At 41.7% G+C, this 270,863-nt stretch overlaps 7 protein-coding genes across 12 annotated transcripts in view; 1 reads left to right on the top strand and 6 right to left on the bottom strand.

Annotated features, from left to right (window-relative positions):
- Positions 1 to 5,088: 5,088 nt before the first annotated feature.
- On the bottom strand, positions 5,089 to 14,258 carry amotl2a (angiomotin like 2a). The gene is made up of 11 exons (XM_080430269.1): positions 14,077 to 14,258; positions 12,232 to 13,056; positions 11,930 to 12,116; positions 11,138 to 11,282; positions 10,935 to 11,027; positions 9,040 to 9,335; positions 8,626 to 8,822; positions 8,404 to 8,505; positions 8,112 to 8,287; positions 7,550 to 7,726; positions 5,089 to 7,313 (listed from the first exon to the last, which is right to left on the bottom strand). Exons 2-11 carry the CDS (start codon positions 12,978 to 12,980, stop codon positions 7,228 to 7,230), a joined length of 2,208 nt encoding a protein of 735 aa, XP_080286395.1. The 5' UTR covers positions 12,981 to 13,056; positions 14,077 to 14,258; the 3' UTR covers positions 5,089 to 7,227.
- A 26,407-nt stretch (positions 14,259 to 40,665) lies between these two features.
- cep63 (centrosomal protein 63) lies at positions 40,666 to 52,361 on the bottom strand. Of its 3 annotated transcripts, XM_080430271.1 has the most exons (15): positions 52,047 to 52,361; positions 51,638 to 51,815; positions 49,261 to 49,356; positions 48,715 to 48,834; positions 48,485 to 48,598; positions 48,192 to 48,332; positions 47,819 to 47,967; positions 47,287 to 47,430; positions 46,893 to 46,995; positions 46,440 to 46,637; positions 44,643 to 44,729; positions 44,316 to 44,518; positions 43,277 to 43,655; positions 41,807 to 42,043; positions 40,666 to 40,897 (listed from the first exon to the last, which is right to left on the bottom strand). In XM_080430271.1, exons 1-14 carry the CDS (start codon positions 52,085 to 52,087, stop codon positions 41,849 to 41,851), a joined length of 2,148 nt encoding a protein of 715 aa, XP_080286397.1. In that variant the 5' UTR covers positions 52,088 to 52,361; the 3' UTR covers positions 40,666 to 40,897; positions 41,807 to 41,848. The 3 variants fall into 3 exon arrangements, with proteins under 3 accessions (XP_080286397.1, XP_080286396.1, XP_080286398.1); XM_080430270.1 differs by having other exon boundaries at positions 40,666 to 42,043; XM_080430272.1 differs by having other exon boundaries at positions 40,666 to 42,043; positions 43,277 to 43,652.
- Positions 52,362 to 60,943: 8,582 nt separating this feature from the next.
- LOC308087301 (uncharacterized protein) lies at positions 60,944 to 62,974 on the top strand. 2 transcript variants are annotated; one of them, XM_080431080.1, is made up of 4 exons: positions 60,944 to 61,093; positions 61,526 to 61,992; positions 62,165 to 62,266; positions 62,518 to 62,974. In XM_080431080.1, exons 2-4 carry the CDS (start codon positions 61,643 to 61,645, stop codon positions 62,561 to 62,563), a joined length of 498 nt encoding a protein of 165 aa, XP_080287206.1. In that variant the 5' UTR covers positions 60,944 to 61,093; positions 61,526 to 61,642; the 3' UTR covers positions 62,564 to 62,974. The 2 variants fall into 2 exon arrangements, with proteins under 2 accessions (XP_080287206.1, XP_080287205.1); XM_080431079.1 differs by having other exon boundaries at positions 60,944 to 61,109; positions 61,539 to 61,992.
- A 9,365-nt stretch (positions 62,975 to 72,339) lies between these two features.
- rab6ba (RAB6B, member RAS oncogene family a) lies at positions 72,340 to 158,040 on the bottom strand. Its single transcript, XM_080431136.1, has 8 exons — positions 157,914 to 158,040; positions 117,365 to 117,423; positions 99,428 to 99,481; positions 98,051 to 98,156; positions 94,683 to 94,794; positions 85,039 to 85,132; positions 80,315 to 80,381; positions 72,340 to 72,929 (listed from the first exon to the last, which is right to left on the bottom strand). The coding sequence occupies exons 1-8, from the start codon at positions 157,981 to 157,983 to the stop codon at positions 72,865 to 72,867; spliced, it is 627 nt and encodes a 208-aa protein (XP_080287262.1). The 5' UTR covers positions 157,984 to 158,040; the 3' UTR covers positions 72,340 to 72,864.
- Positions 158,041 to 159,263: 1,223 nt separating this feature from the next.
- slco2a1 (solute carrier organic anion transporter family, member 2A1) lies at positions 159,264 to 181,497 on the bottom strand. 2 transcript variants are annotated; one of them, XM_080429969.1, is made up of 14 exons: positions 181,348 to 181,497; positions 172,747 to 172,884; positions 172,058 to 172,220; positions 170,544 to 170,756; positions 169,830 to 169,928; positions 169,443 to 169,585; positions 168,843 to 168,915; positions 168,281 to 168,445; positions 166,591 to 166,786; positions 164,764 to 164,914; positions 162,396 to 162,559; positions 162,105 to 162,169; positions 161,652 to 161,772; positions 159,264 to 160,751 (listed from the first exon to the last, which is right to left on the bottom strand). In XM_080429969.1, the coding sequence occupies exons 1-14, from the start codon at positions 181,426 to 181,428 to the stop codon at positions 160,631 to 160,633; spliced, it is 1,893 nt and encodes a 630-aa protein (XP_080286095.1). In that variant the 5' UTR covers positions 181,429 to 181,497; the 3' UTR covers positions 159,264 to 160,630. The 2 variants fall into 2 exon arrangements, with proteins under 2 accessions (XP_080286095.1, XP_080286096.1); XM_080429970.1 differs by having other exon boundaries at positions 164,764 to 164,911.
- A 905-nt stretch (positions 181,498 to 182,402) lies between these two features.
- ryk (receptor like tyrosine kinase) lies at positions 182,403 to 238,167 on the bottom strand. 2 transcript variants are annotated; one of them, XM_080430285.1, is made up of 16 exons: positions 237,459 to 238,167; positions 217,260 to 217,381; positions 216,444 to 216,543; positions 215,871 to 216,002; positions 215,009 to 215,071; positions 212,900 to 213,044; positions 210,375 to 210,475; positions 206,507 to 206,590; positions 202,085 to 202,210; positions 194,985 to 195,071; positions 191,551 to 191,620; positions 190,740 to 190,872; positions 188,605 to 188,714; positions 188,184 to 188,343; positions 186,700 to 186,836; positions 182,403 to 184,295 (listed from the first exon to the last, which is right to left on the bottom strand). In XM_080430285.1, the coding sequence occupies exons 1-16, from the start codon at positions 237,712 to 237,714 to the stop codon at positions 184,184 to 184,186; spliced, it is 1,938 nt and encodes a 645-aa protein (XP_080286411.1). In that variant the 5' UTR covers positions 237,715 to 238,167; the 3' UTR covers positions 182,403 to 184,183. The 2 variants fall into 2 exon arrangements, with proteins under 2 accessions (XP_080286411.1, XP_080286412.1); XM_080430286.1 differs by lacking the exon at positions 206,507 to 206,590.
- A 2,215-nt stretch (positions 238,168 to 240,382) lies between these two features.
- The window catches only part of sned1 (sushi, nidogen and EGF-like domains 1), a 45,663-nt gene continuing 15,182 nt past the window's right edge, over positions 240,383 to 270,863 (bottom strand). The window contains exons 5-30 of the mRNA XM_080431380.1: positions 270,047 to 270,172; positions 268,969 to 269,082; positions 267,301 to 267,414; positions 266,386 to 266,502; positions 265,851 to 265,898; positions 265,603 to 265,710; positions 263,485 to 263,577; positions 262,968 to 263,102; positions 262,481 to 262,600; positions 261,812 to 261,928; positions 261,016 to 261,159; positions 259,316 to 259,489; positions 258,606 to 258,719; positions 256,588 to 256,701; positions 256,348 to 256,464; positions 254,904 to 255,191; positions 253,684 to 253,867; positions 252,856 to 252,968; positions 251,319 to 251,597; positions 250,019 to 250,163; positions 249,423 to 249,511; positions 247,669 to 247,767; positions 246,151 to 246,267; positions 242,490 to 242,577; positions 241,617 to 241,696; positions 240,383 to 241,372 (exon numbers count right to left, since the gene is read on the bottom strand). Of these exons, the coding sequence (XP_080287506.1) occupies positions 241,329 to 241,372; positions 241,617 to 241,696; positions 242,490 to 242,577; positions 246,151 to 246,267; positions 247,669 to 247,767; positions 249,423 to 249,511; positions 250,019 to 250,163; positions 251,319 to 251,597; positions 252,856 to 252,968; positions 253,684 to 253,867; positions 254,904 to 255,191; positions 256,348 to 256,464; positions 256,588 to 256,701; positions 258,606 to 258,719; positions 259,316 to 259,489; positions 261,016 to 261,159; positions 261,812 to 261,928; positions 262,481 to 262,600; positions 262,968 to 263,102; positions 263,485 to 263,577; positions 265,603 to 265,710; positions 265,851 to 265,898; positions 266,386 to 266,502; positions 267,301 to 267,414; positions 268,969 to 269,082; positions 270,047 to 270,172 (3,281 nt within the window). The 3' untranslated portion in view covers positions 240,383 to 241,328. The remainder of the gene's footprint in view (positions 241,373 to 241,616; positions 241,697 to 242,489; positions 242,578 to 246,150; positions 246,268 to 247,668; positions 247,768 to 249,422; positions 249,512 to 250,018; positions 250,164 to 251,318; positions 251,598 to 252,855; positions 252,969 to 253,683; positions 253,868 to 254,903; positions 255,192 to 256,347; positions 256,465 to 256,587; positions 256,702 to 258,605; positions 258,720 to 259,315; positions 259,490 to 261,015; positions 261,160 to 261,811; positions 261,929 to 262,480; positions 262,601 to 262,967; positions 263,103 to 263,484; positions 263,578 to 265,602; positions 265,711 to 265,850; positions 265,899 to 266,385; positions 266,503 to 267,300; positions 267,415 to 268,968; positions 269,083 to 270,046; positions 270,173 to 270,863) is intronic.

Raw genomic sequence — 270,863 nt, 5'->3', positions numbered from 1 at the left:
TGTTTGTTGTCTTTTGTTGCCTCTACCAGGAGAGGCACACTGCTATTGCCAAAAGCAGACCATTAAATTGCTGCTATAGTGGAGGAGTCGGAGAAGTTTGCTTCATCTGAATAGCAAGCCTAAAATTAGAGGCCGGTGCCCTGATTTATGTGGAAAAGTAAGGACTTGGGGAGGGGGCACATTCCATGACTGCTCTAGGCAGGAAGTTTTGGAATCTCCATGGAAATTAAGGCAAAACATGGCGCTCCACAGTCATTTTTCCAAGCGTTTTCTCACAGGATTTAGTGTAAAAAATGTCTCAAGAGCCACCAAAAAGGGGCCATCAGTTTGCTCCCTAAAGAGTAAGCTACTTCATCATGACGTTGGGTTGTCAGCTTGAAAATCTGCAATGTTTGGCAAGGGATCTGTCATGCGACAAAGTACAAATTAGGTTTAAGTGTCCTTTTAATAGACAGTTGACCTCAAATGTTGATTTACTTGCTTGACAATACCAATCTTGATTGATGCAATAACAGCACAGGAATGTAAGTAAACAGACTGAAACCGCACAAATGTAAAAATGCCAAGAATGGAAGTAAGGAACATCAGATTATTTGTTCTACTATATACTTTATTGACCATACCAAACCCATATGCTACAGTATGTCCAGAAATGCATAGTCTGTCCTGATTCTGCAAGACTAATTCGCTGAAACTGAAAATCATTCACACTTCTTGGGAGTCACGCTGATAAGATTCCTGTCATAGATTCAATAGCTCTGAGTTATGTACCTTATGACAACAATCATTGTAATTCTTGGAAACCCCCAGACGTCTATGGAATGCATAGAGTCTTGGCTGCCATAGCTGGAACATGAGTTAAGGAAACTTGGGTTTGCTGACAGGAATGAACCTCCCTCCGTGAAGTTGTTCAGACTTGGCAGTGCACTCAGTCACGTAATCATAACCTTTCACCCATAGAATCCCCAGCATCACCCTCAGTTATGCAGGGGGGCACTGGCCCCCAAACAGACTTGGCATTAGTGGTTGCATTGAAGGAATTGAAAATACAAGCAGTCTGAGCCAGATGGGCCCCAAAAACGGCAAATTGCTGAACTTAACGAGGTTACACGTGTCCCATTTGATGGTGTATATAATTGTGTTTTCAGAGCTATGAAAAATGGCCCTCATCTGTCTTGAATAAAGGCAGCAGGGAGATGACGTGTGGCATTTAGGGAATGTCATCACAAGCTCGCTGAAAGGAGTGAAGAAGGCAAAAACATTTCATGGAAAAGCCATTGCTGCAAGACCAGTATCAGAAACTGAAACTCTGCACAGCCAAAGTGTGGTATAAATACAAGGAATTTGCTCTGACACAAGGAGCAGTGACAACCGAACATAAGACAATTATCACAACTACTGACAGAGGACTAACATTTGTTACTTTCAACCTGGCGTCCTTGTGTTGTGCATGTCATTCAAGGCGTATGCGTATTAACAATGAGCAGTTGAGAAGAGAGAACCTAAGTGCTAAGGTCCAATGTCCCAGAAGTTGTGATAAATGGTATTGGGATTATACTGAACTCACAATATTGCCACGGTACGGCTTTCACGACTAGAGATTTTTACAGGTCGACTAATTTGACCCAGTGGTAGTCGACTAGTCGACTAGTCGAAATTTACATTTTTTTTTTTAGGGTGGGCATTGTTTTAATGCCATCCTACTACTATATTACTATTATTATTATCCTCCTGCCCTTATTTTTATGGCGTTTTAAGGGAAGCACTTCTGGCACAGCAGCACAGCACCACAGCAGCGTCTCCAAGGATCCCCATTGCCCAATAATAGGCTTTTATTGGGCATACTTTTGACCCCCTTTTGATAAAAAATAAAGTCAGGAGGATAATAATAATAGTAAGATGGGCCATTACTATGGCATTAAAAAAAAAAAAAAAAGTACCAACAAGGTCGACTAGTCGACTAATTGGTGAAAGCCCTATGCCACGGTAGTGCAGTCATAAAAATACAGAGCACATTCTGTTGTCAATAAAGTGCAGACATAGAAATACAGAGGTTGTAAAAAAAAATAAGAAAAAAAGATATGTGACAGCTTTACAGATCAATCAACAACAGATACACCTACATTTAAGATAAGAATGAACGTGGAAAAACATGAATATACTATATATTTATGTATGCAGATGATCAAAGCAGCTCATGTTGCTTTGCATTTCAGTTTTCTGTATATTAATTTATAGCATTTCAGTTTGATGTATATTCATTTATAGCATTGAATGAAGTGAGTCAGAACCAATCCAGATGCTATAGCTTTATACTCAAATTAGTCTAACTTCTTAACTATTGTTACCAAGACAAAGGTAATTGTGACGGTTGGGGAATTTAAAGCTTTACAACACATTTAAATGAGTTCCTCTGCCAGTTGTGAGATGTTGATGGGGGTGTTGTCCTTAGTAAGCCAAATTCCATGTGCTGCTCAGTGTGTCTGATTCATTTAACTGAATCATAGTACAGTTCAACACTGTTCACATTCTTATGTTGTGAGAGTTTTCTTTTATTACAACTAATGGGGCTAAGAATGTTAGGGCCATAGCAATGTGAAGTGAGGATAAATGCAATAAAAAGTACCATGGTTTTCATAAATCCTGTAAAACCTAGTCAAACATTGACCTAATAAGCCTCTGAACATGCATGCATGGCACTATTTCCAATTTTTCATGTAAAGAATCTGTGAACAAGAATTGGTGATGAATTGCTTGACTACAAACATGGTTATCATGAGTTTAAAGCTAAAACCCAGTAATTATTGTTATGTCTAAAATAACGTTCAATCTGCAGTGGAGGTGGTCTCCCTCCCTATATTTCCCATTTTGACCCTGGTGTTGGGAAGGACACCTACTAGCAATGTCAATAAAGTTATTTGAAGCATACAGTGCGCAGGATTGGACACTATATGCATTGCCATCTTTATTGTAGTCCAGGCATAGTTGACAACGGACATAGTACCATAGGCTAAAGACATATTAAACATAAAACATACATATTGTTGCTTTGAATATCTTTCTCTCTGAACAATGATTTCTTGACATAAAAGTTAAGTGAAATATGTTATTTTGGTACTGATCAGGTGGAGAATTTGTGAATTGCAGTCCCAACTAACACAATTTTGAAATCCTTAAGAGCACAGTTTGAATGCAAAAGGCTTCAATGCAGTCTTAGGAGAACATGTTGAATGAATATGGACGTTTTGTAGCCTTTTTGATGAATTTTGACTAAGGGTGACAATAGGCAAGTTCTGTGGGTTAAAGAATAGTATCATTATTCTACTCCCTATCACATGTGATCTAACATTCATTATGTCTCAATAATGTGTTGTGTGTTAGCTAGGCTATTTACTGCTTTATTTCCCGGGCTTTACCCTGACTTTACAGTGGCACACTCAAGCAGAACAAACAGTTTCAGCAGAGACAATACTGAAACAAACGACTGCTTATTTATTGGCATGTAGTCAGTATATGTACTACGATCACGGATCACCAGGGCGTCTCTAGCCTCTCCTATAATAGCAGCACAAGAGTAAGACCTATGGAATTTCCCAAACTTTTCAGAGCTTACCCATCTGACCAGTTAACACGGCTGCCGATAGGTATCAGTATCACAATGAAAACACAGTTTTCAAGGTTTTACAGAGAAAAGACCATGACAAATGCCATGACATATTATTTTTTATATTAATGTTATATTGCCATTAAAATATTTGTTTTGCCAATTACTTGGGGGCCCACTTGCAATATCCCTCATGGCTCACAGGTTGGGAACAGTAGCCTACCCACATCCTAAATCCTCCATCACAACTATTCCTTCTCCTGACACACCAGCCTCCCCTGGAGCATGACTAAAGCCTGATTTATGCTTCATCAACAAAGTGTTGAGCGATGTGTCACATGCATTCAGCTGAAAAGAGTGTCATCGTGTCTCACATCATGAGGCGTCAACATTTTTTGGGGAAAATACGTTATTTTTGTCAGGCGACACCGCATGCCATTTTTCAATGTTGTACGACATGTCACATAGCAGTAATAACACATTTTCAACAGGAAAAAAATGGCAATACAAGCACGTTTTTTATCTGAAAAATAAATGCATTAGGCTTACTTAATGAAAACAGATTATTGAAAACCGTATAAGTATAAACAAGTATAAATTATAGGCTTACATCAAGCTTGATTGGTGCCTGGACTGGAGCCATTCGCATAAAGTAACCTTTTGACTTGCACGTTATTTCGTCGTCTATGAAATTGAAGCATAAACTTAAAGAAACAATCCTTAAGATTTATGTCCGTTGTCTCCCTCTCCTGATGGAGAGAGGTAATTGCAACGATGTCTTAACTACAATAAATAGGAAATACAATTTATTGCTCATTGTCCAATCCTGTGCCGTGTCTGCTTCAAATAACTTTGTCGACATTGTCAGCCAGTATGCAACTTCCATCTCAATGGAAGAGCAGGGAGATATATTGTATTACTGTTATATTGTATTGACATATTCTACCATACAGTTTGGTTAAAATAATGCTTTATTCATTAAAATAGGTCCCAAATGTAGCACCAAATGTTAAAAAACATCTGTTAGCCAAACCTATTGATATCTCAAGATCTTTACACACACACAACAGACTCAGAGTTAAGAGAGCTTCTTTGTTTCATTATTTCAACTAAGGAACATACTTAGCATTCACCCCAGGTCTGGGTTTTATTTGGGACCCTGTGGGGGATGTGATAAATACTGTTTCCCCCCCCCAAATGCAGGTTGCTTGCCAACAGTCAAGCAGGTGGAGGAGTTGTTTTTCTCTGCAGAGTAAAGCGAAGCTCTTCACTGATCAGTAAGACACCATTAATGCTTTTCAGTAGACTCAAAGCAGCAGGCTGTACAGAGTTGTAATTGTATTCAAGTCAGAATGGTCCCACCACACACACACAAAGACTTGCACACACACAATCACACTCGCTTTGGTTTGCATAATGGAGTGGTCATGGCAAGAATTACTCAATTGCAACAATTGTGTGAAAAAAACCCAGACACATTTTAGAGACATATATTAAGAATTTTAATCTATTAATGTGAAATGTTAAGGCATATACAAAATTCTCCATTACAAAAAGTTCACAGCAACATCATTCATAATGGGTCAACCAGCTAGAGCAAGGCATCTAAACAAAACCTTTTGTGTTCATATAACTTAATGCAAATAATTAATGCAAATCTTTGGCATCTCAAGAGAAAAACAAATACAAAATGTACAAATGGGAAAAAGGTATAATATATTAACTTATTTCACTTCAAATAGCACTTAATGTAAACTCAGTCCAAATAGTCACACGGGCACATCATCTTACAAAGAAACTGAATCCAACACAATGCACTGACCAGCAAATGCATTGTGAGATAAAATGAAATTCAAAATCTTAAAGGGGAATACCAGTGAAACGTAAAAATGTGCAATATTGTTGTTAGGTTCTAGATCAATACCCTAATCTGTGCTGTTGTCAATATGAACAACCTGTAGCCTTTTCATTCATTATATCCTGGAGGCCAACACTGTGGACATAGTTTTGAAAACACATAGCATACCAATATCCCCCCAAAAATCAACCCAGGTGGCCACTGTCATTATAAAATATCCCCACTGGACCCGACTGTGTGAAGGTATAAGAATAACTTGCAATATTGCATACAGAAGTTTAGTGGCATTCCCCTTTGAAGATTGGAAAAAGTACTATTCTGGATCCTGGTACATTCCAGTTAAATACAGCCCTACTTGACACTTCTGCATTTACACAAAAGAGGGATTTACATTCAGCAGTGTCCACTGACTGCATTTTGACCGCAGATATGCCAGCTACTTGAGCAACAGAGGGGGGAAAAGCATAGCGCCATGTAACACAGTATTTGTGACAACAAATAGAATGGCAAATGCAGGCCAGATTTAGTCGGCAAATTCTGAGTCTTACTCTCACAGATTTAGACACGCTTGGAAGAACCAGCTACCGTGGCGCGCAACAAATACCCAGACCCAGAGAAGGAACCGCGTTCCGAATGCATGCCATTTTAACAAGGGGCGAGGGGTCAGACTCTAGATAGCCTTTTTCTTTAACGGGAGCATTCCTTCAGAGAGGAATGTGAGAAGATTAGCTCCAGCATGTCAGCAGAAGGGAACGGAACGCCGGGCAGTGGCCATTGAAGGGCCCCCCCCACACATTAACCCGGGATCTAGAAAATTAGACCCCTGCGAAACACGGTCAATCCTCACAGCCCTTTTTTAAGCAAATGAGAGGACATGTTCCGCGGGGGCCGCAGCGTCAAAGGAAGTTCTCAAATCCTCCACCGAGCAGAGAGCAGGGGGCCCCAACTGGCTATTAAACAGAGAGAAGCAACTGTGTAGTTCATTTCAGTAGGGGACTGCTGATGTTGGATTAATCAGTATTCACTCAAGCTCGCCGTTACAGAGAACAATCCTAAAACATGGCATGTAAACACGCAGGGCATGCCTCTGCTAACTCTACTAAGCACTCCCATTAGTTTAAGAAGGGACAGTAATAGAGGGGGGCCTTTGGCAATTATAGAACGACCAAAGTAGCCTCGGCCACATTGTGTTTGTGATCCGGGGATTGTGAGTTATCTGTATAATGTTGTTATAAAAAAAAGGGGAAGCGCAGCTAGGCAGAAGTGGGCGGCTAGAGTGGAGTCACCGTTTTCTTCCTCTTTTGTCAAACAGGACAAAGGTTCACATGGAGCAGCAGTTATAAATACAATACATTAATTATAAATGAACACATGTCATGCACAACATATATATTATATATGCCTGATTCCATTTCCTATCGACTGCAATAATGCAGAAATGCCATCCAGGTACCTTGAAGACTTGAGAGAGAACATGGCCGTCAACGTTAGGCACTGTTTGAGGTGTACAGAGACGATGGGGGGAAAGCTCAGCTCTCCTCCCCGAACTGTCACACATCCAGGATTTGTCTTTTCAAACAGTACATTTAAGTTCATGTGAAAATGTCTGCACCCCCCATGTCCATCTGTGGCTCCGTCTTAAAGACAACGTTTCCCTCCTGGTGGTGGCGTGAACAGAGGAAGGCCTTTAGAGTCTTTACCAGACAGTCCAAGCCAACTCTCGTAGTTCAGTTAAACGCGCCGTGCCTCAGCGGGCCGGGCTTTTTCAAATAAGGATTTCAACCACCTCCGCATCCGAGTGGGTGATGTTCTTGAACGTGTTGAGCTGTGCCTTTGACTCCTCCAAGTTGTCTGTAGATAATAAGATAATAATGGCACATTAGGAGGGGGTAAATCATGCTTACGTTACAGTATACTGATGCTTACTTCCTAAATAAATAGTCAGTTTTACACGCAAAGTTTTTATTGTACTTCGTCTGCACTGACCCTCATCTTTGTTGCATATTAACAGAGAGCAAAGGACAGTACACCAAAGCTGGGTTCTTTAAGCCAAATTTCACAAAAGCTTGATAAGACTATGTACCCACCAGAGGTAGAGGCCTCAGAAGCTGCTAGCGTGGGGGACTCTGACGTGAGCTCAGCCCACTCTGCTGGGAAGTCGCTCTGGGTGCTGGAGTCTCGGCTCAGGGCCTTGGGGAGGGAGCGGCGCTGGGAGGGGGGTGGCAAGGCAGCAGCAGCCGTCTGGTCATCCGAGAGGCTCTTCCCTACAAACGCAGACAAAAAGAGGAAGCCGTTTAATTACCAGATCACACACACACTCACGCTCACACAAACATCTGCTCCGTTCAGCCGAGTGCCTCCCACGACTATTCTGGACCTGCTATTCTGGAGCGAGAGACGATATGGATTCCGGGTTTAAAAACATGCTCTCTATTTGAGGAGGGACACCCAAAGGGTCGTCTCCCACACTTTTTTTAGGAAGCGCACAGTCTGACTGGCGACGCTGGTCAGTCTGCCAGTTGTCATTTGACAGTTGTTAATAGCGCAATAGCGCATGTCATTTTGAGATTCAACATTCTTCCAGGCTGAGGCAAGACTGTAGAACTGTGACCCCGACACACTCACACCCGTACACCCGTATGAGCTCACCTTTCCCCATGGCAGTGCAGTCCACTGGGCCGCTGGCCACCGTGTTGATGGAAGGAAACGACCTGGCCAATCGAAGTCCCTGTTTCTCCAGTCTACCTTGCTCCCACCGGGAACGCTGCTGGAGGATTCCGATCACGGCATCCTTCTCAAGGAGCTGTGCATGCAGGACCCTGATCCTTAACACACAAATATTTATGGAATACAGCATGAGTACCAAATACAATCAAACAGACACAAACGTGTAAATATAGGGCATAAGTGGTTAAGTGAGCGACGGGAGTGTTCCGCATACCTATTCTCCATCTCTTGGTGTCTGTGACCAGAAAACGGCAGGTCGTCGTTGAAGCTGCTGTTAGGCGAATGGCGAGGAGAGTGTCTGATGATGGTGGTGTCTCTGTTAGCAAAGAAGAAGAACAAGAGTATTAAATGAATGTAATCTCTATGAATGCACTGAAATTGTAATCCTCCGACCGCTTTCTCTTTTTGCCATCGTTATTGATGTGTAGCAACGTACCTCTGTGCTGCGGCCGTGGCAGCGGCGTCCATGGCGAACTGTCTCATGGTGCTCTCCTCCAGGTACTTCTGCTCCCACTTGGTGATGTCCGCCTCGAGAGCCAAGATGCGCTCTTCTCTCTCCCTCAGCTGCTGCTGCAGCGTGGCGGAGAGCAGCTCTGAGGCTACAGGGCCGCCGACCTGGCTCTGGAACTGCCACTGTGGAGGTGAAAAAAGGTAGACAGGGTTAAGATGATGCAAAAATGAAGAGCCATTTGATCTCATCACCAGCTCGGCGCAACCATCTGGTCCAGTATATTTACGGTGCATAATGTTCTACGTACTGGACCACTAGCAAAACAAATTTCTTTCACGGACCTCACACGTGGCAACGTGTGAAGCCCCGAGATAAGACAACAACAGTCCGCGGTCTCACCTGTTGCGCCCGGAGGCTTTTGAGCTCCTGCTCGAGTCTCGTGCGCAGCCTCAGTTCGAGGGACTCCCTTTTCTCGCAGGCGGCCTGCAGTTGAGCCAGCGAGCTCTGCAGCCGCTCCACCTTCTCCACGTACGCCCTCTTCCGCTGCAGCTCATCCTCCAGCTGCTGGTTGCGAGCCTGCGCAGAGCCCAGCGCCTGCTCCAGGACGTCCCGCCTCCGCAGCCACTCGTCGCCGGAGACGCGCAGGTGCTGGAGCTGCCTCTCCAAGCGTTCACGCTCCCGTTGCTGGTCCTCATCTGAGAGAGAGAGAGAGATAGAGAACTAGTTAGGTATATGCGGCTGATGCCATTTAAAACAATAATATGTGGCAACGGGATATATGCAAAAGTCTATGCAGTTGCCATTAAGTCGGTTGACGAGAGAATGCTCTGGGAACTTTGTTTTAAATGGAATGTCAACCATCAGGGGACATTTTATGCAGAGCTGTGAGGCAATTAGCTAAAGGGCATTCCATTTGACCCTGTCCTAACCTGCAAATGAGCCACCGACTCAAAAAATAAGTTTCGAGTTAAAATACACAAAGAGGAGCTGTGCATCAGAGCTTGATACTTCTACTCAATTAATATCAAACCTAGTCTACGTCCAGAAGAAACAATTTACAGTGCAAGAACACGTTTCGTTTTGCCAGAGCCACTTAAAAACGGGCAGAGATTACACAAGAGGGCTGCATGTCTGTGGAGGGAATGCAGACTTCCTCTTATCCACTTAAGCACACAGGCGTAGCTTTGTACTGGGAAAAGCCTCGGAATGCCTTTAAGGGCATGAAGTAAACAAGTATCTTTAAAGAAATGTTTAAGCATTCCATGAGGGGGGTAAAAGGAAATAATTTACACCTCCCTCGGTTGCATATGTCACTTTGTGTCTGCAGGAGCTGGGACAAGCGCCATTGGGAAGGACACACCAACTAAACAATGTTTTTGACCTTACATCTGCTTGAAAACAGCAATCACGCTTCCACTAACACAATGTGAAACAAAATTGGAAGAATTAGTTGCGCAACTATATATTCTCACAGATGGTTGGGGAGAGAAAACAAACACATTTTCCATCTGTAAGCTTCTGGAAATAATCATACTTCTTCTAGTCATTAAAGTGACTTGCATCTTGTTAAGAACGCCAGCGTTCCACTGTGACTCAGACATTTAAAAACTGACCACCTAATTTTCAAGTAAACTCAGCTGTGATATGTAGTCACGCCATTAAGCAAGATGTACTTATGTATCATTTGTCAGAGTCACAGACCGGACAATGGGCCAGGAATTATTCACAACTGACTGGTGATGAGTCCAAACCCTGAGGTAAAGAAATGCCCAAACAAGGACAGCCAGCTATGTAGGGGTCATGTTGAGCTGGGAATGGATGCCCCGGAGCCTCCAGGCCTATTAGTTCCCCCTGAGGAGGGACGTCTGCAGCTATGAAAGTCTGAGCGAGGGGGTGGGGTGGGTGGGCTGGCATTCCCAGTGGCCGGAACAGCCTGAAATACCTAAAAAAAAATCTCTGGAATCCAGGCCGCATTTACTGCAGCTATGAAAAATGGCTGGCGTTTAAGTGCCAAGAGAAACTCCTCACATTGGAGGTAGAGGAATGAACGTCCCCCCCAAAGGCGGCCCCCGTCTGCCTCACAACAGACCACCTCAATGTGGCAGGAAATCCATCCCAGAAGAAACTAATGTCCCTGCCACTGGAACGTGTTTCACAATGCAGTGCAATTTGTCAAATCAAGCCCCGTAATTAAGACCCTGAATTCTTTCTTCGAATTTTCTCTGCCCTATTCAAGAGGAAATAAAAGTAGACACTTTCCCTTTTAGAAAAAAATAACTCATGGTTCTACTTACTTTGCTCAATGAGTTTTGCAAACACATGCCGTGTCTGGTCAGTGGATTCAGCTTCCTTGGTCAGTCTCTGTTTGTTAGCCGTCTCAAGGCGATCTGTGAGTTACAAAGGCAAAATAATCAACGACCACGCACATTTAGTTGGATTGCAAAGCAGTTTGTCAAGCGTGCAGTCAGCTGTCAACATGTATGTGGTTGTAACGCACCTCTGAGGTCTCTGTTAAAGTCATGCAGTCTCTTAATCTCGGCCTCCAGTTTGTTCCTCATGGTCTTCTCTAAGGTTTCCCTCTTCGCAGAGCCTTTCATCAGAGTCTCATAGGCTTCAGATATCCTCTGGATCTCCGACTCCAGCTGGGAGAAAAACATTTAAAAGAAACAAAATGTTAAATCATTATTGGGTGGGAAAGCACCCATGTGATACTGGATTGGTGGCTTTTAAACAGTACTCTGTAATAAACGAAGCCGATCGTTGGGATGTAAAAAAAAAAACGCTGGCTCGCACGTTCGTGGCGCGTAAAAGCCCGCCGGCTAACGGCTCCTTTGACACCCTCTGAAAAGTGGGAATCAACATTCCTCAGCGGACACTTATGGGCCCCAGGTGTCAAGGCATTCATCTCGCTTCATGGCGACTTGCCAGTAGGCCGTCAACATACAAAGGGGAAGCAGGATGTGGTGGAAGGCATTCCAAACTCTGGAATGGTACATCCCATCTCAGCGGTGTCATATGCGTGGTGTTGTTCAGACGCATTACATTATAGGGCACAATGGCTTAAAAAGACAGGCTGATCTTAAAGGTTTCATATTAGCATATGTCCACAATTCTTCCGTGTCATGGTCACACCTAAATAATCGCAGTGCCCCCACCCCCCATGTGTGCATTATTCCTAAAACCTCCAGATAGCTTATCACTCCGATTGGCCGCACTAGCAAACAAACAGATTCCACACCAACGGTGTGATGCTTTACTCCTCCACACACGCCAAGCCTCTCTCTCTCACCTTTTGTAGCCTGGCTGCTTTCTCTGCGTAGGCCTCCACTTCCTTCCTGAGCCTTGCGTTCTCCTGCATCAGCAGGTCCATCTGAAGCGCGTTGTTGTTGGGGGCCGTGCCAGACAGCTCAGAGCCCGCAGGACTCATAGAGGGGTAGACGTTGTTGTTAGCCACCTGGTTCTGGGCCGACACATACCTGATGAGAGGAGACACGAAGAATGAGTTAAAAGAAAGAACACACACAGAGGTGAGAACGACCCCGTGACAAACCCCGCTCCTCCCCAGGTGCTGTGGATTGGCGGCAGTGTTACCTGTGATGCGGCGAGTGGAAGGGAGGAGGGGGCTCTTTGTAGTACACGTGCCCGTGCTCCTGCGAGTGGCTCAGCATATATCCGGGGATTCGGACGCAGAAGGGGTACTCCGGGGGAGGGCCGCGCGGGTCAGTCCCTTCCTGTCCATTGTGAGCCATTGCGGGATCTGTAATGTCACTGTAGAGCTGAGGGTAGCTGTGCGCGGAGCTCATGGACGGCCTCTCTTGGGGGCCGCTCCGCTCCAGAGAGAGCCGCATGAGCCTCTCGCTGAGGGAGCGAGCGTGCTCGCCATGCTTCATCATGTCCCACTGGCCCTCGCCCGAGCTCCCCATAATGTCCGCGCCAGAGGTGGCTTCCAGCTCAGCTCGCACCTGCTGAGAGATCAGGTACTGGGAGTGCGCTTTGGCCTGCTCGTAGGTCGGCAGCTCCTCTCCGTGGAGCTGGTACAGGTGGCAAGCAGGGCTCTCTGAATGCTGGCAGTCGCCCTGGTGCTCCTGGCCCTGAGGCTCCTGCCGAGTTGACATCTGAACGTACTGGCACTCCTCCTGCGTGAGGCTCTCCAGGGAGGACCGCGGGCTGCCCGCACTGCCGCCGCCGCCGCCGCTGCTGTTGCTGCTGCCTCCGCGCAGGGCCTGCTGCTGGATGGCGAGGAGCGTGCGTGTGTCAGTCAGATTCCCGTAGCGTAGCTGCTCTTGGATGAGACGGTGCAGCACCGTGCCAGAAGATTCCTCAGAAGTTCTCATAATCATGCAGCGGGGAAATGAGTGGGGAGGGTGTCCACGGGTGGTCGGTTGGATATCCAAGGGGAGAAAAAAGGTTGCAGAGCTATAGATGGAGAAGTAGATGGGTTAGTGACAAAAAACACAATATACAATACCAAACAAAGATAATAAATATCAATGATGTACATTCTTTGATGCTGATAAGAAGATACTGACATGTTTTTTTAATCCCCCCCCAAGAGCCTGAAATGACTTATTGTCCTCATATGTGTGCACATGTTTGCCTTGTATCAAGACTACCATAGATGATCAAGTCTGACTTTAGCTGTCATATAGATATGCAAATGTAAAAATCTATACAAAAAAATATCGATGATAGTCTTGATCCAAGGCTATGCACATGTGTTAAATGTACAGTCTACCAGCCGAGATGACTTGTGCTCTATTAGAGCAGTGCAACAGTAACATCACATCAAGTATACTGTACTGGCAGTGAGTGCAGATTCCATTCCATTGCTTAATCACTGTAAGCATAACTTTCATCATAGTCATACACATACAGACGCACAATACAGAATGATTACTGGATTGGAATGTAGCCTACAGATAACGACGCCACACACACACACACACACACACACTAAACCAAATAAAATTATCTTTATCGTAATCTCAACGGCATGGATGATTATGGTAGGCTAGTGTTGTAAACATACTGCAGTTTCTCAAGAAATACCTGGTGTTAAGTTAACCTGCTTAGATGAAAACATACGGATGGCTCAGCCACAGCTTACTTTAATTAGTGTAAACATTTGTAAGCGTGGCTGGCTGTCGTTGACCTTGCATATTATATTATATTCAATAACAACAACACTGTTAACATGCAATCACAAAAAAACATAACACAAAAAAAACATAACAAAAAACTAAAGATCGCAAAAATCACAACAACAAAAAAAAATCACACAAAAACGTATAAAACATAAAAAACGTAACATCACAAAAATCCCCCCAAAAAATGGAAACCTGAAAACTATCCACACACCGCGAAAAGCACACTGCGCGGAATAGTCTGTCTACAGAACGGGAACAAAAGTTATCTGTGAAATCAACATAAACTTACCAAATTATGCTTCCATCCCCGGACGAAACAATGTATCTCAAGTGTATTTAATTTGAAGCGTGTATACAAAGTATCCGTTCCTTCTGTGCCGCCTTGTGTAAAGCGCGCAGTCAGCAGCGTTGTGTGCTGGCCGGTTGCTGTGTGAGTGTGTGTGTGTGTGTGCTCTGAGTGAGCAGACTGAACTGAACTGAAGCACACTGAGGCAGAGCAGCCTGTAATAAATAACTGAGGGCTGATTGTTCTGGGGCTGGATGGTATGTGAGGAATGCTTGGGCTCCAAGTCCCTCTGGGATCAAAAGCACCGTTGCCAGACTGTGTGGGAGAAACAAGCAACCAGGTCTAGGAAAACAAGCCCAAAAGAAGCCACATGAGTGACATGAGCACTTTAAACCTATTATGCATCGGATATTTGAAAATAGCCAATCTTCAAGCTTGTAGATCTGCTATTTTCATGAAATCTTGAGAAAAAAAAAGAAAAAAAAATCGAAACACAAATTGATTGATTGATTGATGGACTTTATTTAGTAAGACATGAGAACATCAGTACATGGAAGTACAAATTCACAATACAAGGTCTACTAAACTGGGAGTCTCATTAAGCACTAAGCTTGTTTAAGATGAGATCCCCATGCACACAAATCATGATGACATATAAGAGACAGACAGATATACACACTACTATACAGAAAGTCATACAATCAGCTTACAGGTTACTGGTATGAAAAGTGAAAAAAAAATACAAAAGAAGAAAATCTGGTACAGAGGTCCCATGGGAGTCCATGAAAAAAGCAACATTACACAACAAGCCCAAATAAGAACCTAGACTTTAGAAACAAGCCCAAAAAAACACAACCCGCAACTACTAACTACTAACTACCAACAAGCAAGTTTATAGAAAAAACAGCCCAAAGTCGCTTGTAATAAGCGGACATGGCAACACTGATCAAAAGCAGAACCACGGAGCACACGGGCAAAAAAAGGAGGGGGGGGGCAGGGCATCCAGGACTGATTCACATTCAGAACAGCAGCAGAAGCACCATCTCAGCTGGTTGTCTCTCTCTGTCATGTAAAACAAGCAAGATGCCTGCATGGCTTAGGTAGTACTTAAGCCCTATTAAAATGTAAAAGGATTATTTTTTTTTTATATAAAAAAAAAAAGATGTACAAGCTCACCATTGTAGATGTGCTTATTTTTCTATAATTCACCATTGCCATTATAGTCGTTTTTATATCTTTATAGATATTGTGCTTGGTGCTGATGGCCCTTTAAAGTGGTTAATATGCTACAGTGGAAGATTATTTCAGGAAAATGTGCTTTATTAGGTTCTGAAATTGAGATACAGGGCTTCATGGCAGTTCTTTGTCAAACTGTGTTACATACATAAACAACTTGCACACAACTACACTATCCCTAGTACACTGACTGTACAGTGTACACACATGCTCTCTCTCTCTCCCTCTCCCTGAAAAAAAGTTAATCTTTAAATTATATAGTATGAGGTCGCATATTGCACATGATGAGTGAGTAGACCATGTTATGACCATGTTATGATTTGTGAGCCCTTCAGCAAGAAGGCAGAGATGTTATCAGTGGGGAACCATAAAGCAGGTTCCTCTTTGCTTTATCTCACCATTCACCTCCCCATTGCATGTTCTCATTATTAGGCAATGCATCCAATAACACCACACCACACTAGGAAACAATAATATTGTTTATTAGGAATTGGCTATATATTATTCTAATTATTAATAAGTTATATTATAGTCCATTCCGGGTGATCAACAGAAAGTTCTCCTTAAACTGAAGCATGGATAAATGATTATTCCTGGAGAAGCCCCATTGTTTGCATGTGCCTGGTAAATGTTTAAGCCACGGCCCGTGCCACTTTAATTGCGGAGTGTGTGTGCGCGCGCGCATGTGCATGTGTGTGTTTTGTGCAGTCTGTGGACATGGAGGGAGAGAGGCGGGTGTGAGGCACGCTGCCTGCCAGCTGTCCGTGGACTGCAATCCCCCCCTTCCCCTCCTTAATGAGGGCTGTGAGGGGCTGCATTGTTCTCCCTTGCAGCAGACACGACGGGGACAGCCCTGCCATCTGCTGTCCTTTCCCCTCCACCAGCAGCAGCAGCAGAACTGCACTGCATTCTTCCTGCACATGCATGTGTACGTCCCTGTCGGGTGGAAACCTTGTATGTCAAAACCGGTTACTTTTCAGGAGAAAAAAATAAATAAGCGGTGTTCCAATGGATCTAAAGTAGTTAGTCTCAAGCTCTTGTTAATGCTTTTCATTGATGTCACAGAGTTAACACTTTCAATTTCACTTTAATACAAAAATAAATAAAATAATAGCAGATGTAAAAGGTCACAACGCGTTGTGAGCGTGTAGATCGGCTATTTTTGCAACTTTTTAGTATGTCGAAGTAGGGCATTCAATTACGAAAAAACATACAAAGTTGAAATAGCCTATGGAGATACAAGGTTTCTGCATGTCAGCAACGCTGCATAAGAGGAGACCCTGGGATCAAGCTCAGCTGGCGAATGGCTGATGCGTTGGGGGGGAGGAAAGTGATTTGACTAAATGCATGAATCTCTCACTTGACCTTGTTTGGCTATGAAAAGGGTCGTTCCGAGGTGATGGCGGAGCTGTCTGCGAACAACAAGTCTCCACTTGTTCCCCGTTCCAACCAGCCAGATGTATAGGTTACTTAATCTCTTAACGTCTCTTTTAGGCAAATGCACCTGCCATGCCTATTTGCATGGCAGGTGAAGTCCAACGGTTGAAAACGGAAATTTTGATTGATAGGATCATGCAGCAGGGCAGGCCTTGGCTTTGCTTTGGTGTGATTCATCTGAATCAACTGGGTAAACTGAGGTCGATAACACTTTCACATTATGCTGCCGCGCTGTTTACCCTATGGTATTATACAGTGTAGGCGTAGGATTGTGTGATAAGTTATCTATAGTTACAGTGCACATTGTTGTAATAATGGAAATCACCAAACTGGCACAGTTACACTCACACCCTCAGATGGTTTACTGTGTAAGTACCTGTAGGCTACATGTTCTATTCAAGAAGATACAGTCTTGTAGTCACATAAACGTCACATGAACCCTAGCGTCCCTATTTTGGGCATGTCATAATAGGCATACATTCAACGAAAACAGGCAAACATTCAGTGAAAATAGAAGATCTACATCTACAAGATCGTGAGCTTGTAGATTGGCTGTTTTCAACAAAGAGATCTGGTGTACAGACCCCTGGGGGACCCCAGTCAAAGAAGTATAAAGGGTTAAAGTGGTTACAAAGGTGCAGGGTAGAAACAACATCAAGGGTTAAAAAAGTACAGAAACCCACACACATTCTTGTCTTATTAGCAGCAAAAACAGTCAATATTTCGTCAGGTCTAATGGCACCATGTGAGAAAGCGTGCTGGGTTTTTTACATTTTCTATTCACATTTAAAACAGCGTTGACTGCCACAAACAGACTGACGCTTGTTTTGTATTTGCCAGCTTGCCAGCTTGATAATGACTGGTATGCACCATGATGTGCCAGCAGGATAATGTTCGGCACATGGGAGATGACATCTGCTGTGCCCATCAAACACTGAACACTAAATACACACAGACATGTGTGGATGTCATGCATCATGTAGCCACATCAACACATGAGACACATCGCTGCGCTAGTGTTATTGTAGTTAGTAGTACACTGTAAAATCCTCTGTGTTCATTTAACTCTTAGAGTACAGATGTAACCAAATGTACACTCTCTGAGTTACAAATGGATAAATTAACAGAGGAGAATTGTACGGAAGGAAACAAGCCAGGCATACTCTGTATCTTTTGCAAATCCATGCATTCATTCCTAAATGAGAGGACTCACGATTCTGTTAATTTCCTTGAAGGGGAAATGTACAAACCAAAATAAAGTTTGTGCAGTGCTTTCCAATGTCTGAAAACTATTTAGAATTGGACTTCTGAAGAATAATTTAATTGTTCGTTCACAATAGGAGTTCAAATCAACTATCAGCAGGACTGTTGGCAGGAATTCTGGGCCCCATGAATAGGTATGATAGCAGGCCCCTTAAAACATATGTGATGACATTAATTAATACTGTGGGTCCCCATGGAACCTCGGGCCCTGTGAATTATCATCACTTTTTTCACTGCTTTATGACAGCCCTGATAGCCAGGGCTGGGAACCCATTGTCATCACTGCTCACTTGTTTACAAAGCATATAGGCTAAAATGAATGCTCTCTGCTGCACTGGTTGGTGTGAGCTGTCCTGAAGGAAAAACTTGGAATATACTATGACTTACTCTTTGTTATTATTGGGTGTAGTTGTTTTATAGATGAGACAGACGGTGACATTAAACAGAAACAGACAGTACAGCCAAGCAGCGGGATGAGTCACCCGATGACAGTCCTGTTTAAAAGCCAACAGATATGGCAGAGTATTCCAGGGTGGATAACAACCCACAAGGATTAGAGTGCTCAAGGACAGAAACCGCCAAGCATTAGTTGTTGTTTAAACCGAGTTCTTTGTCAAAATGCACAAGGCCGCACAGCTAAACAGACTGGGGTGCACAGTAATGAGGACATTTTGGACACTTTCAGTGTTTAATGAACATGGACACTAAGGTTGTTGCTGTGTATGTGTGATAGGGCTTTCACGACTCGAGATTTTTACAGGTCGACTAATTTGACCCAGTGGTAGTCGAGTAAGTCGACTAGTCGAAATTTACATTAACAAAAATGGGGGGGGTGGGGGGCATTGTTTTAATGCCATCCTACTACTATATTACTATTATTATTATCCTCCTGCCCTTATTTTTATGGCGTTTTAAGGGAAGCGCTTCTGGCACAGCAGCACAGCACCACAGCAGCGTCTCCAAGGATCCCCATTGCCCAATAATAGGCTTTTATTGGGCATACTTTTGACCCCCTTTTGATAAAAAAAATTGTCAGGAGGATAATAATAATAGTAAGATGCACCATTACTATGGCATTAAAAAAAATCGACTAGTACCAACAAGGTCGACTAGTGGTTATACTAGTCGACTAGTTGGTGAAAGCCCTAATGTGTGATTTATAGTCTTTGGGCCCTATCTTACCCCTTATGCCTAGCCTCGCGAGCCAGACTGTGATCTCCCACAATTTTCCAATGCTTCCGTCTATATGGCATTCAGAGATTGTGGAACTTTGTCTGGCTATGCCATACTACCTTATGCCTAAACTTTTTTGTAAATAGTGAAAATAGCCGATCTACATCGACACGTTGTGAGCTTGTAGATCGGCTATTTAAACTAGTAACACATTTGGGGTAGTGGGGGAAAAGGAGGGGGCCCTTGCATGTACATTTGCAAGTGCTGAACAGTCATGGAAATGTGTCTCCATTGCAGAGGACACACAACTGACGTAAAGTGTTCAATCACACCTTGTGGTATGAAACACACCTTTTACCACCCACGCATATTCAAGCTCAGTGGTTATCAAAGTGGGCACCAGGGGTACCTGGGGGGGTTCCAGGGGGTCCCCAGCAAAATGAGTGAATAATATACAGTAGCATCAATATCAGTTTAACCACTTTAACTCAAATGAGTATTTCAGCTAAAATAGCTGATCTATGGGCTCACAACGTATTGCATCACGACGCGTTGTGAGCTTGTATTTTTCAAAACATTCGATAAAATCTTGACAAATTGTGAAGAATTTTGAATAACGAATCACTAAGAAAACAGTTTATCAGATGCTAGTGTGAGTGACTTTGCCACTGTCATTGAACCAGGAAACCATAGAATATGTGCAGATTAATTTGATGTTTATGTATTGTTTAGCTTGTTGTATAAGAACTATAAGAACTTGATATAACTATTGATAGTTATATCACTTTGCTAATCATTTACATTGGTGTGAAAACTGAAATGTTGATTAATGTGCATTGTCCCACAAATCTTAAGGTAGGTCCCTGGCACAAAATATTTTCAATTAGGGGTCCGTGGCTGGCCAAATAAATAAATATTAATTTGGGGGTCCTTGACATGAAAATGTTTGAGAACCACTGGCGTAAAGGTATCAGAACCTGTGAGACGATGACCATGCAGGCCACTTGAACCTGTTAATGGGCCTGGCTGCCTGGGACAACACAATGCAGTCTGTGGTCCGGTGGGGGCAGCGCTGTTATTGGGAGGTTATGGGAGGTGGGACAAGCCCAGCGCTCCAACTCAAACCCTTTTGTTTTCCTGCAAAGGAGGAAATGGCCACATTCCTCACATTACCATGTCCATGGGGTCTGATTGAGCCTCCCCCTCTGCTGTTACTGGGGGGAGAAATGGGGGGGGGGGGGGGGCACTGACATTCACTTTAATGGGGCTTTCTCTAATGAATAATCCCTGTGCATGCCTGTCCTAATTCATAAGCACAACTTTTCTATGTAGACAATAGCCCTGGGTGATGTGTTTAAATAGATACAGTGCCTGATAAAGCAGTTGCATAAAAGCCCCACTTAGGTCTGAAGTGTGTTGATTTGAGATTCTTGCAGTTTTACTTAAAGCCTAAAAGTGGTGTACTTCAGTACTTTATACTTCTACTCCACTACATCTCAGAGGCAAACAGAGTTCTTTTTACTCCACTACAATTATTTGACAGCTTTACTTTGTAGACTTAGATTATTATTGCAAAATGTACATACACCACTTCTACCGGCTCTATTTTATACTTTGGCTATTAGAAAATAGCCGATCTGCAAGTTCACATGCAATATGACACGTTGCGAGCTTGCATATATGCTATTTTCGAAACGTTTGACACATTTTGAAATGTAGTAGCCTTTTACTTTGGTACTGTATAAGAATATGTTGATGTCAATACTTTTGTACTTTTACTCAAGTAAAATTTTGTATGCAGGGTTTTTACATGTAACAAAGTATTTTTTTATTGTGGTATTGCTATTTTTACTACAAGTAAAACAAAATCTGAGTACTTCTTCCACCACTGATTTAAAAGAATAAAAGGTTAAATATCGCATCACCAAGTATTTGTTCTTTTTCACGACATTACCCCACCAAACATCAAAACACTCCTTCAGCAGAGGAGCGTGTGTCCCTGTTGTTACTCTCTGAAGAAAAACTCTGGGCAAACACCAGTAGCCGTCCTTTATGGCTGTGAAACAGCATTTACACACAAGTCTGAGTCGTTGCAGCTCAATTGAGAAACTGTCTCCAGCACCTGTCGACACAACAAATTCCACACCTAACTATAAAGAGTAAACAAGTCATACTAAAGCAACTGTCTGTCTGTCTGTCTGTCTGTCTATTCCTGGTGAGGATTCCGTTTACAGAAAAGGCAAGGACACATGTTCTCCTCGCTGCCGTATGCATTCTGTGTACTTTGACTTCTTTTCAACGTTTTCCCATTCTATCACTGATATTTACTGGGCTGTTTCAACAGTTAATGCAAAAGCACTGTATTTGCGTTTTAGCCAGTGAGGCCAGCGCTGGCAAACACAGTGTGATCCCGAGCCTGCCAGCCCTCAAGCGCTGCCAGGGGTCAGAGAGTAACTGCTGTGCTGATAGCATCTATGCAGCAATATTACTAGGCCTCCTTCTATCTAATTTGCCTAACCAAATCCATCCATGTCAGTTAAGTACTAGGTGAAGATCCTTTGTCAATAGGATCTTACCCTCCCCCCTAACTGTTCTCTTTGCCTTTCATTTTAAACATCTTTGCATTTGACTAGGCCGGGTGACAAGTAGGGGTGAAAAGTTAGGAATGTTCCGAGGGGCCAAAGATGTCATTGGCTTATCATTTTTATTGCTCTATAAATATTGTTGGTCCGATGTGATGTGTTGTCACGGGGCCCAGAATTTTAAGGGGCATCCTGGGCCCTGTCGGTCTGAGTATCATTACAGCTACATGATACTCTACATTTCATTGCTGGCTAAAGATAGCTCCAGGTAACATGTATAATTAAGGGTGTCAATGCCCACTATTTCATGAGGTCCTACCTACGCATGTGTGATGTGTGTTCTTTGAAACTTAATTGAGCCCTAAATGTCTCACTGACAGCAGCCTTCAAACGCAGGTTACAATTTTCTCTTCTGCTGGACAAAAAACAATGGAAGCTCCGGGGCCAGCCTGCGCATCTCATCCAGACACGAGAACAAAGACTCGCTCTGTTTGAGAGGTGAGGACGATACTGAGGTCTCTCGGTGGTCAACTAAACAGAATTTCCATGACATAGTACGCAATTATTCACCTTTTCCATGATGTTACATTTTCTAAAATGAGTGTGGCCTTGCTGTATACGATTTCAACACAGCAGAGGAAACGGAGATGGCCCCCACAATGATTTCAGTGTCCACATAATCTTGCTAGCGGCTTGACCACATGTCCCTGTTCTGGGCATGGTATCTTATGCAAACATTCAATGAAAATTACATTTCATGTTGTGCTTGTAGATGTGCTATTTTCGTAAATAGATTTGGTATAGAGGAAAAAAGAGGTGACCAAGTATAGATCCATGGGGGACCCCAGTCAACAAAGTAATAGAGTTTAAGTGGTTAAAATGCAACAAAGATCATTTTAGCACTGCAAATATTTGTGAGGATAGTACATTGTAGTTGACTGTCTGTTCATTTTGCTTGCTGCTGTATATGTGCAAATATCCCAAATATTACTTCAAATAATGACAAAAAATGGATTACAGTTTGGGAGTTGCTGAGGATGGATGGATGGTGGATTTTTCACAATATGACTTACTAGTCCATACCCAGCGATGTGCGCACCTAAAGTATTTGCAGGCTTTGAGTTATGTATGGGTAAGGCGTGTGTTCTAACTTCCTATGACTCGATGTCTGTAGGTCCGACAGTTAGAACAAACACACGCGCAGTGCTGCTCCACGTGTTGTGATTTACAGAGAGAAGTTTTTCTCCGCAGCCGCGAGGCAGGTCGTCGCAGACCCCGACGCTCTGCTCAAGCAAGAGTTGGACCAGGGCAAATACTGCGGCATGGTCATGCTGGACCTCCAGAAGGCCTTTGACACCATTAATTACTCTATTTTGATTGGTAAGCTAAAAGCAATTGGTTTTGATAGTACATCGGTGAGCTGGACGCAATCCTATTCTGAGGTGAACAGAACCCTGTCCCCCCCCCCTCCCAGTGAGCTGTGGCGTTCCGCAAGGAAGCATACTAGGGCCTTTACTGTTCCTGATATATGTAAACGACATGGCTTGTGACTGCAACCTGTTCCTGTTCGCGGATGACTCGGCTCTGCTGGTCTCGGACAGGGACAAGCTGCGGGTTGAAAAAGCTCTCAGCTCTGAACTCGATAGGATCCGCATTTGGCTCACTGATAACAAACTATCATTGCACCTGGGAAAAACTGAATCCATTCTCTTTGGTTCTAGTATTAACCTCAGCAAGGCCCACAGCTTCACAGTGGGTGATGATGTTATCACAAGAAAAGGTTCCATTTTAAAGGCAAACCTCTCCGGTCATAAAATGGCAACAAGAGTCATCAAAAAAGACAAGGATTTCCTCTCTAGTCAGTAAGAATAGTTTGAGGATTCTTACAGGGGCCCTCATCCAAGGTCACTTCGACTATGCATGCTCTTCATGGTACCACAACACCACTAAAGCCTTAAAACAAGGCTCCAGACACCCCAAAATAAACTGGTAAGGCTACTTCTTGGCCTTGAACCTACAACTCACCTAACCCCTGCTCATTTTGCTAGGGTCGGATGGCTCAGGGTTGAGGACAGAGTACAGCAACTTGCAATGGGCCTGGTCTACAAGATACACCACAACATTACGGTACCCATGTACCTGTCAAAGTACTTCAAAAACGTGAATTTGTTCTCCAGCTATGCAACAAAAATGAGGAATGCCCTACCAAAAGTAGTGAAGGAGTGTAAAACTCTACTCTCTTTCAAAACTGCCCTAAAAGAATACCTTCAGGAGGCTGCAATTCAAAACTGGCCCCTATTGAATCAAGCCGAAAGGCTTCTTTGGGTTCTTCATCCTTTTTAGTTGACCTTGTATTTTGAACTGTACTTCCATGTGCTTTTTCTCTCTGCAAACTTCTAAATAAAGTATTCAATCAATCAATCGATCAAAGTATCAATGAGCAAACAACACGCTAACGCTGTTAGCACCAAGAGCTGACAGCCCATAGCCCCGTAGCGAAGTACCCGGGTACTGGCCACTGGTTGGGACCGTGACAGAGTACATCTGGGGCTGTAAGTAACCATGACGACGACAGATCCTATATAGCCCGAACTCAGAATCTCCGGTGTTTACACAAAAAACGCTAATAAACAGCTTACATTTTGGGAAAGTGAAAAACAGGCGTCGTGGTTGTGTGCATATGCTAATGGTCAATGCCTGTGTGCAAGTTCAGATCAATTGCTCAAGCCACTGAGGAGAACAGCGTGGAACAGACAGGTTTTGATGACAGAGGTTTATATATATATATTATATAGTAGGATATCATTCATTACATTGTAATAAATCAATTGCAAAAAAACAAAGTATCCAACGGTATTGTGGGAAGTGGAATAACCCACTTTGTTTTTCTTAAATGGAACAAACTAAAGTACAAATTGAAATGTGAGCTGTGTCCATGCTTATCTAGATAACATCAGCTGAGGGGTTGATGTCAGTGTTTCAGGAAGTATTTCAAAGGTGCCAGGCTTGTTTAGCCATTTCAGCACTTCAAGCAACGTTTGTTTGGCCCAAAGAGATTAATCTTTTGTGAAAAAATACAACTCTGACATTCTTGTTGCCTAATGTTTGTTTATTTTTATTTTCACGAAATCCTTGTCTGAAGCAATGTTTTGGAAATAGAAGCGATATAAACAAAGTTTCTGCATATTTAACAACTAAAGTAAGATGAGACATTTTTCCTCACTGCAAGCCTGCCTTGATTTCAAAGCCTTCTTTTGGGTTTTAATGATTTATTCAGTTGTATTTATCTATTTCTTTTTTTATTTCTGTTATATTAACAACAAAGAAGCACCAAGAAGTGTGTGCAATGCAAACTCCAAGACCAAACAAGCACAATGCAAACATGAAATAAAAGGGAGTTGTCATTTTGTCATTGATAATTCTATTCAATGTTAACACCATAATACCATCTCGCTTAGCTAGCATTTCCGTTCTTGGTGATACGTATTCAGCTCCTACAAGTTATACCATCCCTAAACTCTTATTATTGTACCATACATTTGAAATAGCTAATTTTAAGTATTTTGAAAATACAAAAATACAGGACTAAAATGTTTATGTTCATCCAAATGACAAAATATTTTTTTACATTTTAAATATAAGTATCAGAAATACTGCCCAACCATGTTATTGACAGAAGAAGTTGGTGATTGAATTTGTGATGAATTCAGTGAATAGATTGTAAATGGGGCAGCAAGTTGGAAGCTTTAGGCTATGGGGCAGATGTTTTGTGTCAACAGAAGGCACAGGCACAGCCTATATCTCCTGCCCTCAAGCCCCTCGGTGGCTGATGCACCTGTCATCCCCCCACACCCATCACCCATATGGAGATCTGCACTTTCACCGCCATAGCAAGTGCATTGTATACATATAACAAAGCACACTGTACAGTTCACAATGACACAGACATGATATGGATCAACAGAGATAGACAGACATCGCAAACAGGGAGAGAGACAGCACTTAATTTAATTCAAGTAGAATATATACATGAATTAACCACTTTAGTCCTATTTTATTCTTCAGATATTCAAACAAATTGCCAATATACAAGCTCACAACACAGTTTAGCGACTGGTCATAAACTTTTAGATCTGCTATTTTCTAAACATTTTGCCCAAAATAGGGAGGCCCGGATGAAAGAGGTTAAATTAAATGCCTCATGCTCAAAAGTGTAAGATTATATTATAATCTTCCACTTGTCCACACAGATTAGGCCACCTACCACCTGTTTCCCTAAAAGAGTACAGACACACATCACAGCTATCTTCCCTTTCTCCAGACTCAATTCTAAAAGCCATTATGTGTAAGAGCAGGTGGGAGAACCATTTAATGTGACATCAGCTGCGCTCGAGTCGCAGTTTTGAGCAAATGGCTCAGAGAGGAATTCCACTGAACAGGCCGAGCTTTGTGCCTCAATACGAAAACTTGGCCCTTTTAATCCAAGTTGTCAAGCTAAAACCATTTTGGCTGGACCCAAAATGAGGTATAGTCAACACAGGACCCAACAATGAAGCTCAGGTTACACACATGCTGGTGTGCGCACATGCACATGCCATAGAGGCTATAACCTGCCCCCACAGCCCACCCCATGCAGGCGAGCGGAGTGGGCTGCGTGGAAGCAGATGGCCGTGTAAAGCCATCACTTCCAGGCCAGATAAAGATGTCTCCTGGGGCCATGCTCCCTGGAAGCAGCACCCCCTTCCCCAATCTGTTCATCAGCCATTGAAAGAAGATGGATGCCTGTGTGCTTGAAGCCTAGAAACGGCACACTCCCATAACAGAGGGCAGGTGGTGGACCTCTGGGAGCAGGCCAAATACCTCACTAGTCCTGCTACTGGAATGCAAGGGTTAAACACAAAGGATTCCCGTTCTAAAAAAAAAAAAAAAAAAAAAGAGGGAGAGAATGGCATTAAGGCTGAAAGTTCAACAATAAAGCATAAAGGAATTGAGGTAAACAAAATTGTTTTAATATATTTTTGCACAAATGTCTTGAGTCTTATAGCTTGTTGAGTTTATACCAGAGCCAAGTATCATAGGCTAGGGTATTAATTATGGATATATAGTTTATGTAAGGCAATACATAAATTTGCTGCTGTTGTCATCCCACCCAAATAAAGAACAAATGTAGTGACTATGTTTTGCACCCTGTCTGTCTGTCCGTCCGTCCGTCCATGTGTGTGTCCGTCTTTCTGCGAGCAGCTAATCTCCGGCACCGTTGGACCGATCGATGTGAAACTATGTGCACAAACACTCCCTGGATGCCAGAGCAGAACCTCTGCCCCAAAATGTGGACCAGTCGGCATGAAACTTTTCACGCACACTCCCTAGAGGCCGAAAAACCTCTGCCCTGCATTTTTCAGGTCAGCTTTTTATGGCACCACCAGGAGGCTGATCTTTGCCAAAAAAAAATATATTACTCCTACAGATTTTCTCCAAACATCACGCAAATCGGTACACATTATCTCTATAGTAATGTGATCAAGACGGATCTGTCAGATTTTTCATATTCCATCCTGATTGGCGAATTCTGAACATTGCTGGCCCACAATAACCCACCTGACCTGGCGACTACCTGTGCTCTGAGGAGCACTTTTTCTAGTTTTAGATATGTTGTATGTTGCAAAAAAGATTACCCTGTATTGTAGCACTTTGAGATTTGTTTTAAATGTAAAGTGCGATGTAAATAAAATGTATTATTATTAAGCTTGAGTTACAAATACATTTAACAAAAGTAAAGCAAAGGAATCTTTTTTTAAAGGATGTTTTCAGCTGTGAATACCAGAAGCAAAAGCAATGGTTAAAAATGTCTGATCCCTATCCCTGATAAATCCTATGTATCAATGTATTCCAGCTTCTGTGTGGAATATGTTTTGAAGGCTCTACTATGAGGCCCTTGTATCTTTTGGTGTTTGCTTGTAATGTATTTTGTCTGTGGTTAACTCTATGAACCCCAGCATCTTTATTCTAGGCAAAAATAAGTGAACATCGCGCGAAAGATAGCCGCTCTACAAGCTCATAACGCGTCGCAGTGCGATGCAAGCTTGTAGATGGGCTATATTCGGTGAAGAAATATGGTGTACAGGGGGAAAAAAGAGGGGGACGTGTATAGACCCCTGGGGGACCCAGGTCAACCAAATATATAGGGTTTAAGAGCTCAAAATGTGCCTCAGTGCCGGAGCCCAAAGGCAAATTTCCAAGAGTTGGATAAAATGATCTCTATTCTAGATCTGTTCTGTTCCGTTCTGTTCTGTTCCTGCTGAAAGTGAAGTGTGGTGTAGTGGTAATGGTTACAATGGGGCCAGGAGTTTGTGAAAGCGTGGCCCTGACACAGTTTCCCCTGTCCACCCCCACCTCTGTTCCCAATGTCTGACTTTGTGTTTCTGGCAATTTGCTCCCATTGTGCAGCACTTCCTGATAGGAGGTACTCTGGAAGACTGGGCTCAGTCAACTGCAAAGGAATGTCACATTCCTTTCTAAAATTACGGATGTGTCTTTGGATTTCTGAGGCCAATTCCTGCCATTTTGACTGTCGTGTCTGGAGGAGAGAGCGTTTCCGGCCAGGCATTCAAGAGCATATATATCCTACTCTTTATTCAGGTGTGGCAACACTGGATGCATGTACATTAACCACTTACCACTGTACTTTGTTGACCGGGATCCTCCAGGGGTCTATATTTGGTCCTCTCCTTTTCTCTGTCTACACCAGTGGTTCTCAACCTGTGGGTCCAGACCCTGAAAACGTGAGGCGTTGTGAGCATGTAGATCTGCTATTTTCACCGTATTTATCTGTGGAACCTAGTTAAACAAAATGTAATGCCTCAACTCCTACAATGCCGAGTGCTTGTCAGGGTGGGGGGTCCCCAGTTCAAATATTGATTATTTTCGGGTGTCGCGGCCTGAAAAGGTTGAGAATCACTGCTCTACACTACTATTTACTACGACATGCCCAGAATAAGGACAGAATAGGGTTCATGTGGTTAAAATGATTTATTTTCACTTTTTGAATTGTTTGTAGATATAGTTTTTTTTATACATAAATTATATAACTATAAATTATAATGAACCCCATGTCATGTTGTCAGCAACACCCCTGCATTCCATTTAGTCTTTGCTATGGCCCAAGTAAAAGCCTTGAATATCTTACCCCAATCTTGCACTTTGTAAGACGCTCAGATAAGAGCGCCTACTAGATGCATAAATTGTAAATTTAGACAGCACAAGCACGCACTTACATTTCCCGTAAACATAAAAACACTGAAACTCCCGTGCTATGCTTGGCCCCTATGGCATTTAACCAGACCTTCTTCATTCCATTTCTACCATGCGTCTTCCAGACGTGTCACTTAATCACTTTGATCCCTATTTTGGGCGTGACATTAAAAGGGCACGTTTTTCAACATTTCCAAGTTGGTGAAAATGGTAGATCTACATGCTTGCGACGCATTGTGAGCTAGTAGATCTTCTGTTTTCCCTAAGTATATTGGGTTTAAGTTGTTAAAACAATTAAAGATTCCCAAAAGAGTTACACAAGCGCTTAATGTACCTGATGGCTGCATCCCTTTAATTTATTAATGAGAACACCAGTCAATAAATCAATGAGGTCCCAACGTCCTTCCTATAGAAATGCCTGCTGCTTAGCCTATCATTTAAGTGCACCGTCAGCAAACAGCAATTCACCCTATGGCGTGCAAACGCTTTTATGAGATACATTACATTGTTAAATGTTTCACTCTGGATTCTCCAGAGATGGTGGGGCAAATAATAATCAATAATTGAGACGGGGCAGGTTCTAAGTGAGAATCGGGGGGCAGCAGGCCCTGTTGTTTACCATCTGAAACTGGGACTAGCTCCAGGAGAGGCGGTGTATGTTTGTCTGCCAAATAGTCTTCAGATGACCAGCATTCCATACCACCAGTATGAGGCACAGGTATGCTGAGTGAGGGCAGGGTCTTGGCTCTCCACACAGCATGGGCAAGAACAGGGGTTTCTTTCCACACAGTAAAACCCTCCACAAGGGTCCATTTTTACACTGTGTTAAATCAACACTCCCAGTTTTTGCTGTGTTTCAAGTCCCACAAAGGATCCCTCATGAGGGTAAAACACACAGATAGAGAAGCCAAGTTGTATATCTACAGTTATTTACCTAATTATCTTTTAAAGAAACGGCCCAACCAAACACCATTTTGAGGGCCAGTGGTTTTCTGAACAAAAGGACGAGTGGTTAATATTCATTAGAGAAGGCTCCATCTCCGCCAGCATAGAGAGCTTAAGTAAATATGGGACTGACTGAACAAATAGGAGCCGGTTAAGCCCTGGGGGGACAGCTAGGACAACCTGTCTCTCCTCCAGAAGGTACACCGAGGTTACAGGGAGCAGGAGGCAGGAGGAGAGGCGGGGGACGGGGTCAGCACACTCAGGAATGAGGAAATCAATCCCACCCTGGATGAGGCAGATAGGAGCCAGGAAACATTTGCATACCATTTCAGCCTAAATACAACACATGCGGCGCAGGGTGGGGGGGGGGGTGTTGGGGTCGTGAGAGGAGAGACCTGCAGCTCGCTGATTAGCACGTCGTCAGGTGGCCATTATATAGCTGATGACATCCACAGACCCAGGGTCTGTCCAGGCTAACCTCGCGCACACGGCAGAGACACAAAGACAAACAAAAGAGCAGAAGTCCAAGTCCAGCAGCAGCCTGTTCATCAGGAGAGGATGCTAAAAATAAACCAAAATCCAGACACAAGAGATATTATCTGAGGCCTCTGTTCAAACCTGCGATTGTAGCCGCATTGAGGCTTTTACCTTTGAGTTTGCAGCCTAAATACAAGCACAAATGAATTCTGAGAGCAATTCTGAACAAAACAGCATGTTTTAAGATGTTTTCTTTTAAAGAAAGTAGTCAAATGGATTGTCAAATGTTTATACCTTAACTCCAGAACATTGGCATGTTACTATACGAATATTCTATATACTGTTGTATATAATTATAAATGTCACCATTAATTTTAACATGTTTTGCCATTGCCCAGCTATATGAAAGTGTACAAATCATATTTTCATTAAAAGCTACTGTTAATGAGTGCCTTTCTGCCTTTGGAATAACATGATTACATTTTGCCACATACTTAAGAACCATAAATACAAACCTTACTAACCCCACTGGATAAATGAAGAACACCCTCACAAACCTTCTGAATATTTTGCTGACAGCAAAAGTACATGCCATCATTTCAATAAATCCTCTCTTTACACTGCTGTAAACATCACTCTCACACCAGAGCTCCAATTGTGTTTGTGTAATGAATGCCAGACATTCTTTTGGCCTCTCCCTGTACATTTTTAAGCTTCATCTTTGTTACTTCCTCTGAGCAGATCTATCTGCCACATTGGGAATGTGTGACCAAAGCTTTGCTGCATTTGCTTTTGTGAGAGACTGTCTAAATTCCATGGATACTTTTGATGAGATGCCTGCAAGTTTCTAATGAATCCTGTCTTTTGCTCTTTTGAGCCTTCAGTCTGAACGGCAAGCACTGAGGTGGTGATTTATGGCACTGTAACCCGGAGAGTGATTACAACAGGTGATGACGCTTTCTCTCTGATCACTTACAACACTAACAATTTTATGACCTGTTACCTGTATAATTAAGACTTTACAAACACCGAAGGGCCAATGAGAAATGGAGTAAGATTAGAGGAAGTTATCTGAACACTATGTTTCAGGGTGACCAGTTAGAAATGACAGTACAGAGTCAATTTAGGTTCCGGATGGAGCACTGAAGCATACACTAGAACCTTAAAGTTTTACATCAAAACTGATATATCAAAATGCATTGACACAAAACAATTATTGTGTTCTACTGGAGATGTTTACAATGGAAGAACCAACTGCAATTGGAGGAAGGGAAATGTCCGCCAAATTTCCTCCACTACGCAATTGACATTGCGTAGTGAGTGGGTTTCATCAGTGCTTTAGTGATAGCTGAGGAAGTATACAGTCAGGGAGAGACAGTTGAACTGAAAGGTTTCCTTTCAACATATTTCAGTGGTAATTAAAGTTTATAGGCAATGCACTCAAAATGCCAACAAAGCAGTGGTGGAAAGTAACTAAGTATATTTACTTAGGTACTGTACTTAAGTACAATTTTTAGGTATTTGTACTTTACTTGAGTATTTCCAATATCCAATACTTTTACTTCTACTCCACTACATCTCAGAGGCAAATATTGTACTTTTACTCCACTACAATTATTTGGAAACTTTAGTTACTAGTTACTTTTCAGATATAAATTATGATATTATGAAACACACATTAACCACTTCAGCCCTATTTTATACCTAGGCTATTTGAAAATAGCCGATCTACAAGCTCACAACGCGTCGCGAAGCGACGCGTTGTGAGCTTGTAGATCTGCTATTTTCAAACATTTTAGTACTTTTACTTTTGGTACTTTAAGTACATTTTGATGCCATACTTTTGTACTTTTACTCAAGTACATTTTTGAATTCTGGATTTTTACTTGTAACAGAGTATTTCTATATCGCAGTATTGGTACTTTTACTTAAGTAAAGAAATGGAGTACTTTTTCCACCACTGCAACAAAGGGAGGTATATACTCTTTATATCTGTCTGTACTCTGTACCCTACCATCTGACTAGAGACGACATCTGAAAACAATGAAGCATGAAAAGTATTCAATTTTCCTCTCTGTGTACACAGAATACGTTGTCTGCAAGCAACTTCTTCAACTGGTCAGGTTTCCATGAAGTCAGGTTTCCATCAGAAGCATAGCAAAGAGACAGCTCTCCTTCTTATCATATCCTGACATAGTGAAATAGTTTTTGATACAAATTGACCATAATAAATAAACTGATTGTTTGTGGAAATAGGATGGGACATCTAGAAGCATCCGACAAGCGTAGCGACAAGTGACCGCGATCCAGTGAAATTCTTGAGCTTGTGCTTGTCTACTGGAAACTAAAGTTCTTGTCTTTGGTCCTGATCAGACATCACAAATTATGCCCACACCCACACCAATGTTCCCTAGCCACAAAAACAGAAGTCTGCTTCTAAAACATTTTTGAGACAGATCAAGTCAGTTGCTCATTTTAGTTATTTCCAGTTCAGGAATTCCAGCAATTGAAGCAAATCATCCACGTTTTTGTCTCCCCTCATCTGGACTACTGTAATACACTGTATTCTTTCTTATGTCAAGAAGATGTTACAACAGTCCAGAATTCTGCAGCAAAATGTTTTATAAAGACAAAGGTCCTGGATGAATGATCTACATTGGCTCACGATCAATTTAGGATTGAGTTTAAAATCCTTCTCAATACATATGAGGCTCTTAACAGCTTACATCAGAGAATTGCTGAACCCTCATAAACCTGTAGGCCCTCAGGTCCTCTGAGTAATGTTTCCTACTTGTACCATGCTCAAGCCTTAAGACTGACTGTGCTTTTTCTGTCCTGGGTCCCAAGGTTACGGAACCATCTGCCATTGTGGCTCAGGTCAGGAAACTATGTAGTAGAGTGTTTTAAATCACATCTTAATGCCTAAAATGTTTTGTCACTAAGGCATTCTATTGATGTTTTGCTTTGTAACTCATGTGCTACACAAATACAAGTGTACTTACTTACTATGATGTAAACCTCATATACTAATATTGTTTATTAATATTTGTTTTGATGGGTTGTGTATGTAAAAATGCATTGTGTGATATTACTGTACCAGACAGAAGCACATGTTGTTTAACATGAACTGGATATATTAGAAACCTCTGGTCTGAAGGATGGAAACGAGAAGAGTAACATAAACCTTATTATACAAGGAGAGACCATATCATTTATAATAGAAAGTAAGTTGACATGTGTAGTAAATTACTGTATGTTTCAACAATGAATGAAGATCCCTTTGGAATGTGCCTCAAGTTACAGGTAGTGACATGAATTGGGGAGTGTGTTTTACAAGCCTTGCACTTCTAAAACTGGAAATGAGGAAGGGCGTTACTTCAGGCAGTTCTGCGAGAAGACGAACTAATCAAAACACTTTCAGCTGTGTACGTCAATACCGCTGAAAGAATGTAAACCGACAATTCCCCATGTCAATTCATCAATGAATCCCAGGATGCCTGCGCAGTCCAGATCACAGCAATACACGTTGACATTGTTCCTTTTCTGTAGGGTCTTTTTTCAGGCACGGGCACCCAATTTACAAACTTTGTCCAAATCAGATTGAAAGCCATCCAACTTCCCCTGCAAGGTAAAACAATCACCTCATGTAAATGTATGAATAATGTATTGTAGCATATAAAAGATGAGAGGTTATGTACCACAATGAGTATAATATGCCATATATCACCAACGATAAACTGTAATGGCCATTAGTTACCAGTTGCCACTGTAAGGGAGTAAAGGGAAAGTGAGCATTTTCTGGGTAAATAGCTTTTTACCACTTCACCCAGAAGCTGCAGGTTGCTCAGATGGCTCTGAGGAGCACACAGGGGGAGCTGTTAGGGGTTAAATGTCTTGCTCACGGACACTTCAACATGTACTATACTGGGCGAGCCGGGGGGGGGGCAAACCAGCTACCTTCCGATTTCTAGACAGCCACTCAGCTACAACTGCCCCGGTGTTAATTTAACTCTGAGTCAGTGTAAAAAAGGACCTGTCCATGTTTACACTCTCACAGTTAAATACCCTCAGGATTTCACAGTGCATATAGAATTACATCGTGGTTCACTTCCGCAATCTTGCTGCACAAAAACACAGCGCACAAAGGTTAGGTTGCACTAAATCAAACTCCTGGATGACATTACAGGAGTCTTGACGTTACATAACAGGTGCTGCTGATGCCAAGGACCGGAGCGAGTGGGGTTAGCCGGGGATGTTCGTGGCTCCAGGGCAACTCCGAAACTAATTGCTGGAGAGTTTCCAAATGGATGCCCTCATTAGTTGTGAAAACAACAGGAGAAGCTCCACAGTTTTTACATAACCCCGGTCAAACCGCAGCATCAAAGCATTCCTGTTATGACGGCATATCAACAAGAAGATGCTCTACTTTCCATGAAGGTTTGTTTACACTGTCCCCATGAGACTGAAAGAGAAATGAAAACTTCAACAATTTCTAGGAACAAATTTAAAGAGACGTTAGGTAACTTAGTACCATTAGTCTACACCTGTGCTTCTCAACTAGCTCTGCACTCACTTCAAAATTGTCCATTAATCATAAAGCCAGGACTAAATAAATAACATTGATAAGTGTTAAAGGAGGAGTTCACCCAAAATTTTTTTTATTTTCTATCAATTACACACCCCATGAAGCCTTGATTTCATGGATTTATTTTTGTTTTTGTGGCATTCCTAAGATAATGATTTGATGACCGTGTGTATTTCCGGTAGGAGACACAAATAATCTACTTTGTGTCTCCTACCGGATACATTAGCCGGTAGGAGACGGGAATTAAATTATTAGCTTAGGAATGCGACAAAAACAAAAAAGAATCCATGGATTCAAGGCTTCATACTTCATAGGGTGTGCAATTGATAGAAAATAAGTAATTTTTTGGGTGAACCCCTCCTTTAAGTGATAATAAATCATCAGGGGAATTTACATAGTTGGATGGGAATAATGAACTCGACCCAGGGGCCCATGGTTAATTAACCGTATAGCGCATCATGCGCAACATGATGCGATGCGAGAGTGCGGTCTAGCCAACACCAACTCTGGACTCCTGAATCGCTGACCCTCCACACTCTCCTATCTAGCATCAGGGTCTTGAGCTCTACAGTGTGGTTAGCAAAGCTGTCGCGCCGCAGTGCATCTACTAGGGCTTTCACCAACTAGTCGACTAGTATAACCACTAGTCGACCTTGTTGGTACTAGTCGAATAGTTGGAAAAAAAGAAGAAAACACGTTTTAAAAAAAAAAAATTATGCCATAGTAATGGTCCATCTTACTATTATTATTATCCTCCTGACTTTATTTTTTATCAAAAGGGGGTCAAAAGTATGCCCAATAAAAGCCTATTATTGGGCAATGGGGATCCTTGGAGACGCTGCTGTGGTGCTGTGCTGCTGTGCCAGAAGCGCTTCCCTTAAAACGCCATAAAAATAAGGGCAGGAGGATAATAATAATAGTAATATAGTAGTAGGATGGCATTAAAACAATGCCCCCCCCCCTTTTTTTTGTAATTTTTGTTTTAATGTAAATTTCGACTAGTCGACTACCACTGGGTCAAATTAGTCGACCTGTAAAAATCTCTAGTCGTGAAAGCCCTAGCATCTACGTAGGTGGTGCGCTCCTTGCCTTTCCTGGCTTTGCCCTGGGTTGGCTCCCATAAGTCAGTTTGCCTGCCACTAGTTCCGGGTGCCTGAACTAATATGCACGAAAACTAATTTCACCCCCAAGTCTTTACTTCTGTAAACCTGTGATGTGACAATAAAGCTGATTCTGACGTAGTGTCCCGACAGCCTCATCATTCTCTCTCTCTCTTTTTTTTAATGCCTTTATTTAGAGAGGGATAGGGAAAGTAGGCTGACAGGAAATGGGGAGAGAGATGGGGGGGGGGGGGTGACACGCAGCAAAGGTTGTCGGGAACGGGAGTCGAACCCGCGACACGCTGTCAGGCTGGCATTGCAGCCTATAGGGTGCCTGGACCGTCACGCTCCGGCCCAGGCCCAACCTTCTCTCTTTGACTTTGTCTGTGACCCGTGGTAGGTCCCCATAGAGCAGTGGTTCCCAAACCTTTTTAGCTCAAGACCCAAAAGAGAAATTAGACGTTTGCCCGGGACCCAAACTAGTGAAAATAACAGATCTACAAGCTCACAAGGTGTCGCAAAGCTTCTTCGTTTTTTAAATGTATTTATGGAAATGTAGGATTCTTATTTTTATTTATTTTTTTTACTTTTTTTAATATTTAGATTTTCTTTTCAATGTAGGAAAAGAAAAGGGGACATTCACTCGCAACCCATACAAATTGGTCCATTGGACCACATTTCAGATGTGGTCTGTCCATGTGACAGCTAGTGCCCTTCGTAGCATCGACATAGCAACATAATCACAACAACTCCAGACCCATTCCACTTGGAGACCTGTGTTGCATGTATTTCACCCTTCTTTGACCTCAGCTTCCTGTCTCTCCAAAAATCCAATCCATCTAAGTAAAGCAAAAATGCTTAAAACATTTATAAATAAATAAATATTGTGTGACCCTCACAACCGCAAAGTTTTGCTTTCCAGGCAAAGCAGAACCAACCCTGGTTAACTACATTAAAGTGTTTAAAGGAGTTTGATGTACTCTTACTGGCCGTAGGGTCTTATACAATTATGATCTATGGCCCAGTCAAGGTATGGGACTCTGACTCTCACCGAAGTGGTCTTCCTATCCATTGTTGGGACATATCCACTTGAGACACATATTTAACATGGTCTCAGTCTGGTTATGGGTCATTGTGCTTAAGAGGAATGAGTCTTTTTTCCTCTTGGCCCCCTTCCATTGGCATGGGGCAGGCCCGCTGAGCAACCAGCACACGCACGCTGATAACGCGCCCCTCTGTCTCAACGGCATTCCAAGTATCCTGTAGTGAATGTCTGGAGCTTCACGGCACTGGACAAGTCCGGCTAACCTGCGCCCACACCCTCAACCCTCGTCCCCTCCGCTGGCACGCTTAGAATCAAGAACAATGAGGCATTCCCATCGAAACAAGGGACGTGGAAGTGGGACAAGGACAGAGACACACACACACAGGCATGCTCTCTGAGGCCCTGCTATGGAATGTGCGATAGAGAATGCATGCAGGCAGTAACAATCGTGGGAAAAGTGCCTTTCACTTCTTATCTTGTTGAGGAAGTTCAGCCATTCACCTGACATTGCACACTTATCACTCATCAAGTTCCATCAAGGTGGAACTCTGTGTGTGTGTGTGTGTGTGTGTGTGTGTGTGTGTGTGTGTGTTGGAGCTCTTCGGTCATGATCAACCTGAACATTGGTTAATCTATTTATGGACCAAACAGTAATATTCAGTGTGTCGATATTGTAATGTTTTCTTTTCATTTTAATTGCTGTATTCAACAGCAATGTCTTATATGTATGTTTTACATACTGATATCAGTCTTCTAAAGGGGCAGCAGCAAAGAGAAAGAAGAGCTCTCTCTCTCTCTCTCTGAAGGTATTTACTCTGCACTATAACAACACAATTCCTTGTTTGGGAAGTTATGAAAACATCCCCAGTTGCAACAAATAGAAATCCACAGCGGGTCCTGATAAGATTAACAAGCTCCACAAGTGTTTGACCTTAAATCAAATGCTGAGATACTGTATATAGCCACGTAAATGGCATGCGCCAGTTTGTCAATCCAAGCACATTATGTTTTGACTACAACCTCCAACTATCCCTTGGAGCATCAGATATGTTTTCACTTCTCATGGTCTGGAATCCCCTGGCAGTCTCCAGCACTTCCCAGGCCAAAGTGAGCTTCACTGAGCTGCATTGACTCTCAGCTATTCTAGCTTGAAGCGATAACTGATCTTTCCTCACAGAACGCTATCCACCATCTTCATTCCATCTGCATGACGTGTCGTGATCTCTGCGATTTGGTATAATTCTATAACCAAAAACCTGAGACTATATCTCCCTCTCTCTCTAGATTGTTGGGATTATGTGCACTTTTTCCCATATTAGATTGAGCAATCTTTATCTGATTCACAGACTCATCCCACAGCTTTTATGTCGGGGCAGTTGTTGTTGTCCTTGAAGATGCGTAGGTGTGCTCATGGTACGTTTGGGATCCAGTCAGTGTAATATCTCTAAAAACACACACATCTACTTGCGGTTCCGAGTACAGCAGAGCAGATAGCGCAGTTATTCCTGGCTGACCACAACCCATGGACAGTGTTAACATTTGTGTATATTAATGGATGACACAATATACGCTGAAAAGCACTTAAAGAGTTTTAACCGTAGCCCTATATATACACTTTGTTATCTGGGGTCCCCCAGAGGTCTATATTTGGTCCTCTCCTTTTCGCCCTCTAGAATAAACCACTTTGCCGAAAATAGCTGATCTGTTGCGAAGCAAAGTGAGCTTGTAGATCGGCTATTTTTGCTGAATGTTCGCCCGTTTTCGCCAAATGTTTGCCTATTATGACATGCCCACAGTAGGGACGCTTGCGTTCACGTGGGCGATGTCGATGTTGCCTATGTCTGTTACTCATTAGGGTCAGGGGCCAATAAACACTCAGCCTCAGGTCAAATCACCCAGTGCAACTTTCAGCAGAGCCTGTACTCAACAGAATGTGAAGTATTTTCCACAGACTTAATGACGTCAGAAACATAGCTCTCTAGAATGTCAACTCCACGGCAGTGGGTCCAAAGTGTACGGTATGGCATTCCCAGGGTACAGTCGTTTTGGAGGACTGGAATACTGTGAACGTCTTCCATTGACTGCAAGGTGACAAGTCAGTGACTTAGGTTACATGCAGGCTGCAAGTGGAGGCACCCCGCTGAAATACGGTTAGACTGTTGCACATCCAACAAACTGTTCATGTGTGAGGAAATCCAAACCATTGCACAACTTCAAATGAATGACTCTTGTGATGTGATGTCATTTTATTTGAAGTCAATGTAAAGTAGGCTATCTATCTAGTCTTGTAGTATGGCATCATCATTAAATAAAGATTAGTCAATTGACATACTGTGGAAATTGCTGCAGTGATCTTGGCCTACTGATCAACCGCTTTCAAATCAAGGCCTTTAGGAAACAAAATTGATGAGCTATCACAGTCAATAAAGTCGATTTAACATTTTGAGACGATAGTGCCTTAGCTTAGAGCTTGATTTATTATTGGCGCTTCAGTTATACTATGTTACATGTGGCACCTTAACCAGAACCAATTCCTGTGGTATGTCCTACATGCTGGCAATAGTATTTCTTAGTCTTAGAGCTTTGGAATGGTATATAATTGCGCCCTCTGCTGTCCATTATCATTAGGGCAGTTAAGGCTTGGGACTCCAATTATTTCATTGATGTGCTCCTTTTCCATATAAATTAATGTTTAAACTCAACAAATTGTAAGCAGATGATGATTAGTAGAACATTGTCCAATGCCTCAATAGCTCTTCTTGAGAATCAGGAGGTTTTATGTGCCATTTTCAGTCATTTCTTAACTACACAACTACCTAAAATTGCTATTAAGATTTGAGACTAAATGCATAGTTTAGCAACATAATGTAATTCATTAAGTTCAAGAATTATTACTGTGTATTATAATGGTAATACACTACATAAAATAAAGGGATCAAATGAAAGGAGGTTAACATTTAAGAATAACTTAGAATGAGGCTGCAAAAACATTCTAGTTACTGTCATAGCATTGCTGTAATAGCTTAACGAGCGTAACTTAATTTATCTAACCACTCAATTTAGCAATTACACCATCATTATGCAGCCTAGAACAAATGTCTTCAATGGATCATTAGGTAGCTAATCAACATGAAGTGAAAGCCTGGGTCTGCACTCTGTATGCCATCCAAGGTTCCCTTGTCCTAAATCAGCCGTTCGCATTCCCCCCTCGCTCTAGGCCCCTTGAAGGAATCTCCACAAATCAAAACCTTTTCACCTCACTCCACACAGAGAGAGAGAGAGAGGAATGTCTGCCCTGCCAAATTCCACAGTCCTGTTTGTTGGGCCTCAGTGCTGGTAACGAGGGTTACCAAATACCAAATACCCGAGTGAAAACCGCTGGATTGAGAAACCGCTGCACACGTTTCCAAAAATCCCTCATCTGGAGAAGACAAGAAAAGACCAAACGCACAACAAATTTAACAAATTGGGACTTACGTTCCCTTTATTTCACATCCTCACACCATCAGTGTCAGCTGCATTAGGACATCAATAACACACCACCCTCCCTCCCTCCCCCTTGCAGCATTTCTGAAGTTCAGCGTCCCACATGGTTGATATTAACATTCCATAAGCGTTCTCATGATGATGAGCGAGAGTGCGGGGGGAGGTTCGTGACAGCATTGGCACGATGCGCACATTCCTCCATTGAAGCTTTGGTAGACAAGTGGGAGAGCCTCCAGAGGGTACCCTGAAGGGGGGGGGGGGGTTGGAAGATGGGTAGCAAGGAGGAAGAGGATAACTACAAGCCGCCCACCACCAACACCAACACCTTCCCTGCTCCCTGGGATCTCAGGCCAGAGATGATATTTTCAAAGTCATAACACAGCGAGGCGAGGATGATCGGTATTTGGCTCGCTACGACATTGGATGACTAGCCCGGTGCAAAGAATGTATTCACACAGAAAGACCTGACCCAGGGGAACTATCAGGACCCACCCATTTTGCATGTTTATCCCAGACAGTAACGATGACATACTGCTAGTTCTCCCCAATCAAAACCACAAAAAAATATCTTCTTTTATAATCCTCATAGCATCACAAGCTATGACACATTTCTTTGCTCATTGCAAACAACTCAAACAGAAAAGATCATATTTAATTTGACATAAATACAATTTAAGGAGAGAGGAAATGGAGCAATGCAAATGACAGGCAGCGAAATCTGTGCTAATTCCGTTAAACAATACAAACATCACTTCATTATTTTATATGATTCGCCTAGATGGCTGTCGCTGGAGTGCACACTTATGAAAAACAGAAGTCCCTATGTTACCATACTGATCTGAGATGAATGATTGTGCAAACTCTGTGTTAGATAGAGAGAAGATAGGGGAGCTGCAAGTCTCGTATATCAAAAGAGGTGCAGAAGCCCTGGCCTGGCCAGTCGTTGTGGAAAGAAGACCTAGACTTTTGGATTGCAGGTTTTGGAAAGTTTGACATTATTATGTTTCAAGCATACATAGCCCTAAGTCTCTTAAATACCATGGGGTGCAGAACCATACACTTGTAAGTCCAGCTTACAACCTGTGTTGTCTGCTAGACAGTCCATCTTTTGTCACCAACTCGCCACTATGTACAATTTAACAGTGAATCTTACCTAAGAGTGCCTTTACTTCACATAGTGATGTGTTCTATCCAATCACGGAGCGTTGTGTCCAGGAGATGTCTGCTCAGGGCCAGGACCCGAGCCACTATGTAGGTATTTGGACACTGTCCTCACGTGTGCCTCTCTCATGCCCTGGATGTGGGTGTCCATCCTTTGCAGCAGTTCCTCATACTGGCCGTTCTCCTCGTCCAGGAAGCGAGAGGCAGCCGAGGCAGATGATGAAAGGTCCTGGAGAACAGGGGCAACACACAACTGCATGGTGTCTAAAGTGCACATTGGTATGGTCATGCAGTGTTTCCCAAACGTAGGGTGGTGACCCATTTTTGGGGTTGTGGACATGTTTTTATATGTCACAAGTACATTTTTCTTAAGATAAACTTTTAAAAAAAAACTAATATTGTCAAAGACAAATTCAAAACATTTTCAGAAATATTCAGCTGATCTACAAGCTCACAACGTGGCATATTGTGAGCTTGTAGATTGGCTATTTTCACTATTTTTGAAATAGGGCTTAGGTGATTCATTCAAAATGTACAGTATTTTTGTACGTTTGGTTACCTGGGGAGACACCAAATTTCTCTTTTGAGCTGTAAAAGCTTAGGAACCCCTGGTATAGTATAGTGCAACAGAACCTTGCTTACGCAAATCGCACAGTCGCACACATCCCAATGGGTATAATGAACAAATTTAAACAGCAAACACTGGGGAACTCGTCAAACATGAGGATGTCTTCTGTTAAAGGTGCATGTCATTCCAATTTCATTGCTGAAGTTGGAAATTAAAGGCATTTCAGTTCGAGTGACCAGACCTTTAGGAAACAGCTCTGCAAGACATTAATAATGGTGCTGTAATGAGCCATTAGTTATGCTGCGGCTTTAACATATTCATGACTGCACTTTAATTTTGAAGAGGTCTAGTCCTTGCCAGGTCAACTGCATTCAACTTCATCTAAGGTCTGGAAGGAAGGACATTCTTTTTAAGTAGCTTTTTAATGCTAATTTGAAGTGGCTTTTGAACAAAGGGTCTGCCACATTTTACATTTCCAAGATCTATTCATTCTAATCATTTTCCAGGGAGAATGAGAGAACTTTGAATGCAGAATACATAGGACATCTCTGAATACAGATTTAATGTAACTTTGGTTCAGAACGGTGCCGTTCAAGTTTTCGTTATTAACCCTTAAAGGAAAAGATCTCACGTTGTATATACTCTGTTTTCCGTGTATTTATCCTGCAAAACACAGAATAATAAGCCAGATGACGTCAAATGTGTAGTTTTGCGTCTACGCATATGACGTCACGGGCGTACCTTCAGCATTTCGTGGTAGAACTACACAGAAGACATAGCATCTTTCTCCCCACTATAATATCTCTTCATATCAGAACAATGGGATTTGGGTTCAAAATCTGAAAAATGTCCCTTTAACTTCTGCTTAAGTTATTACTCGCTCAATATCTGTACCTGTGTGATGTCCTCCGTGGCCAGCAGGTTCAAAGCCTCCTTAGAACCGGAGCGCCGGCGCACAGGTTCTGAATCACCGGGTGTGGCAGGAGGCGCGACGGGAGGTGCGACGTTTGCAGCCCCGGATGACCTTTTCCCTGTGTTCGAGGAGCGCGAGCGGGAAGAAGAAGAGGAAGTGGAAGCGGAGGAGGCAGCTGGGGAATTGGATCTGTTGTTTTGGGTCTGGCCACGGGCCCGCTGCGTGGAGGAACGGGAGAGGGCCTCCAGCTGTCTGAGGAGGCGCTGGATGTCCTCCTCGTAGCGAGTGGTGGTCTCCTGCAGAGTCGCTTTCATGGCCTGCATCTCCTTCGTGTGTTTGGAATGTGTGACATCGTCGCTGCTGGAAAGGGACAAGAGCTTGTCAAAAAGCTGATCTAGTCTTCAGGACCGCACTGCTTCATTGAAAGTCTAAAAGTGTTCTGCTCCGATGGAAGGATGCTGCCCCGCCCGTGCTCATTCAATGGCTTCGTGATATAATGTCTTGCCTTAAATTGGAGATGTTGCGATTCTCAATAGCCGGCTCCGAGAAAAAAATCTATAAGACCTGGGGTCCGTTCATGTCTTTTTACCACAACACTCAGGCTGCATAGTGTGGCGTATGCCTGTTGCGACTGCAGCACACAGCAAACCTAAAATGCTTTTTTTTATTTTTTTATATTTGCTTTTTTCCTATTCTATCTGCTCTGATTAATTTTCGTGCCTTTTTGTTTTTCCTTTTATTTCAAATGTTCTCTTACAATTGTGCCTACAACTGTCCTGGGGATTGAGGGTGGGGGGAGGGTGGGATAGGGGAATGTAGTATATGTACATTTTGTTTGTCTCTCTGTGATGATATGAAAAATGTATGTGCAGTATGCTTGCCCCTGGGCCTTGTACAAAAAACAAATAAAAAGATCTTGAAAAGAAAAGAAAGTCTAAAAGTGTTTTTGTGCGTGCGTGCGTGCGTGCGTGCGTGCGTGCGTGCGTGCGTGCGTGCGTGCGTGAGTACTATGCACCATACCTGTACTGTGAAGACTGTGATTGGCTGGTCCTGGCCTGACAATGCATGGCCCTGTCATATTTATCCTGCCAGGTCTGAGTGGTGGTCTCGAGTCGGGCCTGGACCTCAGCCAGCTCCTGTCTCAGATGCCTGTTCTCCTGCTCCAGGCTGCTCAGTGACGACACGTAGCTCTCCCTCAGGGATGCCAGCTTGGAATCACCCCTCTAGGAGGAGAGCAGAGTGATTGAAAGAGTCAAAAAGGGAGGTATCAGGTCAAAAGTGGCAGCCAAATGAAAAATGACAGAGATGGGATGAATTCGTAATATTCTATGCAAGCAACTCTGTAACCTTTGGTGATCGAGTCTCCAGCCTCTCCAGCAGATCATTCAGATGCTGGTTTTCAATCTTCTGGGTCTCAAGCTGCAGCTGGGCGACCTGAGCAAGTTAGAGATAAAGAAAGATGAAGAGCCGTTTCATCATTTATAAAACCAGAGCAAACTAGAAAAAGTGCTCCTCGGAGCACAGGTCTCCGCCAGGTCAGGTAGGACAGTGTGGGGCAGCAATGTTCGGAATTCGCCAATCAGGCTGGAATGTGAAAAATCAGGCGGATCGGACGGATCCGTCTTGATCAGTTGACTATAGAGATCATGTGTACAGATTTGTCTGATGTTTGGATAAAATCTGAAGGAGTAATATAAAAAAATGAGTTTTATATAAGTCGGCCACCTGGTGGCGCTATAATAGGGCAATGTTGAAAGGGTGGCATTTGTTCGTCAACGTAGTGCAAATGTGCATGCGAAGTTTCACCACAATCGGACGCTGCGTTCATGATTTGCAACATTTTGTTCAAAACGGGCCACTCTTGCAGACTTTAGATGTCAATCTTCGCCAATCAGTATGGAATATGAAAAATCTAACAGACCCGTCTTGATCACATGACTATAGAGATCATGTCTACCGATTTGCGTGAAATTTGGATAAAATGTGAAGGAGTAATATAAAAAAAATGTTTTATATAAGTCGGCCTCCTGGTGGCGCTATAAAAGGCAGATGTGAAAAATGCAGGGCAAAGGTTTTTCCCTGACCTCTAGGGAGTGCACATACAAAGTTTTACACAGATCGTGCAGTTATAGGTAAAAACAGTAATCGGCATGTTATAGCGCCACCATGAGGCTGATTTGAAAATGTTCAAGTGGCATGTCTTCCTCGGCCTAGTGGGAATGTGCGTGCAAAATTTCACGGGAATTGCAAGCTGTGTTCATGATTTGAGGCATTTTGTTCAAAACAGAGCACTTCTGCAAACTTTGGAAGCCATTTTTAGCCAATCAGGATGGAATATGAAAAATCTGAAAGACCCGTTGCGTGTAATGACTATAGAGATACTCTGTACCGATTTGCGTGACGTTTGGACAAAATCTGTAGGAGTACTGTCAAAAAATGTGTTTTGCAAAAAGCGGCCTCCTGGTGGCGCTATAACAGGCCCATGTGAAAAAATTGGGCCAAAGGTTCTGAATTGGCATCCAGGGAGTGTGTGTGCACAGTTTCGCTACGATCAAGCCAACAGTGCCGGAGATAACCTGTTCACAGACGGACGGACGGACGGACGGACACACACACACACACACACTTGGCTAAAAATGGCTTTCAAAGTATGCAGGAGTGCTCCGTTTTGAACAAAATGCCTCAAATTATGAACACAGCATGCAATTTCCGTGAAACTATTTTCAATATTCGTCGTACGACACAGTATATAGGCCAGGGCTTAAGTGGTTAAATCTCCCTAAATTCTTTGGAGCACAAGGCAAATGCTGATTGAATGAGTTATTCAAAACTTTAAAATGGTATGAACTACTCAAACTATTACCATTTGAATTTTTGCAGCACAGCACCCCATTAATTACATAGAAGCGATGACTGTTATGTGATTAGTGTCACGGCAGTCTCAGCTACCAGACCTAAACCTGGTGAAGGAATTTCTCAATGGATTTCTTTGTTCCAAACACTTGGAGAATCTATGCCAGCTATGAAGCTAATGAGGCTAAACATCCATTCTGGACACTTTGTGTTTCCTAAATATTTGGTATATTCCTAACGATCGAACCCAAGAGTTTCAAAGTGCTACCGTTTATTTTATCTTCTGTTCACCTTTAGTTCTGATGCCTTGCGCTCCGCACGCTCTGCCTCTTCGCGGAGCTGCCGCTCCACACTGCTGGCGGAGCCGGTCAGCGTGGCAATGGCGATGTCGCGCTGGTGCAGCTCGCTGGTCATCTTCGACACCTCCTTCCTCGTTCCCTCCACTTCTCCACTGTGCGTCTCCTTGGCCCGCAGCAGCTCTTCTCTGAGCTACAGGGGGTTTAAGAGTTGCACACACATAAGGCTCAGTTATATACACACAGATCAGGTCAGGGGGTCATAAATGAACTGAATTTAACTGAATTAAATACTGTAATAGAAAAATAATCTTGCCATTGTGTGACGAATAAGTTGCACTGATGCAGAGGTTACTCAGGAAGACATTTACTAAAAAGTGAAAATTCTACACATCTCACCAAAAACATAAACAATGTGATAGTATTACGTAAATTTCCGATGACTCACCCTTTTCACATCTGCAACAGAGCGATCACGTTCTTCCTGGATCTGTTTCAACTCTTTTTCTTTCCTGGAGAGCTCTCCTCTCTGGCCGCTGACCATCTCCAGTCTGAGACAATATGGGCACACTTTCAATTCTCACAGCAATAAAGACAATTAAACATTGGCCAATAGAGCACCTACTGTAAGTCTGACGTAATTTACGCATGATAACTGGATCACGTTTCTTTCCCCCATTCTGAATCCCCATAGACATGTTTAATATCGCGTCATATAAGAACTGTGTTCGTAAACGATACAGAGCCACCTCCATGACAATAGCGCCGGGACAATTTGTTTATTTTTGGAGCACAATTCTTATATGGGACGATTCTAAGATGACCCAATGTTATGCATTCACCTCTCTTTGAGCCGAGTGAGTTCGGCCTTGAGATGCGCCTCACAAGCACGGGCACAGTGGAGCTGCGTTGAGATCTTCTCTAGATCCTGTCTCAGTGTTCCTACACCAGCATAACCGTGGGCTGTCAGACAATCCTCCAGAGACCTGGACACACACACAGACATTCATTGAATACGCAGTTAAGCGGCTTCATGGTTCATACATTTCTTTCTTTTACACCATTCCAATCAGTGATTCATTCACTAATCAATTCATAAACTATGAACTACGGGATCACACACAAATAGGCCGGACGGTTGGCGTAACCGTCTGGGCACCTAGGCTGGTAATCCAGCTTGACAGCGGATCTCGGGTTCGACTCCCGATTCCGACGTCCTTTGCTGCGTGTCACACCCCCCCCCCCCCCCCCCATATCTCTCTCGCTCCATTTCCTGTCAGTCTACTGTTCCTATCAATAAAGGCAGAAAACGCCCCCAAAAAGGAAAGAATCATAATAAATCATACACACAAATATGTGATAAAACGCACCTACCGAATAACTTGCTCCTTAGCTTGCAACAGTTGATTAAGTCTGGCGACCTCATTATGTAGCTTTTGCCGTTGATTTTTGGAGCTTTGTATAAATGTATCATCCTGGACGTCTAGCGAGGCGTGGAGTTCTCCCTTCCCCTCTACAAGCCCCTGTGAGAAGACAAATATTATCATTTTTACCCACTAGTCTGTAGAACAGGGCATTGCTGTCAAGGTAACAAGTCACTGCTGGTTATATTTGAAATTCTAAACTATATTCTTTTCTAAAATAAGGTCACAGCATCAGTCATTGCTATCCCAAGTTCTGTTCTGCCAACTTGATCTAGTTCTGCTTCCCTGTGTAGGATCCTACTCTCAATCTGTCCCAACTGCACCTGAAGGTGTCGGAGGCGCTCCAGTTCCAGCTCCTGGGAGTGCAGTGTGTCCTGAGCTCTCTCCAGTTGAGCACGCACATGCTGTAACCTCAAACAGCAGTCCTCGTGCCCCCTCTCATTCTGCCTGGATGCCTCCTGGGACTGGACATTAAGTGACACACAAAGAAAGCAGAGGTAAACTCAAGATCATTATTGCTGAACTTATGTAAAATCACCTTTGTGTCCAGTTTGTGTTAGCGTAAGACATTCTATGTGAAGTGAACTGGCATTTAGGGTTAACATTTTTGCATTACTTTTGTTTTAGTGAATTGGTCTGCCAGGCTCTTCTTTTGGTTCTCCAGCAAAGCCAGCTGCTTCTGATACTGGGCTTTCTGCTGCTCCCACTCTGCAGAATGCCGGTGATACTCCTGAAGAGTTGAGAAGAATTATGCTCCACATAAACAGTAGATGGCAGTAAAAGGCAACGTGGGGTCGACAAGAAACTAAGTGATGAACAGAACAGGCTGGAGCAGTGGTACTATACCTCAATCTCATCAGTCAAGCGGCTCAACTCGAAATCCACCTCTTTACTCTTTGCTCCTCCACTGGTATCCTTGAGTTGTTTGCGTTGAAGCTTCTGATAACTTCGCTGTAATTTTGTTAACTAAAAGGGCAGAAAAAGGGTATGTGCAACTTATTGTATATGCAGGATTTTCTTTTACATTTACCTTTAATTACTACTTATTTCAGTGTGAAGTAACGAGATGGTTCGTTAATTCAATGGCCCTTATCATAACTATGTTCAATCACATTCACCTGGTCAGTGATCCAATAATACATTATGAGGCTTCTTAAGAGTCACGTCTCCAATTTTAGGTTATAATATAAGATAAAAGGGGAATTATTTGGTGCTTTTAAAAGCAATACTTTTTCAATAATTCTCCACCAAGGGATCTGCAAGGTGTGAGAAAGCCCTGGTGTTTGGCAAAAAAGTTTTTGTTTTATTGAAAAACATATTTATGCATCTAATTATTTTATCAGCTTAATGTTTGACTGTTTTATTTTGCAATTACTGTCAAATTTCTCTTACCTCATTGCGGACAATCTGCAACTGTTCTTCATACTTGCTAACCAGCTCTTGTCTACCAGTCTGGACCTCTTGTAGTTGCTTTTTAAGCGATCCAACCTGGGGTCAGTTAACCAAACAAGAAGAGGCTATTGTTAACAACTTACAACCTGCCATCCCTATTTTGGGCATATCATTATAGGGAAAAGGTTTGAAAAGGTTAAACTTTTCAGTTAAAAGTTAAATTTTTCAAAAAGCTTCAAAAATAGCAGCGATACTCAATCTCAGCTAGTTTTGCCACGCAACACCATTGCATGTATAAAATAGGACTTAAAGCAAAATAACACTTGCAGAGGTTTGGGTTGTGCAGTTACCTTGACATGATAGAACTCCAAATATTGATTATATAGATACAACTCCATTGATTAGAAATTGATATTCCAAAATTGTCTCCTCGTTGACTTACATTTCACGGTGAAACAGGTCTCAAAGTCACTGTTTCAAGCAAACACCAACAAAGGAGATTCTGCCAACATGTAATGTTACAAAACCCCAGTCAAAGGTTTTTCATTAACTAAACAATCCAAATCTCTAGAAAAGTGGTTATTAATAGTATCATCAATAGAATCATCACTGAAAAATACTACTACCAGAAAAACACACATGTAATAACAGAAGAGCCATGCAGAAAATGCACATTTAGCCTACCTGTGCTAAAAACATAACGGCAGAGGTTGACACTGAGGTCTCAATAGCACTTGCCCATCGGGCAAGTATATGTCCTAAAAATATAAAAATCGTGCAAGTGTGTGTGTGTATGTGTGTGTGTGTGTGGGGGGGGGGGGGGGGTTGGGACACGACCCAACGCATCAGGGCAGGGTCTTCAATAAGCTCTTTTCTGTGTGGGTTATTGAGTTGCTGCTGGTATTGACACTTAGATGCTCTCTTCTCTTTGGCACGTCGCAGGTCATTCAGGTCCAATGTTTTGGGCCGAGTGGCCAATGGCGCTTCTGAGTATTCCGCCATGTTAGTTTGATCAGTCATGGATAACAGAGAAGAGCAGATGAAAGCCCTCAATAGCAATTTCAGGCTGTCATACTGAGCTCCAGTCTCTGTAGACAGACTATTCCGTAATACTGTACGTACTAATAATAAAACTTTCCATGTTGTTGAAAACAAAAACTTGTCTGTTCGGGCAACCAGATGGCAAACTCCACTTGCCTGAGTATTTTTTTTACTTGCAATCGGGCAGCCGTTAGTGTCAACCCCTACCACGACTTGATAAATCCTGGAAATAATATCCTGAACTGCTGCAACTTCCATCTCTCCCTCTCCAGGGCAGGCAACGCTTTAATTCAAAAGTAGCAACTAATAACAACTCAAACCATGCTCCAATCTGGTTAAATTCACATTTTTGAAAAATTGGAATTTATATAGATTGTGAGTATCTATTCAAAATAAGAGCACATCCGGAAAACTGCCATTCCATTAGTCTGCTTCACTGTTAGAGAGGTTTAGCTCATCTCCAGACCGCCGCTCATTGCAGTCCCACACATCATCATGGAGGTGAAAACTTCACATGCACTTGCAACGCAAAAGGCCTGCCACTTGCTGCATAGCCTAGTTCACCTTCATCAACTTCTTCTCCACTACCACTTTCAGCATCTGAAAGCCATAGCCTTGGAAGTCAAACAGGGACAATACAGCCTCTCTGACTTTACGCATCTTTCAGGAATCAGGGTGAAAGGTATGGGGTGAGAAATCAGATATTAAAAGCCCATCATACATTTACAACTTACAGTCATTGATAATATGATTGTGTAATACTCTATACACTTTATATTGAGCATGCAAGCATATATAATCCTTGAGTGAGGTTGGGTGAGACTAAGCATGACCTTATTGACCTTTGGACAGCAACAACCCGTCTCCATGTGACCAAAACAAGTTGTCAAGCCAACGAGTAACAACTTTGATAACGTCCACATATATTCAGGCATCTTAGGTATGGATGGAGTTCAACTATATGCTATAACATGAACAGTGTAGCACACCTTTGTTGAACATGTGGTGTTAATCAGAGTCCCTCAGGTCTCAATACTAGTGTATTTTATCTTTTTCTGTTATTGTGGGGAAAACTTTTGCTGAAAATAGCCGATCGACAAGCTCACAATGCAACGCAGCGCGTCGCATTATGAGCTTGTCGATCTGCTATTTTCAGCGAATGCTTTCCCCACAATACCGATGCTGGGGTTTAAGTGGTTAATAGTGAATCTCATAATAAATATATCAAAAAGGATATTATTCATTTTATAATCATCAGCTGTCAGAACACCATTATAGAAACCTATTCCATTTGTAACAGAGTTACATCTGAAGATAATGTTACTGTGTGGATCACCTCTAGGTTCTTCTGCTCAACTAGGTTCTTGGCTGACAGCAGCTCCTCTTCTCCACTATGCAGCTGTGTCTCCAAAGCCTGAATGTCCTTCTCCCACTCAGTCTTCTTGGTGTTGACCATGATGTTAACCTGCCTCATCAGTTCTTGTAGCTCTGGCTCGCATGATGCCAGCACAGAGCTGATGGGGAGGGACAGACATGCAGATGATGAGGAGGAGGACAAGTTAAACCTGGGTTGCTGGATAACTTCAGTGCTAAGTAAACAGAACCACACCAGACGAGGTGATATGGTGACATAGCAACACTGATAACAATAACGGCTCAACTGTCATTGCAATATGTAGGCTACTTTCACTACTCGCATTACTTTGTAGTCCAACAGGTGACTGATCACTTTTATCTTGAGTTACCTTAAGTCGTGGTTTTGCAGAAATCCCAATGAATCCTCCATCTAAAGATTGGAGTTACAGTCAAACGATGTTATTCAGCCGTTCACATGAGAGTTTTGTTTGGTCAAGTTCGCTAACGTTAGCCAACAAGCTAACCTGACGACCTCTACTGCAGTGCAACTATCAACAACTGAACAACTTGCACTATTTTCCAACTCAGTTACTTGGGGTTTCAGTCCGAAATTACTTTTAAGGGTTAGTTAGCCTCATCGTAAAAAGGGATATTTCTTTCGTAACTACTTTGCATTTCTAATTCTATTTACCTCTCTAACTTAGTTTGTGTTTATATGTATCCACGGGTTAACCCCATCATAGAAGTAGAATGAGTAGAATGTATCACTCTGATGTATGTGCGGTGGTGGAAAGTAAATATAAGTGCATGTACTCAAGTACTATACTTAAGTACAATTTTGAGGTACTTTCAAATGTATTTCAAATTTTCTATACTTTTACTTCTACTCCATACATCGCAAATATTATACTTTTACTTCACTACAATTATTTGAAAACTTAAGTCACTATGTTACTTTGTAGATTTAGATTCTTATTATGGACTGGTTCTGTGAAGTTTTGTCTTGGCCGTCACACTAAAGCTCAGTCAGTTTTTTTTTACAGTAATTTAAGTGTACCAGCTAAGAGTCATTTAGTTATTTTCCTACCTATTCTAATTCTATGGATGCTGGGCTCCCCCGTCTAGCTTGAGGGAACGCACAAGTGTCAAGCATGTGTCAAGTGAGCCTCTAAACAAATGATACCACTACCGGTAGAGGACTTCAAAATAAAATCCACTTTGAGTTTTAGTAATAATAGATACTAAAAGAAAACACAACTTGGCTTGTGTTCAAAGTATTTTTGGCCTAATAACTTATGTAACTTTTAACAAAAGTTTAAAAATGAAAATAAAACAAGTGAACCAAAGATACAAAAGCGATCTAGGGTGATACCCGTTGGGGTATGCAATTCTCTGTATCTGTCTGTCAGAGTACTCAGTCGTGCCCATTATCGTAAAACCTGGATCCAGAGGCCAGTCTATGATGACACTACAACGTCATATTGATGACATCAGGAATCTCCATATATTGCCATAAAAGGGATACAGACAAACAGTTAGATATACTGTAGAGCAGTGGTTCTCAAAGTGGGGTCCGGAGATACCCAGGGGTCCTTGAGGGGGTTCCAGGGGGTCCCAAGCCAAATGATTGATGGTTAGAAACCAAATGGACCCTTATGTATGTGTCTGTAACTCTGAGAGCATACAAATGGAACCGAATGGATCCGCTAGGGTCCATTTGGTTCCATTTGTATGGTCCATTTGGTTCCGTTTGTATGGAACCAAAGTTTTACTCTAAAGGTCCTTACACACCGGCGAATATGCGAATATACGCAAAATTCGGACTCGTTCCGAATAATTAAAAGACGCTTTTTCGCTTCGCGAAACTGATGTGGAGGCTTGCATTGACTTTATTTAAAAAAAAAAACGTATTTATTCGCATGAAGAATTCGCCCCGGTGTGTAAGTTAAATTAACACTCAAGAGTTAAATTAACACTGATGATACAGTATAGAATAGATTGGGGGACCTAGATATCAAAATGGTATCAAATGGGGGTCTGTGGCCTAATGCATATCAAACTGGGGGTCCTTGGTATTAAAATGGTTGAGAATCACTGTTATACAATAGTTGTAAAAGTCTTCTCATGGGGGTCCCTGGTATATCTTTTGTTATTATGTGTCAATTTGGGGGTCCTTGACATAAAAATGTTTGAGAACCACTGCTGTAGAGGTTTGTTGACTGACCGGCAGGGTTTACCCATATAGACTTCCCACTTGGCCTCTCCCTTGGCTCCTCTGTGATACACACGCCAAATTTGAAGTCACTTGGTCAGACGGTTCTCAAGATATGTGGGACACACTCACAGACAGACAGACAGACAGAGATGTTGTGCATCTATATAGATAGACTAGCTCACACCAGCCTAATTGGGAATGATGTAAGTCGGGAACGATGCAAGTTGGGAATGCCCATCCGGTTATCCAATACCCGTTGTACGGGTCTGTCTATCTGTCTTTGTCACTTTAAGCCCATGTATGGGCTCTATTTGTCTGTCATGTAGGTGTACCAATTATGCCAATGGTTAGTGTCAGGCATGCATGCCCAAATATGGAGTCCAGGCCGTCTGTGACAGTACTATGTCATATGGATGACATCATACTCATACATGGTGATTTGCGGATTTACCTGTATTCTTTGGGGAGCTGCCAATCCGACCGACTTCCCTCTCATCAGTCCTTCTGGTCCTCTGCGATACACATGCCGAGTGGATAGGTCGGGCGGATCTTGAGATATTCTGATGCCACACACACTCTCTCTCTCTCTCTCTCTCTCTCTCTCTCTCTCTCTCTGGTTCATCATGTAAACTGGAAATAGTTACGAACGCTCATAGATTCCAGTGCATTCTGTAAACTTCCGGTCTAGGGCTTTGTCACTATTCGCCAAAAGAAGGCTATGTAGAAGGCCTGGCCCGATGAAGTTAACAGAGAGGAGTAACAGTCACGCGTAAGTTTAAAGACCTGTTTCCAAAAAACTATGTGTCCTTAGCAAATCAAGTTAAAGTGTCATTGCAGCAGTGGTCGCCTCTTACGATGTCCCTCGCCGGTCGCATAAACTCAATCAAAATGAGCATTCTTCCTAAATTTACTTATCTCTTTCAGTGTATTCCAGTGTTCATTCCAAAGTCATTTTTTACATCTCTAGACTCCACTATTTCATCATATATCTGGCAGAATAAGAGACCGTGAGTGAGTAGGATATTGCTGAAAAGGGCAAGGAGGGACGGAGGTATGGGGCTCCCCGATTTTCGCCATTACTATTGGGCTGCCAATGTTCGCTGTCTTGCCTTCTGGAATCATTTCTATTTTCAGCCTAACTGCCCAGAGTGGACATCTCTGGAGCTAGAATCGCGTAGGGATCTGTCGCTTCCGGCTCTCCTCGGTGCACCGCCTGACCGTCCGATACCTGACTCTATAGTCAACCCGGTTGTGCGTCATACGCTGAGAGTGTGGGCCCAGTTCAGAAGAACCTATAATTATAGAGACCTCTCCTTGGTGAGTCCTGTTGCCTCGAACCATCTCTTTGTCCCATCGTTGCAAGATTTGACATTTATCAACTGGCAAGGGAAGGGTATTAAATGGTTTAAAGATCTATTTGTAGATGGGCATTTTGCCTCCTTTGACCAACTCTCAAGAAAGTACGACCTACCAAGGTCACATTTCTATAGATATTTGCAGGCCAGACATTACGTGCGCTCTGTGGTACCTGGCTTCCTCGAAAATACTAATCCTATCGACCAATTTCTTCTCTCTGACCCGATGGCCAAAGCCGCTATATCAACACTATATATATATATAATCTCCAATTTGAGGCCTGCGCCCATGGCCAAGATAATAGCTGACTGGGAACATGATTTGGGGACCACGTTGTCCGCGGAAAATTGGGACTCTATTCTCTCTTCCATACATAAGTCCTCACTATGTGCAAGGCACTGTTTAATTCAGTTTAAAATAGTTCACAGAGCTCACATGTCTAAGGCCAAACTTGCAAGTATATACCCTGACATAACCCCCACCTGTGACAAGTGCAACAATACTGACGCAACTCTCATCCACCAATACTGGATGTGTGCGCAATTACAACCGTTCTGGGAAGATGTCTTTAATACCCTATCTACTATTCTACATCGAACTCTAGACCCAGACCCCTTAGTTGCGCTGTTTGGCACTGCGGGAGGGAAAGATCTCACATTAACACACACAGAGTGCCGCATGGTAGACTTCGCCCTGTTGCTTGCCAGACGCGCTGTTCTGCTCCGATGGAAGGATACTGCCCCGCCCGTGCTCATTCAATGGCTTCGTGATATAATGTCTTGCCTTAAATTGGAGATGTTGCGATTCTCAATAGCCGGCTCCGAGAAAAAATTCCATAAGACCTGGGATCCGTTTATGACTTTTTACCACAACACTCAGGTTGCATAGTGTGGCGTATGCCTGCTGCGACTGCAGCACACAGCAAACCCAAAATGTTTATTTTTTCTATTTTTATTTTTATTTCTTATATCTGCCTTTTTTTTATCTGCTCTGATTAATTTTCGTGCCTCTGTTTTTTCCTTTTATTTCAATTTTTTCTCTTACAACTGTGCCTACAACTGTCCTGGGGATTGAGGGTGGGGTGGGGGTGGGGGGAGGGTGGGATAGGGGAATGCAGTATATGTACACTGTCTCAGTCTTTCTGTGATACAATATAAAAATGTATGTGCATCATGCTTGCCCCCTGGCAAACAAATAAAACAAATAAAAAGACCTTGAAAAGAAGTTAACAGAGATGACACAACTCTCCTTGAATGGCTCTGGTTTAACCCATAATACTATTGGGTTAAACTTGCATTGAGGTGCTCAATGCAAGTATTGCATTGAGCACCTCAATGCAAGTGGATGGGAGAGGATTTCCGGTGCCCTCTCTATTATTGCCAGACCCAAGGGGTCGGGCTTACATGAGGCTTTGTACCTGTTTCGTCCATACATGGGCATGGTCACTTTGTCCTCCGGCCCCAGCCAAAAAAGTCTGTCCCCCTTTCGTCCATAGATGGGCATAGACACAGGCTGACACGTCATGTGAAGTCCGGTGACGTAGTGCTCTGATCTTATAAAGTACTTATTCTGGGTCTGGCAGAACCAGGGGTCTATTCCACGAAAGCGGAATTAAATTATCCCGGTTTGAAAGGCAAATCCAGGTTTGACAAGCCTGCGCTGTTCAGCCTGGTTTATTCAGTTCCACGAACGCCAAGCCGGGCTGAGAAGGAGAGGTTTGTCGAGCCAGGATCGTTAAACCAGGCTGAATGTGAGTTCACATATTCCTATTAAAGACCATGAAAGTCGATAGCAGAATCCTTGAACTTGACCAATCATGGAGCCCAAAACCAGAGCGGCGTTCTTCTCTGTGGCTGAACAGCAGCACTGCAGCAGCTCATGAAATCATACAAGGAAGTAAAATCTATAATAAGCAAGAGAGGAAACACAGCCGCAATAAATATAGATCCAGGGAGAAAGCGTGGCAAAGTATTGCAGACAAATTAAATGCACAAGTTGTCCAAAAATATGCAATTTATATACAAATCCATAAATATATAATTCAGTTAGGCTTAAACATAAGGAGTTTAAGTGAATGTTGGAATTATAATTACACACTTAGAATAATTTTCTAATTTCTAATTTCTAAAATCGAAGATCTAAGTGAAAAGCTTGCCTTTTGGCGGCCGGGGGTCCCCGGTCCACGGGGGTCAACGGGGGGCCGGGGGTCAACGGGGGTCCGGGAGTACCCGGCCCCCCGTGTACTCCCGGACCCCCGTTGACCCCCAACAGAGGTCCGGGGTATACGGGGGTCCACGGGGGCGGGGGTCCACGGGGGTCCGGAGGTACACAGGGGGCCGGGGGTCCACGGGGCGGGGGTCCATGGGGGGCCGGGGACCCCCGGCCGCCATAAGACAAAAACATTTCGGGCTTGTAGATCTTCGATTTTCGCATAAGAATTGAATAAGTGTGGAAAAACTCATTGGTTTATGATTGGAGTCATTGGACTAACAGCTATTTCACAAAACTTGAAGAACAAGGCACTGGATTAATAAAGCTTGGCTGTTAGCCTGGTCCGGACCAGGCTAACTTCACAGCTAAATTGCCATGGTAACTAAGGCAGGATTGCTTCAATTTTCTTTTGTGAAACAGGATCATGGATAAACATATCCAGGTTTACTGGCTAAGTTAATCTGCCGAGCTAACTCAGCTTTCGTGAAACCGATTCCTGATTAATTTAAGCCAGGATAGCCGATTAAACCCGGTTTATCCCTAATCCAGGTTTCGTGGAATAGACCCCAGGTCTCCTGGTCTTGTTTTTAACTATGTATGATAATACTCACTCCAGGTGACATGTAGCCTTACTTTGAAGCCCATTACCGGAAGTAAATTTTTCATTCTCAGCTCATGTGTGTTAATTTAACGCAACAAGTAAAAATATACGACATCCAAAGATATAGCACAGTTACATTTGAAAGCCGAGATCAACTTATGTTCGCAGAGTTCTTTACACAGACAGCTATGTTGATGTACCTGTTAATGGTTACATACAAATGCATGTTTAGTCTTGTTTTCGGTTGCATCCACTGAGTTGCAACAGCGGGCAGTAATGCAAACGGAATGTAACCGGAGGTATTCACTGCAGCAGCGGTAGGCTAGTTAAGCCCTTAAGATCGCTTTGGCTATGTCAATGGCATGCAGCTCAATGTGCCATGGCTAACGTCATTAACGTAGATGAAAGGGTGTTTGTTCCTCCCACAAAGCAGGATAGTTAGAAGATGATTTTAATGAAGAATTCATGTAAAACTACCTTTAAACCGAACAACGTTATCATGTTTATTATCCACTCCGCGGTGGAAGAGTACACGTGGCTCGTTGGTCTAGGGGTATGATTCTCGCTTCGGGTGCGAGAGGTCCCGGGTTCAAATCCCGGACGAGCCCATTTTTTGGTGGTGATCAACACAATAAAATGAATCCGCTTGGAGGAATAGCGACCACACGTTTACTAAATACAGTTGTCCTGTCCAGTGCGGAGCGGACGGACGACAAATAACTGTGTTCACGACGTTATGCTGGTGGTATCACGTCAAGACACGAGACACATTTTGTTTTGTCGTAAAAACAAAATACCCAACTCGTTTTGACGAGAAAATAACTTTTTCCTGACGCGATAACGATAATAATTTAGTCGTTTTTTGTATTTACTTCTCTCAAAATCTCTCAATAGCCCGACCGTTGGCGTTCTACATTGCTAAATACTAGCATTGGAAGCTACATCAGCATGTGGCTCGTTGGTCTAGGGGTATGATTCTCGCTTTGGGTGCGAGAGGTCCCGGGTTCAAATCCCGGACGAGCCCGATTTTTGTCTCCGCAAACATCTGTATTTTGTTCCAATCATTATGAATTTATGTATAGGCCTATTCTTTGAGACGCACATTTCGGGGATTTACCGAATCCGCCATTCCTTCACCGGGTCAAACAGCACTGTTTGAATTGCATTAAGGAACACTGTCAGTGTGTACGTTCCCTAATGAAATTCAAACGGTGAAAGTCTGACAGTTACATTTGATGGGTTTATCAAGTATTTGTAGTGCAGCTAATTGCAACAACCACCACCGATCTTGTGAAAAATGAGAGCGGGACCGCCAAATAAAACATTCCAAAGATTCTGACAATAATCATATGCCCTAAAGAGGGACATGGTTTTCACACAAGTTATCATCTGCTAGTATGGACATTTTAAGACAAAAATAAGTAGGCCTAAATAAAATAATGTGGGGGAAATGGTCAGTTGTTTTGGGATAGTTTGCAATAAAACAGGTGCAAGTATTTATAATATGTATCAACATATCAACGGCTGTTGGTAATCAACACCAGCGCATCAGAAAACAATGAAACAAAGTAGCCTACTACCAGGACTCTTATCAGGTAAACGCATTAACGCAAATGTTCTCGAACTCAACTGATGGCCATGCTTGCACTTGAGGGTTATTAGTCCAGACATCAGCAGGTGGTCTTTATGGACATTCTTACGTCCACAAAGTGTAAATTTTTGCTTATAGTCTGCTGACACACTTGGCTTAAGTTTGCAAATGTAGTTGTCTGACATAAAAAAGGCATATAAATCCACATAACCACAAAATATCCAAGAAAGGAGCACAGACCTGGCTTTTCCCAATGTTTCTATGCAGTGAGTTGACCCGGAAACATCATGGCGGATGATTGATAAGGAACGGGACATCACTGTACCAATAAGTCAATGGGTGCTGTGTTGCCCAAATATGGAGATGACTGACGATCTACAAGCTCACAACGTGTGCAGCGCAACGTGTTGTGAGCCAGACCTAGGAATGCTAGGGTTCTATAGAGGATATGCATATGCTTAAAGTGAATGGCACATCGAGTGGCAAAGCGAGTGGCAAAGCAACATGCAAAGTGAGTTTAACATTGTTTAATGTTGTTTAATGCAATCAGATATGACTTTTCTGTTTGGATGCATGGGCTGTCAAGGCCAGAAAGTATTTTTTTTGACACTCAGTAGGCATTCCTGCATAACTTTCGGGTTTGATGATGACGTCACACGCATATCCTCTTGATGAATGTAAACAAAAGTTACAATCACACAAACTTTTGGTGCCCCCCCCCCTGTGGTAACGCTGAGGACCCCATGTTGAATACCCCTGGTGTATCTGTGTACTATATGTTTTATACACAGGTTATTCATGTTTTAATACTATAAATAATCAAGTATGGCCATATGTGTCACATCTACTTACACCACAATGCCTCTTCTCTGGTTTAATTCACCAGTGAAGATTAGGTTAGCTCAAATCTAGATCACATCTGTGCACGACAAGAGTCAGAGCGCATTTCATTTGATTTCCAAATGAGCCATACTGTCACTCTTTGAATGTTTGATATCACCTTTTACGTCATATCCCCCAAACACCCCTCCCTCACTCACCCACCCACCCACCCACCCTCCCTCCACCTGCCCTCTGTCAAACACAAAACAAAGAGAGTCAGCTCACAGCCAACCAGCCAGGGAGCTCAGAGAAGCCCATGATCCCCCTGCCTTTGTGCTCCTCCACTGTGTGTCACAGCCCATCCCGGCTGTCTCTGCTCCCACAGCTGTTGGGCATGGCCCTGTGGGAAGAGGCACACAGCCTCGTCCCGCCCCTCACAACACCGCAAGCGCTTTTAACCAGCGGCTTGCAGCAGCTCTGAGTACGACAGCTCTGAAGACGACCTGGAGAGAGAGAGAGAGTAGCAGCATAGCTGCCTCTTGTTCCTCCTTCTCTTCCTCTGCAGTGTTCTTCCCTGGACTAACCTGAAACACAGACCTCAACAAACATCAAGTCTACACCTGCAGCCGGTGTCTAAACTGTAAGTAAGATGTGTGGTTTTGGGATTACTTGAGACTTGTTCACATTGATGTGGTGTTTAGCAGGAGACCAAACTGAATGTATAGGTTATCCTTATTCTGATTCACTTTCAAGTTTCTGAACTTTGACCTGTAGGTGTTACACTGTAAACATTCAAGCGGTATATCTGTCTATTTATGTATAGTGGGAGGAGCATCAGGTTATTGGTATGAAATTCCAATTTGAATAACAACAAAGATTAAAACGTTTTTGCAAGAATAATCGGCATGTGCCAAAAAAATAACAGTAAAATAAACCCAAATCAAACTCTTTCAGTTTCGGTTTGTATTTTTCTCCCCTCACACAAATAAACATTCTCCGTGTAAAAGTGCTATTGCTGTATGACCATATACTGCCTCTAATGACCATTCTAAAACAACTTTTTATTCCACAGAGCCAGTGATCAGTGACATCACCATCGGCAACAGGGTTCCAAAGGGTCGTATTGATCCTCGCAACACCTGGTATCCATTAGCGTACATCACCCCCCCCCCAGGGTGTCAGACTGACCATGGTGCTGTGTGAGGACAGGGAGTGTAGCGTATGCTATCAGCCCTACTCGCGGCAGGACCGTGTCCCCAGGGTGCTGCACTGTAGACACACCTTCTGTGCACCGTGCCTGGAGGTCATCTCCCAGGCTAAGAGCGGCCTGCTCACGGTGAGCTGCCCTCTCTGTCGACGGGTGACCTGTGTAGGTCGCGGCCTCAGCCTGCAAGAAGCTCTGTGGGTGAACAGCAGGCTATGGGATCAGATACCAGAGAACGAGGAGGTAGAGGAGGAGGAGGAAGAACTGCAACGCGAGGTTGAAGAAGAGGAGGCAAGCACAGAGGCTAATGGACAGCCTTCCCCTCAAGCAGAATGGTTAGTTCAGCTTGGCACGCACACATGCACACACACGCACACACATACGCAATGCTTGCATCCAATAAGAATTAAACAACCAAATTCCCAAGCAAATATGCACAGAAGTCGACATTAGATAGCACACTTTGCAGAGGAATTCACAATAATAACAACTCTCTTCACTTTTCAGCCCTTCTGTCAACCACTCCAGAACAAAGCTCAAATTTCCAGCCTTCTTCAGGAAGTTCAGCCTGACAAAACAGCAAGAGAGGGTGCTGCCTGGCTGCAATGTGTAAGTCTGGACGCTGTGGCGAGTGACTCATTGTGTCACCGTTGTTTTCTTGACGTTTCATAATGAGATTTCTTCACCTGAACACACCTTGTTTATTACACCGCATGTTTTCAGGGTGAAATCTTTGAAGTGATTTAAAAAGTATTTTCTAACCTAGGCAGATTCATTCATGTGGCACATTTTATTTCTATTGAATGTGAGAATAATTATTATTATGTGGACTAATAATTGTTCTGTTTGTTTCAAAAAAGGGAGATGAAATCCTGGCGCAGGCTCTCAACTGAAGAGACCTTGTAGGATGTACAGAGGAAACGGATGGATCAACTGCAATGTGCCAAGTTACAATACCTCTTAGGATGCAAAACGAGAGCTTCTTTGAGCCTTGAACATGATACCAGATTCACCTCTTGTCAACATCTTGATGTTGCAGAAGAAGTCTCCCTCCATGTGTACCAAACATGTTTTTTTTGTCGTTTGGAAAGCAGTGAAACTGCCAACGCTGTCCCCATTTCCCCATTATTTATTCGCAGCCTAATTCCTCACAGCTGGTGCTGTGGGGTTTAGTTCAGCTGCCCTGTCCCAATGGGGCTAATGTCTCAGGAGAAGCCAAGACCCCCGCTCATAACAGATGGCCTCCAGAGGCTGAAGCCTTGGCGGCAAACACGTTATTTAATTTATTATCTGCTTTTGTATTTATGGTAACTACTTGCCTACTTGTTAAATTGTTTAATAAAAAAAGTATTTTTTGAAAGTAACTGTGCTTCTTTAACCCCCCCCCCCTGTCTTAATGAAGAGACCAAAAGGTCAGCACCCTTAGGTCAGAGTGCATGCCATTTAATGACACACACACACACACACACACACACACGCGCACACGCGCACACGCACGCACACACACACACACACACACACACACACACACACACACACACACACACACGTGCACACGCTCACACGCACGCACGCACGCACACACACACACACACACACACACACACACACACACACACACACACACTTTTACACACACACATTATAAGCGCGTGCACACACCATGAACTGGGGCATACACACACACACGCACACAGCAGGATTGCACTAGAAAAAAGTATATACCCAGATATTGTGTCAGGCTCGGCATGCAAAAAGTCGATATGGAAATGATAACGTTGTCTAAAAGAAGCACATGCTTTAAAAGTAATTGCGAGGCCATTTTTTGCTTTGTCTATGTGCGTCATTCGTGGCACGTTAAGTATTTAAGGGATCGAAAATAAAAGTGATGCAATCGGGAGATTTCTTTAATGCTATCATCTGGCGAAGATTACCTTTGAAAGGCCTGACAGAGAACAATAAGTTCCAACAAAAGACTCATCCATCCATATAAGTGGATTATAAGCTCCATTCATTGAGCATCTGTCAAGTATTTCATGTTAGAAGATATTAAGAGTATTGGGTCATTGCTAGGATTGAAATGGATTTTCTCCTATTGTGCCAGCTCATGTACACAGATCAGTTCAAAAAATATACAACCCTTTTCATCAATGTTACATCCACTAAGCATTTAGGATGCACATATGCTACCTTGGTTGTGTTCAATATCCTGAAAGGAAAAGAGGTTTAACATAATTCCAGACTGAAAATAAGGTCTCTGTTTGGGTCTCTGTAGAGCTGTTCTCATTGGTTGTTATTTACAGACATGATGACTAAACCAAGTCAAGTCATTGTTTTCCTGTCATACTGGTTTGGTGGCCAACGGTCTGTTAGCAGGCTGTTGAAACTGCACGACACTGTGCACCACACAGCAGAGAACAGGATGCACATAGAAATCACACGTTGATACCTGCTACATGTACAGATATTTGTCTTTGATGTAATTTGTGGATTGTGGACTTTTATGCTTAAGTCCTAACCTCAGGATGATACATACATCTCCAATGTCAACTTCTAGAATTCGATTGGACTGCAGTCCAACTTTTACTAAACAAATCACCACCCACACATTTTCCTATCAAATTACAATCTAGAATATTACAGGAAAGCAGTCCACTTGCAAGGAAGTAATACGATTGCACCATGTAATGAATGCTAGGGTACCGTTCTCACATTCATACTTATTCATATCCATTCAAGGCATGTTGACACTGAACATACACTTATATAAAGTCTCATATTCACTGTTGATATTCATTGGCAATAGATGTATATTAATTCACCACTGTTGATAGACTGTATATTTATACTTTATACTGTACTTTATACTTATCATTTTATTTATTGATAGGCTGTACATGTTGACCCAGTGCAGATGTCTATAGTGTCTGAATTGATCTATTTAAAAAAAAAAAATATTTCACTTTTTTAATCGTATTGATCAGGGTTTGGTTCCTGTCTTTGTTCCTGTGTTTCACCCTTACCACTGTTGCTGCTGTGACCTTTATTGATTTCCTTGGGATCAATAAAGGTTTGTCTTTCAGTTCTATTGAATCAAATCTGAAGACCTTTCTGCTTGTTGGTGCCTTTTACAGATTTTTTTAATCATGTCTTCTGCACTGCAACTTCATTCTCTTATATTTCTGTTCATTTCAACTTTTAATTATTTAATTATATTCCAATGTCCTTCAATAGTGTGTTTATTTGGTCTTCATGCTCTGTGTCCTATTGCTTAATGTTTAGTGTAAATTACTTTGAATTGCCTTGTTGTTGAAATATAGAAATAAACTTGCCTTGGCTTATAATTAATGTACCCTTATAATCACTGTATGTAACTCCAAATGTAGTCCAGACAGGAGATAATTGGTCTTTGGCTGAAACAGAACAAGGAGAATCGCTTGCACTGCTTGATTTGGTCAGCCCGAATTAAAGCCAATGAGACAATTACTGTATCAGGTGCTGCTAACATTACTTGTTTAGGTTTGGGTTCAGGCTTTGCAGAACATTTTAGGTTTCTAGCAGAAAGAACAACAGCAGCAAAAGCCAGTTCTTACATACTGTAGTAACATGCTGAGTGAATTTCTTAATGAATTGAATACACAGGACCACAATGGAAACAAGCCCCTAGGGCTTTTTGCGTTATCCTTGTAACAATCATTGTAAATCGTACCTCTGTACTAATTGCAAACTGTAAAGTCTTCCATCAGTCAATCAAAACCCTCAAGATTTTGTGGTTGCCATTAGTATTTGGGGGAGAGACGTATTACCTATAAGGTTTTCAAAGTAGCCAAAAATAAAACAGCAAATTTCACTATAAGGCTTTTTATGTTAGTTGGAGTATCACACATGCCCTAGTAGTTATATTCAAGAACAAAGACAATAATTATATACTATTGTCATTCATATGCCTGATGAAGACCTAAAAGGTCGAAACCTTGCACCAGTAATAAAGTAAGTTTTGTGGAGCTTCTAACAGTGTGCGGATGTTTTATCTTCTCCTTGATTCTTGCCTTGATGCCTTGATGTACAGTACCTGCTGGCCTAAATACAGGCATAAGATGTGCACACAATATAAAATAATACAAATTTTAAGAAAAAACAAAAAATATGTGCACACAATCTCTGCTGTGAACCATTCATATAATGAAAATATGTTTTTTTTAAAGAAATGCTGATGAGTTGTTGAACTATTTATAGCAGGATATATATATCTATATCATATAGATATTATAAATCAAGTTCCAAAGTTAAGTCTATTCCCTCTCTCTTTCTCTTGCAAACATGTTTTGTTACTACTTTCATTGCTAATGTTAATAATAATCACGTTACTATGATCTGAGCCTATGGCAACAATTTACATTGCATTACGTTGCATTATTATACGATTATTACAAAATACTTATAATGTTGTAATTATGCATTGTTACACTGTAACTGGTAAATTGGCACATTTCTTTTCAGTGCAGGTACACAAATTCAATGTCATGATACCAACACAAAATAGTTACTTAAAATGCCCATTTAAACTACTTGCATTCAAAACTGTACAGTCCTGATTTTTCATCCATTCTTACTCAGCTATCCATTCTAAAGTTGTTAGTTCGTCTGGACAAATATGTCCACTGTGGACATAGCTGACGCACAGCCCATGGTCAATAGGGAGATCCCTGGCTTCAGAGCAAATAGGCATTGTGAGGCAACAGTTTGTTGTGTGTGACGTAGAGAGGGGGGGGGGGTTACGGAAGGGAAGGGGGTGGGAGAGAGGAAGGGAGAGTTGACGGGGAGGGAAGAGAGGGAGGGAGGGAGCGTGTGTTGTGTCTGTATGTGCCTCAAAATACCTAAAAATGCCATAGAATAGAATACTTTATTGGAAAAATCACAACAATGTCACTATTTAGAAAACGCCAACGTGGATTATACTTAAAAAAGCTGAAGCTTGTTTCCATTGTGGTCCACCTTGAGACATAGAACAACACGCAACAAACTGTACAAACAACCATGAAACAAAGGAAAATAAATCCTTATATATAAAGTTAGAAGCAATACATATAGGACAAGAGGTACCCCAATGGAGAGTGGGCTATAAGGGGTGGGGGTCTAGAGGGCCATTCACACTGAGCACTATAGCTATAACTATAAAAATATAGTTTTACAAATGGTTCTAAGTCAAGTGGATGAGAAAGTTCACACCAACTATATAAAAAATACAATGGAGTCTGATATAGTTATAGTTATAGTGCTCAGTGTAAATTAACTTAACTATGACCATTTAGTGTTGAGATGGAGCCATGATTTAAGGTCATTCTTAAATCTTGCTAGGGAATTTAGGGATTTCAGGGCTGAAGGAAGGGCATTCCACTAAGTAGTGGCTGAGTAATAAAACAAATGTTTCCCCTTATTAAGCGTCCTGAAACTGGGGAGAACAAGATCATATGAACTTCCCCTGGTTGAGTACCTGTGAGCATCACTCACTCTGGGCAGGTAATTAAAGTATTTGGGAACAGAAGCATCTAAGATCCTGAATACCAGACACAGTGAGAGCTGAGATACCCTCTCCTCCACCCAGCCATCCCAGGCTACTGAAGTGGGCGGAGGTAAGATGAGACCTGGGGTTCAATTTTAGAAGTAACCTCACAAGCTTATTTTGGCAGGTCTGCAACTTTGTCTTCAGTGACTTGGAGATACCATTGTACCATGAGGTGCATGCATAGTCAAAGTGATACTGAACGAGAGCACCGGCCAAGGTCCTCATTGCACTACTGTTGACATATGGAGATATCCTGCCCAAGAATCTTGTTCTTTGGTTGACCTTCGAGATCACCTTCAACGCCATTTTTTCACCTGTGAGTTTGTTATCCAATATTAATAATTAATTCATAATAAGTGACCTCTTCTTTACTTGTGACTACATTGTCACTGAATCTAATGCTTGCTGAGGTTGATACTTGACCCAGATAGAATATTTTATCTGGTAAAATTCAGCATTCATACAGCAAGTAAATATGACTTCCAATTATTAAATGTTGTAAACTAGTGAAAACATGGGATAACAAAGCTAATTTTGTAGGGCTGAAGAACAATAGCGTGATACTGAAGGACGTAAATATATTTAATAGGCAGTTCCTTGGTCACCAATATCAAGTAATGACCTTGATGTATAAAGATTATCCTTACTTCTCTTATTTAATTTAGATACAATAATAACATTAAAAGTCTTCTGTGTTGTAGAGAAGAATATGCGTTTTTAGAAAGTGAATACGTTAAATCAAATAATTAAGAGAGATTTATACTCAACTCATCACATTGATAGAGGGTTTTCAATGGGTCTTTGTGATGCCGCACACTGTCACATAATTAAGATGAATGATATTGATGAGGCACAAAAGTCCAGACAAAAGTTATTCAAGTTTTTCGATATTTCTTTTAACAGTCGCCAATTATTTATATATTGCTGCAAACACAATCATAATTATGCCATGGGTGTTCATTCATATATTTTAGGATACCTTTCTAGTTTAAAAAAAATGTTTGTTATTTGAATTTTAACCCAGTTACATTGAAGGACACTCCCTTAATTTAATACATTTTTATACATATTTATATTATGTTAATATGAGTGGCCTTCAGACCTCAAATTTACACATCTTGTACGTATATTGCTTGGTCTAGGCCTATTACAGCCACTGTGTGTTTTGAATATTCATAAGCTCCTTTGCGTGCATCGCTCTGTCTAGACTAGAAACAGGCAGCCCAGGGGCTCTCTGACACATATAGTGGATCCAAAGCCAAAACATCCACCTGTGAGAGATCCAATCAATGTACAGATTCTCACCATAGAAGTGGAAACAAAACACAGTTTTCTTTCCTGGTCAAACTGGAAACCAGCTTGGAAACCTTCCAGTGTGCATCCACAACAAGTACACAGCCTTGCTTGATGTTGATACAGGCTGCTCAAAGTTTATGTCCAGTTGAACTGTCACACAATCAGTGGTGGAAAAAGTACTCCCATTTTTTACTTAAGTAAAAGTATCAATACTGCAATGTAGAAATACGCTGTTACAAGTAAAAGCCCGGAAATCAAAATTTACTTGAGTAAAAGTAAGTATTGGTGTCAAAATGTACTTAAAGTACCAAAAGTAGAAAGTACTCATTATGCAGAAGTGTCAAGTTTCCAAATGTATAAAAATCTTTTGAAAATAGCAGATCTACAAGCTCACAACGCGTCGCATCGTGAGCTTGTAGATCGGTTATTTTCAAATGGCCGAAATGTATATAGGGCTGTTGGTGGTTACTGTATGTTTTGTAATAATAATCAAAATCTACAAAGTAACTAGTAACTAAAGTTTTCAAATAATTGTAGTGGAGTAAAATATTTTGCCTTTGAGATGTAGTGGAGTAGAAGAAAAAGTACTGAAAATTGGAAAGTAAAAATACCTCAAACTTTTACTTAAGTACAGTACTTGAGTAAATGTACTTAGTTACTTTACACCACGGCACACAATAGACACATTCACTAAGTAATAGTCCATCATACTGTATGTGTAATTTTTACCCAGTAAAAATAAGTGTCATTTCATCTTTTGTTTTGTATTTACTCAGATAAATTGCTTAATCACATTGGCTATTGATAATATGGAAGCCCATTTGCTCCACTGAATAAAAAATACAAACAGCGCCTTTTTCTTGCAATTCTGACATTAACGCTCAGCACACATCTTTACACTGCTTCTATAATATATTGTAGCCTACTACTATTACCACTATAATTTGTATTATTATCTTGTTACATTGTATTATTGTATTATGACGTCTGACCACCCACGTCTACCCACATGCCAATGGTAAAATAAGAAATGGTCCTTGCAAATTAAATCTCCGTATGTGTCCAGCAATTACAGTGTGAAATGTTGTATGTTTTTTTAGGATTATTGTTATTGGGTACTTATAACAACTATAATTATACAGCGTTAACAGTTTAATATAATGCATTGAAAGTATGTTTATAGACGTGGGCTTCATAGAAAGTGTTTTATAAGAGCTCTATTTTCCTGTGATGGCAGCACTATGGTACTATACATGTAGTTCTTACACATTTGATTTGAAACAGATGGTTGTGTTGCATCATGGGACAGCTCTGAGTGTGTAAACACATGTTTAACACTTTCAGAATTACATAAACACTGAGGATTTCGCTGTGCTGGGTGTTCTATTTAAGAAAAGACACAAACTCGCCGTGGCTTTGGTAATAAGACATCTTTATTGATCATTTGGAGAGACATGCTAGATCTCTGTACAGTGTGAATGGAGAGCCAGCTCGGGATTGACCAAGTGAGCTCCACAGGGCTGTGACAGAACATACGCACCCTCAGGGAATGGCCGTGGTTTCCACCCTCATAAACAGACCCCAACACGATAAGCACATTCTCTGCTGCATCACCTAAACCTTGGTCCATTTCTAGGAATGTTACAATGGCCTTCTTACTGTGGGGAAACAAGGGTGGAATCTATTCCATAACAAATAAGTAGTACAAATGAGTGTGCATGGCAACTGATCAATCATTTTGTCCTTAGTTATAAATAAATAACCCCGCCCTTTCCCAAAAAAGTGCTCTCATAACAAGGCTCCATGGTCAGTAATGAGCAATACATTCCAATGTTTGAGGGTAATAAATACTTGGGACAGAAATACAAAAAAAAAACGGAAGAGGCGGAAAATTCGGCAATACAGGGACGTGATACACAAGGACATGACCTACTCTTTTCTTTTTGGTACAGTAGAGCAGGCATTAGTGAGGACATGACGTGTAGAACATGACACACTAATGCCGGAATCATACGTGGTTGCGCATCAGCCACGTGGTTGCACAACGCATGTGAGCTTGTAGATCTGCTATTTTTGTTGTGCACAACCAAGTATAAATCAGGGCGTTAGGTCACGACTGTACAGTACAACTTCTCTGGTGTGCCAACACAAGGTCGTCTCTACACCCCTTCTCTTGCCATTCACAGTTCTGAGCATTTCTGGTGGGAGATTTCATGTAGGAGGCTGCTTGTAAACAAGTGCATTGACAGCAAACTCCCAACAAGTCTCCTCACGTCACATCAAGCGGGAGCTGAGAAGCTTTCGAATAAATAACCAGGAGCAAGGAAGAAAAAAAACCGAAATATTCGTGTTCATTCTATGGGGGTTTGTTCTGTTCAGCATTCAGCATCTGCGATTCAACTGGTCTCGTCACTCCCAAACCAACAACAGAGGGAGTGTTCCAGCTAAGATCTCTTGTAGTGCTGGACGCAACTCCGTCTCCTCGATATTATTTGGCTCATCACGTGGGTTAGGAACAGTCTGCAATCATTCACACTAGTGCTCTTCTTTTGGAAAGATGTGTGGAGAATTTGTAAAATGTTTCATTCTACACTAAATTCCAAGACACAGTACTCCAAATGTTATGTAGATAATGAGTATTTTATAAGACTTACAGGAACTACGTTTTCACTCTAATCCTAAAACAGGTTCTTAAAAAGTGCAGTAAGATCTCACTTCAAAGACGATTCAGATTAAAGTAGTGTTTCTCATCACTGGTTGGACATAACACCAGCACATTAATATACCTGGCTCTAAAAAATAAGACCAGATTCAGTTTAAACAACATTACAACATTGCATAATGCCAACTTCGGTAGTGGTAGTAGTAGTTACAACTTAGAACACAAGCAGCAAAGTAAACCTCATCTCTGTGGGGGACACATCTAGTGACAGGTTCCTATGACAATTGGAACGAGTGACAACTGGGACAGGGAGTGGAATTTATGTGGCTGTATTATTTACAAATGAAGCATTTCATCACTTCATATTCACCTGAAAGGTCTACATGTGCAAATTAGTCTTTTCTTTGTTTGACGGGAATGGAGCCGTTCGCACAAGTGAACGGCCGTGACCATCGAGATCACCATATGTTCCAGTGGTGACGCCGATCTTCACACTACACAAAGGTCTGATTTCCACATTTACACGTACAGTATACAGAATACCACACAGGGAACTTTGTTTTCAAGGTGTTCCTCTCTGAGGCAAGGCAAGGGCTTCTACTCTCCAAGTCAAAATGTCCTGCTGTCCACTGCCCACACACTGCCACCAACGTGATCACGACTACATACATACAGTACATACATCACACAACGGTGGCAGATGTCACTGGAGAGTGAAGACTGATTTATACTTTGTTGCATGCCGGTGCCGCCATTTTCAGCGAGCGACATCATCGTACAACGTATAAAATTAAGCACGAGTGTGTGGGGTGGGGGGGGTTGGGCTGTGAGATGCTGCAAACAATGACCCCAACCGCTGAAGACCATCACTCAGCGATGTGGCAAGGCCGTGGGGCAGAATGACACCGACGTGACGGTGGCCCTCTGTAACTGCGTTCTAAAAGTGGCCTATACATAAAGCGTATATTAATTTACACACACACGTGACAAAAATAAATGACACCCTGAACTCAAGTATACAAACCCATGTTCAACAATATTTCATTTGACGAGTTGTTATCAGTGGAGTTCGTTTGGGGGGGGGGGGGGGGTGGTTCGTCACTGGTGTAATGTTCGCGGGTTACATATTCAAACCTGTTTACACGAGTAGACGGTAACCTATGCTCAAAATAAAAACTATTTTGTCATGCATGCGGTAGCTATTCAGACGTTACTGCTCCGTTTGCCCTGTCACTTCTCTCCGTTTCCAATCAAGCTCGCTCTGTCAGAAGTAGAGAACTTGGTTGGCCTGGGTGCATCTTTTAAAAACAACCTTCCAGAGAGATTTCCCTGAATGTACAAAAATACAAAAGAAACAAAAAAGGAAAACTATCTTTCTACCTTTCTACTAAACAAGGTATACACATGTGGGACATACATAGAGGGGGGCGGTGGGTCTTTTTGTTCATGACTCTCTTTTTTAGTTTTGCAATTTTTAAGACTTTTTGGCAATTTCATAATCAAAGTTAAGCTACACTGCTCTATACCCAAATCTGTGTAGATGCCAGTTCAAACCAATGACCAACACTCAGGTAAGGGGGCCAAATTCCAATGTGCAAACTCAACTAGGATGTTAACCGATAGGAAGCAACACAACAAGCATGTGGTGAGAATGATGTCTTCCGGTGCGGTCAGTGTGCTGGATTAGCAGGAGCAGCCTCCCTCGGTGCTCGGTGTCTCTTGTGGTTTGTCCAACTTGATGTCGATCACTAGAGACACACGTTAAGGAGGCATTGCAAACAAGAAGTAATAACCCATGCAAGTACAGAAATAACCTGGACAGTTTAGAGTATAGAACATGGCTCATGAACCATTTTAGACCAAACAATGGATACTCTTTTGGTCACAGAACCAATTATTTTAAGTAAATATCCCTTTTTTAACATTTCATAGTCTTATTTTATTATTATAATTTCAAAAGATTTTCATGAATAAAAGAAAAAAGAAATCATTTTTCACATATTGTCACAAAATTCAATCATTTTCCTAAGAAATTCATAAATGAAATACTTTTTTTTTTTTTTTAAAGAATAGTGAAAATATCCGTTCTAAAAGCTCACAATGCGTCACATCGGCTATTTTCACAATTGAATAGGGTTTAAGGTTAGTTCATAATGTATTTTTGTAACTTTGGCTCCCCGGGAGACACCAAATTTCTCTTTTGGGTCTCGAGCTGAAAAGTTTGGGAGACGCTGATCCAGACTGCTCTGTGAAACCAGAACTAAATGTCAGAACTAAATGTGGAGAAACAGCATTTCATTGTTATGCACTACATACAGTATCTGTAACAGAAAACTGTAGGTCTAACACAACTCTCAATACTTTGATATCAAAGCTGAAGACCTTTCTGTTTGCCGCTTTTAAAAAGCACTTAATTGCCTTGTTGTTCAAATGTGCTATAAAATAATAATTGCCTTATGTTACATTATTGAACCCACCACCATTATGGATTCCAGCCCTTGTGCAAATACAATATTTCATTAGAATGCAGGGGAAAGATGTCAGTGGTGTTGTGCAGTGGTTGAAGAAGCGCTGACATTTTTTACTTAATTAAAAGTATCAATACCACCATGCAGAAATTCTCTATTACAAGTTTTTAAAAAATGGTGTTAAAAATGTACTTGAGTAAGAGTATTGGCATCAAAATATACTTAAAGTAACAAAAGTAAAAGTATACTCATTATGCAGAATGTCCCATTTCACGCATAAAATCTTTTGAAAATAGCCGAACTATAAGCTCACAACGCGCCGCAAAGCGACGCGTTGTGAGCTTGTAGATCGGCTATTTTCAAATAGCCAAAGTATATATAGGGCTGAAGTGATTAATGGATGTTTTGTAATAATATTCAAAATTCAAAAAGTAAATTAAAAAAGTAACTAGAAACTAAAGTTTTCAAATAATTGTAGTGGAGGAAAAAGCACAATATTTGTCTCTGAGATGTAGTGGAATAAAAGTAAAAGTATAGAAAATTGGAAATACTCCAGAAAAGTAAAAATACCTCAAAATTGTACCTAAGTACAGTACTTGAGTACATGCACTTAGTTACTTTACACCACTGGTGTTGTGCTTTAGCACTGAGGGATTCTGCTAGAGCAGTGGTTCTCAAAATGGGCTTGTTCGTTCGTGGGATCGCGATATGTTGTGATCTTGCAGATCGGATATTTTTGCTGGAAAATATAAGAAAAAATGTGGAATCAAATTTGAAAGAATTTACAAAAATCCCTGGCATTAAAGCTGTTCAGATGGGGGTTTGTGCAAATATCAATTTGGGGGTCCTTGACATGAGAATGTTTCAGAACCACTGTGCTGGAGTGCCTCCCTCTGTTGGACTGTTGTAATGGAGACCCGCAGTGTGGCCTTAATGGCACTAGATGGTGCTATTTCCTACAGAGCCAATTGCTGCAAACCGCCTGAGGCAACAAAAGGTACTGTAGGGCGTCGACACAGCTCAAATGACTCTCTGCGTTCCCTTTTATATTTAGACTCCTCTGTGACAGCATATCACACATCACGCAAATCTTACAGTGTGCGAGAATATGCGTGTGTATGCAAAACTCACGCCATTCCCACCTATACGCTAGAATGTCATTATGGTGGTGTCCTCTGAAGGGCAACCTTTCATTGTTACGCATGTAATAGGCTTGTGCATTCCCATAGGAAGGGAAACGCACAGGCCCGTTCTCTGCAACAAACTCATTGTCCACCCTGTGTGCTATGGTAATGGACGGTTCCCAAACATTCATGTCAAGGACCCCCAAATTGCATTAGGCAACGGAACCCCATTTGAAAGGACTTTGTGCCAGAGATCCCAAAAGAGAAGAATTGTGTTAAAAAGTAAAAAAAAATCCAACATTTTCAGTTTTTCAAGATTTTTCAAACATTTTCAAAAATAGCCGATACAAGCTTAGAACAGTTGTGACTCGAGCTTGTAGATCATCTATATTTTTGAATAGGCGAAGTATTACAATAGGGTTAAAGTGGTTGAACCGATTGTGATGCAATTTGAATTTGTTTTGCTGAAGACCCCCTGGAACCCCTTCAAGGACCCCTGGGGGTCCCCGGACCTCACTTTGAGAACCACTGTGCTAGATGTAACGTGTGGTACAGGAGACCATTCAAGCTGGACAATGAAAAATGAGCCAGCTGGCGTCAGCTGCTATATGGAGGGGGGGGGGGTTCGTTTCTTTTTGCAGAGATGTGCCACAGGTACAACAGACTATATAGCCAAGTCAAAAGTTTTATTATAGCCCAATGGACTAAATACAAAGACTATATACACAGCAAACTGTTCAGCGTATTTTACTGTATGTACAATGTAGGGAATGCCTCAAGCGTCGTTTAGATTCTAAACGAGAGAAAGTGGAACGGAGTAGATGTGCAGTTGCACACTACATAAAGAAGCCATGGAGGAAAAAGCAGAGCTCGTCCTTAATTTGCTACGCAACAGTGTGGCGTTCTGATTCTCTCTTATCGACGTGGCCGCCCCGTGCGTGTGTCCCGAAAATAGCCGATCTACAAGCTCACAACAAGCATAAATCAGGCGTACACTGTACGGTCTGCAGCAGCCCTGTAGTGGAGATAATACACAGAGTCTGGGGCAGGAGAATTGTTGCAGAGAAAAGGAGCCCAGAGCTTTGAGCCTCACGGGCCCTGACATCCACCATAAATCACTGTGACCCACCCCATTCCCCAATTTCAAACAAGCAATTACAAGAAACGGAAGATAATAAATATCCTCTAAAATATCTACGGGAGAGTTCCCCCGGCTCTGCCCCGAATCGCGCCGGCTTGCGTCACCGATTCATCCTCTAACATCAATGGGATAGGAAACTTCAGCTGACCTACTATGTAAACACTATTACTGTCTGTGTGCATGTCGGTCCATGCGTGTGCTTGATCTGCTCTGTCTGCCATGCAAAGAAACCAGGACTTTGTCCATCCATGAAATGAATTGTTATTTGATGTGGCCAGGAACGTAAACATCAGTGTACTGGAATGCCATATGAATAGCATGTGATATACTGTACGTGCGCACACTCACACACACACACACACACACACACACACACACACACACACACACACACACACACACACACACACACACACACACACACACACACACACACACACACACACACACACACACACACACACACACACACACACACACACACACACACACAGTGTACTTCTCTTACTCGGTGTCTGTACCTTAACTGCTGTGCAGCCTCTGGTGACTGAATTTCCCCTGTAGAATCAATAAAGGTCTGTCTGTCTATCTGTCAATAGATATTTATCTCTCTATATATCTACGTATATGGACTATCTAAATATCTATAATTTATAATATAATTTATAGATATCATCTATCTATCTATATCCATATCCTTCTATAGCCTATAAGGGAGCAGCTTGATGTTGCCTATAAGGTAAGGGAGATCAATACTCACTGCATTAAGAGACAATGTGAGCAGAGACCCAGTCTGAAGGCTGGTAAAGATTCACCATCCATCCATCCATCCATCCATCCATCCATCCACCCACCCATCCGTCATCCTGATCATCTGTCATAAGTCTTAAAAATTCTCCACCCTAACACGGCTTATTCCCACATCCATTAGCTCTCATTAAAACCCTGTTGAGGAAGAGGAGATAACACTAACTGGACATGTGCACCATGAGCAGTGACAAGAAATACATCTAGGGGTCCAAAAGTCAATCGAACTAATCAATCTAATCAATTATAAAAGAATCAATAAAATAATCGACTTTCCAAAATGGAGAAAATAGCTGATCTGCAAGCTCTCAACGCACCATATGGCGACGAGACTTGTGCGCGACACCATTGTACAACATATAAAACAGGGCTCAAAAGTGGTCAATCACACTAATTGATTTAGTCTATTGTAAAATATCAATTAGACGTCAATTCATGAATACATTTATTTTTTATCATTATCAGTGGTACCCCCAAATTAATACAGTATTTGGCCACGGACCGCCCATCTGTAAAGATTTTGCGCCAGGGACACCATTACAAGATTTGTGCTGTTAAGATATCTTGTGTGAGCTTGATGATCTGCTAATTTGGTCATTTTGCTATTTTTTATTCTTTCTTTTTTAGTGAAATTGGTTAACTTGAGTGTGTTTGTAGGTTTAATAAATACTTAACTAATGAAAAGTATTAACAAAGAGCTTGTGAGTGATTAAATAACTACATTCGATCCATTGGCAGGCACAGCCCCCCCCCCCCCATTTCCTGAAAAGTAAGACATACAAGGTTTCCACCTGACAGCGAAGTGGAGGTCGTCGACATGAGAATGTTTGAGAAGCAGTGTGTGCGAGAGAGGATGAACGCCTCAGGCCGCCACCTATCAGGACACACCCTGTCAGACAGCTTCACACGGAAAGGGATAATGACAGGCGCTGCGACATGCAACGCATTGCAATGAAAGGATACTTTCATAAATCACTCGCCACGGTTACCATAGAGATGGCACCCTGCTGCTTTGCACCGAGGGGAATAAGAAAGACCACTGGGCTATCGGAGATGAATTCAGCAACCCAAATTAATCCACTAAGACCGGGAAAGCATCGGTGTCACTTTAAGATTTCTTTGGCTATTCAAAAATAGAGATTTAGAGATTTTTGAAAAATTGTATATTGAATATATATATATTTTTAAAGCGAACATTTGTAACTCAAACCTTTGCTTCTTGGGGGGGGGGGGGGTCCCTGGAACAAAGTATTTTGAGATGGGGGTCCGGCGGCCAATCCTTTTGGGCGGTCCTTGACATGAAAAAATTTGAGAACCACAGATATTTAGTTTTTTTCAGAAAACTGTTAGGATTTAGAAGACATTTGTCTTGGTCAGGTGTTAATGGGTTAAACACGTCATGGAACAATTGTCTAGCCCCGCTGTCTGAGAGGAGAACAGTACAGTACATCCTGTCCAACTGGTCTGTAGCAGACAGTAGTATAACGATTAATATGCTGTCTCTATTCTCTATTCCCAGGTGACAGGATAATAAAGATGGACTTAGTTACATAGAGCAGTGGTTCTCAACCTGTGGGCCCGGGGCCCATTGGTGTGCCGGGATGATATTGCAAGTGGGCCCCCAAATAATTGGCAAAACACTAAGATTTTAATGATAATATAATATTAACATAAAAACAAAAGAGTAATGGTATTTTTCATTGCGATTACCGGAACATAAACTAGGAACTTCAAGTATGCTACGTTAGTTCCATTGATGATCCAAGGCGGAACACAATGGATTGATTGAAGATGCATGCAGCCCACCCTTCTGACCCACTTAACACAGCAGTAGAATGGCTGCCGTGTTAAGTGGTCAGATGGGTGGGCCGCCAACGCTTTCCAGATTTTCAAGTGGGCCCTGATCCAGAAAAGGTTTAGAGATTGCATAGTGATTATGAGTCAAGTGTAAGAATGGACACGTTCAGAGTTAAATGTGTATTGCTGCATCAACAGGAGCTAAACACTCAAAGAGGGATAATTTTTAGATTTTCTTATGATTTCAGGAATTCAACCCAAAATATCACAGCCACTATACTGGATCTATTAAAGATTAAGACTATGAGGCTCCGTTATGGTTGACTTGATTCAAATTAGACCTAAAACCTTGTTCCACGGCGTTCAAAATTAATAGTCGTTTTATTGTTTTAGTCGTTTTTAATGTCTTTATGACTGAGTTCAAAGATAATCATCTCATAGTTGGAAGACAGATATTCAGCACACATACTGGGCCTCAGATACTGCTGTATGATGTGTTCACAGATGTAAAAGCCAGTGAGAGACAGCTAGGGGAGTCCAGACAGCCCTGGGGTGTCTGTCTCTTCAGCTGGTGATGCAAATTGAATGGTGGGCTATTCCAGTGGTATTCAAAGTGGGGGCTGCCAAAAGCCAGCCAGAGGCTATGACTATTTGGGGGTCCTTGGCATGGAAAGGTTTGGGAACCTCTGGGCTATTCCACTCCAAATGACATGATGGCAAAAAAATATCACCCCCCTTCATGTTGGAATTGACAAATACAAGGCTAACTTTCTTTACCACTTTAAACCTGGCTTCCCTATTTTGAGCATTAAAAGCTTTCCGTTTCCCTGCCCAAAATGCATCGCATTGAGTTTTTACTTGAGTATTTGTACTTTTGACTTCACTACATTTCTGAGACGGGAAAAAGTACATTATGAATTAACCAATTAAGCTCTATTTCAAACATAGTGAAAATAGGAGATCTACAAGTGTGAGATTGTAGATCTGCTATTTTCACAATTATTGATATTCGTTTAACATTTCTGGAAAATATTTGAATTTTTGAATTTCACATTTTAATACATCAATGCATTGATATCAAAAAAGAAAATGTACTTTGTATGGCACGTTGGCACGTTTGGCACGTTGGCACGTTTGAATACTTCAGTATTTTAAAGCATGTACTTTTGAATACTAAAAAAAAAAAAAAGCAAAAATCTCAAGTACAAATATGACTGAGCAACTTTCACTTGTACAGTAGTTGAGTAATATTTGACGAGGAGGATCTATACTTTGTTCATCACTGTTAGTTCGGATGACTAGTACGGTGGTGGGAGGGGGGTTCAACAATGCCAAGTCAGTGGCACACTCAGTTAGCACTCAGTTAGCAAGGGTGCCAGTGAGGACAGTGCCATGCTGCAAGAGGATTTGACTGATGACTTAAGGTGGATGGCGTTAAACTGCGTTAAATCGTCCGCCCCAAGGCCCTGCCCCGTCAACCAGTGACAGAGCCACAGGGGGGGCGGCTCAACGCAAACCTCTCACTCTGTTCCCAGCAGGCTACACTGGTCCGACACGCTCCAGCGGCACGCTCCACTCCACCCCTCCTTTAATTGGACAAGCGGCAGGCCGGTTCGAAAGCCCAATACATCATCACTGGGAGACTGAAATGAGGTCAAGCGTGCATATTTCTGCATGCTCCGTTAGCCTATATACAGTAATATTTTAAGCGAATATTCTTCTTTTTTCGGTTAACTATGGTTTCATTATCATACGGGATTTACATAATAAGATTAAAGTGTCTGCCAAAAGGATACTTCCTTCTTTGCTCGTCTCCTGCATGCTTTCCATTCCGGGAAGTGCGGCCGCCACGCGTCGGAACAGCTGTAAAAGGGAAAAAAAGAGAAAGAGAAAGAGAGAAGGAATGAGGACAATGTGACTTCCTCCGCAGAAAGCTGGGGACGTGCCACTACTCACGCTGAGGACACATCGTCCATTCTCACCTGTACACTTAAACACTTAAACCCTCTATTCTTATATAACGGACCTGAGTTACAACTGTACTTGGACAGCTTTTTCTGTCTACAGCAAATCTCTTCGCCAAAAATATCTACAAGCTCACAGCTTGTAATTCTGTTATTTTTGCAGAATGTTCCCCCCAGAATGGGGACGCTGGGGTTCAAGTAGTTAAACAGCTCACTCAAGACCACTGACTCCCAGCACGCAACACTTCAAGGAATGCGACTTAATCAGTGAAATTACCGACAGTTACAGTAATTATTTATTGCCAAATTCAAGATTGCGTCCCAAGGTGATCATGCAAAGACAACAAGTTACCCTTTTTATTTTTGAACAATTTACAAATTAATGAAGTCAAGTATTACAAAATTACTTGCGTAACGACAAAGTTGTCAAGTAATCCAGTAATCCAGCCCATATAGGCTCTTGTTGTATTATACTTATGAATCCCCCCAGCTAACTACTTACTTTGCAGATTTGGATTATTATTAATACAAAACCCCACTTCTATTACCTAGCTATTTGAAAATAGCCTCAAAATACTCACGTTGTGAGCTTGTAGAAGTGGTATTTAAAAATACTAATATCTTCTTTTTTTTTAAATGGTGAATGAGTTTACTTCTGGTACATTAAGCACACTTTGATGCCAATAATTGTTCACTTTTACTCAAGTAAAATGTTGATTACAGGACTTTCTTACTTGTATTTCTACATTGTGGTATTGCTACTTTTACTTAAGTAAAAAATCGGAGTACTTCTTCCACCACTGCTTAAAGCCCATCTTCTAGCACAGATGCACTGGATGAGTCAGCAGATGCGACACGCTCTCCATCACAACACTTCACTTTACATTTTGACTGCCAGCAGCAAGTCACAGAAAACCCATTCGTTTCAGGCCAGGAGCTTGTGGCAAATCGTCCGCAAGCTGTTGTTTGAGAAGTGGGAGAGTTCTTGCTCGCTAGTAGTCGCTACCACAGTTGAAGAATGGCAGGTTTATGAGTTTAGTCACGATAATGGGGTAGACCACAGACATTCAAAGGGTCTATATTATTAGGGTTGTAATCATTGCTGTCGGGCAGAAACCTTGTTATCTCCATATTTCTACTTTTACGTTTTGTCATTATAATTAATGTGCTACAAAAATCACAAAAGTAGCTAACATAGCAGATTTATAAGCAATGCATTGTGAGCTTGTAGATCGTCTATTTTCGCTTTTTTAAATGAAAGTGGTGAAGTGTGTGGGTTTTATAAACATTGAACCAATGAAAAGCATTAACAGATAATAAATAATTACTAGATTGGATCCATTGGAACACTTATTTTTTCCATTTCCTAACGGAAAGGGTTTTGGACGTACAAGGTTTCCACCCGACAGCAACAATATCCTCAAATTGAGTTGTGAGGAAGCATACTGTATAATAAAGTTTATGCGCCAGTCGTCCAGTCATGAGTAAATCAGATATGGCACTCAACCTACAGTATGTGCAAGTCACTGGACATTTCTATGAGCGGCGTACAGTATCTTACACTCATCTCACTCATTTATCTCAAAGCACTCTCCATTAAAGAGACAGTTGCCTCTTCACCACTAGTGTCCTGGGATGAACATCTACACGCTCAAAATGTTGTGAGCTTTTCGATCACCTATTTTTGGCTAAGAGATTTGGTATAGAGTCCCCGGACCAGACGTTGAGAACCAGTGCATTACATCATTGACTACATTAGGTAGGAGAGGAGGGGTATGCTAGGAGAGATACAGTAAATTGCTTCCCAGAGGCACCCACAGTCTTTCACTGGCTCTAGATAGTGCCGTTTTAAAACCCATGAGAGCCTACAATGCAGCAAGCTCCCAGCAGACTAGGAGAAGGAGACAGAACAACAAGAGGCATGATGGTAGAAACCAATCAAAATACCTGCCTCTGTTATGGTTTGTTCAGTTGAAACCATCAAGGAGGTGTTGCCGTTTGAAATGCTGGCATTAAAACCGTTATGGGTGACTTGTGAATTCTGCATCATTATGGCAGATTTACACATCCGTTAAGTGCCATGGGCAACAAAAATAGCTGATCTATAAACTCACAACATGTTACGGTGCAACGCGCTGTGAGCTTGTACAGTAGATCTGCGAATCTCTGCGCCCGACACTGGTGTGCAACAATGTATAACATGACATCTACTGTAGGCATTTAGCTGACACACGTCTCCATCCTGACCGTAGAAGAATAATCTTCAATTCTCTGTACAGCGACATAGCAAGTGGTCAATTGGTAAAAGTTTCCATGGCCCTAGTAGAGGGCTGAGTGACGGCACAGGAAGTTAAAATACGTTTTTAAACTAATAAATGACTGTCGGTTTCCTCCCTGTGATCAAATGAGAGGACTTTAGCCTCAGTGGTCTTATCTGTAATCCCTGAACCTGTTCCCTAACGATATGAAACCGGGAGGACATGTTCCAGTCCACGCTGATCTAATTCTGGTTTAGACTGTGCAGCAGTTTGGCCAATGAATATTTGAGGCAAAGAACCTTCAGACAATTCTTCTAATGCCTGCGAGGTACTGCTCTGGACAGCATCACTGCATTATTAAAAACAGTCAGGACACTACATAAATACTGCTGTGGTACTTGTGAGATCTGTTCTCATCTTCTACTTGTGTTTTCATGCCGTGGCTCTGAACCGTCTATGAGAGGGTCTGTTTCTGTGTGCTACAGAAGTAGGCTACTGAAGTACCTCCAATAATTTAGTTTTCACTATGTTTTATACTTTTTGAAACATTTAACTTACATTCTATAATGGAAGTTAATGGGGCTCTGATCTGGCTGAAACTTTGCCCAAATTTGGAGTCATAGGTCATAAATACGCTGTTGCTACTGTATGTCGAAGTGAGTGAGTTTGATCTGAAGTTGCTGGCGCATCTTTTGGTACACGTTTAACCTCTGTCTACAGCAAAGTGTTAATGTCCAGCTATACTGCTCATTAAGGCCTAATTCATACTCTGTAGTTGCGATGCGATGCATTGTTAGCTTGAAGATCTGTTATTTTAGGCAAGCAGCACTATGGTCCGATGGAGTATAAATTTGGTTTAATTCTGACGAGTGACAGCTTGATTCATTATGCATTATGCATTCATTATGCAACAGCTCAGACAAGTCTGTGGCCCTGTACAACCTGTGTGGGTGGGGAGCAGTGGTGGAAGAAGTATATTCAGATATTTTACTTGGGTAAAAGTGGCAATGCACAATACTGAAGTATTGGCATCAAAACATACTTATATAGTACCAAAGTAAAAGTACTCAAATGTTTAAAAATGTGTCAAACCTTTTTGAAAATGTAGCATCGCGACACATTGTAAGCTTGTAGATTGGCTATTTTGAAGAGACAAAATCTAAAATAGGGCTTAATTGGATAATGTATGTTTTGTAATAATAATCTAAATCTAAAAAGTAAAGGACATTACACACCAGGAGTCACGCGAATAAACCATGCAAAAATGTTACATTTTATTTTGGTGAATGCCTCATTCATACAGGTTGATGATTTTATTCGCGATGATTGATTTTATTCGCAAAATATTTACGTCGCACCATCGCCTCATTATGATCGCCCCCAGTGTGCATGCACTGTACTCATAACACAAACAGCAGTTTAAATGAATGCGAATTAATCACAAAAAATAAACACTCCCGGTGGGTACGGACCACTAAAGTTTTCCAATAATTGTAGTGAAGTAAACTGAGACGTGGCGTACAGTAGTGGAGTAGAAGTATAAAATATAGAAAAAAAAATAATAATAAGTCAAGTAAGATACTACACATTTGACTTAAGTACAGTGTGCTTGAGTAAATCTACTTAGTTACTTTCCACCACTGGTGGGGAGATGACACGGCGATAAACAGTGTGAACACTGGAGCCTTTGGGGAGCACGACTGAGACCTTTGTGTTTTCGCAGTGTCACGCCACGCTGTCCCTCCCTAGCGCTTTCGCTGAAAAGCAAGGTGAAGAATGGCCGCTTGTGTGCGCCGCGGTGCTGGCTGACAGGAGACGGGTCTGCCAGCAGCGCCGTTCATTGACACAGACAAAATAATAGCTCCGCTGTGGTGGCCGTTATTCAGTTCGGCTGGCCTTCATCTCAGAATGTGTTATTAAGTGAACAGACAGCTGTTGTTTCTGTTGTTTTCAGTGAAGGAATACATTTGTTAACCCGGGCTACACTTCCCATCCTATCAGCAAGCTGCAGAAAGACACGTAAAGAGAGCAGCTCAGTCTTGCCGTTGTTAGAAAGAAATGACCACTGTCAGTCTGTAGACACATTAGCAGAGTACAGCAGACATTGATTGTGCATTTAGGAAGACAGCTCATGCCTTTCAAACGGTGTCCCTTATCAGTGAACACTTCCTATATGTTTGCGGCTTGGTAAAAGCTTTTTAATGCATTGAAAAGGACCTATTTTAAACAGCCTACGCACAAAGTGTGAATCATGTGTCTAAAAGGCAAACTGTGTGCCATGGAAATTCACTGGCTCACCTGTTTGACGTTATAACCCGTCTTGGCGCTGGTCTCGATGAACATGACACTCAGCTCCTTGGCTCTCTGCTCGCCTTCCTCGATTGTGATTTGCCTGAGAGTGGAGTGGAGAGAATGATCAGCAAAATGGTGAAAGGAAACTGCCAATTAACTGCCCCCGCACATTGATGTATGCTCATTGCTCACGAATGATAAGGTACCAGTACCAGAGCCATAACATTTGACAAGTACAGGTTTGTATTGGATGTGCATTGTGCGCCTAAAGACAACACAACCCATCACAGTCATAACTGAACCCCTCCAGTGTTATTCTAGGATAGTAGGGCTCCACCAGCATTAATTAACTGAAAGTGAAAGTGATTAATTACGTTGTGCTGTGAGAAATTAATTGCTACGCCTTTCGGTGACATTGTAATGAATTTGGCTGCGCACGTCCGGGCTCAGAAGCAGGGTACATGTCAGGTGTCCATTAAAGTGGGTGTAAATTATTATGTTTTAGTAAAAAAATGGGGGGGGGGGGCTTTGTTTACAGGTTAAAGCTCTATATTCCGATAGTAATCGTAGAAGGGGGTCTCCTAATCTCTCCAGCTATTTAGTAAAAAGAAAACACATTTTCAGGTCGGGATACCAATTTTATCTCTAAAAAGATCCACAATAAACGGTAAAAAAACGCTGGCACTGGCTGTACCCTGTTTTAAAAAAACCTCTGGCACTTAATGTGTTAACAAAATGCCACAAATCATGAACGCAGCGTCCGATTGCGGTGAAACTTTGCACGCACATTCGCACTACGTTGAGGACCAAATGCCACCCTTTTAACATTGCCCTATTATAGCGCCACCAGGAGGCAGATTTTTGCTAAACATTTTTTTAATATTACTCCTACAAATTGTGTCCAAACATCACGCAAATCGGTACACATTATCTCTACAGCCAAGCGATCAAGACGGATCCATCTGATTTTTCATATTCCATCCTGATTGGTGAATTCCTAACATTATTGTCCCACAATAACCTACCTGACCCGGCGGAGACCTGCACTCCGAGGAGCACTTTTTCTAATTTATCCTGTAAGGATAAGGATAATTCCTTTTAACAGGACGTTCATGAAAGTCCTTGCGGGCTTGTTTCCAATGAGGGCCTGTGAGCAATTAGGGGTTAAGAGTCTTGCTCAGGGACAAATTTCATTTCATCGACACAGATGCTGGCGTGGCCTGGAATCGTACCTGGGGCAACCAGGGTCTCTGGCTCCTTAGGCGGGCTCACTAATAGCCCCATACAGCCCCCTGTATGAGTTCTCTCTCCCGAATGGATTAATTAAATTGGTATCCTGACTTGAAAATGGTATTTTCTGTTCACTGGAGAGCTGGGGCTATACCCCTGTCACTGAACAATACAGCAATGACTGCTATCAGAATATAGAGCAACAACAACAAAATCACTTACACCACCTTCAACTCATTCAATCCGGGAACGCATCTCTGTCATTTTAGATTTCTTTGGCTATTAAAATATAGCAGATATACAAGCTCATAGCGTGGCACCGAGTGCCGCGCTATGAGCTTGTAGATCTGCTATAAAAATCGTGATTTTTTTTTGCAAATCTTTGAATATACATTTTTTAAAGCGAGCATTTGTAACTCAAATCTTTGCTTCTGGGGGTCCCCGGAACAAAATGTTTGCACAAATTTTCAGAATTTTTCAAAAATAGCAGATCTACAAGCTCATAGTGCGGCACTCGGTGCCACACTAATGAGCTTGTAGATCTGCTATTTTTGAATAGCCAAAGAAATCTAAAATGACAGAAATGCGTTCCCGGATTGAATGGTTTACTTCAAGGCAAGCAGAGAGATCAGTGTGCAGCGTGTGCTGCTGTCTGACTGCACACGGCGGCCAGGTCTGTTACTACTACTGAGCTTACATCAGCGTGCTCTGATGCTGCTCTGCTCTGCTGGGAAGAAGACCATGATGTAACCAGTCTGGCTGCTTTGTTCCGTCCAGCACAAACACAATGGGATGCGTTAAACTACCAGATCTGTGTGTATACTCACTCACCCACCACTCGTACACTGTGCGGGGTGCAGCACAAAACAATCCCTGAGATTTTTTGCACACCGTTACGTCAGATCACATTCACTTCCTCACCGAATGCAACATTACAGAATCTTTTTTTGGAATGTTTGTATATGTTTATATTGTGCTGTCAGGACATTAATCACTTAAGCCCAACATACTTCATCGTACGATGAACAGCAAAAATAGCCGATCTACAAGCTCACAACGTGATGCATCGCGACACGTTTTGAGCTTGTACATCAGCTATTTTTGTTGTAACATTTCGACATTATAATGACATGCCCAAATTAGAGACACCAGGTTGAAAGTGGTTAAATGCTGCATTTTGGTCTCCTAGCCTTGCCTTTATCCGTCACTGTAGGTGTTTGTAGTTTGTAGACGTAACAGATTGCAGATACAGTGCCTCAATTTACTACCAACAGTTTGTAAGTGCAGGCGTGGCTGTGTGGAGATAACAGATGCAACGTCTGTGATGCTCAACAGAACACAACCACACTGTCAAGTCTGTTGTTATAATATAAGTGGGGTCCGGGGACCCCAAGGGGACATACATATATAAAAAAATAAATACAGTTCCAGGAGGATGAAAGGTTAACCCCAAGGAGACAAATGTAATCAGACGGCCCTGGTACAGTATTTTGGCTAAGCAGTTCTCCTTCCCTAGGAAACACTATGCAGGTGGTCCCTTATCCGCGTTGTTTATGTTTCCCTGCTAGGACACTCCATTCAGACCTAATCATAACAATGTGAAGTTAAAATTACAATAATGCAGAATCTAGTCATACATTATAAAACTAAAACTAAGATGAATGAATGAAAAATAAATCAATAATCACACAGGAATATACGTTGTATTTCCGATACAGCCTCCTTTACATAATATGTAGTTCTCAAACTTTTTCATGTCCAGGATTTGGGCACAGACCCCCATCTGAAAAGATGTTGTGCCATACAAGATTTGTGTTGTTAAAATGTTTCAAAAACATTCACCATTTTTTCAAGATAAAAAAAAGAAGCAGATCAAGTGATTTCTATATTAACACATTTTGCTGCGGACGCGTTCGAACCCCTTCAAGGAACCCTGGGGGCGCACTTTGAGAACCACTGCTTTACATGACAGCATACAAACAGGTGAAAACACTGAAGAGGAATAAGGAATGCAGGAGGTTGGTGAAGAAAGGAGACACGTGAAGCTTGTGCCGCAGGAACAAAGGCACTGCACTGGAGCGGTATTTACATAATAACACCACCTGACAGAGACTTGCACCAGGGCTGGGGCTATTTCTAGATACATGCCTCTGAGTTACAACTTAAAGAAAACGCTGGCATCAGGGCACATGGTAGCACAGCGAGACATGATGGACAGACACCGGCTCTCATAATGGCCGACACATTTGTGCTTCATTGGTGCACGGCCCGGGTGTGGCTTTCATTTCCCAAATTTCCCACTCTAAAACCAGGTAAAAGCTAAGGGAGATATACCATTACCCTCCCGCAGACCATGACAAAAATGTATATCCAGTGGTGTCCAACCTCGGCCCTTAGGGCAGACTTGAAAATCTCAAAAGCGTTCGCGGCCCACCCATCTGACCACTTGAAATGTTCAGATGGGTGGGCCATGTGCATTTTATTTTTAATTAACAATAAATTAATCTATTGTGTTCTGGCTTGGATCAATGGAACTAACATAGTCTACTTTAAGTTCTTATTAATCTTCTCCAAATGAAAACGTATTTTTCAAGCTTTTAAAGAAAAATTACCATCACTTTTGTTTTCACATAATTTCTTTAATATATTAATATTAAATCATAATTAAAATCTTGCCAATCATTTGGGGGCCCTCTTGCAATATCCTAACAGCCCACCAGTGGGCTCCAGCCCACAGGTTGGTTGTGGCTGAGATACACCATTACCGTCCCCAGACCATGACGTAAACTTCAATCATAACAAAGCTAAAACAGCAGGACAACAAACCCCTACCCTGCAAAACCACCAGAACCATCCAACAGTGAGTCTTTTCCACAAGAGCAAGCAGCCGGTCCACTTGATGTCATTGAAAATCAACTTCACAGGCCGCTGCTTAAATCGAGTAGAACAGAGTGCACTAAACAAACAATCACGCGGCTCCCTGCCAGAGCCACGCTCGTGGTATCTGTGTGTGTTCACCCGGAGACGTCCTGAAGTGAGGTTAAAAGGTGTCACGCCGTTATCGAAGGGAGGATGTGGCGCGGAGGACAGGGCTGAGAACGCTGCGTCATTGTGTCAGTTTAAACGATTGCTTTTCTGAGATTCCCCTCCCACTGAGCTGTCAACAAGCTATAAGCAAAAAATCAAATGAATAACAAAACCCATACAGCGCCTTAGTAGAGACGGGAAAACACCACCACACATTCATTCATATTCACAAGTCTGATGACTTATTGTTGTTGAAAGTTCCACGCTCACAGCCAGCGGGTGGGATTATTCCCAACAAATGTCAGACAGTGCAAGTCAATTTATCCCAGACTTAATAATATACAAATAATTATGACAAAATAAACAATATGACAGAATATTTGCATACAGAAATTATATGCACCTACTTTGTCAAAGAATCCTCCTATAGTAAAAACGGGTCTAACGCGTTCACTCTAGCAGCGACAAAGCAACAGCCTACAGGCCATTTTCAGTGGAAGCCAGCAACATGATACAATGCTGCTATGTGGACCGACCAACATTTTGCATGTCTTTTTTCTTTCTTTGGAACTTGCACAAAAATGTATTTCACCCACTTCTTTACAGCTGTAAACCTGTGATGTGACAATAAAGTGATTCTGATTCAGCACCAACATTTGACGCTGTGACAAGCTGCAAAAAATAAATACATATATATATCAAAAACGTTGAGCTGGATTCAACTTTTTTCAGCACTCCAATGACGTAATTGATTGATTGTATTTGATATGATTGAATATTTTATTAGGCAAAAATGTAAATGTAAACATCGGAATTACATTTATAATACTTTGTCTAAAAGGTCCGTCCAAAAAAGTCCTTGCGGTCTTGTTTCCATTGGGGTCCTGAAGGTAATGGGGTTGGGGTAATGAAGCGTCAAGCAATCATATGTTTTTGTTTCACCATTTCCACTGCCCTTCTCTCTCCACACAATTCCTGCTTGTAATGGGGGAATAAACTAATACTTGACATCAGCCTGTTCTTTTAAACCCAAGAATTATACATTTTCCTTTTTCTCGCTCATCAACGGTGACTTGGTGATACTGTAGCTCAGGGGTTCCGGTGTCTCCCCTATTATGAAGTTGTAACAGTCTCACTGAATAATAATTGAGGTAGAGTTGCGTGCATTTGTCACAACACAAATCCATGACACATTTATGCTTTGTCAATTTCATGTGGGGAAGAATGCTTATCTAGAAGCTTACACATGATGTATTTTGAGCTTTTAGAGCTACCCTGAGTGATGCGTTCCAGTCACCAGTCACCTAGTATAGGGCCATGCAGTGCTACGTGTCCTTCAATGTTATAATCGAACTGGAGTTATTCCCAATAATCCCTTAACCAAAGGGAGAAGAAGGAAGTGGGACTTCTTATCAAGAATAGTTTTTATTTTCAAACCATGTGAGAACATTTTACAGTGCCAAATTGGAGAAATCTCTTCACAATCACAGATACTGTAAGTTTTGATCAAATGACTATAGAGATAATGTGTACCAATGCGTGAGGTTAGGACAAAATCTGTATGAGTAATATTACAAAAATGTGTTTTGCAAAAGTCGGTCTCCTGGTGGCGCAATAACAGGCCGATGTGAAAAGGGTGGCATTTCCTCCTTGGCCTAGTGGTAAACCCTGCTCGGGTTGTGTGTCTGTGTGCAGTCTGTGTCTGTGTGCAGTCTGTGTGTCTGTGTGCAGCCTGTGTGCAGCCTGTGTGCAGCCGCGCCCCCATGTGACTCACGCTCTCATTGGCTGCTGACAGATCTCAGAGTGGAGCTTACTATGAAACCAACCCGATCGCCCCCCAAACACGGTGAAATAGCACGGATTGACAAACGGCAATTCCGTGCATAGATGACTAGGAACTCCGAAACTCCGTGCATAGGAGAACCATATCCCCCCCATTAACTTCAATACGAGGCGGAGGCAGTCACGTGACTTTCTCTCTACGCTCTCCCCATCACGGTGAAATAACACGGATTACAAGTCCGTAAATACACAACATAATAATTTTAAAAAGACAAAAAAAATAGGGCTAGCGGTATGGAGCCTTCTTGTGGTGGCCCTGTTCTCACTAATTTAACTGTACCACCCACTTCTCTACAATTGCTCATTCCTTTCTATTCTTCTTATTGTTATTTTCGAGCTGCGTTCGCTTCCCGTGTTCGCGCGTCTTACTTGTGGTAATGTGTGTGCAAAGTTTCACGGGAATCGCACGCTGTGTTCATGATTTAAGGCATTTTGTTCAAAAAGGACCACTCCTGCAAACTTTGGAAGCCAATCTTAGCCAATCAGGATGGAATATGAAAAGTCTGACCCGTTTGATTTAATGACTATAGAGATACTGTGTGTGATACTGTGATACATTTGCGGGATGTTTGGACAAAATCAATGCAAAAATCGGCCTCCTGGTGGCGCTATAACAGGCGTCCAAGGAGTGTGTGTGCACAGTTTCACGTTGATCGGTGTCGGAGATTAGCTGTCCACAGACAGACACACAGACACACACGGACAGGACGGCCTGACGGAGACAATAATTGTAAAAAAAAACAAAAACATACTTAGTACTTACTCACAACCTATACAAATGTTAGGTCAGTAACCCTAAAATGAGTCCCCCCCACAACCCATTGTTTGGGAAAACACTGGTGTAGTTGACCACACTGGGTTGAACGCAGTTAAATATATATGTCAATGTGTTATTTGTGACATTAATGTAAGACTGCTGACATTCTGGCAAAACAAATAGAACAATATATTACCAACAGAGTGTGTAAGCGCATAGTGTATTGGCCTGCTTGGCTTGTGCAGCATGTCAATACACAGAAATGTTATGGCGGTCTCAGCTAAGCCGTCTCCCTGCAGTCTGATAGCGATGCTTTATGTCTGTTATGGCCACCGTGAATGTGTATCGACTGAGCCCTGCAGTCACTCACCTCCTGCAAACTGCCATCACTAGCACTTTTCCTGCCGTTGCGGCGATCAATTAGTTGTCGGGTTTAAGACGCGAGCGAGCCGGTGGGAATACGTGCTGCAGCACTGGGTGTCTGCTCAACATCAATGGAATTGGTGTGGGTACAATCTTATCTTTATATTAGGGCTGCAACTATCCGTTATTATCTCCGCCAGGTCGAAGGCGTGGCCGAGACTATGTTTTCGACCCTCTCCATCCGTGTCCGTCCGTGTGTCCATCCGTTCGTCCGTCCGTCCCTCCGTCTGTGAGGACTGCAGCTAATCCCTGGCACCGTTGGACCAAACAGCGTGAAACTTTGTACGCCCACTCCCTATAGGCCAAGGAAAAACCTCTGCCCCACATTTTTCACATCGGCCTGTTATAGTGCCACCAGGAGGCCGATTATTTTATATTATTCCTCCAGATTTTGTCCAAACATCACACAAATCGGTATGCATTATCTCATACTGTATATATATAGTCATGTCATCAAGACGGATCTGACAGATTCTTTGATCTGATTGGTTAAGATTGGCTTACAAAGTTTGCAGGAGTGGCCCGTTTTGAACAAAATGCCTCTACTCATGAGCGCAGCATCCGATTGCTGTTATATTTGTGTTATAAAATATTTTCCACCATCCCAAACCTAGATGCCAGTCAAATGGATGCCGGGGCTGAAGGTTGACTCACTGCTGCAGAGCTCTTGCTTTGTAAACCACACAGATCCTAGTGTCCGTGTTCTGGCCATAATAGGCCAACAGTCTGCCAAAATAGTTTATCTACAAGCTCACAACGTGACTCGTTGCGCCACATTATGAGCTTGTAGATCATATACTTTGTTGACCCTGGTCAACAAAGCATAATAGGGTTTAAGTGATGGCACCTGAAAATCTCTAGAAAACAACCACTTGCTAATTCATTCTAGATCCCAGAGCATAGTCTGCAGGCTTTATTTAACTCTGAGAGTGTAGAAATGGACCCAGGCTAAATGTTTTCACTCACAGAGTTACATGAACAGAGGATTTTAACTGTATATCAAAGGGAGACCTGGAGGACAGGAGTGCCATTCATTACCACAGAACAGCAGCAATAACGCAGCTGAAGGCGAGATTATCGCATGAATAATCTACTGTGGGTCGGAATTGAGCTAATATAACAAATGGACCTACAGTATGCATTATTCACATGTAGCGATGTGATTTATGCCTGTAACAAGCCAGTGTGGTTGTTGGCTAAACTACTGCACACAGTACATAATAAGAATAATAGTACACAATACAAGAATAAGTGCTCCCTCTTCCTCCGTCTCTTTTGATATCTCTCTTTATATTTTTGTGCTATTCTTTTCCATATTTAAAATATATGTTTTTCTTTCATAAATGAATGCCCTACTTCACCGTACAACACTGTGGTGCAGTGTGTGCAGTGTGGGGTCCCATTTTGACCTGTTGTAACCTATATGTCTTTATACCTTTCAATCCGGGAAAGCATCTATGTCATTTGATGGTAAACCTCAATGCTCTTTCCGAGAATAAAAAATAAATAAATCTATTTCATTTTTCCAGCTGCTACAGAGGCTGAGACATTATTTTGTTAGTGAACATTGACAATTCAGTAAAGTTATTCAGAAAACTGTTAGGTGGGTTTTAGAAATATTTAACCAATGAAAAGTATTAACAAGAACAAGAATTAAATAATAACTAAAGTGCATCCATAGGAACACAGGTTTAGTTTTTTTCCATTTCGAGAAAAGTAACACTTTTGGACATACAAGGTTTCCATCCGACAGCGACGATAATATATAACATTTTAACTTTGATGAGGCTTTTGCTCAGGGCACTTACACTCTGCCTATCCACAGAGTTAACAGACAGTAAATACCTAAAACAGACTTCTTCAGACAAGCTTTTATGTCTGTTTACACTGCTGTTAAATCTGAAACACTTTTCTCTTTTCTCTGTTTTTGCTGTCACTTTTATTGTTTTTATTTCAAAAATGTGAAGTTTGTTTTTGAAAAGTGATACACAAACCATACACCTGCTGCGTTCATCATTTGCATAAAAAGCAGAGTATTGCTGTGTATTGGATATTTGTGCTGAAGTGCAGTTTTGATCTCTCATTTACAGCATACTGTATATATGCACCAGGTTAACAGGTTATTTTGCTATTTTCCACTCATTTTTCTGTTTCTGCTCTCCCTCTGTGTCTACCTCCCATGCCCTGATTTTACATCCCGTTTACCATCATTACTGTGAGCATCATCTTACTTCCTTACTCAGGTCAATGCATACATTCAAGACGATACATAAATATACACCACAATTATACAGAAAACATGTGAGAACCACTGCTGTAACACTCAAAACGTAGTGGCTTGTGAACTGAAGGAGTGATTATTATTCCATACCTTTTATCTGCCAGATCTGTTTTATTGCCTACAAGCATGATGATGACATCACCTCCTCTCTCTGTCCTCACGTCGTCGATCCATTTGGAGGTTTGCTGGAAAGAGTTCACATCTGTTGGCCAAGAACACAAATGAACACAAATCAAAGGTTTTTCTCTGTAATGAGCTGCTGTGGAATTCCTGGGGATAGAAAATAATAATAATAATAAAAATAATAATTATAATAATTATAATAACCCCTTCATGGAGACTGATCAGTTGAACATCAAAGTTACAGTATAGCTAGGAGGGGTGCACGATATTGCAAGTTTTGGACGATTATTTCCATGGTCATATCGACCTATAGCGATACCAATGTTGCAATACCAGTTTCCACCAGTAGAGTTTACCGCACACCTGTTATACTGTAACTGTGATGCTGGGTGTAGATAAAAAAAAAACTGCTTTGTTATGAGCTGATGTATTATGCCTCCTGAACACTAAGTTATGTTTCCAAGGGCCAGATTTAATATCTGAGATACCGTACTGCTGTGATACACAAGTGCGGTATCTCAGATATGATCACATTATGCTTTTGCATTTTCCAAAATACAGCATAACGCTCCTTGGCATCTCAACATCTCACGTTCTGTAACACAAGCTGTTTTTCCACCAACACATCAACATGGTTGGCTCATAATTAATGCATCGGAAATCATTTTGATATCTGTCTACTGATATGATGACTAATATATCGTGCATCACGAATAGCTAGGACGGGTGTAACTGTACCAGAAGGAGAGACAGTAGTTTGAGTCATAAATATATGTTTTTTGTTTATGTGAAATTCATGTACATTTTGGATTAAAAAGGTTCATTTCATGGGCGCCCGCTGGCCTAGCGGTCCAGGCGCATACCACATACGCTGGTAGTCCAGCTTGACAGTGTGTCAACCTTTGCTGTGTGTCACCCCCCTATCTCTACCCATTTCCTGTCAGCCTACTGTCCTGTCAAATAAAGGCATAAAAAGCCCCCCCCCCCAAAAAAAAGGTTAATTTCATTATGAATAAATAGTATTAAAAGTGACAATAAATATAGAAAAAGAGGTCTATATTACAAGGGTAAAGGTAAAAATGCAGTGCCCATTGCTTAGAGGGTTTACCGTATTATGTATTATGTGCCTTTCATTGATTGATGTGTTTATTTGTTGTGTGTTATTGTAATGTGCAACGGTAAACTTTGTTTGAGAGACTTCAGTGTAACATATCAATAATTGGATGCACCTAAATCCCAGAAAATACATTTATCTGTATGATGCGTGGACATTTGTTGAACCTGTGGCAGCTACAAGGGGAAATGGTGAAAGCGGTTAATTTTAATTCAACAAAGCATCTCTATTTATTTCTCAGAATATGTATAATATAAATGCACTATTCAAACATGTTTTATATGGTATCTGGATATTTTATTTTTTACAAATCCATTTGGCCATGTCACAGTCATTTATTTGATATGCATGCTTATTGCTTGCAAAGGTCATATCACATTCATGTGCTGGGATTTGAAGAGGAAGGCCCCACATCAGTTTCAAGGTGAAAGAAGAACATGGTCTTCTGAGAAGGTAACATGTTTGCTCATAAAAATTAATCTCCCAGAGGGCATCAAAGTTCCCTGCTCCCATTTCTTATCGTATTAAATTTGAACCACTAATGCTCACAAATGGAATCGAGACAACTCCATAAAACCTATGGGAATGATTCCCATGGTTTCCAATGCTGGAGCTGAAAGGGGATCTCTCAATGCCATAGCAGGCTCCCTACAGTATGTAGAAACTGAACAGAACTATCACTGCTGAAAGGCGAAGGTACAAAGTGAAAGAGAACAAAGCAAAAAAGGGGCTGTTTAAATACAGCAAGACAATGCAAAATGTGCTCCCAAGCAGGTCTTCTCATAAATGCAGCCACGGAGAGGACTAACAATGATTTTACTCATAGTAGAGTTCTTTTTCCTGTATAGAATTTGAGAAAGGTATTAAGTTTCAATTTTATGGTTCCGCATATCTAATTTGTCTATAAAAGAAATGAATTGAACGTACAGTACAGTAAAAGAAACCTTATCTTTGACTTTGCCACTATGGGCCTTGCTAGAATGTTTATTCATAATTATTAACAGAACTTTACGCCCTGAGGCTCGTCTCTCCTGAGCTTCAATGACCAACACAGAGAGCAAACTGACTGACAGGCCTAATGGCCAACGCTGAGTCAGCCATCTTTATGCATTTTAAGTATATGAGACCGTTGTGTGTGTGCAGTCAGCTATCTAGGATCTTGACACACTGAGCGACTCATGAAACCGATTGTGTGTGTGTGTGTGTGTGTGTGTGTGTGTGTGTGTGTGTGTGTGTGTTACGGTTGGTCGATACGACTTCAAATCAATATCACGATTATTGAAAACGCTTGCCTCGATTACAAGTAAGAAACGATTATTAAAAAAAAAAGGTGAAAATACAAAATAGCAGTACAGGCTATTTCTCTATTTTGTACGCCACCGATGTACAATGACATGTAATACCGGGTTAAAGTTGGTTTATCAGACTAATCGATTTTGTCCATTATTAAAAAAATCTATCAGAATTCTTTCATGTCGATTCATTGATATATGAGAAATGTAAAAGATTATCAGGAAAAAAAACTGCAAGAGTAAGATTAAGTCGATTACTAAATATCGGTTTTGTCGCCTGTGTCGGGTGGAAACATTTCAGGATTCAAAAGTAGCAGATCTACAACTTCAAACTCGCACCGCGTTTCGAGCTTGTGGATCTGCTACTTTTGATGGTTTTGTGTGACGTTGTACTAGTATGAGCAAGTAGACAGTAGGGCATTAAATCACGAAAGAACACAAATATGGAGATGAGAGGTTTCTGCCTGACAGCAATGTTATATATTGGGTTTAACCCATTAAAACCGGGAAAGCATCTGTCATTTTAGATTTGAACCACTTTAACCATTATAACCACTTTAACTATATTATTTTATACTTATGAGCTTGTAGATCTGTTTGTAGATTTTTTTTTTAAATCGTGAAAATGTGTGCAAATCTTTGGATATATATTTCTTAAAGCGAACATTTGTAACTCAAATCTTTGATTCTGGGGGTCCCTGGACCAAAATATTTTACAAATGTTCGCTTTAAAAAATATATATTCAAAGATTTGCACAAATGTTAAAGATTTTTCAAAAATATGAGCTTGTATATCTGCTATTTTTGAATAGCCAAAGAAATCTAAAATGACAGAGATGCGTTCCCGGATTGAATGGGTTAACTGCCCAGCCTAGTGTGTGTGTGTGTGTGTGTGTGTGTGTGTGTGTGTGTGAGAGAGAGAGACACACTTGTGATGTCGTAGACCACCACGGCCACGGTGGAGTCCCGTATATAGCTGGGAATGAGGCTCCTGAAGCGCTCCTGTCCCGCCGTGTCCCACAGCTGCAACCTCACCTGGGGATCAGAGAGACAGGGCTGAGCCTACACGACATTATGCAGAGACAGCCTGGATGCTGGCTCCCTCCCAGACATACACAACAGAGACCGGAACACACGCACGCACACATGCATGCATGCACGCATGCATGGACATGTTGGTATCACTATACTTGTGAGGACAAACATTTTAGGACAACATTTCTCAATGCCATTTTGTATCCATTTTCTTTGGCCATTTTCAACCTTGCCAAAAAAATAAACATATACCTCAACTTATCCTTATAGCCTGCACTTAGTCGAAAATAGACGATCTACAAAGCTTACAACGTTGTGAGCTGTAGATTTGCTGTATTTTGGTGCACCAGCACGCAACTACATATAAATCAGGCATAACCCCCAACCCTAACCTCTAAATGCCTAATCCTAACCTGAAGCTTTCATTTGTAAGCCTAATAACTCCCCAAATAATTATTCTTAAAACATAAAATAATACATTCTCTTGACAGATACATTGTCCTCACAATTGTTTATTTCTCACATTCTAGTATACTTGTGCGGACATTTGGCCCGCTCAAGTATGGACACACACACACACACACACACACACACACACACACACACACACACACACACACACACACACTTCATCTCCAAGCTGACATTCCCAAGGTCAAGGAGCTGTATGCAGGATTTCCCCCAGGGAAATAACCTGACATACAAACAGGTATACATTTACATTTCATGTGTTAGGGAGTTGACATACACTACAGCACCACGTCGTTCAGGGAATATTTCAATGTGTGCAGTACTGTACATAATAAAAGGTTCAGGAATCCAACGTTTTAATGGTCAGGGAGTTGGATGCACTGAGGAATTTGAGGGCATTCTGTTATGAGCATTGTACAGCTTTATTAAAGCAGTGGTTCTCAATCATTTTCATGTCAAGGACCCAGACCTCCATCTGAACAGATTTTGGGCTCGGGACCCCCATATGAAAAGATTTGTGTTTTTAATTATTTACAATTTCCATTTACAATTTTCCGCAATGCTTTAAAAAATCACCAATCTACAAGCTCGCAAACCACAACGCGTTGCGAGCTTGTACAGTAGATTTAATTTTCGGATAGCCAAAGGATAAAATATGGTTAAAGTGGTGGAACTGATTTTGATGCTATATCAACTAATTTAGCTGGGAACCACCTCAAGGACCCCTGGGGGTCCCCGGACCCCACTTTGAGGACCAGTGCTTTAAAGTGACCGTCTGTGGGTTTGACTGGAATACTTACCGTTCGGTCTTCTAAGTACATGGTTTTCGACAGGAAGTCAATTCCAATTGTGGCCTAGCATGAAAAGAAAGAGCAAAGATATTGATCAGCATTGAGATGCAGAAGATGTAGTTAGTTAGTTACTTACTTTATTGACGCAATTGTAGAAAACATTGGTTCCAAACAACAGTCGAAAATCCATGAATAAAAACGTTAAAAAGGGTACAATACATTAAAATATACAATACACAACACAAAATCCCTTTACTCATACAACAGGAGCTTTCTGTTGCTCCAAAAGTGACAGGCAGGCATGGAGCATACACACAGTTCCCCTGTTAGTGCCCACAAAGAGTGAACTCAGATCAGTAAAATCATGTCCATATTTCCCTCTGATATCTTGAGGGGACACACCAGTATGTGCTGTTCGTTTTGTATATCAGTCTCACATTGACACATACGCTGCTCAGGTAGTATCAGGACAACAGAAACCGTGTAAAGGTTATCCTCAAATAGTCCTCAATGTAAGATGTACTGCTGGTGCTGGTATAGAGTGGATGAACAGATAAATCTGGGTTGATGGCTTGTTAGGTCTTAAATCTTGTTCCCTCTTTGGAATGCAGTTTATGAATCATGTCCCTTCGGTCAGTCTCAATATGATCTTGTTTCTCCAATATCTCAGTTAAATGAGAATACATGACTTGGTTGTCCTTCTTTAGCAATTGAAGAACATACCACAAGGGGGTCATCAAGCATGCCATGACGCTGCTGTATTTTGGTGAAGAACCTGGCTTGCTTTTCTCTCACTAAGGCTTGCAATGAAGGCAGTCCTGTCCGGCAGGTTAAGTTAGGTGTAGTAACCCTCACCCCAAGTATGGATTTCACTCCAGTTATGTAGAGAATTTCGACAGACTTTAAGGGAATTTGTAACCAAGCCTCACACCCATACAAGATAGCTGATGAGAAAGCAGCATCAAAAACCTTACGTTTGACACAAAACGGAGCATCATACTGTAGTTGGCAGGAAAGTCAGTTTGTCTAAGTGCTTTGTCTTCTCTTTTAAGTGAGTTTCCATCAGCAGTGAAGATGGCTCCAAGATATGTATAACTGTCACAATGCATACACACTGCTGCACATTGTTGTTGGGCAGAAACTTATATCTCTATATACTGTATGTATACTGTACACATTTTTCATCTTTTTTCATAAATTAATGCCCTATTTTATACTTCCATCATGAGAGTGTCACGCAAAAGTAGCGAAAATAGCCAATCCACAAGATCACGACGTGAGCTTTTATTTGTGCTATTTTTTATTTATTTTTCCGCCTATAATGACATACACAAAATAGGGATGCTATGTTGACAGTGGTTACGTGTGTCTGTGGGTTTTATAAATATTTAACCAATGAATAGCATTGTCAAGAGCTTGTGAGTAAATAATAACTACATTGTATCCGTTGGAACACAGGTTATTTTTTCCATTTCCTGAAAAGTAACGATTTTGAGCATATAAGGTTTCTGCCTGGCAGCAGCGATATACAGTACTGTACTACAGTCTATTAAAAACAAAAATCCATTATGTCCATTATGTCTTGATGAAACCAGATGTTTTATATGTGACCATACATTTAATATGACATTTTAATGCAAGTCGTAGGGCAGCTGGCACCTACAGTATTACAGCCCATATTGGCCGATTAATGGTGAGGTACTGGCTGTACGGGGGGTTGGAACAGTCTGCTGCTGTAGCAGCTCAGAGCTGGACATTGGCAGTGGTGGAAAGTAACTTAGTACATGTACTCAAGTACTGTACTTAAGTGCAATTGTGAGGAACTTTTGCTTAAGTCGATTTTTATTTTATTTTATACTTCTGAATCTACACCACTACATCTCGGGGGCAAATATTGTACTTTTTACTCCACAACAATTATTTGACAGCTTTAGTTTTTAGTTACCTTCAAGACTCAGATTATTATTATTACAAGACACAGATTAACCACTTAACCCTTTTTTAATACTTTAGCTATTATATATAGCAGATCTACAAGCTTGTAGATATGTTATTTTTGAAAGTTAGAAATCCTTTGAAAAATGTGAGTACTTATTTATACTTTGTATATTTTGCTGCCAATACTTTTGTACTTTTACTCAAGTAAGATTCTGAATACAGGCCTTTTACTTGTAACAGAGTATTTTTATAATGTGGTATTGCTAGTTTTACTTCAGTAAGTACTTCTCCTTCCACCACTGCATGCAGCCTGTGTGATCTCACAGCCAGGTCAAGGTCGCTATGGATGGATAGAAGACCACCCACTGAGCTCCAGCTTTTTGTCCTGGGAGGGTCAAGAAGACCAGGCCAGACCAGTCTGAACTATGAGTCATTTTATGAAGCGGATTGGCTGATAAAAAATTTAATAAAACTACAAAGGAAATAAGTCTACATTCTGTAAGGTTACGGGCTAGAGCTGGGTGATATGGATATTTGACCAAATACCTCGATATCGTTACTGTGACAATAATATCAAATTATTATTATTATTATTATTATATTTGTTTATTTCTTTCATTTTCCAAACATTTCAAAAATAGTGATTATAGCGTATCTACAAGCTCACAACACCTTGCGATGCAATGCATTGGGAGCTTGTAGATAGGCTATTTATATATCTTATAGCTACTGTACAATACTGTAGTATAAAATAGGCCTGAGTGATTAAAACTTATGCCATACCACGATATGATATCCAAAACACCAGATGACATCTAGTCTCATATCACGATAGATATCATTTCGACGTATAAACACATAATCTTTGAATATATATATTCCTTTTTAACTCAAATCTTTGCTTCTGGGGGTCCCTGGAACAAAATATTTTGAGATGGGGGTCAGTGGCCAAATACATCATTTTGGAGGTTCTTGACATGAAAAAGGTTGAGAACCGCCGATATAGAAACAGATATTTTCAAAACACTGTCAGGATTTAGAAGACATTTGTAGAACGGGAACCTCAGGCCTTAATGGGTTAAGTTGCCAGATGGGTGGGCCGTGCGCATATTCAGACTCAGAGCAATCGATTGTGCACCGGTTTGGATCAACTTAACTAACATATAACATCATTTAAGTTCCCATTTATCGGTATCACAATGATTTTTTTTCAAGGTTTTAAAGAAAAAATACCATGACATTTCTTTAACATACTGTATATATTTTTTATATAAATCATTAAAATATGAGTGTTTTGTCAATTATTTGGGGGCCCCGGCCCACAGGTTGGGGATCTCCATAGGCCTACTAAGCTGACTGTGAGCCTGTCATCACAAAGCATGTGTGTTCTAACCCATTCAGTCCGGGAACGCGTCTACAAAATGTCTTCTAAATCTTAACAGGTTTCTGAAAAAAAGTGTGTTGCTATATCAGTGGTTCTCACACTTTTTCATGTCAAGGACCCCCAAAAATGATATGTATTTGGCCGCAGAACCCCATATCAAAATGTTTCATTCCACCAGAAACAAAGATTTGAGTTACAAATGTTCGCTTAAAAAAACAACAACTGTATATTCAAAGATTTGCACACATTTTCACGATTGTTTTCAAAAAAATTGCAGATATACAAGCTCATAGCGCGGCACTCTGTTCCCGCGCTATGAGCTTGTATATCTGCCATTTTTGAATAGCCAAACTATAAAATAATGGTTACAGCTCAAATCTAAAATGACACAGATGCGTTTCCCGGATTGAATGGGCTAATGAACCAGTGAAGCCCAGAGGGCAGATGGTACTGAAGGTCCTGCAGGGATTCCTGCTTCTCGCATCTGCTCTCTTTATAGTCTCACATCGCTGGAACAGCATCAGGTGTTCAGACTCACAAACAATCACAAGCTGGAAATCAAGGCCAAATGGGTGTATCCTTGGCAAACCCAAACACCCAACGAAACAATAAAACACTTAAACAGAGGGATTTTGCCCGTCTGTGCGTGAGTGTGTGTTGATGTGTGTGTGTGTGTGTGTGTGTGCGTGCGTGCGTGCGTGCGTGCGTGCGTGCGTGCGTGCGTGCGTGCGTGCGTGCGTGCGTGTATGTATACTGTATGTATATAAATGGCAGTACCGTAGTATGAAACACAGGATGGACACAGAAACAAAGATACAACTAAGAATAATAAATAATAGGAGTAAAGAGATAATAAAGTGCCAAACACAAACCATTTTGACCACCTGGGATTTGTATATTGTATGAGGTATTTTAGGTATAAACATACAATATAAAATGCATACACGTGTACATTGTTATGCACATGTAGACATGTGTAATACATATCTGTGTGGATTTGTATATGCAGGGATTAAAGCAAAAAAAACGTTGTTAGGCCGTCCCAATTTGTGATACAACGTGAAAGGGGCTCAATGTGTGATTTGTGAAACAACGTGAAAGGGGCTCCCCACAGTAGCGCTGTGTTTCTTAAACAATTAGCACAATATGTAGAATTATGATGTTTAGGTATTATCATTCTAAACCTATGTTCCTGCTGTTCTACAACCAGTTGAAGAAATTGCAGTTTGAGGTTTTAACCTTTGCTTCCGAGACCATTACGTTTTTATGGAACATCAATTAACAATTAACAATTATACAATAGAACATGTATTCTTGTTGCTAATTTGACCCATTCCAATACTCTTTAATCTTATCAAAATGACTGAAATCAGTCATGGTGACAGAGAATGTAATTCTCATGTTAATCCATGTATATGTCTATAGTATGTGCGCATACATGTGTCTGTGCAGACTGGGCAAGGTGCCCGCAGGCCACCCTGACAGATCTAGCTATCAGTAGCTTGATCACGCACTTGTTACCTTGGCGATGCCAGCCAGGCACTCTCGTGGGCCAACTAAAGAGAGCCTGTCGTGGAGAACACAATATCACTTATACTCCTCTCTAAGTCACAATGTACCGCACAGCAAACTGCTTCATCATATTATGTGTGTACTGCTGTGTGCTTATTTTTTTTTCAAGCTTAAGACTTAAGCTCTATCTACAGCTCTATCCCATTTTTCAAAGGGGACCATATTTGAAAATATGAAAATATTTGGCTGACTGCATCTCCTGTCATACTACATAACAAAGTCACATTATACAAATGCATCATATTACAACAATGTTGTATAACTACAGTCAGTACAATGTAAATTGTCTTTTGTTGTCACATGTGCTGTGGAAAAATCTCAGCCTTTTTTCACATCCATGCACTGCATTGCTTATATATTTAGAGTCCAATAAATTGTCTTTTGTTCAAATGGCAGTGTAGCCAAATGTAATCAGGTGTGAAAAGGTCTCTACAAAAATGTAAATAACACACAAAGAGCCAGTCTTTCACATCTTGAGAATGAGTTAGGAATCCTTACAAATTCTACAGAGAAATGGTAAATTTTGGGCTATATAAAATCTGCCCCCCTGGGCCGTACTTTGGACATGTCTGCCTTAAATGGTTAAGGGAGTTACATTAAAGGGATATTTCACTTTCAAACATGTTTAACATCTACTCAGGCTTTTGTGAGCACCCCTGACAGTTTTCAAGTTTCTTGATTAGGTATTTGATATTCATTTGATCAAACACGCCCCCTTCCTATACAAACCCATTGTAACTTCAAACTCCATTTTAACCATTATAGATTCATCGAAAACATGGTTCTGGTGACTCATACTGCCCCCCCTTTTTTTAATTTTCCAAAAAAATCATTACAAATAAATGAAAAAAGTAATTGAAAAAACACGATCCCTCCCGTATTAGGAAGGCAGTATGAGTCACCAGAACCAAGGACGGGTGTTTTCGATGAATCTATCATGGTTAAAATGGAGTTTGAAGTTACAATGGGTTTGTATAGGAAGGAGGCGTGTCTGATAAAATGAATATCAAATATCTAAATACTGAAACTTAAAAACTGTCCGGGGTGCTCACAAAAGCCTGACTAGACGTTAAAATGACCCCAAACATGTTTGAAAGTGAAATATCTCTTTAAGGCAACGTACTGTATGAACTTATACTAAATGTTTCAGGAGTTGAAGTAGCAGAGGGGAAGCCATTTTTATGCCTAGTGTCTTTCAAATTCTGATGTGTGACCCCATTGTGGATGGCAGGAATATTAAAATGGGTCCCCAGTTTATTTCTGGAAGTTATTAAAATGTGCCTTCCTTCACCAATGGTAGACTGAATAAATCACTGTATGCTAGAAGTTGTCAAGAAAATTAAAAAAAGAGGGGCAATTTAGTTGAATTATAGCCGTGCACGATCACTCACTCAATCAGATTTAGGTTGTGAAAAATGCTATTTCCTAACATTTTCTCACCTGAGAGGTTCAAAATAAAGAACCGTGATAGAGAGCAATATTCCTAAAATGGGAAGTGTGAAAGCTACAATATTGCTAAATATTACATTTAATGACAGGCACAGAGAAGCTTGAGTTTTTCATTTGGAGTTAAGAGAGCTACAGTGGGCTTCTTCCGACCCCAGGGTTAAATATAGACTCCCACACATGGAGCTACAGAGGAACAGATTAGATCCACAGGAATTATTCATACGCCTCTTGAATTATTAACCAGCGCACATCATCGTTAAAGAGGAGTAACCTCAGCTCCTGAACCATTCTACCAACAATGACCAGGAGAACAGAGATAGGCTTACATGCGGTTATGAAAGAAGGCGGTGGTAAGAGATATGTTTGAAATTAAACCACAATTCCAATTGACGGTACATCTAGGGCTGTCAATCATGACCATGACATTTTAATTGACGATTAATTGTCATGAATTATTGCAATCAGATTATTTGTAGGCAGTTGTATATTGTATGTTGTGTTTTCTGTTTTTGTCATGTTATTATTGTGGTGTTTTTATACTATGTGTGACTACGGATGGAAATTATTGAAGTATTGAATGTTCATTAACTTGCACTGTCCCGTAAATAAACAAATAAAGTAAGTAAAGTAGGTATTAACTGTTTAATTGTGTTTTTGGCATTTAACAATGGAACATTTAAATAAAAATCACATTTCTGTTTTCCTTTAACAAAAACGGCACAGGGTAGATATGACAAATAACTTAAAGACACAAATAAATGACTGACAATGACCATGCATTTAATAATTGTATATTTTCCAAAATAAAGAAAATAGCAGCTCTACAAGACACGTTGTGAGCTTGTAGATCGGCTATTTTCACAAATTTTCCACAGGTGAATTTATATAGGTGAATGGAAACGATTCTGTAAAATAATTGCGATTGACTCAAATATTTGCCATCAGGCGATTATTAAATAATTGTGACAGGCTAATCATGACACAGAGTACTTCATGCCTGAGAGCAAATCACAACTATGACGATTATTCCTTCACAGCCTGCATTTCATTTGCAGTCTAGCGGTAGAACAAAGCTGTCCTCTTGTGCTGATAACATTGTGTATGACAATTTAGCAAAAGAAATCTCTTTGTGGGGTACTTTTTAAAATGAACTTCATGGAAATTGGCAACAGTGCTGGAGGCTTTGATGGAAACATGCAAATATAATTAAATCAGTACAAGCTGTGGATTGCACATTTATTATGGAGGCAAACTTAACTAAAAAAAAACATTGACAGTCCTGTTATGTAGTGTTAAAATGACAGTACCTAACCCCCGTGGATGCTCTGAGAATCCAACATTGGTTCCTATGGGTTCTAATGAGGGCAAATGCATACAGTAGCAAAATACGTAAGAGTTCTAGTTCCTGGCTGTTTAACCACAACATTCCAGTATCCATGTATCATTGACAGAGAGACAATAAAATCGGAAATGTCCATTTACTGTAGTTCTGAGTACAAAAATGGACCTTTACGGGTCTTCTCAGATTTAACTACTTTCAATCTGGCGTCCCTATTTTGAGCATGTCATTATAGGCAAACAAATATAGCGAACATTGCAAATCTACAAGCTAACGCGATACAATGCATTGTGAGCTTCTAGATCCACAATTTTCTTTCAATATCCTTTAACTTTCAATATCTTTGAAAGTATTTAAGTGGTTAAATGAACACTGTTGATTGTACTGTGTAAGGAATTAGGGAAACAATTGCTTTGGGCAGAAGCTGCGATATCGACAGCCACAAGCATTGTGTATTCTGAGATCACATGTAAGTTGGTAACGATCTGGTGACAGCTGCAGCGTGGATCAATGGAGCTGCAAAGAACCACGTCTCCGATAATTCCTGGACAAGCCTTTTATCCCATGGACTGTTGTTCCGAGCGGTCTCTTGACGAGAACATATCCACTGTGCCACTGATTAGACTGAGCTCTTCTCTGCCAGGCCATGTCTTACATTCTGGAAAGCATTCTTGATGCTGTCTCGGATTATCTGGAGAGATACACAGCTTATGACCAACCTGTGAATCAAACAAGCCAGGGCTAGAGCCATTGGATTTACCAATTACCATGATATTAAATTTGAAGAATACAATTTCCCACTGGCTTATTGCCAGGTATGTTTGCTCATACGAGGAATTTGCCTCGGTGAGGTTGGTGCATTACACTGAATAATGACAGCATTAAGAACTATAATAGAGAACTGTAAACAGTAGGTTATCATAATTATGAAGATAAAGATAATCATGGAACTATATAGTATGTAATATACAGTAGAGTCGAAGATGGGCAAAAGGGATAAATAGATATGAATTATTGCACTTGTTGTATTATGTACACAGAAGGTAATACTAGCCTATACTGTACATCCCACATTGCACTTGCATTGTATTATGTACACAGGAGATAATAGTGGCAACAACAGAAGAGTGGCAAGATTATAGAAGGAGCAGGACATAATCAAACATGACAATGCTCTTGTTTTCCCATTATGAGTCAAGATTTACTCATAATACATTACTGACGACCGCTGCCCTACACACAGCTCTTTACCCTATTATCTGTCTTCCTGCTAAAGCCCAATTTATACTTCGTCGTATGACTGTGTCGCACATCGTAAATAGCTGATATACGAGCTCAAAACGCATCGCAGATGTCATACGTCGTGAGCTTGAAGATTATCTATTTTTGGTGCGCGACACCGTTGTACGACTTCGATTGCAATTAATGAACGATTATTAAAAAGTGAAAATAGCAGATCTACAAGCTCACACTGCATCACAATGTGATGCGGTGTGAGCTTGAAGATCAGGGGCTCACATACAGGGCTTCCTATAAGTGGTTAATCAGACTAATCAATTTAGTCAATTTAAAAAATACAATTAGAACATGTCCGTGTCAATTCACTGATATATAAGAAATAAAACAAATTATATAGAAAAGTGCTTCTTGGTTATTCTATTAACCTACATTAAGTCGATTATTGCTTCTAAATATCGTTTTAGATATATTTTCGGACTAACTACCCAGCCCTACAGTACTAGTGATCAGTGATTACCACTTTAAACAGCGCGGGTTATGTGGACAGAAGGACAGACATGTCAGGACAGGAGCTGCTGTCACAAGCCCAGTGGGCCGTGCGTTGACTGACGGATCCACCTGGGCTGACAGAAGCACTCTGCCTCCTCTGGTGGCTCGCTGAGCCCTTTAGCATGTGCTGCCAGGCAGTAAGGCCGCCTGGCCCCCGTCTCTCTCGCCTGGGTGCTTGCTTGATGGCAGACCGCTGCTTTGGAAGGAAGGAGATCTGTCTTGGCTCGCTTGCCTCCCCGCTCTACAACTAGAGCTGCTACCATGCTCTGTTTCATCTCTCTAATGGCCCCTTACACCCAGAATATACTGCTGGTCTCCCTTTATAAAAGGTTCGAGTGGCTCTGGGCATAAGCAGCCCATCTGTCACTAAAAGGTAGAGGTTTAGATGAGATGAGGTACAATATGCACTGTATACAGTATAGAGCTGGGCAATTACCCAAAAATATATTGATATTTAGGAGCAGTAACTGGGTTAATCTTGCTCATGAAGGTTAATCAAATAATCGAGAAGCAGTTTTTTATTTCATTGATTATTTTTGGGCGGTGAAACCGCCCCTATAAGTGAGGTTTGGAAAAATGTACAAATATCCTGCGCTGTGAAACCGCCCCTATAAGTGAGGTTTGGAAATGTGTACAATTATCCTGCACCGTGATTGGCCAATCACAATCTATTCAGGACTGTGATTGGCCAGTGTCACATGACACATGTGCATAGCCCTATATAAGAAACCATAACTTGAAAAAAACCATAAATTGGTTTTTTTCAAGTTATGGTTTCGTCCATCATAAAGAGTGTTTCAATAAATGTATTTATCTTTTGTACATGATTGGTTGACTCCATTCAGTATTGTGATTAGCTAGCAAGACACCGCCCACTTCACACAGGGTGTGATTTTTTGGGCGGTGAAACCGCCCCTATAAGTGAGATTTGGAAAAATGTACATTTTCCTGCGCTGTGATCTGGGCCCAGGAAATTAGTAGAATTATCCTGCGCTGTGATTGGCCAATCACAGCCTATTCAGGACTGTGATTGGCCAGTGTCACATGACACATGTGCATAGCCCTATATAAGCAACCATAACTTGAAAAAACCAAAATTTGGTTTTTTCAAGTTATGGTTTTGTCCATCATAAAGAGTGTTTCAATAAATGTATTTATCCTTTGTACATGATTGATCGACTCCATTCAGTATTGTGATTAGCTAGCAAGACACCGCCCACTTCACACAGGGTGTGATTTTTTTTATATATTTGACTAAATCAATTAGTGTGCATGATTAACCACTTGACCCTGTATTATATGTCGCTGTACAATGGTGGCGTATAAAAATAGCGGAAATAGCGATCTACAAGCTCACAATGTGGCGCAGTGTGGGACATTGTGAGCTTGCAGATCTGCTATTTTTATTTAGTTTTATTGTAATCGAGGCCAAAGTTCCAAATATCATGATATTGATTCGAGGTCATATCGCCCAGCCCTAGCACAGTAAGTAGCATCACAGGATCATATATCCACTTTTGTGTATCGACTTAACTTGGATGAGAGACACGCCCTGCACATACAGGCACATTTATCTGTGTGCCGTTGATTACCGAGCAAATCCCGGCTCCCATTCCTCTTCCCGGTAGCAGCGTAAACACTGTAAATGAGGCGATGCGCACAGCATTTTAATTAACACTTTAAATGTCCCAGGAGCTGAACCAGAAAAAGCCTGCGTGAAATCAGCTATACAGCGCTACCTGTCACCGAGCCAGCCACCGAGAAGGAGTGACATTAAGGCACTGGGGAAAGTGAGGAGTGTGCAGGCACGCGTGCATGCACAACACACACACACACACACACACACACACACACACACACACACACACACACGCACACACACCACGTGTGTGTGCGTGCGCGCGCAGAAGCATATACAGTAGGTACGTTTGCATGCACGCAGCAAACACACAGACAGGCCTATTTTACTCACACACAGACACACACACACCCACATGTGAGAGAAGGAGAAGCTAGGCTTTGATCTATGGCTATAAAGCTCCAGATATGGCTCCCATAACAAAATCATTAATCCACAATCTGAAAAAAACAAAGGGCTAGCTGACAGGAGAATGACGAGCCTTGTTTTCTGGGCCTAGGGTTAAGTGGGGTGAACAACAACTGGCTTCGTTTTAAGACAAAAACAAAAACTCACTTTTCATATAGCTCATGAGGCACTGTGGTGGATTAATCAGTTGCGTGCGCTGTGACAGTGAGCTTGTATATCCACTGTTTTCGGTGCACGACACCGATTTGCAACCAAGTCTAACGGACCCATAACAGATGGGCAGATGCTGTCTGGGGCCACGTGTAGCTGCCTTCTACGGCTGGAATGTGGACTTGGAACAGAGCATGAGAGCCGTCTCATCAGAAAACCGTTTGTCTAGCGACCCCGCAGCTCGCCGTGCCCCTCGGGGGCGTGACTGCGCTCGGTGCTGGCGCTGGCGTCTGTTGCACTTCACAGGCATAAATTCACCGACTGCCTTCAGGCTGAATTACAACCGTGACCTTGGAGTTGTCCAGCTAACCGAGGTCCCTGCTGTGTGCTAAGATACCGGGGCGCACATTTGCAAACAGTGGTGATGGTTAATAAGACTGTGTCTCTGCATTTAAGATAATTGCGTCACATTCATTAATTATCCATTATGGACCTTCAGCATAAAACAAGTTAACCAATGATTTGAAAGATTGCCCTGAGAGCACTTTACAAAAAACAATGCCACCTGAGACTTGACCGTAAAAAGGTTAATATCTCAGAACCCTGTATGTACTGTATACACATTCAATTAGTGTGAATGTTGGACTGAAAAATGTCCATGAGCATTTGATCTATTGTGACTTATACTGTATAAGCCCTAGTGTGTCCACATGAACGCTAGCATCCCTATTCTGTGAAAAACAGCAGATCTATAAGCTCATAACACGTCACAGCATTGTGAGCTTGTAGATCGGCTACAGAGAAGAAGAGATTTAGGGGGAATAGGGAGGTGGACAAGTATAGACCCCTGGGGGACCCCAGTCAATGAAGTATAAAGGGTTTAAGTGCCTAACTAGTAAAGTCCCATTGAGAATCTCATTTTGCAAGGGAGACGTGGCCAAGATATACAGCGGCAAAGAAAAAGGTTTCCAATGCTCAGCTGATTAAAAAAGGTCATTTAAAAACACTGACATCCTAAGGCCTACAATTCTTTCATTTTGGACGTAGAAACATTAATGAGATTCGATTGTTAAATCCTTCTGCAACCTAAGGTAGGTGCTTGCAAATAACCAATTTGACGAGTTTCAAAATATTTTGGAAGAAAAAACTAAATCTCAGGAAGACAATGATACCCAGAAGAGTCAATATTATCACAACATTATCTGTGGATTTAGTCGTGCTGTCTGCATGCTGCAGTGTTAAGTAGATGTGGCGAATACACACAAGCTTATGAGATAGATTAAAATAAAGTCTATGGATAATGTAGCTCCATCAATTCTGTGAGCAGCCGAAGTGTCAGGAGAGCCTGGTACAGAGGTGACAAGTCTAGGTGAATATTGGAGGCTGGCATACGTAGCCTAGGTGATTACTTCAAGTGAGCCATTTTATGATGTCAAGAAAAAAAAGCCTGTTCATAGTGTAATTTGTTATCTGGCAAAAGTAATCTCTTTAGCTTTCAATCAAGTTCGAGCTATAAAAATATCCAATCTGTCAGAAATAATTGAAGAGTCAGGCTAGTATTAAAGTCACTGCAGTAAATTGGAACATAGAGGCTACGGAAAAGAGAGATTCTAATGGAGATCGTATAGAATCCATTCCAAACCATGACCCTCTCAGCTGCTTGACAGATAAATGTTTCAAATAATAGCCCTACGATGGGTTCAATAAGCAAGGGACAATGAATGGTGTGCAGGTCATTGTTGAGAAATAAACCCCTTCAGGGTGATAAAGATCCTGCTTATTACACAGCAATTTAATAAAGCAATTAATAAACTGACACAAAATGTAACAACCAACGATTTAATTGATTTTAAAATGATTGAATTGCTTACAGTAAAGAAAGATAGGCCTATTAGTCGATTAGATTATGCCAGGTGTGTTTAGCGCAACTGCTCGCCATCAAATATTAATCAATATTCTGTTATCACATTGCCTATTTCTCACTTCAAATCTTTTCAAAAGCATTCTTTAGTGAACTGTTTAGCTGTAAAATTATATTGTGTGCTTCACTCTCGTGAGCTGTTAACTAATGCTGCTTCCTACCTCAAAGGCTTGAATGGGTGTCAGAGAATTTAAAGCCCCTACTCTTAACTCATTCACTGCCACTGACGTAATTTTATTTATTTTTTCTCGATTACCAATACTGCCACTGACGTAAAAACGTAATAAAATAAAAATAAAAATAGAACCCAAGATATTGTGATCCGAAGATTTGCGGCTCCATTCACTTGGTTAACTTATTACTTAAAAATCCTGTATCCTGAGCAAGACTCTAGTCTTAACCCCTAATTGCTCACAAGCCCTCATTGGAAACAAGACCGCAAGGACTTTCATGAACGGACCTGTTAAAGGAATTATCCTTATCCTTATCTCGGCTCCTGTGTACTTTTTTACTATGTATTTTTGGCCGAGACATGCTATTTTCAAAGGCGTAAAAGCGAACGGGAGGTCGCGATGTAATTTTTTTCCCCGCGGAAGTACAGTGAAACCCTCTGTGATTAGCAACCATCAGGGGATCGATCAAACTGGAGATAAATATTCTGTGACTACTTCAAAAGGTAAGAAAATCGCAGTGGGTGCATGCAGCCAGAAATAAGTCTGGCAGTGAAAGAATGGAACATGATAACGTTGATGAGAACGTTGAGTGAGTGGAGTACAGCACTTTTTCAACGTCGGGTTTGGGGACCACCAGGTCCATGAAATTAAAAAGGTTGAGAATCACTAGAATACAGCATAAATAAAGGCAGGCTGAGGAAGTTGGTGACAATTACTATACATTGGGCATACCCCCCCCCCCTGTCTTGGGCTGAGCATGCCCCCAAAAATAAGCCCTTCCTTTAGCATTTGTATCGGAGAGATGTTGGAAAAGACATGATCTGTACATGCAGGTTCAGTGGCTTAATGGTAAAAATATCTTTGAACATGAACACCCAGTGTCGAACATCTGACTTAGTTGTCAGAACCCATTCGGGGCTTGTGAATATACAGGGTTATAAGAGGATATGGTGGGAATTGTGAAAGAAACGGCATCACGCAGCCATAAGAAACCATTTAATCCACACACAATACGGCATCCAAATCTCATTACAGCACTGCACTGAACGTCAGAATGGAGCCTGTTCGGCTCTATTCTTCCCGTGTTAGCAGGATGCAGTAAAGCTAAATGGAACAGATATAGGTACAAGGACACAGATACAAGGACACAATATTTCTTAGTGACAATAGCACAGACACTATATGTAGAAACTTGGAGCTTTCTATAAATGTAGCTTCACTTCACGAAGAAAAATTGTGTTGGGGTTCAAGTCAACCCGGCCTGTTAAGTTGGCAGCAGCGGTGACAGTTTCTGAAGCCTGTATTAAAACGATAACTAACAGGTTTTATGATGATCGTACAGACGCTCATTAATTTGGGGACATGTTTCAACAGCTTAATTAAGCATCCATGTCCAGTTATGTTTGGACAAACTGTCATTCATTTATGGCCAAATTTGTTCCAGTCCCATCATGCATGTGTTTGGAACTGATGGCGCCCCCCTATTGGGCAATTTTAAAATAAATTTTACACACAGTTTAAGAGTATTATGAAACCTACCATGTGAGTTTTGTACACATTGGACAAACAATTTCCTATGTATAGTCTGATTTGACTTATATACTGTATGACAGAGCAGAGAGACAGGATGAAAAGAGTGGTACATTTGAATGAAACTTTCAGGGTATGTTTCAGGTACTTATGTTTTGTGATGATTGGCCCAACGGTTGTTTACTTTGGTCTATTTATGTGTTGATCCTCATCCTTTTGAAGTTCATCATTGGTCAATAAAACGAATTAATATAACAATCAACTGTAAGCCAGTTTTTATGAGCTTTGTCCAATAGTGATCCACAGAACATTTGGTAGCAATCGGACCTACGGTTTGTGGGGTGTATTTTTATTTCAAATTTCAAAAACATTTCAAATGGCCAAAAATCTCATCATGTGGACTAGTTGTTCTTGAGGCACATTTGTAGAGAGAGGATAGATGGATGTCTGCAGCAAGTTTAGTATAAACTGGGGTTATGACGTTCTGGAGTGCAAAATGTTATTGCGCCCCCATCAGACCAACTGGGGTTATATATGTTGTGCAAGTAATGCGCACAACTACCATCTCACAGGAATTTACAAAACCATGGCAGAGGAGGGGCCAACACGAAACAACAGGGTTTCAGCCCTTTGGATTTGAGCCCCTAATAAGTAAATAAATAATCCACTCTAAGTTCATTGTGCACTCTGTGTAACCTTAACCTTAAGTGCACTCAGTATAGAGTGTTAAAGTCTCGCCTTTCACCAAAACAGGACTGGACCAACAGTAGTGGACAGTTACCTTTGGAGAAAGTCTAACATTATATCTTTTCATGAGCAAACAGTGACAAACCTCGCTCTCCAATCGCCTTTCACATATCAGTCAACTGTAAAAAAGTTGTTTTCGCTTGTAGTCGAAGACTTGCAATTTTGTTCAATAATGACATATGCACATAACTAACTGAGGGGGCACTTCATTACTGTCCACCAATGCAAGTGTGAATAATTTGACCAGGCTGATAATTCTCACATGTAGAGACCTGTTTCACCTCATTTGAGATGCCCGTCACAGTCTGTCACAGTCACAGTAAGAGTTCCGGCTAAGAATTAAGAAACCTGTGAACACTCAGGTCTGAAGAATACTTCAGACGAAACATGGCTACTTCTCTTCTTGACATATCATTGGAGAGTTGATGCCCAATTTAGCCCCCTATCAGTGAGCTACTCAGACCTTAGCTACTCAGCTTGGGCTAGTTCCATCTGTCCAGTGCCAGGAAGGTGTACAGCAAGACCATACCCCTCTTCTTCATTGGAAATGAATAACAATGACCTGCCATCACCAGAGATAATTGAACAGGAGCAGACGTCACAGGAAGAATGAAAAGGCCAACCGCCCACACAATCAAGAAGTGTGATGCTCTGATCTAACTGAATGTTCACAAGCTTCTCAATTAGCCTGAACTCTTTACTGTGACTGGGATAGACTGTGACAGGCAGGAAACACTTCTGAGGTGCCTTCACACGGGACAAAATGTGTTTAAAAAGATATTATTATACTGTGTGTGTGTGTGTGTGTGTGTGTGTGTGTGTGTGTGTGTGTGTGTGTGTGTGTGTGTGGGGGTGTGTGTGTGTGTGTGTGTGTGTGTGTGTGGGGGTGTGTGTGTGTGTGTGTGTGTGTGTGTGTGTGTGTGTGTGTGTGTGTGTGTGTGCGTGCGTGCGTGCATGCGTGCGTGAGTGTGTGTGTGTGTAATAAAAAAAGGGCTGTCCTTTTTGTCGATTTGATTGAATTTATATCCTGCAGTTTTTAAAGGTGTTTCTAAGGGCTTTGTGAAAACAAGACATTTCAAATTGCAACCTTTGATTGACTGGCGATACAAACATAATTCTCGACACATGGCAGTAACCGTCACACTTTGCAGATTACAGAGACAATTGAATGACAGCAATATAACAGAAAGATGAAGAAAGGTAGACAATGAATGTGTATGAGAGAAAGAGGGTGAGGACACTATGGAGGATTTACAACTGGTAATCACTTGCTGGCTGCACTACTGTTTCATGCCTCTAGGTCAGGGGTCTTCAACAGGGGTCCGGGACCCCTAGGTGGGGTCCTCAGAGTAACTACAGGGGGGCCGCCAAATCTTTGTGTGTTAAGACTCTTTTTTTATATCTATCATCCCTATTCTGAGGGGAACATTAACCAAAAATAGCAGATCTATTGTTGATCTGCTATTTTCTGCAAAGAGGTTTGGTGTAGAGGGGGAAAAAGTACCAAGTACAGAGCCAACGATCAAGTTCACAAAGTATTGAAGGTTTAAGTGGTTAAATGTCTGAAAACACATTTAACATGAATACAATATGTACTGGGGGTCCCTGCTTCATCTCTCTCTCAGATAGACAGAGGGTCCTTGGTCTGAAAAAATGTTGAAGACCCCTGCTCTAGGTAGTAATTTCACCGCATACATCGCTGATATTATTAGGGAGTTTGCACTCTACTGTACTGTAGTGAGTGCACCTTTCTAGTTTGTGTCTTAGATCAATGAACAGCTGCACAGTTCACCGTGGGGGATGGGGGATCGGGGGTGAGATGGCGGGTGCAAGGTGAACTTTTGCGATTGATCGAGTGACAGAAAAAAAACATGTTCGCTGTCAGTGCCGATGGTGGCATCTACCTACCTGATACGTGTTGTCAAAGCTGTCGTACATGAAGCGTGTGATCAGAGATGTCTTCCCAACTGAAAGAGAACACACACACAAAAACAGACAGGAGTTAGACCGGCTTCAGTCGTCGCGTGACAAAAGAACCCCAACCGTTGCTGAAATACCAACCATATACGCAGTGGAGTAACTAAGTACCTGTACTCAAGTACTGTACAATTTAGACATACTTTTACTACAAAACATTCATTAACCACTTAATAGCGATCTACAAGCTCAACTTGTAGCTTGTATATCTGCCATTTTCAAAAGCGTCACAAGCTCTAGCTTGTAGATCTGCTATTTTTGAAACATCATGACAATTTGTGCAAATCTTTGAAATAATATATTCTTCTAAAGCGAACATTTTTAACTCCAATCTTAGCTTCTGGGGGTCAATGGAACTGGAATATTTTGAGATGGGGGTCGGCGGCCAAATGCATTTTGGTGGTCCTTGACATGAAAAAGTTTGAGCACCACTGATATAGCAACACAAGTTTTTCAGAAAACTGCCAGGATTTAGAAGACATTTGTAGAATGGGCCTCAGGTATTAATGGGTTAAGGTGGCAATGAGACTGGCGGTGGGAAGAGGTGGTTCCGGTGACGCCCCCGTTGCTGTGTGACTGTGTGACTGCCACCCAGGGAGCTCATTACTGGCTATGAGGGCGACCAGAAGGTCATGGATGACATCAGGCCTTGTTGTAATTACAATGCTACGTGTGGCTGCTGGCATTAAGACTATTCCCAAAACATTTATGTGAAATTTCCCATTTAATGTCCATACAAGGGGAAGGGGGGGCAGACAGACAGAGAAGGAAGAGAGACAGACAGAGAGACAGACAGACAGACAGCCAGCCAGCCAGCCAGCCAGCCAGACAGACAGACAGACAGACAGACAGACAGAGCCAGATAGAGAGAGAGGGAGAGGGGGGGGGGAGAGAGAGGGAGAGGGGGGGGGGAGAGAGAGATAGAGGGAGGCAGACAGACAGACAGACAGACACACAGACACACAGACAGGGAGAGAGGGAGAGAGGGGGATGCATAGAAATAGTAAATTATGTGTTTCTATGAAGCCAAAGGGAACACTCAAGAGAATCCTTTCATTGCATAGTTATCTTAGTTATAAAGAGGAATCTCCGTGGTTGCCAATCATTTCCATGCACTTTCACACGGCTATCGGGTTGCATTAAGTGGGGAAGTAGGAACCATTGGGCTACTGACATATCATGGTCCATGAGCCAGAGTCCCAAAATTGAGCAATGATTATCGAAAGAGTGGGCAAAACCATACCTATATTAAATTGTTTATAGGGTCAATATAAGTAAATACATATATGATAACCTTTCCACAGGAGCAGCTTTTTCATATTTATCACACATTTTGTTATTTTCCCCATACGTACATGACAGGTGAACAAAATTACAAAATGTAAAAAATAATTATCATAATGAAACTTCCCCAGTTGATTACTTACATGAAGACAATGATTTATCGTATTACAAGTTTTCTGAAATTGTATATTTAAATATGCAAATTAGGCATTTAGTCCATGAGCCAGAGCCCCAAAATTGAGCCAGATATTGAATATTCCCTCGTTAAAAACCTTTGACTCCAACATCTTAACAAAATGAATGTTGACTCTGGCTTTGTCCAATGTTCCAATGTTGATTCTGGAAAGTTATGCAAATTCGGGCATATTTTCCTCATGCCTAATTTGCATATTTAAATATACCATTTCAGAAAACCTGTAATACGATAAATCATTGTCTTCATGTAAGTAATCAACTGGGGAAGTTTAATTATGATAACTATTTTTTAAATTTTGTAATTTTTTCACCTGTCATGTACGTATGGGGAAAATAACAAAATGTGTGATAAGAAAAAGCTGATCCTCTGGAAAGGTTATCATATATTTATTCACTTATATTGACCCTATAAACAATTTAATATAGGTATGGTTTTGCCCACTCTTTCGATAATGAAATCGTCTGGCTCATGGACTAATACCAAATGAAACCAGGACCCATAGGCCTATAGATTTTATAGCCTTCCAGCAAAAAAAAAACATCTTCGTTGTGTGTCTGTTGTACAATGAAGAAAATAGCATTGAAATGCTAATTTCCCCAAAGACACAAAATGGTCACATTGTAGAACTAATGTGGTTCATAAAGCATTGTATTAAGGCCCTAACAAAACAAGAGATTGTGTTTTCAGCAATGAATGGTCGGTAAGTGAAGCATTTTCTCAACTAAATTACACACACAGAATCTTCATTATTATTATGATCTGTAATCATTATAAGTCCTAAACCGGCCCCCTTAATTTCAGATTTGTCCCACAATGACTGCATCATGTTATGGAGAAGGGCAACATATCGACACGGTGGAACTGGCCAAGTCGCTGATGGATGGCATATGGACGAGCGTTGCTTCCTCATTTCTTCCCAGGGCTTTCATTAGCGAGGGCGGCGGCAGCACAACATTCATACCAGCACCAGGAGCAGCAGCAGAAAGGAAATCAATCACATCCTCTCTGTTTACCAGCACTGCAGACTGCTGTCCGAGAAGCCATATCTCATACCCCGCTCTAAACTCTACTGGAACAGCTCCAAAGGGCCGTGGTTATGGCCAATTAGGATAACACTGGCCAGACATTTAAAGACCCTATAGAGCTGCTGGCTAGTGGCTACTATATAATATACCGCTATTTACACTTGATTCCTGGGTCACTCTTAAGTAGAACCCGAACTGATATATCAGTTTGGCCGATATATTGGCCATTATTTGACGACATTCATATCGGCCATTATGCAACCTATGTGTCTTAATTTTTCACCTTTACATTTTTTTTCTCGAAACGCGTTTCACACATTGTGAGCTTGTAGATCTGCTATATCTGAAGATTTCTGAAGTGGTTAATAAAATGTTCAGTTTATGTGTGCATTGCATTTGCTTGTTCATTGTATAGATTGCAATTTAATATAGACTGTAAACTGATATACTGTAGTTATTTGTGTTTATTTTTATTTATTAGCTTTTAAGTTTTTCTTCATGTCAAGATTTTGCACTTTTTTTAACCCATTAAAACCCTGTCATTTTAGATTTTTGCGTTGGCTATTCAAAAATAGCAGATCTACAAGCTCACAGCGCGTCACTTCGTGCCACGCTGCGAGCTTGTACATCTGCTATTTTTTTTTAAATTATTAAGATCTTGAAAACTAGCGTTTTCTAGAATCGGCCTCAGGTCTTAATGGGCTACAAAACATTATGGTCAAAACATCTGTAATTGGTGGTCTAGGTCAGGACTCTCCAAAGTCTGGATCGGCCTCAAGAGTCTGGAATGGGTCGGGCTCTACTCGATATCCCAGCACCTAACGGCCATGCCCAGTTATTTCGATAAATGTTCACGAACCTTAAAACCGTTGCTGATGCAATGAAAATGTAACTGGTCGCTCAATAAAAATATTTGGGCAATGACAGTTACACAATATAAACCGTCTTTAATTTAGCGCTTACCCACTGGCCAACCAGAGTTAATTATACTATCTGTTCAAATAAAGCTTCTTATCAGACTAATTATGCACATCAGTGCCCTTAGGTTTCCTTATCTGTGAGGCAGCAACAGATCTATAGCCTGCTGATTATGCTAATTATGTCATGGTAATTTATCAATATACCATCTATCTTATCTACTGTAGCTCAAGGAGTGTCCTATTTCATACCAATGTATTTTAAACCATTTCCTTCTTTCTATTTTAGGAGAATTCCACCATCGATGTGTTCTATGTTCGCTGACATTAATTCAGTACAATAAACAACACCCTCTGACAAAACAAACGCAAAGCTAAGCTACAGTAAATGCAACGCAAAGGTGACAGTAACGATGACAACACTGTTGTATTTCTTTCCTCAGACATTGCCTGCATGCCATTGTGCAGAACACTAGCATCGTCTGTTCCTTAATATCTCCCTCACTGTTTGAATACCATCCAGCCTGCAGCCTAATGCTGAGGGAAAAGGCAGGGCTGGAGAAGGAGACGGCTTTGACCATACAAGTGCTATTAAATCACGAGAGCTTCTCTTTCTCCAGTCCAGTGGTTAACAACATTAGAGGAGGAGGCCATTCAGGTGGCTAAGAGAGGACATTAAGAGGGAGAAGAGTGCCATAGCCTACATCCTCATCATTGCTGACTCATCCCCCCCACCACACCACACCACCCTCGATCGCTAAGCAACCCTAGACAGGGCTCCGCTTGCCTCTCAAGCTCGTCTGAAAACCTGACAAAGACAGACAGAAAGCAGCCCTTTTCCTCTCCACGTCTAATAGGAGCAACAGGAGTCACCTTAACGAGTAGGAGGTATTCCTGATTGGACGTCCAAACTCCTGACCCGAGAGAGAGGAAAGGTGTCTCAGGGCAGGCTTTGTCTGAGAGAACACACACAAAGCAATGACACGATGGATAATGAGGTATGAGACTATCCTCTGTCAAATGGAAGCAGTGAGACAAAACATATCCGGCTCTGACCCACCTTCCCATCAGAGGCTACCGGGGACGTTGCTATTATGTGGCCGACACGCTTCAACTGGTCAGCTACTGTTATAGTTCAACGGTAAAATGACAATAGTTCAACGGTAAAATGACAATACCACTTAGTTACATGACAATTATCAAGACAGATTTCTGGAGGGTTTAAGAAACACGAGACAGACCTGACATGAATATATCCCATAATAAACTCCTCATTTCCAGAGATCCCCCACCCACAAGGTATCTACCAACTATTTCATTGGGAAACACACAATTATTCTTTAGACAGGAGAAAACAGGAAACAAACACACAGAGGAGGAGACAAGCGACAGCCTCTCTTTGTATTCGTTCGATAATGGAAACGTGTTGTCACACCGAGAATGTGGCGTGGAATTTACGGCGTTCTGCTTTATTGGATCGGTAAGCTCCCGCCCGATCTTCAGCTTTATTAGCCTACATTACAAGAAGGAAGATGATCTTCACCTACACAAAGTTCAACTGTAATTGAAATCCAATTGGCTGCGATGCAATAACAGTCGAGGTAAACCTGCATAAATCAAAAGGAGTGACAGGTGCTATATTAGTCCAACTTCAACCCCTCCTCTCTCTTTTGAGAGTGAATAAAGAATCAGTGCTTTATGTTGGATACAAGTCATTGGATTCTGGTTGAATCCAGTGACATTCATTACAATAAATCTCTATAAGAAAATACCAGCACTCACGGAACTGTCCTTTAAGGCACTTTTATTTAAATATATAAATGGCATGGTACGCTGCAGAGTAGAGAGCGTAACATGCCAATTTATATATTTAAAAGTGCCTTAAAAAGGACAGTTCCGTGAGTGCTCTTATAGAGATTTATTGTAAAACTTTTCCCGATGTGCACCCGAACCACTGAACCACTGCCGTCACCAACCAACCAGTGGATGTGGCGTCTGGACACTTATGTGGGTTGTGAGATATTCTGACAGTGTATCACTGTCAGAGATGAACCCCAACTTAAATAGGGGAATAGCTTGCCATTTGATACATCACATATGCTCCTGAAGAAGGAATACTGCATCAAACTTCAAAATCTACTGCGTCTGCATGTTCACTGGTTTGTGTCCCTGAATGGGTTGTACAAAAATGAATACAGAACATCAGCATGTATTTTGTGCACTCTCGCATGCTCTATACACCAACGAGATCTGTGCAAAATGCTCTCATCTTGACATCTGGGTTAATCAATAAAAAAAGAAAGAATTTCCTTCAGGACCTGGCATCTATCGATTAGATATAAACGTTAATTAATGTGAAGGGGCCTATATTGTTCTGTCAGGGACACAGAAAATATAACGAGGCCCTGTAGAGCAGAATGACATGCCTGCAAAGACAAACAATACTCATGTTCACCACAGAGGCAAAATGTCTAATAAACAGAAGTGGATCAGAAAACGTGTATTGCAAGTTTGCCAGAGCATTTGTTTGCACTGCTCTGCCAAGAAGCTCCCCATCCAAACGAAAGCTTGAGTTATACTTAGTTGTGCACCAGTCTTGCGCCCTGAAAATAGCCAATCTACAAGCTCACAATGCGTCGCAGGCAGCGGTACGCGTTGTGAGCTTACAGATTGGCTATTTTAGGTGCGTGACAAAGTATAAATCACCTGTAACTTGCAGTTGTGATAAAGGGTCAAATGCTGTTTCTCCAAAATGTTTAGTGGGATTTATAGAGCAATACACATCAATGCACTACATTCATTCTATTTTTATACAGTAAGAGATTTACTCAAAAATAATTGATAAAACACAGACATACTCTGAGGGCAGACAGTGTTTTTTGGGAACCAACTCATCAAAGCCTTGATCTGCTTAAAGCCTAATAAACAAGACTACAATCTGCATAATGAGGCTTCTCCTTTGCTACCTTTAATTAGCGTGTGTCTCTGGTTTGTGTTCATATGGGAGGTTTGTTGTTACTATTGATTATCACTGTAACTCATTTTTATGGAACGGCTCTGTAATAGATAGTGCATGCTACGAGTGGGCTAGGGAAGTACCTCCACTTATTATTTGTTTCACATCAGTTTTATATTTTTTGTAAACATTTGACTTTAATTTTATAATATATTTTTTGTAAACATTTGACATTAATTTTATAATAATGAAGGTGTAGGGGCTCAGATCAGGCTGAGACCTTGTCCAAATTTGGAGTCACAGGTACAGTAGTTGATTGACATCACAGACTGGCTACAAGAAGTCCAAGTTCGACATGGGAGCCATGCCGTTTAAAGATCCCATCTTGTTTGCATTAAAATCCAGAGGAATGGATAAAATGCTTGCCTTGCTACTTTTTGAGTCCTGTCAAGCAGACAGATAGCGGCCTGCTTTTTGTTTTGAATGAATATGGTCCTTGGCAAAAGTACTGCTTCCTTTATCTATCTGCAGTCAGATTTAGTGGACAGAGTTTTAATACTTGGAATGAACCTTCATACAGTACAGTACTGTATGTGAACACCTGAATACTGATATACATACATATTAGCATTAAGATGAACTCCACAGCTGATGTGATATAACCAGCATTTTCTACTTAATATATGATGATTATTGTTATTAAGGTGTGCAAGAACTGCAGGGCTTCCATTATGCTTCTGTATGACAGTGCTGTCCATGTCCATAATTGTCAAACGACCAGTAATTCTCAATAACAATCATCTTTCATTAGAGTTAATGTGTTATTCACCAACGCAATTTTCTATTCCCAGTCCTCCAATGTAAACTGTTTCAAAAGCAGAAAGAGGAAACTGACTAATTTATTGGCATTTAATTGTTGAACAAAGCCGTTTTCCAGTTGGACTCGTATGTACTTTTACACAATACAGCACAGGCAACACTACTGATCTTAATAAGCAATAGCACAGATAGGGGATTCCTGTCTGGGGGGGTGTTCCCAATTACTGACAGTGAGTTAATTAAGTATAAGCCTTTTCATGGTGCTTCAAAGCCTCGGTGGCAGGGGTTATACCATCATGAGGCCCAATTAACAGATGGAACGGAATACCAGCTGTTGCAGCTGCACTTTAACCACTTAATACCCAATATACTTCATATATATATATTTACTGAGCAGGGTCCCCCAGTGTTCTATTCTTGGCCCCCTTCTTTTGTCCCTCTAGTCTACACCAAATCTCTTTGGCAAGAATAGCCGATAGGTCTGTCTTTTTTTCAGTAATGATTAGTAGGAGGAGTTGGCAGCAGATATGTTTACTTATACTGAAAGTTGGTAATAAACTATTAACAAATACTTAACTCTCTCAGTGCCAATAAAATAAAAAATGTATTGCGAACTTTGCCAGAATTTGTTTTTTCAAAGAAAAAAAAGTGCTTAGGAAGCGAGATACAGCCTTTTTCAGTTATAGGTTAAACAAAGAGTGGATGGAGCTTCTTTTTTTTTTTTTTAACTCAGGATTTCTCGTTCTGGCACTGAGGGTATAACCATAAAACTCGGGATAACTCGGGGTCTGGCACTGAGAGAGTTAACAAGTCATTGGTAATAATTAGTAATAATTATAGCTTGTTAATTAATTAAGGCATAGTTTGATTCTAAGTTGTCATCAAAATGGCAAACTAGTTTGAGGTTAGATTTTTTGTTTATATCATATAACATTTTAAGATATACCACAGGATCTGTATAGTTAGTGAGTGCTTAAAGTGTCTCTAAGCATGAATAATTGACAATTTATAGCTAGAGCATTTTGTTCCTGTTCACGGACAATTTAGTAACTAAAGAAATTAGTTCCCGTTTGCGGAAGACTTGGCGCAACTGGTCTCGGAAAAGGACAAATTGCAGGTCGAAAGAGTCCTTGGCACTGAGCTCTGCTTTCCGATATCAAATTGACATTACACCTGGGAAAAAACAGTATCCATAATCCCAGGTCACTTCATTAGTCTAGTATGGCTCAGGGTGGAAAAAAAGGAGTTTCCCCAGCTCTCAATGTGTCTGGTTTTCAAGATACTCAAAGGAGCAGTTCCAAAGTACTTGGCAAACTACTTCTCCAGAGTAGGGAATGCTCATAGGCTCCACCAAAGGGAGCCCCCCCCCCCCCCCCCCCCAAAAAAAGAAAGTCGCTCAAGGGTAAGAATGCATTCTACTACACAGCCATAACACAGTGGAATGCTCTCCCAACAGCCCTGAAAGTTCTACATTCCCCATTAAAGTTTAAAGCTGACCTAGAATCATGGCTCCACCTAAATTCTAACAGTCTTGGCTAAATTTGTTCCCCGACTGGCTTGCCCAAAAGGTAGAAACCGGTTCACTCGTTCGGTGAGCTTTGCTATGTCTCTCGTGAGGGGCATCCTCCACGTGTCACATCCCTGGACCCCCAAAAACCGTCTAGGTTATTATCATGAATTGCTTAAAACTGTATATATTTTTTTATTTTGTATCGTTGTCTGTTGCACAGTTGTTGTTCTGTCCAGTTTGTTTTGAGTGTTGAATGTTTAATGTACCACAATGGAAACAAGCCTTTTGCTTTTTTGTATCTCATCCATTTGGCATATTTTTAACCCATTGTACAGCTGTACTTTAAAAAAAATCATCAATAAAATATTCAATTCAATCAAAAGCCAAAACCACTGCACTACTACAGATCATTTCAGAGCCAACAATGACACTATTTCAATTTGATCTACCCGTTAGATCAACCTAACTTAGATTTGTGCAGACAAACATCTAATGGTTAAGTGCAGCAAGTGAATTCTAATATGGTTGTTAAAAGCATCATTGGCAAAACTCCACATTCTTGCATTGCATTTTGAATTTGGTTATACAAACCTATGTGGTCCTTTTGGCTTAGGAGTTATTTATTACGATTAAATGCCATAAACTAGATGGGAGACATAAATGAGGATAACCCACTAGAGGATAATGATGTAGAGCGTGAAAGAGCCGTGTGTGACTACGATAGCTCAGGAAGCTATTATAATAGATTCTGTATATTAAACATGTTTACGAAACCTTTTCAGATTCACACCTCCATTTGAGGAGCAAATTAACTTGGGAAGGACCCCTGAACTCAATCCCATTTGCTAAGGAAAATTGTCATGCATCTCAATCACGTTCTCCCCTCTAAGCCCCGTTTGAGTAAACAGAATTAATTCTAAACGATACGTCATGCGGCTCTGTTCCTTTTCGTCCGGCTATAATGTCCCGTCGCCAAATCCATCCCCCTCATCCTCGTAATAAATTAACTTCATTTCAGTGACTGATCTGTTCAACAGGACTATTTTTCTTTGCACCTGGCCTGGCACCTTGGATGCACTGTACATAGGACCACTATGGAAACAAGTCTGCAGGACTTTTTTTTCGTGTTGTCCTTATAGCCTTAACCCAGATTAAATCCGGGAACGCATCTGTGTCATTTTAGATTTCTTTGGCTATTCAAAAATGGCAGATATACAAGCTCATAGCGCTGCACCGAGTGTCGCGCTATGAGCTTTGGGAAAACATTTTTTGAAATTGTGTGCAAATCTTTGAATATATATGAATATATATACATTCTTAACTCAAATCTTTGCTTCTGGGGGTCCCTGGAACTAAATATTTTGAGATGGGGGGGTCCACAGCCCCCCAGTTTTTTTAAACTGTTAGGATTTAGAAGACATTTGTAGAATCCCCAGAAGCAAAGATTTGAGTAAAATAAAAAATAAAAAACATATATATTCAAAGATTTGCACACATTTTCATGATTTTTTTAAAAAATAGCAAAAATAGCAGATATACAAGTCAGCGCATCAACACCACGTGACTTCCATAGGGAATGAATTGAAACGGCTTCACCCCGCACTGAGGCATGCGTAAAGCATGCGTCGTGTGTTTTAACTGTGTGTACGAGGCCTAACTGTACCACGTGCTGTTTACATTTCTGATTAATAAAGTATTCAACCAATTAAAAAAGAAATTCATGGAAATTATTGTCTGGTATCAATTACTGACAGTTTAGAGTCTTAACTGTCTGCAATGGATATCAGACAATAATGTTTAAAATGCTAGTGATACTGATGGCGTACCAGTGGCTCTAGAAGTAGAGCAGATAATTGGAAATTGGATGGTCCCTGGTTCAATCACTGAGTCCTCCTGGCATCATGTAGAAGTGTCCTTGAGCAAGACACTTACCCCTAATTGCCCCGAGGAGGAGCAGGTTGATGCTTTGCATGTCTCCTGTGTGTGTGTGAATGGGTAAATGTATTTCACATTGTAAAGATTTGGATAAAAGGCAACTTAAGCATAATGGAAGGCCTGCAGTTCTTGTGCACCTTAATAACAATAGTCATCATATATTAAGTAGAACATGCTGGTTATATCACATCAGCTGTGGAGTTCATCTTAATGCTAATATGCATGTACTGTATATCAGTACACAGTGAGTAGTGTTCACATACTGTACTGTATGATGGTTCATTCCCAGTATTAAAGCTCTGTCCACTAAATCATCTGACTGCAGATAGATAAAGGAAATGCTGACCATTGAATTAAACAATCACACAAACAATTTCAAATCACATAAATTCCATTGCCAACATTTCTCTATGTAGGCCTAAGTGTATGTCTGATTTATTTTAGTTTTTTACCATGACTGCTATAATAAAAAAGAATATGATACGAACTGATATGTTAAAATGTTTGTTGCATCTCAGGATGCATTGAAAATGATATCATGATATAAATAATTGCCGATATATCACTTTCATCTTGGGCAGGATTTGTTTTTGTTTTTTTGAAAGCTGAGTAAGTCCTACTAGTCAGGGGGTATCTGTTGGCCAACTCTAGGGTGTGTGTGGATTTGTCCATCCAGCCCCGAAGGGAAGTGCTGAGCCGCCAAGGAAAGCCACTGCCGAGTGATCAGCTGGGGGCAGACGTCACGCTCTGTCCTTAATGGCACGGCAGCCAATCAGAGAAGGCTTTTGCATCCTGGGCCCAACTCCCACTCTCAAGGCGACAGATAAAAATAAACCGTGTATTGCCTTCCCGCACAGGGATCTGAACCCTGGCAAACGGCACAATCTAGAGCGCTCGTGGCATCTAATATTTAATGAAATATAGAAGGAAAGAATCCTAAGTGGATATTTATGACTCCCTTTATGACTCCCTCTTAGTCTTAACACATGGGCATGTCATAATATAGGTGAATATTTGTCAAAAAATAAAAAATTGCAACACGTTGTGAGCTTGTAGATCGGCTATTTTCACAGAATAGATTTGGTGTGGAGGGGGAAATGGAGGGGATCATCAAGTATAGACACCTGGGGGGCCCTGGTCAACAAAGTATAAATTATACTTTGTTGTATATATTATATAGCCTAGGGTTGTTTAAGTGGTTAAGGAGGCAGAACACAGAGTTGGTGGAGAAAGACACAGGTGGGAGTGAATGAGACTGAATCAGGATGTGTGGATGTAGTTATTCATAGTCGCACTAGGCACACACGCTATCCTAACAGGAAAATGTCAGATGTCCTCATAAAGTATTACCTTCAATCTAGATTAATTCATTATGCAGCAACAACAACAGAAAAGACTGCAAAGGAAATGCCTCTGATAGAACTGCAGGATCTATAACCCTAAGACTGGGAACGCATCTGTGTCATTTTAAGATTTCTTTGGCTATACAAAAATAGCAGATATACAAGCTCATAGAGCTTGCCTTGTATATCTGCTATTTTCTGAAAAATCTTGAATATTTGTCCAATTTGTTTGATTCTACAAATATCTAAACTATATATAACTTTTTCATTTCAACAACCCCCAAAATGATGTATATGGCCGCGGACCCCCATCTCAAAATGTTTTGCTCCAGGGTCCCCCCAGAAGAAGATTTGAGCTACAAATGTTGGCTTTTAAACATAATTTGAAACTCTGTGGAACGGACATTGTGTGAAAAAAAAACACGAAAAAAGGTTCCTGTGATTAGGCAGAAGGATCTGTGTATCCATGGGAACGACAAGTTTCCAACCGCGATCCGCCATTTTGGAGCTTTGGTCTGCTGAAAACGGGTGGTTTTCAATGAAAAAAAAAAGAAACGTTTTTCTGAAAATCCCATCATTGGGGCGGGTGGAAGTGACGTTTTTTGGAATGATGTCACATCCACATTTTTCTTCTCTGAGAGACGATCGATCATTCCAAAGCTGTGTTAGGTCGCCCCTTGTGGAATTTTCCCCAAAAAATGAAAGAACGCAAAAATTCGATCTAGGCAATCAAGCGATGGATTTGAAAGAACGCATTAATTCGATCTTGGCAATCAATGTGTTAATACACGTTTGAAGGACCATGATAAAGACTTAATGTTTCGTAAAACCAGCATGTCATGAAACCTTTAAATCCTTGTGTTGAGGTTCACACAAGGAAATAATGCACTCTTGAAAGTTGAAACTAAATAAGTTGAGAACCAACCATTTATTTGGTTGTTACAGTGTGCTTGAAAATTATGCATCTTCAGCAGCTAGTGATGGCCAACCGTTAACCGGTAATCGTTAAGAAATCGGTAACCGGTTAATACTAACGGTTAATGGTTAACCGTAAAAATTATGGAGCAATGATGCACTTCCAACACCCAAGTCCACTGTGTGGACACACTTGTGTCTTTTCAGGTGATTTAACTGACTGAAACTCTTCTTACACTGTTTACAGTAGAAAGGTTTTTCTCCAGTGTGAATACGCTGGTGTCTCTTCAGGTGACCTAACAAACTGAAACTCTTGCCACACTGTTTACAATAGAAAGGTTTTTCTCCAGTGTGAGTACGCTGGTGTTTCTTCAGATAACCTAACACAGTGAAACTCCTGTCACACTGTTTACATTGGAATGGTTTTTCTCCTGAATGAATACGCTGGTGTTGGCTCAGAGCACCTAACTGACTGAAACTCCTGTCACACTGTTTACAATAGAAAGGTTTTTCTCCAGTGTGAATACGCTGGTGTTTGTTCAGACTACCTGACTCACTGAAACTCCTGTCACACTGTTTACAATAGAAAGGTTTTTCTCCAGTGTGAATACGCTGGTGTCTGTTCAGACTACCTGACTCACTGAAACTCTTGTCACACTGTTTACAGTTGAATGGTTTTTCTCCTGTGTGGACACGCTGGTGACTTTTCAGGTGTTCTAACTGACTGAAACTCTTGTCACACCGTTGACAGTGGAAAGGTTTTTCTCCAGTGTGGACACGCTGGTGTGTCTTCAAGTGAGAAGTGCGACTGAAACTCTTGCCACACTGTTTACAATAGAAAGGTTTTTCTCCAGTGTGAGTACGCTGGTGTTCCTTCAGAGAACCTAACACAGTGAAACTACTGTCACACTGTTTACAGTGGAATGGTTTTTCTCCTGAATGAATACGCTGGTGTTGGCTCAGAGAATCTAACAGACTGAAACTCCTGTCACACTGTTTACAATAGAAAGGTTTTTCTCCAGTGTGGACACGCTGGTGTGTCTTCAAGTGAGAAGTGCGACTGAAACTCTTGCCACACTGTTTACAATAGAAAGGTTTTTCTCCAGTGTGAGTACGCTGGTGTTCCTTCAGAGAACCTAACACAGTGAAACTACTGCCACACTGTTTACAGTGGAATGGTTTTTCTCCTGAATGAATACGCTGGTGTTGGCTCAGAGAATCTAACAGACTGAAACTCCTGTCACACTGTTTACAATAGAAAGGTTTTTCTCCAGTGTGAATACGCTGGTGTTTGTTCAGACTACTTGACTCACTGAAACTCTTGTCACACTGTTTACAGTTGAATGGTTTTTCTCCTGTGTGGACACGCTGGTGACTTTTCAGGTGATCTAACTGACCAAAACTCTTGCCACACTGTTTACAATAGAAAGGTTTTTCTCCAGTGTGAATACGCTGGTGTTTGTTCAAACTACCTAACTGACTGAAACTCTTGTCACACCGTTGACAGTGGAAAGGTTTTTCTCCAGTGTGGACACGCTGGTGTGTCTTCAGGAGACTTAACGAACTGAAACTCTTGTCACATTGTTTACAGATGTGAGTTTTCTTTCCTGTGTCAGTCAGACGATGTCTCTTTACTTCCGATTGCGTTAAAGTCCTGGTAGACTGTTGACTACTGTAAGGTCTTTCTTCCTCTGAGTTTCCCTGCTGCTGGCTCGTTGTCGGAAACGGTTGGTTCATAGTCAAAGCTGATGCTATGCATGGGCTGTAATGGTCCAAGAATGTGTGATCTGTGACCTTACGATCCAGGATTGGTTACAGGGAAATTACCAGCTGAATATCAAGTGTATGGATCTCTGCTAATAGTTCCTCTTGTTGGTGATGATGAAGGCCTCCTCAATGTCTCTCCCATGTGTGTCATTCACAATGTGCAGTCTGGTTTTAAGCTGAGCTGATTCAAAGCTCATGTTGTCACTATGATGTCAGCCATGCCCAAATATGTTTAGTTTAAGTTTCAGCCCAGTCACCTCAATTATCTTCCAGTATGAAATTAACGAGCGTCAACGAGCATCAGCTGGACGCACGCATGCACGCACGCACGTACTGTACACACCTCTGCAGTGCTCTAAAAGTGACTGGAGTCTGTGTCATTTCTCTCCAAAAAAAGCCCTTGAATATGATGGAATATGATGAACCCATTAAGACCTGGAACGCATCTGTGTCACTTTAGATTTCTTTCGCTATTCAAAAATAGCAGATATACATATAAAATAGTATATCTGCTATTTTTGAAAAATCTTGAATTTTTTTTTTGATTACTTTTCAAAAAACTGTTAGGATTTAGATTTTTTTTAAGAATCGCCTCAGGTCTTAATGGGTTAAGGATGACTGTGATTATGGTAAGCTCACATTTCATATCACACACACCATACCTGCAACTTTCACTAGCCAAGTGACAGGGGTTGGTGCGGGCCGGACAGTTGCCCCTCGTGGGCCGCAAATGGCCCGCGGGCCACCTATTGGGGAACCCTGCTATATAGGAAGTGACAGTTCATATGAATGGCCTTTTTTAGTTTAGCTGTTTTACCCCTGCTGGTGTCAGAATAAATAACTCTCAATGCAAGTGGGTGGGGTTTTGCCGAACTTAAGACTGGATTTTCTTACCTTAATAAACATTGTCATAAATACTATATATTCAAAGATTTGCAGACATTTTTACGATCTTTCCAAAATAGCAGATCTACAAGCTCATAGCGCAGCACTCAGTGCCGCGCTAGGAGCTTATATATCTGCTATTTTTGATTAAGCCAAAGAAATCTAAAATGGCACAGATGCGTTTCCCGGTCTTAATGGGATAATGAAGCATCACAGTCAAGTGATCTCGACTCAAGTGTCGCGCTTACCTTCACGCATGATTTAAAATTACCACTCCCTGCAGGTTCAACGTCCTGGGCGTCAATGGGAGAAAGATTTGAGTAAAATACTGTCCGATTCAGGCTGCTAGACCACAGTCCTCAGGGATAGATGCATCAGCTGAACCTGAGCCCATTTCCCTAAATATCATCAACACACAAACTACAGTATCTTGACTTTCCTCACTACAACAAGTCTCTCAGCTCTAGTATAGTAGTGACTATACATTCCCTTTCTTGCATAGAGAACAGCAACCTCGGGGGTTTGGCCTATACCTCAAAGTGTTTCAGATTTGGGTCTTTTCATGCACTAAAAAAAAAAAAGAAAGAAAGAAAAGCACTGCTGCTGATTTTTCTTTTTGCTGATCCTCAAAAGGTAAGCTATGCACGCAGAGCGAGCATCTGCTGTGCAGGCACGATGAAAATACTTGTTCTACTTTCTATAGGACATAACCTGACACTTTCTCAAAAGGAGGCAAGGATTTAAAAAATGATTCAGATAATGTGAAAAATTACTACTGTCAATGATAATACTAAAAACATTTAATTGTCCATTTCTGTACCAATCTTACTATTTGGCATAGCAATCAATGGCCATCATTAATACCTCATCATACTGGCACAAATGCTTGCCGGTTTAGATTTCCTTTTTTTTATCCCACGATTTTGTAACCCTTTATTTTTTCACCCGGTGCCAATTGATGCGCCACGACGCTCATGGGTGGAAAACCTCACACCGGAAGTTCCATGAAATACATGGCTGTGAATGGAGCCAGCTTGTGAACAAACATTATTTCTGAACGATTGCGTCCTTTGTCATATAATCGGTTCAGGAATATAAAAGAAGACATATCACAGGTCGTTTTCTAATCACTTGCTTTTCAATGTGCACAGTACATCATTTTATTGAGGCATCTAAACAGAGGCAGATATCGTTTCTGTCAGAGGTATCGTGAGATATGGTTGCCAGACAGGAAATGGTGGACAGACTCGCGATACTTGGCACGTTCAGAAATGTCCTTTGTGCTCTTTAGATATCTCTATAAAATTATACAGTGTACACATCGAAAAGCAACACAGCAGAAAACAATGTGTGATATGTCTTCTTTTATTTTCCTGAACCGAGTATTTTATAAATGTTTCAATCGTTCAGAAATTGTGTTTGTTCATAAGCTGTCCAGCCGGCTCTCAGACTCCAATGTTATTTCACCGAACTTCTAGCCTGGTTCCAGACGAATCTACCTTTGCAAAATCGCATCGCACTTTAGCCCTCGGCAGATTAGGTCTGGCCCCCCTCCATAGAGATTCCATTTCTCTCCCTCCGCAGTTGTGCGGAACCAACCAGGGCCCAGTATCCAAATGTGGGCGGGCTTATCACCTTATTTGGAGCAATGACGTACAAGGAAGCACTGCTCTGATTGGTTCGTGAACAAGGAAGCACTGCTCTGATTGGTTTAGGTCTAACCAATAGAGTCCGTTTGGATCTTTTTGTAACCGCCCCTTGGAAAAAAATCTATCGTTGATAGGGACCAGACTAATATCCACGCAGTGTGTCGTGTGATATTGTCTGGCCACGCGAGGCTACCGAACTTCTGGTGTGAGTGTCCCCTTCTTAAATAAGCTTCCTTGAGACAAGCCAGGAAGTGACGGGTAGGATTAGCACACCTGGTTGCACAAACTGATGAATCAAGGTGGAGCACAGAGAGCTACAAAACAAGAATATTTAACTTTATTTTTATAGTGGAAAGTCAATGGCAGTCAGATAGGCCAAATTATGAGTCATACGTCATAGATACATCATAGAAGTGGGGAAGTATCATTTAGTCTTTATGCACAAACTTGGGAACAAACTCCCAGAAAACTGCAGGTCTGCTGCCACTTTGCAGCTGCCTTTGATTGAGTTTTTTTTTCTTTTTGGGCGGTGAAACCGCCCCTATAAGTGAGGTTTGGATATTTGTACAACAAATCCTGCGCTGTGATTGGCCAAAAATGTACAAAAATGTACCCCGCCTAACCCTGCACCGTGATTGGCCAATCACAGTCTATTCAGGACTGTGATTGGCCAGTGTCACATGACACATGTGCATAGCCCTATATAAGAAACCATAACTTTAAAAAAACCATACATTTGTTTTTTTTAAGTTATGGTTTCTTCCATCATAAAGAGTGTTTCAATAAATGTATTTATTTTTTGTACATGATTGGTTGACTCCATTCAGTATTGTGATTAGCTAGCAAGACACCGCCCACTTCACACAGGGTGTGATCTTTTTATTTTTCTTACTCTTCTGCACTGTAATTGTATGTTATTTTTTACTTCTCTTGTTTTATGCATCCTAATATCATTTTATAATTGTGTTTCCTTTGCTTGATGTTTTGTGTAAAGCAAATTGAATTGCCTTGTTGTTTAAATGTGCTATACAAATAAAATGGCCTTGCCTTGCCTAGATGACTGACATCATGGACTGGCCGCATGAAGTCCGACTCCCACATCGAGACATCATGCCGTTATTTGACCCGGTCTTGTTGTTTTGAATTCTTTTTTATCACTTTGATGTTTGAAGATCAAGCAATGGCCTCCTTTTTAGATAAAGTCTGATATTCAAATTCCAAAAATTTTTACACACTGATCATTTACGTGAAGAGAGAGAGAGACAAAATCTCAATCTAATAAGGAATGCATTTCTATTGAGTGGTGCAGCACTGATCAGATTTTGTGTGTGTGTGTGTGTGTGTGTGTGTGTGTGTGTGTGTGTGTGTGTGTGTGTGTGTGTGTGTGTGTGTGTGTGTGTGTGTGTGTGTGTGTGTGTGTGTGTGTGTTAGACATATAGACCCCCCATGTGGAGAAGATGCAATATGAACTTAAACCCGTATACATCCATTTACCACTACCTCTGAATAATGAATGAACTGTGCTTTCCAACTCAAAGCTTGAACCTCCTTAGCATAAATAAAGCACGCGGCCGCCATTTCTTCAGCTCTTACACGGTCTAATGAGGCATTTGACATTTAAAATAGGAACAGACAAACAGTTGCATTCAATGACACAAACAGCAGAGTATGTGACACCAGTTTTGAGATGCCTCCTGTGGTGCTTGCGATTGCCTTGGGAGAGAGGAGATAGAAGTCATATGTCTGCCGTTTGAGGCCAGAGGGCTTGAGAGAGGCCAGCTTGACGTTTTCATGTTTAAATTAGTTTAAGCTGCCGTAAGGCAACAGGGGCTATTGGGAAAGCTGCAGAAATAAAAGCAGTGTCTTCCAAGGAAAAGAACATGGCCACCGATGTTATTAGACGTGAGCATGTCCTGAGTTGTGAAGATATTACAACGTAGACAGATGGGAGGACAAATATGAATACAACATGATAAATAAGATGGTTCTAATAGCCACTAATATTAGTTTAAATTACATAAAATGTTGGACACAGATTACAACTAAAAAAGTGTGCTCTTCGGAGCACATGTCTCCGCCAGGCCGGGTTGCCTACCCAGGGCCCGCAAACTTTGGAAGCCAATCATAGCCAATCGGAATTGAATATGACAAATGTGACAGATACGTCTTGATCACAATGACTAGAGAGATAATGTATACCAATTTGCATGAGGTTTGGACAAAATCTGTAGGAGTAATACCAAGAAATGTGTTAAGCAAAAATCGGCCTCCTGGTGGCGCTATAAAAGGCCGATTTGAAAGATTTGGGCAGAGGTTTTTCTTGGCCTCCAGGGAGTGTGCGTGGATAGTTTCATGCTAATTGTCCAACTGTGCCGGAGATAAACTGCTCACAGACGGACGGACACAAGGACGGACGGACGGACAGGGGTGAAAACATAGTTCGGCCACGCCTTCGGCCTGGTGTAGACAATAATTTCAATTGAGTGCAACTTGTCAACTCTAGACTCCAAAGCCTAGACACAGATATTGATCTACCACGGTGGAAAAGAAAAACTGAAAAATGAATTCACCGGTGTACTGGCTGACAGATTATTAATTGGCCATGCAAGTTGTTTTCAACACTGACTGTGGTCAAAATGCTAAAATATTCAACTGATCTGACAGAAAGGTTAAATTCCAAGGACATTAATCAACACTTGATTTTTATCTTGTTTTCTCCATTTCTCAAGGTCGTTCTACAGCTTTCTACAATCAAACATTCACGAGTGGCCATGCAACAGAGATCTATGGCCAAAATATAACACTGTTGATGGGCTGTGGGGCTGTATGAATTCACAAAATGACCAAAACATAGAAAAAATCGTCATGGCATCAGGCGCAAACAAACCATTCAGCTCCATACATGGGCACGCCCATATAGGGCATAGCAGTGGCGGCCATTTTCTGGTTCCACTTCAAAATAGTCAATGCATTTTTCCCATTGACATTTCCAAGAATATTTATATCAATTATTTTAAGCCTAGAATCAAGCCATCCAGGGTCCTGGTGAATCATGAGCATAAAACATTTGATTCTGTGAAAAAAACGTTTTGAAAACGGCAAAACAAAGGGTATTTATTAAATATAGTATATCATATAATTAAATATAAAATAAAATAAAATCACAGAATTTTTTTTTTAATGGTCATGATTCACCAGGACCCTGGATGGCTTGATTCTAGGCTTAAATAATATCAATATTTTTGGAAATGTCAATGGGAAAAATGCATTGATAATTTTGAAGTGGAACCAGAAAATGGCCACCACTGCTATGCCCTATACTGTATGGGCATATACTGATGACATCAGCGAGCTCCATATATGGGCATAAAGGGACGAGGACTGACAGATACAGAGATCTGGTTGTCCAGAGCATAGACATATAAAGGTAGACGCCTCCTCTGGCTCTGAAGCGTCTGTATGGCGGACGCACTTCCGCTTCCTTGGGGGGCAGCTGGAAATTTCCGCGTGCGTCACAGAAGGGGGCGTTCAGTAGGCCAATCGGAACCGCCGATCCAACCAATATGCTCACATATGGACATTCCAATATGATGGGCATATACTGATGACATCAGGGTACTCCATATATGGGCATAGTAGTGTAGACAGACAGAAACAGACATCTCCATACTGGCACAAAAGGGACACAGACTGACGGGTACAACGGGTATCGACAAAGCCTTTGACACTATGCCTCAGACATATTGGTCGGATCGGTGGGGCCAAGTAGGTGTGAGGGCTGCATAGCGGCCCGTACTCTAGATGGTGGTTTCATCATTTTGGTTGTCATGTTATCCCTGTTTATAAATACTGTATATTGCACTTTGTGTTTGGGGATACCATTGTTTGTACTTAGACCCAAATCCTGTATTAGAAGAAACTGCTGATAGACATGGTATTTATATACAGCAAAACCATTTTTAAATTTGATTTCTGGGAACATCAGGAAACAAAATAACTGAATATGGGTAAAGGCGGTTACACACCGGCGAATATGCGATATACGCAAAATTCGGACTCGTTCCGAATAATTAAAATACGCTTTTTCGCTTAGCTTTTTCGCTCCATGTAAGCTTGCATTGACTTTATAAGGTTTTTTAAAAAAACATATTATTCGCATGGAAAAATCGCCCCGGTGTGTAAGGACCTTAATAGTTTGAGGGAAAATACGAATGCATGAGATATATCTGACAAACTTGCTGTGTATTATGCAGTACCACTTCATTGCTACTGGCAATTAAATATTCACATTATAATAAGGCCTAGGGTGAAATGCATATGTACATTTCTATCTTTGCATCGTCAATTTATTTGGTTGATGCAGTAGAGTGACTATGAGCTACAGTAACTACACAGTTTATGTTTAGATATTTAAATGAATACTGTGCGAATGACTCACATGGGCAATGATGAGTGATAGCTGAATCCCATCTCCTCTAGTCTGCCAAATAATTACAGAATATAATTGGTGTCAGAGGTCTGTCAAATATCTAGGCTACAGACTCATATCATGCAATACTGTATGTATATTCACTCACTATTACTCAAAAATACATTAAAAAAAATCACACCCAGTGTGAAGTGGGCGGTGTGGTCACAGTGGTCATCACAGTGATGGAAGTTCACTTAAAGAAAAGTAATATTGTGGACCAACACCCCTAACTTAAAAAAAAAATCACACCCAGTGTGAAGTGGGCGGTGTGGTCATCACAGTGGTCATCACAGTGATGGAAGCTCACTTTTTTTTTAAATGAATTTTTTGAAGTGCATAGTCCTATTTATAGGTTATTAATGTCATCATGTGTCTCGCTAGCCAATCACAGTGCTGAATAGAGTCAGCCAATCACAGTACAGCTAGGGGTGTACTAATGAGCCAATCACAGTACAGAGAATGAGGTGTCCCAACCCCACTTATAGGGGCGGCTACACCGCCCAAAAATTGCAGATCTGTTGGAGAGGCTCTGACCTGACCCCATACAAGGAGCAGGCCTGGCTCGACATAGGTCACCCGAGACTGATGTCGTAGAAAGTACCACAGCTGATGCCACGGACAGAACCCACCATACAAGGAGATATGCACGCTCCATATAAGGTCTGGTGAGGTCAGGAGGATGACACGACACCCCTTCGGTGGGGAATATAAAGGGACGCGACTAGACCGGATTGAGAGCAGAGTTGGAAGAGCAGCGAACGGGAGAAACTACAGACTACAGAAACTCATAGCCACGACAGAATACTTGAGCTCTCGGCTGGAAGCAACCAGCAACAAACAACACAATACCCTAATCTGGTTGGGACGGATTGCCTGCAGTAGACCACCTGCCGACAAAGGACATGGCAGTGTCAGGCCAGACCGCCTGAGACTTTCTTTCAAGATCTACAAGCTCACAGCGCACAACGTGTATTTTTGCTGCACGCATTTTGAAGGTATGTTCTTGGATGTCCATAGTGAAACACCTTTTAAGCTTCTCCAAAAATGAATGGCTGGTCTCACACAATACATTACAATTTACACGTTTATAAAGTAGCTAATTTTTTAACCTACTTTTGAGCAGAACTGCAATTTGATCCGAAGGAATTGAGCTAATCTAGGTTTAATTCACCATTCCCCCCAAATTTACTATCCCTTTAAATATTCCCAAGTGCCTGCCCCATTACCCCAAGTACTGTGTTGGACTAGCCTATCTAATCTGAGAAGAATTTAAAACCCTCCACTCAATAGCCCAGGGAATATTAGGAAATGCAGGTTTACCAGCTGACACAGGAACAACTTCTACTCACAAACTGGGGAATGCAAATTCAAAGAAACATGTATTATGCAAGTATTCACCATAAGAACAAAGGTATCAGTAGATAACTTTTACAAAGAAAAATTAAGCCTCTGGAGAGATTTTTAGGCACTCTGGAAAGCCATTAAACAAATGTCTGTCGGCAACAATTATATATTGTAATTACTGGAAGTGCTGTGTATTCACAGCGTACAGCTGAGCTGACTGAAAACACATTTTCTCTCAGTCAAGGTGGAACCTATGGGAAATGTGCACATTTGTTGATAAGTCAAGAGCTCCACAGTGTATCACACCAAATGGATAAAGTACAGTTTTATGGGTTATCTTTTAACGGAACGTCGTACCGGCCCGTTCCAGCCCACTTTCACCCCTGCCCGTGCGACGGCCGGATGAGGTACCCGGGTGCTCTGCATTTCTCCTAGATGGCAAGAAGGAATCGGGGCCCCTGCTTGTAACTCACATAGCTGACAGGTCCACGAAAGTCTAAAACACTAGTCTGTGCCATTCGTTCCCTCTGTTCCACCGCTTTTCTATTTGAAACAAAAATCTGTTCAGATGGTGCCAGCAAATCCTTGTTCAGAGAACTTAGTTTGATATTGGTATGTATGAAATATTGTTTGGTGTTGTAAACTGCATTTCCTGCTGGCTCCCAAGCTGTGGAATGACCTCCCCGTCTCAGTAAGGACTGCAGGCTCACTCCCCATTTTTTGCCGCTGTCTAAAAACATACCTCTTCAGAAGTTCAGAACTTCAGACTCCATTTAACCTTCTAGCACTCTTTCTTTGTATCACTTGTTGCCTATTTTTGATAGATGCTAGTTATACTATGCATGCAGATGTATGCATTCATCTAGGCTAAAAGGTCAGAAGCTTTGAAAGAACAACACCAGGGAGGAAATAGTCAAAGACAGGGCTTTGAGTCTATGGAAAAGGAACATGTCTTTTTCTTTATCTGGGCACCATGACATGATGAACATTGAGCATAATTTTGATGTGAATATTCAGCATCTAATTAAATAAGAACAAAACACACCATTAAAAATAGACCACCCCTTAATAAGGGACTTTCCTGAGTCATGTTCTGAGTTTGGGGTGGCTCTACACCAGAACACAAGAGCTACCAAATGTTTCTTTCTCTGCAACTCTGAAATCACTCCATTTGTTATTAAATTCCTGACACCAGTTTCTCCATGGGGATCTGTACTCTTTACTAGAGGTGGGCTACCTCTCTTGCCAGTGTCAAGCCTCCCACTAAATCTAACCTCTCAATTTCAAAGTGCTTGAAGATTGACAGAAGCAGACCGGTTGAAAGACAGTTGCAACAACACTCTTTGATCTCGCCACAATGCAATCTCTCACACAGAAACACACACACACACACACACACACACACACACACACACACACACACACACACACACACACACACACACACACACACACACACACACACATTTGCCACCAATACCGACATACTTCTGATAAGCCAATATATCAACAAAAATCGACTTGAGCCTTTTGAAGGCGGTCAAAGATTTCAGTCTTTGACAATCTATTCTAGAGTCATCTGAGGAAATCAAACATGTTTTGTCTTTGAGCACTTTCACCATAGAGTTATAATTACATTACATTACGTTACATTACAGTCATTTAGCAGACGCTTTTATCCAAAGCAACACACATAATATATCATATAATATATCTAGAGGGCGGACTGCCCCGCCCCACCTATTCATTTCAATGAAAGTTGCTCACAAGCGCATGAAGCACCCGGAAGTACCTCTACTTCCTAGATTGGCTACAACATTGGAGCCAATAGAGCAGGCGCACAAGCGTTTCAGACGATAGAAGCATGCGCAGTAGCATCCCAAATGCGGAAGTCCTGCAATACCAGATTTGGCCACCAGGCTTCTGAGGCTCCAATCATTCTCCGCGGTTATGGGGGCTTGACTTTCACACTAGAGGATAATTAACACCGACTGTCAGCCTCGATTGACTTCAGTCAGTTTTAGCAGTTAATACTCGCTGTCCCAAAACACTAAGCGCCAATCTTTATTTCCTGTCCAGGTGTCCTTGAGTAAGATAGTTAAGCCCTTCCAACTTACTCGTTAGGCTATGTGTCGTGCTGGAAAAGAACACTGGATAAATTGCAGACACAAGGGCATCCCTGAACCTCACACACAGTCTGTTTAATGACTGTTTACTGTCACACCTTTAAGAGTAGGTGTGCTTGTGTTTCTGTCTGTGACGTTGTTAAACTTGGGCACTAATGACATTTTGTTTGTGTGATCCGGATGCCGAGTTCAGCCTGAGGTGGATGAGGGCTCGTCTGTGGAGCTTGGAGTGGGTAAGAGTAACTACGTCATGGAGACCTGCTGAACTTGGTGGAGTGGAGAAGCTCTCCCTGGATAAATGACAGCCTTCTTCCACAGCAGGGACATTATTCACAGAGCCGTTCAGCTTTTTGAGCAAAGTGCCCCTGTTTAAATGGAATCCTTTCTCTCCCCGTCTCTCTCTGGCTGTCTCTATCATCCACATACAGAACACACACATACAGTAACTCTCCTACTCTTGCTCACACACATGCAGTACACACACACAAATTCAATCTGTCTCTCTTACCGTCTCTCATGTCTTGTTATGTATATTCTCTATGTCGTACGAATTCTTACCATCCGTCTTCCCTCTCTCACTCAAACACTCTCCATCTACGTCTCTTTCTCCAAACACACACACACACACACACACACACACACACACACACACACACACACACACACACACACACACACACACACACACACACACACACACACACACACACACACACACACACACACACACACACACACACACACACACAGTCTCTTACCATTTCCTTCCCTGTCTGTCTCTGTCTGTCTCTGCACGACTCTACAGAGGTTCAGTCAGTGTGCTTGTCCATAACTACATAAACCTGGTCCGACTCTAAGGACAGACAGAAATGTGTTAGCCAGAAATCCTGCAACTGCAGCAAACTAACAGAGATGTTGGCTACTTAAGTCAGCTGCTAACCCCTTGTACTATAGGATTCTTTGACATTTTATTCGGAAACGGCACACTCTTTTAATAAGACCGTCACCAACTTCCTTTGTCTTTGCGAGGCTCGTCTTTCACAGAGTTTTCACTGAAAGGAAGGCAGACTAAATCCGACAGGGTGTCTCTACATCAGCGGCAGCGGGCAGATTTGCATTCCCGCCTCCTTAAGGCAGATAGAGTACAAGTGAAAACTGTGCTTTCTTTCTCTTGGGTGTCTCGGCGAGTACGCCCACTCGACTGTGCAGCATGGAGCCGTCAGCCCCCTGCTTGGTATTCCTGTGCTGGAGACCTGCTCCCGCAGGACTCCCGTTTGAACGCACCTCATTAAAAAGTGAGCAAAATGCTATTATTTATATTGGAATTAAAAACATGCCATAAGAGCTGGATTTACAGTTATTAATATTTTCAGGCCGCAAATTTTTCTAATGTTTGATAAGTCCGATTCCCTCTCCTCTCTCTCTGCGGTGGGTCTCATATTTCTCCAGCTCAGTAATGTGCCACAGGCTTTATAGGCTGTACCTTCAGAACGCGCCTTTGCAGATCATTGCGATCTTTCCCAGTAAATCTTTGAATAAAGCGTTAGGCCTATATATCTGAACTTTTTATGTATGTGTGAATTTTAAGCAGTATACTTCCACAAGCTTTGTAAGGGCACAGTGTATGAAATTTGACAGTAGAACAAGCATCCGTGCATACAGTAGCTTTATACATATGCTCATACCACTGAGCCAGGCTGAGAGACGGCATGCATGCTTTAACCCTATATACTTTGTTGACCGGGGTCCGCCAAGGGACAAGCTAAAAGCTTGTAACGCATTGTGAGCTTGTAGATTGGCTATTTTCACCAAATATTTGACTATTTTCCACGAATGTTTGCCCGTTATAACATGCCCAGAATAGGGATGCTAGGGCTCAAGTGGTTAAAACAAGCTTGTTGGCCCCAAGGCCATTTGAGCCGGCTATGGATATGCTGGATGGTGGGACTCAAGCCATAATAATCAGTTACCCCCCCAGTAATGGGCAGTTGAGTCGATCAATAGCAGATCAAAGCTGTCAGTGAGACGCTTCCCCCAATCCATCAGAGGAGAAACGCCCTCGCTGGGAAGGTGCAATGAGACGTGAAATGAAAAAGACCCGTAGTTATCTTTAGATGTGGCAAGTTCACTACATATTAAAGGAACAAAGACCCTGCGCTGGGAATTTAACCTAGACTTTAATGTTCCTGTGGGCGCGCGCAAGCACACACACACACACACACACACACACACACACACACACACACACACACACACACACACACACACACACACACACACACACACACACACACACACACACACACACACACACACACACACACACACACACACACACACACACCTGATATACAAGTAAGACGCGCGAACGCGGTAAGCGAACGCAAAAAAAGAAAAAAAAGAATGAAAAAAAATATTTTAAAAAAAAGTAACCAATAAATTTTTATTTATTTTTTTCAAAAAAAATCTGCGTTAAAAGGAGCATCTTAGAAAAATACAAATTCCCAAAAAAAAAACTTGGAATGTTTTTGAACAATTCAACAAAGTGTTTGAAGTGCCTGTTTCACCCACTTCCGGGGGGCGGAGCCAAAATCCGAGCCCGATGTATTTGTTCGTAGACCCCCACTTAGGGGGGGTAGAAAAAGTTTGGGAGCGATTCGGGCACTTTTCATTTAACATGGGGTTTCAATGGGGAGTTTTTAGGAGCCTTCTCCGGGGCGTGGCTTCCGGGGGAAGGGGCGGGCTTAAACGCAACCTTGACAGGTGTGTTCAGTTTTCAAAGACCTTTCATTTGATGTATGGTACGTCTAAATTGGACATTTACTTATCTCAGAGGAGCTGCACACAGGCAGTGCACACGGAGATACAGACAGAGATACAGAGACACAACCCGAGCAGGGTTACATAGTAAGCTCCACTTGGTCGGAGGCGCGGCTTCGCCGCGCCTCCTCCCGCGTTCGCAATCAATTCCCAACGTGCCACAGAAATAAACATCAGTCTTAAGACAAACAGCCGTCTTCCTTGTATGCTTGCATATCAAATGGCACAACTTATCTCTTGATTGTGAGCTAGACCTTTCCAAACCAAAACTTAAACTTAATCAGCCTGCTGATCATTCCACCCAAATTTCCTGAAACTCTGACCATCCATTCTCAATTGTGACCTTGACTTTGATTGTGACCTTGACCTTGCCAACTCAAATTATCTCTTCAGGGACACCTCCTGTTAAATTTTCTCCATTATTTTCCGGAAATCGGCCTGTCCTTTTGTCAAGTTATCTTGCTAACAAACACACACGCACACAAACAAACAGACCAATTATATTATCCTGCCAAGCGTTGCTGCGGGCAGGGTAAATGAGACATCTGTGTCGGCACACTATCCAAAGGAATTGTGTTCTGAGAGTCGTCCAGCCTCGCCACAAGCAGCCTTTTAGCATAAAGCTGTAAACCCCTGTTATGAACTCGCCGGTCAACCAAAGAAGCCTGAAAGATGTTTGTTTTTCCCCCTTCCCAGAGCACTTGGATGCCCAACCGATGTAGTGTAGCGTATACACCTAGCAGAGATGGCATGAATGTAAATGAGTAATACACTGAATTTAGACAAAACAGTATACGGCTAATGAGATCAGGGAATATGCTTGGCTACTTTGAAATCAATGTGTCTTTCGGTTTTAATTAAAGGCATTTTTTTTTCGGGATTCTATAACACTATTGTACTACACTAATGTTTGTGTTGGTTAAAGGCCTTCCTTTACTGCATGGCTAAGTATGACAATGTAATTGTTGTTATTGAATGATAACATTTTCCAAAAGGTTTGGTGTGTTTTATGCATGTTTCAGTAATGCCGAGGGGTTTGGTTGAACATGGTCCTATCTATGCACTTTGTGACAATTCTTATTATTATGGAGAAATTATATACCTACATAAATATTCCTAATATGAAATAACAGCATATATAGCATAATAGCAACAGTAGAAAGAGCAATATAACAACAACAAAACAGACAGCTATTAAAAAGACACCAAGTCTATAACATTTTACAACCTAACAGGCATCAAAGAAGGGGCCTTTGTCTTGTCATCCGTTAATTTAAAGTGTTCCCACACAGCTGAGGTCTTTGCCATTTTCCTTCAACAGCCATGGTGAACTGAAGCGCACATTCTTAAGTGAGGGATGTCACGTGTCCAAGATGGTATATTATATTTATTAACAAAAGGATATATTTTTCTATTTTGCAGTTCCCCTTAATTTATAACCTACATTTAGAAAAGATAAATAAATAAATAATCCAAACTGGAATTTTAATGCCTACCCAGAGAATGAATATTAGAATACCTTAATAGTTGGAGCCAGCCCTACATAAAACTATTTCATACAGCGCATGTGGCATTATAACTAAGTCAAATGATCGACTGCAATATTCACTATGCCATTGTTTACAAAAATGTTGCTTGCTTTCACACACCCAGGTCTCACAGAATTCTTTCTGTTGTGACACAGACCTCTGTGTAGGAGCGCAAACATGTGGCAGAGATTTTAACGTAAATTTATGGTACTTTTTTGCCCTTTTTGTAACTTTAAGAACTGGTCACTGTTGACTTCAATTGATTGTGAGAACTGAGAAAGATGCTATGAACTTGTGTGGATAACAAAACTATTCATGTTTCAACTGGAATGAGGGTGAGTAGATTGGCAATATTACAATTTTGAGGTAAACCATTGCTTTAAATGTTTTCCCAATATTCACATTACTATAATTACATAATATTAACTCTAGCTGTTAAAGCAACAGCTAGAGTTTCCCTACAGCACTTGTTATGATCTATTTAATGTTCAGATTTAGAAGCGGCAACTAATTTCAAATCCGTCATTTCTTTGATTACTGCCGCGATGCAGCAACAAGCTGTATCCCGCAGAATGAGTAACCACTGTGTCTTCCAGTGATGACATGACAGAGGACTACTTTGGCTCTCCAAATTAACTGCCCGTGGAGCTTGCAGAGGCAGGGATCTCTCCTCTAGCAGAGAGCCAAAGTGAGTTCAGCACCAGGGACAGAGGTTGGAAGCACAAGTGCAGACTGGGAGCCCACCTGACAAACGCTACATTACAGCCTCCACTCCACTCTGCTGTATCCAGCTGAGACATCTCCAGTCACAGCGTCTTCGGCTCCAAGTCTATGAACCCAGGAGGCTTTTAGGAGAGAGTCGTTCATGGGTTATTATGTCTGTTGGGAGCAAGGCTGCCCTAGCACGTCTGATATCTGGTCTGGAGGGGCGGGTTCAAAATCTCCGGAGAGAGAATCCCTGGCCTCCCATTAGTTCACCGATCTGTGCTCCCGCCCCTCCCCAATGTGCAGCATTGAGAGCCCTGACGTCACAACATTTGGAGCGACGCCCACTGCACTCTGGTTGGTTGGGGAAATCACCCACTTCCTATGCCAGGAACGTTAACAGACTGGTCCAGGCTCTTATTTTTGAGCAAAACGCAAAGGAAAATAAAAGCCTGGAGATCGAGGCTAGTTGGGAGCTAACATCTACCTGTGTGTTCCCCCTGGAAACCTTGAAATAATCCCAGACGTGGCAGTTTTGATGGCTGCAATGGGAAGATTTTGTCAACCCCATTAAACAATTGTCTCCCTGTTTTTTTGTCTTGAATGTCGGACTCTCCAGTCTTCAACATACTTCCATATAGGCTACACACTCTAATATTAATATATATAACATATTCAGGGGGAAATTGAAAACGATAAAATCCAAAGGCAACCCACTGTGTCACAGTATTCTGCAGTGAGTTAACAGAAATGCTTATCCACTCACTGGGTATTTACATCTAACATAAAAATGCCAATATGTCAATATTCCTCTGCAACCTAAGGCAGTGTTGTCTCACAACAGAGCAAGTGCAAGGCAAGCTTCCAACAATTCATGCAATGACGATTATGAGCAGTTTTCTGGCATGATGTTTTCTGATAGGCTATACTGTATGAATGATGATATTTATAGGCTGGTGAATTATTGACAGAGCTCTTAGTCTATAAATATGTTTTTTTTTTTCAAGATTTGCTCTAACTCAAGTGTCTAGGAGTCTATAGCGCAACTATAACGACAACAACGGTGGCAAAATATATCGTTGGAATCACTTTTGAGAGCGATTAACGATAAAAACAGCTAATTAAAATATATCCGAATTTATACACATCAACACATCACTCACGTTTAGCATGTTAACAGAACTATGAGAATTATGGTTGTTGATCAGTGTGGATGCTCGCATCTTTATCATTATAGTGGTTATCTTCATAGATCATTCTTGGTGTGGACGACCCTTTTCGGCTAGGTTCCATTGTTATTAGTTACCCAGGCCCAGGGACACACATTAGCTGTCACCGTGTCGTAAACAGTGTAATAGATCTTGTGGTGGCCTTATGGTCATCCAACTATCGTGCTACTCTGAGAGTTACAAAACGGAAACTACAAACGGAAACACATTTTGGTTCTCGCCCTGATGAAGATTTTAACTGGTCGAAACATGTTGGCAATTTTTAAATAAGAAGCTTTGTTTTAACTTTAAATCCTCTCCTCGACATTTTGAGTGCTCGGATCTCTCCTCTTTTTTAATTTTGGTTCCATTTGTACACTCTCAGAGTAAAATGAATACTGAGAATTTTACAGTGCAGACTGGGTCCCCCCCAAAAAAGGCTCAATTTGTAGACTCTGAGAGTTACAGACCTGCAAGGGTTCATTTGCACCCGTGGTGGGCCCCAGACCAGACGTTGAGAAAAGTGTTATAGTGCACAGTTTGGTATTTGCAGGAACCTAGAAGCACCATCACCACAGGCAATGACACATAATTAGAAAATATCTAAAAACAACCGCTTTTAAGTTTTTAGCACAATATCGATAAAAACAACAACACAGATTACTCTCACTAGCTGCTTAATGAAATGGGTGTCGATATCAATTCACACAGTCGAAAATACACTGCAGAGCCGAGGTGTAGTACAATGACTTTACAAAACCACTATTCTGAGGTTCAGAAGGCTGGAACGGATCGAAGAAAAAAGAAGAAGAAATCTTGTCATTTAAATGCAAAGCAGAAAAGCAAAAGTGGCACAAGGGAGGCTGTTTATAACGCAAATGGCTAGTATTCAGATGGAGGATTGCTTTGAAAAAAAAAAAAAGACTTGGTGGAGTGGAGAGATGTCTATAGGGATATGATAATGTCTGAGAGATTCACAGCAAAAAAGGGGAAGTAACAAGCTCAACAACCTTGTAGATTGGCTATTTTCGGTGTGTGACACTGCCATATGACGGAGTATACATCAGGCTTAAAACAAACATAAAATCCTGGCCTCTGATGTTTGCACTGTCTACACATCTCGTACATAGATAACAGCCGTTTAAAGGACAACAGGCTCCCAAACATAGAGTTGGACTATTTCCAAACCCTATATTTGTGAACCTGAATACCTTCCTCAAAAGCAGTAACTGAAATCAGTTATGATGGTGACACCAGCATACACTTTGTTTCTAGAGCTTCTGAATTATGGAGAGCTTATTTAGTTGCCTTAAAACCTCCCTAACCACAACATATAACAACATCTCAAAGAAAAAGAGAAAAAAAAGGAGGACAGAAACTGGTGGGAACTGTCACACTTTCCAGAGAGTTGGATCTCAGGGGACAAGAAGGCATTGATAGGGACATGACAAAGCTTTGGGATTACTTGATTCTCCAAGATTATGGGGTTATGGAGAATTCTCTTTCAGGGTAGATGGCTTCAAGAATGTCATATAGGTTGCAGCATGTGATGTGAGAGGTGCTCGCACCGCACAACTTCCTTGGATCATAACATTATTTGGACCCCAGCAAGCCATACTGTAAATACATCACATATCAATCAACTCAAAACGGTGACTAGACACAATATAGCTCTTCATGGTTCTCACATCTCAAAACAAATATAAACTGGATCATCTAGGAACAATGATTGCAAACAAACCCAACCAACTCTGGTCCCTCCTGATTAATAATATACTGTTAACTTAGCAATATTCCATCCTATCATTGCAATGCCTTAATTCTTCTAAAGATGGGGTTGGATGTGCAATCGAATTGACAACAAATTTGAATCACATCAAATTTAACATGTACTTATAGTAAGTCTGATATAAATACATCATACAACCTTTAAACTAATTTACCTTACATAAAACAACTCTTGTCCATAAACAGTGATCAACAATTTAAAAGAACTCAAGCTGTACTCTGTATGTCAATAAGTACAAACTAAGGAGTGCATGCCATGTGATAACTTGGGGAATACTCACCCAACCTACTGAATCAAAACAGAGATGTACAGTATGTGGTTTATTATAGGGAGAAATATGTCAATCGTTCCCTGTCCAACCGAGCCAAAAGAACAAGAGTTTCATTTGCTCAGAAAGCTGTTGCCTGGAGACACAGTGATTGATGTATTAGATTAGGAACCAGACCCAACTCTGTAGCGTGTTGGTCCAGTGATTCAGCAATATTCTGAAGCCAGTAATACTTTGTGTTATAGCACTCTGTGCGCTGAGAAAGGGAGGCTGGCATTTGGATTCAGTGAACAAAATCTGATAGCAGAGCAGACAGACATGCTGATGCTCCAAACCAAATGCATTCCCATCTGTTTGTCTGCGGAGAAATGAAGCATGCAACAGGGGGATTACCTCCAAACAATTGGCTTTTAGAAATCACAGGGCAAGTACCAAGCAGTGCTGCTCCCTTAATAAATTGCCAATGGCAGTGGCACAAACATTTCTGGACCAACAAATAAGAAAAAGTGTAGTGGACCATACGGTTTGAGGGCGGTAGTATTTGTCATGTTCTAACAAAGACCCCGTTGATTCTTTAAAACAGCTAATTTGCCAGTTTAGCTTCAGCTTCGGCCAGTGAAGCTGTATCCAGACTTGTCTGTCCAGGCAGTGCGGAGGATATCCAGATAGCTGCCAGAAGCACAGACATCCTGACAGCTCATTCAACATTCTGACTGCATGAAAGGTTGCCCATTTAATCTGGAAGACATTCTCTGGTGTTAGGTGATTCTTCTGCATCCACAGAATACCACACCAAGTTTCCCTTTAGAAAAAAGCTTAGAATAGTGAAATGTGCCATCGTTTCACAATTCACTCCATACACCATTTGACTTGGCTTTTACAAGTTAAACTATTGTGCACAAGACTAGCTAGCTATTAATGTAAGAGTAAACATACAAGCTGTAAGTGAACACTGCAGGAAACAGAATTTCATGTACAGTATGATCATTTAGCAACGCAAGGTCTTCTTTGTTTGGATTTAGCTGCCAAAATGCATTCTTCTTCTTGAACCCCAGCATGCCTATATTCTGGGGGGAACATTCTTGGCGAAGAGATTTGGAGTAGACAGAAGAAAGCTGTCCAAGTACAATTGTTAAGGGCCATTCACACTGAGCACTATAACTATATCGTTCACCATTGTCATTTTAATTTAGTTGGTGTGAACTCTACCATCCACTTGACTTTTTTAAAACTATATTTTTTATTGTTATAGTTATAGTGCTTAGTGTGAATGGCCCTTAACTGGGGTCTATTTTACAAAGAATAGAGGTGGAAGAATAAAGTGGTTAATAAACGCATACAGTATTTGTGCAACTTGAAGCGCTATGGCATTTTGTGTTCTGTATAAATAATAAATGTGTTAATTCTTCAGTTTAAAAAAATTAAATAATAAATAAAATAAAACGCTGAAATCCATTTCAACGTTTTATTTTTTGGCAACAAATACATTAAGGGAATAACAGACTTTATAGGTTACTTTCTAGGCAAGTAACCAATCAGGACAGTGATCAACCCACTCCAACCATTACCACTGGCACATGTACAGTAGCCTATTTCAAACAGCTTCCCTGCCCCCGACACACTTGAGTCCATTCATGAACATTAATAAATGATAGCAACAGACCTGGCGGGATTCATGCCTGCCTGAGCACCAGCTGCAATTATGCCAGACATGTCAGGGAGAGACACTTACATCACATCAGAGAGGGGGAGAGAGACACAGAGACAGGGGGAGAGAGAGAGGGATTGAGAGAGAGAGAGAGAGGAAGAGAGAGCGAGAGAGGGCGGACTAGGACTAGGGGGTGGAATTTTCAAAAATACAGAAAATAGCAGATCTACAAGTTCACTTGTACGCCAATAAAATACTGTAGAGCTTAAGTTGTTACTCAGACTAATTGATATACAATAGTGGAATCGGAAAAAAATCTCCATTCAAATGTTTTCGCGTTGATTCGTTGATAATATATATAAAGAATATAAATGAGAAAATGTGCTTCTCAATTATTTGATAAATCAAAAATGTAATCGTTTTAATAATCAAGAATAGAATAATGGATAGTTGCCTAGAGAGAGCAGAGAGGACCCAATCAAACTGGCTGGTACTGCAGTAGGCTACCACTGAGTGGATGCATGGGAGGCTGAGGAAACCTAGTCCCCTGGTGCTGCTGGGCTGTGCTCTGTGTGATAACAGGCTCTGTCCTGTAACCTTATCTCCCTCAGACTGTCTAGGACCGCTCAGTCAGTCACATAACCCTTTATTTCATTTCAGGGTCTCCATCAGGATCAGCGCTTTTGACCAACCCAGACGATTTGCAACGGTGAAGTCAATGGTTACTATGGAAATTGCCAATATCGCAATCCTGTCCGACCTGCATAGACCGTGAGAGGCAGAAATATAGGGCTGGGCAATAAACCAACATTATGTCGATATCTTGGTATGATTGTAGACTAATTTGTAGATATCGTCTGGGATTTTGGATATCGTAATATTGTGGCAAAAGTGTTGTCTTTTCCTGGTTTTAATCACTTAAGCCTTTATACTATACTTTAAATATAAAAAATGGTAAAACATTGTAAAAAGGAAATTGATATTGCTATGGTCACAATATTAATATGGTCACAATATTAATATTATTTGGTCAAAAACATTGTGATATTTGATTTTGTCCATAACGCCCAGACCAAGCTTGGTTCTAAATTTATGATTTTCTTCCCAACATGTATGTCTACTTGATTGGGAGGACATGTTGAAAGTAACAATCTAAGAAAAGAAAGAAAAAAACACTATTTCAAACTGGAGCCTCTATTTGGACCCGTTTGGGGGTTAGGCTCTTTTCCACTGCACCAGAATGGTTCTGAGCATGGTTAATAACTTCTCCAATTGCCTTTCCACTTGGCTCTGTTTGATTGTGTAGTTCATGGCTCACACCTTGCCCAGGTTGAATAACCGTGCCCAGTCAAACTGATCCGGTGGGAAGGCTTAATGATGTAGGTATTCAATTATTGGTTTTAGGCCCTGCGGTGGGAAAGCGCTCCGAAAGTCAATACAAAATGCATGACTAAATATTTACTGCGAGACAGTTGAGACTGAGAGACAACAATACATTTCCAAATCCACCACTATTCATGGAAGACTACAGTCGTTGAAACCTGAAAATAGGACATGCAGTCATGCGGTTGCTCAATCGTGATTCATTTCACACCTACAACTGCTAGTTTAAAACTTTGCCGAGTGTGCGCCAACTCCACGCCTACAGTACTTCAAAAGCACAGCGTGCTCCTGGTTGGCAGCCACTCTGTCACAACGCACAGCGGCAAAGCTGAACTTTCTCAACTTTTGACGCTTCGCTTTTTGCTGGCTCCACCTCCTGCCACGGTGGGAAAGCAGCGGTCGCTCCTCTCCATCAGAAAAGGCATTGAACCGCTCACCGCTTTTTCAGAACGCAGAAGCGAAATACCACTGCTGGTGTGAATTTGGTGTTAATTTCATGCAGAAAACCACTGCAGCAAAAGGGTATGTCACTGTATGTATGTATCAAAAGAAATCGGGGGTGGAAGTACTCACATACCCAGACATAAAGTAGCTGACAAGGCACTAACACAGTGCTGCTGATGCTAATCATCAGATTCCATTTGCCATTCCTACATAGTCTTTAAACAAACATTGACAAATGAGTTCAAAGTGCTAATCGAGATTAAAAGGAAATATGCTCCTCAGGCAACGTAATTCATTAACCCTATTTTATTTGTTTTAAGAAAATGTACTCATCAATAATTCAAGATCTTCTGTCAGTTGCAATCAGTTTCTGACTTTACAGTATTAAGTACAACATACTCTGATGAAGGCTCATAGCCGAAACACGTTAGTTTATTGGTGTGTGCCAATAAAACAAAGTGGAAATGTGAGTACTTTGTCCTCCAAATTTTGGACTTTTTGTGTTATCCTTTTAGCACCATTGTATAATCGTACTAGTGTACTATTTGCAAACTGTTAATAAAGTATTCAATCAATATTCAACCAATCATTAATCCTCATCCTTCCATCAAACAAAGGGGTGTAGATTTAGCCTGGCTACTGGATCAGTAAGCCTGAGCTACCTGACTCTGAAACTATATTATCTTGTCGCTCTCTTGGGTTGTTTATGTCTCGATTATCAAATTACTCACATCCTGCTTTGGGATCACACGTGTGCTTTAGCCAACGTTTGCAAAAACCTGATTTGAAGCATGAATCGATGGGACTTGCAACACACACACACACACACACACACACACACACACACACACACACACACACACACACACACACACACACACACACACACACACACACACACACACACACACACACACACACACACACACACACACACACACACACACACACACACACACACACACACACACACACACACACACACTTAATCTGATCAAGCTATTCATCCCTGTGGGACATTTTGTTAGTGATGTTCTATTATGAAACCTATAAAGCTTTTCCTTTAGATGATAGGTAGTAGATGATGTCACTGTTTTCTTAATTTGACCAATAGTTGTGGCCCTTTACCCCTAATGTATGCCCTGACTGAGATCTTGTATGCATTTCCTATTCACATTATTGTTACGCACTTAATCCAATAATAGTGTCATTGGGTAATGCAATTCAACAGGCTATAATGCTGAGTATGGGAGATGAAACCAACAGTACACCTTCAGCATTCTGTATAGATCCGTGATGTTCCTTAAGCAGTGAGTTAGTACCCAAAAGTAGGTCACTAGATGTCCAGACAGGGTCATAGACAAAGAAGAACTTTAACACTGTAGATGGATATTGTGTTAATTAAAAGGTATTTAAAAAGGTATGGTAAGTGATATTTTTTGCTTAAAACAAACATATTTTTGTTAAAGAGTTAAAGCTTTACATTCTGATAGTAAGTCATTATTGCAAGATTGTTTTTTCAGTAACGGGTCTCCCTGTCTCTCCAGCTCTTTAATAAACAGAAAATACCTTTTCAGGTGGGTTGCCAGTTTCATCCAATCAGGGGAGAGTACTATTTATCAGCTTCAAATGTATAGTGTTCCAGTTTTAATTTTGTCTGCTCATTTCTTTGTACCGCTTCCAATTTTACTTGTTTATCCTGTACTGTATCCTGTATGAGTTCTCTCTCCTGACTGGATAAAACTGGTATCACGACCTGAAAATAAATGTTCTGTTTCCTAAAGAGCTGGACAAACACTCTATAGCAATGATTGCTATCAGAATATGGAGCTATTTAACACTTATTTTACCCTCGAAAAAAATATCACTTAGACTTACTGCACCTTAATATGCTGGCTCCTGTTTTCATGGCAAACATGATGTTCAGATACCAGTATGAAACCAGTTAAGAAGCACTGGTGCTCACACCCGACACCCCAAAGGGAAAGGTGCCCAAGGTTTACGGGTTTCAGACTCGTCTTGATGCGTCATAACGAGTGACTCAAAGCATGCTGTATCTGTGACTGGAAGTGTTTCATGACTGTGGGTTCTCCAATCACTGTGATATTAGGCTACTACAGCTACAGCTCCACCCCAAGACTGGGAGGTCGGGGGGTTCAATCCCCGGACGAGTTATACAGGACTATAATAATGGCAACCAATGCCACCCTGCTTGGCACTCAGCATCAAGCGTTGGATTTTGGGGGGTAAGTCCCTGCGACATACTAGCGTCATCATGTCCAGGGGGTGTACTTGTACATCAAGCTGCATGTGTACACGCTCCATATACACATATATAACGCCTCCTAACACTGCATAGAAGATACATGTGAAAGGTCTGTTCATGGCAGGACTAATGCTCTTGAAAAAGACCATGAATTGACATGTCCCCAATACGACCCCCCCCCCCCCCCCCCCCCAAAAAAAAAAAAGAAAGAAAGAAAGAAAAAGAAAATCTCCTTTCTACTGTAAAAGGGAAGGGTGTGGACGGATAATCTTGGGATGGACGGAGATCGAGGCAGAGATGATGAATCATAGATGAGTTGCATCCATATGTCACATAAACAGTCATAGGCTATCTGGAAGATTTTATGATTTTAACAAGGTATACATCCATAGGCTGACACGTTATTTCATAGACAGTATAGGCAAATAAAGAAATAACGTAGTCATCCTCCTGAGCAGGCACAATGAATGAAACAATACCGGGGCCAGAGAGACTGCTGCAGCTACACAAGTTATCACATCACACACTGACACAGCCTGGGTGTGTCTCAACACACACACACACACACACACACACACACACACACACACACACACACACACACACACACACACACAGAGGAACAACTTATTTACATCACACTATGTTATTAATCACATCTGCAGTCTTCTCTTGGGCTAATTGAAATATAGAATCGTCGTGTTTTGCATTGCATGACAATGCCGAGAAGGTAAATGTTTATTTTGCAACTGAAATGCGGATTAAATGCTCCTATAACTAGCCTGGATGTGGATCACAAGCGGAATGAGCTCTGGGTGGAATCATTCAAACTAGTTTAATAGTCTTAGAACCAGGTGGAGACAATAAGTGCCGTTTTAATTTCCACTGGAAAACTTAAAACTGTATCTAGCTGTGTCTATTGTGGGGAGCTTTATATCTTATTATGTTCAATAATGTTATTAAGAAATAATACCCCCCCCCCCCCCCCATCCTGTGACAGTGACACAATAATTAAAATAAAAACTTCTTGTTACAACATCTCTTTCGTCTTGTCAAAGACAAAGAAGCCATATAGTATAGATAGAGAGTAAGTTGCAGATGGAGATGACAGATGACACATGAAGATGCTGTGATGATGCAGCAGGTGCACCGGGGTTCACATCACAATCAAAAGCCTATAAGTCTCGCGATGGTGTCGCGCGCCACCTTATTATCAGATCTACAGACGAAGTAAGTATTACTCGGGGTGTGTTAAACTTCTCCAGAGGATTGACTTACCACTCTGCTCCCCCAGAAAGACCAGTTTGAATTTTCTCAACGGGTTCCCAAAGTCACTTCCCACTGACATGTTGGGGGACGATGTCTGAAGGGTCTGACGACAAAGTGTGAAGATGAAAAACGTTGAGCTTCCACCAGCTTATTGTATTTTGTGGATGTTGTAAAACCCGTCGCCGTGATGATGGTTATGAACTGAACTGAACGCTGGCTGCCTCAGTGCCTGGCTGCCTCTGCTGTTAGTTAGAGGACAGTGTTGCCAGATTTCGTGAGAGAAACAAGCCCAAAAGAAGCGAGCCCTTCGCCCTTTAAACGTAGTGTATATTATATCTACAAGCTCACATGAACTTGTAGATCTGCTATTAAAAAAAAATCTTGAAAAAAAAGGGCAAAATGTGGAATATATTTTTTTAAATGATTCTAACAAGACAATCCACAAATCTCTATGGGTGTCTCCCTGGAACAAAATATTTAATTAATTTAATTAATTTGGGGGTCCTTGACATGAATTCTTTTTGAGAACCACTGTTTTGAACCATTACATAAAAAACAAGCCCAAATAAACAACTACATTTAAGAAACAACCCAAAAAAAACCAATATTTACAAGCAACTTCACAGAAAAATAAGCCCAACGTCGCTTATAATAAGCGGACATGGCAACCCTGTTAGAGGAGCTCCTCGCCTTTCGTGGGGGCTTTCCGCGCATGCGCGGCCTCTCCTCGTTCTCCGATTAACTGTCAACCACCCTGAAAGCTTTCTATAATATGACGTCATGTGAAAAAGGGGGTGAGAGGAGAGAGAGAGGTACCATTGGGGAGGGGGGGGGGGGGAGTTACGTTCGTGGGGCAGCCCTACTTTTGTGGAATATACACTTTTCCCTTTGAAGGCAGTTGTCATCCCTCTGTCTAGGTTGAAAAACACACTAGGCAAGATACAATGTAAAAATCCATATTATACACCAACTGTAAAACAGCAATGGGAGTGTAGGGAGAGGGGGAGAGACGAAAGAGAGGAGAGAGGGGGGACCAGACAGACAGACAGACAGACAGACAGACAGACAGACAGATAGAGAGAAACAGAGACAGACAGAGAAACGGGGAGAGAGAGAGAGAGAGAGAGAGAGAGAGAGAGAGAGAGAGAGAGAGAGAGAGAGAGAGAGAGAGAGAGAGAGAGAGAGACAGACAGACAGATAGAGAGAAACAGAGACAGACAGAGAAACGGAGAGAGAGAGAGAGAGAGAGAGAGAGACAGACAGACAGACAGACAGACAGGCATACTGACAGAGAAACACAGACAGACAGACAGAGAGGGAGAGAGATGGCAGCCAGCCAGGTTCAAAAGTCAGTTTGAAAGTCTGTATCCTTTTTATTATCACGATTCGCTTACACACTCATTCTCATAAATGCAACCAGATAATTAAAATATAGACGTTACAAATATAAACCATGCCAGCACATATCTTATTGTGTGCAAGTAAGTTATTTTATAACAGTGTGTTCAGGATTTAAAAAATCCACCGCATAGCGATTAAACCAAGTTTCATATTAAATGTTATTACAGTTGTCTAATATATATCAAAGCGGTAATAAGGTTTTCACCTATGCCTCTGTTTGAGACAAACTTCTAAAAAAATAAACTTAAATATTAAGCTAGTTAACTATGTTGCCATTTGCAACCAAAAACCTGAATGTGTAAATTCCTGCACACCTGATTTATACTAGTTGTGCTGCATGTGTCATGCACCCAAAATAGCAGATCGACAAGCTGTCGGTGCGTTGTGGTTGTGAGTAGGGATGGGACGATATGAAAATGACAATCACAATTATTGTGGCAAAAATAATTGTGATTAACGATATAATCGCGATAATCAAAATATGCTTAAAACTTAAAATGCCACTGTTGTTAACCACTTGAACCCCCAGCATCCCTATTCTGGGGGAAACGTTCGCCACATTTTTATTGAATCGATTTGTGTAGAATGAAATAAGAGCGTACCAAATGCACTCTTTAGAGGTCAGTTTTATCAAGTATAAAGGGTTTAAGTGGTACTGACTTTGCAGCTCAACAAAAGCTAATTCATCCTAGTGTAGGACAACCAACACGATAAATTAAAATCTCTGCGATACGATTATTGTGAGCGTTTTTTTATCACGATAAACGATAATAACGATTATCGTCCCATCCCTAGCTTGCAGATCGGCCACTTTTGGTGCACGACACCCACATGCAAGTAAGTATAACTCAGGCTTTAGGAACAACAAGCAATGAATAATGCACATCCTTCACATGATATAGTCATCAGTCACGCTCAATTCACCTTTCACTTGTCTTTCAACCGCCCTCAGCAGACACTGACACATGTACGCATAATGGTTCGATGTACCGAACAAGAATGGACAATTCACAATCCTGCCGTAAGTTGTGAAGAGAGGTTCATATGGTCAGTGTCAATTCACAGCAAAGCCCGACGGTGATGCTATGAAACGCAACTTGAAACATATAGATATACTGTATGTTGTATATGTGTTCAGAGAATATCCAGGTGCCGTGTTGAATGGAGGTCAAAAGAGGCAGGCCTTTGCCATCCCGATGGCTTTAAAAGTCAGTGCACAGGCCATCAAAGATGTGGATTCAAAGCCCCTGCAGAGCGGAGAGCCAGGAGGAGCTGAAATCACGCAGTGGTCTCTAGATAGAGGTTTCAGTCAGTAATACACAGGGTCACAGCGGGCCTTCTGGTCTCTTCTCCAGACTGTACTGACTGGTGCGCTGTACCTTCCACCCCAGAAGCATCAAGAGGGCGATCCCCATGACTTTGTAGCCCACCTGTAGGCCCAGGTACCTGCAGGGGTGAGATAATGTTAGCATCATCGATATTCCATATAGCTTAGCAGTTAGCAGTGAAACAGTTACTATTATTATTATTTATTACTTGAACCACCACAAAACTATTGTAATAAGGCTGTCTGTTTAGCTGTATGTCACTCTGTCTGCGTATTTGTCCACCAGAGGATGCTGCTGTACAAGTATGTTCATGGGTTGCTTTGCTTGTTGAGCCAAGAAGCTGGTGACAAGTAACTGTAGGACTGTAGTACTAGCCTGATTATCTGACTGAAGCCAAGAGAGGCAGTCCACTCAGTGAGTGGGGGGGTCTATGGTCTGGAGTCTACTGTAGTACTTTATTTAAATAAAGTTTTGGGGTACTTTTTCCAATACTTTTACTCCACTACAATGATTTGAAAACTTTAGTCACTAGTTACTTTGGCTATTTGAAAATAGCTGATCTACAAGCTCACAACGTGTGTCGTGAGCTTGTAGATCTGTTATTTTAATTGGTTTGAAAACAATGTGTGAAATGTGCCATTCATAATGAGTACTTTTACTTTGGTACTTTAAGTGTATCTTGACACCAGTATGAATTTGAATACAGGCCTTTTACTTGTAACAGAGTATTTCTACATTGTGATATTGCTACTTTTACTTAAGTAAAAAAAATCTCACAACCTCTTCCACCACTGCAAAGTGGTATTGTGTATTATGTACGTCACTCTGGCTGCAATGACCAATGAGATGTCTAACTCACTTTATGACATATCAATCTGCAATTTTGTGGTCAAGGTCAATCAAATCTATTAATTGTGGCTCCGCAGCTCAACTATATACACATGCCTACAGTAGGTTGGCCTTGTTTATTAGTTCACTTATTTCAGTATTATTATTACGGTACTATAGGTTTTCATACCGGTTCCTCAAAATGTTGTTGTCATAGTAACCACAGCTAGACCTCTTCCCGCACACCTCTTTCCACCTGATACATGAAGTGTCAATGGCCATTCCAAAGATAGCTGGGGCTGGTAGCCAGGCTGGACATGAAAGAAAGAAAGAAAGAAAGAAAGAAAGAAAGAAAGAAAGAAAGAAAGAAAGAAAGAAAGAAAAAAAAAAAGAAAAAAAGAAGAGAGAGAGAGAGAGAGAGAGGGGGGGGGGTGTTCAGGATAAAACCATGAAAACGTGCATCCCAGTGTGGTTCAACTGAAATCACTAGAGGGCACTCTAACATTTGTTTCAAAGGAGTCCATGTAAACTTTAGAGATGTGATTGGTTTTCTCTCTAATGTGAAATCAGTTCACAAGTATGTACATAAACACATCAAAGGAGACAGTATTTGGCTTATGTGGATATTTGTGTGTTCCCTTACCGAGCAGTCTCATGAGTAAAAACTGAACCCCTATGGCGAAAGACTTCTCTTCATAGGGAACAACTCTGAAATCAAAACACATAAAAATTGTTTTTGGTAGGACGACACGCCGGTCACGCTGAGACAAGTATCGAGTGTGAGTTTGCATCTTCATGTTGCTTACTTCTATTGAAAATTGCTTGCAGCCTGTTGCTTTGTCGCTGCTAGTTTGAATGCAGCAGCAGCATAAGTGGCTAATGGCTGCTGTATTGACCAAATAAAGTTGGATTTGAGTGGAGTCTTATGCCTTACCGTAGCACCATCATATATAGGGGGTTGTGAGTGAGGGCGGCGATCAGTCCTGCTGCTGATAAGAGGAACATGACTGGGAGCAAGTAGTGAGGACAGCTGTTGGCACAAGGACCCGGGCGGGCGTGATGCTGGCCGTCGGATAAACACCTGCAGCTGGTATACGACTGTAACCAGCAGGAGAAATAGCACCGTTAAAAACCTATACTATTGTCTCAGAGGAATAACATAATACACTGAAAAGAAAAATGTACATATTGTTTAACTTGGGAACATCTAGCCCACAACATGCTAATAACAGTATGGAGCATGTTGTTATATATACATACTGTACCCTGTCTATAGAGCAGTGGTTCTCAAAGTGGGGTGCAGAGACCCCCAGGGGACCTTTCCAGGGGATCCCTAGCTAAATGATTGATAGTTGGGAACGAAACGGACACTTACAGGTCTGCAACTCTGAGAGTGTACAAATGGAACCTTACGGGTCCATGGTCCGTCCATTCGCTCTAAGAGTTATGGGGGTCTGTGGTGTGAAATCCTACAAGGAGTGTGCAAAAGCATACCATGTACTCTACCAAAGTTATGAGTGCTGCTGTGTATACTTCTAAACCCTATTAATGGAAATTTAATGGAAATTTCCAAAGTACACCTACAACAAATGTCTCAGCTCACCGATCTAACCTTTAGCATTTCTCTGAGTTCCAGACAGCGTCCCACAAGCAGTGGCAGATAATTAGTCTGCGACTGCTGGGTATTAATCCATTAAGCCAGCGGCAGCCACCCCTGTCCGTGACTACGTTACAGTATCACACAGTGAGCTTATGCACCGAGTCAAATTGACTAATGCTCCATTAGCAGTCTCCCAATGCCCTCACTAGTAGATTATTCACAAGCTCAAATACTAGTATTATAGGACTGTTCCTGTGAAAATGAGTCCTTTGCTCTGTGCGGCTAATTATACATCGATTGGGCATTGATCATGAACCACCCGTGTCGTGTTGGCACTGTCCTGCCGTCCCACAGACAGGAAGCTGCCTGGTGTTGGGTGTATTAATGTACCTAGTCTACGTACAGTACATAGCTGAGGGTGCACCAAGACATTTGATCAGTGTTTCCGGGTTTTATCTTATTATGTATGAAGTACGGCTGGGCAATTAACCAAAAATATATCGAAACCGATATTTAGAACCGATAGCCGACTTAATATTGTTTATGTAGGTTAATTGAGTAATCGAGAAGCAGGGTTTTATTTTGGCTATTTCTTTCTTATGTATCAACGAATCGACACTAAACAATTCTAGACAAAAACTAGACTTTTTGTAATCGACTCAATTGATTAGTCTGATGAACCACTTAACCGAAAAAAGTAGATATATAAACTCGTCACAACTCACAATGCAACGCATTGTGAGCTTCTAGATCTAGATTCTAGATCTATTTTCGCTCAACGTTATTCTATTTTTGCCCAGTATTCTTCAATTTCTGCCAAATGTTTGGCTATTATGACATGCAAACAATGGGGATGTTTGGGTTCATTTGGTCATAAACATTGGCTGCTCACCACACAGCCTCTCAATTCATCTCAATGGACACTGAACTGTCGGGTAGCCTATTCTACCCAATAGACAATACACATTCCATATGAGTCCAGGGCCACATCTACAGTAGAATAAAAATCAATATCCTTTTACTCGCTCCAAATATAAAAAACCTTTCTTAGGTGCTTTTCATTTCAATTCTCTGTCCCTGGTCGATATTGGCATTCAAATGAACCGTGGGTGGAAGAAGTTCTCAGTAAAAGTAGCAATACCATAGCCTGGGATCCAGACTGCTTCGCTACGTTCGGCGGATTTTCTCACTCGATAAGTGAAGTGAGAAAAAAAAAATCTGCCGAACGTAGTAAATCAGGCTAGATCCCAGGCTAGCAATACCACAATATAAAAATAAAAATAAATCTTACTTGAGTAAAATTACAAAAGTATTGCCATCAAAATATACTTACAGTACCAAAATAAAGGTACAATTTTATTTTTCAAAATGTGTCAAAACCTTTTCCAAAATAGCAGATCTACAAGCCCACAATGCGATGTGACACGTTGTAGATGGGCTACTTTCGAATAGCCAAAATATAACATAGGGCTCAAGTGGTCAATGTAAATTTTGAAATAATAATCTAAATCTACAAAGTAACTTGTAACTGAAGCTTCAAATAATTGTAGTGAATTAAAAAATAAAATATTTGCCTCTGAGATGTAGTGGAGTATAAGTATAGCGATAATGTAAATACTCAAGTAAAGTCAAAGTAACCAAAATTGTACTTAAGTACAGTGCGTACTTGAGTAAATGCACATAGTTACTTTGCACCACTAACCTGAACTCTGTAGGTGTTGTTGGGGTCCCTGGTGAAGTTGGTGCAGCCGGCGTGGCATGGCGATATGTATTCTATACCATCAGAACCACACACCGGGTTGAAGGCACTGTCTGGGCAGGAGCAGTTGGAATAACACGCAGCCACAGACCTGCTGAGAGCAAAGCATCATAGCGGGCGTGTGAGACATCACAGCACAGCTGGAGGAGTGAACATAATAAGCAGGTACTGTAGCTCAGTGGTTCTCAACCTGTGGGTCGGGACTCCCAGGGGGGTCCCCACATGATTTTGGGGGGGGGTCCCCAGATGACAGTGAAGGGACAATTCAATTTAAGGACTTTTGAGACCTTTTTAATACCTCAACAAAAAAAAAGAAAGAAAAGAAAAAAAGACCATTACTGCATCATAAGTAATCAACAAACCATACTATTTGTATCTGAGCTGTATTTTTGTCTTATTATTTTTTGTTTGTTTATATGTTTGTATTTTGTATGTCTTTAAAAAGCAATAAACATATTTTGCAAAAAAAAACATACTATAAAAACATACTATAAAAACAACATATAAAAACTGGTCAAACATTGGCCAAATTGTCAAATAATGTAAGAAAAAGGCAAAACCAACGCCTTGCAACACTTGTAGATTGTCTATTTTCACAATATTTATCTGGAACAGAGTCAAACTAAATGACTCTAAACTCCTACAATTCCAATCGCTTGCCAGGGTGGGGGGGGGCAGTTCAAATATATATGTAATAATATTTTGGGGGGTCGTGGCCTGAAAACCACTGCTGTAGCAAGCTGAGGCTGTTCACAGTCTGGGTTTCATTAGCTGCTGTTTGCTTTTGCGCAAACAAACCAACATTCAATAGTTCCTGTCTGGTGTCTGCCGCCTGGTGGCACCAAGCCAAACAAAAACATATTGTTTATGTATCACTGAGAAGCAACTCCTAAAACACAATATATATTTATATGAAATATACGCATGTATAAATAAAGTATAATATGAAGTGATATAGGCCTTCATATTATATATGAATATGGATATGAATTGCCTTCCGAGACTGGTGTCAAATCTTTCAACTTGTCATAATGTAGTGTTACACAGAAAATTTGATAATAATCATAATATTCATGATTATAATCAGTACTGTATGTGCTGCTTGGGTTATCAAGTCATTATCCACTGAAAATCATTCTTCTTATCAGTCTTATTGCTCTAGCGATTGGCTTTAAAGCAATAAAAAGTAGCTGTGTACTCAAATGTAAGCTCTCTAAAACGGCTTGCTTATCAATTTAAAAACGCCCAGTTTTGGGTGGAGCACTGTTACTTATGTAAAGTTTCAACTAGTCTGTCATTTAACCGCATTAGACTATCAATGTGATGCAAAGTTGGGCAATTAACCGGAAATATATCAAAAACGATATTTGCAGTGTTTAAATATAATTTTCTTTTAATTCTTATATATCAATTAATCTTTTTTTTTTTTTGGGAATAGTGATTTTTGATCATTGACTAAATCAATTAGTCTGATTAACCACTCGTGCCCTATATTATACTCTGTTGTACAATAGTGGCGTATCAAAAATAGTGTAATAAATGCGCAAATAGCAGATCTACAAGCTCACAATGCATTGCATTGTGACACATTGTGAGCTTGTAGATCTGCTATTTTCAGTACTCTATTTTAATAATCGTTCATTAATCGCAATCAAGGCATAAGTTTGAAATAATGATGATATTAATCTGAATTTATGTCGCCCAGCCCTAATGCAAACTTTACATTTGTCTATTTTTAGAAAGGACATAGACTAGACCATTCTCACTCACCCATGCTGATGATAGTTGACCTCAGCTACTTTCTGCGTGGGACAGCCCATGAAGAACAGAGGAATGATGAGGAGGGTGGAGAAGACCAGCATGACCACAGAGTAGCGCGGGATGGCCTTGAGAGAGAGGCCCACCTTCTTCATGATGACCCCACCCACCAGCATCCCCACCGCTATACACGGCAGGTTCACAGCACCTACAATACGACGAGCCACAGACGACTCAGTTTACTACAAGCGGAGATGCACTCGTTTACAAAAGTACTGCAACAGCGGTTCTCATACTTTAATTTCAAGGACCCCCATACTGTAACTCTGAGAGCGTATGAATTTTTGTACACTCTCAGGGATACAGACCTGTAAGGGTCCATTTGGAACACCCTCTAGGAACCCAGAGGGTCCCTGGACCCCACTTTGAGAACCACTGTACTACAACAAAGGCCTCTCACACTATTCTTTGAGACACACTAACAGGTATATGGGGGCGTGGCCAAATAAGCCATTGTCGCAGTTATCAGAATTGTGTTTGTGAGACGTATCGTTTACAGTGATATATTTTCCTGTCCTAGCGCAAAACTCTGGTTACGTAATACGTATTGTAGTCCATGGACCGGCAACAACCGCCCGACAGGACATCCAAATATTCGTTTTTCAAGCTCCCGAGCCACATAAAGGAGCCTTTGCTTGCACCTCCAACACTCTCATTGATTCTCATTGAGTCACTGTAGCTAAAATAACATATTCAGCTGTAGCTTGCGCTTGTATTATAGAAGGCATAACAGAGACATATTTGTCTTTCATTCTTTGTGATAATAGTTGGTATGGTAGTTATTTATTGAGGCGCTTGTCTCATTCACTGGCCCAGTAATCAGCAAATTGCTGCACCTGCTGTGCTCCCCTGTAACTCCCAGACTACATGTTCAATGCAATCAGGCGAGTGATTGTGACAGAGACACCAAGAACTACTCACACATTATGATGCCGAACTACTGTGTTGCAAAGCAATTTAGTGCCTTTAACTGCAGTGCTTATTGCGTTTGTGAAGGCCCACGGATGCTTTGGCCAACTATTTGCTTATCGCTATTTGGCAGACAGAAAATAACATTTGCAGCCAGTCAATAACTGTAGAGAGAATTTTGATTCTCTAGTTGCTGTTATAAGTAAGTACAATCTTGCTGTCAATTTTTTTTTTATCAAATAAGCTACCGTCAAGCTACCACAGCAACTCAAGGTGTGCCATGACTAATCTACATACGTTGCTATTTTCATTTATTTATTATATTATATTTATCTCTAGCTACTATTTTCTTTTATTTCTTGTTATTTTTGCGGCTTCAAAATCTACTTGAGGAAAAGTACAAAAGTATTGGTATCAAAATGAAGTTAAAGTACCAAAAGTAAAAGTACTAAAACGTTTGAAAATATATGTATGTTTTATAGTGTATGTTTTATAATGTAATAATTTATATCTGCAAAGTAACTAGTAACTACATTTTTCAAATAATTGTAGTGGAGTAAAAATACAATATTTGGAGGGGAGTAGAAGCAAAAGTATTGGAAATTGGAAATACTCAAGTAAAGTACAAATTCCTCAAAATTGTACTTAAGTACAGTACTTAAGTAACTGTACTTAGTTACTTTACACCACTGGTTATACTGTATGCTATAATGTAGTGATACCATCCACATACCCATGAGCATGCTGCTGTAGGAAGCTGAGGAGCTATACTGGTGTTCCAGAAAGGCGTTCAGGAAGGTAGCGAGACCAGCGATGACCGATGAAAAACAGCACTGCGCCAGGACCAGTATGAGGAAGAGAGGGCTCAGCAGGAGGCGTACAAACAGCCTGGGGAACGCTGATCACATGCAAACACAGACGAGGGTACACCCAAAGACACACACACACACACACAAAACATTTGTTCATTTTAATACTTGGGAAAACACTTGGGAAAACAGTATGCCTTGATCACTTATGTCTCTGCCTCCCCCCTTTCATCTCTCTCTCTCTTTCTCCCTCTCTGTCTGCCTGTCTGTTTCTCACCGTCCCTTGAGAAATATGAATAATATTAGCATAAACGCTATCATCAAAATCCCAGCTAGAATACTGACTTACTGACACAAAAAGGTGTATCACCAAACACAGCATCGCCAACAATCAAAATATATTAAACACAGTCTGTGTGTGCTACGGTCAGGTATAGCCAGTACATACATCTGCCAACTGGTGTACCAATGTTGAATACAACCTACCCTTCAGGAAGTCAAGCAAAGTGACATCTGATTTCTTTGGGTCTTCATTTATGTCCGTTTCAGTCACAGTCACCTAGGAAGTAATACATTACAATACATTCAGTGTTGTGGAGAGCATTCATGCATGCATAATATGGGAGATGCGCATAATAATATGCAAGAGAACTGGGTTCCGATTTCTTTATTTATAATTGGCTGGCCAAGTCCTGTACACCGCAAGATGAGACAACCATGCCAATACAGTTTAAAAGAGAGAGGTGGAAAAATCCCCTTGAGCAACTGGGTTTTATCTTATCTCTTGTTGAACTGTTTCTGCACACAAGTTTTAAATATTTTTATGAGCAGGGAGGAGACGTCAATTAATCATCTATCGATGGCAAGCTAGAATGTGACTAAAGGCATCTTCTACCTTGGCCTTGATTCAATCTGCAACATTCTGATATCTTGGCAGTCCTTATCATGTAATGGGTGTTGAAAATAAACAAACGTAGTGCTGATATCAGGCCAGTAGATGTCAGCAAAACATGATGTGAAACAGGAATACACCCAAACACAACAGAGCCTCCTGCTTTTACAGAAATGAATGACACTGTTACTTACGACACCAAATTCCTGAGGCATGTTCCGTGGAAAGAAGAAGTAGGGTATGGAGGTGAGAGCCAAGCTAATGGAGGAGATGAGCAGGCCCATCCACCACGCCCCAACCCAGCGTGGGTCACTGGGGACCAGCTCCTGATGGGTCGCTGAAGACAAACAGAGAGAGAGAGGGAGAACATTAGTGTCTCTCCACCAATGGGTGTGATGGTTTGTAATGTTGTCTAAGAAGGTCACAAGGACTAAGGATGAAAATGATCATTCTTGCTAACTCCTTTATATTTACACTGCATTCCTAACTGTACATTACAACATTGGACTGCACAACTCCATCCACCTCAGCCTACCCTGGCAGCCTGATGATGACATATTTAATGTATTCAAAACCAGTACCTGAGCCAGTTCGGTCCACATCCACGTAGATCTTCAACACGACGCTACCCAGCAGGAAACCGAAGGCGGGCCCAAATGTAGAGACCGCAAAGAGAATGGCTGCAGAGCACAGAGACAGGCTGTGAGACAGGGACTCGATAAGGCAGTGGTTCTCTAACTATTTCAAGTCAAGGACCCCCAAATTAATATGTATATAGCTGCGGGCCCCCCATCTGAAAATACCTTTTGTAAAAAGATCTACAAGCTCACAACGCGTTGCGATGTAGATCGGCTATTTTCAAGTAGTTAAACTGATTTTGATGCTATATTAACTAATGTTACCGGGGACCCCCTGGAGAATCCCCCACGACCCCTGGTCACTTTGAGAACCACTGCGATAGGGCACAGGTATGAAACAATAACATCGTCATGACGATACACATCCAAATATCTAATCTTTCATGCCAACTTTCTTACATACTAACATAACCTTAAAGCCCCCCATTTCAGGAAATTTCTAATTGAAAACAAAAAAGGCTGATGCCCCTGCTTTTGAGGCCCAACCCAGCCATTCATCTATATTGAAGTTGAGTGCCCCCCTCCCCCTTGGATCCAGATGATTCTACACAGGCTGCAGAATGACCCAGCATGGCACCATGGCCTTGAGATTGTGCCCAGGATTGTGTTTTATTTATCTAAACCAATAGATCTATCATCGAACCGCAGGTCACTCACCTATATAGAGGGGGGAGTTGTTCCGCCCTGCGAAATCATCAATGTAGGAGATGCCGAAAGGCTGGATGGGTACTGAACCCACGCCAAAGAGCAGCTGGGCGCTGGTCATAAGCAGCCACAGGTTGTTCTTATCAGCCAGGCGCTTCGTCTCATCGACGCCACACGACCCCACGGCGCTGGAATTCATCTGAGGGTTGCAAATATCGTGGCGATCTGGGCCCCATGATTTCATAGAGAGAGAGAGAGAGAGAGAGAGAGAGAGAGAGAGAACAAAGAGAATGTTAATTAATTGCAACCCACTGAATGCAGACAGACTGACTAGTTTAATTTCCTGAAGTTCCTTTGACTGAGCACTGTATGAGGCCGAGGAGGGCTTAAGCTGGTTTCGGAGAGGGAATGTTGTCGAGGTAAATTAACTGCCCGGGAGATCAGTCTAATCTCTTTGGCTTCCCTCAAGAGCATGGAGATTAGGGCTATCCAGATGATTTATGCAAAGGGTTCAACTGGAGAGCACCTGCAGGCTTTCCAAAAACCTCTTCAGACATCCCTAGTGCTTCGCTCCACTCCACTCCACTCCACTCCACTCAACTCAACTCCATGGCACAAAAAGCCCAAATTACCTTACATCAGTCTTACTCCTCCTTAAGGGTGATTTATACTTATTTGCATGACGGTGTCCCACACTGAAAATAGCAGATCATCAAGCTCACAACACGTTGCAGTGCGACACGTTGTGAGCTTGTAGATCTCCTATTGCAAGCGCTACATGGCGTGCAACCAAGTCAGGCATTATGAGAGTTCTTGAGCAACTGCTGTGGACAGAGTCACCGTTCCACAACACAACGTTTATCACATGCCCCAACATAGCTGCACCTCTCCTCCTCCGAATCATATTCCTTTTAGCTCACTTTGCAATTCCTCTCTCTCTAAATAACCGCGTGGCTTCCCTGTGCTAACTGTAATAACTGTGTAAGCAAGTTACTAGGTGTGCAGTTTACGATGTAACAGTGTGCCAAAGTGAACTTTGCAGCTTGAGGTGACGTGTAGTTTGCTGTGATTGGTCTACTTTTGTTTGGACATCCAGATGGTCTACTCAGGGGACATACGTACATAAATGGCTGGCGCCTTTGTTGCCACGTCGTAAAAAAAGGCTTGTAGGATTTGTCTCTATATCCCTAAACCGGTATTTCCCCCTTTTTCTTGACGGCCTAAGGACTTAGGCTCACAAGAAAATTGTCTGACACAGTATAGCTCTCTGAGATTTGTAATCCTCACTCCAATATGCTTATAATTAATGTGGTTGAACTAGGAAGCGCAGCTTGTGCTAAAATTGCACATCGTAAATTGCTCTGGATAGTGACATCAGCGAAATGTCTCAATACTCAAGTGTAAATACACGGTCTCATAAATTGCAATGTGGTGGCATATTTGTGCATTCTCTGGTCTGGACTGTCTCCGTCTGTGTACAAAGAGACAGCATTGCTGCCTTATATGCTGATTTGTGTCACTCTTACCATGTAAAACAGAATTAAACTCATAGGGTTCGGACAAGAAGTGAGGTAGCGTCAGCATCATGGCGCTGATGGACATCAGCAGCCCTCCTATCCCGATGACTCTGGGTCGGTGAACCCGGCTCCCAAAGTAACTGACAAACACTATCAGCACTGTGTTACCGACCTGAAAACAGACACAGAATTACAATATGTTCCAGAAGGAAAAACAATCGAAATCTTGTGTAAAGCTCACAAGATAGAACTTGTAGGTCTGCTATTTTTTTTTGCGCGACACTGTCGTGCCATAGAGCCTAAATTAGACTTGAGGGATGGAGAGCTTGAGCAGTGTGGTAACTGGTAATTGACGAGTGACGGATGGAAGATGTCAGCAAAAGATTTATTCAGAAACCATGGATCATATCCATGATGAAAACTAAAAAAACAAATACTGGGAAATTCAGTATCAGTGTTGACCATTTAGATAAGCATACAACCTATTCTTTCATGGTGTTCTGCAGCCCTTCTTTGCCCGCCTGCTAGAGAGAAAAGATTGTTCCAAAATGTGCAGGTCCCCGTGGAGTTGTCAGGATGTGTGATTGCGATAGCGCGCTTGTTCCTGCAATCCTTTTTTCTTTTTTTTTTTGTCAGCATCCGCAAGATAAATCTCTCACTAGCCTAACTTGTGCAGGAGTGTTGTGCTTGGCTCCTACCTCGTGCAGGGAGGAAATAGTTCCTGAAGAGTAGCTGCTGAGGCCGAAGCGTCTCTCGATGGTGGTGATGGTGCTTTTGAAGTAGGAGCTGTACAGGAGCTGTGTGAGCTGCAGCAGGCCATGGCACAGGACAAACAGCTGCAAGATGGGGGACAAGGACAATCCATTCAATCCAGGCACAAAATTGTGGTTGTCAACGTGGAGTTTGTTTCGTGGACCCCGGGGGGTCCTTGTGGGTGTTGATAGTTAGGAACTCTGAGAATGTACAAATGGAACCAAATGGTTCCACTTATTTTAAATGAGCGCATCACCCATCTTCAACCTTATCTTCATATAATTGGTCCTCACTAAAGGTCCTTATAAGATGGCACAATTTCCTTCTACTCACTCTGCATTTTGAGGAAGAATAGTGGTAGAATTACATATTATTATCATGTTTGCCTTTATCTGACCTTCTCTTTTACCTCATGATATGATCTGATATTTTGCGTCAGATTGCTTAGGCCAGATAGCTATTGTTTTGGTACAGTTTGACCTTGTGACACCGGAGTATAACTTGTGGTTTGATACCTGTGTTCGTTGGCAGAACTACCTTACCACTGATCTGTGTTTCTAATGTACTTCTCCCTGTGAATTCATGTAATTAAAGCACAACCACCGTTACCTTTATAAGTGTCCCTGACTCCTCTTGCCTCATCAATTACTGATTGATCCAGAACTCCATGACAATCTTATTGGTGGGCTATGAACAGTTCAGAAACCTGCCACTGACATCTTCAATGGGGATAGCAAGCTAATATAAACTAGTCTTTCTCTCCCTGGAAGGTTAGCATGTTGAAGTAGAAGCCATTGTTCTTGCATTAATAATAATAATAAAAAACTGCGTACCGATGATGATGTCATTGGTAGGCAGGTTTCTGAATTGTCCCCAGACTACCCCCGAGACACAGAGTGGAGTAGACAGAAATGAAACCAAGATAGGTTGAAAGATAGGTTGAAAATTGGTGAAGTGGTCCTTTAACTCTGAGAGGATTTTACAGTGTAGATTGGGGTCCCAGAGATAAAGAATAGTATAATGGGTCTCTGTCGCCTAACACATATCAAACTGGGTCTAAAACTGGTCTAAAAACACCCCCCCGCCCTTGCATTTGAGAAAGAATGAAATCACATTGAGAATGCAGGCAGAGACAGTGGATGGAAACTAAATCTCTGGCGCAGCTGCAATATTTCTCAGTGAGGACAAGATATGAAGATAGAATAAGTAATTAGAGTAAGTAGATTTAGATAAGGATTTCTTAAGTAATAGACTGGAAAGTGAGTGATGATATTGTGCAATGTGTTTTAAATCTTCTACCTCAAAACAGATACAGTACTCCCCCCCCCCCCCCCCCCAAGCGGGGCTTGTGAAAAACTGATCTAGCTTGTTTCATACACAGGATGAACATGCATCATAATAATGAAAAACAAGATGAGTACAAAATATATAAAACACTGAAGATTTCCGTTGTGAAATGAAATAACCCATATTGAAAATAACAAGTGCAAAACTATGGATAACAAATACACACAAAAGGTGTGTGTGTGTGTGTGTGTGTGTGTGTGTGTGTGTGTGTGTGTGCGCGTGTGCGAGTGCGAGTGCGAGTGCGTGCGTGCGTTCGTACAAGCTCACAACACGTCGCATTGCAATACGTTGTGAGCTTGTAGCTTAGATATTTTCACTGTTTGTTATGCGATGAAGTACAGGCTTAAGTAGTTATTGGCTGCTGCTTACTGACGTTTGCTTTAGTACCATAGTAAACATCTACTGTCATAACACAGCATTCCAAAACATTACCCTCCCTGTTGGTCCAATGTGTATATTACACAGGGTGTTGCAGACAATAATCCTTTTCCACTGAATCCTCACCCATTAATATAATGTGTCAACTTTGTGCACTCACTGTTAAAAAACCTGTCACAGGTGATGGATACTGTGGTACTATACTGTAGGTGGAGGTCCAAAAATGGAAGTGGTTTGTGTCTGTCCTGCTGTTTTCAATTAACAGCGTAGAAGGGGTTTGTCTTCATTCACAAGTACAGACAGATTTGGATCAAAGCCTAAAACATCTTCTCCCCGAGAGGCCATTTGTTTAACTATTTCCTAAATACAATTTGGAAGGGCCATCATCTTCAGTTGGAGGATGATGTTATCGCAAAAACGATTTGCTATTATCAACAGTTGATCTGTTTTTCTCGAGCTGAAGCAACACAGGGGTCTTGGGATCAGTACCTCTCTGTATTTCAAAGTTGTAGAGGTTTTTGCTTATATTGTACATTATTTCATTACAGTTCTGTTTCTGGGGACATTTCTAGGACACAAAGTCACCCATTGGAAGCATTCCCAGTGACCTGGAAGAGCCACTGGCCTCTCTGTGTGCTGGGCTCTGAAGGGACCTGACAAGTTGGCATGTGGAGTGAATTTGTTATCAAAACAAGAGTTGTAAATCCATGTCTGTTGTTATTTGCCGCCTGCAGAAGAGTAATTAAAAGTTACAGAGTGAGCACATCACACCCGTCCATCTTTCACTACACTGGCTCCCCATCTCCTCCAGGGCTGAATACAAAATTTCCCTTATGACCCATCAGTGCATCCATGGCAATGCTCCCTCCTACCTCAAAGAACTCTAAAATTCCTCCTCTCTGCCAACACCAACCTTCACCATCGCCCCGCCAGGACCAACTCTCCGCACCATGGGCGACCGGACCTTTTGCTCGGCTGCTCCTTGTCTCTGGAATGCTCTCCCTGACCCCCTGAGATGACACTACGTCTACTGGCGCTTTTAAAAGAGCTCTAAAAACGTACCCTTTTAACAAAGATTTTTCTTAGTTTCATCCTTAGGCTTCTATGCCTTTGTGTGATTTTATTAATTATTTTAAGTACTTTTTTTTCCTTAGTTGGGTTTTATACTGTTTTACTTTTTTTTTTAATTTTTTTTTACTCTGTAGCACTTTGAGATTTGTGTCAAAAAATGTATTATATAAAAGTGCATTACACATTATTATACATCACTGATACATCACTGATGATGTGTCTAAGTTGCACCAAAGGGGTTTATTAGAATTATTATTATTATTATTAGTAGTAGTATTACAAATGTAACTAAGGTTCTATGAATTAGACTCAGGAACAGTCAATTCTCGTTAGTAAGCATACACAATAGACACGCTTGTGCGGTTGCTAATATTTCATACGTGTTTTGTGAAATTGAGGGATGTTTCTATGAGTCCTATTTGTTGGGCAGCTAAAGCGTCTTTTGTCTCTCATTCAGGTTATAACAATGGGGTCATTGCAATGATGGTTACTATGGCAATCTCTTTTCTGCTGCACCATTAGGACAAGCTGAAATCCACCATATGACACAGCATACAGGACTGTCTTTAATTGAGTAAATCTGAGTAAAGCTAAATCATGTACCATGTTGTGGAATAGATACATGTATATGATCTTCGCCTCTGTGGGGGTCTAGATTGATCACCCAAGAAAGTGCAAAAAAAGTTCGGGATTGGGAAATGGATGAATTAATGTTCTCTCTCACACACACACACACGCGCACACGCACGCACACAGGTTTTTATTGCTGTATTTTATTCTAAACGACTAAAGAAATGTTCCATTCTTTCCCCACCACTAAATCCTAAACCACCTTGACCTTTAATCTCAAATTAATTCTAAGCCTAACATTAAAATACCTTGTTGAAACACTTAATTTCCTTTCTTTTATAGGACTTAGCTCATCCATCTATCCTTGAGAGAACCAAAGGTACAGTATACAAAAAGTGCAAGTGTGCAAACATAACTCGAATTCAGACACGCACACACGCACCCAAGTTTGCATAGTAAACACACAATTGTTCAAAATCAAGACCAACGGGCAGGAGGTCAAAGATTCCGCAGACAGGAATGTTACATAATGAGCTTGGCTAGGATGTGAGCCACATTCACATGAATGACCCGATTCTGTTCATGACTCAATCCAGTCAGTCATACTGTGTCACAAACACAATCACAGGGGTTGACCTAAGGGGCGTCTTCAGGACCTGTACAGTGCCATGGTGGAAAGCTTGAAATGTTTCTCAACAAAATGTGAGGTGTGGCAGCACGCACTGTTTACTCACGCTGTTGATATGAATGATTTAACTCATTAAGGCCGGGAACGTATCTGCGTAATTTTCAGATTTCTTTGGCTATTCAAAAAATAGCAGATATACAAGCTCATAGCGCAGCACCGAGTGCTGCGCTATGAGCTTGCAGATCTGCTATTTTGTTTTTATATCGTGGAAAACTGTGCAAATCTTTGAATATATCTTTTTTAAAGCAAACATTTGTAACTGTCAAATGTCTCAAAAAATATTGTTGCTATATCAGTGGTGCTCAAACCTTTTCTTGTCAAGTAACCCCATAATTATGTTTTTCGCCGCTGATCTCCAACAAAATATGTTTTTTCAGGGACCCCCCAGAAGTAAAGATTTGAGATAAAAATGTTGTTTAAAAAAAAGATATGTATTCAAAGATTTGCACAAATGTTCCAAGATTTTTCAAAAATAGAAAATCTACAAGCTCGTAGTGCGGCACTCTGTGCCGCGTTATGAGCTTGTACATCTGCTATTTTTTTATAGCCAAAGTATGAAAATTATTGTTATAGCTAAAATCTAAAATGCGTCCCCGGATTGAATGGGTTAAACACAACTGATGCCTGTAATTGCAGTCAGGTCCATCATTGTGGCATCACATTTTCAAACTGTAAAGTTGCCCCAGCCACCAGGTTGTTTTGGCTGTGGGTTGTGGATGTCCTCAGCAGTCTCTATAACACTCTCACTACGGTCTCCCTGGATGACATTGTCTGAGCCCTCATCCCCGCTGCTGCGGAAGAATCAAAGGAAGCTCCAACCTAAATATTTCAAAACGCTTTTATGTCGCAGACACGTGTTGGGAGTCGTTGGTCAGGACATCCTTGGATTTCCAGGAGGAAATCGTTTTTAGCAACAAACGGGTAAAATATCTGAGCTTACTATGGGGGAAAATGAGAAGGAAAAGCTTGGTGACAGGACCTCCTGATATACTTGAAAGCAACCATTCATATCCCCAGAATAACTTCCCCTTCTATTGTGAAACAAGCTCTCTGCACAATAGCATCATGATCAAAGGTTTATAAAACGACCCACCGGTGGCCAAATATCCCTTTCATTATGTCCATAAGCACTGTCACAAAAAGAAAAGGGGACAAATAATGATTGCAAAGAGCAACGGGAAAGGCTAAAATGCTCCCATAAAATGACCCACAATGAGCTCAAGTGCTTTAATTAACTGCCTGAACTGAGATAAAGGGAAACATCTTGACAGGGGCTTAAGCCAGGTCAGAGAGGAATGCTGTGGAAGCCTTCCTTGCACATGCACAAACCATGTTTTTGGTGCTGTTCAATTAGCTCAAATGCCTATGTTGTTGAAACCTGACTTTGGAGTTAGAGTAAAGAAGGTGGAAGTGGTCGGGTGTGTGTGGGGGGGGGGGTTAATGCTTCGGGCTTTAAGTGTGGTCTAGATGTAGCCCTCAGCAAATACGTTCAAGGCCTCTCTAAAAAAGGACCAACAGAGAGTGTCCTCATGAAACTTTTAAACACAAAGCCAGGGCCCGTACAGTTTGTTCTTGTGTCAAGAAATGATGGATGAGATGGACTTTGATACTGTAGGTCCCATTGAGATCGTTGTTGACCTGCTGGCACTCGACACGCAGCATTATGATTTTTCATGAAACAGAAACAGGGCCAATTTTCATTGCTGTAATTTCTAGACGGTCATAAGGTTAAACCAAGTTCTTGCAATACTGACAGAACAGATCAAATAAATCCCCATAAGCCAGTTTTAGACAAATGTGAACATAACTTCCTGCCAGACTGTAGTTGTGATAGCCCACTATTTTCCCAGATATTTCATTATGAATTACAATCTGTAATCTTTGCCCATTGCATTTTTTGTTACTTTACGGCGATGCACAGATTTGCAATTTCATTGGGTATTTCTTTTATGTCACCTGCATGAACTAGTAATACGATCTTTCTGTTTTATCACTTCTATGCTTTAATTCAAATAAACTAAGTCTAAGCTTCATTCACCAATAGAATTATATAACTTATTTCCAGTGGTGTAAAGTAACTAAGTACATGTACTCAAGTACAATTTTGAGGTATTTTGACTTTCTTTTACTTACTTTTACTTTTACCCCACTATCTCAGAGGAAGATATAGTACTTTTACTCCACTACAATTATATGAAAACTTTAGTTACTAGTAAACTTTGTAGAATTTGATTATAATTACAAAACCCACTAACCACTTCAGCCCTATATATATTTCGGCCATTTGAAAATGGCAGATCTACAATGCGTCGTGATACGGAATTGTGAGCTTGTAGATTGTCTATTTTCATAAGATTCTTTATACATTTTGAACTTGCGAAATGGGACATTCTGCACAATGAGTACTTTTACTTTTGGTACTTTAAGCGATACTTTAATTTTTAATTTATACTTTCACTCAGTACATTTTGAATACGGGACTTCTACTTGTAACAGAGTATTTCTACATTGCAGTTGATACTTTTACTTAAGTAAAATATGTGAGTACTTCTTCCATCACTGCAGGCATAATATTATTGCTCCCATGACTCAGTGTCTTTCAGTTGTAGCGAAGTATTTACCCCAGTTAAAGCACACAAACAAGCATACTGAACGGCATGTTCTTACATTACTAGTGTTCGTCATGAATCTCATGATGCAGTTAGTCATACCTGCTACTCCTCTGTTGACACATCTACTCACAGATAGGGATAATGATGCACGTGCACGCTAATAATGGTTATTTAACCACTTAAACCCCATGGGTGGTGGCCGGAGTCCCTCAGGGCTCTATACTAGTGTCTTTCCTGTTTTCTGTTATTGAGGGTAAAGCTTTCACAGAAAATAGCTGATCGGCAAGTTCGCTTGTCGATCTGCTATTTTCTGTCAAAGCTTTCCCCACAATAAGGATGCTGGGGTTTAAGTGGTTAAAATGCTATACTACAGTACGTTCCACAAAGAACCATCACCTACTAAAAACATTTTATTTAGTGAATGGTTATTCATGTTCCTCATATGCCCCCCTCCCCCAAAACAATCTTTAAGATACCAGAAATGGTTCCTCAAAGAATATTTCTGATGTTTTTTTTAGGCACCTTTAACCACTTAAACCCTTGCATGCATCCCAATCTTTATCTAGCAGATCTACATCTTGTAGATCGGCTATTTTCAATGAAGAGATTTGGTGTAGAGGGAAAAAAGGAGCGGACCAAATATAGACCTATGAGAGACACCAGTCGATGAAGTATATATAGGGTTTAAGTGGTTAAGTTTGGCATCACTCTGAGGAAACCGTTTCAGTTTCAGTTGGCACCTTTGTGTTTTTGTACTGTACACTCAATACACACAGAGAAAATTGCACATCTTCATTTTGAGAAAGACCACCTGCTACAGGTTGTTATGGGGGACTTTGGAAGTGATCATGTTCTGTCAGATAGGATGGAGATTGCAATAACCTCCAATCTCTCCACATCAAATGTGGACCTGACAGGACCTACCGCAGTGTGTGAGAACAACCCTCAGGATAAACACTACAGCTCTTCTCCTGGATTTATTTAGAATAGATGAAGTGCCCCAGGAAGGTTAGCTCCAGCTTCTTGAAGTTAATTCTTAAAACTTAAACACACTTCTACCAGATTTTTCTCTCATTAGGCCTATGTCATTATCATTTTAAAACTTTCATTTGCTATACAAATACTATTATATTGTATTTCTAGGCTTTAAATAATCTCTCATGTATCCCAAAGTTACACAGTAGTAGGCTATGGTGGTCTGAGTTACAAATGAATGATCCCTGTCTGTTCAAGACTCCCATCACACCCAGCTACCACACCCACAATGTCACAATAATAATAATAAAAATGAATTGCTCATGTTTCCTAATGCAACAGAACAATTGAAAATAAAGAAATAAAATGCATGTCTTTATGGCCATAATTCCAAAGCAATGACAATTTGTCCTATGCAAGCTTCAGAACCAAATCTGATTTTGCACTTGTTAAATTAAAATTATTAATTAAGTTTTGGATTAAAAGAAGATTGGCACACTAAATATAAGTTTAATAAAGTGAAAATTTGTCAAAATATGATCCAATCATCAACGCCTCTATGATTGACACCTGTAGCATGAGGTGCATTTACAGTAAACACGTCTGAAGCACCAACTTCATGTAGTTAATCCTGTCAGCTTTCAAAACAGATGCCAAAGCAAACACTTGTCAGCAGATGGTTCAAAGGTAGTAGGCCTAATCACTTCTATTATCATCACACAACTTCGGTTACAAACAAATCATAATTACACTCATTGTCATTCAAATGCGTTACGAATCAAAAAGACAAGTCTTTATGCATCATTCATCATCTGCAGATGTCTTAAAAAGTTGGGTCATTTAATTGTTACATTTTATATGAGGCTATATTATTTTATATAATTTCACTCATAACAGAAGCCTACCTTTACGTTGTTAAGTATTGATGTTGGCTTCTTCATTTTCTTTGAATATATCTCCATGTCTTTGAGTGTAGTCCGGTCCATGCGTCCTGTAGCCTATAGAACAGAGTGTGTGTGTGGAGCTGGTGTCAAGTGTTGGTTTCTCTACTCCGGTCAGACCTCAGGCTTTTATGACCGACTGACTGTCAGTGATGTAATGGATGGGACTCAGTAACTCAGCCCACATTCCCACAAACTACACGCGTAAATGTTTTGAAACTACGTGATCAAACCTCATAGTTGGCATCATAGCCTACGACGCGATTGTCCCCACCCCCCAATACGTCCCCGAAATAGGGGATTATGCATTTAATACATAATTGAAAAAAAGTTTATTTGGTGTAGACTATTCTTGCACCATGGGTGCATCATTTCCATGTAAACATTATTTACATGTCTATATAGCCCTTGTCGAGTAATATTTGAGGTTCCTAATTTATCGCAGCAGAAAATATTACATTTTACCTCAAATAAAAAGTTGGTTTATTCCGTAGCAAATTAACAATGAAAAAGATCGCGGACGCATTTAATGTAATGTAGATTAAAAATAATGTAATGTAGTTTATGGAACTAATAGTTCCATAAACTACATTACATTATTTTTTATAGCCTTTTACATTCACCACTGTAAAAGGCTGTATAGGCAGATGAGCAAATATTGGTTCATGAGTCAAATTAGGCCTAGTACTCACCACTACTAGTCAAAAACACCATAAACATAAATTAACGTTCAGGCCCAAATGTTTTCACCAAATAATGTTTAACCTGTTGAGTTATGCATATTCAATTCGTCATATAATGATAATATAATTTAGTTGTTGAGGTATTTGTGTATATTTGCATATATAGCCTGTATGTGGAAATCCTGTGCGTTTACCCATAAGCATCTTTCCAAAAGTGACATTTCCAAATTACAATCAGGAACCCAATGCTTCTATGAGTAACAGTCTTGATTAAAACAATACCACAATAATTTGAGTTGCATCATATACTGTAATTAACATAGTAAATCTGTTCTGAGTGAGAAGACCACTTCAAGTAGAGCAGCTTTCTTTTTCTTCCACTGAACATAGTATAATGGACGGATCTAGTTAAACGTGGTTTTAACAGGGTTTCATCACAGACTGGTTTTAGAGAACATTTCCATGACGCCATCATGAAGTGCAGACCTCCTGTGACTTCACCCTAAAGCTTAAAACAAAACAATAAAACAGCCTTTGACAATGGCCACCGCAAACAAATGCAAACAAATGCAAAGGAGTCCGTCTGTCCCACCAGATATGAAACTGGCGACACCCATTACTCCCAGGTTTCAAAGCATACTAAACAGCTAAATCTGTGGTTTACCTCCAATACTTTAAGTTATTGGAAGCTCATGTACCCATGTAGGAGATGAGGATTCAAACATCTGCAATGTGCTGATACATTAAATGGGGTTGAAAAATGACCGTTCTGTATTTAACAGGTCCCGTTTAATTTGTGGATATGAATTCACAAAGCAATTTACAAGATATCCTTAATTCGACATGCAGTGACCATAGAGACACATCAAAGATGTTAAAGGTGAGAGATTAAGATTGGGATGAGCCAGATTGGCAACTTTGTGTTTCACAGTGATTATTAGTGTTCTAGTTATTCACAAAATCATTCTAAAAATCCTGTGATAGGCTGTGTTCTGACGCAGAACAATTGAACATAAAATACAAAAATAATGACGACCCTGTTTTGGAAGATGGGGATTTGCTGGTATACAATAAAAAAAGGGCAAAGGGCAACTTTCCACCCACAATTGGCAACATTGATAAACCACTCCAGATATAATGTCAAATGAAGTTCATGCGGGAGTGTGCTTTAGGCATCCGTAGTCCCATGGCATCCGGGGTCTGATCCACGCTGCTGGTTGAACACATTCTTTGCAGACTGTGACGGCGCCAGTGTGTGTCCTCCAGAGGAAAACAAAGGACCACTGAGAAAAGGCTCGAGCAGGTCGTCATTACCACACATCCAAAACATCCAACACAAACGCACACCTGAAGAGGGTTCCAGTACCAATCTAGAGTTTACCATTAGCAGAATAAAGCCTGAGTCATACTTAGTTGCAAGTCGGTGTTGCACACTGAAAATAGCATACGTATTTGCAATTATCTGTGCGTGAGACCTGCAAGTAACTAAGTATAACTCAGACTTAAAGCAGCATGTTGAGAATATAGGAAGGAACATACAGGAGAAGCCCTCAAGTCTACTTTGGTACCCATAGTATATCATTGTGGATTTGCTCTCCACAAAGCATTTCTATCATAATAACAAATGTACACCTTTTCTCTCTTAAGATACAAAACTGTAGAAAATATGTTGTCTTTTAAATCAGGCTTTCAGAGGTTTCAAATTGGAAAAAAGCAATATGCTGTAAGATGGCACAACAGCTTCTCTGGGAACAGTCTCCCTATACAGTGACGAGCTGAGAAGAGAATGTCTTTCCATTCTTTAGGTCCTCTTGGCAAAATGAGTACACCACTACATTTTCAAAGAGTATGAAATAATATCACTTCAACAAAGAATCCTTATTCAGCTCTGAAAACAAACGGTTTAAAATCGACTATGGAGTAAAAATTTCATTAAACTAAGACCCACCCCACCCGCTCAAAACACTGTACATAGTAGAAATGTCAGAGTTGAAAGTCTGTTCTTTCTTTTGATAAGGCACAATTTCATTCATGTTGCTCCTCAAGATTAGTGCTGTTCACAAACTTCCGGTTTGGCTGTTCTTCAAGAAACAAAGAAGAAAATCGAGGCTCGTCCCTCACACGTAGGCCCCCAACGCTGCGTGGAACTCGGTGAGACACTGAACAAGCTGCTGAAACTTTGGCCTTTCCTCCAGGTCCAGAGCCCAGCAACAAGCCATTACAGCAAACCTATGAAGCATAGCACAGGTTAGACAAATGAGATGGCTCAGCAAATTACGAGTTGCTTTCAATAGCAATTCTGACTAAGGGCTGCTTTCATTAAGAAAGTAATGTTGTTAAGGATAAATGCATAATTATTGACTTCATAAAGATCACATCAAATCACTTCAATGGGTCAATCTGTTGAAGGTTGTAGATTTCTCTATTTAAACATCTCAATCACCCTCACATGCAGTCTCAACACTAAATGCATCCTCAGGAAAGCACAGCAGAGACGGTACTTTCTGGGGCGTCTCTAGACTTTATGGGAGTACCAAAGCTCTTGTGAACTTTTACCGATGTACCACAGAGTGTTCCGACAGGCTGCATCAACGTGTGGTTTGGCAACCTGACTGCTCAGGGCTGCAGACTGCTACAAAAAGGAGTGTGAAGACGGCAGCAGAAATCATTGGCACAGAACTACCACAATTTCATAACATTTACATCACTCGCTGCAAAAGGGGGTACATTCCGTGTGCTCGATGACGTGAAACAATGCATTTGAGGTCATCGTTTGACGACGTCATCATTTCACAGAGAAATAGGAACGTTTTTTCCCACATATTGATCTCCTCAGATCAGAACAATAAGATACAAGATGAAAATATGTAAAGTTTCGCTTTTAGGACACTACCCGCCCTGCTCATGTTCTGTTCCGTTCTGGCTCCTTCCATCTAAAATACGCTACAGGAGCATCAAATCACCCACCACCCATCTCAGTAACACTTTCTTTCCACAGCCTGTCATGGTTGCTGAACAGCTGACGCACCCATATGCGCCGCACATTGTTGGTGTATAATCTGTACTGTAACTCTATCCTGTACTATGTATATATAATGTATACATATAAGTGCATTGTGTATACAGGTCTGTAGTGTTTTTTTCTTTTCTTTTTTGGCTTTGGGATGGTGTGTCCTTTGTGCTGAGGCAGAGAGAACCAGAGCACAAGTATGTCATTGTATTAAAAAACACAATAAAAGTTGAACTGAACAGAAAATGAAGAGGAATGAACATTTTACAAATCTGAAATTGTGTTGATCTGGTGTATATTATTGAAGGCAGTGAAGTGGACCTGCCTGTACAGCACTGATAAAGAAATGAGATTTAATTTCATCCTGTTATCAGTACTGAATCTTCTGATTCTTCCCAGCGGCGTCTTTTCCTTTAGGGAAATCAACTCAACACCTATTCTGTTCAGGAGGAAACAGATTCAACTACACAAGAGCCTGATACTTATCTACAACTAGGATTTCCTTCAGTAGGAATAGGAATGTTACTTTTTCCAAAAGTTGAGCTTAAACAAATTGTCAGGAAAATTACTGACACTGTTGACAGGAGCCACACATATGCTGCCATGTGATGTACTAGGTCCAATGTTGTTGACAACGGAGTAGTTATGAAATTTTATTAATTATGTTGCCTATCTGGGAGAAACAAGCTTCTGAACAAGCATTCAATTGAGCAATGCCATCGTGTGTGCACAGGTGAAAATGTAAACTATTTGGATGTGTGTCAAAGTCATGGCATAATGCTAGGAGATTTGGATCGCTTGTAATGTTTTTGTACAAATCATACTGGCAAACCAGCTGTGCGAGTGTTTTTTGAGAATGTGCTAATGCAAGGGTAAAGGAAGGGTTATAGTATACAATCAAATGTTCCGTCAATTAACTTTGCTCTGTCTCGGGAGATTTGAAAACTTTCCAACCACTGATAAAAAAAAGTGACAGCCTAAAATTGGAATTTTGATCGTGGGCATGACAATTACGCTGTGTTGTGCTAATGCTGAGTCTGTCCTTTCTCTCCTGGCCAGCTCCATCATGGCTGTTTCAGCACCCTGACAGTTGCAAGATTTTGATAAGCAATGCGGGTGGCTGCTGGACATTCAGCAACCCTGGTGGGCTTCATTTGTAGGGGGTCTGCATTAAGAAGCATTCCTGTAGAACTGAACCCTCACACACTTGGCTCGCTAGAGAGGTCTGTAAATTTACATTAGGAGTGTGTATGTTGATAACAACTAAAAATATGGCCACGGGTGCAGGCAAGGGGCACATAATGTTTTCTTTTCTTCTCGAACAATTAGAACTGCTGTTTATCATTCTTGCGGGTTAACTGTAGCTAATGAACATCTGGCGAATTCCATCAGTAAAAATAATCCCGGGAGACATGGTACGCATGGGAAGCAAGACAGCACCGGAAGGCCAATAAAACCAGCGTTATGTTGTTGTCAATCAAAATTCTGAGCGTCATCCTAAATCAGCGCAAATAAACACATTATGTCTCAATCAGGCCTCAGAAAGTGGGAGTGCATTCAATTCTCCTTCTGGTCCATACGGACTTGCATAACCACGTAGGGTTAAAGGGCTAAATGACGTACAGTTCATCCGGACAGTTGATAGGCTGTGCTATTCTGTAGCCGTCCTTCAGGTAGGCAGACATCTCAAAGGGGTCGATGTCGACGTAGGGGGTCTGGCCGAGAGTCATCAGCTCCCACAGCGTTACTCCAAAGGCCCACTGTGGAAACATTGACACAACACAGGGCACGTGAACGTTGACACTAGCATACCAGTCTCGCACCAGCGTGTTCATCTGCGATGCTTCCTGGAAACAAACGACAGACACCAACGCCATATACACAGAACATACTGTAGTGATGATGTTTCCCAAATATCTGAACTGATTTTAAGAGGTTGGTCATTACGTGTGTGCTGCCTTTGAGAGTTTTGTCCAGGGAGTTACAGTAGGCAATACTTAACCCCTATACTTCGTTGTATGACAAATTGTGACGCCCACAACAGCAGGGTTAATGTGGTTGAGAACTAGGTTGCATAGTAACTGCTATATACATGTCCCTTCCACTCATTCCATTCCACTTTAGGAATCAAGCCATTCGAATAATTATCTGCCAATTATCCAAGCTAAAATCGTCCAGTGTTTACATACCTGACAATGACTTATCTGTAGAACACAGTTCATTGTTCCCGAGAGTCCGACTTTGCGGTAAGCTAGCGTGTTAGCGTGACCTTTGCCGAATTGAGCCCTGAACTTTAAAAGGGAGTGAAAGTGAACGTTGGAGAGGACAATAGGTCGCAGAGATGACCAATAAGGGTTTGTCCAGAGGAAATCCACCCTGTTTCCGTAAAAGCATCAATGATGCTGCCAACGTTTCCAGGTAAACCTCATCATTCCCATATCCCACCCTCTCATTCTATTCTACTGGCGTGTCTGGTGTGTGACAACTGTGATACACTAATGGCATGTTTAAATCTATACACACTGTGACTCATAATGCACTGATGACGTTCAGTGGCTCAGAGTTTAGTCTCTAGGCTTCTGTATTAAGTTTAATTTGTCTTTACTGTTGGTACAGAGAAGTGTTGACCGACGATGGTTTCACAGCAGGAATGCAGGGGGTGGGGTGACATGTCTGGCTGGGACACGTCTGTCTGTGAGAGGGGCGTCTCTGAGGACCGACCAAGCTTCCTGCTCATCTATAGCAGCGCTCCCTCCGCTACCCTCATACTGGACCCTCATACGGGAAACACTGTTTGTCACTGCCAGAGGCACATTGTCCCCAATGGCGCACCTCCCTTCCCCTGCACACCGAGAGCAGGGCTTCTAAAAAGGATGGCTCCCATATCACTAGTCGCTATTTCCTGTATGGCACTCCCTCCCTGTGTCACACGTCCAGAAACCGTATTTAACTATCTTTAAAAAAAAGGCCCCTAGAATAACCATCTTAGTCGTATACTATTTTGACGGCAGTGACGGGTGTCAGGTGATTATGTAAATATATACAACTGGAAGAGAGAGAGATCATGGCTGGGAAGTCAGCAGTATATTTAGAGCTGGCATTCTCACCACGTCACTGGCGCTGGAGAAGTCATTGTTGAGCAGGCTCTCCAGGGCCATCCAGCGGACGGGCCGGTTCTCGTTGTCCCCCAGACAGTGGTAATCCATGGGGAACAGGTCCCGGGACAGAGCGTTGTCCGTGATTTTCACCTGCATGTTGTCATCAATGCTGTTGTGGGACAAGAGAATTGGACACTCTTTTGAAGGCTAATTTATACTTCCATGCAATGTAGTGTCAACACTTTGTTCTGTTAACACACAGCCATACACCAAAGTATAATGTATATTGATGCTTACTTTCAAACACAAGCTTCACATTTTTGTCTCTTTTTGGGGCAAAAAAATTGCCTGATAAAGGCTTGTTTTGTTATGTGATTTTAGGTTGCACAAGGAACCAACAGCAGATGGAAGCTGGGTCATGGACACTCACACACAGTTCCTAGCAGCCAGGTCTTTGTGGATGACCTCCCTGCGGGCTAGGTAGCTCATACCACATGCAATCTGGATGGCCATGTACACCAAGTCCTGTTGAGAGACGGCCTGGAAGGAAACCAAAGGCAGACAGACAATAGTCAGCTGAAGCAGAGAGATGGTGAATTACACAAATATGAATTGTGTTCCTTACAAAAATAAATCGGGACATGGATAAGCTGACAATTTTACAGCTCCCAAGTGCAAAAGACTTGAACAATGAAATGGTACAGTGGAAAGGCCATTACAAAAGTTTTAAGCTAGCGTCAGAAGTCACACTAGGATTTTAAACTGTCAGCCAGAATGTTCAGACATTTTACTGGACATTTGTCAATTCCTCGCCATATGCATTTTCAATACATACATGAACACTGTCATGACATCATAACTTACGTTGTGGTGCTAAATAACCAAATTAGAGCTTGACCTTACATTGATTAACATGCCCGCATGCTGAACTGCAGGGCTTACAAGCATTGATACTGTACATTCACATGAATTCAAATAATTTAAGAAATCATGACAAAACCTGCAGACAAACAACCCTACAGTGCATGCCTGAACTGTACCACACAAAAATAGGCACTTCTGAATAATCCTTCATAATGTTGATTGGCTCAGTTGGCCGCAATATATCAAAATATAGGCTACAAACAGGACATCATGGTGACATAATATGAAGTGGTAATGTCCATGCATCTATATATATATATATCTATCTCTATATCTCTATATCTCTATATCTATAAGATTATATACATGAAACAATAAGCCAAGTCAGGCAGGCCCCAAAGTGCTTCTCTCTCATTAACCACCTAATTGGCCAGTATTGCCTGATGTCTCAGTGGCAATTTTGAGACCAATTACTGGAACTTGGATGTATTTCTATAAACATCCTGTACGAGTTAAAAAGGAACACACAGGCATTGATGTGGTAATACCCTGTAAGGGCAGCTCCCGAAGGAGCAGGCATTTGCTTTATGTACACCATCTTCTCTTCACGTAATGCCAGCCCGGCCAGACGCGCTCAACTGCATGATGAGTACTGGCTCAGAAGCACACAGCGCAAGATTTACAACTGTTAAACATGGCCCCCTTTATCTGATAGTGTGACTCAACTCATATCAACTGGACCCGTTGAGGGGAAACAAAACTCTTGGCAACCAGTGAATAAAGCTTCAAGAAGGCACCGGCCTAGGTATCATTCATTCTGGGATTTACAGATCCTGGCGAAGCGGCCAGAGATCTCTGGGTTCGCTATGCACAATTAAGCGATGGAGCGGCTCACATTGCCAGGGAGAAATTGACAGCTGTTCAAAACTTCGCGATGTGCACAACGCTGTTACTTCAAAACCAGATGTTCACTCTCGGAATGAGAGCCAAACTTTAATGCTATGCTACCTCGGTGCCTTCCAGACAGTTTGATCTAACCCCCGACTGTTTACACTGTTGATATTTTTTTGGATTGATGTTTATTGCAACAGCATGAGGAAGAAGTTAATGACTATGTCTTTGTCAGCCTCTACACCTGCCAAAAGTATATAATGACACAGCGGAGAATTAAGGTGTTGACGTTAACCTGAAGCTTTACAAAAGGGTTTTCTTTAATGTAAATGGGTGGCAAGCTTCATCTTGTGGATAGGTGGGGGGGGGGCATTTGCTATGCCAAAGTGTACCTCTTAAAGTGAATGTTGCGCTTTGTGACTGAGTGATTGGTTGGATCGACAGAATGCCTATGCCAAGTAGATCAAACCCTCCCTGGGGTTAACGAGAACAAAAGCCTGACTGTCTTTTCTTAGAAAACAAAAATCTGTGCCCTGAGCAAGAGCTCTTAAGACCGCATAGAAAATCCTCCTAATAACATTGGAAACGCGCCATTATTGCTTGGTGTCAATTGCAGTCGACAATTGCAAATCAAACAGAGACGGTTCTGTGTGAAGCTCCGTGGCAAAGGGAGAAACCGTTTTCCTGATCTCGTTTCAGCCATAGGGTTAAGTTCATGCCTTGATCTGTAATTCAACATAATGGGGACATGGGCATCTTAAAACTGCAGAGACTCCGGGCAGGCAGCCGCATGGCGTTCCAGCATCTCACCTGTGGGTTGTTGGCCTCAGCCAGCTTACACTGCCGCAGGAACAGCTTGAGGTTGCCCCAGGCCATGAAGGGCAGCATCACCATGGGCCTCTCTCCATCCTCTGTACATACTTGACTTATGGGCAACAGATTTCTGGAAACAGAGAGAGCCAACATGTCAGCACTTGATTTGTGACAGTAGTTGTGTGGGCACTTGAGTGTGTATAACGCACACTCATCTCATTGCATGACAATGTGTGTCAGAGGGGTTATGGGAAGGGATAAAAGTATGAGAGTTGGTGTGTGTGTGTGTGTGTGTGTGTGTGTGTGTGTGTGTGTGTGTGTGTGTGTGTGTGTCTGTCTGACTGATTGGGGGTCACTATTTCCCAACCATAGCGGAAGGAGTAGCTCTGAAACACTTCCCACATTGACACGCTGCCCCCAGCAACAGAAAGAGGAAGGTGTGGGCCGATTTCATGATGCTCACATCTTCCACAGAGACACAGCTGAAAGTACACTCGATGTCTCAACCTCATGAGAAATGCCACTGAATTGGACCTAAATCCACCATCTTCGGTGGACCAATCCCACTGTTGTGGTGTCGGTGCACCAAACACTAATTTCACATTGAGGACATGAATATCAGCACGACGGCACGATGAAGAAACCAATACGATACCCACTAGGGGTTTCGTTTCTTTCGGTGTCTCAGAAATGCTGAAATGATGTCAGTAAAGTACACGGAAGTCTGTGGGAGCATGACTCATTCATCAGCCTTTGATTGTAGCCATTCGGATGGAGACCGCACAGACGCAGTGTTTGGGTGACGCACCTGTGATGGAGGCCGCGAAGCTTGCAGCTTTCTGTGAGCATCATCGTCACCTGCACTTCCGATGCGTGATCTGGAAAATAAAGTCATATGAGAGAGAAAAATATTATTGTGAACCAGCATAGAAGCAATGCAAGTTTTATCCACAGAGAACCCATGTGCTTCAGATGCGTCAGACATGGCAACACTGGTGGACCTTGAGCGGGCGCCAACCAATAGGAGAGAAGTGTGACTGGGCCCTAAATCTTTTCCAAGCCATGAATACTACAGAGGCCTTTAAAGTAGCACTTCACCCATTTTCAACCTTGTCTTCATATAATTAGTCTTCACTAATGCTCATTATAAGATGCCACTATTGCCATCTACTCGCTCCGTGTCTCAGAGGTGGGCTATGGACCGTTCAGAAACCTGCCTACCAATGACATTATCCATGAGGATTCCAAGCTAATAGAATCTACAGCCTCTCTCTTACTGGGAGGATAGAAATAATTGTTCTCGCGTCAAGATTTTTCTTTAAAAGAAGTTTGAAATCTTTGAATTTACCAAGGTGTCACAGGTAGGAAGGTTTCTGAACTGTCCACAGCCCAAATCTGAGACACAGAGCGAGTTTGTGTGTAGCAGAAATGGTACCGTCTTATAATAACGAACACAAGTGAGGACCAATTAAATGAAGAAAAGGTTGAAAATGGGTGAATTGCTCTTTAAAAAGGGGTCACTCTGTGACCCACCATGGGCACTCTGTCAACACTTATGTCAACTGGAGTGGGAACCCTGGGACTGAGGACCAACTACTGCCATGCTCGCAGAGGTTCACGTTTTAATCTCTATGTGCAGCTTTCACTGTCGCTCTCTACTTAAGGGAAGCTGTATTGTTTCCTGCCCTAGGGGCATAGTGGAGGAAGTCGTGTGTTTAATCAAAACAAGTGTGGCATGAGCATATTGTTCGCCGACTGGTATCCACCCTGCCCTGAGTAAACAAAGGAGAATGGAGAGGGCAAAGGTCAGCTGGCAATTGAACATGCAAGAGCCTACAAATATGTCTGAAAGACTCGCCTACTAAAGCCCAAATTCATACTTTGTCACACGACAGCGTCGTACGCCGAAAACAGGCGACCCACAAGCTCACAATGCGGTGCAGATGAGCTTGTAGGTCTGCCATTTTCAGCGTGCCACCTCGCCATGCGATGGTGCATAAATTAGGTGTCCACAATACTCAACTATGTGTAGGACTTCCTTTCTCTTTATCTTCAACCTCTTTATTTTCCAATTTCACTGCTTGTCTACTTCATAATAACGCTCAGATAGATGCTGCTTTTAGTGAAGGCTTGCTCTTGTTTAGAAGTCTGATGGGGAAACAGCCATATCCAGTGGGCAAAATCATCCCCCACACACACACACGGGTCAGCATCGGGGTATCTGCACATTTCTAATTGCTTTTAAGACCTTTTTAATACCTCTACAAGGAAAGAAATAATACCATTACTGTCAGCGGCAAAATAAATCGACAAACTATACTACAGTATAAACGTTATTGCATTTTATCGAATTTGAAACAGAAATATTCAGTGCAGATTAATTAACATAACTGTCTTAAACACCCATTGTTTTAATAGTTTGCGACAAAGTTCACATCGCGCTTCATATGCATAGCGGAACGTTTCAGCCAGCCACGATATTTGTCATCCTCCAACCACTTCTTGTTAAATTTGCAATTCCCCACTGCTGAGTGATTGCACCATGATTGCATGGTTTGCTTGCAGTGTTGTGTTCTATTTGTTTTTCCCTTCTCTGCGCTGCAGCCATTAAATCAGAAGCTTTGTCTGGGTTAAAATGCGGATCACAGCCGCATAAGGCATACCGCCACCTACCGAAGCAGAGTGTTCTCTGTAATGTACTCATATGTCATATCGTCTTCCGTATCTGCCGAAGTCAGAAAATAAACAATGGAGTATAATGCAACTGGTCTGTCTGCAACACAGTCATTCCGCCCAGATCAGATTAAAACCCAAACTTTAAATTTGTTTTAAGACATTCTTAGACTTTTTAAGGATCCACAGCGTACTAAGATGATCTTAGTGCACTAAGCCAGGGGTTCCATTCAAAGGACCCCCAATAGCCACAGCATCCGGCTGTGGCCCCACTATTGCTAAATAGAAACAACAAAAAAGCTGCAATAACGGATCTATAAGCTCACACTGCAACATGTAGTAAGCTTATAGATCAGCTATTTTCAAGCAATTTAGAAATATCTGAAAAGAAATGTGCAAATAATGACATGCTCAAAATAGGGATGCCAGGTTCAAAATGGTCAAACTGGCACAATAGTCTTGTGAACTGAATTAGAATATATATATCAGTGGTCGGTAGTGATGTGCGGGTCGGGTTTTTTCATGACCCGCCCCAACCGGCGACGGAACCCAACCCGCCTCAACCCGCCCCGCGAACCCATATATAAATCTATGGCTCAACCCGCCCCGCGACCCGCGGTGGGAATATATATATATATATTATATAGCGCTCTAAATGTCTACGTAAGTTTGGCCTCGGGCCACTTTTTCAAAGACATTAGATGGTGGGCCAGAACACAATCAATGGCTAATTTAGGACGTGGAACTTGCAACAAACAAACATATACAATAATAATAACTGTATTGTTATAAAAGTTACTACATAAAGATAACAGAAAAAGCACGTGGAATCAAATGTTACAGGTGCACACAGAAATGCTTATCTAATCCTTTTTGTGCAGGCGTCATCCTTGAATGTTTCACTTAGAGGATATTTAGTGAACATTTTTATCTGGAGACAGAGAGTACACCTTTTCGAACAAGAGCTCTTTCATGGTTCAAGGTCTCTTAGAATAGAGAGAAACAATGTATCATTTGAGGCATGTGAAACACAGCTTTGGTGTGTTTTTTTAAATGTGAGAGGAGATTTTCATCCAAAAGTCTCAAGAGGAAAGTTGACAGTGAAAACATAACATTCAAAGAATGGAAATAGAACTATTTGTTCATCATACCTGATTTCATCAATTCAAAGCTATTGCTGTCCATATCCTACCTGGACTGTCAGTCAGCTATAGTAAATTATTTACAAAATTACTTGTCGGGGCCAGATATTAACGCTGGCGGGACAGTTCTGGCCCACGGGCCGCCTGTTGCCTACCACTGATATATATATTTTAAATAATTTCTTTCTTTATTTACTTCTCCTTCCAGATTGCTCCCCCTGGCCCCCCCTAGGGGCCGTGGCCCCAACATTGAAAACTACTGCTCCAAGCGACCCAGCATGTACGCTTACTCTCACTGACGACCCCTTCATTATTGTACCTTCCCGGAAAGTTGCACATTAAAAGGTGGCGATGGGGATTAAGTCATAAAAACGTTTTGTTTTTTTAAAGACACCAATGTTTTCTCTAAGGGAGCCAAGCGTGTTACCTTTCACTGTCTTCACAAAGACTTGCTTCTCCTTACTGGGGTCCTTCTCATCCACAAGCACGCCGTGGAAGATGCGACCAAAAGTCCCTGTGAAAGACAAACGGTAGATTTAATGTGAGCGAAAAGGGCATGAGGGTAAAGAAGGGCAGACCCCCTTTCATGGAGGGAAATGTCAGCCGGCTTGCTGGCTGCCACGTTTGGCTCGTCTGCAAGCAGAGGTGGAGTCCAACTGATTGTTGTGTCTCACACGGGAGAAAATCCCATTGACATGAGCCAAAGTGAGGGCATTTCACTTGACCTCAGCGGGCCCCTGCGATGTGGACTTACTCCGACCTATATATCGTCTCTATCGGGTGGAAACTGTTGGCAAATGATTTTTAAGCTTTAGTTATTAAGAGCATATGTGTGTGTCTTCACTACTATTGTTTCGTTGTTGTTCATATATACACCCAAAGAAAATACATTATTACCCTATGAAATCATTATAGCCCTGTTAGTATTATATTCTTAGAAGTACAGTTATTGTGATAAATATTATCTATTCGCATAGCGGAACTCTGTGCGTTATCTCCCAGTAGACAAAATTCACTCCCATTCCGGGCCGACACTGTGAGAGAGAGGAGGATTACAATGGTATCTGCATCCACTTTTTAGGGAGGTTGTGATTGCATTCCGCAGGTGCGAGGGACTGCGAGGGAATCAAGGGGGGCCACTCGCACACCCTGGGAAGAGAACCTGGCCGAACAATGGGGACTTCTACTGATAAAAAAATAGGCATATTATATAGGCTCCAGGGAGAGACAGATCCCGCTAGACTTCATGAACTTTCCTTAACATACAACAAAACCTCATATGTCCAAAACTGTTACTTTTCAGTATTCAAATTAAGTACGTTTCAAGCTTGCAGATCGGCTACTTTTGAGTGACGTTGTAGTACGATCAAGTAGGGCATTAATTTACAAAAGAAAAAACACAAAAAGTTATAATACAGATATAGGCGGTTTCTGCCCGACAGCAACAATATGGTTTGGGGTAAAAAAATATAAATAAATAAAAAACAGCTAAAGGATAGCGAGTGCATTCATTGACTCTTTTGTCTAAACTGTCGTTGCTTCAGGGGTGGTGGAATCAGTGCAGGCTTTGTTGAGGTGAAACGCCATTTAAAAAAACATAAACCATCAACGCAAAAAAATCTGCAGCCCCGGGGCCACCGTGGGCCCTGTGTTCCAACAGGAACAGTGACGACAAATAACAACAGGGTTAGTGTTTAACAACCCCCCTACCCCCCCATACCTGTAGGCCTGTCTGGACGCGCTGCCTCTCAACAGCACAACCACACACACACACTGAGCCGTCACAACCTCCCATGTCTCACCCTCCTTCACCAGCTAACAAACATTACAACAACTACGCTGAGAGATGTTTATTTTTGGTGGTGGCAAATCAAAATCATTTAACCACTTGAACCATAGCATCCCTAATCTGCGTATGTAATAATTGACGAACATTTGTCGAAAACAGGTGAACCTGTGACAGATTGTGAGCTTGTAGATCGGCTATTTACGGCAAAGAGATTTGGTGTAGACGGAAAAGGAGGGGACCAAGTATAGGGTTTAAGTAGTTAAGGCCTATGTAATTGTGTATTCTTTTTATCCTGTAGGACAAAAGCTAATCTGATGCATACCAATCATGAACAACCTAATTATATTGTTTTGGCTTACTTCCTTTTTATCTGTTGCAGCCCAGGCCCTTTAACATTTTATTCAAAGACAGAGATTAACATTTTGGTTTATTGCCAAAAATAACTATTATACAGTTCAGAACTATTATAACTGTCATTATACAGTTGTAGTTGTTATTCTGAGATGACCACATGGTTCCAGCTGCTTTGGCCAAAACAAGTGTGGTTGCACAAGGCAGGAAAGGTGAGGTCTTTTGAGTATAGAACTGGTCAGCAAAATTTTCCAACAACATAAAACTAATTTGATTAAGACACCCGCCCAGGGTCTGCCACGGTGATGCAGTAGCGCTGTCGCCTCACAGCTAGAAGGTCCTGGGTTCGATTCCCGCCGGGGACGCTGTGGGCGTGTCTTCTCCTCCGCGTCATCAGCGCCCATACCCTAGGTGGGGTTGGCGAAAGGGCTTACTCTGTGTGGAGTTTTCATGTTCTCCCCGTGTCTCCTAGGGTAGTTAATACCCTCACAAAAACATCTAGTAATCCTGGTCGCTATACCGCCTACCCCATGACAGCCGGGGCGCCTGATGGAGGGGAAGGGAACTGGTTGGAATAACGTGTTCCTTCTACACGCTACGTCCTACCGGGGAAACTCCCCCCTGTCAGGTGACCAGAAGGTCAGTTGGCTCTCATGCATTGAAGGAGGCATGAGCTCAGCCCTGGGCTCTCTAGGCTGGTGGGGGGAGTGTAGCGCCCAGGATCACTTAGATAATTGGCATCGGGTGAAAAAGGGTTACAAAATCGTGGGATAAAAATAAATAAATAAATAAAAAGACACCCGCCCAATAATACACACACACACACACACACTGGGACTTCTTGACGAGGGCGCAATCTGCAGAGTTAACTACGGTTTGACTGGGTTTACTCAGTTAGAATTAAATATCATAAGTGAGTGCTAAGTAAGCACATGGATAAACACATGCGCTGACAGACAGACCCACAATACTATAAAAGAGGGCAAATAGCAGTGTCAGGACCGAGCCCGTGTTTGTTCAGGATTGGAAGCCTGGGAATGTATTGCCGCTCGTTGTGTCAACACATCATCTGCAAACACCATGTAGCCAAGTCACAGCATGGCCTGGCGTTACTTGCAGGCAGCCCCTAGGTGATATTATGAACTATCCATCTACCCCATTCTGCGAGGTCCTTCCCTTTTACCACGAATTCTGTTACACAAATATGTATGACATCTGAATTCATTGTGAATTCATATGACCTTTCTGTGACACTCTTGTGTGTGAGTGTGTAATACATATTTTTTACCCAACATTTGCTTGGGTGTGTATAACAGCAAAACAATGAATGTGCATTTCTTGAATCGGTCTGTGTATTCAATCGACTGACTGATCGATCAATAGATGGATAGATATGTTTTTGAGTGTAGAGCAGGGGTCCTCAACAACAAATCTTGAAGGTCCACAAATACGTTTTTGAATAAGGCTAGGGTCCGCACATGCACGCGCGCGCGCAGGGGGGGGGCTTTTTTTTTATTTTTTATTATAATTTTCCCAGGGTCCGCAGAGAGGGGTCCCGCGGTCCGGTCATGGACCGCGGTCCGCCTGTTGAGGACCCCTGGTGTAGAGGTACAGTACATACACTAGAACTGCACAATGGTGTGAGATGGGAGAGGTGTGACAGACAGGATAGACGAGCTGGAGATCTCAGGGCAATTTCTGGTTGAGTAATGTACTGTAGAGGCACAAACATGCTGTATGACCATAATCCGTTTTGGAAAAACAAAATGTATACTGATCTCTATCAATGTTAAATGGATCTCACCTAAACAAATCAAACTTCCAAACAGTCTGTGGGTATGGGAATGGCACCCGATTGTTGACTGAGAAAATTGTAGACCTCAGAATGCCATCAAGCTCTGTAATTGCCAAACTGTGATTGACGGCTTGTGATCTTCCCAAACCGTTTGATCACAATATAGACTGACACATTATAAACTGTCCTAGATGCTTTACATGTCATGCTTATTGGTATATACAGTATAAACATTTGTAGACAGTTTTCTTTTTTATCTCAGATGCCCAAGTTGAGCAGCTTTACAACAATTATGTTCACGTTTTAATGATTTAATTCATCAGAGTCATGACTGATGAGAGAAATGACTGCTGAATATGTACTGAACATCAAAACGTTGAACTTTGCACCTAATGAAAAATGCATTGAACCGCCCGAGCTGCATTCTCCTTTCTCTCATTCTCTCACCTGTTGCTGTGATGCCCTGTACCTACCTATCCTACCAAGCTGATGTGTGGTGGAACTCCCTCTCTTCTTAAAAATAAGCAATTGTTTGGTTGCAGAATTTATTTAACTTATTTAGGACAAGTATTTTCACACATTTCTTTTTGTAAATATTTTTTTCTCATTTGGTCAATTCCATTGACTTCAGTTCCAATATAGTTTCCCTCAATACCTTGCAATTAAGAGAACTGTTTAGGTGTATGCCCGATGACGTAAACAACGCATTTGATGTCACTTCCACATTTTGTGGAGAAATACAAATAAGACATAGGGTATTTTCCCCACACTATGATCTCCTTCGTAATAATGGGGTTTAGATTCAAAATCATTGAAGTTTCCCTTTTATAACCAATACCATCAGAGGCCTGTCTAGAACTCTCACAACGATGCCTCACACAACTTAAAGCTTGTAGAAACATTTTACAAAAATCATAGGAAAGTCTACTTTCCATCAGTGTGCAATTTAATTCCCTCCTTAAAAGGCAGGGTAAGTGATTTTTTATTTATTTTTTTATCTTTTGTTAAAAAGGTTAAGTACTATATTGTGATAGTAATCATTGCTACAGAGCGTTTGTTCGGTCACAGGGGTCTCTCCAGCTCAACAAAACAAAAATGTATTTTACAGACTTGCTTTTTATACGATACCTTTTAAATTATTATTTTTCCTTTTATATAATTGAAATGACTGTTCCTACCTTTTACTAGTCTCATTTATTGTATTATTATTATCATAAAAAAATCAAAAAAACATGTAAACCATGTTTAAAGTCTTTTATACAAATAACGTTCTAATTTGCGTGGTATGGGTTCAAATTGGATTTGATGTAACGGTTGTTGCTTTACACTTGTGTCCAGACTTGTTGCAGAACGTTGTGATAGCAGACACGAGAGACATCAGAGCACATCAATCTTCTCAGAGCAGCCTGCCTAAAAATAAACTATGACTTGTATTAATAACTGAGCCAACATCATTCTGGCCTGGTCTCACTGTCAGATCATGGCCATCATTCTGTTCAAACTTGCACACACCAATCAAAGTCAGATGCATGAAGCTAAAATAAAAACGTTTTCACAAGCAAACCTTTTGCTCTCTTGGGTAACCCTCAAGCTGCCTTGACAAACGCAATGCATTTGTCATAAATGTATGTATGCCTGAAGAACATTACAAGAGATGTACAAAATGCATATGTCAAGAATGTTCACCTGGTCTGAAGAAAATTGCTAAATATGTACACCATGTATATGTCAGGAATGTGTGTATGCTTGATTTGAAGAATGCCTGTTCTGAAGAAAATTGCAACATACAAGACGACACAAGGTGGGAATGCATGCCATATCTGGTTATGTAATGCCTGTGTTGTCAGAGAAGCCGTTGTACGCGGTGTCCGAGAAACCAGTGCGGTGCCATTATCATAGTACTCAGAGGCTAGTTTATGATGCCAGCACAGGCATCATAATTGGGTCATAGAACCGCAATCCGTACAGTGGCACAAATGTGATGCAAAGCTTGGCTGATCCGTGAAGCCATTGGGTTGTGTTTGCCATCAGGGAAGCTGATGCCTATGGACAAAGACAGACTGACGCGCACGCAGACGGACAAATACATAAATTTTTGATATTCGATTCTGGACAATAATAATTAGACCCACGGGGGAAAGGAAATTCTCACCCAGCTTACTCAGGGACACTTGGCCCTGAATCGTACCTGGGAGAACAAGGGTCTCTGGCTCCCCAGGCGGGCTCACTAGCCATTCAGACTGAATTCCCACTCAGCACAACACATCTTCGGGTCATTGGCAACACACACACACACCAAGTATGAAGTCAATCGGTCAGATGGTGCCCAAGTTACGTATGCCCGGGGCAGATACGCATAGACAGACAGAGGTTCCGTGAATATATGTAGATGTACCCGTGTAGCTGAAGACAACCACAGAGTGGCTAGGGGAATACAACCACAGAGTGGCTAGGGGAATACAACCACAGAGTGGCTAGGGGAATACAACCACAGAGTGGCTAGAGGAATTCCCTATTGGATGCCTTGACGTGTGTGCGCGTGCACGTGTCTGTGTGTACTTATATCACTATACTTGTGAGGACCAAACTTGTGTCCTCACAAGTATAGTATGAAAAATGGACATTGTGATGAGGGCAATTCCAAGTTCCTTGTCACCTCAAGAGAAATGGTTGCTTTTATAGTTTTAAAAAATAGGTTTGAGTTTTTAGGGTTACAACACAACTAGGAAAAGATTCAGGTTGGGGTTAGTGTTAGGCATTTAGAGTTTTGGTTTAGGGGTTAGGGTTATGCCTGATGTTTACTTAGTTGCACACCGGAGCGGCACAAAACCAAGTATAAATCAGGTTACAAATGCAAGGGAAAAAAAATGGCATACATCTATCTACTGTATAAATTCACAAAATCTCTGTCCGTCCCGGGTGTAACTCGTGAACCGCCCGACTGATTGAACTCAAACTTGGCATATGTACCCGATGACCCGGGCAGTGCCGAGTGAGTGGGAATAACGGTCGGATCAAGGGTTGTCGAGAACCGAAAAAACATGAATATATGTCTGTCTGTCTGTGTGTTTGTAGGGTGTAGGCACATGGTTCCCTGATTGGCTAATTTGACCCATTGGCTTCATGGATTGGCCATGGTTTGCTGTGTACACAATAAAACTCCATTCGCGTATGCCCGTATGTCATCAACACAACATCATCAGTTTCTGACAACATCAGGGATCCCCATATCTCCATATGTACCACAACGGTACAACAAGTACAATGGGTGGAGCATGCATACCCAACAAGCATCGTTCCCGACTTGCATCATTCCCGAGTAGGCGGGTGCCTGTTTATAACTGGTGACGGGTACCGCACTGGGTACTTTGACAACAGGTACAACGGGTATTGCATAACCGGGTGGGGCATGCATTCCCAACTTCCGTTGTTCCCCGTTTTAAAATCGTTCACAACCTGTGTGGTCCTCGAATAGATCATAAAATTGCTGTCCTATAATGTTTATGTCCTCACAAGTATAGTGAAACAAACATGCATGAGTTTGTCTGTCAGTGAGATACTTTTAGAGTTAGCGATAGAGAGAGAGTTCTACCTTCATGTAAGACGTCCCGTAGTGTGACTCTCTCCCTGGAGATGGCGATGTCCTTCACCTTGGCTTTGGCTTCCATGAGGGTCACACTTCGCAGGTCGTTCTTCTCTATGCGTAAGGATGGATAGCCTGGGAGGGAACATGCATACAATGATTAACTCTGACATCATCTGTATGGAAGGTTGAGGTTGAGAAGGATTGGCCAACTCTGAATCTGAAACCGCTTATTGAATCTTTTGGGTAATTTGTTGGTGGACAAAGTGAGAAAAACTATTGTCTGTGCAGCTTTGTGCCCTTTGTGACAATACCCTTTCAGCCCTCTAAAACAACAGAAATTAATTCCACTCAAAGACTGCAAACATGTGTTAGACTTCAGATTTGGGGTGAAAAGATACAATAAGAGAATGTTTGACTTGGAGCTTATCAAATCTGAATAATTTGCCCACACGGCACCAGTTGCGAAACGGAACTGGTCTTCAAACTCCAATACAATACGTATATGAACTCCTCAAAAAAAGTTTGGAAGTTTGGTCGTTTATTTCTCCCCTTCAATAATACCAATTGGTATTGCATTTTATATCGTTGTTATCCTTAATTAGTCACCTTTACAACGAGGTATAACTTGTAAGGATTGTGCAATCGTGGAATGAGCAACACAGCTGAACGTGTGAGTAGCTCCCCCAAACATTAGCCAAAATCCCCCAATATGCTACTGTTGGTATTCGCTCTCGTTTTGAGCTAACTGCCAGCACACACCTGCTGGCAGGTGTTTTTGGCACCTGAGCATGGGTCCTGCAACTTTGACAGAGATCTGTCTGTGCTATCGCTGTGTAAATCTTGCCTGTAAATCTCTGGAAGAAAGCCCATGGTTCCTCAGTGAAGCAAGGGTGAGGAACCGTTCTTTTTAGGGTTTTGTCTTCCTGGGACGGCCACTTCGCAGTCTGTCTTTGACTTCACCAGTCTCACGGAACTCCTAACTCCGGAAATGGTACCAGGGCTCCAAATAATGCTGCCACTCTGTGTAATGGAACACCAGCTTCCACTTGTCCTATTGCACAGGCCTTATCCTGAAGGGACAAACATCTTTCCATGGGGCCAGTGTTGCTGCTTGGAGCATACACAAACTCAACAAAGTTGCAGGATCCATGTTCAGGCTGCCAGTCACACGACTGCGACTGGCACACACCTGCTGCAGGTCGCTCAAAACTTGAGCGAATACCAACATAAAATCCCCCAGCATATTGGGGGATTTCTAGATTTCGTGGGGTTTCTTGAAAACACAGAGGGTCATATTTTCAATTCAGAGAATTCTAAAATTACAAGGAAAGCAGTGGGCCAGACTTGGTGCACCGCAGGCATTGCATCAAAGCAGCGGTATTCCAGGGTTACAGCAATGCATTTCATAAGCTCTCTGCGTACTGACAGACGCTAGCTGTCATCTTTCTACAGTACAGTGTGGGTAGTTCTTCAAGGTCAAGATCAGTTGAAGCGTATTCAAGATGCGTAGTCAGCGGTTTTCAAGCACCTCAGCTACAGAAAATGACCATCAATCAGAAGCCGCAACTTCCTTAGTTTGTTTCAATTACCAATTGTTACAATTAGTTGCCATAAGCAATAATTGCACAACGCAAACAATGCAATGAAATGCCTGGTAAAATATATGGTACAGTGCATGTTGATGCAGTAAAATTCAAGGCACATATACAATGAAATAAAATGCATTACATGTTAATGACATGGTAGATATTACTGTACTATGCAATATAAAGCATTGCAGATTGTAATGTACTATGCAAATAAATGCATGGTAATACTGTACTATGCAATAGCAGGGTATGTTATTACTATACTATACAATGAAATATTACGTTACTATACAGTGAAATACAAGGTACATAATACTGTACTATGTACTAGAAAGAATGCATAGTACATATTACTGCACTATGCAATAAAATGCATGGTACACATTCAAAATCTAAGCTCATTCCTGAACCACCCAAAAACAATGCTCTAATTATAGCATATACAAGGATTCAAACACCTGTACTAACCCTGTTCTTAACCCATTGATACCTGGAACGCATCTGTGTCACTTTAGATTTCTTTGGCTATTCAAAAATAGCAGATCTACAAGCTCGTAGCGCGGCGAGTGCCGCGCTACGAGCTTGTAGATCTGCTATTTTTGAAAAATCGTGAAATATTTTTTTAAATATTTTTTTTAAAAATCTGTTAGGATTTAGAAAACATTTTAAGAATCGGACTCAGGCCTTAAAGTGCACATCGAATAAACGTAAGCTTGCTCCATACAGTGTCTTTCCACAGATAAGCGTACAACCTAAACATGACCGTCTTGTATATAAACACATCTTGTTGTGTACACAACATTTTAACGATGAGCGATAACACTTTCGAACATCATGCGTCTCCAAGGCTCATGGCTAATAAGGAGCACTGTGACAGCACTAAGTTATGTGCAGCTGCTCACACATGGATAAGTGAGGTTAACCGCCGCTAGAGGGGTATAGCGTCACCCAAGCAAACTCAAAACAAAGCTGTGAGAGACACTCGGTATCATGACTGATTGTAAAGCACTGGCTGACACCTTGGCCCAGTTTGAGTCAGGCGCCAAGGCAGACAATGTGCCCCTGGGACATCCAGGAAAACTCTGACTTGTCTGGTACATTCGTGCCACATTCTTTGTCTCAACTCCACATGGGTTTGAAGAAGTAGGGGTCAAAGTGAGGGCATAACATTTTCAACCTCATCTCAAAGAAAAGTATTTTTGTGTCTCTCTGAAACTCCAACGTCAACGTTTTTGCTGAAACGTTTACTCCAGTGATGTCACTGGGTTAAAATCTGTGATGTGAAAACTACAACCCTTTTTTTAAAGCCGCTACCCTTGGTGGCCGTGACATTGTAGCTGTTTGCAGTGTTTATGGCAAAACAGTGATCTTGACTTCAGAAAATATGGATCAGGTTGATGCAACGGTGCATGGGCGTACCAGGCCCGGTGCTTGCACAAAATGCATCATCGAACACTGAAAATTGACTAAACTGGGAGAAACTTAAATAATGTAAATAATGCTGTTGTTTTTTTGTAGACTATGACAATCATCAACAGTGAACTGAAATGAACATCAGCATATATGTGTTTACATTTCATATTACGATAATGGTTTAGGAAAAGACAGAGGATAGGGTTATGTTGGTTGAATAGATGGTGAGTGAGTGTGCACTGTGTCTGACAGCTTACTGCTGCCACCTAGCGGTCAAACTAAGCACATTATTCATAGGCAACACAATCAACAAGAGCACGTAAAAAAAAGGTAGAGGATCAAACACAATATAAAAACATACATGAATTCTACAACATTTAAAAAAATCTTAGTGACAACACAATATAAGTTTTTCTTTTTGGCTCATCTGTACCAACACTGTCAAACTGTTTGATGGGCATAACAAATAAATGAGTTGGCTATGAATACACAAGACAATACACACAATGAAGACACAAATTATGTAATGGTTAGTAACACTTCCATAACAGATGAAGTGGATGGGCTCGACTTTAGACCATCTGTACTGGGCGGGGGAGCTCCTATTAAAAAGGCCCAATCTGGGATAGTTTAATATAAATTAGGATAACATTCACATATATTTGTAGGTGAAAAGAAATGCCATGCTTCCCTACCGCAGCATGATTCAAAATATAGGTTTTTTATTCCCTGGTTTACAGTCATTACCAATGTAATCAAACACGCTGAAGACCCCAAATTTTGGCAAATACAGTTAAAAAAATGATTTATCTGAGTCAATCACCGAGAGAATAAATACATGTTTCAACTATTGGTTTGTTACTTTTTGGTGGAGAGGGTATGCACATTTGTTTAAATTTGTATCACTGATTGTGATTGGGCCATTAATTGAGGTTTTTACATTATGTACTGTACAGAGCAAATAATTTAAGATACTGGAACACCCTGCTCTCTGCAGATGTAAAGAGAAGGAAAAGCAACATACCATTAGGGGCTGAAATACTGTCCGTGTGGGACAGTATTCCAAGTTGTTTTTCCAACAAGATGCAAATGGCTTCAGAAGAGTATTTCCGTGTGGGTTCTATACTCCTGGGATTCATGTAAATTTTAATGATCAATTGATTGTGTACCGGCTTGGATCCATGGAACTAACATGGTATATATTTAAATTTCCAATTTATCGGTATCACAATGAAAACTAATTTTTCAAGGTTTTAATGAAAGAATACCGTCACATTTTGTTGTCCTAAATGTATTTTATATTAATGTTATATTATCATTTAACTCTATGAGTGTTCTGCCAGTTATTTGAGGGCCCACTTGCAATAACCACCTCATGGCCCACAGGTCGGGAATGGCTGCTGTACTCTATATAAATGGAACTTACTTTTGGTTTCGTGTGAGGGGGCACCGGGGTTTGGGAAGGAGGCGGCAGCGAGCTGGAGTATGGGTGCGGTACCAGGGTGATTGTCTGATGACAAGAAGAGGTAGAAGAAGGGGAGGGAATGGAGAGGATGGGGGAGAGAGAGACAGACAGACACACACACAGACAGACAGCAAGAGATGTGGTTTTAATGGAGAGCTCACTCAAATTGCTGACCTTATGTGATGGACGTGAGGTACACAGCAAATTTCTCAGTGCAAATTTTAGGCTCCAATTTGACATTCTCAGAGTTAAATTAGCACTGAGGATTTTGCTGTGTAGGACTAATATATTTTTTCTTTCCCAGTAGGGCTGGGCGATATGACATCAGATCAACGTCACGATTATTTCAAACTTTCGCCTCGATTACGATAAATGGACGATTATATATATTTTGTGAGCTTGCAGATCAGCTATTTTCACTATTTTTGTATGCCATCGTTGTACAACAAAGTTTAGGAGGTTAAAGGAGTAGTTCACCCCCCAAAAAATCGTATTTTCTATCAATTACATGAAGCCTTGAATTCATGGAGATTATTTTGTTTTTGTAGCATTCCTGAGCCAATAATTTGACCGTCATCGGTCAGAAGGACTCAGTAGAGTCTCCTACGGTAGGAGACTCAGACATCAAATTATTGGCCTAATTAGACAATTGATTTAGTTGATTATTTAAAAAAAAATCTATATTCTATAATATACATTTCTTTCATGTAGATTTGTTCAAGAAATTAAAAAATATACACATAAAAAAAACCTGCTTCTCGATTAATCAACTATCCTACATGAGCAAGATTAAGCCGGTTATTGGTTCTAAATATTGGTTTGGATATATTTTCTATTAATTGCCTAGCCCTATTTCCCTGTCAGTAAAAGACGCATCCATCATATAAGGCATTCATGCAAGTTGGGTAAACTTACCCATTGTGGGTTGGGTTGAAAAACAAAACAAGGTGAGGTAGGTGGATGGTTGTGCCAATCAAGACATTCAGCAAAGCAAATGAGACAAAGAGGGATGTGTGGGTGGAACAATATGCATGGAGTCTGTCTGAGGTGGAATGTAGCCACTAGGTGGCAGTGATGTCAAACACACAGAGAAGGGAGACATACAACTCTGTGATAAGAGCTCGGTGTGCTATTCAATGTAAAGACAACAGCTAGGCCTCTACGGAATGTAATGAGAAAACACTGAAAGAATGAAGGTAAGAAGTGCTTAACGTGTACGAGGCTGCTAGCCCGTGCCTACCAGCCTATGAGCCAAACTGCTGTCGATGACGCACTTTCCCCACAATGAGAAACAGGCAAGTTGAGTGTCATGTTCTCTTTACATTGCACTCTGCAGAATGTTTCGGTCACATACCATGCGGTGCAACATCGCCCATAATTAATGGTTGGCTGTGCCAGCAGCGGGACGGGCTGGCAGGATGGGCTGGTACCCTCTATGGTTGTGCCACCTCCCAACAATAACAGTAAAGGACCTCTGCTGGAGGATATGTGCTATAGGCCAACTACTATTTACAGTTGGTGGATGAAGCTCTGGCACTGAAGTCCTGGGGTAGCAGAGAGAGTCTTTGATTTCTGACATAACAAAAGGTGCAGTTAAGTGGCAGGAAAAACGCTCAGTATAGGAAGGTGGTCTCTTTGACCAGAAAACATTTGTTGCACTATACTTTCCATTTGTGCGTTGGAACTTTATACATACTGTATATGTATATCATATTTAGAAGTAGGACCCATGCACACAGCTCCTTCAAAAGCACATCAAAGTGTGCCATGATCATTGTATAATCATTGATAGTTAGCCATTTCTTCCTCACTAGCACTACTATATGTTATTCTTAATTCCTTTCCTTCTTTTGCTATTGTTGCTAGAGACTTACCATTACTTAATATTCTCATATTAACTGGGACATATTGTACTGAGACTATCCAGCCTTCACTGAACTTACAAACACACTACCTTGCTGACAGTTCTACACATAAACGGACAGTCATACCGTCCTCAGTGGAAGCCAAGACAGTGATCGAGTACAGCGATTTAAGTGACAAGGGGGAAAAAACGCAAGTGCAAGAGGAACTGTCTTGTTTATTACAACCTTATGATTCCAGTTAAACTAAGTGGATCATTCGCAGCCCATTATCTAATTTGAAAAAGAATGCACATTTGGAGATGAGAGAGTGGGGAGGGGCTCAACATGACTCAAGACTTCTGAAGCACTTGTCCAAGTCAATTCAAATGAATTCTCACTCGCCGTCAACAGTTTAGCCTGATTTATACTTTGTTGCATGCTGTATGCTGGGAGTATAAATTAAGTATTTACCTGTTAGAGTTTAAAGTAAACTGATATTAAAGTATATCTTGCATTTAACACATTAGGGCTATAAATATTTATCCTGCAATTTGGGCCAGAGAGAGTATTACAAATGCACACCAACACCGTTAAGTCTGGAGCCAAATTCAGTTTGTCACATTTAGTATGCAGCCGTTTCCTCAGGTGTTATAGGGACTGATATATCTCGTCTTCAATGCAGTATTTTTTAATTACTTGAAAAGATCCCTGTTTTCTAATGTCAGTAAAATCATCCAATATCTGAGAACAGAACAGGACAGGGACAATAATATGAATTTAGGCTTGCAGTGACAACCCGTTTAGAACAGCATAATGTCCAGTTTAAAATAAACGTATTATGGACATAATAATTCTTTCCCTACCTGTATGCAAATGATTAATGATGCCACTTAATCATTGTCTGGCAGGTTTCTGTCATCTGAAAGTGAGACGTCTAAGCAGGTATTTAGACTGGTCCAGCACGTAATGTATGACTGGTGTTAATTAGCTGTAGTGCTGTAAGTCAACTGCTGGTGTTGTGTGAGTTGCTGTGAATGCTTCCCAGCACATTGCCAAGTCTGGACCAAAATAAATGCTTCACCTACTTTATCTGACCAGCGTATATTTAGAATTTGAAGCAGCAGACTGCACAAATGCACTGAATGGGGCAGTTGATTCCATGCCTGTTTTTCTTTAGTCCTGTTTTATACTTCGTCGTACAGCGTAAGCAGATCTACAAGCAACAGGTTGTGAGCTTGTAGATCTGTTATTTTTGGAAATTGTTGAAGGACATGCCAAAAACAGGGACACTGGGTTTTAATGTACTAACCTCAGAATTTGGGCATGTCATTATAAGGGAAAATCCTCAAGAATTGCCTGGGCCTATATGTTTCATTTATACACATCGTAAGCTGGTTTTGCACAGCCAAAAAAATAGCAGATGCACAAGCTCACAACGTGTCAATGCGATGCGTTGTAGGCTTATAGATCGGCTATTCTCGTCATGTGACGGTGTCCGGCTTATGTGGTTAAAAACCACAGGACAGACTGCATACATGTTATGTTAGCTTTGTCCAAAAAAAGAAAAGATGGAGGAGGAAGGGAAAAAAAGGTCTATAAAGAATGGATATGTGACCCTGTTACATTATCATTGAGGTGCCTGGGGGGCTTGGGGAACCAAGCCAGCATTGAACTGGAGGCACTACTGACAGATATGCACATGAAAAGCTAGGCCTGATCTGACTACAGCTAAATCTCACTGTGAACTGATCTGACACCGTCACACAAAGCAGAGACACGTCGACAAAGAACTTCCCACCGGGGGAAGCCAATGACATGTCATAAATGTAAACCTAACCACCACACGACAGGGACAAGAAGACTAATCTCTACTTTAACAAAAAAATACCCACAGTGCATAAAAAAAGCTTTTGGTAATGTAGGACACTACTGGCACAGCTCCTTAGGGATTTATAGTTTTGAGGGAGGGGACTGGAAGCTCTTACTGGTGACAGGGGCAGCGTTGTTGGGGGTGTCGGCCCTCAGGTACTGCGTGGTCTGGGTGGACGGCTGGGACAGTCCCTGGGAGCTTCCACTTTCACTCACGCTGCAAGACAGGAAGTGTGCAACACAGTTTATTAACATGGTTAGTCTACTGAGCCACCTGTCCTCCTAGTTAACTAATTTGTCTTTAAAACCAGTCCTGACTCTCATTATTTCTGCTTTATTTAACAGGGTGAGTCCCATTGAGATGGTTAACTCTTTTACAAGGGAGCCCAGGCCAAGAAAGCAAACAAGCAGGGATTAGAACATAAAATACAATAATACGCAAAGCAAAAAGTAAAAACACAAATGACACAATGATGCAAACTCAGTAAAACAGTTTTAAATAGTAAACTTTTAAAATCACCCAAAAGGAGTAAATGTTCCAGTTTAAAGTCTTTGGAGCCGATTCCAGGACAATGGAGCATTAAAAAATCAAATTCTGGGGACGGATGAAGGACAGTAAAAAGTGTCCGATTTATGCAATAAAATTAATTAGATTTCAAATTAAAAAGACATTTAAATAACCATTGAGTAATCCCACGATAGCTTTATGAATTAAAATGTGCCAATGAAGCCATCTACAGTGGGATAATGAAGTCAGACTGGCCCTGTGAAAGAGAAGACAGCAATATGTAAGGGAGTTGGGCATTTAAAATAAAACGTAAGGCTCCATGGTGGACAGTGTCGAGAGTGGACTTAGCACTTAGTCCCTTTCCAGTTCAGAGTTTCTGCAGGACTGGAGGAGAAAATCCTGTTACCAGTCCTTGTTTAGTGTAACATGATGTTCTTGCTGAACACGTAGATCGCCACGAAACTGCATCAGAGCTCACAGACAATGTGATCAAATCAAGCCAATTCCGTGAAATATCATTAAAGCAACTCAATTTACCTCAAATATTACATTAGTGGCAGGGAGAGCAACCTTTTCACGTAAGGAACACTGTTGTTGTCGTTACATGAGGATTGGCCCTGATAAGGGCCTGAATAGACAATGATGGATGACCTGAAATCACCGTGGCATAGTTAACTCCTTTCAACCTTGCGTCCCTATTTTGAGCATGTCATTTAAGGGGAAAGTTTTTCAAGAATTAAAAAAAAACATCCCCCAGGCCTAGGGTAACACCTTTCTATGGGTCACAGGTTTCAAATGGGCTCGACCGCGATTTGTTTTGTTTTACAACTTTGTTTCTATAGCTTTTTCTAAGAGCATTTCAACACTGATTTTGTTGTTCATTAATAGGATGCATGCCATGGACACATCGATCGTGATTTAAGTGTAAGCTTGTATTTGCAGAACGGCGTATAGCTTCCTATTCCTGTCGGTCAATAACTTTGCGCCTACCTGATCATCTCAGCATATTAAATCAAGTCACAACAATAGATGTACAACAATAACTGTTGTTACAACAATAACTTTGCACCTACCTGATCATCTCAGCATATTAAATCAAGTTACAACAATAGACGTATTCGTTTTGTTAAGAAAGCAACACCGTTGCACGATGGCATATTACCGGAAAGTGCAAGGAAACATCTGTGACACATTTGTATGATAAGTATAGTGTTTTGCCTGGAGGCGGTCAACGTGGCCATTGTGACTCCACGACACATGTCAATCTCAAAGACACCAGACTTAATATTTTGAGAGCAAAAATAAGAAAAAGCGCAAGATAAATACTCAGTACCGCTATTACAAGTTCATCCTAGGGGAAACACTGACACGCCATTTTCGTACTCGTAATACGACTGAGTATATAGGGCTAAGTGGTAAAGACGCAGATCAATCTGAAGATCTACCTCACACACCTGATGACCCTGCTAACACAGCTGTTCCACGCAGCCACCTGGAAGGAAGAACATTTACGGGTAATCTGAATTCACAGAACGCTACGGCACAGGTTTCAACTCGTAATGAACCCTGGGGGAGGCAAGAGGTGATTTTCTGATGTTCTTTGGACATCAATAAGATGGGCTTATTAACTGCATATATATTTATAAATAACTTTCACAGCTGACAGATCTGAGGTTCACTGGCTGACTGTGTGTGCTGCTGTTTTTTTTTGTTTTGTTTTGTTTTGTGCCCTTTCCACCAAAACAGTCGTCACTTGGCTTGCTTAAACATAATCACAACCCCAAAATAGCCAATACGACCGCATCCCCTGAGACCGATAAGATTTGACGGGTCTTATCTCAACTCATCTTAACCCCTATATACTTTGTTGACCGGGGTCTCCAGTGGTCTATCCTTGAACCAAATTTTTTTTCCTTCCTCTCTACACCATATCTCTTCACCTAAAACAGCCGATCTACAAGCTCACAACGCCTTGCAATGCATTGTAAGCTTGTAGATCGACAATATTTCGCCAAATGTTTGCCCCCAGAATAGGGACGCATGGGTTCGTTTGGTTTAACAGAATGACTGGGGTCTTTTTCCCTTGGCAGCCATAGCAGAGACAAACGGAGAGAGACAGACAGACAGACCGACCTGTCCTCCATCTCCACTCTCTTCATGCTGTGCAGGTGGAGAATGGCCAGGATGATGGCGACAACGAAGATGACGATGCAGCACACGCTCACGCTGATGTAGAAGACCCGGGTGGAGGTGGTGGGGGCAGCCACGCCGCCGTCAACTGGAGGCGTGGTGGGGTCAGGGGTTAAGAGGCGAGAAAAGAGACGTTAAAGAAGAGCATAGGAGACCGTCACTTCACACAGAATGCCATTTCAGAAAGGCCCATTCTAAAAAACGCCTTCTAAATCCTAACCTAATGATGTTCCTATATACAGTATACTGTATATATAGCAACACAGATGCCGTCACGGATTGAAAGGTATAAATACGTCCAGTATAGGTTACAACAGGTCTAAGTGGGCTAGACAAGACATGGGGTGCAACAAAAAATCTAACTCATCGGTTTAATCAATTGTAAACAAATAACCGATAATCATTTAATAAAATAATAGATTAATATTCAATCCCTATTATTTTGGGTATGTCACGTGATTTTTTTTAAAAAATGACACAAAAAAAAGAAGTGAAAATAGCCGATCTACAAGCTCACATCTCGACGCATCACGTCCCCTTGTTAGCCTGTAGGTCTGCCATTTTAACTTTTTTGCACAACACTGTTGTGTGACAAAGTATATAAAATAACACTTAAACACTAACACACTTAGATAAAAATAGCAGATCTAGAGATTTGGTGTAGACAAAAAAAAGCGGTCCAAGTACAACTTAAGTGGTTAAGTGCTTTATCAATTAGTTATAAAAAAATAAAAAAAATAAAAAACATGCTTCTCGGTTATTCGATCAATAGAATAATCGCTTAGAAAATCATGGATAGTTTTAGCCCTGGATAAGACTAGCAGCCGCTAGAGGCAACGCTGCTCCTTACACTCAACCAGAAATGCTGGAGCTAGAAGAAAGGCCAGAGTCACCATAAACAATAGGGTTCATCCACCAGGGAGCATGAAGGTGCACAGCTAATTCTGCGGGAATCCAGTCAGTAGCTTTCAAGACATCTTTTTTTGGGACCCAGATTTTCGATGGACCGAAGTTGCCATCCTAGGAGCCCCATCGCTAGTGGGCCAAACATTGTCCCATAAAGGTTTTAAAGAGTTACATTAATCCTGTAGTCTTGCCATTATGTCAGCGATGAGCTAGAATGCATGGTAAGGCAATGGCAGGGGGGGAGAGAGAGACTGAGAAAAGCGTGCAAAGGTGATATGGTGAGTCACTCTAAAGTGCCCTGCTATGGGGTTAATGGAGACCTAAAATACCAGAGACTCTGCCCGGGATCCAGTGTCTTGAGTGCTTTCCTCACCATGTCTCTAAAAGCCTGTGTGAGGGGGGCCTGGGTTCCTCGGGCCCACCCAAGCAGAAGGGAGGCAGGCCACTAATGGAGCTTTGTTGCTGAGGCAGTGGGGCTCACAATGGCTCCGAGCACAGAGCCCAGGCAGAGCCGCGGCGGAAGAGACCAGTCAGCTCTGGAGGGCGGGGGGGCGGGTTGACGAGAGCGTGTTTCAGCAGTGGGGAGGGGTCATCTCTACGCCATTCATCGTTTCTCTACCCCCCCTAATTATTTTCGTTTCTCCCTCTCTGGGCCCTGAATTGTACATATTTACTGCCTCTAAACAATGTGAGCTGCACTATGGTGAGGCTCTACTGGCTGATCCAGTCTCCATATCGTCAGTGGCTGAGGGCATCTTGAATGGTGGTAGAAGGGTAGAGGGGCTATGTGGGTGTAGTGAGAGAGACCGTCCTTTACCTGAAAAGGTCCCAGGTCCTTATTAAGCCTGATTTATATACAAGCTGACCTATACAATTACACAAGCTGACAACGTGTTGCATCGTGACACATTGTGAGCTTGTAGATTGGCTATTTTCAGTGCGCAGCACCCGCAACTAACTAAGTATAACTACATCTTTACAGTGCTGTGTCCTGTCAAAGTGTGACACTGAACTTCTCTCACTGTGCTCAGTCATTGCAAGTCACACTGGTTAATTATGTCACGTGAAGTCTCTGTGTGTGTGTGTGTGTGTGTGTGTTGGTGGGGGGGGGGGCGTATGCCATATGGATTGGTGAGGCATACTTACATTCAGGCCTCAGAACGGTGCCGTTGTTGGACGGCGAGGGGATCTTGGGGTCAGAATCTATTCCTGTCACGGGACGGGAGGGAGAAGAGGAGGGAATTAGATCAGCGGCTGTATCAACAGCAGGTTTCAGTCAAATAACAGGGACATCCACGTAACACTGAAAGGAGAAAAGACGGAGACGAGCAACGCCTTCCACTCCCGAGATGGAGGCAGAGATGGCGAGATGGCTTAACGTACGCCGTGTGACTTGCGTAGCTGTAAATCAGTATGCACAGAGGGTGGGAGTGGGGGGAAAAAACTATTACTATGCAGAATCCATTCGTCTTGGCCTGGGTCACCAGACTGTATGACTTGGGTGCGATCCAAGAACTAGGCTCGCTGTAGCGCTTCTCGACCGTATACACTTTAAGTTCCATCGTGGCAGACACAAACGCCATTCTTCCACGGCTGCTAATTTCACTCATGCGCTCAAAATAATGTGGGGTATAAATTTGTATCCTTGGCCCATATGACAAGGAGCCTCTAGGCACCGTGTAATTATCTAGTGGGTTTGAAAATAGTAACGGAGCTCAAGACAAATACTGGTACAATTCACACTGTGGGATCTTCCAACAGCGCCATGCTGCCTGAGGAGGATGGATCATGCCAAGGGGCTGATAAAAACCATACACATTCACAAATGACCTGGATAGACGGATGGATTTAAAAACACTGCAGCAGACAGTGCTGAAGAACGTCTAATGGCTCCTTTAGGCGCAGGAATGAAAAATATTGAAGCTAAATGTGAAACGTGGGGTATTCGCCAAAGGAAGAAGTGAATCATTTCTCGTTTTAAAGCCCCTGCCTCAAGCTGTAAGCTTACGTTTATAGCACATTTTCCTCCTCTTGAAGTTGAGCACTGTGAAGTTGTTGGCGTGGATCGTCAGATTGAGTTGCACCGTCACAACTGCCTCTCCGTCCACCTTACCCGAACAAAACAGGTCCACTCTGAAGACTGAACACAAACATACACATTCACCTTGATTAGAGAAAGCAATTCGCAGCACTTCATACAGGCTTCATACACAAATAATATAACCCAGAGGCAAATTCAACAGATTTGCGTCGATTACAGTTCTGTCCCAAGATATTGTTTTCTGAGAGGGGACATACTCCTGACAACATGATGCGGTAGACAGCCTTCCAACCGTTTCCTGATCGCAAACCGCAACAAAAAGCCTGCAGTGCTTCTCAAACCATTACTAAAACCTGATCCTAGGTGACTGAAACTGAAACACTCTCGTCATTCCTGAGGCATGAATCTGACGCATTTTCAGGAAAACATGACCTGCTTTTTTTTTCATGCTTAAAAAAATTAAATAAAACAGTACAGACTACAAGTTCAAACAAGCCCAGAGAGGATGTGATCCCCGTTTTTTTTAGATATTTGACGAACCGGAGACATCGTGGGGCACCTCCCCCTCGATGGAAATGTTGCTGGTAGGTGGGTTCATGGCAGGAGAGTTCTCCACATGGAAGCCGAGCCGATAGTCCACCTGACGGAGAGAGATTGGTGTCACAACTGAGATAGCGGTTGCCCCAACACCGAGATACGGGGTCCAATACAGTATCAGAATCCCTTTATTGTCATTGTATGCAAGCATTCAACAAAATGTATAGTGCCACTCTGTTGGTGTTATTTCAACACAATAAAAGCACAAGACACAGACACAAGACACAGTTAACACAATAATATAATATAAAAAACTTGCAGACAAAGTGATGATATGACATTAGCCGACATTGACTAAGTTTACGTATGCACAGTATTTGGAATACTGCCTCATATCCCAGCTAAATCAAATACCCCAGGCTTAAGTGGGATATGTTGTTTATCAGCACATTTAACCCACTTTATGTGCCACAGTCTGCAACCTATAAACATACTTTCTGCCTGTCTTTGCATCTGTCAGCTAGCAATGTAAGGTAGTTATGATAACTGAATTCAAGTGGCAACTTGGTGGATGCGTATACATTTCTTATTAAAATCTAATTTACGTACAATGTATGGATGACTGTCAGTTTCTATGCTAAGTATCCCGAGTAATATTGCAATATTCCAGAAACCTTATCCTGGGTTCTCGTCGTTGGCATGACAGCTTTTTGTGACATGGTGTTTACATGCACCAGCACATTAACTTATTACTTTGATTATCCTGAATATTAAGGGGATATTGGTGTGCATGTAAAAGCGGCAGCCATTGACTCATACCTTGTTTGTGGAATGCCATGTGAAGTGCAAGCTGTTGGTTTCACTGGGCACAGGCAGGGTGAAGGACAGGGCATAGGTATTCACCACGTCGTCACGCACGTAGTACAGCTCTGCATCTAGACCTGTGTGAGGAGAGAGGGCGGAGAGAAATGAATGATTGATTGATTGATTGATTGAGTGCATGCATACAGTACACACAATTAGACAATGCATTGCAGAGAAGGTTGTTCCTGCCTTTGAGTAAAGTCAAAGGTACAGTTCATGAACTTCTAGAATTGTCTTACCTGTAGAGGGAGAACTAAAAGAAACAGCCACAGAGAGCAAGAGAGAGAGGGGAAAATATTCACCAAAGTGCCAGCTTGGATTTGGGGGTTCCCCTGACAACCCCGGACATAGGCCCACTACATCTGTTAGCACTTGAGAGCTCTTAGTGCCCGACTGAAACACATCAAAACAATCATGCGAGACAACCCCTAAAATATGAGTACAATTTCCTATCTAGGGGAGAGAAAAAAAATGTGGACTTCGGATGATTTAGGAGGAAGGCAGCGGAATGCTTTCCATAAAAAAAACTAAATCAGATCCTTTTGGAATTAGCATGGCAACACCCAGCAGCGATCCAAGCCTTTGGTGCTGCTCAGTGAATTCATAGCATTTGAAATCATCAGCACACAAGGCTCGTCCTCAGCTAATTCATAGCATTGGAAAATCGCTCAGCACAATGAAGTCGGCAGGCTGGTCAGGTTGGCACGTAGTGTTGTTTTCATATCCTGTGCTACAGTATATATATAGTATTAAAACATAGTTACACCAAAGTCTGACTTCAAGAAGTCATACATGTCTAATGTGACTGTTAATGCGGGTTGTGTGAAAATCCCCGACCCTGGCCTGGGGGCAGCACCATCAGTCCTTGAAGCCCCCCCCCCTGCCCCCTGTCTGTCTGACTGGAGCCTGTCTATCAGTCTCGAAGGATCGAGTTAAAAGAGATGGGGGAAGAAGAATGTGCCCGGGCTCCCCCAGGTACCCCAGGGCACAGTCTCAGAACTCCACGCTCATGGACCCGTTTCTCACATTGACTCAATTAGAAACATTCACAGCCTTCTTGCCAACTTGGTGATATTCAAGGAGGGGAGGGGGCTCGTGTCTCACCTAACCCAAAAGGTCTCAGACAGCCCCCGACCCCACCCCCACAGTCCTGCCTGATGCCTGTGCACTTATATGCCTTGGGACGTTTGACCGTTGACACCTGATGAGGTAAGGGCTCCTGAGGAGGAGGGGGGGGGTTGAATTCCTCTAAAGCCCTGGAGCGGGGCTGAGTTGGCCGTGCCCTCTCTCACTGCGGACTAAACAGCAGTGGAAGTTCACACCTCTGTGCACAGGCTCCTCATGAGCAAAGCCCCCAGGCAACGCACTGCCAGGCAGACACACATGCTGCCTTGGATTAGTGCCGCAATAATTGCCTTCCTCATGCTCAGCTCTGTGTGACTCTCCCGTCTCACTCTGCAGTGCGGCCACGCGCTTTGACAGCAATTAAAAACCGTGCTGCCAGGGCAAGCGGCGTCGGGGGGAAAGGGGGCTGACGGAGCCCTGAGTTTCTCCATTTCCAGGGTCCTTTAAGCCCAATGTTTACTTCATTGTGACACGTTTTCTTTTTCACTTGAATGTCAACGCATCATCACAATTGGAAGCTTGACTCATAATGCTTAGTTGAAACATCTACTCCTAGGCTCCGATAGCCTGACAGCGTGTCGTGGGTATAAGTCCCGATCCCAACGACCTTTGCTGCGCGTCTCTCTCCGTCTTTCTCTCCCTCTTTCCTGTCCATCTTCACACAAAAAAAAATCATCAATAAAGGCAGAAAAGCCCCCCCCCCCAAAAAAAAAACACCTACTGTGAGCTCAACCAGATACAGTAGCAGGTATAATACCAAAGACCTGACTACAATGTCACACGTTTAGTGTAAGACCTGTGTTGCACCTGTGTCACCCATTCTCCAAATAAACTGTTCCCTAATAAAGCAAAAGAACAGGTGAAAGTTAAGTGCACTGACCCATGTACGCTGCTATTATTAGCTTATTCGCCAATTATTCGTTCTTTTGGGTGATCAAAATGAACTAAATCACTTCCTGAAAAGATACGTTCATTTTTCAGTCAGTTGAGTAAGTTCTCAGTCAACAAAATTTTGATTGGCTGAAGAGACGGTTCTTTTCTCGATGGACTGTTCTGGTGTACTGAACAGTGTGTAAAGAAGCAGATAATAAAGGAAATGGTGGGCAGAGCTCACATCAGTCATGAATGAAAGACACCCGGGGACAACGGCAACGCCTCAATTTGGTTTTGGAATTGATCACAAATACAGTCAGAGTCAGAGTGAGCAGATAAATGAGCCATTATTGTTCCTATATGGCCATCAGGAAGAAAAATAAATATATACACAGATACCCACACACATCAAGTGTCCATGCCCCATACAAAATACCTGTCCACAATGTATCAGATAATATATAATCTAGGCGCCCGGAACTCTACAGAGAATCATACAACAGCTATATACAGAATAAAAGACAAAATACAATATTAAAAAGACAAGAAAAGTTACAAGAATGGTTTGAAGTCAAACTCTTCGTTTAGACCATGAGGAGCCATTGTACTGAGATAATGAATGTAAAACATTTCTCTCTGTAATAGACTGCGCTCCCGATTGCCTCCTCTGGGGGGCTTTTCCACCTTTTCTGTGCCTACATAACGGAATGAACTAATACCGTGGCCTACCTGTTGAAAAAGCATGGCCACTGGATTTTGTTCATCCCCGTATCTGATATTAGAGCGATGCCGGTGCGAAGGGGCCTGTTGGTTTTACCTACATACCCCGTCCCCAAGCCACAGGGACACTTAATAAGGTACACCACATTTGTGTAACTACAGGTGATCACACCACATATCTTAACAGGTTTTCCACTGTGTGTAGGTCTTACATTTTGACGTCAAGCCACATTGGACACAGCTACCACACCTGTAGTTCTCGTCGGGAATGTCTTATCATATCATGTCATATTTTTCTTCTGTTGAGGTGTATATGATCTCACCAACTGGTCCCTCAAATTGGGAGGGCGTTTAAAGACCACAGCTGGGGCTTCTTCATAAACAGTATTGAGTCTTGGGTCTGATTAAATTATGTGCCAATGTTTTAAAATTATCTTTCTAAATTCAAACCCCATGGGTGAGTACCTGAGATTAGCAGCAACATCAATCTATTCTTGTCTATTCCCCCCTTTCCATGAATCTATGGTCAAATCAGTTGCTTGTGTGTTGTAGCCTGCGTCTGTGCTGCAAACCCTCTGTGCAATTGACTGATTGATAAACTTCCAATCAAATGTTTGGGATGAAAACTATGCCCTCGTAATAGAGTATTCCTATCTGTGGGCTTGCGTGCGATACAGATCTATCTGTATAGAATGGTCATCTTTCACGACTAACGCATCCAAAAAAACACTTGTGTCACTGAACTCGAGAGTAAACTGTAAATGTTCATTGGCCAAATTTAAATAATCATTAAACTGTTTTAGTGGTTCTGCCATGCCCGTCCATAGAATGAACATGGTATCGGTAAATCTCTTTGACAGCAGCAACACACATAAAACAAAACAAACAAAAAACAAAACAAAAAAAGAGTAGCATATAGAAACAACTATAAATCACAGCAACATACATTTTTGGGGCTCGACTTACTCATACCTATTGTAAGTGTTTGAATCTTACTGCTATTGCTGCTATGACACCTGAATTTCCCCAGGGATCTTATTAGTGAATGATATATGGTAATGGCAGAACAAAAAAAAAGAAAATAATGAGTTGCTACAAAATATAATATGAATGTCAATAAAATTTGCACAGATCTTAAATCCTTTTACTGTGAGTGGGAAAAATGCCATGGCTGTTTCTCTCTTTTTGTGTTTCTTAAGTTTCCTGGAGCCTTTATTTGATAGTGGAGACACAGGATAGGAAATCTGGAGAGTAGGGGAGTGACATGCAGCAAATGGTCCAGCCGAGAATCGAACCAGGGACTCACTGTCAATTAGGGATGTTTCCAGCGATTCATTTCACTTATGTGTTCTGTGTGTTTGTACACACATTTCTGAAAACGTTTCTTTGAATTGTCGGAAAAAAAAACATTTAGATCTATAAGGCCTAATATAATATTAAGAGTATATGAAAGTCATTCAAAATGTTTATACTATTGGAATCTTACACAGCTGCCTGCTCCCAAATAATTAGTGAGCTGCGCAAAAGCAACTCAAATCAATTATGCTGTCACTCCAGCGCTTTCACATCAAAGTACTCACACAAACTTTGCTATTTTTTCCAAGTTAGGTGGTAGTAGTAGCAAAAAACGGTTGAAAAGATGGAGGCGTGGCGTCTAAAGCGGACTTGAGCAAGAAGGTCCAAGGTCACCGCATTTGAACCCGGGGAGAGCAGGTTTTGGGGCGAGCGTTCTTGTATTCAATTCAATCACTGCACTGGGAAGGAAGTGAATGATACCAGACAGAGGCAGCAGCTACAGGCGACCAGCACTGTGCAAAACAATATGACAGACTCCGCAAATCAACCATGGTAATACTTAATTTTCATGTATTTGCTTATTTTGCTTGTTAAAAGCAACATTTCATTATGACAGTAATATGGGTGCAAAATGGAAATATGTGTAATAAAAAGTTAATATCTCAATAAAAATATATTTAATAGAATAACCAAGTTCTATTTAGTTAACGTTTAGTAGGGGCAGCACCGTTAATCTGTATATCCGCGCACATCCCTGTATGCACCCTTATCAATTAAAACACCCGCTGTGACGGTTTCTCAACACCAAGACGAAACATGGGGGAATGTATTCAAGTTATTCATCATGTGTTCTGCTGACTAGAGTCAGCAGAATGTTTGACTGTTTCAGTTCAGTGAGTGGGACTACACAGGCAGAGCTCCGGCCAGGCACTGAAACATTTGGTGAATGAATCATTTAAACACATCTTTTTAAGTGAACCGACAACCGATTCTACTGATTCAGTACACCTAAAAAAAAAACGACAATGCCCATCACTATACCACAGGCCTCTGGGGGATGGGGGCATGGAGAAAGGGACTATATTTGTAAACAAGTCTCTTGGTTGGCTACTAGTTGTCACATGAAGTGAAGTCCTCTTAATCACCACTCTGGTCTGAATGACTCACAACCACGTGGGACTATTCTTTTTTTTCTTGGCTTTTTCTGCCTTTATTGATAGTACACAGTACAAGTTAGGAGAGTTGGGGAGCGACATGCAGCGACATGCAGCAAAGGTCCGCCGGGCTCGGGAATCGAACCCGGGAGTCGCTGTTAGGGCATCAGAGCCTAATGTGGTACGCCTTAACCACTAGGCTGTCGGTGCCCCCATGGACTATTCTTACACTAGCTAGTTACAAAACTCCTGTGGTCTACCTCATAGCCTAGCATTCATAATGCACTCTCTAAGTAGCTGCTGCTTGCTTGCTTGCTTTACTCCCAGACTATGTACAACTGTGAGGGAGGAGAGAGAGGAGGCAGCACGGGGGGACTCCTTTTATACTTAATTACTTCATGGTTCAACTGCTTCCACTTCTAAGCATGACAAAGAGAGAAAAAAAAACATGCACACACACTGGAAAGCATGGGAATTTCTGTGCTATAGCTTTAGTAGAACTTGCATGATTCTAAACAGATCCTAAGGTCTGACTTTACTAGCTCCTCTAGTACTTACAGGCAAGTTTGTGCATAAACTGCCAAAAAAATACTTGTACAACCGTGGCGCTTGGCAGAAGAAGAAAAAAATATTCTCAATTTAAGAACATGTCGGTTATTTTCGTTCAGCAACATGGTCATACGACGAAGCATAATTTAGCCCTACTTTTAACTCTAATTTAGCTCTACTTGAAAGGAGACCCACTCAAGACCTAGGTACCTAGCACACTGAGTGCAGTCCATTACCGACGATAACTAGAGCAGTAAAAAAATGCCCCAAGCTGTGACTCTCCCTTTTATGCTGTGTTATGGCATAGCAAAGGCCAACACTGGCCCAGTATGGAGTGGTGGAGAAATTAAAGAGTGAAGCTGAACTAAAGGCCGACAGTTAAACTGATGGTGTAAAATTGAAATGCTGTGGCTTTGCTTGATGGAAACATAAAAGATTTTCCAATGCGCAACTTGAAATGTGAACCAAATTGTTAAGTGCACAGCACTGTTGTGGGCAATCGGAGACATCTTTGCTTCCGATAAAAAGACAACAGCAACATCCTGGAGATCTCTGGATATATCGCTGGATAGACTGCGCTTCAATACTGACCAGATCACTTTTCAACAAAACGTGAAGCCCTGCTGTATCATTGATCGTGTACAAGATGTATGACTTTCATTACGATGTCCGTTCATGTATGCCTGTCAACTGTAAACGGACACAGGCAATGCATCTGGGATAATAAATCTAGCCCACATCGTGGGCCTCAGCAGGTAGAACGTAAACACGGAGTGTTCTCTTGCAGTCCCGCGGATCACGTTGCAGGCAACGAGGTAGCAGAACAAAAGGTGGTGGTGGCCAGGTGGCACGGCCAGCACAGGTAGAACAAAGACCCTCCTGTGCACCGAGTCCCACCGTGCCTCCCCGAAGCCTCCATCTCTTGAGCGCCCGGGAGATAAACACTCCCCCTGGCCTGTGGCCTCTCGCGGAGGAGATACTGGCCACATTAATGGGGGGGAGGGGGCCTGTCTCGAAACCCTATCAACTGGAAACTCCAAACAAATCCTTGGGCAAGAGGCAGGGAGTGCGGCTAATGCAGCGGAGGATCCCATGGTCTTGGGTTTCATGGGGACGCTATCCACTCATTTATACATGGTTGCACGCCGGTGTCGTGCACTGAAAATAGCAGATCCACAACCTCACAACGCGTCGCAGCGCAATGCATTGTGAGCTTGTAGATCGCAATTTTTGGTGCGCAACACCGGCGCCTAACCAAGTATGAATCACCATTGATTGACAAAGGTGAAAGCCGAAGAGAGGCCTGCTTTTTGTCCACAACTGAACTTGCAGATGTGGGGGTCTGATTGACCCCACCCTGTGTTAAAATGGATGCGGATGGGCTAGTAGTCTGTTAGGTCACATCCCATGTCCAGTAAACATGTTTTTCATTTCAAGACGAGGATAAGACTCAGAGGAGCGATTTATCACCACTGCTCTGTAACGCTACAGTAAGGTTAATCGTGGCCATCAGATTTTCCACTGGGAAAGTGTGCTGTCAGCCAACATGTACAGGAATATTTTAGTTTTTCAGAGAAAATATATACCTACAGTATATAAAACCTACACAGCCTCTCTCTCTCTCCTTGACAAGCAAATCTGAAGGCAAAGCAATATATTCTGATAAATGTTTTTTCAATGAAAAGGGATTTTGCTCACGTAAACAAAAACCAGCGCTTGTCCTTGTGATTCAGTTGATTTGTGCATGTAGTGTGTCGAGTGGTCGAGTAGTGGCCAACCTCTAATAAAACGCCAGTGAACGTGTCATATTTCAGCAAAATAGCCTAAACATCTTCTTTTTCTCCTTTCCAGCAGACATCTGGTTAGAAATGGTTTATCAGTGTGTCAAAGACACAACCGCTGCTTCTCCCACCATTAAAAGAAAAACCTCAGCAAATGTTCCATCCATCCACAGCCAGCAGCGGGGAGAGTCATCGTTTGTGAAAACTAAAACTTTAACAGTCAAATGGGAGGGGGGAAACTTGGACATCATATCCATGCTGATGCGTTGAAATATAAAAACGACAGACCTGTAGGGACGTAGGCAGCAGCACGCATCAAACTGTAAAAATGATAACCCAACGGTGTCATCTCAGCTGCAGTCTAATGCCAGGCTGTCTCAATATGAAAGGGAGATGTGTTCTGTTATTTTAACAAATAGAGAACTGAGCCACTAATGGATGTTTTATAGTCGGTGACAACATACCTTCGCCTTAGCCTAGATGTTCCACGCCTTAGTATAAGATGTTATTAAAGCTCCTTGCCCTTTATTTGTTGGCAAGATATTCATATACTGGATTTTGAGCTTTTGACTGGTAAAAAAATGTAATAAGGAAATTACAAGCCAACGGAAATCCTGATAGCTGGTCACACACCAGCAATAGTATAACTTATCATTAAGTAATCAGCAAATAACACTGTTGCAGCTTTCAGCTGCCTCTGTGGAATGTTTAGTTCACAATTGGTTGAAATTACACAATGGTTGCAATGGTCCAGTGGTAGCCCAACTCTATCTGGGGCCAGATGTATGAAATGCATACACAGTGATGCAAATGCTACTTGACATGCACCGTTTGGGAGTAATAAATAAACTTGATGTGCTTACCTCCATGCAAACTAACATGCAGTAATCAACATATGTGAGAAGAAGAATATCAGTGGAATGGAACTAATTGAGTGAGGTATGTACTAAACGCAACACTTGAAGCATTATTTCTGCTGCTGTAATAATTTGCCATTAAACATTTTCTTTTTTTGGAGCCATACTTCAGGTGTGAGTGGGGGGTTGTAAGGAATCTTATCCTCGGTAGCATGTAAAGAATTCCACAGAGGGAATTCTACACTGGCAGCCACTCTCCAATCTTTGCAGGTGGCGAGCAGGCGAGAAGCAAAAAAAAAAAGAAGATTAGCTCCAACCTGCTGTGGTTGATGTGGGTTGGTGTGCGTAGTAACAGAAAAACACTTTCAGATGTTACTTGACTTCCAGGTCAACATCACAGCACAGAAAAGGATGGGCATGAAGGACTGGGTCAGCAGGGGTTAAAGGTCAATCATAATGGAGTCCATGGACAACCATGATGCAGAAAGTTCTCCGTAGAAAAAAAAAAGGGAAAATGGCAGCTACATTTTAACGGCAGCTTTGGTGCAAAAGACATCAACAATAACAACAAAAAAGAAGCAAAGCTTTAATGCATTCCACATTGAGGAGAAAAACACCCCAGTAAGTCACCATCTCAGAGCTTTTCCTTCACCAACTTCAAAGAAACCATACATCAGCTCTCCTCTTTTATTCTGCCGAATGCCTCGAGGGCAGAGGAGGATGCAGGGAAGGAAAGATAATCTGAGTGCGACTGTCTGCCGCTGTCTTCCCATTATGAGCGTCTCATTGAGGCCTGCTTGCTGCCGAACGGGGGCACCTTGGTTTACTCAACAAATAGCAAACGGTTTACTGAACAAACAGAAATATGATTAGCTGTTTGTGGCAGGATGAATTCACCTTGAGGCTGAATGCAGGCGCGTCTAAGTGGCGTTTGGTGCACCCCCTTCTTCTAGTCTAAATTTGGGCCATGTTTTCATGTGGGCAGCTCGTGAATACAGCTATGTGAATATAGCAGCGGCTTGAATGCCTTGGCTATGTATGAAGGAGGTCAAGGGTTTGTAAGGGATGGTAGAAACTAAAGCAAGATGGTGGATCGTGATGGATAAAGGCACTTTATTTGTGCTCCGTTTTGGACACAAGTCTAACTGCACGTGCCGTAAATTCCCCTGCTTCATCTAATGTTTTTCTCATTTCCTCCATTTCCTTTATAATAGAATTAAATCACTTATCATTTAAAAACACCGACTGAAAAATAAAAACTTGGATGTTATTGCAATAAAGCGCATATATCCTAAATCCGGAGTGTTCATTTAACTCTTGAGTGTATACATTTACCGTAGTTAACATACCAGATTTAGAGGTGCAGTAGTAGCTTGACTGGCCTTTTCTGTACAGTTTACCCTGGAGCATGGAATGAAGCTTTTTTTCTATTTATAAAAAAAGCCATACGATGCTGAAATAGCCACATTGTACCACGCCACAGTGGGTCCCATGTTTCTTTAAGAATATCCATCTTGCGGCCTTCCTATTTCGACAAAAGACCGGCAACTGAGAAGGGTTTATGGAGAGAACAAAGACTACTGTACACCCCAAAATTGAAAATCACTGACTACAGATTTAATCGGAGAGGGCAACGCACTATAAATGGGTTCTTGTTTGACAGAATCTCCAACCAGCTTGGACAATAGATTTGTGAGAACCAGGCTCCCCCATTCAACCACAGAATCCTTGGTGAGTGGCATGAAGGGCATGAATACACCTGTCAATCACCCTGCCACCGTTCACAGGCTCTTTTCAGCTCTTTGAGGAAGGGAGGAAGGCTGGTTAGCTGAGAACACGCTAGGCTCTTCCTGATGCACCAGGGATTTTTCACATTACACCTTTTCTCATTAGGCCCTAACATTTTATATGGCAGACCTTACAGCAAACATTTAAACTCAAGAACAGAAGCCTAAAGCAGTGCCATGCCTTCTGCATAAGGAGTCACAATGTTACGGAGAAAACGTCCAAGTTTACAGGGAAATGCCTAGCTAATTCTGCCAAAACAACAGTCAAAGCAATCACGAGCAGCAAGGGCAGTCAACATGACTGGAAAAGACATACAGCACGTTTGTGCTGAGCGGCAACACAAGCGACACTGGGTGAGTCGTGTCGTGCGGGGAGTCGGGGACCAGACTAAACAGGCTTTTCTCAGTGCTCGCTTTCCACAGAGCAAATTTCCTCGGAGCAAAGTTTGGGATCTATTGCGCTGATGAATCTTCCGTGGAAAAGCATGCTGAAAACAGGCCATTATTATAGGCCAACACAGCAAACACACACACACAGCATATACAGAAAACTTTTTCACGCTATTTTTACCCCACTCCTCATCTTCTCAAGAAGTCAATGTGAAGAGGAAATGGAGAGGGTGAGCAAGCCCTTCACTATTTGTGAGACCATATGACACAGCTAAGCCATTGGGTCTTCTGAATGATTACTGAGGCTTTCCTTGAACTTATGAGAGCAGGGGGGGCTCCATGGTCCTGGCAAGCAGAATGGTATTCATTTCAATTTTTTTTTATCAGTGTAATTTTTTTACACTGTTCAACAGAGATGAGACTACCTGCTGAGGCGTGATTCGGTCAGTCAACATTCTTTCCAATATCCTAAATCATAGACTCGGTCTCTGTTCAATGACTATGGCCAACAAACTGTGACAAAAAGATGCATGCTACCATTAATTATTGTATCCACAAAATGTGTAGCCTATCTTTGTCTCCGCCAGGCTGAAAGGCATGGCCGATTCGCACCCTGTCTGTCTCCGGCACCGTTGGCTTGAACGCAACGAAACTGTGCACTCACTCCCTGGATCACGCAAATTGGTACACAGTATCTCTATAGTCATTAAACGAAACAGGTCTTTCAGATTTTTCATATTCCATCCTGATTGGCTAAGATTGGCTTCCAAAGTTTGCAGGAGTGTTCCGTTTTGAACAAAATGCCTCAAATCATGAATCATGAATCTTTTTCTTCAAATCAGCCTAATCTTTTCTGAACATCTTTTTTATATTACTCCTACAAATTTTAACATCACGCAAATCGGTAAACATTATCTCTATAGTCAAGTGATCAAGACGGATCCATCCGATTTTTCATATTCCATCCTGATTGGCAAATTCCGAACATTGTTGGCCCACAATAACCTACCTGACCTGGCGGAGACCTGTGCTCCGAGGAGCACTTTTTCTAGTTTGAACTATTACCACTGGGCCAAAGAACCCTAAGAAGAAGACCCCAGTTTGGAACAGATAAACAGCTGCCTTTGCTACCATGCTACTTAACCAGAGCATTCTACAAACTCTTATACATTTAACAAACTGCTATATGGTTTCTTGAAAGGATTACCTATGTAATGTGTAGTGTGATTATCTACTATACAGTATGTAATGTGTAGTATGCAAAAAGTATTGGTGACACAGCCTGTCCAGAAACAGAAATGAACTGGACTGAAACCAGAAGGATCAGAGCTGAGCTGATTATAAAACCATGGCACTGACTGAGGCAGAGTTAGAACATTAGCGTAGCTGCAGTACAATTGCAGATCTGGCACCGCACCGCAGACTTGGGCCCCTAGTCGAGGAGACGCAGCAGAACAGCGACTGGGGGGGAGGGGGACGCAGGTGGCGAGGAAGTAGGGAGGAAGGTTAAGAAAGCAACTTCTGACACAGCAGAAGATTTGTGGGACAGACAGATCACCAGCCATTAGTCCCATGTGCAAAAACAATCATGGATATACTGCTTGTACTTCACCAGCCCAGAGACGAACAGACAGTACCAAAAAAAAAACCATCCACTTCAACACTTCATCCATGTCCCTTTCCTCTACCTTTTCCCCTGTTCTCCCACAGGAGCAACGCTGGTTGGTAAAGATATCAAAATGAATGGTGCGTGAGAGGAAAAAGCAGAACAAAATTAGAACAATCCCTCTGCTCACTCTGAACTTCAACAACCATAATACCCTATTGAGGGGGGAAAAAAAAATCAGTCTATAATGTCTCCATTACTAATCATATTCATAATATATAGGCCCACCTTTATATTCATTATGCAGAGAACACTCAGGACAGACTGTGTTTCTTCAACATCTACATGACATGACCATCTGCTGATTCTCAGCTGGCAATTCTGTCTCAACAAGTTAATATCCTTCTGCTATCCTCTGAGCACTTTCAGACACTTTTTTGCTTCCTACCAGAGCTAACATTGTCACATATGTCACACCCTCATATCAAGGTGTAGCACAATGTCTGATACATTTGACGGATATTCTGAAAGCTTCATATACAGTACACCATAGTGAGTGCTGCAACTAGTACACTTGTTGAGCCTTGAAACTACTGTAATGCACACATACCACATAGAAGGTACAACATACTGTATGTCTGTATACTGTATGTGATTTAATGTCCGTAGGAGTTCTAAAATTCTACGCATATCCTCAGCCGATTCAAAAGGACTATTTTGCAGTGAAAAATTTAATAATATTGAATTTCTCAGATATAGTGTTGCCTATTAATTAAATGGCATATATTTCATATCTAGAAGCAACTTCATATAGTAGTTTAAATGGGTGTTAAATGGAAAGAAATTACTCTAATTAGGAACTGGACTTTTAAAGTTGGTTAAGCTTTTTTCCCCTTTTTTTTTAAATCTCATAGCAAGATCTATGTATGCTAAAATAATTCTATCCATTTCGTTCACTCCTGCAAAGAGAGCTAACAGATCCCATGTTCCCATCCTGAGTAATGCAAGCCTAAACTCCTCTGCTGTATGCTTTGGAAAACAATCTTATGAGATTACATTCCTTTTTTGTCAACAGGAGGCAGCATGTGTTGAAGTGTGTATGTACAGGACTAGTAGCAGGGCACCCTGCCAATGGCAAATCCACTGCTCTCTTCAAAGGCTCCAATTTGGGATTAACACTCAAAAGAATGACAGCCTTTTAGAGGCTCAAAGAAAAATGCAATTAATAAAAAATAAAAAAAGACCTTAAACAATTTTGCTACACAGCCCATTTATGTTCAACAAATCTGACATTGCAAAGTCAAGTCATACATACAGAACAGACTACTGTTATTAAAAAACTGTCTGTAAATGTACCAAAGTAGCAATGCCTGAAGAACAGAAGCCCCCCTCGGCCAGGGGGGATTCAGCCCTTTGGCTGAATGATAAATGTTTGGTTTCCCATGGAGGACACGGGTTCGACAAACCCAGGTGGGAACATAAACATGGCGTCTATCCAAATACACCGGAGAGAGAGTCTGAATTAACTGCAATATCAAGTAGCATTTGACACAAGCAAATAAAGTTTGAAAATGATGACATGGCAAATCAGATGCCTTCAGCTGGACCTCTGAAGAGACAAGTACCCTGTGAGGCTAATTTAATATACATATTAAAACATTTGACATCCAATTGTCACCAAACGCAAAATCCAGAAACATTGCTCTGTCTAAGAGAAAGACAATAAATTACCCCCTCCCTTGGGTCCTTGTCTAAGTTGTCTGGGTTTTCCAGTGTATATGTTACTGTAATGTTGATATTTGGCCTGATTCCCTGACTCCCAAAAGTTAATCTCTGCACTTGTGTTGGATGAAGGTAAGCAGAGTCACACAAGGCTGCTAAGACCCCTGCTGCTTTCAATATCACTGTTTGTTTTAGTTGCCGGCTGCAACAACTCATGTGAAGGTTGTTCTAAGACAAAATCCTGACGATTAAAACAGAAAAGTTGTAATTCCTCCTAGTCATAAGAAACTGCCACCCAAAACATTCCATACCAGGGCCAATAGGCTATTGAATCAAATTTAAAGAGCTTGCAGGTGTTGCAGGATTTACATGGTAGGGTGCAGAATAGTGCAGACTAGAGTTATGACCCATTGTACTTTAACAGTCTGTGATATGTATCTAAAATACATCAATAAGTAGGTTATAGCGTGAGTTAAAAGCATGATATATTTCCCCACGTGTTAATTAGGTTCATGACAATCATGAGCCAGCTTAAAATATGTCTGAAGTTCTATTGTCTGTCATTTAACTGATGTCAACAAGACGGGGACCGAACCCGAGCCTGATAGCCCACTATGAACCTGTTCTGGACTTGAGGACAGGTATAAGAGCCCATGCAGGCAGGACAAAGAGGGCCTCTCTGGATTCCTTTACAGAACAACAACAAATGCACAAACAGTAGGTCTCTATGGTAGAGACACTCCCCAGCTGCTGTTGGCATCTTGAAGATGACGCTGGTCTTCCTACCCGTCAACTTGTAGGCTTTAAAAAATGTTCGCTGCCGCACTGCCATTGTATTATGGCAGGGTTTCTGTGTCCATGGCATGCATACTTTTATAGCCACAATGTAACAGTCGGGTACTAGGACATTTCTCCACACAGCCTGGGGGGGCTCTGAACAAAACCTCAAGAGAGGCCCTGGCCGGCATACACAGGAGAAGATCAAAAACCATCATCAAAGACTGCTATATGGGAGAAGACAAAGTGGGTCTCTACTTTAATAACTGTTACATTACAGAGACATGCAGGGGGAGGGAAGAGCAAAATCAGCAAATGGTTTCTTTTTAAAAGCTATCTTTGGAATCTGCTCACCATCGTTGATTTCCAAAGGCAGCAGCCCCCAAAAAGTTTTTTGGGTAACTTATTGACACATTATTACTGCCGACATTGGTTGTAATTCATACTAGTAGCACATAAAAACGGTGGCCAAAGACAAAGATGACAACATAGTCCAGTGCATGAGTGACCACTCACTTTGCGCCCAGGGCCGCATAAAGAATGCATCATCTTGTCACATGCCAGGTGATTCATTTGACAACTATGACTGCCCTTATTGGGCATATCCTACTAGGAGTTGAAGAAAATTCTCAACTGTCTGCCACATTGAATGAACATTTCTCAGTTTCTTGACTTAAGCATCTTCTGAAAGCCAAGGCTTTGCTTCAGAAATGTTAAAATGTAGAATTTGCAAGGACCTTCCAATAGTTTGGACCTGGTAGAATACTTAGAAACCGAGTTGGCAGTCAAGGCTCAGCCCACAGACCAGATCTTGTCTGATTCGGCTGTAGACAATCTCAGCACAAATACAAAATGAACAGGGAAAAAAATATGCAAGGTAGTCTATCTCACTGTAGTCTGTAAAATTACTCAAACTGCTCCTGAAAAACAAGAAAACATAGCTGCAGATTAAAATCTGTAAAAAGAATTTACAGAGCCTTGGGGACCCCAGAGAGAGGAAGAGGAAACGTCTGAGAGGGATAGGATGAACGCATCAAGTCCACTGAAGCCAGGGTTTGAGTTTGTTTTATAATAAAATTGCTTATTATTTTCATATCAAGAATGCAACCATATGCTGTGTGAGTAATACATGTGCTATGCCTTGGCTGTTGCAGGAAGACAGTACCACCTAGGAATTTAACATCTTATGAAGCTGATTGAGAAGAAAAAAGTCTTCCAGGTGAAAGACAAGTATTTATCATGTACGTACAACTGTACATATCTTCCTGTTTTGAGTGCTTTAGTGATGAGCCTCTCGCCAGCCACACACAACTCTATCTTCGACAGGCATGGGGTGGCACTCGAGACTGCGCTATCATATTGCATATTGTCTTCGGTGACCCCGTTTCAAAAAGCCCCAGTCCTTAGGACACAGAACAAATAGCTACTGACAAAGACTGGAACCAAAATGGCCCCATCCATGTATTTTGTTATTGGGGGGGAACACATTAGATGCAAATTCCAGAGGACAGTTGCGGAAGAAAAAATCCATAGCTCTATTAGAAAGTTGCATACAATATATACGAATACGATCCTCATGATTTGAGTTAGGACATCAAAGGCCTGGACAAATAACAAAACAGCCTTTCTACGCTCTGTTTGACAGGGCTGTATGATAGAGTATGGGGATGGCGAGCACAACTTCCTGTATAAACAGAAAAAGTACCTAGTCACACTGACACTGGATAACAATTGTCACACATCTAGGATTTTTAGCCCAGCTGCTGGTGAATGGCGATGTCAGACTGTCCATCCACCACTTTGGTCCCTCCCAAACAACAAAAACTACTGGTGGGACTGGCATCAAATCGTGAAAGATGAACCCCACTGGTTTTGGTGAGCTTTGGGCTCTACCTCTAGCACCACCCTAACACCAAGATATCTCAAAATCGAATGGGATTGCCATGAAACTTGCCGAGTGCACTGATGCTCCTCAGAACCCTAACGCTGTGAGTGACCCTGTGACCATTCCTTGAGCGCAGGGCCATCGTCAAGCCAATGTCAACTATGCAACACAAGACAAGAAGATATCTAAAGGCATAAAGCTCTTAGGGTTCTAAGGATGCAATGTTGGTCGCTTCAAACCACTTGGTATTGTTGGGGGAAAGGAACAGCACAGCATCAAGGGGTCGCAAGCAAGGCTTTTACACTGTCTTGTTTTTTACAAAATGAATACAGATGGCAGGTTTAAAGAATGATAGGATACACATTTAACAAACTAATGCTGTGCAAATTATCTCGATCAGATGCTTTGAAAGTTTTATAGTGAATCATTTGTTACCAGCCCCGTGGTCTGCGAGAAGCTGCTTATACCTGAGCTTCTTTTCTCGAGGAAGAAATTGTACGTTAGTGCTTCTTCTAACCGTTTATTAGTGCACTGGGACTCACACTGTTAATGACTAGTTTCAAACTGCACCTCCCTCAGTCATGACGTTAAACCCTTCATTAACAACTCATGACCAATCACGGTGCTGCTCTGGCTGTGCCCCAGTAGGAAGGCTATTAGTCTGTGTACAATCAGAACACAATCATTAATTCAACCGTTGTCAAAACACACCTGAACTTACAATACCCCAATCATAACAGAGGTCTGTGCCTTTTGAAACTATAGAGTGGCCATGCAACAGTGGCTTATTTTCATGATCTCAAATTCAGCATGGGGTTTGAAAATATAATGTACTTTAATCTCTCTTAACTATTTCCTTCTGTGGGCACGCAACAAAACCAAATTGTATAACAGCCTTGACCTCAATTACAGGCCTATTGCCTATTTGTTTTATACTGACTATGAAAATAAAGGAAACCCAGAGAATATGTGCCTTCACAGAACACTGAGCCTCCAAGGGCTGACAAAACATCTCAGATGCGATGCGGCTTGGCATAAAAGCATGAAGAAATCTGTTTTAGGGATGCAACACCATTTTCCCACAAGAGATTCCATCATTTAGTGTTTGGTTGATGGTGGAAAACACTGTCTCAGGCGCCACTCTGAATCTCCCATAAGTGTTCAATTAGCCTGAGATCTTGAGAACTAAATGAGACATAGTTTAAATCATTGTTATGTTCAAAAAAACCACCCAGAAACCACTCACTCTATTGATGCTAAGGGGAGGGGGGGGGGGTATTAGTTTAAAAATACTTTGACTGTTGTATTAGCTAGTGTTTACACAGTTTAGTGGGGGCGTTGGCGAGGGCAAGATAAAGTTGGTTGAGTCCATATTACACAAAATAATAGCTTTGTTATGGTAGCTACAATGATCTATGACCAGTGAGTATTTCAACATCTGGTTGGCAGAACATTTGAAATAGATTGCCCAGTGCCCACAGTAGGTGTGAAATGGGTCTCAGTCAAAAATTTTAAGGCACCATAAAAGCAGTTTCCTTTCTATCATCAATTCAATACAATATATTCTCACGCCATAATAATTGGTGCTGGGACAGGTGTGCTGGCTGTTATCCAGTCTGTGAGCAGTGAGCATTAGTAGGGTTGTCAGAAATGTAATGCAAATAGAAACAAAATGTTCAAGTCCAAGATCATCACGGTAATCCTTCAAATACATTACGTTTAAGTATTTGAGTTGCTGTGCAGCCATCATGACAAAGGCCTTTTAATTGTATTCACATTTCTCCTGACATGTATCGAGTGCCTGGGACTCTTTTTACAGTTCAGAAATTAAGCTGTTGCCAAAGGATTCTGTTCCAATATAGCTTATTTAAAAGCCAAATATTCAGAATTCCATCCTGACATGTAGTGGTCTATCTCAACCTAAAGGCGTCTGATGGTTCAATAAATGGTGGCAGGACAATGGAGCATTTCCTGCCACATCAGGACCACAACATCTCTGGGCAATCACCATCATCCCAGGATGCATTTCATTCCTCAGGGGAAGAATGCACAAATGACTACAATGTTATGGGCATATAATTAGTTGCAGCCATATCCCAAGGCTGTCTACACAACCAGATATTCATCCAATTACATACAGTTCTAAAACAGCATCTCAGACAGTTTTGATCGAGACAGGTTGATGAGCCCATATTGCTCGCTCACTCAATCTGCGGCGTGATATCACAATGTTTATGTTATCAGTGATTGGAAGACGGAGGGAACCAAAACTCCTCCAGCAGTGGGTCAAATTGTTACTGAGTAATACAATTGGAGGTCATTTACACAAATTCTTCCTTAATTTTGGCCATAGTCTGTGATTTTTTTTATACCATGATGGGGCTATGTCCCTTGCTGGTCTGGAAATGTCATTAGGTATAGCTTAATTAGATATCAAGTTCAGTGAGGGGGATTAAAAGTCTGTTGAATGTACAAATCTACAATAGAAAGACTGTTGCTTTTTTTATATAGTAGCCTTACAAGGTTGGCTCAGACCACAGTAGGCCATATTCTTTCTCTCACAAATGGTCGCTGTCTAAAAATCATATGCTTCTTATTACAGCAACAAGTTACTTAAACCCCAGTTTTTTTTTCGTGTTTTTCTTAAATCCCCACCATTACATTTCCATAGACTACAAGTTAATTTCGCTGCTATCCATGTTGCCATGGAGACTGGCATCAACACACTCCGAACACAAGGAAAACATTAATTGGATGACATGGATTAAGCTCAAGGCATGGAACACATGTAGTCCATATCCTATCAAGACTGGAACTTAAACCTGGCCTGACAATAGTCTACTTGTTTAGACCAGCTGTGGGTCAGAAGGACCGATTGTATCAGTTCAAGATCAATTATAACTTTGCAATTGTCTGTCTGTCTGTGTGTTCAATGCATTTTAGTGATTGTTTAGGAGTATTTGCAGCCATTAGGTTTCTTGAATTACTGATAAAAGAAAAATGCAGGCCCACAGCTTACGATTAGTTTTTGAGGTACTATGACCTTAGACCTTGCTCAAATCCATCCACCTCTTCCCCTCCTACTACTTCCAACAGACATGCTGCCTGCCTGGTCCACGGTGACCCAGCAGGCTGACACTTGGATAAGATAACGCCAAAATAAATGACATCACCCATTCCTCACTATCAGTTAACAAAAATACAACAAAAAAATCCATTAGCATCAGTAGAGTTTGGAGAAAGTAGAACCAGTGAGCAGATTTGCACCAGGAGGGGGGTAAAACAAAATCATCATAATGATAATAATAACTTAATTTGATGCTGGAGTAGTAGCGGTAATAATAGTAGTAGTAGTTTAGTGCAGTGGTTCTCTTTAGGGTTAGGGTTAGTGGAATAGTAAGTGGATTCCAGGGACTCTCTGGGTTCCTTTAGGCTTTAGGGAGTCTAAATAGACCCTCACAAGTCTGTAACTCTGACAGTGTACAAATGGAACCAAATGGATTTGTACACTGTCAGAGTTAAGGGGAGACCTTGAAAAGTAAAAAGTTTGAGAACCATTGGTATAGTGGACTGGACACGAAAATAGACACAGAGCCATGCTCGGGGTTCTCCTCCAGAGTCCTCCTCCTTACCCAAAAGCTTCTTGACTTCCTCCACACTCATGTATATGTTGACACTGGGGCGGTTGTTGTTATTGTTGTTGTTATTATTGCTGCTGACGCTCGTCGTAGGGTCACTGCTGGGGGGGTTGTTGAGGCAGACGGCCCCCTCCAGCAGCAGCAGCAGCAGGGGCAACAAGAAGCAGAAGAAGCCCCCCGGTCTGAGGGGCCAACAACCGTCACCTCGGGACTCAGACGAGCTGCCAGAGCACCGAACCAACCCCAACATAGCAGTTGTCGTCTGGCTCAACTCTTCCTCGCTCGGTCTCTGTCCGTCTCATCCGTATCTAAAGTCGACCCCCGACGGCGACATTACTATATAGTCGCGCTTTTGTTTCCCCCCTTTGTTTTCTTGTTTTACTCCCGTTTTCACTTGAAAGTGTTCTTCTCCCTCCCTCCCCTCCTTTCCTCCTCCTCTGTGCTTTTAGCTCGACACTAGCTAGCCGGGCAGGGCTAACTTTCAGTCGGGCTAATAAGAGCGTCCGGACCGTCAAACCGAACCGCCGGGTTTAAATGTGAATGAGATTGTTTTAGACTCGGTTCGGAGAGACGCCAGACATCCACGAGGCTTATCGTAACTCCTGCCAGCGGAAAAAGATGGGGGAAATATCCTAAAAATGTGTTTCCAAAAAGTATAGTGCGGCTGCTAACACATCCAGCTTTCTCCCTCCATGGTCCTCCTTCCTCCGTGTCTTTCCTTCTTTACTATCCCACTTTTCATTGGAGGGAGGGAGGGGGGCGCAGCGTTGCCAGGTTTTGAGAGAGAAACAAGCGACCGGGTCTATGAAAAATAAGCCCGAAAGAAGAGAGCCCTTCTTCGCCCTTTAAACCTTTGCTATTTTGGCAAATAAAATCTTGGAAGAGCATTTATTTAAACATTTTAACAACACAAATCTTATAACATGTTTTCAGATGGGGGTCCACAGACAAATACATATTAATATGGGGGTCCTTGACTTGAAAATGTTTGAGAAACAATTGTTTAAACAACATTGGATATGGAAGCCCAAATAAGCAACTAAACTTAGAAAGAAGCCCACCAATATTTACGAGCAACTTTAATATGGACCCCCTGTGTGTCTGGAATAAAGTTTGAATTGAATTGAATTGAACTTTACTTTACAGGAAAGCAAGCCAAAGTCGCTTATAATAAGCGGACATGGCAACTCTGATTGGAGGGAGGGGGGCGCTGCTCTGACGAGAGCAAGCAGCGAAGCCGACGTTGCTCGCCAAAAAAAGAACAGATCTACAAGCTAATAACGCGTCGCTCCGCGGCGCGTTGTTAGCTTGTAGATCTGTTCTTTTTTTTTGGCGACCGACCCCCCCTTGCGCCAAGAAGCGCCACTCTTCGAATCGTGTGTAAAACTGTAGTAAATGAATGGGGTGATTATTATAATCCATGTCATTTGCTCTGAGCAAAATGCCAAATAAGGACATGTATGTTTTTTGTTAGAGAGCGAAGTTTTCACAGAAGGTCTTGCTACTAATTTCTTTAAATGTTTCTATATTTGTCTATTTTGACATGTTGTAGTCTACTTCTCAGGAATGTAGGGTAAACCACACACGTACACACACACACACACACACACACACACACGCACGCACGCACGCACACACACACACACACACACACACACACACACACACACACACACACACACACACACACACACACACACACACACACACACACACACACACACACACGCGCGCACACACACACACATGCACTCACAAACTGTGGATGATAGGCAAGTTTTATGTTTATCTCAAAACATCACAGTAACATTTCCTGATGAGTTAGTCTAGTCAATAGTGTATCATCCCTTGATTCCCATCCATCCACCAGGCCTGATATTGCAATTAAAGTAGGGGGGGGGGGGGGAGATAGGCCTACTCTGTTTTTTTCACGGGCCAGGAAACCACATGCTACTTTTCCAAATATAATTTACTTAAGTCATTATCTTGGATGTGGCCATAAATTATCCCCAACAACAGTGCTCCACCACTATTGTGCATTATGCGCAAATACAAGGCTAAAAACAGCGCATTGCCTCAAATGTTTGGGTGTACTGTACTGTAGGCTACTGTACTTCATTGCAGGAGCCTTTAATTGCTTAATAGCTGTAATAGTTGCATTTCTCAATAGGGGTTTCAAGGAATGAAAGGTCTAAGAGGAAAGCATGAATGCGGGCGGCACTGTATGAAGGACTATCTTATCATTTCATTTGGGTGGGCTTTAATATGTAAAAAAAAAATCCAAGGGCTATCTAACTGAGCTGCATTGTGCTGATTATTAGTAGCTAATTGCATGTTATAGCTATAATCTTAACATTTTAATTAAATTGTATTAGATCCTGTGTCAACATGCTATAGGCCAATGTGGAAACAATATTTGAATCCCCTTGTATTTGTCATAATATAATTCAGTCTTATCGTAGTGTAATCAGTAGGATGATGACCACAAAAGAGAATAGCTCCTCAGTAAAATTAGTTGTGTTTCATAGCTGCAGGCTCTTGAGACCCAAGCAGTAGAGGTCAAAGAATATGTTCTTATGAAATCAGGAAAAGTCATTAAGAATCAAGCTGATAAAACAATACTTTTAGATGTTAAAGAAGATCTGGAGTTTCCAGGACCCCAAACAGAAGATAACTTAAGGGTATTTAATATCCAGGCATTAATCTGGGAACCCAGTCGGTTAAAAACAAAACAAACAAAGCTAAATCTGTCTTTAGAGTTTATCCAGTTGTATTTGCAGAGAGTGTGCAAAGTAGGTAAAAACCTATTATATCCACCTTGCTGAAAGATGTGTAGACATAAGGATAATACGATTTATAAACAAAAGGACACAAGAAAAACAAAACAAAAAAGGCTACATTAATTTTAACATTTTTATTATTAAAATATTCACCTACAAAACAGTCTATACACACTATTTACATGAGAGCTAGCAGTGATGTTTGCTTAGAGACAGAGTAATGGTATTTTACACTAAAATGCTGAGAAACTGCTGACTGTTTGCCTGAAGTAACTGTTGAATTTGTCAAATTTTCCTCGGTGATGTAAAAAAAAAAGAAGATTAGGACAATCTTAAACAAATCTCCCTGAGGGACAAAGCTGCAATAAAATCTTAAACAATACTTTCCTAATGTGTCAATATGGACATGAATTTGAGGTATATATTAGGTCTAGGCTGAAGCAAGGTAAACTGCACTGGACAATTCATTTGGTCAGAAAATCAGTTGAAACATTCTTTCGACCACTTAACCACATAGAAATTAAAAATTATTTTGAAAATAGCTGATCTACAACCTCATAACACGTCACGGTGTGCTGCGCTGTGAGCTTGCAGATTGCTTGTTTTCTAAAAATGTTCAAAATATATATATTTTTTAAATGTTTCTCAATTTTTCAATTTAGATTTTATTTTTGCCTATAATTACATGCCCAAAATTGGGCCTTCAGGGTTAAAGTGGTTACATTTGTGGCATCCCATTGATGATTTGATTTCCATTGGTTTCATTGATGTCCTCATGGAGCTTGAAGCTACAGTACAGTACAATAAGCTGACCTCAGGCCAGAGTAGAGTCTATATGGATATAGTGCTCAATGTAAAACTTGTATCTCCAAACGGCCTCTTGGTATCTTTTTGGTCAATTACTTTCAAATTTGCTGCTAAATTATTTTCAGATTGGTGACAGTATATTTATGAAATTATTCATTAGGTGCTGAACAGGTGTCATCAACGCTGGGGTGGTGCAACCTGCTCATCTCATAAAATGACCATATCAACATTTTGATTCAAGTAAATGAAAAACACCAAAAGTGAAGCGCCAAGATTTTCATGCGACAGCAACGATTGTCCTCGCATCTGATTCTGAGTGCTCTGGAGAAAGAGACAAAAACACAACCATTACACGATACATTAGTATTGTTGATGCATTATGATAATCTGTGTAACTGTCTTGAGAAAAGAAAAACATAATTAGAAGAAAATCATCTTTCTGTTAATTGTCTGTTGAAATAAACCAACTTCAGTTGCTTCCTGGTTGTTCTTCTGGATGTTAAATTAACTGGTATATTTATATATATACTATGATTTGCAATTTATGACTTTGATTATTACTTACTGTGATTTTTCTTGGGAAGAAATGGTTCACAAATCTCCCGATAGCAAACATCCTGCTGTACTTTATACGTCCTTTTGTACCTGTGGAGTGTGAAAAATATGCTTAATGACTTGATTCAAGAGGTTATAAATAGGGCTTAAGTGGTTTAATGTCATTTAAAGAGTATGTATGTACAGTACATACATACTCTTTAAATGACATTAAACCACTTAAGCCCTATATACTTCGTTGTACGTTGTGATGCAACACTTTTACTATCCCACCTTTCATTAGAGGGAGGGGGGGGGGGGGCGTTGCTCTGTCGACAGCAAGCCCGAAGCCTACTTTATACTCCGTGTAACCGATCTACAAGCTAACAAATGTCACCTATAATGACATGATCAAAATAGTAATGCCGGGGTTAAAGTGATAAGGCCCCAATTTATCATTTTTTCTGCCCCTTTTTTTAAATATATATTTTTGGGGGGTTTTCTGCCTTTAGTGTAGGCCTACAGTATAGATGGACAGGAAACAGGGAGAGAGATGGGGACATGCAGCAAAGATTGTCGGGAACGGGACACAAACCCACGAAGCGCTGTCAGGATACATTAGAGCCTACAGTAAGTGCCCGGACCGCTAGGCCAGCGGTCCAGGCCCAACTTATACTTTGAATTCCATCCAAGTCTTACACCGGTAAACCTGTGATGTGACAATAAAGATTTGCTATTTTTTAACATTTGTAAACATTTTTGAAAAATGTTGCCATGCCCAAAATAGGGAACCCAGGTTAAAAGTGGTTAACATTCGGGATGCAACATTTAAACAGCATATCATGTCCTGGAGAGTGTATAAGCAAGTCAAGAAGCAGGAGATCCCTGCCTTATGAAGACTTACAGGTAATGACACACTCCACCCTCCCAGACAGGCACGCTCTTTGTCTCAGAGTAGAGACGGGTGCAGGGGTGTGGCACTCGCTGGCACACTGCAAACAAACGGTCACAGGACACAAGATAGAGAGAGATGACAGAAAAATCTCATTTAGTGTGAAGTATGAACACTTTTTTACATACTGTCCTGTCAAGAGAGAAAAATGTGTTGAGGAGTTTATAGGGCGAGATAAAGTGGGGAGGAAACTTGGCTCTCCTCTCCGGTTGATGGATGGTTTACGGAAAGGAATGTTTAAACAATCTGACTTAGGATGTTTAGGTGAGGAGAGGAGAGAGGCTCGGAGTTATGTGACCAGCGTCTTCCACAATGCACTTTCATCAACATCTAATGATAAGTGAAGTCACATAGCAATAAGCAGGGGGGCAGGACATTTTGAGTGTGCATGTGTAGAGGGTGTGCGTTAGTGTGTGAGGGGGACTATGGAACATTAAATAACGTTAATGTGTAGAATAATAATTCTACACGTTAAGCTTCATATGGATGATTATTTGCTTTCCATAGGATGAATATATGGATGTATTAGAAAATCCTGGACGTATCAGTGGAAATTCTTGGTCGTATACAGTAGTGAAATATTACAGATGCAAAACAGGAGCTCTTCTACAGAGGCAGATGAATTGTGTCAAAGATTCACGGTCAAGGAGATTTTAGGGGAAGGAGGCGGTGTCTTGTTATTATTAAAATAATCCAGCAAGAGTACACACACACCAGACTCCATGTTCTATCAATGGCAATGATCATTATTGTGTGAACACTAGGCCTATAGTAAACATTTGTAATGTAATATGATAGCGTGTGGAGTCACATACAGTAAGTTTAGATCAGTTGTTATCAAACCTTTGAGGCTCAGGGCACCCCTATATTTTCACCCTAAATTGCATTGTTAATTTTCACTCTAGCACCTTATATTTATATTATAATATAATATATTCACATTTTATTCACATGGACATTTACAGTAACATAACAGTATGATAGGCCCTACTATAACGACAGTATTTGTATCATTATAATGATTTATACTATTCTTATTATTATAATAAGATGATATTTGTGACTACAATATTCAAATGAACGCACACAGTTGAAAGCATACGTTCACTCTCTCTTTCATTTTGTGCTTTCAATCTCTTAAAATATTCAATGACGTTGGAATTCTATCCTGGACACTTTATTTCAAAGCACTTTTGCTGATTTGCTTGGTACTATCACTGCATTTTGCATGTTTCCCTGCAGATCAGGCATACCGGTGTGGGGCAGGTAGCAGCACCATTCCAGCTGAAACCATACTAGAGTAATCAGCATTAACCTATTAAGACCTGAGGCCGATTTTAAAAACAGTTTTTGGAAAAAAATATAAAAAATACAAAGTATATAAAAAAGTGATATTGCTAAATTCCAGTATTTCGTGGCACCACTGGAATAGCATCACGGTACCCACTTCGAGAAACCCTGGATTAGTGTTTGTATAATGGAATACTTGTCATCCAATTGATCATAACCCTGTATAAAAATGTTCCCACATAGCCAAAAATAGAGCACAGCATCATACCTACATCGTGACTGGTAGTAGATGATCAATTGATACAAAACAACCACGTGTTGACATATTCATTCACTGACACAGGGCTCAAAATAGTCAAGATCATTCCTAACAAATTTGTAATTCATAGACAGGTTTCCACTCAACAGCAGTAAATGGCTTTAACAATTCTTGTGTGCAGAGATGATATACAGTGCTATGCTTTACTTTCATATTCGAGACCATTGCACGCTCCAAGTTAAGCGTCTCACTTGTGAAACTAAAACTGGCTTCCAGTAGAGATAAAACAGATAATACATAGTGAAGGCTTAAGATCCAGTGACTGACCACAAAGGATCAACATACATTTAACCACTTAAACCCTATATACTTTGCTGTACACCAACTAGCTGAAATAGCTGATCTACAAGCTCACAGCACGTTGTGTAGTGAGCTTGTAGATCTGCTATGTTCCCCTATTCCTGCCGTATGTTTGCCTATTAAGATATAACCAGAATAGGGACGCTAGGGTTCAAGTGGTTCATTTGTTTCCCATCCTGATAGGAGTGGTATTCCAGTTTGACGATGCCCCCACCTGCAGCGTACGAGTGGCCAGTGGAGCGTTTGATGAGGGAACCACTCACCACTTTCTCAACTCAAATGAACACTTGGCGGGAGCTTCTGGAAGTGGACCTGAGGAACAGTGTGGAGGCACAGTGTTCCTGGACGACACTGCCGTCAGGATGGAATTACCACAGCAACACCAACCATTTCCATTCATGAACTGCTCAACCACGGATTGCTTCCAAGCTGATGTCTCACCAGTACCAACATGATAAGCAGAGATCGGCGCCACATTAAGTAAGGGTTGCAAAAGCCAGACCTTGTTAGATGTGCAACAACATCCAACTTCCTTAAGGATTATACTTTCCCAGCAGGCCTCTCATCGCTGTTCAAATGCATTTCATTTGTGATGACATGAGCACTTAGTGTTGATGAGACAACCAGCAAGCCTTTTGTCAACAAATCCATCCTCAGCACAGCAAAACACAAAATCTGCAGTGCTAATTTACGCTTCAACTTGAAAACCTCTAGATTCAGTCTATCACTCTGCACTTAGATTTATCACAGGCAATAGTTATACTTCTCACCACTGCCTGCTGTATGATAAGGTTAGTTTGCCTTCTCTTGAAGAGAAGCGTAATATACATTGGTATTTGTCCATTTATAAGGCCCTTAAAGTAACAGGACGTGTGAAATGTTAATGTACAAAATGATTATGTCAGTGAGGCAGAAGGAGGGGGGAGGCCTTTGTTAATCCTGTGGGGGAAATTCCGTTTTAGCTTCACTTCACCAAGCTGATGGTTGCTCAGATGGTCAGGATGAGCCCTTAGGGGGGAACTGTTGACATGTAGACACGGGCGGGGGGCGGGATGCAAACCGGTGACCTTCTGATTACCAGACGGCCCACTAAGATACAGCCGCCCCAAAGGCACAGGAAGGAGATACAAATGCAGATGTCACATGACTTCTTGGATGAGTACTTTAGGGTTCCATCCCTAAAGTACTAGTGTTTATTGGCCTTGCAGGCATAGTAAAGACGTCACTGAGCTGGTAGAGGTACTACTGCTGTACTACTAGGGTCCATACAGGAACCCCCCCCCCCCCATATGATTTGTGAGCAGACTGAAAGGGATGGCTTTTCACGAGGACAGCTGTACAAACGTTACGATGGGTTGGGACTCCTTTTCAACACTGCATTCATGTGCAGGGGTAAATAACCCCCGAATTACAGAAATGTGTTATATTCTGTTGTGATGATGATTGTACAGTATGATTTACTCAAACATTACAATCACACAATGGGAGAGAATTAGTTGTTCTCTAGAAATAATCAACTTTCTTTCCCTGTGCACAATCAAATCATCAGTGTTAATTTATCCATTTGTAACTCAGAGAAGTCTCAGAGTTAAATTAACAATCAGGGTTTTACTGGTAAGCTGTGTGTGTGTGTGTGTGTGTGTGTGTGTGTGTGTGTGCGTGTGCATGTGCGTGTGTGTGCGTGCGTACGAGGCATAAACTTACACAGTTCACACTGTCGTCCCTTGAAGCCGTTCATGCAGTCACAGATGAAGGAGTCGCTCCCCTTCACACACGTGCCGCCGTTCTGGCAGGGCAGACTGCGGCAGTCGCGGGGCGACTCTGAAAGACAACAGCTGCTGTCAGGGCCAAGAGCAGACGACTAACAGCATGGATCTCGAGTTTCACACGTCTCCAAACACTACAACCTACTCTCTCCATCTTCAGTTCTCAACTTCTCACCCTGCGCTGATGGCTTCTACACTGTAAAATCCAGAGTGTTAATGTAACTCTGAAGTGAATAAATGGAACCAAATGGACCTGTTCTGGCTTATGGTTCCACAACTCTGGGAAATGGTTACTGATGACTGGATGGTTTGTAGCTGTCAGCTATGAAAAGGGAAAGTACTTTAATTTCTGAATCTGCTGTACAGTTCCAAGAAATGTACAAATAATAATTAACCACCAGCCAAATGTGTCGTTATGCTGGTTGTCATGTCTTCCCAACACAGACGACAAAGCGAGAGAACTGGATCCGAAAAGGAAGGAGATAAATAATGTGTCCCTTGTTATAGAGTGCCTGTTTATCTATTACTGATTTGGTTCCATTTGTTCACTTTCAGAGTTACAAATGTATAAATAAACACTGAGGATTTCATTCTCTCTCTATCTCTCTCTCTCATACAAACTACAAACACGCACACGCGCACGCACGCACACACACACACACACACACACACACACACACACACACACACACACACACACACACACACACACACACACACACACACACACACACACACACACACACACACACACACACACACACACACACACTCTCTCTATTTTGACATCCCCTTACCTCCAATCTGTACATTCTCATGTCTTTCTCTTTCAGAGTGAATAATTTCTCTTCGACGTTTCGTATCACAATGTTTCGCCAAATACATTAATGATAATCCAATATGCAGTTTCAACTCGAGGCAAAACCAATGAGCATGGTGTTTCCATGGCGCGTCCCAAAAGGACACTGACCTCTACTTTCAAATGTGGAAAATCATATTTAGCTTCGAGTGCAGAGAAGTGTGAGAAAAGTTTCACTTCCATCTGGGATCAATTATTACCACATGGGGTGGTTGTTGTACCCTCTGAAGGAGCCAAGTGACATTAGTCCCCTTGCCACTACCAGACCTTCAAAGAGAACACCTACAATACCAGACCTTCATAGAGCAGTAGTTCTCCAACGCTTTCATGTCAAGGACCCCCAAATTAATATGTGTTTTGCCGCGATGTGATGCCATATTAACACATTTTGCTGGGGACACCCTGGCTGGAACCCCCTCAAGGACCCCACTTTGAGAACAACTGCCACAAGAACACCTACAGAACCAGAACTCCATAGAGAACATCTACCAGAGCTCAATACAGACCAACTACTGCACCAGACCTCAAAAGAGAACAACTAATGCACTAGATCTCCATAGAGAACATCTATACCAGATCTCCATAGAGAACACCTACCAGCTCTTGTTCTTAAGCCTTCCTCCTGGATCTCCAGTGCCAGGCTGATTTTGTTGGTTGTTTCCTCCATCCTCTCTAACCTGATTGGAGGATCAGGCCCTGCAAGACATCAATGTTTCCCGTTATGAGGTGGTGTGTAAACAGGCAATGGCAGTGAAATAATTTACAGTAGGCCTATATAACATCTTATCAGAGCTGGACCACCACTGAACAATGTAACACAATACAGTAGCTGACCATGTTTTGATCCAATAGAGGATGAGTGGTGAGCGGCAAAAACTATACACATACCCTACTGTATTTGTCTCTCTCGCAAGTTATCTGTACAATAAATATTACTAACAACTTAATAAAATCACACCCAGTGTGAAGTGGGCGGTGTGGTCACAGTGGTCATCACAGTGATGGAAGTACCCCTAACTTAAAAAAACCCATAAATGTGTTTTTTTTGTGTCCTATAGCCCTATAAATAGTCCTATTTATAGGGCTATGCACATGTGTCATGTTTCACTAGCCAATCACAGTCCTGAATAGACTGTGATTGGCCAATCATGGTGCAGGGTTAGGGGGGTACAATGGTGGCCAATCACAGCGCAGGGTTGGGGGGGTGCAATGGGTGGTCGATGTCCAAACCTCACATATAGGGGCGGTTTCACCGCCCAAAAATCACACCCAGTGTGAAGTGGGCGGTGTGGTCATCACAGTGGTCATCATAGTGATGGAAGCTCACTTCCAAAAAAAATTGATTTTTGGAAGTGCATAATCCTATTTATAGGTTATTAATGTCATCATGTGTCTCGCTAGCCAATCACAGTGCTGAATAGAGTCAGCCAATAGAGTCAGCCAATCACAGTACAGGAAAGTGGGCCAAGTGGGCCAATCACAGTGCAGGAAACTAATACTAATGAGGTGTCCCAACCCCACTTATAGGGGTGGCTACACCGCCCAAAAATAAATCCTGTGTTTCAAGAGGTGTATGATAGTATTAGAATATGTTGGAGTTATAATCAATCAGTCCAGAACACTCTCTACATAATTGATAAAGAGATCTAATTCGTTTGGTGGAGGTAATAGAAAATATTAATGTTTAAGGAGTGTGTTTTGTTTTGTAAATCTACTGGTTATTGCGAACTATGAATATCTGAGTACATAATAATGGAATTATATTGCTTATTTTCTACTGTCCAGTGCACATCTCAACCATCTTTGTCAACCCCTTAAAGGCTTAACATTGTAACATTTCCACAGATATTTTAATGACCTCACAGTCAAGACTGGTGTAATGTGCCTTCGCTTACAAGGCCCTCAGTTGCCGTATACGGTAACAAACACAACACACACAGTGAATAAAAGTAGGGCGAGAACACAGGACACAGCGAGGGACTGAGAGTCTGTGTTGCAATAGGGGGAAAGCTGTTTTAGAAGCGGGGTGTTTGAGTCGGCAGAAATCTGTAGACCTCCCAGGATGCACAAGCTTGAAAACATGTTGAGTGAGGTCGGAAATTATTTTCTTTGCCCTTTCACTGTGAAGAAACTATAAAACAGTGTCACTATGTTAACGGATATATAAAAATCAGAGCGTTAAAAAATAAAATTAAAATAAAAACGTGTTATGGCGGAACATCAAGACTATTAGGAAGACATTAACGCGTGTCCGGAATACGTGTTAACCATTTTTTCCAGACCACTGATTAGTGCCTGGCGACTCCCTTACAAACGTTTTATTACCCGGTGGCTTTTTCATTTGTACTTACTGACACGATGCCGGATGCCAGGTTTTCTGGGTTGTAAGTTGGTGAACTGAGCTGTTATCTTTCCTCTTCTGTCAATAAGCTCTGTGTATCTGCAGCACAACAAACAATGTCATGTGGTTAATAATGCCACCCACTTGAATCACCACCAGATGATACAAAAACACAGATGATATACAGCAGTGGTTCTCAAACTTTTTCATGTCAAGGACCCCCAAATTGATAAATATTTATCTGAAAATATGTTGTGCCAGGGACCCCCAGAAGCAAAGATTTGTGTTAAAAATGTTCACTAATGTTCAAGAGTTTTGAAAAATTGCAGATCTACAAGCTCATAGCGCGGCACTCGGTGCCGTGCTATGAGCTTGTATATCTGCTATTTTTGAATAGCCAAAGTATAAAAGGTTAAAGTGGTTAAAATGATTGTGATGCTACATTAACTACTTTTGCTGGGGACCCCCTAGAACCCCCCCAAGGACCCCCAGACCCCACTTTGAGAACCAATGATATACAGAATATGGCAATTGTGAATCAACACTGTACACCTAGATCAAAATCCCGAGTGTCAATTGAACACTGAAAGTGTACAAAATGGATACCTGGGCAGTTCCTCAGAGTTCTCTGTTTCGGCCGTCCCTCCCAGGTCCTGAGGTTGAGACGGGGCGTGTGTGCGACTGCCATGGGTCCCCTGCCCCACCGCCGTCGGCCTCTCTCTCCTCCCCCCCCAGCGGGCCTCCATGGGCACTGGGCCAAAGCAAATATGTGCAGAATTCTTCCTTAACAATCATTTAATGATAGGGATTCTCAAAGTATCACCGGGTGAAAGACGAAGTCAGATTAACCCGTTCAGACCTGAGGTCGATTTGAAAAAAACGCCTTCTAAAATCCTAACCTAAAGTTTTCAGAAAACCGTAAAATGTCTTATTCAAAAAAATCTAAAAGATGTTGTGTAAAAATATACACAGCATCTAAAATGACACAGATGCTTTCCCGGTTTTAAAGGTATAACAACGTATGGGCCCTGTCTTTTCGCGCCGCCTTACCCCTTATGCCTAAACTTATTAGCCATATTTTACTATTTTGAAAAACCTTTTAAAATAGTTCAACTAGCCGATCTACATCAACACGCTTGTAGATTGGCTATTTCAACTATTTCAAAATATTTTTCAAAATAGTAAAAACTGGCAAAAAGGTTTAGGTATAAGGGGTAAGGCTTTCCCAGTTTTAATGGGTTAATTAAGTACTGTAGTTAAAGCTGCAATCCAGAACTCATTTTAATGAATAAAGCATTATTTTGAACCCATTATATGGTGTAGGTATGTTAATACAATATAACTACAGTAGTACATCTGCAGTGGCTGGAGGTGGTCTCCCTACTCTTCCATTGAGAAATGCAGACCCTGGTGTCAGGTAGGACACCTACTGGTTGACAAGCAGTACTGCCGGATGCTCGTACAGTCAGTGCGATCTCTCCCCAGGCCAAGCAGGGATTACAATAAAACAGGTAGCGATAATACAGGCAGTGAAATTCTTGGATAACATCGAAGCCTGATTTATTATGAGTTGCACGCTGGTGTCTACGCATTGGAAAAATTGCGATCTACAATCTCACAACACGTCACATTGCAAGCATGTAAGATGGGCTATTTTCGGTGGGCGACATGGCGCGCAACCAAGGACGAATCAAGCACAACGCTGCCAAGACCTTGGGTTCTGATCCACACTGGGAACACCCATCCTAAAAATGTGTGGTGTGTGTGTGTGTGTGTGTGTGTGTGTGTGTGTGTGTGTGTGTGTGTGTGTGTGTGTGTGTGTGTGTGTGTGTGTGCGTGCGTGTGCACGTGCATGCATGTGTGTGTGTGTGTGTGTGTGTGTGTGTGTGTGTGTGTGTGCACTCACAGGTAGTGAAGGCTAAGTGTTGAGGTATGCTGTGAATCTGTTCGTGGCCCGTGTTCCTCACGGCCGTGAGAGCCAGATAGTAGTGCTGCCCCGGCGTCAGTTCGCGCAGCGTGTATGATCCCAGCTTCCCGTTGGGCAGGAAGCGGCTCCTGGTGTTCAGGCCTCGGGTCACGTTGACCACGAAGCCGTCTGGGATGTTCCTGGGGTGGCGGCTCCACGTGATGTGGGCGGTGCTGGACGTCACGTGCGACAGGGTCAGGTTCTGTGGAGGGAGCGGCCCTGCAGGTAATGTGTGTGAAATGTGGGTCACAGATTGTCATGATGATGATGATGATGATGTGAAAAGGATTGTGTTGGTCTTTAGAAGCCCATGGATGTTTTGTTTGAATATTAATTTTCTTTTTCTTTTCTCCAGGGACAATGTTTGGCTTGACTATAATAATAATAACAACAACAATAATGAAAATACGACAACTGAACTGAATGGAATCCAAAGGCTTCCTCAGAAATCAAACAATGTTATGTTTTTGAAAAAGGTTGCAGTGAATGGGATTAACATGTCAGACCACTGGTATTCGAGCATCCATATTGTAATGGTAATATTTATAAAAACTAGGACATACATGTAAATAAACAGAAATATTTGAAATAAAGTAAGTAATTAAAATGCTGAATCAAGTAAGCATGAAGTAATAGTCTTAGCATTCTTCCCAATTATTTCTGCTTTATTTAGAGAACAGTGGAGAGTAGAGAGGGGACAACATGTGACACAAGTCCCAGGCCAGACTCCATGAATGTAAGCTAACTGATTCAGCCACCATGGTAGAGATAATATCATCACCCGCACTATGATTCATTGTTTGTTTTGATAAGCGATGTGTTCGCTCTCTAAGCATAGAAAAAGTATAGCAGAGGCCTGCACCCTTAATAAAAAGACTGAACAGTAGACAAGCAAATCATCTGCATCAAATATTCATCGGCAGATGTGTTTCAGCACAAGCCGTACAAGTTCTTTACTTCTTAAGGTCTTTATCTTCATTAAACGATTAATTTGGTGATGATGCCTCATTCATAAAGGTTGATACTTTTACTTGTGGTGAAAAAATTACCTCCTTTCAAAAACGAATTACATCGCCTTATTGCCACGTAATAGTGTGCATGTACTCACGTCAGGAGAGGGACAGCAGTTTAAACTACGGTAATGCAAATTAATCTCACAAAATAAACAGTGAGTAAGGAGGACCTTCAGCTCTTTCATTTATTCAGCCTGTGAAGTCCTCTGCTAGATTATTCTTATGATACAGTCACCATGGTAGCCATCATTTTAATATATTAATATTCAGGTATTTAACCCCTTTATACTTAGTTGACTGATGTCCCCCAGGGCTCTAGACAAGCTCCCTCTCTACGACACATTGCGTTGCTGTGAGCTTGCAGAGCTATTTTCGCCCAATGTTCGTCTCAGAGTAGGGGCGCCCGGTGTTCGTGTGGTGAACAAACTGTAGGGTGGTGAAAGTGCACTGCAAGGGAAACGTACTGGTCCAGATGTCTAGTGGTCCAGCTGAGTGGCTGGTTGAGGGAAACTCGTCCGGTCTGATTCCACTTTGCGTCAACACATCCACAGTGTACATCTGGCCAGGAAGCAATGAACTGAGGAAAAGAAAGGGGCACACGCAAGGAAATGCAACGCAAAGAAAAGTAAATAAGCTTGTTGGGACTAGACCCTTCATATACATCATTCATGTATTCTCATGATGAAGATAAGCGACTGAGACTGCATTCTGGCTTCTAGTGGTTGTAGCTATCATTGCTATTGGGCAGAAATGTTTAATCTCATCATCAGAGCTGTTCTGCATACAGCGATTCAACAGCACCATCTAGTGGACAGCGAATGAAACTGTCTGTTAACCCATTAAGACCTGAGGCCGATTCTACAAATGTCTTCTAAATCCCAACAGTATTCTGAAAAAACTTATGTTTCTGTATCAGTGGTTCTCAAACCTTTTCATGTCAAGGACCCCCAAAATTATATGTATTTGTCCACCGACCCCCATCTCGAAATATTTTGTTCCAGGGACGCCCAGAAGCAAAGAATAGAGTTAAAAATGTTCGCTTTTAACAATATATATTCAAAGATTTGCACACATTTTCACGATAAAAACAAAATAGCTGATCTACAAGCTCGTAGCGCGGTGCCGCGGTGCCGCGCTATGAGCTTGTATATCTGCTATTTTTGAATAGCCAAAGTGTAAAATAATGCTTTTTTAGCTCAAATCAAAAAATGCGTCCCCGGTCTTGAGTGGGTTTAAGAAGAGGTGGTTGTGGCGGGGGGTGGCCTTTCGAGGTCGAAAGCACAGACCCTGACCTGAAGGAGTACTCTGCAGTGCTGGTGTTGAGCAAGGCAGTGCGAGTCCCGCTACCGTCTGAGGGCAGGAGAGACACGCGCACCTGGCTGACCGCGGCATGGCGGGCTGCCTGCACCAGCCAGCGGAACCACACCTGAGACGACGAGACGTTCACCACCTGCAGCTGCTCCACCTGCCGTGGTCCTGTCACACACACACACACACACACACACACACACACACACACACACACACACACACACACACACACACACACACAGTGTGAACCCTCATTTTCAATGGTGCCGAGGTACAATACAAGTAATGCAGACAGAAAAAGCTCAAAAATAGATTGCTGTATCAAATTAAAACAAGTAAAATATAGCAGCACTAATTAAAATTACATGACAATGTAAATAAAAATAATATTTTTTTTATTTTGATTGTCTTTCAATTAAAAAAAAGTGAAAATAGCTGATCTTCAAGCTTGGCCAAGCTTAAAGATATTTCAACATTTTTGTGGGACACCGTTGTATACAGAAAGGGCTTCAGACTAATCGATTTAGTCGATTATAAAAAATATATTCAAATGTTTTTCCCACGTCGATAATATTTGATATATAATAGAATAATATATCGTCTCTGTCGGGTGGAAACCTCATAATTATGGTTAAGGTTTCAAATTCAAAAGTATCAAAAGTAGCAGATTGACAAGCTCGCCGCATTTCAAGCTTGTGGATCTGCAACTTTTGATTTTGTGTGACACTGTAGTAAGATCAAGTGTTAATTAGGGCAAAAAGTTAGAACATGGAGATAAGAGGTATGCCCGACTTAAAAAACACTTTTATCGATTATTTGATTAATCAATAGTGTAAACGATAGAATCATTGCTAAGAAAATAATCGATAGTTAGAGCTCTGATATTAGAGACTAAAAATAAACTTGGATGGCCCCTCAGTGAAAGAGTCAAATGATCATCACCATCATTAGTGATCACACATTAAAGCTATAAACTGGGACTTATTTAATTGAATAAAACGTTATTTTAACCAATCTGTATGACCGAGTATGTTAATACAATATAACTATAAGTGGTGCAAAAGTTAATCAAACCAATTTAGACCCTGGTGCAATTACCTCTCTCCGCCAGGAGAGGGAAACAAAGGACATAAAAGTAACAGATTGTTACACACATTAATTTCCACATGCACAAAGACACCTCAGCACAGTGTCCACTCACTGGTGCGTATGAGCGCTACGGCGGGCTGGCTGAAGTCGTTGCTGTTGGTGTTGCGTTTGACGGAGAACGTGGAGATGTTGTACAGCAGACCTGGCACCAGGTCCGTCAGGAGGTGGCTGGACTGCTTCCGGTCTAGGAAGACCGTTGTGCGGTTCCCGCGGCCCAGGGGGGCGTAGGTCACGGCAAAGCCGTTCACCAGGCTGTGGGCGGGGTCCGGCTCGTCCCAGCGAAGATTCACCTCGTTCTCCTCCACCCGCAGCACGTGGAGGCCGGACGGAGGCAACAGGTCTGGAGACAGTAGTGGACACATTATAGTGATCGACCACTTTTAACCACTTGAACCTCATATACAGTACTTAATTGGCTCTTAATTAATCCCCCTGAGCTCTATGCTTGGTACGTTCCTTTTTTTGCCTCTACACCCCAGAAGGGACGCAAGGGTTCATGTGGTTAACAGACTTGAGTCTTTCAGACTGTCTGACAGCATGGAATCGATTCCCGAATCAATTCATTTGTAAACAAAGAAGATATTTTCAGGGCCCACAACATATCTGCAATATCCTTGGGGTCTTGCAGCCTAAATATATATATATATATATATATATATATATATATATATATATCACACACACACACACACACACATACTCTGCAATATCCTTGGGGTCTTGCAGCCTAATTTCCACCAACATAAGATCCAAACACACAGCATCCAACATCATGACAATGACAATGACAAAGTCTCTCAGTGTTGTCTTGAGTGGTTGGTTGATAGGTGTGAATTGCGTCCTGTTCATGTTGTTTTGAGCTATATGACACAGTAGGTGTCACTGTGTCACTGATCTGGACTGTGTACCTTATGAACCTAGCCTGGCATGACCAGACTAGATTCGTCTGGTTTCCAGGCTAATATGATCCAAACGGCCAACACCAAATTGTTCATTTTCTAAGACATATCCACTATCCACTAGGCCAGTGGTTCTCAACCTGGGGGTCGGGAAACCAAGTTCTCGTTCAGCTTTTAGACTAAAGGGTGAATTATACTTAGTTGCGTGCCGGTGTCGCACACTGAAAATAGTAGACGTACAAGTCTACACTTGTACACTCTGTCTGTGCACGACAGAGTGCACAAACAAGAATAAACCAGGCATAACAGAATCTACTGAAAGTTTGATTCATTTGGGTGTGCAAGTCGAATCATCGACTCACTCAAAAGAGTGGTTCTTTTGGAACGCTTTGTTCGCAAACGTCACTAAAACTCTTCTCTCTAAATGCCTTCATCACATACATTGAAAATGAATGAATGTGTCTTTACGGAGCTGCAATGTATCAAGATGATATAAAGTGACTAAATTGTGAAATCCTGAGTGATAAGCAGAAAAATCCTGAGTGATAAGTTAATTCTGAAAGTCAGAACAGAATGCTGAGGTAAGTGTGTCCTGACCTTTCTCACAGTCCTTGCCCGTGTGGCCGACCTTGCAGGCACAGTTGTAGTTCCCTCTCCTGTCACTCCTGCAGAGGCCTCGGTTTCCACAGGGTTGTAATACACAAGGGTTCTCCACTAAGGGGTGACAAAGACCAGCGCTTACCATGGCGTGCGACAATAACAGAGCAGTCAATATGTCAATGTGTCTTTAAAACCACTGCAAGACGTTCATTTGGAAGGCAATGGAAATGCACTTACACATCTGGCATTGGTCCCCGAAGAATCCCTCCTTGCACACGCAGAAGTGATTCTGTCTGAAAACGCGACACACACCTCCATTTAGGCAGGGGTTGGACTCGCAGCCATCCTGTTCTGAGTTGACAAAAGGTATTCAGAGACACAAAGGCAAAATGTGGTTGATACATTTATAATTAAAAAAAATCATTGTACCTCTCTCCTTTACCGTTTATTTTCCTTACACTACTCTCTTACGTGGCCTTTTTCAGATCTCAGACATATCATTAAGGTGTTCCATGGCTCTTAAAACCTCTTAAACCTTAGATACTTAGTTGACCGGAGTCCCCAAAGGGTATATACTTGGCCAATTCCTTTTTTCCGTCTACACTTAATATCTTTGCCAAAAATAGCCCATTTATAAGCTCACAATGCGTTGCGACGCATCGTCAGAATGCAGATCTGCGAATGTTCGCCCCAGAATAGGGAGGTGAGGGTTCGTGTGGTTAAGGTCCTCATTAGTGGTTGCTTGTGCTGTTTGCGGTCTAGGAATTGAGGCTCATTCCGCTGTTACACAATTTGTAGTCGCTCACTAGTCACCAGTTGCTCTGGATAAGTGCATCAGTAATGGCCAGCCTAAAATGCACCCTGTATATTAAACAGTGGCTTTTTCATTATAGTCATTTATTTTCATGACATAGAGAATACAAGCTATAATGGAACATACTGTAAAAGACAGAATTCATTGTTTGTAGGATTCCTGGCAGTGACGGTACAGCACATACAGTAGGATGACATGCATTTGTCTGTAGGTAGATTTCTTAATTAACCCATTGAGACCCAACAAATGCCCTCTAAATCAGTAGTTCTCACACTTACAAAGTTTTTTTTCGTGCCGCGCTGCGTGCTTGTACATCTGCTATTTTTGAATAGCAGACGCAAAAATCTAAAATGACACAGATGCTTTCCCAGGTTTAATGGGTTAAACAATACAACCATGCCTTTAACATTACTACTGCAGTGCACGTTCGGAACGTGGTCGTTCAGAGCAAGTGCCTGTTCGGATTGGGAATGCGTACCCATGATTCGGATCGCATGGGTGTTCAGAAAGGGCCGATTGATTGGCTCCTGGTATTAGCGGTGGATGGACTCGTTAATTTCACAGTACGGTCTCAAACCTTAAGAGTTTTGATACTATTTCTAAAAAATCAAAACACTCATACACTCATCCTGCATCCTATTTATATGTATAGGTAGGTATGCAATGTAAGATCAATTATGTGATTACAGATACAGAAATGTGAAACAACGATTTGTCGAGACATTTGGTTAGGGTTAAACCTGGGCATTTGGTTGCGGTTGATGTATTACAATAGTCCACTAGATGACATGCTATTTCTACCTGTGCTGCCACAAATACTGTACATCTTCTCTTTTTGTTGTCACTGTATATATACACATGTATGTACATTTATTTAAAGCTCAATGTTGAAATATTTTGTCAGTTAATGACGGAATGTTGTTGTTGTTTATAGTAAAATCAATATTGCTATTTAAGACCCTTTAACGTTTCAGTTTGTTGGGCCAAGTGAGTCGAACTCCGACTCGAGTCGTTCTTTTATCGTGATAGACTTCCTAGTTTGAGTGAATGGTTCATTCAATCTTGTTCAGTGTAGCCAATCAGTCAATCAATTAAATCGGTCCAAGATCATGAATTGGTTTCCTCCCATGCTTTGAGCATGTGCACCGGTACATCAAAAAGATGTGTTAAAAAAAGATCTATTCATCTATTTTTACCAACACTACCTTGTATTATTATTGCTGATTGTAGTGTTGCTAAGGGGGGGGGGGGGTAATATGCTCTGTGCATAACTGTAGTTCCCTTTTCCTTTTCCTGTTCCGGATCAGTTTCTCATAGCTTCATGTGATTGGCTCAGCAGCAGATTTGAACGGGAAACACATTATGAAGGTGTTGTGTGTTTGCAGTTTAGTTTAGGGCACCGGTCTAATTATATTAAAGACGCGCAAGAGGCTTGTTCTACCTGTCTGACATCGGTTTCCAGCGAAGCCTTCGTCACATTCACACAGGTAGGACGCTATCCGGTCTCGACACGTACCCCCGTTGAGGCAGGGCTGTGACAAGCATTCGTTGATCTCTGGAAGGATTCCAAACAGAGAAACAATCTAAATATTTGTACCCACATGTCAGTTTTCCCAATAACCCTCGTGATGATAACATTACCGGTCACAGTTGGCAGGTGGCATCGCACTAAAATGTAATTCAGAGCTTGGCTTCACTAAAATCCAGTTTTATGTTGACAAAAACCTGGTGGAAGAAATAACTTTAAAAGACCCAAGACTAAAACAAAATTGAAAAAATCTGCCAAAATTATCACCAGTACCAAACACTAGTCTCTATAGTCAGGATATTTCAGAGAGGATAAATGACCCTAATTACAGTAATTATGTAGCCATTTTAGTTTTCCAATGTAACATTCAGCCCATTATGACTCTCAAGGGATCCACCAAAAAGTCACTGTTTCTTGTTTCAAACTCTGTGCGGCAGTGCTGTATTTCCTTTTTTTATGATAGCACTTTGTGTGGTGTGGCGTGTGTGTGTGTGTGTGTGTGTGTGTGTGTGTGTGTGTGTGTGTGTGTGTGCGTGTGCGCGTGTGCGTGTGCGTGTGTGTGTGCGTGTGTGTTGTGTGTGTGTGTGTGTGTGTGTGTGTGTGTGTGGGTCTCTATTACAGACCCTCACAGATGGGTGGCTGGCTCCAAGCTCCCTGGCTGCCGCAGATACTCTGGGTGGCTCTGGGCGCGGGCATGTAGCCTGGGTGGCAGTGGTACACTGCCATGGAGCCTGGCGCTGTCGAGGAGAACTGGACCTCAGCGTGCTTCACCTGAGGCGGTGGTCCGCAGCCCAGCTCTGGAACACAGTGCAGTAGTGCTGACCATTTTAACCCATTGAGACCTGAAGCCGATTCTACGTGTCTCCTAAATCTCAACAGTTTTCTGAAAAACGTATGTTTCTATATCAGTGGTGCTCAATCTTTTTCATGTCAAGGACCCCCAAAATGATATGTATTTGGCCGCGGACCCCCATCAAAATATTTTGTTCCAGGGACCCCAGAAGCAAAGATTTGAGTTAAAATGTTCGCTTTAAAAGTATATATATTCAAAAATTTGCACACATTTTCACGGTTTTTCAAAAATAGCAGATCTACAAGCTCGTAGCGCGGCACTCAGTGCCGCGCTATGAGCTTGTATATCTGCTATTTTTGAATAGCCCAAAGTGTAAAATAATGCTTTTTCAGCTCAAATCTAAAAATGACACAGTTCCAGGTCTTAATGGGTTAACCACTTAACCCATTAAGATCTGAGGCCGATTCTACACATGCCTTCTTTGTTTCAGATTGTACAAGCTTGTGAGCTTGTATATCTACTATTTTTGAATAGCCAACGCAAAAAATCCAAAATGATACAGATGCTTTCCCGGTTTTATTGGGTTTTAAAGGTGGTGTAAGTCATATTCTTTTGTAAAAAATAAGTGTTAGCACTATACATTGATAGTAATTATTGCTATAGAGTGTTTGTTCAGTAACAGGGGATCTCCCCGTCTCATCCAGCACTTTAGTTATCAATTTTCATCCAGGAGAGAGAACATATACAGGGTACAGAATAAATAAAGTGAAATTGGAAGTGATGAAACGAAAACAAAAATGAGCAGACAAAATTGGAACTGGAACACTAAACAATTGAAGCTGATCCTTGTGGGGTTCTCTCTCCTGAATGAATAAAATGTGTATCCTCCCGACGCGACAATAAATATTTTCTGTTTACTAAAGGACTGTATGGAGAGACCCCGTTACTGAACAAACAAACAATTTCAATGAAAAGAACAGAGACGCCAGGTTGAAAGTGACGCACAGCAGAAATTGTAACACAGCAACAATATCACATGTTGATGATGTCACACGCACCAGCCTGGCAACATAAGTGTGACACCACGTCACAAACAACATAAGACCTGAAATAGGCCTATGACCCGAAATAGGCCCTTGGTACAATGGACAGACACTATGGCAACAGAAGTGTTCCCGTCCAGATTTTGCACCGCTGTCTTCCTAAAATTAGTGCTTAGCGTGCTCGCTCCTTAGGAGTGGGCAGACATGCAGCAGCATGTTTTATCGCGTCTTAGTTTACATGGTCGGCGTGGCGGTTCTATATCTGTAAAATGATGTAGCGCTCTAATAGAGCAACACACCCACGTCGAGCATTATCTCCTCTCTCAGAACTCTAGGAAACCCAGTATCTGCACACTTGGCAGCTCAAGATATCCCCTTTGCTTCAGCTAGTCTATTAAAGCCGTTCGGCGTGTTATCATAATGCTAGTAACTTTATCGCCCGAGTGCGGTTTGCGCATTACTGCAGAGTGACAGAGGGTCTACTCACCTGCTGAGGAATGCGACGCGCTCCTGCTTATCTCGCAGTGTCTGCCGCTGAAGGCCTCCGTGCACTCACACTTGTACTTCCCGATGTAGTGGAAACAGGTCCCTCCATTCATGCACGGGCTGGAGGCGCAGGGGTCCGGCTTCCCTGCCAAACAAACCCCAGGGAACAATGAACATTGGACAGCTAAGCTCACATTTCTCATCTGTGTTGTGTGAGAAAGTCAGCGTGTTTGTTCAAACGGTTGCCCAATCTAATAAAGCCCCAAAAGATGATATCAAGAGAAAATTATTGTAAATCGAGCCAGAGTGTTTTTCCCTCTTTTTTTTTATAGAAGGTTACAGTAAAAACGAAGTTGCTCTCGGCACTCTTGTGCAAGCAGCAGTTGCACAACATTGTTATGGGACAAAGCTTGAAAAAGATGAAAAGCCTTATTGCTTTTGAAACTATGAAGCTATTTTCAGCAGAAGATTGAACCATGAATTATTATTGTGTGTTGGCGGAGAGAGAGTGAACTAGAGTAGAAGAGAGAGAGAGAGAGAGAGAGAGAGAGAGAGAGAGAGAGAGAGAGAGAGAGAGAGAGAGAGAGAGAGAGAGAGAGAGAGAGAGAGAGGGAGAGACCAAAGGTAGTGAGAAAGAGAGAGAGGGAGCCAGTGGGAGAGAAGATGAGGGAGAGAGAGAGAGAGAGAGAGAGAGAGAGAGAGAGAGAGAGAGAGAGAGAGAGAGAGAGAGGGGGGGGAGAGAGAGAGAGAGAGAGAGAGCTGTGTGAGAGCATAGTTTGACAGCAGGGGACACTGACCCACTTCACAGTGTTTTCCTGTGAACCTGTAGGGACACACACAGCGGTAGCTCCCAGCCTCTTCCTTACAGGAGCCTCCATTGCGGCAGGGACCAGAGGCACAGGTATTGAGTCTGACTGGAGAGAGACGGAGGGAGTCTTTCACATCATAGATAAATAAATACACATACTGTAAGTACAGCATTGGCCCGCCGCTGTACATTGGAGCGATGCGTCAGCGCAGCTGCCATATTGGTCCAGGGAAGCTGCGCCTCCTATTTCATGAATGTTTATTGAAGCAGGAGATCTCTCTCCACAATTAGTAGAACTCACTGAATTTAGTGGTATGGTTTGTTGCCAGACGTGTAGTTATGTTATGACAATATAACCCCACATAAACATTTTGGGGTTTCATACCAAAATTACAATAGTAATTATATAACTAGATTTTTTTTAATAGAAAGTGTCCAGGTACTTATATACATGTATGGGATATTTCTTGCAGATGAGTTATGGCAAGTTGCCCCGACCAATATGGCAGCGATGTTGACGTATGATCCAGTGGCCAACGTATATCATGTCTATGGTTGAAATATAACATATAACATTGCCTCAGCACCATCTTAATTCAATGAGACATTAATGAGCATGTTTAAAGGGTGTTCAGAGGATGACTTGCACTTTCTGTACCTTTCTCACAGTGTTTGCCCCAGTATCCATGCTTGCACTCGCATGTGTATCCGCCATCCCGCTCGTAGCAGTAGCCTCCATTCAGACACGGAGAGGAGTCGCAGACCGATCGGTGCTGTACTGAAAAACACACACCGAGACTTGACTATGTTCCACTGTGCTGGGGAAAGGGCAAACCTCCGACATTTGGGGTTTCTGTTGGACTTGAGCATGTGGGACATGGTAACCAGCCTTTTAATTGCTTAAGCTGCTATTTACACCATCGTATGACGAATAGCAAAAATAGCACGATCACAACGCGTCGCGTTGTGAGCTAATTATGGAAAATATTTTTCTTTTCCATTTTATCATTTTCACCTATAATGACAAAATAGAGACACCGGGTTGAGCGTGGCTAAGAGTGAAGCCTATTCTGTCATTTTACCCTTTTGGGTCCATTTGGGTCTATTTTTACACTCTTCAATAGGTTGGCGCCTCAGGCTCTTACCATAGGGATAGAAGTCCTTATGATCCAGCTCGCCTCCTCCGGTCTGGCAGGTGCAGAGGTAGGTGCCTCCGTATTCCAGACAGGGACCGCCATCGGGACAGGGCCTGTTGTTGCTGCATGGGGTCTGCGTCACCTCTGTGAGAGGGACAGATTGTTGAAACATCAGCCACTTCACTTCACCTTTTGAACACATCTAATAATCCTAACTGCATGTCATCTCAATCGTTCAGAGACCCAGTGCATATATGTCAAAAGCCAAGTCTTTATTTTATTGTATTTAATTTTTTTATCTTATGTACAACGCATCGCATCCGTGACACGTTGTGATCTTGTCTTTTCGGCACATGACGCCACCCCACGACGGAGCATAAATTAAGCATTACTCTTACCTGTAACTTTCCTGTGTTTCATTCTTACTGCTGTTGGTGCCATGAACCCTGTGCCCCCCCGTGTGTAACGGTCTATCTTACCTTACCTTACCTTACCTTATCTTATCTCATACAAAGGTCATACTCACCAAACTGACAGTATAGTCCTGTGTAACCTGTGGGGCATTCACAAGTCCCGTTGATGTCCACACACACGCCCCCATTCTGACAAAGACACTCCTCTGGAAGACAGAGAAAGAAAAACATGAGACACATTCTAAGATAGAAGGGATGCTCACAAAACATGTTTTACAATCTTTCTATCTTTCGAAAATAGCAGATCTACAAGCTCACAATTTGAAGCATCCATACACCATCATTTCTCTTTCCCCTCAACTTTTCCCACAAAGTTCACAGGACGGAGGGTGGGGGTGTACAGGACGGAGGGTGGGGGTGTACAGAGTAACAGGACGGAGGGTGGGGGTGGGCGATCGGGAAGGATTACGAGCTAAGCACGTTGTGGTTCTCCTCCTTGGCACAAACTGGAAGAATGTTTTTATTTTTCCTCCTCCATTCCTAATTGCAGCAGTGGATCAAAGGGACGCTCACTGTATCACTGCTAAATTGCTCCCCTTTGAAGTCCCAGGAACTCGGTGGAGGGTATTACTTTTTTCCCCCTGATGATATGGGGCATGTTTTGTGATCAAAACGCATGGCCTGGGGGGCAATTAATGTTTTGTTAATTTGCTGGAGCTACTTTCATTGGCCACCTGCGCGGCTAGGCCCTTTGATCTGAGAGTCTGATTAGGCACCCCTGTGTAACGAACAACTTTCTCTTCCTTGGAGGATCGTGCTCCTTTTTCCACTGTGCCTTCCAAGTGAGCCAGGCAGGAAAGTATTTGGGAGATTTAAGAGAGCCTATATAAGCACTGATAGATATTTCAGCTCAGGGGTGAGAAGTAGCATGCATTTGTAATAGTTCAAATACTGTTAAAGAGCTTTTTTGGTTTTAGGGGAGGGGGGAATACTTGTAGCAGCTAGCCTATGTGGGTGAAAGTGATCTCTCATGGGAGCTTACCCCAGGTTTTCAAAACACACGCCCATTATTTCCTAAAACACACATAATATGATACAGTCACAGACATAAATTATAACTTAAAATGATATCATGTGTGCCTCCCAAAGGAGGATATGAAACATTAGGCAGGGATAATAGCATTGTACATATTTTGTGAACAAATTGCCCTGTGGTTATGCGAGCAGCAGCTGCTCTTTAAAGCAGTGCCGTAGCGTGGTGCGATGGCCAACTTCCAGAGGAGCAAGTGGCAGTGTCGGAGCGTGCATATTCCGACAGCTCGGTCTGAAGAGATGACCTGAATACCAAGGAGCGAGTTTTAACCCATAAAAAAGAGAGGCCCCTTGTACGTCTAGACAAAGCACTTCCTCTTGTTGGTAAACTAATAAAACGGTGCCATGAAGCCATTATTCACAACATCAAGCGACGGTTTCCCGTAGTAAACAGGGCGAGGCCGTGTCAGTTTTGATAATTACATTCATCCATCATCATGGCAGCCTCTTCCAGGGCAGCACGCCAAATTCCTGTGGGATCGCACATCCGTGCCGCGCGGTCGGCACTCTACCTGAGCAAATTGCCTGCAGGGAGTTCACACTTCTTCTTTTTTTTGGTCGAATTTACGTCATCTTTGACGTACGACACAGCCATTCAATTAAGTAATAATAATACATTAATGTGTTGTTAGTTGTTGTTGGGGTATTTGCCAAGTACATTTGTACCTAGAATTTGTCACTCTGCATTTAACCCATCCTATCTATTAGGAGCAGTCGGGATCAGCAAGACACCCAGGGAACAGTCTCTTGCTCAAGGACACTTCAACACTAAGAAAGAAAGAGTCTGGGAACACAGCGGGAACCATCCGGGTCCCAAGAGGCCACTCTACCTCCTGAGCCACGGCAGTGGGACTTAGGCAAATGTGAGCCGTATTCAGATGGTCGGAGAAGAAGAAACCTGCATGCTATACCACAGTTGTAAAACAAAGGAAAGCCGCCCCAGACCTCCGCTCTGGCAAACCATTCAGCCAACCACATAAACGCAGAGCTTCTGAACATGGGAGATGCTGCTGAACATGGGAGATGCTGCTGAACATGGGAGATGATGTTGAAGTTTGATCGATAGATCAGCCTTCAGTGTACACGAAGCACATTCCGATTTTGGCTGTTTGTTAAGTGCTGATCGCCGGGTACATTACCTTCACACTTGTCACCAGAGTAACCCGGAGCGCATGTGCAGTTGTACAGTCCATCGCTGGTATATTCACAGATCTGCTGCTTTTCACAATCCTCCCCTTCACAGGATACTGAAGTCAGAAAAGCACAAATGGCTGTTAGTATAGGCACAGATACAATCATATTTGGTATGAAGACACCCAAAATAAAGCAGCATACACGATAGGGCCTGAATTCAATTCAGCTCGCAGCACTTAATACTTGCGTTTACCTGTTTGATTTTCCGCTCGGCTGGAATTCACCTGAAGCGCCACCAGCTCTGAGAGAGATAGAGAGAGGAAAACAGTCTCATGTGAGCCTTATTCAGACGGTCGGAGAGGAGGGAACCTGCATGTACTATACCACAGTCGTAAAACAAAGGAAAGCCGCCCCAGACCTCCGCTCTGGCGAACCATTTAAGCCAACCACATAAACGCCGTGCTTCTGAACATGGGAGATGCCACGAAAACCTCTCAGCCAACATAATGGGTTAGTCAAACAAGAACTCCTAGCCACAGTCACCCATTTCACTCCCAGACGAGTGAAATGGACGAGAGAAGTTTAGTTAGGTTTGTCTTTTTGCCTTTCTCACCAAAGAATAAAAGGAGGAAAAAAAGTATATTACAGGAAGCAAAACAAAGGGTTGTGGGTTCTGTATACATTTTCTATCCAAAACTAGTTTTTCCCCCATAACACAAGGATAAATCAAAAGTAAAAGTGTAAACCGGTGCCCTTTGGTGGAATTTGACCAAAGCTGCTGAGGTCACCTGTCTCACAGTGGGTTCCGATGAAGGCGTCAGCAGGACAAATACAGGTGTAGTTGTTCACCTGATCCACGCATTCTCCACCGTTCAGACAGGGCTGTGATTCACATTCGTCTATGTCTGGAGGATTCACATGCAAAAAAAGTAACACACACACACACACACACACACACACACACACACACACACACACACACACACACAGACACACACACACACACACACACACACACACACACACACACACACACACACACACACACACACACACACACACACACACACACACACACACGTCAAGTCAAATGGATGCATCAATGGGGATGTCCTGATAGAAATACATCCACAGTAGATCTGGTTTCACATAGAGGGCTTCCCATCCATCTTCACAGGGAACAGGGAGGTGTTGTCTATGGATTGATATCATAAAGGACACTGAGCAGGATTAGAGCTTCCAACTTCCCTCTTGCAGGCATCAGGTTTCAGTGACCAGGTGTCTGGTATTAAGCGTAATCCGGTCTCATGTCGAGACAAGGATTCAGTTAACCACGCAGGGCCCAATAATCTAATTCCCTGGCGGGATCGAGTTTCGCCGGCAACCAATCGCGTGGCGCTCTGAACGCTACATTAGGAAAAGTCTTTTTCTTTGGGAGGACCGACCGGCCTGGCTTTAGTGAACTTTCCCGGCGCGGGCCATCTCTAAACTTTGTGACCCGAGGAAAAAAAGCTGTTTGCAAATCAATTCGACCGTAACCCCCCTTTGGAGCCATTCCTCCAGGTTGACTGGGAAACTCTCTGCGGACGAAGACATCTGCCGAAAAGGCAGTGTTTAATGCGGAAAGCAGCAGGAAAGGTTTCCTTTCAGAGAGAGATGCCCACTCCTCGCCACCGGGACCTGTGGGAGAAGGGCCCACTCACCTGTTTCACACAGGGCACCGGTGTAGCCTGGCTCACACACGCAGGTGAACGTGCCAACACCTTGCACACACACCGCATTGTTGACGCAGGGGCTTCCTCTGCACTCGTCAATGTCTGCAACAACACGCAAACACACAGAGACAGACACAGTCGTGGAATATTTACTCAGCTGATTAATATATCCGCCACACTGCTCCCCTCACTCTGCAAATATGCGCTGCTGGCTGTGAAAGGTATTAGAGAAGGTTTGATACATCTCCACAGGCTGGACTGTGGGAACGGGCCGAGGCAGTGGTGGAAGAAGTACTCTGATATTTTTTTTTACTAAAGTAAAGGTAGCAATCCCACGAGTCAAAGTCCAGAATTCCTCATTTTACATAAGTACTTAGATTAGCAATGGAAACGTACTCAAATATTTTTTTTAATTGGAGATCTACATCTACATCACTTTGGGACACGCTCTGAGTTTGTAGATCAGCTATTTTCAGATTGTAGATGAGCTATTTCCGAATAGCTGAAGTATAAATAGGGCTTAGTTTTCAAATAATTGTAGTGGACAAAAAAAGTATTAGTATAAATATATATATTTTTAAAATTGTTATTTAAGTACAGTACTTGAGTAAATGTACTTAATTACTTTCCACCACTGGGCCCAGGTTGCAGGCACAGCAGTTCCAGACCAGGCCAGACCAAGACATTCTTAAGATGGTTATTGCGGAAACTCCTTTTTAGCCAAAACACTTGATATTCATCTTTTCCCCCCACAAACAGGACACAGTTAATATCAGAAGTTGTTAAAAAGACAAGAAAATTGTTATAGATTATTCTTAATGATAAATAAAAATAAAATATTTAAAGGAAAAAGAAAACAATTGCAAAAACGTTACATATGTGGACCGATAAGATAACATTTAAATGAGAACAATCTGAACCCACTTAAATGATCAACTTGAATGTTTTTTGTATAAATACATATTTTCTCTCCCATATCTTGTAACTGAATCAAGCTATGTTTTTTTCTCCCCATTTTGACTTTGGGTCACTGAGGATAAATTAACAGATGCTTTTGCTTAGTCTTGGAATTTGATGGGTTTTATAAATAGTTTTTGACTTTGTTACAAATCATGTGCGGGTTTATGACTAGATGGGGTTGGTTTATTTTCATATTTGTCCCTTCCCACATGTCGGTCATGAGGTTACGGATGTCGTTTTGGACCACTTTGCATCGTTCATTCAAAAATAATCTCTGTTGGTTTTCTCCTCATTTTAACTATCGCTAATGTCCTGTCAACCATCTGCAAGGGGGGAACATTGCCAACACAATTTTATTCCCTTTGTTGAGCAATTTCCACATTGAGAATTTCACAGACAACTACAACTTCTTGACAGTTCAAAAAGAGCCCTGCCCTAGTGGTCACAAGAATAATAACAATAACACAATTTGTGGACAGATGGACGGACAGACTGACTGACAAAGCGATTATTACAGGGCTCCCGCATTTCATGTGGGGCCCCAATAAGTGTGTGGGAATCCAAATCCGGTAAGGGAAACCCTAGTAGAATGGATGCTTACAGTACTCTATGAGTGCATGTAGGCTACTGTAGTATTTATCTTTCAGATTTCATCGAATTAATTCTCTAATTAAACTGGGATATAGCATGGGTTACCTGTTTCACACAGATGTCCGGTGTATCCAGGTGGACACTGACAAACAAAGTCATTGATCAGGTCTTTACAGGTCCCTCCATTTTGGCAAGGATGTGAGGCACACTCATTTACATCTACAAGAGAAGGAGAAACACAAAGGAAGTAGTAATGGCTGCTCTTTAAGCAGAAACAACACGATAATGAACTGTCCAAGGAGAGCGCCGCAGATTGGCGGGGACCTGATACGTGGATTACAAGCAGATGTGACTAAAGGAAATATCCTATCAGGATGTCCCTTGGCAAGCCAGGTGAAATTCAGCTTTTACAAGCTGACATCCTTTTTTCCTGGCTGATCGGGGCAGTGGAGGGCTGTGTGTGTGTGTCTGTGTGTGTGTGTGGGGTCATCCAGGGTATACAGGGGTGTCAAGTAAACATGAGAGAGCGTGATGGCGGCGAGGTCATTCGTAATAGCTGACAAGGGTTTGATTTGTAAAAACAAACCAGAGGGAGGGAGATTTTCTTAACCACTTTAAGTCCTATGCACTTCTTCGTAACGACAAATAGCGGAACTAGCTGATCTTCAAGCGGGGACCTCATACGTGGATTACAAGCAGATGTGACTTGCTTGTAGACTGTCGCCATATTGACAAATTACGACAAATTTGACCAAAATAGGAATGCCTGGGTTAATTTGCTTGACATAATTTTTTGTTAAATTATTTATTGTGATAGTCAAACATCAAGATCAAGCATATCAGACAGTCTACAAAAGGAAATGCATGCATTTAATTCAGTCTGACCAGAAGCAGAGATAAAACAATAAAAAATGATGATGGATTCCTCCCATCCCCCCTAGGAAATCCAACTTAATATATATCAAGCTCCCCCAAATTAATATGTATTTGGCCGCAGGCTCCCGTCTGAAAATATGTTTTGCCATATACAAGATTTGTGTTGTTAAAATGTGTTGCATTTTTCAGATTCTTTCAAGATTCTTTTGAAAATAGATGCTATATTAACACATTTTGCTTGGGAGTCAGGATCCCCTGGAACACCCCCAAGGACCCCCACTTTTTGAGAACCAGTGCTGTAACTGACCTATCTGGCATATTCGTCCTGTGAAGCCAGCCAAGCAGGAGCAGGTAAAGGAAGGGTTGCCTGTGATGCAGTCATCGATGCATTGACCCCCGTTCAGACATGGTCGAAGGTGAGGACACACAGATGCTGTAAACAGAGGATAATAGCCTAATAAATAGCAGGCCTGTCACAATTATTACATAATCACCTGACAGCAGATATATTAGAGCTGATCACAATTATGTTGCATTATTATGAAAACGGTTTCCATTGATTTGTATAAAAACAGCTGGATGAAACAAACAGAAATGTCATATTCTCTTCATTATTTCCATGTCATTTTCCACGCTGACACGTCACCTTGTTGCGCCCAGAAATTAAGGTCAACACGTTAGTGTTCCTTGCCCGGAATCTATACCCAGCCAGCGAGAAGTATGACTGCTGTGGCTGTGGATGACAAGCATATGGCCTGTTTTGGCCATATAATAGTACATTGGTTATTTTTGATTACTGGTACCTGTCATTGTCAGCTGCTTCTTTGTATATGTCAGTAATAGGCTTTTTGAATGTAAGCTATGGCAGTAGAGTATGAAAAAACATGACCAGCATCAATTTAGGTAGACATATACACTGTTTGCTGGACCACAAATGGTAAGAATGTTATTTAGATAGAAGTTGTTTAGACAGATGCTAGGTATACTTGGTATCCTAGTTACTTTGAAGCACTAAATTGTTTTCTTTGCACTGACTCCACTTATATGACTATTTACCCTGTCCTTTGTTAGCTAGGGTTCATTCTAAGGGCAATCGGGTGGCGCAGGGGTAAAGTTCCGGTCTG

The sequence above is a fragment of the Gymnoscopelus braueri genome (assembly GCF_963280865.1).
Source record: "Gymnoscopelus braueri genome assembly, chromosome: 6".
NCBI lineage: Eukaryota > Metazoa > Chordata > Actinopteri > Myctophiformes > Myctophidae > Gymnoscopelus > Gymnoscopelus braueri.
The sequence above is the reverse complement of the archived record's forward strand: the minus strand, read 5'-3'. Positions and strand labels throughout refer to the sequence as shown.

Coding starts and splice junctions, on each gene's coding strand:
- ryk (XM_080430285.1), bottom strand. CDS start 237,714: ATGTTGGGGTTGGTTCGGTGCTCTGGCAGCTCGTCTGAGTCCCGAGGT. Junction 216,544..217,259: donor CATGGCATTCCACAAACAAG/GTATGAGTCAAT, acceptor TCTCTCCGTCAG/GTGGACTATCGGCTCGGCTT. Junction 195,072..202,084: donor ACGGGACGTCTTACATGAAG/GTAGAACTCTCT, acceptor TGTCTTTCACAG/GGACTTTTGGTCGCATCTTC.
- rab6ba (XM_080431136.1), bottom strand. CDS start 157,983: ATGTCAGTGGGAAGTGACTTTGGGAACCCGTTGAGAAAATTCAAACTG. Junction 99,482..117,364: donor GCTTTGACAACACGTATCAG/GTAGGTAGATGC, acceptor TTTTCATGCTAG/GCCACAATTGGAATTGACTT. Junction 94,795..98,050: donor GGTGGTCTACGACATCACAA/GTGTGTCTCTCT, acceptor CTTGGCCAACAG/ATGTGAACTCTTTCCAGCAA.
- cep63 (XM_080430270.1), bottom strand. CDS start 52,087: ATGGAGGATTCATTGGGATTTCTGCAAAACCACGACTTAAG. Junction 46,996..47,286: donor CTCACTCGGCTCAAAGAGAG/GTGAATGCATAA, acceptor ATATTGTCTCAG/ACTGGAGATGGTCAGCGGCC. Junction 43,656..44,315: donor TCACAGTCTTCACAGTACAG/GTATGGTGCATA, acceptor GTCCCTTTCCAG/CAGCGACGATGTCACACATT.
- slco2a1 (XM_080429969.1), bottom strand. CDS start 181,428: ATGGACCGGACTACACTCAAAGACATGGAGATATATTCAAAGAAAATG. Junction 162,170..162,395: donor CTATATATGATGGTGCTACG/GTAAGGCATAAG, acceptor TTTTGATTTCAG/AGTTGTTCCCTATGAAGAGA. Junction 160,752..161,651: donor AACAACATTTTGAGGAACCG/GTATGAAAACCT, acceptor TCACCCCTGCAG/GTACCTGGGCCTACAGGTGG.
- LOC308087301 (XM_080431080.1), top strand. CDS start 61,643: ATGGTGCTGTGTGAGGACAGGGAGTGTAGCGTATGCTATCAGCCCTAC. Junction 61,993..62,164: donor CCTTCCCCTCAAGCAGAATG/GTTAGTTCAGCT, acceptor TTCACTTTTCAG/CCCTTCTGTCAACCACTCCA. Junction 62,267..62,517: donor GTGCTGCCTGGCTGCAATGT/GTAAGTCTGGAC, acceptor GTTTCAAAAAAG/GGAGATGAAATCCTGGCGCA.
- amotl2a (XM_080430269.1), bottom strand. CDS start 12,980: ATGATTATGAGAACTTCTGAGGAATCTTCTGGCACGGTGCTGCACCGT. Junction 11,028..11,137: donor CTTTAACAGAGACCTCAGAG/GTGCGTTACAAC, acceptor TGTAACTCACAG/ATCGCCTTGAGACGGCTAAC. Junction 7,314..7,549: donor TTCTGAGGCCTCTACCTCTG/GTGGGTACATAG, acceptor TATTATCTACAG/ACAACTTGGAGGAGTCAAAG.